At 33.4% G+C, this 288,358-nt stretch overlaps 20 protein-coding genes across 36 annotated transcripts in view; 10 read left to right on the forward strand and 10 right to left on the reverse strand.

Moving 5' to 3' along the window:
- Positions 1–71,402: 71,402 nt before the first annotated feature.
- Positions 71,403–78,190, forward strand: LOC110992353 (serine--pyruvate aminotransferase, mitochondrial). Its single transcript, XM_022258125.2, has 8 exons — positions 71,403–71,536; positions 72,646–72,799; positions 73,483–73,675; positions 74,434–74,599; positions 76,499–76,654; positions 76,914–77,006; positions 77,338–77,586; positions 77,945–78,190. Exons 2-8 carry the CDS (start codon positions 72,656–72,658, stop codon positions 78,096–78,098), a joined length of 1,155 nt encoding a protein of 384 aa, XP_022113817.2. The 5' UTR covers positions 71,403–71,536; positions 72,646–72,655; the 3' UTR covers positions 78,099–78,190.
- A 3,845-nt stretch (positions 78,191–82,035) lies between these two features.
- Positions 82,036–157,203, reverse strand: LOC110992370 (dorsal-ventral patterning protein Sog). Its single transcript, XM_022258158.2, has 16 exons — positions 156,937–157,203; positions 122,838–122,941; positions 121,880–122,012; positions 97,002–97,067; positions 96,114–96,376; positions 95,559–95,692; positions 93,060–93,333; positions 91,570–91,851; positions 89,870–90,044; positions 89,058–89,221; positions 88,570–88,779; positions 87,566–87,742; positions 86,925–87,045; positions 86,084–86,325; positions 85,297–85,476; positions 82,036–84,937 (listed from the first exon to the last, which is right to left on the reverse strand). Exons 1-16 carry the CDS (start codon positions 157,055–157,057, stop codon positions 84,812–84,814), a joined length of 2,772 nt encoding a protein of 923 aa, XP_022113850.2. The 5' UTR covers positions 157,058–157,203; the 3' UTR covers positions 82,036–84,811.
- A 4,414-nt stretch (positions 157,204–161,617) lies between these two features.
- Positions 161,618–165,470, reverse strand: LOC110992371 (ADP-ribosylation factor 1). Its single transcript, XM_022258159.2, has 5 exons — positions 165,327–165,470; positions 164,805–164,972; positions 164,118–164,227; positions 163,122–163,247; positions 161,618–162,699 (listed from the first exon to the last, which is right to left on the reverse strand). Exons 2-5 carry the CDS (start codon positions 164,950–164,952, stop codon positions 162,535–162,537), a joined length of 549 nt encoding a protein of 182 aa, XP_022113851.1. The 5' UTR covers positions 164,953–164,972; positions 165,327–165,470; the 3' UTR covers positions 161,618–162,534.
- A 2,790-nt stretch (positions 165,471–168,260) lies between these two features.
- On the forward strand, positions 168,261–172,536 carry LOC110992364 (tRNA (cytosine(72)-C(5))-methyltransferase NSUN6). The gene is made up of 8 exons (XM_022258144.2): positions 168,261–168,310; positions 168,422–168,544; positions 168,626–168,821; positions 169,070–169,226; positions 169,329–169,536; positions 169,795–170,085; positions 170,420–170,601; positions 172,388–172,536. Exons 2-8 carry the CDS (start codon positions 168,425–168,427, stop codon positions 172,500–172,502), a joined length of 1,269 nt encoding a protein of 422 aa, XP_022113836.2. The 5' UTR covers positions 168,261–168,310; positions 168,422–168,424; the 3' UTR covers positions 172,503–172,536.
- Positions 172,537–173,845: 1,309 nt separating this feature from the next.
- On the reverse strand, positions 173,846–178,854 carry LOC110992351 (cytochrome P450 9e2). The gene is made up of 9 exons (XM_022258123.2): positions 178,400–178,854; positions 178,150–178,301; positions 177,882–178,005; positions 177,616–177,734; positions 176,465–176,643; positions 175,765–175,841; positions 174,629–174,844; positions 174,255–174,500; positions 173,846–174,013 (listed from the first exon to the last, which is right to left on the reverse strand). The coding sequence occupies exons 1-9, from the start codon at positions 178,653–178,655 to the stop codon at positions 173,850–173,852; spliced, it is 1,533 nt and encodes a 510-aa protein (XP_022113815.2). The 5' UTR covers positions 178,656–178,854; the 3' UTR covers positions 173,846–173,849.
- Positions 178,855–178,978: 124 nt separating this feature from the next.
- LOC110992352 (putative tRNA (cytidine(32)/guanosine(34)-2'-O)-methyltransferase) lies at positions 178,979–180,052 on the forward strand. Its single transcript, XM_022258124.2, has one exon. It carries the CDS (start codon positions 179,173–179,175, stop codon positions 180,034–180,036), a length of 864 nt encoding a protein of 287 aa, XP_022113816.1. The 5' UTR covers positions 178,979–179,172; the 3' UTR covers positions 180,037–180,052.
- Positions 180,053–180,445: 393 nt separating this feature from the next.
- LOC110992356 lies at positions 180,446–189,275 on the forward strand. Of its 2 annotated transcripts, XM_022258128.2 has the most exons (15): positions 180,446–180,637; positions 180,775–180,916; positions 181,183–181,473; positions 181,647–181,769; positions 182,038–182,186; positions 182,867–182,899; positions 183,024–183,111; positions 183,325–183,477; positions 184,282–184,432; positions 185,812–186,028; positions 187,641–187,700; positions 187,979–188,105; positions 188,390–188,529; positions 188,782–188,894; positions 189,034–189,275. In XM_022258128.2, the coding sequence occupies exons 1-15, from the start codon at positions 180,590–180,592 to the stop codon at positions 189,146–189,148; spliced, it is 1,950 nt and encodes a 649-aa protein (XP_022113820.2). In that variant the 5' UTR covers positions 180,446–180,589; the 3' UTR covers positions 189,149–189,275. The 2 variants fall into 2 exon arrangements, with proteins under 2 accessions (XP_022113820.2, XP_022113822.2); XM_022258130.2 differs by lacking the exon at positions 182,867–182,899.
- Positions 189,276–189,572: 297 nt separating this feature from the next.
- On the forward strand, positions 189,573–190,371 carry LOC110992379 (NADH dehydrogenase [ubiquinone] 1 alpha subcomplex subunit 6). Its single transcript, XM_022258171.2, has 3 exons — positions 189,573–189,802; positions 189,884–189,999; positions 190,192–190,371. The coding sequence occupies exons 1-3, from the start codon at positions 189,673–189,675 to the stop codon at positions 190,318–190,320; spliced, it is 375 nt and encodes a 124-aa protein (XP_022113863.2). The 5' UTR covers positions 189,573–189,672; the 3' UTR covers positions 190,321–190,371.
- A 2,410-nt stretch (positions 190,372–192,781) lies between these two features.
- LOC110992380 (NADH dehydrogenase [ubiquinone] 1 alpha subcomplex subunit 6-like) lies at positions 192,782–199,279 on the forward strand. Of its 2 annotated transcripts, XM_045631004.1 has the most exons (4): positions 192,782–193,055; positions 193,139–193,254; positions 198,602–198,712; positions 199,076–199,279. In XM_045631004.1, exons 1-4 carry the CDS (start codon positions 192,935–192,937, stop codon positions 199,214–199,216), a joined length of 489 nt encoding a protein of 162 aa, XP_045486960.1. In that variant the 5' UTR covers positions 192,782–192,934; the 3' UTR covers positions 199,217–199,279. The 2 variants fall into 2 exon arrangements, with proteins under 2 accessions (XP_045486960.1, XP_022113864.1); XM_022258172.2 differs by lacking the exons at positions 198,602–198,712; positions 199,076–199,279 and adding an exon at positions 194,028–194,201.
- Positions 194,219–216,251, reverse strand: LOC110992378 (calcium-binding protein E63-1). Of its 5 annotated transcripts, none has more exons than XM_022258165.2 (7): positions 216,106–216,251; positions 211,601–211,633; positions 205,464–205,545; positions 201,777–201,920; positions 197,106–197,238; positions 196,482–196,630; positions 194,219–195,785 (listed from the first exon to the last, which is right to left on the reverse strand). In XM_022258165.2, the coding sequence occupies exons 1-7, from the start codon at positions 216,202–216,204 to the stop codon at positions 195,763–195,765; spliced, it is 663 nt and encodes a 220-aa protein (XP_022113857.1). In that variant the 5' UTR covers positions 216,205–216,251; the 3' UTR covers positions 194,219–195,762. The 5 variants fall into 5 exon arrangements, with proteins under 5 accessions (XP_022113857.1, XP_022113858.1, XP_022113860.1 ...); XM_022258166.2 differs by having other exon boundaries at positions 205,464–205,542; positions 216,106–216,248; XM_022258168.2 differs by lacking the exon at positions 216,106–216,251 and adding an exon at positions 215,692–215,881 and having other exon boundaries at positions 205,464–205,542.
- A 1,346-nt stretch (positions 216,252–217,597) lies between these two features.
- On the forward strand, positions 217,598–221,313 carry LOC110992345 (trypsin alpha-3). 2 transcript variants are annotated; one of them, XM_045631002.1, is made up of 5 exons: positions 217,598–217,813; positions 218,310–218,526; positions 219,184–219,281; positions 219,841–220,028; positions 220,738–221,313. In XM_045631002.1, exons 1-5 carry the CDS (start codon positions 217,711–217,713, stop codon positions 220,888–220,890), a joined length of 759 nt encoding a protein of 252 aa, XP_045486958.1. In that variant the 5' UTR covers positions 217,598–217,710; the 3' UTR covers positions 220,891–221,313. The 2 variants fall into 2 exon arrangements, with proteins under 2 accessions (XP_045486958.1, XP_045486959.1); XM_045631003.1 differs by having other exon boundaries at positions 217,699–217,981.
- A 320-nt stretch (positions 221,314–221,633) lies between these two features.
- On the reverse strand, positions 221,634–225,178 carry LOC110992376 (cytoplasmic phosphatidylinositol transfer protein 1). Its single transcript, XM_022258164.2, has 8 exons — positions 224,955–225,178; positions 224,723–224,871; positions 224,512–224,600; positions 224,365–224,372; positions 224,214–224,285; positions 223,764–224,018; positions 223,411–223,536; positions 221,634–223,244 (listed from the first exon to the last, which is right to left on the reverse strand). Exons 1-8 carry the CDS (start codon positions 225,003–225,005, stop codon positions 223,092–223,094), a joined length of 903 nt encoding a protein of 300 aa, XP_022113856.2. The 5' UTR covers positions 225,006–225,178; the 3' UTR covers positions 221,634–223,091.
- A 538-nt stretch (positions 225,179–225,716) lies between these two features.
- LOC110992343 (trafficking protein particle complex subunit 13) lies at positions 225,717–227,249 on the reverse strand. The gene has a single exon (XM_022258107.2). It carries the CDS (start codon positions 227,092–227,094, stop codon positions 225,886–225,888), a length of 1,209 nt encoding a protein of 402 aa, XP_022113799.2. The 5' UTR covers positions 227,095–227,249; the 3' UTR covers positions 225,717–225,885.
- A 6,583-nt stretch (positions 227,250–233,832) lies between these two features.
- LOC110992375 (derlin-2) lies at positions 233,833–235,718 on the forward strand. The gene is made up of 5 exons (XM_022258163.2): positions 233,833–234,184; positions 234,394–234,627; positions 234,874–234,999; positions 235,069–235,232; positions 235,529–235,718. The coding sequence occupies exons 1-5, from the start codon at positions 234,092–234,094 to the stop codon at positions 235,656–235,658; spliced, it is 747 nt and encodes a 248-aa protein (XP_022113855.1). The 5' UTR covers positions 233,833–234,091; the 3' UTR covers positions 235,659–235,718.
- Positions 235,719–235,894: 176 nt separating this feature from the next.
- On the reverse strand, positions 235,895–242,553 carry LOC110992374 (protein phosphatase PTC7 homolog). Its single transcript, XM_022258162.2, has 5 exons — positions 242,099–242,553; positions 241,727–241,906; positions 241,327–241,525; positions 239,342–239,601; positions 235,895–236,920 (listed from the first exon to the last, which is right to left on the reverse strand). The coding sequence occupies exons 1-5, from the start codon at positions 242,325–242,327 to the stop codon at positions 236,871–236,873; spliced, it is 918 nt and encodes a 305-aa protein (XP_022113854.2). The 5' UTR covers positions 242,328–242,553; the 3' UTR covers positions 235,895–236,870.
- A 454-nt stretch (positions 242,554–243,007) lies between these two features.
- LOC110992334 (AP-2 complex subunit alpha) lies at positions 243,008–247,855 on the forward strand. The gene is made up of 2 exons (XM_022258094.2): positions 243,008–243,053; positions 243,180–247,855. Exon 2 carries the CDS (start codon positions 243,226–243,228, stop codon positions 246,013–246,015), a length of 2,790 nt encoding a protein of 929 aa, XP_022113786.1. The 5' UTR covers positions 243,008–243,053; positions 243,180–243,225; the 3' UTR covers positions 246,016–247,855.
- A 5-nt stretch (positions 247,856–247,860) lies between these two features.
- Positions 247,861–250,057, reverse strand: LOC110992335. Its single transcript, XM_022258095.2, has 6 exons — positions 249,729–250,057; positions 249,451–249,654; positions 249,187–249,371; positions 248,975–249,101; positions 248,178–248,374; positions 247,861–248,108 (listed from the first exon to the last, which is right to left on the reverse strand). The coding sequence occupies exons 2-6, from the start codon at positions 249,649–249,651 to the stop codon at positions 248,054–248,056; spliced, it is 765 nt and encodes a 254-aa protein (XP_022113787.1). The 5' UTR covers positions 249,652–249,654; positions 249,729–250,057; the 3' UTR covers positions 247,861–248,053.
- Positions 250,058–250,706: 649 nt separating this feature from the next.
- LOC110992387 (clustered mitochondria protein homolog) lies at positions 250,707–270,516 on the forward strand. Of its 2 annotated transcripts, none has more exons than XM_022258190.2 (24): positions 250,707–250,959; positions 257,137–257,343; positions 257,540–258,105; positions 258,182–258,343; positions 258,752–258,905; positions 259,104–259,237; positions 259,403–259,539; positions 259,799–260,028; positions 261,748–261,884; positions 262,065–262,259; positions 262,951–263,163; positions 263,531–263,705; positions 263,991–264,096; positions 264,239–264,573; positions 265,112–265,314; positions 265,431–265,637; positions 265,736–265,963; positions 266,032–266,114; positions 266,199–266,328; positions 266,627–266,899; positions 267,036–267,161; positions 267,247–267,462; positions 267,536–267,747; positions 268,115–270,516. In XM_022258190.2, exons 1-24 carry the CDS (start codon positions 250,839–250,841, stop codon positions 268,233–268,235), a joined length of 4,671 nt encoding a protein of 1,556 aa, XP_022113882.2. In that variant the 5' UTR covers positions 250,707–250,838; the 3' UTR covers positions 268,236–270,516. The 2 variants fall into 2 exon arrangements, with proteins under 2 accessions (XP_022113882.2, XP_022113883.2); XM_022258191.2 differs by lacking the exon at positions 250,707–250,959 and adding an exon at positions 256,848–256,871.
- Positions 270,517–270,617: 101 nt separating this feature from the next.
- LOC110992389 (ubiquitin carboxyl-terminal hydrolase calypso) lies at positions 270,618–273,893 on the reverse strand. Of its 2 annotated transcripts, none has more exons than XM_022258193.2 (8): positions 273,316–273,893; positions 273,024–273,171; positions 272,687–272,870; positions 272,455–272,606; positions 272,142–272,327; positions 271,880–271,950; positions 271,428–271,637; positions 270,618–271,044 (listed from the first exon to the last, which is right to left on the reverse strand). In XM_022258193.2, the coding sequence occupies exons 1-8, from the start codon at positions 273,679–273,681 to the stop codon at positions 270,850–270,852; spliced, it is 1,512 nt and encodes a 503-aa protein (XP_022113885.2). In that variant the 5' UTR covers positions 273,682–273,893; the 3' UTR covers positions 270,618–270,849. The 2 variants fall into 2 exon arrangements, with proteins under 2 accessions (XP_022113885.2, XP_022113884.2); XM_022258192.2 differs by having other exon boundaries at positions 272,142–272,333; positions 273,316–273,892.
- A 2,476-nt stretch (positions 273,894–276,369) lies between these two features.
- The window catches only part of LOC110992382, a 37,914-nt gene continuing 25,925 nt past the window's right edge, over positions 276,370–288,358 (reverse strand). For 5 of the 8 annotated variants that reach the window (XM_022258179.2, XM_022258176.2, XM_022258178.2 and 2 more), the window contains 2 exons: positions 278,654–278,895; positions 276,370–278,407 (listed from right to left, as the gene is read on the reverse strand). In XM_022258179.2, coding sequence (XP_022113871.1) covers positions 278,090–278,407; positions 278,654–278,895 — 560 coding nt within the window. In that variant the 3' untranslated portion in view covers positions 276,370–278,089. Of the gene's footprint in view, positions 278,408–278,653; positions 278,896–279,898; positions 280,015–280,238; positions 280,376–285,627; positions 285,817–288,358 lie in introns of those variants that run through there. The other 3 variants (XM_022258184.2, XM_022258182.2, XM_022258180.2) reach the window with 3 other exon arrangements.

Here is a 288,358-nt window from a genome sequence, read left to right on the forward strand (position 1 = left end):
ATTTACTCCCTATTCCCTATTAATATCATTGACCTGGATAATACGGTAGGCCGTAAATGTTTAATTTCTTACAGTCATAAAAAACCGACTATCGTAAGCATTTTTCATTAATAGTATTATATTATACATAATATAGGCATATGGCTGACACAGTTCTGCATACATTTGATATTTTTTATTTATAAGTGCCTTCTACCATTAATTATTGTATCTTTTATTGTACACTATATTTTACCGTAGTCACACACCCACACAAGTCTTATAACGTTTTTCTTAGTGATATTAGAAAAAGGAAAATTTTTTATTTTAGATTATAATTTACTTAATGTAGTTGAAACTTGTTTTATTTTATATTGGTTGTTGACAGGATGCCGCCATCGCAGCAAAGATATCTTATTTTTGCAGGCGGGCAGGAGGCTCCTGACGTTAAGTGAAATCGCCGCCTATGAACACTGAAGTTTAAAAGACTCGAGAGCGCGGTGCCCGCTTTTCTATCGACTCGAATTGTTATGGAAATACTTCAATGAGCATAGTGGTTCCACATAGTAGTGGTGCGCGGTATAAATTCCCTAAAAAATCATCAGTTGTGGAACGGCGGTCGTCGAGATAATACAGGTAGAATTTAGTAAGATCAGGGTAATAAACTGGCGAAGCGAGGATTCCATTACTTTGCACTTCGGTCACTCCAGTGAACTGCTGTCCCACCCTTCAGGCGTATGAATAGCCCGTGGCGGCCCCAGCCGAGGTTCTAGTCTCGCCGGAGACGGCCTTGAGCTGGTCGCGAAGAAAAAAAGAACATTGGATTGCTCGTACATAATGTGTGCTTGCTTTTTGTATGTAATTTAAAATATATGTAAATCTACTAACACAAGGGGCATACTATCTTAGCATTCAGTTAATAAGGTTTTATTAAACTTTGATAGAGTGTATTACCAGCTACAATAATATTTTTCCGCGACGTAAACACGAAAAGGCAACAAAACAAAATTGCAAATAAAGGGAAGTGTCTACAAAACTTTTGTGTTTTACGCGTGTTTTTATAAGAAAACAAAGAAATAGCTAAAGTTTTGAACGTGCCGCTTGATCCTGATAAAATTACTAGATAATTTATTTATAAAATCCACGCTCAAACAAGTTTAACTAACTTCAATCCTAAGTTATCAGTGAGTAAACGCAAAATCTCATTCAAATATCATTTGTAAACTTGATCTTGTAGTGGGATTAATAATTGAACCCAAGGGAACTAAAATCTTTTGTAACTTCTTATACGTATATATGCCTATCTAACATATTTATCTGGAAATATACATATTATAACTTTTATTTATTTAGATTTAAAGACAAATGTTTCAGCGACTTTGCACATTACGACGAGTTGTACATCGCCTGGGTTATTTATAGATTAACGTCGAAATCGATATTTCGAGTCACAGTTGGCAATTTCTAATCAAGTATTAACCAGCTTTTGTTTTATTAATTATAATCGTTATTGATTCGTAAAGCTATTCAATACTTACTAAGTTAGCGACATTAAGACATGGAACTCACCAAATTCAAATTTTAAACAAGCAAGCCTTTACACACACACAGTAAGACACAATTTGGTTAGGAATTAAATTTTACTTTACTTTTTTACTTAAAAGTTTGCCGTTGTAAAGGCATCGTGAATGCTACGTCATCAGTTGACACATAACTATTTATTTAAATAAGTTATAAAACGTGTAAGCATAAAATTATACAAGAAAATATAACATCACAAATTTTACACACATATATATAAATAGAACTTAATTAAATTCATCATATATTGAGTTATAAAACATATTAATTCAAAACAAATAACATAATACATAAAAATATATGTAATAACTAACCTTAAAATTTAATTATTAAAAAATAATATTAAAAGGAGTCCCTTTAGGCAAGGTTCCGAAGATACTAGCAGCGTTCCCTCTTTGAATAGCTAGACTAATTCTTTGTGGGAGGTAGCTGCCAGCTCTTCGTTCTCCTGTGATGTCGACTAACCTTTTTGATAATTCCCTAAAAAGCCTTAACGCGCTAGGACCCCACGGACCAAGGGTCTCGACAAATATAAATTATATTTGAACATAAGCAAGGGAAAAATAAACGAGCAATCACAACACAAAGACCAAAAAATATAACAAATAATAATGACAAAGAACGTAATAAAAACTAAATACTTAAAACTTTAACCTTCTTAAGAACATTATAAACAAATTAGGGTAAGTTAGGAAATTGTTTTAACATGTATCTATACTAACATGTATAGTATATTCAGCATTGTTAGTAATTAAGTTGTAAGAGCAAGTATTGGATGAGTAAAAGTAACACATAAGCGAGCCGTAGGCTTTTTTTAGTTCTAGTAACTCTAGGATTAAAAGGAAAGAAAGGCTTTTTTGATATTGTTAGGCAATAAATGCCTACCATACAAAAACAGTAATATTGCGAGCAAAAATCGTCCAGATGTTGAAAGTTAACATTAATTAAAAAAAACATTTTGCGCATTGCTCACGAACTTAATTCCTGTAACTTTACCCTACCTCTATAAATACGAAACCCAAAAGCACCTGAAATCTCTACAATCACTTATTATTTTGCAAGAAAATGAATAGAACAAAAAATTATTTAGCAAATATATATTTCCAAATCCAATATCTTTCTCCGTAAGAGTTTATTAGAAGCATTACTTGACACAAATTGGAGCCTAAACGTCGTCTATTTGCTAACTATATTCAACGAATGTCACTTAGCCGGGTCAATGATTGAAATGGTCCGTTTACTTAACGGAGATCCCACTTAATTCAATGGCAGATTATACAATACGATGTAGGTTCTATTGTCTTTTATTACGAGTTGAAAATTGACAATTGAACGACGCTTGATAACAACTTATCTGTATAATGTAAGTAGAATTATTAAACATAACAGGTATTATAAAAGTATCATCTCGTGATGATGGTAAACAATGAACCAAAAGGCTAAGATTCCCAATAATCATCATCATCATCAGACTTTTTATTTGGTCAATTTCTGGACGTAGTCTTCCTCCACTTTTCTCCAGCTTCTTGGGGCTAAGTGGTGAACATTGAACCAAAACGCAATAAATTCCTAGTGATCATCATCATCAACAGTCTCTTTATTTGGTCCATTTCTGGACATGAGGACAGGACTGCGGCCGCGCGGTCTTTTGTTCTGGCAACGCACTCGCGAGCTCTCTGACATTGGTAGGGTCCAGTGGCTTACTTAACATCAGATTCTTCAAGAAGTGTGTGCATATTCTTAAAAGGCCAGCAACGCACTCGCAATCCCTATAGCATTGATTGTCTAGATAGGCGGCTCAGTTAACATATGACCGACTGTTTGCCACGTATTCTATAAGAAACATTTATCAAGAAAAGTTAAGTTATACTACTACTTTATAGTTCAAGACAATAATATTTCCTTTTTGCTAGCTTATTTGCACTTAGATATTTGATTTGACAGAAACATTTACCAAAAACCAGCATTTTTCGGTTTAAAAATGTTGTTTTTTTGAATACTGGCTTTATTAACACTTAAATTGGGGTTAAAATACCACCCTGTATTGTCATTAAAACGCGGCTTATAACGATTTCCCAGGGATTTCACATTAGGCAACTTTGTATGAACGTTTGCATTGAGACAGGATCATGAAAAGCTTGATGGCTGGATCGCGTGAGGGCGTCTGATAGTTTAACACTTTACAGTATACAGGATGCTCACTCCGACTTCGTATACACAAAAAAAGATGATTTGATAAATTTATTTATTATTTATTTTCCATATTTAGCAATGTGTAAAATAAAATCTATCAATCCTAATTTAATTTGTTTGAAAGCATTAAAGAATTACAAAAAAACATTGGCATTGCTCCAGCTATTGATGTTAACGAACACGTCAATATTTATTATTTACAGTCCCCACCTGGAAGAGTGGGTTGAGTGTTCAAAGGAGTTCTTGAATTTCACCACCGGGCGTTGAGGCAGAATATAAAATTCCACCCATATCACCTTAACATTTTTCCACAACTGAGCGTTCACAACTGTTTTTTCGGTGCAATACCACTATGTGAACCGTAGCTGGTTCCACATTACACTGAAGTATCTCCGAACCAATTTGACCAGGGTCCTCCGTCCTTATGGATGATTTTACTGTACACTTATAGATACTGTTTTATACATACATAGTAACTTTTTTATCCTCACAATCAGCCATATATAAATAAAGTCATATAATAAAAACATTAACATAATGTCATAATAATAGGTAAGTTAAGTTATTTAGAATTGGTGTCATACTTATGATCTAAATACTCGCCCACGCTTTAGAGGTGGTATTAGTTGAACGATTAAATATTATCTTGCTCAATTATCAGCCGGTTAATCATACTAATGGTTCTATAAGAATTTAAAAGGCGTCGTTACTTGCCTTAACCACCAGGGAAAATAGTGGACAGGCCAAACAGACGGTGGGCTGACTTAATAGAAATAGCAGGAAAAGACTCAAAGACTATTAGGAACGATAAAGCCACGTGGAAACGTTTGGTGGAGGCTAACAAAATTTGCAATAAATTAGGTATATGGTATTCAATGTTTTTTGGGATAGCCGAAATATTGTGTTAGGTTGTCGAAATCTTCTAATTTCATGGTTTAACTTAAAAATGACGATGCCAATAATGAAACTACGTACATGTAGTAAATTTAAGTAGTATAATTCTTGGCATGTTGCGAAAGCGAAACAGATGAAGAAACTGTCTTTGTATCTTGCGAAAGCGATTTTTTGTAAAATATTGCTATGTTAATATTTTAATTTCGTCAATTCTGTATAGAGCACAATGTTTACTGTGCAAAATTGCAGTTGGTATGAAAAGTGATTGCGTATTCAAAATGATTTAACTATTTTTTAAGCCTAGTTTAATTTAAAGGAATTTGTAAAACCTTTATTAGTTTTTTTTGTGTTTTTGTACACATAGTTATTATATTTATCAATCACATTTAAAGTATAGGGAAAGATCTTGATAGTTGACTGATTTGGAAAGGAAAATATAATCACTTACGATTATAACTAGTAACGTTGTAGATGATTTAAAGTTTAGGTTAGTTGTCGATGGGAATGTAATTAACATTCTCGGTTTGGTGGACATTGATCTGACAAACTTTAAGTTTAATAGGAAATCGGAATCGGTGCTTCAATTTGGGACTATAACCCAAATGGAATACCACTGCAAAATCTATACATACAATTAGAAATAACAAATAATCTTCGGTCGAGTATATATGAGATTTTCGTCCCAAGCATCAACAAATTAAACCAGCAATAATATTATGATAGATATATCATAATATTATTCCATACAATAAATAATCAATAATTTCACATAAATTATCAAGAATAACAAGTAATTTTTAACTATTATAATAATTATTTCATTTGTTTTATCTTCTACATTTAATAATTATCTGTAATTTAAAACTTCTACCAGGCAAAGGTAAAAATATATTTTAATACGTTAAACTGAACAAGTACATCTCAGACGTTTCGCTACTTGAGGGCTCTTAAACTTACTTATTTAAGTTTTTCATAGTACTTGGAAATGCGAGCTCTGTAATATAGTATCCACAAATGAGAGTTGTCTAGTTCTCTCAACATCTTATGTAGTGTTCTTCATTTTTAAGGCTTCTGCGGGCTTTTGTTGTTGAGACGTATTATTGACGGGTTAATAATTGTTTTAGTGTTTTGTATTATCTTAATATATTAAACATTGTCGGGTTATTTCGAACACTTATAACTCGAGAACTGCGGGGCCGATTTAAATGGCATTTTGTTTGTTGTATTTATATCCGTACCCAATAACAAAAACTGAAAATAATTTAAAAATTTACGAAAACAATATCCAGTAAAAACCTCAAATAATTAATTTAAAATTATAGAATATATCAACAATATTCGGTTAGTTGCGTATTTAAGATTTTTTTAATGTCTTTAGGAACTAATTATTGCTTATATATATATATATTAGTTTTTTATATATGTTGTGTAAACTAAAGAAAGAATAACGAACTAATTAAATATATTATAAATCAAGATACAGTAGTGTTAAGTATTGAAATCCCGTGATAGTAATATTTATTTGTATTAATTTTATAAAATTAATTTCATCACAGATTAGTCTCGGCATTCGATAACTTAATTGTAGTATTCTTTTTTCCAGTATATTTTTTTCTTTTTTGATAAAACTCTCGTAGCATCTTTATATAAAATTATCGTGCATATTTAATCTATTAAAACGACAAATAACATTTTTGATTATCAAATATGGATCTGTTTATTTAGGAGACCCTCAAGATTACGGCTTTTCTTGTCATGAGGGTGGTTTGTGAACCGAATGAAATTTCGATATTCCTATCAACGATTTAATGATATGGGGTGTAATATCATTGATCGGAGACAATTTGTATCGGCTTTACAAATAAATATGTTTTGAGAAAATTTATAATGTGTTCTTCGTCTGATGTAAAATGGTACCAAATATAACGAGGTATTTAAATAAATAAGGAAATTTGTGGTGTTTTACGTCTGTGCCTCAGATTTCTGTACCTGTTTGATCATTTGTCAATCTAATAGGGAAATAATCAGCCTTCTGTCCCTGTAACACGACTTTTTGAGTCTAAGGCAAGCGATTCCCTCACCAGCTATTAATAGTAAAAGTAATTGTTTTCGCTAAATAGAGGGAACGCGATGGAGACGCACTTGCTATAAAGCGTATTACATGAAAAATAGTTATATAATGAATTGACTTATGTGCTTAAATTAAAACGACCTTAACTTAAATATAATAAACGAACTTAAATTAAATAAATAACATTTAATTATTTTTTATAAGCATATTAAGAATTTTGTGAAAAATATATTGTCTCTTCATAAACACGATTGGTCATAAAGATGAAAAACAGACTTTAGTTCAGAGTCCAAAAATTGATTAAGTTCTTATGAATAAAGGAGATAGACTTAATAGGTTTCGGAAAAGACACAAGAGACCTTACTCAAACTCAAAATAACTTTATTCATATAGGTAACTAAGTACACTTATAAACGTCAACAGAAAAGATGTGAAATTTATTCTAAACTAGCTGACCTGGCGAACTTTGTTCCGCCTTAATGGCAATAAATAAGCAGTTTGGGTTTTTTTATTGGAAAAAATACAAAAAAATTAAATACCTACATTAATCATTCATTATTATTTCTGTATTTTAGTACATAGGTTGCTCTTCACTTAAGTACCTTGTGATACACATTTTTTCATTTTTTGTTTTATTATCAGGCGCAAAAACAAACAACGCTGATGGTCTTCCGACCCGTGAACATGCCACGTATAATTGACCATGGGAAAAACATGAATGTTCTAGATTTAAACCACAAACTTTTAAGGATTGGCCTTGTGATTTGTTGATGGTCATGGCAAATGCAAGACGTATCGGAAATTGAAGTCTTTTAAATTCAAACGGCATATCGGTTGGGATCATCGGGATCCTCGGAATAAGAACTTCCTCACCTTTGAATTTTCCTATCATTATCGTAGCGTAAATTACATTGTTCTTCAATTTTCTAACCACCAAACGCATACCATTATGTAGTTCAGGTCATCTACATCTTTATTCTTTTTCTTCTTTTTTATCAGTAAGCAATGTAACTCTCATGTTTGTTGTCAGCTGCAGTTTCGTCACATAGCGCCATAGATTTGACGATTTGAGGCAAGCGTTTATTTCGTCGACAGCCGTAGATCTTGGAATTACTGGCAGTATTTGGCGGAAATCGCCAGACAGTAAAATCATTGCTCCTCCAAAACATCTCGATTCATTGCGTAAATCTTTTAATGTTCGGTTAAGTGCTTCCAATGCACGTTTATGCGCCATTGTGCATTCGTCCCAGATGATGATTTTCGATGCCGCTAAAACTTTGGCCATTGCTGAGTGTTTTGCAATATTACACGTTGGTTCTCCGATAGTTTGAAGATTTAACGGTAATTTTAATTCTGAATGAGCCGTACGGCATCCTTCTAACAATGTGGCTGCTATTTCAGAAGAAGCAACTGCAACCGCTATGTTGGATCTCGCCCGAACAGTTGCTAAAACTAATGACATGAGGAATGTCTTGCCAGTTCCACCAAGGGCATCTAGGAAATATAAACCACCATTTTCATCATCGTTTGCCTTCATTAAAGTATCATAAACTTCCTTTTGTTGGTATTTCAACAGGGGTACATTCGTTTGAACTACTAAATTTAATTCCTGGTGATCATATTCACGTTCCCGTTCCAATACTCGATTAAATGCGTCATTCGACAACAACAACAAATAGAAACATTCATCATTCTTTGGATGAACTGTATACATACGACAATACCGAGTTTTATAGTTCTCTTCACTGTTTATACGAATGGGCAATAGCACTATCATTATAATTAAATTGTAAATTGTAAAAATAATTAAACGTATTTATTTAATAGAAATATTTTGAATATTGATTTCTTACAAATATCAAATTGTCATATATACGTCATTACATAGCTGTCATTATACGTCAATTACATAGCTATCATTTGCGTTTTATTATTCCAAGTCTGATTCTTATTTGTTATACCACTTTTTATAGTGACTGACGTTTCATGTCAAGTCCCACGGGAACGCTGTCGAACGGGATAAAAAGTATCCTATGTCCGTCTCCTGGCTCTAAGCTACCTCCATACCAATTTTCACTCAAATCTGTTCTTTCGTTCTTGAGTTATAAGTGGTGTAACTAACACGACTTTCTTTTATATATATAGATTTAAATTTATAACCAGTTCGCAAGTCAAGGTCGTACAGCGGTCAAGAATATCTGTAACTACCAAGAACAATACTGATTCTAGCATTTTTGTATTCCAATTATAATTCTTGTAACACCCGCTGGAATCAACCTTGGAATCGCGTGAAATACCATATTTTCATTCAATGTGATCTATATTCAATTTAAACCCAAACCGTTTAACATTAAATATAACATAGTTTGCCACTTATAATACATTTTCCATAAATAAAACAGACCAAGTCATAACTCAAATTTTCGCTGTGACAGCTGAAAAATAAAGTGTATTTATAACTCGATCGGAAATGGGATTCGCTGAATGTGGAACATCGAGGCTGATCTGAACTATGCGTTGTAAATCTTAACGTGAAAGTACACTGCTATCTGTTGCGACATATTTGGCAAGGCAGCCGGAGTGCCAGCCAACTGCAACAGTACTTCCCTCGTGTGTATAGGGATAACTTAAAAGCTTAGTGCTGTAAGATTTACTACCGTCAGTATTAGCTGACGTTTAAACGTATTGCGATACTGATATTTTTGACCTTATATACATATCATTTTACATCTGCGGTCAGTTAATAGCTGTGAGAATTACACATTGATATAATACATTGTTGTATTTAGTTTGTAAGGTTTGTGTATCTTCAGTGCCCCATATTGAGACTCTTAAGAAAAAAGACACTCACGTAGCCATATAAATTTATAATTCTAGTATTGGTTGATTGATTGAAGTGAGAACTATGTTTTTGGCTCTATAACCTATGTTATTATAACATAATTATAAAGCCTATTACTATTCAAAATGTTACAATTAAATAATTATAAAACCAATTCTTAACGCTAGTTTTTAGAATCCCATGATTGGTTTGATTGGGATAAGCCCTTCCAAAGTTCCCTTGCTTGGGCTTGCCGTGTCACGCCAGCCAGCTCCACCAGGTCGTCGGACCAACTCTAACGCCCAAACACACAAACCTATCTCAATCCAATCAATCAATCAAAATTTATTTATTCAGTTTAGATGCGACTTTAGGCATGCTTATGAATGTCAAAAACGTTTACAAAATTCACGAAAGAGCCAAACTACGCAATCCATTTCTGACTATCTGAGATAGACATCTTTATGCAAATATTGTTAAATCGACGGATTGTAATTGCAATCTGTCGATACAAGCTATCCATTCTAGGTCGGATCGGTATATGTGGATAGACCTTTGTATGAAAATGACAGTTCAACTGTGCCAATATCCTATCATAAGATTTTTACTTACACCAGTTTTTAAAATTATTAAAAAGCCATTTGATATGTTTTAAGCATAGACATGTGTATTTTAATATTATTTGTACGGTTTTATTTAGTTTATATTGATTATCAAATGAACTGACTGACTGACTGACTGTCACGGTCTGATCTCGCATTATTTTCAATCTCAGATTATGGATTAATTATTGGGTTCGGGCGTCAGTCAAATTGGTTTTTTTTTATCATACAGGGGGCAAACGGGAAGGAGGCTCAGCTGATGTTAAGTAATACCGCCGCCCATGGACACTCTCAATGTCAGAGGGCTCGCGAGTGCGTTGCTGGCCTTTTAAGAATTGGTACGCTCTTTTTTTGAATTCGAATTGGTTCAGAAATACTTCAGTTGGCAGCTGGTTCTTTTAAGTTTATCATTTTACTTTTGAGTCAACTATTAAGAACTGTAAATTCCTTTAGTTAAAATAAATTCACTTGAAATGTTACAAAACGAAGCATGTTCTAATCAGATTATAAAGTCTGTTACACAGTATTCAAGCTTCGTCGAGATATAGCTCGATTTAAGGGAGGTTTTTCGTAATTTTCGCTCATTACTCTAGGAGTGTTTATGTTCGAGGTGACGATATAACATTTTCTGTTTAGAAAAATTGCGCAGAAATTTCAAGTCAAGAGTTGGTAAACTTATTCCGGCATTTATGATCTTTAAAAAACCCTCTTATAATATAGAAACGTGTAGCTTTTTGATAACTTTTTAATAAGTGAATAAATATTTGTATTTTATTTCTATATTAGGTACACAGTAAGTATAAATATGAAATACAATTTTGTGTCTTTCTTCTTGGTATAATTCGAAACTAGCTATGTACTTCAAACTTATTATTTAGTATAAAATTCTGTATTGACGGTAGGTACTTTTATAAAAATTCTCTCATCACGATTGAGCAGTCGTATTATATGGCAAAAGGCAAATAATTTATGTTGTAATTATTAAATAAAATCGGTTTAGAAGACATAACTACATAGTAATAGGAGACATACGAGACTCATCTCATGTTTAGTTAGATGTTTGTCATTAAGATGGCTCGCATGTGCGTTGCTGGCCTTTCAAAAGTTGAAATCTTTGGTTAATCGTAGGTTCGATCCCCGGCTGTGTACCAATGGACTTTCTTTCTATGGGCGCATTTAACATCCGCTCGAACGGTGAAGACATCGTGAGTAAACCTTAACCGTAGCCTTAGACGCAAAGAATGGGTCAGACACAGGAGACTATTCATCTGCTTGCCTAGCAAACTGAAAAGGCCCCGAGGCCTAGACCTAAAAAGTTTGTAGCTGGTTTTTATTAAAGATTTTATTTTAATATATTCCGTCTGATCCTCTTATGATAATCGTAAACTTTAACAGTATTTTTAACTCCCACTTCGGTGTAGACGGTTGACCGCCGATGAAAAGCCATCGCTTGCTCGGACTTTTCACCTCATTATTTCACCTCGAATATTCCAGACATCTTATATAAATATTACTAGTCTGAAGCTCATGTTATACGCCGTGTAAAAACGTCTGGGTTTCAAAAGTTTAATACATTTAAAAATTTAATCACGGTCTCTTGCAGAATCATTTGCAAATTAAATGATATTTCAGTACTGGATTATTTTGAAAAAAAAATGCTATTTCATATGAATGTTGTAGAATATTTTTTTTGTACAGAACAGAGAGGTGCTTAGTGATTCCACCCATAGACACTTTCAATGCCAAAGGGCTCGCGAGTGCGTTGCAGGCCTTTTAAGAATTGGTACGCTCTTTCCTTGAAGGAACCTATATAAAATAGGTTCGAAAATAGAGGAGTTGTGACGACAGGATTTTGTTTTTTTTTAAATCACGATGACCAATTTTATTATCAGTTTCATATTTAATATCTGCTGTGTTTCATCATCGGACGTCGAGGCAGAATACGACATTCCATCAGTGTCACCACGACGTCCGTCGTTAGACAACAGCGCCTTACGATAGGCAATTTGTGCCACGCACCACCATTATCAGGAACTACCTAGCCACAGAAGTATTTTCGAACCAATTCGACTTATAATACATCTAGGAAAAATCTTACCAATTCCTAAACGACCGGCAACCCAAACGCGAAAACTCTGGCATTAAGAGTTTTTCTAACTCACTAACATGATATAAGCGTCCACGTATTTCCCACTGTTCTGTATAACGTAAAGTCGTGTAACACTAAATTGGTGGCCTAAGAATTCTTAATTCAAATTGGTGGCCTAAGGATTATTAATTTAAATAGGTGGCTTTAAGATTCGACTCTCATCCCTGAGGTCGTAGGTTCTATCCTCGGCAGTCCACCAATTGTACTCTTTTGGATTATGATTTACTGAAGCTTCTTTATGAGATTCGTACATTACGAGATGATAATTCGTGTGATTATAAGAATATTATTTGCTAAGCATATATGTTTTGAGAACAATTTTAAAAGTAATTCAATATTTTTTAGTCAAATTTGTTAAGAATTTTAAAAACTTCGATAGAACGGCTTCTCTTTATTAGTTTGATGTCACCGTAATACGACATCCGGTTAAATAAGCCGGCGACGCACTCGTAACATTTGCAATTATGAGTGTCCACTTCTAGTATTAACAATTAAATACAGGTGAGCCCCTTCCTTGTTCTCTGTTTCATTAAAAACACAAACAACTGTTTTTCATAAAAAGAATTCAAATCAGGAAGTCACAAACACTTCATCTACACAAAATAGTATATTTTAAAAAACTTTTATCAGCGTCCTTGCATAAAAACTTAATATCAAAAGGCATCCAAGCAAAAAGCGCGCTTCCGTTTAGAAAAGGAAAATTCAATAAGAACGAATTTCCCGTGATTTACAACCACTATTTCCTCGTTAGGTGTGGACCCTCGAGGTGTGGATTTTATTGTAAACACAAGTTACTGCGCACTTTCGGTTCTTTTTTATAAAGTTACTGTTTGTGCAGACGGAAAGCTGTCTTTTAAATGCATTTTTAGCTGTGAGTTTGCGAAATTTTTAAACGAATAAAATCTGAGAGAGAAAAAGTTGAATAGCTTATGATAAAAATGGTCTTAGTTTTCATGCGTATTGACAATTGTTTATTACTTAACTTATATAACTGTTACTATAATCTGATTAGCAGTGTCGGCCTAGTGGTTACAGCGTGTGACTCTCATACCTCGGTCATAGGTTCGATTCCCGGCTGTGGACCAATGGATTTTCTATCTACGTGCGCATTTAACACTCCACACTCGTGGATGGAAAACAACGTGTGTCAGGCATAGCAGGTTGACCTGACCTGACATATAACAGATACAAATGTAAAAAGTTTAGTGCTATTAAGTAGTATAAAAATAACAGATTGGGTGCGTATAAAAATATTTAACATGAAGGAATATTTTCCCTTCACAAAAGTTGCGTTAACTTCCAATGAGACAAATATACTTCGTTGTTTTTTTTTTTAATTATACCTTCTTCACCGGCAGAATGTATTGTCTTACCAGAAATCGAACCGATTAGATGAACTGCTAAGGGTATGTAAACGTTGCTATGTGTCAACAATATACAGGAAAACAACAATTTAAATCTTTGTTGGCAATCTCGTAGCCAGGTTTTAAAAAATTCTATGCATAAATTTAAGTAAAATTTTTGAATATAAATTACAATAATTAAGGATAAAATAAAGCAGTCTAGCCCTAAAATAATATTCTAATGAAAATTATATTTTCATAGCGTAGTAGGCAAATATTTGAATAATCATATCTGCTTAGAATGAGGTTCGTTATGTTTGATATTTAGGTTATTCTGATATTCAGGCCAAACAAAATTATTTACTGATAAAAACGTATTTCAATTACTTAAATTTATTTATCTTAATCTGAATCAGAACGTTTGAGTTTAACAATATTTCTATATAATTGAACATAATACAAATTTTAACCTTTTTAGAAGTTTTATTTCCTCAAACTAATATCTAACGTATGTCGAGCAAAAAAGCTGGGAAGGCCGCAAAGCAGGCGGAAGATAATAAACAGCTCAAATATAGGAGTTTTTTATCCAACTAGCATTTTGCCTCCTTTTGAGTAAAGCCTTGGGGTTCAAGTAGACAGGCGCTACTTATAGACTTAAGATGGTGCCTGGTAGATAGTAGAGGTGACCCCAGAGCAAATGCTTTCCTCGCTCAATGAATAAGCATCGCAATACAGCGAGCTACCAGCGTTGAAGGTATGCCCTGCCACAGGGATTTTTTGATTTTCTAATTATATTTATATTTATAGCCTTATATCAGAATACAAAATATATACATTATAGCTATTGTTTTCGTAATCTACGATAACTGTTTCTGTGTACCCACGGGCGAAGGCCTCTACTATTTTTATTAGTGTTAAAATTAAAATTTGAAAGGACATGACAATCTTCGAATGATCTGGCACTATTAGTAAGTATATAGTCGATCTCATTTTTATTTTTTGTTTTGTTTCTTATATAGTGATTTTCTAATAATTCACTTCTAATTATTATTGTTATTACTCTGTAGATTAAGCCTAGTGGTTTTAGCGAGAGAAGTTTCTTACCTGAGTAGACATAGATTCAATCCCAGGCACGGACATTCTGTCTATATGTGTTAAATCGCTGTTACAGTGAAGAAAACATCGTGAAAAAAACATGCCTTAGATCCATACAGAAATGCGGTCAGAACAAAAAGTTTCTATACATGAAGCCATTCATACGAGTAATATCATTGTAAAAGTATGCTTTTTATTAGGCCGAATATATTTAAAGAATTCCAAATTAATATATTGTGAAATCTTGCGCCCTATTGTGTACCACTTTCCGCCAGTTGCTAGAAGTTTCTCGTTTCGAATGCCAAAATACATCGGTTCGCAGTCGAGTTTGTGTATGTAGTTGTGAACAAACTGAACAAATAACTATATATTGTAAAGAATTATACGATTTAACAAAACCAATTTTGGAATTGCTTGATGTCCTTTGATATTTTTAGTTAAGGGTTTACTATTGTATTAAATAATAATAATAATGTATTTGTAAGAATATAGCTCAGAAATATTATGGTGGTACAATCTAAACATCGCTAATTCTGCCACATGTAATGGCGTGCAAATTTGTCTAAAAAGGTAGAATTTTCATAGTCACACATTACATTACATGAAACATATCATCATAGTCATTGCCTTTATTATTAGAATTTAGAATTTTTGAATAATAGGAAACTAGATCTAAATAATAGTAATAGTTCAGGTATCACTAAGCATATAAAAATCCTCTAAAAAATTTCAAATATCAATTCCAATCGCAATCCCCTTCCCGATCTCGGATCGCCCGTAAATTATTTTTCCTTTCATTTTTATAATATTCCTCTCCTTTTCTAATGGGTTTAATCCTAATATTTTTTTTTCACTTTTTATTATTTTTAAAGGCTTCTTTCTACCCTATTACTGTGACAGATAAGGTTACATTCAGAAATATTTTTAATGTTTATTTGGACATTATCCTTAAGGTAAAGTATTTAAGTATCATCAGTCACGTATAAAAACGTATATAAAGTATAATTACACAGAACCGTCTCGAACGTCTTGTTCATTTACATACATGAAGTTAATGTCTCTCCCTTGAGTTACTGCCATTTCACTTGCTATCTACATTTTGTTTCACAACTCCGTTTTGTAAATTCTTTTATCACTTTTTCTTGTTTTTTTATTTAAGTTTTTTGTGAGCACTGCGTGTTCTAACTTTAAACAGTGTCCTATTGCAATTGCTGAAAACAATTGTTTTCGGTAAATGAGTTTAATATCCTACTAACTTTTGTCTATTATATAAAAAGTGCGGCGGTAAATCTCAGCGTGGTGATCAGTCCATAGCCTTTTCGTCCAGGGGAAGGTGGAAGGCACTAGACCACGCGGCAAGTCACCTACACGTTGGACTGATCAGATTAAGTCTGCCGTAGGAGAATCACTGAATCAGGACAGCAGGATGACCTCCAATAGGCAACGATGGCGGAACGTCGTGAAGCGCATCACATCTGCGCCTTCTATTACCACATAGGGATCACAACCGCTCTGTCAAGAGCGTACCGAATAAGAAGAAAAATAAAAAGTAGATTATGTAAGATTAATAATGTATGTTTTCCCGGGAATCGTACCCAGAACCTCTGTTTAGACATTATACAATCCATTTGTTTGATGACATGATATATACTGGTTAACTGAAATAAAAATCATTTGGAACTTTTAGACGTGCGACTCTTTATCCACGTATGTTGACGACGTATAAAATACGTTTCGATTTAAACGAAATAATATATTTATGCTTTTACTCTGACGTAAATTTCAGATCTATTCAAACCCCATTTCAAATGCATATAATACAGAACCACAAATCAAAGCTTTCATGTAGCTACTTAATAACGTTAAAATCTAGTATGATCGACGATGCAAAACATTTGTGTGCAAACATGAATTTATAGACGACAAACTTTCGCAGTAAAATACGTTCAAAATTCGACGAATTGGCGACTACTTGTTCCATTACTTTTCCGTTTTCAATATTCTCTCGATTTCCCGCAAACTATATCTTTTCAAACTCTTAAAAATTTATTAGCTACTGAAAGCAAAGGAATAACTATTGCTTTTGAATTTTCGAGTGGTGCAATCAATGACTTTTTACTCCCAAGTTATATGACGAACTTTTGCGAACTGTATCGACCTAGTTCGGACACAAAGGATTCATATCACAAAGGGTACAAATTAGAGCAAAGCAATCCTCAATTTTATAGTTTATTATTGATACACTAATTACGTAGAATATTGCGAAGTTGTTTTTATGTACAGTGGTCATTATCCAATCTTTGTTACATAAAATTCTTTATTACATTAAAAAATTGGATAGGATTAGAAGCAAACCGACGGGTTTCTTACCTGATGTTGAGTAATATAACCATGGACAATCACAATGCCAAAAGGCTAGCAAGTGCGTTGCCGGTCTTTTAAGATTTGGTATGCTATTTTTTTAAGGACGCTAAGTCATTAGTACTGCTGGCTGGTTTCTTAACCAGCCAGCAGTACTACTCCACAATAACAAATTAATTTGGAAAAATAAATTTACATGATAAAAAGAAATTACTACGGTAGGCACTAATAATAGAACTTTTGTCAGTTCACTCGACGGACAATCTAAAAGGCCCTTTAACCTTTGTGTGTGTTATCTGTCTGTGTGTATTAGTCGTTAAAATTATAATTTAAATTATAATTGTAGGAATCGACTACTTCACCTGCCATGGAAACCTAGAGAAACCGAGTGCGTAAACGATGTTACATCTGAGCTTCAAGATAAAGGATTTGTAAGTCACACCTGCCAAGATTTCGTACAAACTGTCAAGAGTTTAGATAAACAATGTAGAAAATCCCTAAGCCAAGTCCCCGATACGCAGCGACTTATTTTGTCTTTCCCTACAAGTTTAATACGAAAAGGTTGCATTTATTTTATTTAGACAAACAAAACACGTCCCGGTGCCGTTTTAGCTTTTTTGTTTTGAAATATATCCGTGATTGGAACTTTTACGTTTGTTTTATCACGGTTTCATGTTAACTTATAAATTCAGAATAAACTCGGAGGCAATTTAATTTGGGTTGAGGCCAGAACAGCGTTGGCGTTTAGAAGGCGACCTAAAATCCAGAGGTGGTGGGTTCAATCCCGACCGTGCATCGATTTTTTCTTAGTCCACAATATTTATTTCTCATTACAAAAACTCATGCATGAGATACTTAACATAACATTAGAATACAAACGAAATGTTATCAGACAGCCGTCGTTATTTTAGAATTCCGGGCTCATTGTGATACGTACCTCATTTTTAATAGACCAAACACGCTTATATTCTAATTTAAGAAATAATTTCCTAAATAATTGCACTAATAGTGGAGATAAACTCGACTCGCGTATAAAAATTCAATCAATCTTCAAATTTCAAAATTGTTAAGATCATTATTAATATAAGTTCTAAGAATTTTATTAATATTTTTTGAATTGAGAATATATTAATTACACGTTACTGTATATTAATTAATTTTAAATATTAAATCGTCATTATTAATTTATAATTAAAATCGTCTAAATGTAAATATATCTTTCAGATAAACATTTGATTCATACTGACAAATCTCGCTGCAAAATAAATACCTACTTTATTAATCCCGTTTAACAACCCAATATAAGTACTTGCCGTGTATACGTCCCATCATATAATATATCAGTTATGTTTGATGTCCTTAACCAAAATCAGAAGAGGTTCGTGAGTGTAAAATTGACAAATTGAAGAGGCAAATAATGTAAGCAAATATTAAAACTAAACACTTAAATTGTGCCGTTACTACCAGTTTCTGTCTGGTTTTGTTGTATATACATGTAAATGCTTTCTATTCTTTATTCTTTACATTTTAGTTCAAACAGTACTTGCATTAACCGTATTGCACCCATGTACATAGAGAAGTCTTAAGTTAGTTGTCTTAGTCTTTCTACCCTAAGTCCGTGCTCGAACTCTGGCAGTGTATAATAAAAATAAAAATATCAAAGTCATTTATTCATATAGGTAACACAATGTAAACATAAAAAAATATCTAATAAATGCTAATTTTAGTGCCAATTCTCAAATCAATCAAGACCTGGCAATAAACTCTCCGCCACTCGTTTTATTCGCCAAGTTGTTTTCGTTTAACACAATGCTTGAAAGGGGCTGCAACCATAACATGTTCCACATGACAGCTTAAGTAATTAATAATAATAAAATCAATTTAAAACAAAGATGTTTTTGAACAGCAGAAGGCGTGGTGAAAAAGGAGCAGGCACTAACATTCTCTGGAGATGGTTTCGTTCCATTGCTGTAATTATAATTTGCTCCTATGAAGAAAAACTCGTTAGGAAACTGACATGTCTGAGAACCATAAAATTAGACGGCACTGAAGTCACCTGTGATTAAAAATCTTAAACGTACGCCTCATTAGCGTTTTGTATGCCTTATATGGTTCTGTAATTCAAAGAACAACCTTGGAAAAATATTGAAATTGTTTATAGTGTATTCTATTTTTAAAATATCACTTAGTTTCTGTTTTTTGATGGATAAGCGTCGGAATTATTTTCCCACAACAAAAGGTGACAAATGTAGAAAAGCCCCACTGAAGGGTGTTGAGTAAAAACGTCCTTTGTCCTCCTTTGCTTATGATTAATGCGCTTTCGGTCTGTTAAGGACATATTACGTCAGTAAGGAAATAACTTGAAACGCACTTATTGGATTATTAATTAGTGTTCAGTTTAAAAAGGTTATGTGTGTGTTAAATATTTATTTAAAATAATTGTTAAATATCTTATAGCATATTTGTATTGAGCAATGGCGTTGGTGTCAGCTGTTATAGTCATTTATGTCACAGAGCCCGTAAATTACAAACTTCAAATTCTAATCAGTTTATAACCGTTAACACTTGAATTTATTCGATTTCCCAATATTACTAGATCTAAAATTAACGACTATTTTATAGACTTTATTAATAATAACTTCATATTCATAATTATTCAAGTAATTTTGTTATTATAATTTCATAACATCACAGTCAAATTAGTTTAAAATCGTGTAAAAAACAGTGTAACCCTTTAAACATAAATTATTTAAATATTGAAGTAATAATTTTTAACGGTTTCTACAACTACAGTTTGCCTCTGTAAGCTATTCGGGGCTGGTCGTTGCTGACGAGGCACTGGTTAAGGCGGCCTTCAGTTCGATGGAGCGAACCAAGCAGAAGCCTTTGAAAAGTAGGCCCAGACAGGTCCTGCTTTTGTTGAAATTCAGATCGTGCTTTATAGTGATTGTTCAAGTTCTCGTTTGTTGCTTTGTCAACAATTTGGTCCGTCTCTGCCTTCCTGTCGTTAGACAACAATATTCCTCTTATATTCAGTATCTTCTCTTCCATTTTCCATGCGTAGTATTAGGCCTTCTAGTGCCATTTTTTAGGTACTGTATTCCCTCGCTCTTTAATCAAATCAAATCAAAAATCATTTATTCATATAGGTAACATAATGTACACTTATGAACGTCAAAAAAAAGAAATATACATTAAATAATTCTAATTTTACATTTACTGCCAGTTCTCAAATCAAGGGCGTAGAACGGAAGAGAAGAACAGGCAATAAACTCTCCGCCACTCTTTTTAATCGCCAAGTTTTTTTTACACAATCTTTGTAAGGAGCTGCAACCATTACACCATATTCCATATGACATCTTGAGTAATAAAGAATAATAAAATAAATTAATAACAAAGATTTGTTCTCTATCAGCAGTAGGCACGGTGAAATCTATTCCCCTACTCACTCCGTCACATATTTTATTACTTGTATTAATAATACGTGCTATTCTGACTGATTCTGGGTATTAATTTTTTTTCTTGGTTGGTGTTTCACCGAAATTCACGTTTACGTATTAAATTAATCATAAAGTGTTCGTTCTTATTCATAAACCTTCCACAAGGTGTTTTGGGCACCTGACTCACCACATGCCTAACCACAAGGCAGATAAATCTGTCGATGAGAGTTAAGTTCGGTGACAGTTGTTTTATGGAGACGTTCAAATATATGTTAAATGAAACACTTTGATTCAATCTGGGTAAGAAGTAGCTTTAATTATTTAAAATATTAGCTAATAACTAAGATAACATTATGGTAGCGGACTTGCGACGCGAAAAACTAACTATACTTTGTAAAGAGTTTGTAAATCTAAGTGACAATTATGTTGTACTTATATGCAATCGGAAGTGAGAATGTTAAATTACAATTTATGTGTGTGGTGAAGAATAAAGGGCTCACTTTGGCTTCAAGTATGCGATGATTGTTATATTTTGTTTACGGTTCCAACTATAAAAAATATATAAGTAAGTAATGTTAAGTATGTTAACCTTACTTAGTTATATATTTTTTAACTTGAGTCAAGAGTTTAATTCTGACATTGAATTTAAAAAAGGTTTCGCAAAGTCATGTCCGTAAAGCGAAATTAGGGCAGAGTTTGATGAGCGCGGGTCACCATGTAAGCCTTATACAATTGCAGCTTTTGAACTCATTAAGAGGGGATTAACGTTGACTTTGACGGATTGAACCCATTCTGGGGCACCGGCGGCGATCAGATACGGAGATGGCACTAATCAATTTGTCCAATTCGTACCCTTAGCGATTAATACTGATCGATAACTTCGCGATTACCATTCGAATATATTAACAACAATATTTACTATTTAGTAAAGCGTTGTTTTAATTTCTGAAGATTTATTTTCTCAGGAGATGTTTGTTTAATACTTTGAAAGCTTAAATGGGCAAAATATAGTACAGCCTTGGCTCGTTCGTACGCAAAAACATAACGTTAGCAACTCATCCACTAAGATCTATGCGGTAGCGGCCTTTTTTGGCCTCTCCGCACTATAAATCCGTAAATACCATTTATAAACTATGTGGATTTTCGTTTAAAACCTATAATGGTTATGCAGTAATGCATAATATCGTGAGGAAATGTGTGTCAGGCACAAGGCTAATAGTGTCAAAGTCAAAAATAATTTATTCATATAGGTAACATAATGTACACTCATGAACGTCAAAAAAAGAAAAGAAATATAAAATGATTCTAATTTTACATTTACTGCCAGTTCTCAAATCAAGTGTAGTTAGCATATTAAGAAAAAAAATATAATAATTATTGTTTTATTTATAATTATTTTGACTACCTATAAAAGATATAACGGTCATGTCTGTCTGACATCGATATACCAAAAAACACGTTCAAAAACAAACTACGGTATTTTCGAAGTCTGCAGAAAAGAGTACAATTTGATAGTTTGACAATCGGAAAGCACTTTGCGATTGGCAAGTTAAAAGTTACAAACTCGAATGATTTTATCTAGAGCACAGGGGAATAGCCTAGGTACGGTCTTCAGACAGTGTCAATATTGAATCAGTGCGGCTCGTGTTTGTGAGAGGAATAAATTGCGGCCGAAACGTTGCCGTCAGGAGAATCTTGGTTACCTTTTTATAACTTTTTGCGGTACTTTTTCGACTTTATTTATTACATATTTTATTCACCGCGCTAGTTTTCGAAATACGTAAATATCAGAAGCAAATATTGACAATCACTGTGAGATGTGCCTGGTGAATGTTTACAAATTGGTTTAGTAACTCAATAAAGTTAAAAACATTAATCATTTAATCCAATTAGACCAGCAAAAATGGCACTTTTGAACGTTAAATATAAAGATAATTCTAGTTGCATCTTCCAAAAGATAGTTTTGTGTGGAGTAGAATGGGCATCACTTACTGACTATTTAAAATTAAATTTGGAACATTTCTATAGAGATTAGTTAAATAATTATGTGTGAAGAAAAAGAATTATAACAATCTATACAGGTCTATAATTTGTATTATTAGTAAGTATTGGTCCTCACATATTTAGAAATATCGAAACCGTAGAATAATTAAAGAGTTTAAAAAAAGCAGTAGGTACATCAGTGTGTGAGATAAAAATAAGTAAAATTAGATAAGATGATTGAATTAGATGATGATTTGTCAGGGCTGTATGATTGTTCTATAGAGTAGGACCAGCATGATTCCAAGCATTCTTATCTTGGATATAGATTATTTCTTATATGCTTGTTTAAAGAGTACTTAATAACAAATTAAATTTTTGTTCACTCAGTTTTAATATATCACAAGTTATTTTATTGTAACATATAACACAGTACCAATCTGGAGCCATCACAGATCCATGTTTGCCTATGGGTTCAGCGTGTGACTCCCAACCCTGAGATTGTAAGTTCGATCGCTATCTGTGCGCAGTTAAAACTTACCTGGTTACTTAGGTTCATTTTACGTGTAACAAGCGTTTTAAGATTTGCCGCCAATTCACAAAAACAAATGACAAATAAATGCAATATACACAAGGTTACCAAAGAGTTCTATAATTGAAATTCAATAAAAGTTTTAATTAGAAATACTTCTAACTGGCCAGTACTAAATATTTTCAGTGTTACTGACGTAAATGTTGAATTGTATTTATAACATAATTGTATTACTTTTACTACGACTTCTTTCAAACTTACTAACTTAGTTATAAGTGTAGAAATAAGCGGAATCTGAAGTTTTTTCGCAATCCGCTTTAATTATTTTTACTTTTGTAAAACAACATTTATTAAACTACCACTCTTTGTAGAACTATAACTATGTTTATATGTAAACTATATAATTATAAAATAAAATAATTTAAAAATAAATATCTTTTAACTAAAGTACTCTTTCGTCTCTTTCAAAAGTGTTTATTCTGCGATGAAAAGATTGTGTTAATATAATGTATTTTAACCAATGTTGCTCAATTAACAATCGCAATCGCTATCGCTTTTTGAATGTATTACGTATCAGTGAACACGGTTATCATTTAAACAATAATCCAAAAATTACAGGTTTAATAATAAAAATAAATATAATTATAAGAAGACACCATCATCATGAAAAATATTATTTATTGCGATATTCAGGGCGGTATAAAGAAAATTGGCGTCCAATATTAGAAGCAATTTCATAAAAATATTTTTCATGTTATACAAAGCATTAATTAACTGTATCAAAAGTCGTCAGAAGCTGAGGCGAATGGAAATCTGAAGGAAAATTAATTCCAGTTACCATCTCAAACGCGGGCTCTGAATGAAATTGCTTAGAAACCTAATAACGAAGAAATACCTATAGAATTATGCGAATAAATACTTAATTAAAAACTTATATCATCAATTTCTTAATGGTAAACATAATCTGTATTGGCCTTAGTAGGTTTCAGGGTAATATTCATGGTTCGAATCCCGACCCTGCACCAATGGACTCTGTGTTTATGTTTAAGGCTCTGTTGTAATTAAGGAATATATCGTTAGGAAACTCGCAACACACAGTCAATGTGTCAGGCATAAAAGCGTTGGAAAATTTCAAATGATCAGGAAAGAAATATTATGAAACTCAGGTAACCATGTCTTGTACTGTTGTATGCCACTGGTTTTTTTAAGTAAGTAAGTACCTATTATTTCGTACGTTACGTTACGTACGTACATGTATATTAACGATAACACTGCTTTAATTCTACAGTAATAAAATCAACATAGGTTTTATGACCAGTGGCTGTAACACTGTATTGGCAGATTGTTATATCATAAATTTTCGTATTCGTTTTGGGTACTGTAGTTACCACGTACGAATGAGGCCATACTGTTTTTTGGTTACTGTAGTACCCACGTACAAAAGAGTGGATAAGAACATAAATATCAATAAGAAATCGCCACCGATTTTCTCCTAAACAAAATGTTTACCTAAATCAATGTTGTTGTTGCAGACATTAGCGATGAAAACCTCATTACATAGATGACGTCATCACAATAATCAAAAAGATTGCTAGAGCTTCTTATCAAAGGGTCCACCATCACGTTAAGGTCGAGGCTATTCAACTTCTTGACACCATGGGCCTAGTGAGAAAATTGAAAGGGAGAAAACCATTTGTGACTGAAGTCTAGGTTCTGAAGTTCTAAAGTGCTAAACATACACAAGAACAGAGTGTTTTCTTATTTTAAAAATCCTTTTTAGTAAATTAGATTAGACGTACATTACTTATTAGCCTTAAGTTAGATTAAATCGTTATGTTACACTATTTCTCAGGGCCGAGAAATAAAAAAAAAAATTTATCGAAAAATAAACGAGTAACATAATCATCTGAGTTTGCACAGTATCTCACTATGATTACATTTATTTAGTCTTGTTTGGAAACATGTATAAATAATTTGAAATTGCTATAGTATCAAAATCTGATTTATTATACCAAAAAAGGTCCTATTTGAAAAGTAATTTCCTAAAATCTATTGGCGAAATAAAAAACGGGTCATCGCTTTCCCGGCCCGTAATCTTGATAGTGAGTTGCGGTTTGTCGGATAGATTAATTGCGCCCAGATAAGATTCGAAGGTTTTTCAAATTGATGTACAACATTTATCATTCCCATTTACAAGGATAACGAACACGTGTGTATAAGTAGCAATCGATAAATAAAGCGTATGACTTTTTTACAGTTCGCACTGTGATTTAAAAAAAGAACACTTGATGTATTCCTTTTTTAAAATTTGAAACGAATACGTGGAGCGACGGATTCTTTCTTATTAGCACATTTTACGCCTTGGATTGTTATTTCTTTTATATTTTTCACCTTTATAAGTGAACAACTTACATGAAAAACTACTGTTCCATTATAAATAATTTACTACAGTCCCCAATAAAAACTGCCTCTTTGTATATTAAAGTGCCTTTTGCGATTTATGCCAAACACCCAATGTTGTCTAATTGTATCTCAGAGTGCGTGAAAGCCTCGTTTCAAACTAGGGAAATCGTTCATTGTTTTGATTTTTGTTTTTATTACAAGTTTATTAATTTTAAGTTTATTTATCCAGATTTTACAACAACAGATACCAAAAAAAGAGCGTTCCTTTCTTAAAAGGCAGGTGACACACTCGCACGTCCTCTGGCATTGAGTGTCCATAGACCGCTGTGATATTTTTAAAATCTGTTCAGAATGACCACGGCATGGCAGGTACAGAACGCCTCTCATATCATATCATATCTCGCAGTCAAATGTAACGACATCACCATAGTATTGCGACTTGGCGTGTGACAGTTTTACGAGCTTGCACACGCCTAAGAGAGCTCTAATGAGTTTCTTATACACTTTTTAACCTAATTTTAATTTATATTTTATTTAAAAATTCACTCCAATAATGTGTTCTATAGGACTATATGTTATGTTTAGACCCATTTTAGTTATAACCACATGTATGAAAAATATATGTAACTATGTATGTTTATACATATATAAATAAAAGCACTTGAAGCGTGCAAAAGGTGAACAGTTAATAACCCATTAATTTAATGTAATTGATGTGCATGTGATGTGATCTTAAGTGCGCATATCCATTTCGCGGTAATGGATGCTTTCACCGGTCACTGGATATACTTGCTTTTGAAGTTCAATCAAAATAAAAGCGAATTGGTAATGCACTGAATACCGCGACACTTCTCCTAAGTGGTATATGTCGACAAACATATTAACCACCAGTCTAATTCGTTGCAAATATTCTTACCGATTGCAACCGATTTGACAATTATGGATAATAAAATTACAGAATAGGGCTTGATAAAAAATAAATCAATGGTGCTACAATCTTTTTCTTTTTTTTTAATGGAAGAGGGGTCAAACGGGCAGGAGGCTCACATGATAAGTGATACCGCCGCCCATGGACACTCTCGATTTTTAGGTCTGGGCCTCAGGTGATCCAGCCTTCTGTGTTTGACACACGCCGTCGTCTTTTTGGGTTTGGAAAACCCGGACAACCGGGTTTTTTCATGATGTCACTGTTTGAATCTGGGTGAATGTTAAATGCGCACATAGAAATACTATTGGTGCACGAGCCGAGGGTCGAACCTACAACCTCAGAAATGAGTCGTACGATATAGTCACTAGGGCAAAATTTCACATAATAGTGCTTAATTATAAAAAAGTAGTTACATTAAACCGATTAATATTAAAGTAGTTCAAGTAACGGTTTTAAAGGCATATAAACATTGTATAATCTAAACGAATAAAAAACTTTAGGAAAAAGTTCTAACAATATAATAGTTATATTTAAGTATTGATATAGATAACTCGCGCTAGTTTCACTAAGACAGAGACAACGGACTTGCTAGTTTGCTTTGTTTTCTTCGCTCTCATAACATGTACTATACTTTAATACCTTTTCTCTAGAACTTCTTCAACCTGTTGGAGGAACACGGGCATCCCCGTTCTTCACAAGACTCACCTTAATATACTCGCCCATTCACATGAATAAAATAAGTAATAATTTTTCTACGTAGCTGAAATTTCTCACTTCAATATTCATGTTGTATAACGAGGTCATTACATAGTCATCTAATACCAAATTGCATATAAAATTCTGAGTTTAAGGGTCGGCAACGCACTTGCGAGCCTTCTGGCAATGTGTCCATGGACGGCGGTATCACTTAACATCAGTTGAGCCTCCTCTCCTGTTATATAAAACTGCTTTTTAGGCTTTTGTTGTAATTTATGTACTCCACTATTTATGTTTGTAATAATTAACACTGGTAACGTTAGAATTGGGTCGTTTCAAATAATTCACATAAAACTCGCGTTAGCCCAAACTTTGCGCCATTTTGAACCCAATGGAGAATGTATAAGTGTTTATTGAGCTAACTTGTGACAATTTATAATAACAGCCGGCCGTGAAAATAAATTACGCGAATATTTAACTGTATTTAAGAGTAACGTATACAGATTAGGCACAAGCCACTTAACCTTTACTTAATTAGACTGGACGGTAAATTGGTAAGTTTAAAAGAAAATACACTTTACTAAATTGAGACGGGTTTATCTTAATTTTACAGGTTTTTTGACCACACCTTCAAATAAGTAAATACATCGACAATCGTAAATGGTATTTTTATATCTGGCTTAAATTATGTTATTTACTAAAAATGACACAAAATGTTTCAGACCATGATATATGACTAATAAATAATAATATGTTGACTTAATTTTAAACAATACTAGTGAATGTAAGTGCATGCTCCTATTTCATCGTGAGTCCTGCTGACAGAGGATCTTTGACAATCAAAGACAAATCTTTGTTTTTAATTTATTATTATTTATTACTAAAGATGTCATGTGGAACACGGTGTAATGGTTGCTGCAAAAAAGATCGGCGATTAAAGAGAGTGGCGGAGAGTTTTTTTTATATAACGTTCATACGTGTACATTGTGTTACGTATATGAAAAAATGACTTTTGACTTTGAATACCTTAAAATAAGTCTTAGTGTTGTATAATGTTTTGACACTATGTTCGTGTGTCCGAGATACCAAACTAGCATACAATACACTAGATTTATTAACATTGTTCCTGTTGTGTCAAGAAGTAGAATTGCTTCAGCATTCACATGGTTAAGTAGCCTAAGTGAGGCAAACCGTTCCAGGACTCAGATACTTGTGGATAGTTTCATTTTTAATATACTATGGTGCTAGACAATTACCTGGGTTACTGAAGCACTTTGTTCTGAAACCCAAAAATTGAATTCCATATAAAATTTACTACTAAATTTGATATGAACTTCTTAATCATCATTACAGTAACCCATTTAACCTAAGCGTATCAAAATAAATAAACTAAAACGTGACCGACATATTGCTAAAAATCAATTTCGAAATTCGGTACTACCCACTTAGAATCACATCAATAAAGTATCTATTTTGTTGGCATACCCTCCCGTTTCGTGCAAAATACGGTATATTCAACAGTCTGTAATTGGCTTATGCGTCTTAGAAGCGTAGTTTGAGGCTTTCAGAGTATGTGTATCGAATGTTTTGTGCGTCATGCACTTTGAAATTTCCTAAGTTCAAATGACTCCCCATGTATTCATAGATGTTTGCCTCCTGAGATCAAAGATGTGATCGTGAATAACTCATTCAGCTATCTTTAGGCAGTCTAAAATAAAGGGCTTCTAATACGTTGGGTTTGTGAACACATTTTGACGAGTTTTTGTGTAACATGAATATTAAAATTTATTTCTTTAAATAATAGCAGAAAAAAAAATATGTCGTAATAGAACTTGCGGGCAAAAATTGGATGAATGTTGCTCAAGACAATAAGAAATGTATAAATATGAAGGAAGCTTTTAGCATAAATAAACTAGACCACAAAAAAACCAATTATTTTTTTTAGAACTTCTAGCACAACTAATACTCATATTAAGAAATGTTAACTACCCAATTGTTGCTTGGATTAATTAATAAGCTTTAATAATAATAATTACATTATTATAAATGATGCGCTATCTAAGTTATAAACACAGTCTAAGAGTATAAATGCTTCAAGTTAATAGTTTCAAAGTATGTGAGAAATGAAACTTTTTTGTAAATTAATTATTGCTAAGCTAGAAGGTCCAATTGATGATCATGTACCAGTATATGATTACTCCACGTATATCTATATTCACACTGTATACGTGCTAATGAGGATATAAATAAATAAAAAACTTGCGTTTACTGCAAATGACTTGCCTTCTAAAGTTCTAATATGTAACTACTAAACAATTACGTCAACCAAATAGCGTGTATTTTTTTCTCGATCTCGCTTTCTCGCTCTCTCTCTCCCTTTTCTTCGACAAAAACGCTGCACGTCTTCGTGACGTTTAATCTGTAAAAAAAAATACTCCCATGCGCCCAAAGAAGTTTCACTTCAAAAAAACACCATACCATCGGGACCTCAAAATCGACTTGAAGCGGGAAATATAATTGCAATAATGATATGCGTTAAATTAATCTTAATACCTTCGTAACACACCTTTGTTATGCGACATTTGTATAACTGCTTCGAAATCTAAGTCCATTTGGACTGTGCAGCAAAAAATGTATGCAAATTGTGAATATATCACGGCTATAGTAGAATTCAAGAATCGCATGAGCCAAGCCGTTTCACACTCGTGGCGATACTAAATATTTTTCCATTTAACTAACACCATTCGCACGCGAACACTACTTAACATTTTATTACTTCTTGGAGAAACGAAAATACTTTGAAGGGGGCAAAAACTATTGTAGTGCGATAAAGCTTATTTCAACGTGACTGTAACAGATTAGGATGTGATTACAGCAGCAATCTGTCGATCATGCATAATTGAAATCATAACAAGTGGTGCTAACTTTTTAGGCCTCGGCCTCAGATTTCTGTATTTGTTTTTTGATCTTTTGCCAATCTAATAGGCAAGAAAGGGATCGGCTTCCTGTGCCTGACACACCGGTATTTTGAGCATGGCAAGCTGGTTTCCTCACTCACATTTTCCTTCACCATTCGAGCGAATGTTAAATGCAGAATGTCGATTGGTGCACAGCCTTGAATCGAACCTATAACCTCAGGGATGAGAATCGCACGCAATCTAGGGAAACTGAATATTAACTTAGGTCATATAGACATATGACTGACATCATAAAAAGTACTTTCTTCAGTTCATACTATAAGGTTAGGACATTTATGAAATTATTATATATATATTATACATTACATGAAATAGATGTATTCATAGATGACCTGTCATGGGAAGGCTTATATTTTCTTTTTAAATAAATAAATGTACCATTTATCGCAAAATCTGAATGTTGACGTCCATTTCTTATTTACATCCATGCATGAGAAACTTCATTAAATTCTACGAAATTCAATTTTAAAAAACTGTTGTCAAGAACAAACGGTACTGTTTTATTGTTGTTGTCAAACGTAATTCTCATAAACATGATATAAAATACACATCATTAATACGCTTGAAATTTAGCATGCCAATTTTAATTATGCTGTGATTCATCAAATCGCTGGACCACCCAAGGGACGGTCGGACGAAAATAGCAATGACCTTGGGATGTAACGTTAAGAAAAATAAATAGATTTTAATAAATGGACAAATCATTTATAATTTTGGGAATACAATGTACACTTATGAACGTCATTAAAAATACATATTAAATGCTAAATGTTTCTAATTATACATTTACTACTGCCAGTTCTCAAATCAAGGGCGTAGAACGGAAGATATACTCTAACTGATAACTGGCAATAAACTCTTCACCACGCTTTTAAATCGCCAATTTTTTTACACTATGTTTGTAAGGAGCTGCAACCATTACATCATGTTTTCTTATTTAATAGAAATAAAATTAAAAAGAAAATATTTGTCCTCTATCAGCAGTAGGCATAGTGAAGTACTAGCACGCACTTCATTCTCCTGGGAACAACACGAAAATACGTAGTCAGAATAACTAACATCACCGCATACACGAAATCAAGTTCGACCAATCACCACAAGTAGCACCCGTTCACGAGAATTGCCCATGGCCAACCATCGGCCCCACATTCACGGAGAGAGACAGCAGTATAGTGAGTAGTAATTAATTAGCTTGAACCTACCACATTTCCCCAAATTTTGGGAATATCTTACAGTTAACGATATTTTCCAACATTTTATTTGCATAAATGTAATAACTATTTAGCATAAAATACCTAATTTTTGTTTATTATATTCAATTTTATACAAATCTAATAAAATATACTTTGCCATATATCAAACTAGCAGACTCGGCCAAGCGTTGCTGTGGCTAAGGTTTTTGTTATATTACATAGTAGTAAGCTATTCAAGGCAAACTGTAGAACTGACGTGAAACGTTGGTACTTTTAATACAGCGCCATCTGTTAGAATTGTATCAAATAGGCAAATAAACAAAAAATTTGCAATAAAATAAAATTGCGACTATAATTAAAGATCTAAGCTATATCTCTTAAGTTGGACCAGACTGCTCACGGTGTGCCAATTTTATTTAAAATCGGTTAAGTAGTTTACGAGTCCATCGCGGACAAATATCGTGACAGGAGATTCATATATATTAAGATAATACTTAACTTGACAAGAAGAAGCACCGTATCACAAATCAATGAAAGTGATGGCAAAATTCCATGAATTGGGCTTCAAATTGCCACCGTATTATCCAGATTTGGCCCCCAGGGACTTTTCCCTGTTCTTAGACAATGCTCGTTGGTCAGAAACTGCGCTGATGAAGAGGTAATCGCCGAAACTGAAGTCTTTCGAGGCTTAAGACAAATCGTACTACTCGTATAAAAATGATATCGGAAAATTATATAACCGTTTTATTGTTGTATCCCTCTCGAAGAATATATTGAATAATCAAATAAAAACAACAGTTTCTCCTGTTACCCTACGAACTTTACAAACGTCAACAGCCTTTATCGCTTCCAACCGATTACAATAAGAAATGTTTAAATATATAAATTAACTAGAAACATTGTTTTATATACATTTTTTTTATTGCACACAGTGTAAATGTAAACAAAATATTCACAGACTTATTCACAGTATTGTCTACATGTTCGCATATACCTAATATGGCAAATAAATTCTTTGTACAGAGTCCGTTACTTGGTGAATAAAAAATCAATATCCTGCTTCCGTTTAACTAGACTGGGATAATAAAAAGAATATCAAAGACAAAATAGTAACAAAACAAGTTTGATACCGGAAGCTATCATCACTACGACTTCCGATTTGCCCGCTATAATATCGTTTCTTTTCACTACTTGTTTATTGATATTTCGTGAATCGTTTTTCATTATCTGCGCTTTCAGGAAAATAATGTTAAATTTAATTTGTTTGTTTTCCTTTACTTTTTATTTTCGAATAACTAAAAGGTATGATTAGATTTACGTTTCGTTTTTGTGTTATCTCAAAGACCGTTTTATTTGTGTTTTTGAAAACTCTATGGGTTTTGTAGTCAGGTCGATGGTTTTCAGGACATCTAAAATGTCATATAAAAACAAAGCTCGCGCCGCCGCATTGTGATTAATCAGTGGAGAATCCATGTTTTGGTCAAAGTCAAAGTCAGAAATCATTTATACATATAGGTAATCCAATGTACACTTATGAACTTGAAAAAAAAATATACATTAAATTTTACATTTTATTGCCAGTTCTCTAAACGTGTAGTTAATGCTACATCCTCCCTCACGAGGGGGATGTTTAGGCCCGTTCGGGGCATATGCCCCCTTCGGGTGGTGTGTTGGTTCGCACTCAACGCTGATACAGGACGGTACGGGGGCAGTCATATAGCCCTTGGGGGCTGCAGCGCGCGAGGAGACATAGGCTCGACTCGCTGCGCGCAGCCGATGGGGACATGTCTCGAATGTCAAGTCCGGGAGTGTGGGAGGAGTAGTCTCAACTTGACCCTGGTGTCGTAGTCGGTGGTAGCGGGCAGACTCGCGACTGGCGGGCAAACACCGCCAGGTGCGACCCTCGGTGGTCCCGGTGGAGGCCCAGCGAGGTAACCAGAGCTCAACGCCTCTGTTCGCCAGTTCTCTAATCATGGGCGTAGAACGAATGATAAGAACTGGCTATAAACTCTCCCCCACTGTTTTTATATAGTCGAAATTATTGAATGAAAACTTATTGAAAATTGAATTTATTATTACAACACTTATAATAAATTAGAAAATAAAGAATTTTTTTTTTATTATTTTATGATCAAAAAAAAATTGTTTTGTCTGTTACAACAGTTAATGCAATCAAGTTTTGTGCGCCTGTTCAAATTTCAAATGGTTTACCAACGATGATTTACCTTTTATGAGCTAACCATTGTTTAAAAACCGGCATTGAGAGTGTCCATGGGCGTAGAAGTCATTTGAGATTAGCCTCTTGTCCGTTCTCCCCTTTATATAAAAAACCTTATAGTAGGAAATAATATTTATCTTTAATATAATTTTGATTAAATTACCAAGTTACCAACGGTCTTTTTTCCTAATTATCATCGTCGGATGTAAAGTTTCATTCATTCGCCATCTACATACTACATTTAGGGCTATCACATTGTTTATATAAATAAAATAGAGTATACAAACTTTAACAATACTTTGAAGTAACACATAATAATGTTAACGTATTGCATTTATTCATTTGTTTTAGTAAGTATTTATTTTAATTGAATATCTACTACTTGTGCCTCTTCAGCAACAACGCACTCGCTAGCCCTCTGGCATTGAGAGTGTCCATGGCCTGCGGTATCACTTAACATCAGGTGAGCCTCCTACCCGTTTGCCATCTGATCTATAAAAAAAACAAGGTTTAGCTCAGTTTATGGTGCCTATAGATAAAGTTTTAAATAAATTAATAAAAATACATAGTGAATTATTAGTAATATTAAAAGAGGTATAAAGATTCATACAACTATACACAAATATAAAAGTGGGAAAGTTTAAATTTAATAACAGCATTAACAGTTAATACAGGGCATATTATAACCTTTAAGCTACCTCCAGAATTTGATTTCCGGCAACACATTGATTTCGGCTGCCAAGAACATAAGCCTTGCCAACACAATGTGTCTGCCGCCAATTATAACAACGTCATAAATAATATAGTGTTTTAAATTTTGCGTTTATGCAAATAATTTCCCTAAAATGGCATAGCCCTAATACAAATTTTAATCGGGTTCTTCTGCATTCAGCTCACGTCCTCCACTGAATCAATTTCTCGTCTGCCTTCGTTGGCTCGTCTCGACATGACTACGCCATCTCATTTTCAAATAACATACTTGAGCTGTAAAGCCTTATATTACATATAATGTAGCAAGAATTGTCAGTGCTATTTCGCTTCGTTGAATCAATGGAATTTGATTTATTTCATATTTGACTCTTTTTATGTACTATAAACAGGGTAGAGGCTCATCTGATGTTAAGTTATACCAACGCCCATGGTCCCGTTGCCAAAAGGCTCGCAAGTGCAATGCCGGTCTTTTAAGAATTGGTACGCACTTTTCTTGAAGTACCCCAAGTCAAATTTGTTCGGAAATAAAACATACAGTTCTATTTTTGCTTCTTTTTTCTCAATCAATCTCCTGTTTAGCTTTCGGTATTATTATTATTATGTGGCTTAAAAAACTGATGCGGATTTGGAGAAATTATTCATCTCACTTTTAAATGAGTTTAATAAGGGTGCACTAATTACATTTTCCGGAAGCCTCTTCCACTCAGCCACTACTTGGTTTGAAAGAAAGTTCTTCAGGTAATTTGTGTTATATTGAATGGTTTTATTCAGAACTACCCCACGCGCTTGCGAGCCTTCTTTCAGTCATCGTGTCTCTATGAGCCTCCTGCCCGTATGCCACCAGTAACATAAAAAAAATATGTTCGTATTTAAAATAAAGAGCTTCTCAATCCCTGGACCATAATAGTGGCTGGTAAGGATTATATAGGTTTCAATGGGATTATGTATGTTATGTATTCGTCTTTTAATGTTGTTTTTATAACGATTTATTTTATCCGCAGTCATATCTAAATCATTGTACTGTTATTATAACTAAGTTACTGTGGGATAGAGTTCGCGTGTGCATCACAGTACAAAGAGCATGCAAGCTTACATTTCAACAATGCACGTCATCACTGCTTCAAGTGTTCGCGTGACTCTAAAATGACGCTCAAATAATAGATGCAAAAGCGAGATTGTGTATTACGCTTTCACGCCTATGCTGCGGCCGCTGGTTTAGATGAAATTTATCATAGACATAGGTGGAGCATTGAATTATTTAGGCTATATATATGTACGATACTGATATCATCATTAGCGGGTTTAGTGCGTGATGTGGACAGTGTTAGCACAAAAACAACGAAAAATTCTCGTACAATATTTAATTTAGATTGATTCATTTAAGCACTTTAGCTTTAATTAAAACGAGCCGCTGGCTTAAGGCACTGATCCCACTTTTAAACCACAATCTACTAGACCCAATTCCGTCTAACCTCTCATCAGCAATTGCTCCTTCAGTAGTGTCTTGCGATCCCTGTACGCACTGTCAAAAGTCAAGTTGGCGCCTCGAGACATTGCTGTGACTAATCACAAAAAAAGTACGAATATTGTACTTTTTTTCGTTTAGTAATGATCCAAACTATGAAACAACTAATAACAAATCATTCAAATCAAAGTAGTCTGCTATTTTTATAAATCAATCAATCGGTCAATTGACTCGATCATAACATTTCCTAATAATCTAATAAATATCTATAGATGCTTAGAAATGTCTCACATCCAGAGGGGACATGAGACAAATTATAGTGACAGAGATAATAATTATGCTTGGCACCAGCTGCACACATCGACTTTACTGTCCTTCAATAAAAGAGCGTACCAATTGACTGCGTTGTGGAACACTCTACTCAGCATAAAGCCAAGCCAAGGCCATACTAAAACAAACCTTTTAAAAAAATTTTTTTTCGTCTTTTATTATTGTTATTTTGTGTGTTTCTGTGTGTGTTTTTTGTTAGTAATAAATGTTATGTCTATGACCATTCTTTAAAGGCCGGCAACGCACATGTAATGCTTGTGGAAATGAAGGTGTCTATCGGCAAACTCAAAAAATGCTTGAATTTTAATTATTAGCAAGTCATATATAATTTTGAAGAGATAACATTTTAGCGTCACTCCGTATCCCCTCATACTCAGTAGCCCACTTATGTAAAATTAGCTTCTTCCATAAGAAACACTATTGGGTGTTTATACCTATGCACCCTCGCTAGATTAAAAGTGAGGGATGAGTAGGCATATTTCCCGATAAGCTTTGTTGTTAGCTGCGGCAGGACTTGAGTGAGCACTCAAATTCCCTTTGCATTTTTAAGTACTCGAGTATCTTGCGAACTCGCGCGTAGGGTGCACGTATGGACTGTTTACATGGCATATCGTGTACGCGGGAAAATATGGAAAATCTAGTACATATGAACTAATTTTAAAGCTTCACAAGGGTTCCACAAATAATTCTACAGTTTTCTCAGATAAAAAATCAGGAAACGTAGTGAATCAAAATATATTCAACGCTGGGAAGAAATTAAACCAATATTTATGCGATACGAACGGTTCTTTTTTTAAAGTTCATTTTTACTCGGAAAAAGATAACAAATCTTAAATAACTACCGACTTCAAAGCACTCTATTATATACTTTCCCAACACTCATATATATTTAGATATTTTCAGTTATTTTGATATTATTATATAAAATTTAGAAAATTTATATTTGTTCAACTGCTAAAAATTATTGTCTTAGATTTCTTACTTAGACAATGTTTAACACACTAAATTGGTACAATATCTGAACAATCACTCCAATAGGACAGTATTTCGAAGCTCATCTGATATTTACTTTAATAGTTTAATAAATCTCAATAAAACTTAAGCCGTTGTTTCTACAGTCCAACAACAAATCCGTATTTACGGCGAACGCCTGCGATTCAATTACAAGCAAAGTGCGCTAGCGGTGCGTATTGCATCGTAAACTGTCAGCAATAAGGCGTTATGACTTCCACTAAGACATAAAATACCTGTGACCTGAATTCTTCTTAGCGTATTTTGTATTCATTTTTATTTATATTCAACTCAATTTTCAAACAGCTGTCAGAAATGAAAGATTAATCTGTCTTGGTGGGATGAAGTTGTCAGAAGACAGATTGGGATGCAAGAGGTTTATCACAGATAATGAAAATACTGGAAAAGACTAAGTCCTATGATGACGTTAAAACCCTAAACACGTTTAACAGACCGTTTTAGGTTTACGTAAAATTATACAAAATAGAACTCGACTTGTTTCAGCAATATCCCTCGTCAGTCGGTAGCTAACTAAATCTCGTGGTCAGCAAGGGAGCACCGCATCTGGAGCGGACTATCAGTTTCCACCAGTTTCTGTCCAACGCCAGTGTACAGTTATGAGGACGATGTCTTATTTGATCGGATGGACACAGAAGGCAAAAGATCATGTTCATCTGTGATCAGTGATTGGTGAACATGATCTTTTGCCTTCTGTGTTACCAACCACGATCAGTTTCGCCAAGTTCTCAGGGCTTCTGCGCATCGTATGGCTGAAATATGAGATTATTCGTTATCGGCATATGGACCGGGAAGAAAAACGAGGAGTTGGCTCAAAATCGATTGTACGCTTCGCAGTCCACGATATTCTTAACTTTCGTAATTTAGCAATGAATTAAAAGTACTATAAGTGGATAACACTGAAAATGTTTAGAACTGGACAGTTAGAAACGTTGCTAATGAAAACGTTTTTGAATTTCAATTTTAGAGCTCTGGTAACCTAATGTACTGCATTCATTTGTCATTTGGTTTTGTCGAATTGGCGGCAAATCTAAACATTTTCAGTGTTACCTAGTTATTAAAGTCTTGAACAGTATATCTGCTAACAATAATATTTTATTTCATGCTCAGTATAGATATCACTCTTTCTCTCTCTCTCTCTCTTCTATGGCATTTATGTATCATACCCTTTCACCGCATCGCTTTCGCATTCACAGCTTAACAAACTATCATATTTATAACATATAGGATACTACGACCTTTTCATTCGAAATCACACGGCAATATTACCTCGCCCTTCTTACATTTTTATTCATTTTGCATATTTATTTCTTTTGGGTTTAAAGGTCAGATTTCCTATAAATTATTAATAAAATGGGATCTTCAATAAATGATTTTGGTTTCTGCGAAGATTTTTCCGTATTTCTTCAGGTCGATAAACAGCTTATTAATAACGTTTATTTTATTTTCTGTCTAAGCACGGTTTAATTTAGGAATTTGCCTTGTAATTATCCGTTTTTAATTATTATTATGTAAGTTAAGAATATCGCAAATACTTTAACTATATACGTGTGTTATGTAAAATACGTCTTTTCCTACGAATTATACTCATTATTTTTAGTAGATTTTCTTTGAAGTGATAATCAAACCGCGTTGGCGAACATTCCCGGGGGATCGCAAGCAATAAACTGTTTTGTATTGAAGCTAATTTAGTTTGTTGCAAACTTCACGTGATACTGAAGTGGGTCAAAGTTCACATCGTATTGTAAAATAGGTGACACGCGCACGAAAAGTTACGATTGTATAAAATGCGTGTTAGGTTTTCTTTAAAAGATTACGTTTTATTTTAAAAAAATACAACTTCCGGAACGCGTCGTAAATTCTTGTGCAGTTTTTAATCTTACGAATGACTTAAAGCTCATATTATTTAAGTTAAAGCTTCCTTTTGTTTTGGTAAATATCAATTTAAATTTCACGCCATCTAAATGTCATTCTTCTATAGTATATGTTACATTACTAGTAACTAATATTTTACCTTTAATATAAATCAATTGTCAATCAAATATACAGTATTGACAATTTTCTTAACCTACATAGTAATAATAACAATAATAAAAAAATAATAAACTTAAAACAAATTTAAGAAGTTTGTGGCAATGTACCTTTGACGCAGCATATCCTCGCTGTATAGCGATACTTATTCCTTGGACGAGGAAGTCACCGGTTCTGGGGTCACCGGTTCTATCTATACCAGGTGCCAACTTTAATCTTTAATTAGCGCCTGTGCTCTTGAATCCCAAGAGTCTCTACTCAAAAGGAAACAAAATCAAGTTGCAGGAAAGACTCTTATATTTTAGCCGTTTATATATTTTTAATAGATATTTAATTATTTATAAAATTAACTTGATTTTACTAGCGAATTCCTAAGCTGCTTTCTGAAAAGTCTGCAAAACTGTTATCTTCATATTTAAATAATTCTGGCATGCTTTTGCTTTAAGGCTTGAACAGTACTCAAATCGGTCAACTAGCCCTAGTTTAAATTAAATTGTTGGAAGAACTGTCGCTCATATGCATTTGAAAAATATATATATATTGTGGGTTGAAGCCTACTGTATCGATTGATAAAATCAAAAAAGATAAAAGCAATACCAATTTCCCAAAAAAAAATTTACCGTAGATTAGATATAAATTACAAATTCGCTCCAAAACGGTTTATGCGATTTATTTTAATCTTACACGTATTATTAGATATAGCATATATTATTATTTTGATAAAAAAAAATTGTATTAATTCGTTTCCTGGGCATGGAAAGTAATAAAAGGTAAATAAACTCAAGCGCAATGGGCTTCCCTCCGCAATTTCACACCCGCGAGCCCTGCATGCGGCTTGTCTTCACTCTTCAGTCCACCTCAACGCTTTGCGACGGGAGGACTACGCTTGTGTGTCGAAGCCAATAATAATTAAATATTTGCGTATTTTAGTTTTTACCCGCGGATTTTTTTAGAAATGCCAAAATATAAAAAGAAATATCAAGTGAGGCGAGGACATGAACTTCGGAAATTATTGTATGTTATAAGTATATGTATATAAGTACCTACCCAAACAAAACTCAAATTTAGAGTTGTCAAGTTTCAAGTGCAACTTGTACAACCAAGTAAAATAAGTTGCTGAACCTGATACCTGATGGAATCTGAAAGTGGGTACTGGATCTCGAGGATGGTAAGCAGTAGACATACCGTCATTGAGCTCGTTGTAATCAGCTCAGCGAGACGATACTAGAAATGTGACTAAATGAACCTGATGATGGACTCCGAAGGTGGGTACTGGGTCTCGAGGATGGCAAGCAGTAAACATACCGTCATTGAGCTCGTTGTAATCAGCTCAGCGAGACGATACTAGAAATGTGACTATATGAACCTGATGATGGACTCCGAAGGTGGGTACAGAGTCTCGAGGATGATAAGCATTAGACATACCATCATTGAGCTCGTTGTAATCAGCTTAGCGAAACGATACTAGAAATGTGACTATATGAACCTGATGATGGACTCCGAAGGTGGATACTGAGTCTCGAGGATGGTAAACAGGGTCTGATTGACTCTGATTTCATTTTCGGGCTTAGATATAACATGCTGCACTCGTAGGTTTCAGAACCAAGAAAAATATTTAAAATTTCAACTGGAAGACGAATCGTTGAAATTGATTATTTTTTCAATAAACTCAAAGAAATATAGTGGTATTATAGTAAATATTACCTAATATTTATTTAATATTAAATATTAATAAGTTCATATAGTCACATTTCTAGTATCGTCTCGCTGAGCTGATTACAACGAGCTCAATGATGGTATGTCTACTGCTTACCATCCTCGAGATCCAGTACCCACCTTCGGAGTCCATTATCAGGTTCATATAACACATTTCTAGTATCGTCTTGCTAAGCTGATTACAACGAGCTCAATGACGGTATGTCTGCTGCTTACCATCCTCGAGATCCACTACTCACCTTCGGAGTCCATCATCAGGTTCATATAGTCACATTTCTAGTATCGTTTCGCTGAGCTGATTACAACGAGCTCAATGACGGTATGTCTGCTGCTTACCATCCTCGAGATCCACTACTCACCTTCGGAGTCCATCATCAGGTTCATATAGTCACATTTCTAGTATCGTTTCGCTGAGCTGATTACAACGAGCTCAATGACGGTATGCCTGCTGCTTACCATCCTCGAGATCCACTACTCACCTTCGGAGTCCATCATCAGGTTCATATAGTCACATTTCTAGTATCGTTTCGCTGAGCTGATTACAACGAGCTCAATGACGGTATGTCTGCTGCTTACCATCCTCGAGATCCACTACTCACTTTCGGAGTCCATCATCAGGTTCATATAGTCACATTTCTAGTATCGTTTCGCTGAGCTGATTACAACGAGCTCAATGACGGTATGTCTGCTGCTTACCATCCTCGAGATCCACTACTCACCTTCGGAGTCCATCATCAGGTTCATATAGTCACATTTCTAGTATCGTTTCGCTGAGCTGATTACAACGAGCTCAATGACGGTATGTCTGCTGCTTACCATCCTCGAGATCCACTACTCACCTTCGGAGTCCATCATCAGGTTCATATAGTCACATTTCTAGTATCGTTTCGCTGAGCTGATTACAACGAGCTCAATGACGGTATGTCTGCTGCTTACCATCCTCGAGATCCACTACTCACCTTCGGAGTCCATCATCAGGTTCATATAGTCACATTTCTAGTATCGTTTCGCTGAGCTGATTACAACGAGCTCAATGACGGTATGTCTACTGCTTACCATCCTCGAGATCCAGTACCAACCATCAGAGTCCATCGTCAGCTGATGATGATGACTCGGTTTCGGTATTTTGGCAATACTGACATTTTGGACTAGTTGATTGGTCTGAAATAAATGATTTTATTATTATTATTATTATTAAAAAGTTTTAACCTCAGAACGAATTAAACATGTAAAAAAATCATGTATGTACTAGTTAAATAATTGGCAGCCACCATTTTTTCTAGACCAATATTTATTTATAAATTTTTATATTTAGCTAATAATTGGTTTCGTATTCACGTAGTTTTGTTAGACTATTCACTATTTTGTTAGACTAGATGGCGTTAGTAAATTATTGTTTGTAGTAGAGGTCAAATCCTCAAAGTCATCAGCGTATGTTAGAGTCTTAAGTTTCCTTTTTCCAACATTCTACCTACTACGTGATACTTGTGTTTTTAAGAGGACATCTCCCTTTTTACTCACCTCGTAATGGTGTATAGCAGATAAATAGCTCATATGTTATGTTAAGTATTTTTTTATAAAGAATATTGTAAGTTGCAATATTTGTAAATATGTGAGCACTATGTATCTATATTATAATATAGATATCTGCTGCATTGTTTTTTTTTCATACCATTATACTATTATTAGCCTATTATTTTAGTATAGTAGTTTTTTTTATTCCTACATAGTCATGGTCTTTACATATAATTATCAAATCAACATACAAACATTAAAAACGTATACAGAATATTGTATACACTATTTAAGAAGAGAAGAGTTTTTTGCACATTCTTCTTCACATGAAATACCTTTAGGAAGGGGCAACTAGAGTAATTTTTCTTTATTATTAACTTGGTATTTTGACTTTCAATTGAAATAAATGTTTCGATTTTGACTATTTCTTTTTAATATTATTCCCCGCTGGTCCAATCGAATTAATCACAAGTGACGCTGTAATTAAAAACCTAATCTAATATCCTAATTCTACTTATTTCTTTAAGTGAATTACATGAGTTGGTCAGTTTTAAAGCGATTCAATAGTTATCTATGCCGGCCATCCGTCAACGTCCAATGTAATCCTCCATTCTCAATGAGTTCTAAGCCAGCCTGTGGTGATGTCGCGTCATCTATCACGCTGCCCCAGCCTTTATCCCGCTGTTTTTAAGAACATTATTCTACTAAAACCTTCTATTAAGTATATTGCCGGATATTGTTAGGTAACGTTTTTTTTCTTTGAAATATTAAGCATTCATTGCAGTTTGTTTAATGTTAAATTTCAGTTTTCTTATAAAATTTTTGTCTCATACTTATGTTTTCTGTTTTATAAAAATTTGATTAAATCTATGACATCAGCTGTTTTGGCTTTGTATTTGGTCTAAGTGTAATATTAATGTTAGCTATCATATTAAATAAATAAATGTCTGTTTAAAAATTATGCTAGGACATATGCATGTCTATCATAAGTTCGAAATTGATAACCTAAGTTGACATTACCAAACTGTCAGGTCTTCAATAAAATGTATTTACGAGCATGAACAGTTGCTAGCTTTATTTTTACCATAAACACAAAAACATTCAAATGTTACAAAACCGATCTGTTTGTGTAATAAAAAAAATCATGAAAGTGCTTCGCAATGCTACGCGTCTACGCGCGAACGTAGCAAACAAAGTATTATCGTCAAAGAAATATCGGTAATGTCTTCCAAAAATAATAAAGTGCAATATCGAAATATGTGGTTATGTCGGAGAACATCTGGTACAGAATCAATTTATTATAAAAACGTGATGTTCGTTCACTTTTCGCGTTCCCACATTTATCGTTTCTCCTGTGACCCAGTTAAAATAATATCATAATTTTCTCTACTTTCCATATCTACATATTACATACTTATGTTTTATCGATTTGTATTACTGTAATCAATACTTTTATATGCTCTTTTTTGGTTAGTTACTTTTAATCCGGGCATTGAACCCGGGTTAAGTTACTCGGCTAGTTTTAATCCGTGTAACATGACAAGTATCTCCTAATCCTTAAAAACTGTGCACGAATCAAACGTAATGTGTATATGTACAAACATACACACTGACCTTGCTATGTTGCTTATATCAATTTTAAAGAAGAAAACTGTGTGATATTTTCTCGTTTCATGATGGTTTATTCATTTTATAAATAATCAAATTATGGCTTTTAATATTTAAGCGCTCTAGTTTAGATTAGTTGTTTGCGTAAACATATCTGAAGATTCATATATAATATTCTTTGAAAGACACACAATGAGTTTTAGATATTGACGATGCCAGGAAAATACAACTTTTAATTACATTGAGAGATCGTTACCAGCAAAGTACAAAATTATAACTAAAATGAATCCGCGTCTTTCACGTCTACAGTCGTCTAAAACCAGCAAAACATTACCAAAAAGCAAATAACACGTGGCTCGCGAGATAAGGTAACAAACAAGCTGACACGCCGGAAACACGCCGCTCCGTTAGAGATCCGGTGCAGCCGGCGACGGAAATCTACCGCCGGCATTAGCGACGTAAACAAAACTGCTTTGAGTGTACACCTACTAAATAAGCTGGGAAAAGATTATTCATGAAATCGTTCAATATCGCTCGAACGAGGAAATAATTGATCTTAGATGTCAAGATTATTGATATTGTTTTCTATCCGTAAGCTTCTAAGAAAAAAAAGTATGAGTGGCTGAGTTGAGGGTTCCCGAGGGATTTCCTACTCGCTGGACTATCAGTGAAACCCCTCCACGCTCCAACTCCGACCTTCAAAAATAAAGAGAGTGACTGACTGAAGAAGATTTTAAGGTGTATAATATTCATGTTATATACATATATATAATCAAAGAACACATTTTCACGTGAGTTCCTTTTCATTCTCGTGATGGACAATATTTAGAACTAGCTAGTAAATAAATGCCTTTGTTACACTAAAAATTATGATTTTTTTTCCACTTTACAGTGTTTTAACGCAGTGTTTGCCGCACACCAACGCTATGTGGAACCACCTTCCCACCACCCACCATATTTTTAACCCAATTCAATTTGGGGCATCCAGGAAAAGAGCGCAATTCTTAAAAGGCCAGCATCGCACTTGCGAGCCCACTGGCAATGTGAGTATCACTTAACAGCTGAGTCCGTTTGCTCCCTTAACGTGAAAATAGTGTAAATGCAAAAAAGTTATTGAGAACCACGTCCCGCTAAACATTCAGAGATTTTCATAATATGTGTTAAGTATTTTATATTTTTTAAGCCCTTTTAAAGGTTTTGAACCTGTAGCCTCATTTATCTCTGGTTTTGTAGCCGTAACTGAAGTGACACAAAAATTGAAACGATATCATTAAGCGAGTGACTCTTGACCCAGTTTTTCACACTAAACAAAATGAAGCGGCTCAATGGCTTTCTAGAAGTTTCTTTTACAAAGATATACTTAGTACTCGACAAGAAACCTTTTGACCTAAGTCGTAAGATATTGAAATAAACACTTTATGTTTTGATTGTCCAGTGTCGGTTGAAAAAGGAGAGGTGAGCTAAATCTTTTATTAAGAGAAAGATTGGATAGTGAAGCAACATACACATGTCGGGTTATTTAGAGAAACAAGCAAGAAGCAAGTCAATCCTTCAGCGGCTTTGTACTAGTTTTTTCAACTAAATAAAATTTAACCTATTATATCGGTTTCAGAATACATTTTCATAATTAAAATAAATAAATAAGTCAGTGGCGCTACAACCTGCTTTAGGTCTTGGCCTCAGATTTCTGAATCTATTTCATGATCAAATTTAAATCTAATAGGCAAGTAGGTGATCAGTCTCCAGTGCCTAACGCACGTCTTCGACCTTTTGGGTCTAAGACATGTCATATAAGGTTTTCTCCACTGTTCGAGCAAATGTTAAATGTGCACATAGAAAGAAAGTCCATTGGTGCACAGCCGGGGATCAAACCTACGACTTCAGGTATGAGAGTCGCACGCTGAAGCCACTAGGCCAACACTGCGCATTATCATAGCCGCCTCATAACTCAAAAACAAATAAGTATCTTGTAACAGGTTAATAGCAAATGTCGTAGGCGCCACATAGGCTTTTAAAACACAATTAAAGCAACAAAATAACACTTCCTTCATACGTATTTTATTCGCCGTAATGTTTATATGGCACATAATAAGTTGCAGTTGCAGACATTGTCTTGCAAGCAATAAAGCGTTGTCGTAAGGCGTTTAATGTCCGTTTATAACCCATTTCGAAACCAGCCCGGTTTGTGATGCTGGTCATAGAACTTTTATAACTTTAAGGTACATTTCAATGATAGGTGGACAGGAAAAAGATCAACCTAGGAGTTCAAGCACCTCTCGTTGGAGGAGCTGGATATATCAGGTGAGCCTCCTGCCCGTTTGCCCCCTATTCTATAAAAAAATAAAAAAACATTACGTAGTGGGCTGATCAATATATAAGAAAATAAGTGCCTAACTCACACGTAATCTGCTTTTCAAAGATTATTTTTATTTTATTTATTTATTTTATTTTTGTTACATGTATTTTCCATGTATTTTAGATTAGACATTTTGTAGCGTAGATATAGTATTATGTTTGATGTGGTAAACTTCAATAAATAAATAAGTTTAGTTGATTTTACGCTTATGTTATTTATGTCATCAATAATTGAAAAGAAAACATCTAAGTATGTTTCGCACATTTTGATTTTAACAAGGATATGTAGCTTAAAACAATATTCAAACATGATATACTTAGGGACATTTATATATTTCTCTATCATTGGAAATATTCTCTATGATATATAATTATTTAAAATACTTTACTTTCAAAAATCGATTATAAACGGCGAAAGTATATTTAATCTTTTTAAGTCGGTTAAAAATGAAAAATGGTGCCGATATTGCCTGTTCAGCATTATCAGAAGCTCTGTAAACATTTGACGAGCCATTATAGGGAGTCAATGGATTATCTCGTCAAGCCGACAGGATTAATAGAATGATTAATGAACTCAACAGTCAACTGGCCAGTACAAAATTTCAATTCAGGTAAGCCACAATATCAAGCCTTTCCAGTGTTTTAATTTTCCATTCATTAACAGTTGTATTATGTTTGTAGAGGGAATTGTTGATGGACAATGAAACAATTATTGCTCAAACCAAAAAGTATATTAGTAATATGCTTGCATGAACTTTGCAATAAACGTCTGCTAATATGCAGAAAACTCTATGAGAAAAAATGTTTGATAAAATCTAATGGAATGTGTTTACTTGACACGTATCAATTGCAGACGGTCCATACAAAACAGGATGAGGATGAGGCTCCAAATAAAGATTTCTACTGCTTTTGTTTTTTATTTAAAAAAAATATATACCAATGTTATACAATAATGATATACTTCTCATTCTATACTTAGTATATTATTTTTATTTTATGTATCAACAAGCGAATAAACATTTATTGATAAATCGGTCGGATCACAGATTAAAAACCATTCCACAATTTCACCAACCACCAAAATTGTAACCTTTTTTTTATAACACAGGGGGCAAACGGGCAGGAGGCTCACCTGATGTTAAGTGATACCGCCGCCCATGGACACTCTCAATGCCATAGGGCTAACGAGTGCGTTGCCGGCCTTTTAAGAATTGGTACGCTCTTTTCTTGAAGGACCCTAAGTCGAATTCGTTCGGAAATACTTCACGAAATGATATTACCTATAATAATAATTCACCTATTTCAGAATACCAAATTAGTGCAGTTGTCTTTAAATAATTCATGGATACATTACAACGGATAGAATCTGTTTTGTAGGTTTTAGTTAAAACGCGGTACATTTTGAATAATTTAAAAAAAGAACATCAGACCAAGTTACCGTTGAGGGCGTAAGAAATATTGACAGGTAACAAATTTGCTTTCGACTACAGAGTAACGCGATTTGCGATTGATTTCCGTCGCATACGTTCCCTCCACATGTTTTCTCGAAATGTCACGTGTGCCAACATTACTGTGCAAATAGGTTTTATTACGTTGAGTACGGTTATGATTGCTTTCAGGTGAGCAAATCTGTTTAGGTTTAACATAAATATACCTATTGAACTAACGTTTATTTTATTTATTATCTTGCTATATTTATGTTTACGACTCCGTCGAATGTCCACTGCGTCGTTAAAACTCTACGTTTAATATCAAAGATCTTTACTACGTGGCTTACTAATATATTAAAAATTAAAAATTAAAAAATCAATATATTAAAAATGACAACACATTTTTTTTATAAAAACATAAAATTGTCGGACGGTTGAAATAGCCAATATGACGATATGTGAATTGGAGTGGCAAATTGAATATGAAGGATATTCAGTCCCATTTAATATTTTTTTTTATTTTCACATCATGATTCTATGTTAACAGTTGCTACTACTGCATTAGTAAAAGTGATTTTCTAAAAGTGATCTGCAATTAATTTTATTTGAGACAATGTCATTAAATCTTATCGCTTTCCTTTTTTGTGCCATAATTACATTTGTCTTTGTCTTTCTAAAATTATTATTCCCCGCTTTACATACATAATTTTTAATATACATACTACAACTGAATTGTTCAGTTAAGGAACTCTATATAAATAAATTCCAAATATTTTTAACCCATTGCTAAAAGAATGGATACAAAGCAATCGCCGGAAACTAAAACTTTTTATGGTGAATTTTATGGTGATTAAGTAAATATATTAAGTAAGTATATTTGAAAATATGTATGAATGTATATTACTATTTTTATTTAAAAAACACATTATTTGGATCCGAGTGGGCGGCACCGCTACTATGACCCGGCTCCACTCGGATCCGAGAAAAGAGCACTTAATGTGTTAAGAACTTTTTAATTAAGCTTTTAGCATTTAATTATATTTATATAGGTAATTATACACTCAAAAGTATATACGTAATTATAAAATGTTCACACATCTATAAAGGTAATTAAATTTGTAATCTGACATGCAATATAGTATGCCCTTAAGTATTTCAGGCATTTAATTAAGGTTTGTGGCAATATTACACGGTCTGCTATGGGTAAAACCTCGTGCAACAGGCTTACGGCTAATTAAACACCAAACTCTCGCATTATTGCCTCAATATATTCATAACTAGCGATTTACCCAACTTTGAGTTGTCCACACACGAGCAAAATATTTGCATGATGTAGCCGACTTTTTCGTGCTTTTATAGGTCTTGCAAACCAATTCGACTTAGGGTCCTTCAAGAAAAGAGCGTACCAATTCTTAAAAGGCAACGCACTCGGGAGTTAAAAAAGCTCTTAAAATTTATTGTGTAAATTTTTACAATTTGAATTAGTTGATTCAAAAACTTGTGCTATGCCCCAAAAGTCGTATTTAATAAAATAATACCAGAATTCAATGTACCGTCTAATTTTGTTTTCATTTAATAAATTTTGTTTATTTAACACCAAATTCACTAAGGGATTTAACGTTGGTGCCCGTAGCCAAGGTCCAAATTCACATTCCTAATAAGCTAAAGATTTTAAAAGCAAAGCAGAGAGTAAAACAAACAAGTATTTGTAAGAACTTAATAGAACAGTTTGAACCATGTTTTTTTTAATACATTTTATTTTAGTTTAAAATTTGGAAATAATTTAATAAAATATTGATTCTTATTCTCCTTATGTCTTGCTTGTCTACACTAGTATACACTTAAGTTTTCCCAAATAAATGAACAGACATGGTGTACTTTCAGTTTATACGTATGTAGGTAATTATAACCGAAATTTAACTCAATAACGACTTATTGAGCTGAATTTAGTAATGGTATGATGTACCGATATTAATTTTATTAATAATTGTTATTTCAGATTAAACGCATTAATTATTCCATTAAGACTTTTTAGTAGAATTAACAAACATTAAAATTAGGCACATAATTCTAATAGTCTAGAGGTTTTTCTAACTTACGCCATCTTTTTTGTAATACGGGCGGAGGCAATTGAGTCCAAGGGGGAGGCTCTAGCGGTTAGTTTGGACATAGCGAAAGCCTTCGATCGGGTGTGGCACAGAGCACTGCTCTCGAAGCTTCCAGCCTATGGGCTTCCCGAGAAATTATGCGATTGGATCTCCAGCTTTCTGGCCGATCGGAGCATCAAGGTCGTCATCGACGGAGCATGTTCCGACCTTAAACCCGTGAACGCTGGGGTCCCACAAGGCTGTGTTTTATCCCCGACCCTGTTTCTTCTGCATATCAATGATATGTTGCAACTTAGCAACATTCACTGCTATGCGGATGACAGCACTGGGGACACTCTTTACACTGGCCGGGCAAGTATTTCTCGGGCAGATGTCGATGAGTACCGGAACAAACTTGTGGTGAAGTAGAAACCCTACTACGTGGAGTCTCTGACTGGGGCAGACTAAACCTAGTCCAATTTAACCCCAAAAAGACACAAGTTTGCGCGTTTTCCGCTAAAAAAACACCCTTTGTCGCTACTCCTCTTTTCGAAAACACTCTCCTTAAAGCCACAGCCAGCATTGGAATACTTGGCGTTGACATATCGAACGACGTTCAGTTTCGCGGTCACTTGGAGGGAAAGGCAAAATTAGCCTCCAAAAAGCTCGGTGTGCTCAGCAGGGCGAGACGGTACTTCACTCCGGGCCACCGCTTGCAACTATATAAAGCGCAAATTCGGCCCCACATGGAGTACTGTTCCCACCTTTGGGCGGGTGCTCCCCAGTACCAGCTTCTTCCACTTGACCGTATTCAACGAAGAGCGGTTCGAATCGTTGACGACCAAAATCTCTCCAAGCGGCTTGATCCTTTGGCGTTGCGTAGAGATGTGGGGTCTCTCTGCATCTTCTACCGCATTTACCATGGAGAGTGTTCAGAGGAGTTGTTCGGATTACTACCTGCAGCTGAGTTTCATCATCGGACGTCGAGGCAGAATACAAAATTCCACCCGTATCACCTCGACGTCCGCCGTTCCACAACTGCGCGTTTTTCCAGGCAGTTTTTGCCGCACACCACCACTCTGTGGAACCAGCTGCCAACTGAAGTATTTCCGAACCAATTCGACTTAGGGTCCTTCAAGAAAAGAGCGTACCAATTCTTAAAAGGCCGGCAACGCACTCGCGAGCCCTCTGGCATTGAGGGTGTCCATGGGCGGCGGTATCACTTAACATCAGGTGAGCCTCCTGCCCGTTTGCCCCCTGTTCTAAAAAAAAAAAAAAAAAAAAAAAAAAAACGGGCAAATCAATTCAAAATCAAAATCAAAAGTTAAATTTACAAAAAAAAAATGTATCCTAAAGTTTAAACTGAGTTTATAAACTAAAAAATTTCTTATGTTACTTTATTAACCTCGTGGGTATATTTCAACCCTGCGTAATTCAAGCATAACACTGATAAAATTTTCATCAATAATATGATACACAAATAATTTACAATGTATGTGCAGTGCAGCTCATTTCGACAACGCAAACTTCAACGAAGGCATGTTTTTTTAAACAATATTTATCTAGAAATAGATCTCTCACGATTTTTAGTAACATTATGTCGTTTTAAGGCTTTTAAATAAAAGAGGCAATAAATTAATTTAAAAAAGGAATATGAAATGATTTCATACACTGTATGATGAATGTTCAATAAGATGTGTGATTCTCGAAACCTTTTAACCAAATTATTGAGAAACAAATATGCTATCATATATGACAGAGTGAGACGGATTACAGATTAAAGACGAGGAATCACAGAAACGAATAATTATATGATTATTGTCATCTAAAGGCTTCAGTTTGGTACGCCCAAACAAAGCGTCGCTTTTTTTTAATGGATTTCGCAGTTGATATGGTGTTTCATATGGGCTGTTTTGGTAAGCCGATCATCCGTTGCGGGGTAGTGAAAAGCCTGAAGGGTAGGATGGAAAATCACTGGAGCTAGCGAAGTACGTAGTGTAGACCACGCGTTCCCCGGTGAAGCCGATTTTTATGAGCTCAGTGATATGTAGTGACAATGGCAGTTAACATCAGCGCCATTGCTTCAACATTATAATTTACTTTTATTAATAATGACTATAAAATTGCTATTACTGTTGACTATCAAATAGTCGTTAATTTTCAGATCTATTAATATTGGCAATTCCAATAAACCAGTGCTCGCTGACAATAAGCTCGATGACGTGAAGCAATATCAGCTGACACCACCGCGGTGGTGATATTAGATCGTAACACATTCCTCAATGTACGTCCCAGATCTGAAGGCAAGAAATGGTATTCGAATTTCAAATACACAACAATCATCTTTATATGTTTAGAAACAAGACGAGTGATAAAACAATTTCTTGGCTGACATTCCATATATAAGTGTGCTTCCTTTGTTAAGTTCACTGGAACTATACGTACCACTTCAGTTAGTTGAACCATAACAGTTACCGTATACTCGACACTTACCCCTCGGGTACGGTAAGCAAACAAAGCCGATATAGATATAACCATCTTGGAATTATTGTTTGGATAGGACATTTTAACGGAAGTTTAATTTACAAACTAATATAATCGTGAAATTGTTAGTCATATCTTGTAATATAGAAGGGAATCTAAAGTATACAACAAAACAAAGCAAATTTTATTGAAAAGTTTGTTTGTGACTATTAACTTTTAGTTTAGAAAATAAACAAGTTGTTTTTAAAGGTTTAGTAATATAAAAGGAATAATTAACGAACTGCCTAGATTGATGGACTATTTTTTTAAATGTTCGTTGAGTGAACAGTCGAAAGGCTGCTTCGAGTCAGTTCGTAAATATTTAGGTAGGTTAGGTAGGTAAATATTTTAAACTTTTACTTTTTAATATTGTGTTGATTTTTACGTGTATGTATTATATTGTATTGTATTATATAAATAGACGGCATTGTCGAAATCTGTACCTATTATATAGATACATAGTAACCCTTTAGTCATTGACATTTACAAAATTATTAATCTGTAATATGCAGACAGCGTGTTGTACCTTATTTCATGCAATGCCCAGACGGACGATAACTTGGAGGTAAATAAAGTAATCAATATTACTTTATTTATTAGCTTTAATCATTGACCAACCAAATATTTCTATGGACGGAAATGGAAAAATTTATCAAACGTCATAAACCGAACAAAAACTGATAAGATTTTTACATTTCGATAAAAGTTTCATTGCAAAGTGGATTTTTAATTGAATATTGGAATATCATTTAAATGTAATTAAACGATATTGTGAATGAATAGGTTGTATGCGCTATTTTATGGCGGCAGAACATTATGGCGATAGGTATTTTTGTGAGGCTAAAACAAATGAGCGAAAAAGATACAGAAATCTTATGCCTAGACATTAAATATTGTTACTTAGTTTTTAAAGTAAAAATAAACACTTTCAAACGCATCTGCTCTGTATAAAATATGAGATTACAATGTTATTATATTACCACCACTTTGTGGAACCAGCTCCCCACTGAAGTATTACCGAACCAATTTGACTTACGGTCCTTCAAGAAGAGAACGTACCAATTCTAAAGAGGCCGGCAACGCACTCGCGAGCCATCCGGCATTGAGAGTGTCCATGGGCGGTGGTCAGGTTAGCGTCCTGCCCGCTTGCCTCCTGTTCTATAAAAAAAAATGTTGTGTTTATTGTATTGTCTTTTATTAACATAACTTTTACACATTTAATGAAAACACTTATTTAACGGATTGAAGCTATGTTTTATAAATGTATAATTATCGAAAAAATCGTTAAAATAATAATAAATTTTTAATACATAGCTTCAATCTTTTGAATAAGTGTTTTCTTTAAATGTTATGTTTTTTAGCAAAGAGGTCTCATATCACCTTCACATGCTTTGAATTCCTCATTGACGTAGACATACGATTTAAAATGAAGTAGATACCTGTGTCAAACTCAATTATGACGGTCGCGAGTCACACTTAACTTTTAACTCTGCTTACATTAAGTCTTGCAGTAAAGTCTTTAATGAGCTGAACTATGCCTGAGTGGGGCTATACTTTCCCCCCCCCCCCCTTAATTTATGATTAAGGAGGAAAACATATTATTGACGAGAAGAGTTTAGAAAAAAATGAATAGAAGCTAATCACCCATCCGTTGCGTTCAAGTACCAGAATTGAACAGAAACTAGGTGAAGTAGTCGGCACGCAATATCAAAGTGACATCAAGCGAGATATTCTTCACGTAAAAATACATATATGTATAAGTGAAAGAAAGCAATACTCATTAAAGAATATAATATAGCTCTCTCACTCACTCTGCATGACCATATTTTGTTTAGGCGTCAAAAATGTGAAACTTCCATTGCTCTTCTATGCTCTTTTAAAATTAATTCTGAAATAATAACAATAAATATACTATCAGGTTATACGCGATATTAACTACTCTTTTCTGTTATAATAAACTTTATAATACAAATAGTCGGTGTATCTTCGCAATACTTTTAATTAAATCGAGCGCTCTTACCTCGGCTTAAGTGTTGTGATAAACTTTATTAGAAATTGTAACAATACTTATCTGTTGCTGTATCTAGCTTTTACTGCCAAGAAATTATTACGCGATAAGTGTTTGTTTTAAAATTTTGTTATTTTTAGTAATTGAAACGAAAACGATTTTTTTGACTGAACCTCTCTGTTAATGCCTGTAATCTTAAGCGTATTTTTTTGTAACACAAAAGAGCTTTCTTTAATAGTACTATTTGGTCACAAAAACAAATCTTTTAATTCGAACTTAAAAACTACCTTTCAGGTCTGGGGCCACACATTTTGTCTATCTAAATAATTTTTTTCAAATAGGCAAGTAGGTGATCACTCTTCTGTGCCTGACTAACAACGTACTCTGTGTGGGTTTAAGCCTTCCTCACGATGTTTTCCTTCACCATACAAGCGAGTATGTGCGCATATAGACAATCATTGGTGCACAGCCGGGGTTCGAACCTAGCTTAATTTAGTTTTAGACAAATATAATAAAATTGTGATATAATATCAACAATATTCACTGAACTCACGAGTTTAATGTTTCCTTATATGGGTCAGTCAACTAATAGAGCTTTTGTTCCAATGAAGAGCCCATCTCTCAAGTATCTACGGGTCATTGGTCACTTTAGATGTTTAGGAAATAGCAGTTTATTAATATCTTCCACTAGCATGATTGTGTTATAAGATATGAAAACATAAATATTTTTAAAGTCAACGGGAATAGACATCTGTCGGAGTAGACATGGTAAAAATGAGCAATGGCAAAAATTAATCTGAAATTGTATAGGAAATAACCTATTGTAATCAAAGTTTAAGATAATGTGAAATAATAAATAAATGAGTGGCGCTATAATCATTTTTATATCTTGGCCTCGGATTTCTGTTTTATGATCATGTTTAAATCTAATAGACAAGTAGGTGATTAGTGGCGTACTCCTGCGCCAGCCAGTCTCAACAATGATTATACATTATTATCTTATCACCAACAAAAGGTGTATCTTATTATATACATAGTATCTTAATTATAAGTTTAGCATAGTGCAGTGTTATATCCTGACACGCATTACAGAATTAAGCTTTGCATATTCCACAGAGGTTCTCGCCTGAAACCCAGATCTGATTACTTATTCAAGTGTAGCAATAAATTACATGGTTACCTACAGACATGCACTATGAAATTGATATGCTAAAACAATATCTAATTTTACTTAGAATTTATATTAAAATTTCTTTACTCTTGTGAGTTAGTAGTATTTTTTATATGTTGTTTTATCATTTACAGGTGTTCTGTGGCAGTGGAGGGATGTTCAAATAAATGAAACACGTTGTTTAAAGCGTCGTAAACTATTTTAATTTTAATTCAACAAAATAAGGGGTTGTGAAGCTGGACTAAAAATAAGTGTGATTTAACATATTTATGGATTAATTATGGCCTATGTAAATGTATAAAACGAAGTCGTGTTAGTTACACCACTTATAACTCAAGATCGGCTGGACCAGTGTCAGTTATTTCATTTTTGATGGATTTTTTACCGCTCCGAATAGCAGAATAAATATTAAAATGTCGGATAAGTTATCGAATAATAATGTATTAATTTGATGAATGCAAACAGCATGTGGTGCCATCTTTTGACAAAACTACGCATCATTTTACAACGAGTTCCTCTTAAGAAATTGGCGCTCTACAAGCAATACCTCAGACCGCACCTTACGTACGCGGCGCCCGCGTGGTATGCGCTTGCGGCCGAGACGCACCGACGTCGGTTGCGGGCCGTGCAGAGTACCACACTTCGGCGTATAGTCGACGCGCCGCGCTACGTAAGGAATTCCACCATTCAACGAGACCTCAAACAGGAGAGCCTGGATGACTTTATCAGCGCGCTGGCGAGACGCATGTTCGAGCGTGTGGACGCCTCCGGCTTCCAGCACCTCCAGAATCTCGCCCCGCTCCACACCAGGCCTCCCGACCACCGCCGATCCTTCCCGCGCAAGCTAGTGCGCGAGGAGGACTCCGATACCTAAAGAAGTACCTACGCATTCTCCACCCCCGCTGACACACAACAACATTGCAGCCAAGACGCTACATAGCACCTAAAAGACCCAGGGCCGCTCCAGGCCCGCCACAACGACCGCCCCGCCGTTGAGCGGGGCGCGAAACTGATACCCCCCGCAAGCCCACGGGCGTAACGGGGCTCCCGGCGCCACCCACGGGTGCAGCGCGGAAGACAGCAATAGTGATCTTAAGAAATTCCGATCTTGAGCAGAATGAGGAGATGCATAACCAGGCTTTGATCTTGACTGAAGACATGTCTTACCTCATCAAAAAATGTTGTATGTCAAAGTGCTTTTACATGCATTTTTGTACCAAAAACATCTAAAACTTATTTTAGTATGTTCTAAAAAAAAGAAAATGAACATAAAACTTACAGCACACATCCATGTTTAAATTATATTTTTTAATTTACCATATGATCATGCCTTCAAACCTTGGCTGTACAACAGTTTTATTTCTATACTTACTCGTATGAGATGAATATTTTCACAACGGTTTTTGCAAATATTGTGAGTAAACCGGGTATGTGCAAATATTCAAAATTGACGATGCGAATATCCTTCTACTATTCCATTTTTTATTAAAGCAATGGTTTATTTATCAATTACTTAAAACCCTGGTTAAAGACATACAGCTTTTCATATCGGATATATATGTCAGGAGGATACCAAGGGGGAGAAGGAGAAGAAGGCGGCCCATACAAGGGGGATAGAAGAAATAGTAACGGTAGCAGGAAGCGAATGGAGGGCGTTGGGAAAAGCTGGAAGAGACCTGTGAATGGGTTCCGATCGACACAATTAAGCGAACAACGAAGACATTTTCATATACAGTATTAAACAAGAAGTAATAAAAAGTTATAAGTTTTTAAATTATCATAGATTCTTTGTCCATAAAGTTGTCGTTTTATAGAATATTAAGAAGTAACCATTTAGGCTCGGAGGAAAAGTTATTATGAAATAATGTCACTTATTTTTATTTGAGCGGCTCGGAGTGGCCTACAAATCAAGATAACAAGCAAAGATAAAAACTAAAGAGACATTTCTTATGTGATTGTCCTACATAGTGCAGAGTGGAATATCTTTTAGCGTTTTATTTCTAACTAGCTTCAATTGTAATTTACTGCGATGGTTAATTTGTTACGCTGTTCTGTTTATACTTAATTGAAACAAGGTATTTATATAAAGGCATTGTAAATAGATGGATTTTTTAATCATAAGTCTGATTACAAAATTGCAACAGCTGGTAAGATAAAGTATGTAGTTTTCAATATGAATAAACATGATCTTTTAACGATCAAGGGAAACTCGTCTAATGTTGTGTGTTAATCATATGCCAGAAGAATTTAAAGAACTAATTCTTGGTGGAAATAATGTTCATGTTATAATAACGTATCTACATAGCAAAGCCCTTTTAACATTTTTGAAATGGAACATCTTTATCAGCGTTGGAAAAAAAATAGCGTCACATTTTTGGGTTACGTGCCTTTTCTTTTTATCTTTTTCCTGTCACTACCACAGTTGATTCGAAGAGATTCGAAGCCAAGATTACAATGATAGTATTAATTCTATTACAATTAATATATTTCGAATTCTAATTCTGTAAAAATTAGTTAAGTAATATATATAACATGTGTACAAAAAATATATAATATATTACAAAATGTATATTTAGTTTTTTAATTAATTTAGAAATTCTCTAATTTAACTTATTGTTTAACCAATTTCTGTAAAGTATAAAGCAGATCATTTTTCGAAAAATAAGGTCATAAAGAAGTTTTACTTCTTACGTGTGTACACTAGTACAGGCACACATTTTTATTAATACACATTTGTTGCAGCATAAAGAATGGTAGACCACTTGTCAGCTTTTCCAATAAAAGTATTGTCGGTATAACAACATACGAAGTACGAAATGGCGCCAATTTCCACTTAGCTATAAAAATAATTGGGAGACGAAGATAATGAAGTTTATTTGTTTTATAAACAAGCGTCGCCTCTCATTCATCACTGGTTCGACACGAAATAACAAGGATGTCAGTCAGGGCGTGACTTCGAAAGCGCAGCGCATCGAAGTAAAATTAATTGGAGCAACTTAGCCCATTCTTCAAACCGGGCCTCACCCAGTGCTGCCTCGCCTCACTCTCTTGATTAACTTCGTAATAAAGCAATTCATTGAAAGATCAAGTTTATTACTCTCAAGTTTCTCGAATGCGAGGAGGTCCGCGAAAATCCAGACAATGGCTCCAATTATAGAAAAGATCGTAAAGATTTGGAAAATTTCACCAATTTTCGGCGTTCGAACACTTAATCTGTTAAGTTTTCGAAGTTCGTTTCGGAGTTAAATCATTTATCGATACTGAAAAGCTGAGTCGGAACACTTTACGAGCGTGATACAGATTTGGTAAACGAGACGTGGAAAACACCATTTGTCCCTATGATAAATGTCAGTTTCCCACGTCTGGCCACTTCACGTTGTTATGCTATAGTAGAATTTATAATGAATTCGTCGGCACCGGGACGGCGGTGAGGAGTTGGCATTATACCTCGCTCGTTAAATTGACGATCGCTGTAAGCGCTAGCAATTCAATGAAGCTTTGTTTTACGAGTGCTACGGCTGCAGCTATTTGTCAAAAGATTCAACTAAACGTTTATCCATTATCTCTACATAAAACGACGCTCAGATACAATGTCAGAGTGGGGGTATAATAGGTGGGAAATACCGCTACCGGGCGATTTTGCATTATGGAAATGATGATTTGATATCAGATTTTATCATATCAATTTCGCTGTCGATTCGAAAATAGTTAAACCTGCGATACTTTTTAATATACGATAGTGAAAGGAGATATATGTTATTGATGTTCAATTACATAATGATTGCTTTCAGTCGAAAAAGCTTAAAAATGAAAATCCAGTTAAGTATCATTGGCATAACCTAATACTAAGGATTTACTTATTTGAATTCACCACATCATACATAATGCTATCTATATCTACAACTAGCTGAACTGGCAAACGTCGTTTTGCCATGTATATCATTTATGGTTATTGTGCCTCACTCGACATAGATAGGTATAGTGTGTCGCGTCTTTTTTGTAGATATTTAAAAGATCTACAATTACTTAGAACATTTTATAGTTCTATCTTTAATAGTTTAGGCAGGGTACGCAAAATAAGTAACTTTTTTGGTTGATTTTTTACACCTTGTGTCCGAAAAGCCCTAATATCTTACGGAACCCTATTTTTGTTCAAAATTAAATAACTCTCTAAAAATATTACTCGTGGATAATGTAGCTTTCGAATGGTGAAATAATTTTTAAAATCAGTCCAGTAGTTTATGAGCCTATTCATTACAATCAAACAAACAAACAAAGTTTTTCTCTTTATAATATTAGTGTAGATATATTACAATTATGGCAAACAGAAAGATTACCTAAAAAATTAAAAAAAATGTAGCTAAGCAAAATAATTCTACACTTATTAATCTAAATTTTCTTTAGACGTTTTAGTAAATTAAAAGCCTTCCAAATTATAATTAAACAAGCAATGACACGTAAGTATACCGAAGTATTGATTTTTATTATCAACCTAACTTTACCAAAGATATAAAGTCTATAAATTGTGTAAAGAGTAGAAAATAGTGTCCTTGTTATTTCGAAAACGAATCGAGTGGAAGCGAGTGCTCGGAGACAATGTTCCCCACATTGTCTCTCGTTATGCACCGCTTCAGATGTTCTGATAACAAACCACGGGTTAAGCACGAATAAACTTTTATTTTCCTAGAATATTGGAACTGGACTGAGGCAAATCGTTTGGAAAATTATAGGGGTTTTGCTGTGGGTGCCTAAATTGTTAAGTCTTTGTCTTTGAATTTTTAATGAATACATTTCTTTCTTTGAATGGCCTTTATACACTAAGTAACCCGATGTCAGAGAAGTTTGTAAATTAGAATAATATAGACATCCTTTCTCAGTAAAAATATGTTTAAGTATCTTTATCAATAGTTTATTATTTCAAATTTGATTGGAAAAATATATTTTTCACTGGCAATCAATCCTTGAGTCGCCTGACTTTCAAGCTGCTGAATTCAGATCAACATTTAATTTTAAAAAAAATTATGTACATAATGTCAGTACTGCACCCGATGTTGGTGCAGTACTATAGAAGTCATTAGCATATTTTCCTGATGAAATAAGAAATGAATGGTAATTATAATATTCTTGAAAATTTTACAACATAATATCCAGGACTTCAAAACGAAAACGTTAATACTTCGTAAGCAAAGATACATTAAGTAATTATAAGTAAACGCGATATTTGAAATCAAAGTTAAATGGAGCGTACAACTAAATCCAAAGTTGTTATTTCACTACGATCATAGCTGGAAGACTTTGGAAAGTGTATGTAATGAGAATGAGCTTTGGTAGAAGTTTACCTATGTAATTACTATGTATATATTGCAGATAGCATCCTAAAACTATTTTACTTTGATGCGCAATGTATGTAAGGTGTATCTTTAGCCCAGTTTGATTTAACAGTACAAATTATTTACCTTGATATAAGATTTGAAATAATACATGTATGAAAAGATTACGTACATATAATTTTCATTTTTCTACATTAACAAAATCTGTTATTTTTTTATAGTCCGGTCAAATAGAATTCAGCAGGGGCCTTCGATTTTGGTCAATATACTATATTATGTTGTTCTAAACAATTCGTGAATGGTTTTAATTGTATTTTATTTTATGGTGAGCATCTTCATACATCTTAAATGGAGATAGGCATTAATGTTGCCCGCTATACAGATGACAGATGGTCTAAAACAATAACTGAAAGGACCAGTCCAAAAGGAAAAAGGACCAATAGAGCGATTTCCGACGGGATCGAAAGGGTACTGGAAAAATCGGACAATGGCAAAAAATAAAATAAATTGGAAACAGTTGGAGAAGGCCTTCTCCCAGACAGGGCTGCATCTTAGAATAGTATTGTTTTTATGTATATTTATTGTGTGTTAAATGTATGCCAATTCGGATGAATAAAGGCTTCTTTATTATAGTCAGCATTTTATTAGACATACAAAAACGTGATTTTATAAGAAATCAAGGGACGGATGTATGAAGAGGATAACAGAGTGACAAAAGCTCATTAATATAATTTTAAAATATAATTAATCCACCTTTTTAGGTCTAGGCCTTAGATTTCTGTATGTGCTTAATGATTTAAGTATCTGCCTCCTGTGCCTGGCACACGCCGTCGACTTTTTGGGTCTAAGTCTTTACGGTATCTTAACAATGTTTTTCTTCACCGTTCGAGCGAATGTTAAATGCGCACATACAAGAAAAGTCCATTGGTTAACACCCAGGGCTTGAACCTACGACCTCAGGCATGGGACTCACACTCTAAGGCCAACACTGATTTAGGAATAAAATATATCTGTATTATTAATTTATTCAAGTCAAGTCAAAATTCATTTATTCATATAGGTAACATAATGTACACTTATGAACGTCAGAAAAATAATAATTATTAAATGAATCTAATTTTACATTTACTGCCAGTTCTCAAATTAAAGGCGTAGAACGGATGAGAAGAACTGGCAATAAACTCTCCGCTACTCTTTTTAATCACCAAGTTTTTTTTAGACAATGTTTGTAAGGAACTGCAACCACTACACCATGTTCCATATGACAGCTATAAGCACATAATAGTAGCTCAATCTAGTAATAAATGCAGTGTGTATAACATACTGCAAGTCCACTGTGAACCACACAATAATTCACGAACAAAGTTAACACGTGACTTATAAATCATCGCGCCAACTCCCTGCAGATTTCACGCCATCTACGAGCAATCCAGTTGCTTATTTATTAATATCACAATGTAGTGTTTTTTCACGATAAAATATATATAGACGCCGGTAAAAGTATGTTATCAGCTTTTTGTCTCTGCTTTTCTTTATGTAGATTCCTACTTTTCTTTGTAGAGTTCATCTTCGCTTTCTTACGCCCAAACCCAGTAAACCAACTCAATCTATTTTTGACCATCTGATAAAGACATCTTAATTGAAATATTGATAAAAGTGTGCCAATATCCAATCGACGGATTCTAATAGCTGTCAATACAAGCTATCCATGGTAGGTCGGATTCGTGTATGTGGATAGACCTTTGTATGAAAATGACAGTTCAGCTGTGCCAATTTCCTATCTTATGATTTAATTTCACTAGTTTTTAAAATAATTAAAAAGCTATTTGATATGTTTTATACATAGACATGTATATTTAAATATTATTTGTACGGTTTTATTAACTTTATTTGGTTTATATTGATTATCAAATATGAGTGTAAAAAGCGAAGAGATTGCATTATCTCCGTCGCCGTTTTTCGGATGCAGATAGGAGATCTATTGACTGTCATGGTCTGATCTCAGATTCTGGAATAATAATTGGGTTCAGGCGTATTAAGTAGCCAAGTCAATAAGGTTATAAATAAATATATACAATGGTTTTTGGTCTTTGATATATTTGTTCTTTGTAAAAGTGTGGAATTGTAAACTAAAAAAAGAAGCCTTAGACGTAGCTTCACAAATGTTTAATATTCTGTCTGTGTTTAAAAACTGCTTTTACAATAATGGAACTAATGGAAAGTATTCTTTGTGTAATATGAAAATGTAAACTAGAAAAAATTGAATTTACTTTTTTTATTAGGACCAGCTTTTTAATTTTAAAAACATACTTTTCTCAAATAAATAAACCTTTATTGCTCTAATAAGTCTAGAGTTTTTTTCTTATTATACAACAACTAAACAGGTTGTCTCTCGACAGAGCCCTCCACCAAATATTGTAGTGTTGATCAAATCAAAAATCATTTATTCATGTAAATAACACAATGTACACTTATAATCGTCAAAAAAGAAATATACATTCAATGCTTGTAATTTTAAATTTACTGCCAGTTCTCAAATAAAGGGCGTAGAACGGAAGAGAAGACCTGATATTAAACTCTCCGCCACTCTTTTTAATCGCCAAGTTTTCTTCAATTAAACAACCATATTCCACATGACATCTTAAGTAATAATTAATAATAATATAAATTAAAAGCAAAGATTTATCCTCTATTAGCAGGAAGCATGGTGAAATTGCACGCACTTACATTCTCTATACTTATTCTCTTTGTTTATTTTTTCATTTCAGTCATGTTTGCATCACTGAATTTAGTTTCCCTTTTTTACGTATTTGTGTCTGTATCTAAGTTATTTTGGCATACATTTAGTTTGATAGTATTTTGATGGTTTGGGTACCAACCATCGGTAGGTGTTTGGCTGCTATTTATATATTATAACAAAACATAAATTGTATTTCTGTTATGTTGTAAATTGTGTTTCTATTATTATGTCATTGTCTTACTAAAATATATAAGTCTCAATAAGAGGCCAAAATCTTTTCCAATTGAATATTTTAATGAATAAAATATACAAAATCGTTGTATTTAAGATTTCTAAGACGAGAAACTTTGTACGTATCTGTAATCTAAATACGTAAAGTTGGTAACTACAAAAATCTCCCACAAGACAGAACTCATTTTTATCCAAAATTTTGAATGACTAAAGTTAAGGAAAATGTTATTTTGTCTCGTTTTAGATATGATTTATATAACTCGCTTCTTAAGTATTTGCATAATACAAGATTCGAAACAGCCATGAAGTTTCCTAAGATAATAAAGATATAGCATTGTAAAAAGAAGAGTGTCCTTTTTTGGCAAAGGCCTCCTCCAAATCCCAAGATTAATTTATTTTTTGTTTTTCTATAGATTTTACTTTATTTCAGTTGTAGGTGTTATTTGTTATTTATTTAGATTTTTTAAACTTGTCTTTTAAATTATTTAAACGCTTCTTGTAGACTCTGTAGATGTTTCTTTTTTATTGTTCCAAATTGGGGTTGCCTGAAAGAAATCGCCTGCTACCGATACGGCCGCCCGTTGGCTAATAACTGAAGTAAGCTAATTTTTATATTTTTTGTATAAAGTAATGAAGTGTAAATAAATAAATATTAAATTAATTAATGGTACTAGCCAAATATGTTTTTAATTTTTGTGCGTACGTAATTCAAAAACTGTATAATTGAAGTAGAAAGTACGCTTAAACAAAAGAATACAAGTGGAGTATACGTACTGGTTGAAAGGACGTATTTTAAATGCAAATTACTCTTGAGGGCCTCTATCTAATTGGATGATACTTTGATTAGTTGAGACCTTCTTATGAGTGGAGTAAACCCTTCACTGGTTTGTTTGTTGTTTTCAAGGGATTTTTTTATCATATAACGTGGATTTATTTAGACAAGACTGAAGTGAAACTTATTTCGCTCCATCTGTATGTATGTTAATAAAAATATATATATATATATATATATTTACATACATCAACACAATTTATTTCTCATCCTTCAACCTATGCGACATTGAAAATTTGAAAATTAAATATTTTACATCTTAGACCCCTTTTTTTATTCGAGGTGGAAATGGATTTGCGCATCCCCTGCCCTGGAAAGTTGCAGGGGTATGTGGGACTCGACCCACACCAAAATCTCTGCTATTCAGAGACTGGGCGAACAATACCCACTAAAAACACCTCGACAAATACCTACAAAGCCGCGTACATCTTAGACCCTACCCAAATTATCCAAAATACATTTACCGATTCGAACGTGTTTTACTATTAAAATATTAATGAGAGAATAAAGTCTCTTCATCGTAGGGCATATTATAAAGAATATTGAGAACTTGATATTGTTTGGAATACAGTTTTAAATATGAAACCCTTTCATATGAAAAATGTTACCTATTTCAAATATTTGACAAAGCGTCTAGACGATAGGGCTATCAATTTCTCTATTTAGTCTGTTTAAGTGGAAAATTAACCAGCTCGCTTGATTTATTTTGCAACACACCCGTTGCTTTTAGCTTAGACGTTTATGAAATACAAGTATTTACAAATTATGGTTCATAAATATTTATATTAATTAAGATATATAAAGTAATCTGTAAAGTAAAAGTAAAGTGGTAATTGGCCGTGAGGCAAAAAGTAACTCATCAAATAGTACATCGACTTTTTAAAGTCTGTCATTTTGTCATTTATTCATTTAGGTAACTAAGGGCCAGTTTTTTGATCCGTAGTAAAAAGTGTCATTTGTTACTTTAACTATAGTTAAATGACTACCCAGTAGTAAAATCATAAATGCGTTTTTCAATGTCTATTTTAACTATAGTCAAACTTAACAATTGGTCAATTTGTTGCCAATGAACAATGACATCACAATAAAAATGTATTTTATTTGTGGGGAATATTTATTTTGTATGACAACACTAGACAAACTTAGTGAATGAAATCCATTTTTGACATCTTCATTCGTTATTTGTTCTTGAAAAGTTTGAAGTGTCAAATTAATCAAAATAAAAATAAAGTTGTTTTTCTCTGTTTTAATACGGTTTACACCTATAACAATACTAAAATATATAAATAACGATGTCAGCAAGCAAGCAGCCAACGGGCAAACAAGTAAGTACAAACATAATTCATAATCATAATCATATTTTCGTGTTATTTATTCCGGGTTATCTTGTGTTTCGTACAAAAGTAATACATTTATGTTTTGTTAAAGGGACCGTACTGACTTGGCTCAAAAAGAATCCGCCAAATTGATGATGCTACTCAAGGATTACCCAGTCCTAACCTGAAAAGAAACGGATCACTCCAGCTATCTATGAAAAACAAAAAGGGAGAGCGTGATTTGCCGAATTATTCTAAGGAAGAGAATCGAAAACATTTGCTGCACAAAGAAGCATAATCTCGTACGGGATTTTACTGTGGGGTCGGGCTGTTGACATTGAATCCATTTCTATTTTTCAAAAGAAAGCTGTCAGAGCCAATTATAAACTTTGTTGTTACGAATCTGTTAGACATAATTTCATTACTAGAAATAAAGATGAAGTAGCTGAACCATCTATCAGATTAGCCAAAATTCAAACATCATTTATGGGGTATATTGGGTTAAAAGTTACAATAAAATACCCTGTGACATTAAAACTCCCCAATAAGTGAAAATTTACATTTGTAAACAAGTATATTACAAATTAGAGGATTATATTCAAGATAAGAATGCTGTGCAATATACTGGTCCTGCTTCATAGTATAATCATAGAGCCTTGACAAAATCAATTGGTTGCAGATCTAAATTTACATATTTTTTGTTGTATAATACTACAAACACATTATTTAATGTTTATCTCACACAATGTTTTATTGGTTTTTTATTACTCTTTAATGTAAAATATTCTATGGTTTCAATATTTGTAAATATGTGAGGAACATGTATGTATACTAACTACAATAAAGACCTGTATAGTGATATTATTTTAGGAGTAAATTGTCTTCACATATAATTATTTAACTTATCTATACAAATATTCTAAATTTTATTTTAAAAGAAAGAGTAACTGTGGAGTTTCTTGCCCATTCTTCTCCACATGAAACTACCTTTTGGAAGCGGCAACTAGAATAATCTTTATTCAAAAGTGCCATTTTAGGTGGTCTAATTGGAATAAATGATTTGATTTGAAGCCCACCAAAAATCCATGCAAGTGAAATGCAAGAAGAAACAATTAGGTAGAAAATATTAAATTGCTGCTTTAAGGTTTCATGTAAATATTGTATTGTTTTTTTTTTAATAAAAATTGTTTGTATTTATGTTATAATTAAACATTTTATCAATCTAGACACATGTTTCATTTAAAATTTCTTGTCATAAAGTAGATTAATGCTAACTCATATATGTAATAGAAAGCCCTAAAGAATATCCTAGGTCGCTAACTAGTGTATTGATGTAGTTCATTGCAAGTATGTAGGTACATATGAGTTAATATTATAGGCTTTTAAATAGATGATGAATTTAATATTATTTATTAATATACTTCATTATTTACTATCGCGGTTCTGTAGCTAGTAATGATTCTAATGATCTGCTAAATCTCTGCTATGGAAGGTAAAGTGTAGAATTTCCATCGTCTTTCGGCAGATATTCCCTCTTTTATGTAAATATATTATGCAATTCACAACAATGATAGCCTGTACATTTTTTAAAGCCACCCTTAATTGTGACCCTATGCAGGGAAACCTTCTTTTCCACACTCTAAATGCTCTTTCCACCACATTTTACTTATTTTTTTACTTTTTCTTATCATAAATGTATTTATCATAGCTTGATTTCTGTGAAAATCAGCTGTTACTTTATGAATAACCAGCGGCCATCTTGTTTAACCCTGCTATACTGAGCAGTTAACTTTTTTGACTAATGGTTAGATATTTGGCCATTAGTAACTCTAACCACGGATCAAAAAACGCATTTTGCTGAATTTTAACTATTAGTAACGATATTTAACCAATAGTTGAGTTAACTACGGATCAAAAAACTGGCCCTAAATGTACACTTATGAACGTCAAAAAAAAAAAAGAAATGCTTCTAATTTTATATTTACTGTCAGTTCTCAAATCAGCAGCAAAAAGCACTGAATAATAAATCACACGAAATGTAATAGATTTTTCTATGGGTATAAGAGGTACAATAATTGTTTCATCGTTTTATAAAGTTAAACGTGACCTTTAGTATTCATTCATATTTTAAACTATTTAGTTATTACTAAATCTACCCACCAAATAGCGAAATACGAAAAGATTTCAATAATCTTGTAATACAGCTTTAATATATGTCACTGTCATTCAACTCAGTAATAGGAAGGAAGAATTGCAAGGAATTACGTTTAATTTATTTCGCATTTCTTTTGAAAGTATCTCCGAGATCATGGAATGTAAGACAATATAGTGAACATAGCACCCCGGGGTCCTTCACAACAAATCCAATTATTGCGTAGCGCGGACTGTCGGTGTGTAATTGATTTATTTGCTTCTTCTGTTCACAGACAAGTATGTTTTTGTTTGAGCCTGGAACATGTGGGGTCAAGTTCAGGCCCAGCCTATTTCTGGGAGTTGCCAAACCCTTCAGTTATGTCTTCAGGAAACCAGAAAATCACGAAAGGAAAAAAGACCGTGTCGATTCAATGCTTGGACAAATGTTCAATTATTAAAAATAATAAAGAATTTTATATCGTTCAGTTTATTGAAATAAAGCTGGAAGAACATTCTCCAAAGTACACTGTCATCAAAAATTTAAATTGTCTGCGCTTCCAATGAAAAACATACTGATATTCATAATTTGCTTGCGTCGCGTTTAACGTTTCCAAAAGTATATCTTTACATGCGTACAAGCGATCAATAGTTTAAAGGGAGATTTTGATTGTACGAGGTGGCGCATAATTAATCACTCTATCGGAAGTTATAATTGTTGCAAATGGCGTCGAACGATGTACGAACTTTATGAACTTGACAACTGCACTTAATTTATCTTTCACTTGACAAATAAAAACTTAAATGATTAAACTAATTTATCATTTATTTCGCAAATAAGTCCATATGATTATGATTGTGTTCATTACAATATACAGTATATATATAGTCTTGCCAAAACAAGTAAGGAACTAGAAAATATGATAATTACCATATACGAAGGAATTCAAAAAGTAGGTCTTAAAATGAACGAGTATAAAACTAAAATAATGAAAAATGGAGAAAGAAAGCCGGTCAGAGCCAAACAGAGTCAGTTAAAACATCATTTTATAAGTAAATGTTTCTTATTATTATTTTTTTTATTACATATAGTCTAATAAAATCTCTTAAAATAATAAAAACCTTAAGATTATTTATCTTGAATACGCTTTCTGATTTGCCACAGTGCGAGTAAGGGAGGAACAAATTATTGGTTTTGCATTCCCTAATTGCATCATAATTCAAAAAATTATACCTAAGTATTACTAGTTGTAATAACTTTTGGAGTTCACCTACCGCGTGAAACTTCGTGGTATAGGTAATATTTAGACAATTAGAATATTTCTTAATAGATAATGAAATTAAAAATTAACATAATAATACTTTGTGAAATTTACATATAACCTTGGACGAATGATGTCAGTCCTAACATAAATAAAGTAACTAGCGTCTCATAGCGATTAGCACTCAACACATATTTTAAATTCAAACACAATTCGACGTAGGGTCCTTCAAGAAAAGAGCGTACCAACTCCTAAAAGGTCGGCAACGCAGTTTAGAGACTTCTGCCATTGAGAGTGTCCTTGGGCGGCGGTATCAGTTAACACTAGACAAGGGTACAAACACTAACAAGTTTTCTGTACTTAAGTGAAACATTTCCAATACTGAAGCCTTATTTTTTAAAAGTTCTTTAAAACCCGTTTACAATATTAAGTTTTCTCATTACTATGCAAAAACCTGAAGCCTCTCGGAACTTCAAGACTCATTACGGATTTCACTGGTATTTTATAATGTACGTTCAAATAGGACATTCACACCGACAAACTCGTATTTCAAACGTACTGAAACCCACAACATCATATGGTCTGGTTTCTTGCATTAGTGCAATCCCTTAGAGGCTTCAGACCTCTGTATCTGTTTCGTAATGTGAGAAATGTCCTATATATTAGTTTTTTTTTAAGTTTATTTAAAATACAATTAAATTTAATGATTAAATAATTGGTTACAATATATTTGAATAAACCAAAGAATGAAATCATATCAATAATATTTATTGAGAGTTAGATATCATTATAAATTGATGATCTGGGCTAGATCACTCAGCTTTATTAAATAAGAGTAAGCATTATTTTAATTGGCAAGTAGGTGGTCAACCGTCTGTGCCTGACACATTGTACTTTCTAAGTGTAAGGCATACTGGTTCCTTCACGATACTTTTCATCATGGGCGATTGTTAAATACAACATAAAAAGTCCATTGGTGCACAGCTTAGAGTCAAACTCAGTTATACTAATGGACCATAATTATATTGGGTTGGAGCAAAGATTGATTGATCATATTAACAATTTTTTTTTTGTATAAATTTTGACTTAGGGTCCTCCAAAAAAAAAAGAGCGAACAAATTCTTTAAAGGCCGGCAACGCACTCGCGAGCCCTCTGGAATCGAGTGTCCACGGCGGTATCACTTAACATCAAATACAACAACTTTCAAATAAATCAATTAAAATGCAATGCAATAAATATATCAAAACATGATGTACTAATAAGAAGGATTTAGTTGCATTAAAATGTTTAGTTGTACCACACTAAACAATATCCTAACTATATCAATAATCATATACAGTTTCATATTTCTTTTGCCAAATTATTTATTTAACACTTTCTTCCTTCTATCGGTATGGGTTCAATACTCATCAAGTTAATTAAGTTCTAATAGTCAAAGAATGTTTTCGTAAAATGCAATGTTTTACTAGTGTAACATTTAAATTGTATTTTTTACTATAAACATGAGTTTCTCGTACACCCTAAATTCTTTTACCATACCATAGACCACGTCCTCGACTAAACGAACTGTAAAAATAATGGTCACAGCACCATGCGCCTTAAATCGAGTAATGTACTTAGAGAGTACATTCGCATTTCACTATATTTTTCCATTACTTTTCCAGGAAAATGTGACATATGTAATTGCCCTAAGTAATTGCCAGCTATTGCATCGCAATACATCAAACACGTCTTGAGTATAGTCAAAAAGTCAGGAAGATTTATTTGTTTATTGTAATCGCCAGCAAAGATAATTAGCGCTAAGGTTTTTAATTTATTTTTATTACTTATTTATTAACACTTCGTTACAATACAATATAAAAATTGAACATTATTTCTCTTCCAGGCAACCACTGTGAGTAAAAAAAAGTAACTAAACAGGAACAACAAAATAAACTAAACTGATACGGGATACGTGAAAAACAAAAATTGCAGATGATTCATGAAAATTTAATTCAAGATAACTTTTATGAGCGAACAATTTTCAAAAACTCCAGTCGATCCGTATTATAATATATATTAATTGAAGAAAGATAAGATTGCACAACATTAATGAATGCATTAAAAATATACGGGTTCAAATTACTGGTAGTACGCTAATTAACTTCTGACTATGTGTTCTAGGTTATCGTTTAGTAATCATTTTCACTGGTGTCAGACGGTCGTGAAGTAGTTATTGCTTATCACATAAACTATTAAAGTGTAAATCGGTTCTTTGCGTAAGTAAACAATATTGTTTCTTATGTTTTGTCTTTTTATAATGAGACGATGCGTAGTCGATAAATGAAAAATATATTCAATAGCTACGCTTAATTATTGAATTGAAACTAATTGTAAATATCATCGAGAATATAGCTAATTCTCTTGTATTGTTTTCTTATATATTATACAGCTCAAATCATACATATTTAATAAATTTCTACTTGACATCGACAATTTGTTTTCATAATAAATACTCAGTTTAGACTTAACAATTATCATTATTTTAATATTTGGATTAGCTGTTAATACATAATATTATGTAAATTTAAAAGACATACAACGATGTTTGTGAACAGTGGAACGAATTACACAAAAGCTTTTGTATTTTATATATTTTGTCAATATTATTTGCAATACCATTTCGCCCAGCGTTAGAAATCAGTTTCCGCTTGTCTACAAAATCCATACAGCGATCGTTGTCCCTCGGGAAGATCTTCGTCGCGATTGTATTGGAATCAATTTGTACGAACATTGCATTTGAGCCTCGCGTCTCATGTCTTATCAAATGTCACTTTGAACTAAAGTTCACATCTTATCGTTAGATGTTAGACGACGTTAAGTGGAATAAACAAAATAGACATGTAGATTCTTTTAACGGGTAATAATAATAATATATCCTAACTTTAACGAATATAAAGTAATCCTTCAGCTAACATAAATTAATATAAATAAAAACAATAATTCGCCTCAAACGTTTTATTGTATACGGAAATTTCACGGCCGAGTTTAACACATAGAGTATTGACCTAAGAATTGTTGTATCTTCTTTTAAATATTGGCGATCCTCCGCTTTTGGACTATGACTGAATTAACAAGCTAATTATATTATGCTGTACAGATAAATAATCTAGATGCCCTCTACAGTGTCAGCTGTTGTCTGATTTAAGAATCTTACACATCCAGGGCGCCACTCAAACGCATACAAAAAAATTCATTCAAATCGGTCTAGCCGTTTAAGAGGAGTTCAGTGACACATGTAGATTAGTTATACATATAAAGATAAGGGTTATGTATTTTATCTAAGACGGTTATAAACATATCTGTTAATCAACTTATCTTGTTACAGGCATACAACGATGTTGGTTCCACCTCCTCAATTCGAAGATCGTGATGAACGAGAACTTCTGTTGTGTGGCCCTGGTCCCAGCAACTTATCACCATCAGTCCGAAATGATTTGACCAAACCTGTACTGTCTCCGATTTGTGATGATTATTTTAATGTGAGTTAATTTATGTAATTTCATTTATTTCAATCTTGAACTGGATCCATCTCGCCAATGATGTCTTTATTCAGCATTTATGGGTGACCTTAAATTTCTGTATCTGTTTCATGATCATCTGTATTATGTATTAGGCAAGGTAAGGTATGTATCCTCTGGTGCCTGACAGACCCCGTCAACTTCTAGGGTCTAAGGCAAGTTGTCTCACGATGTTTTGCATCACCGTACGAGTGACAGCTAATGCGCACAGAGACATAAGGTCCATTACTATGCAGCTGGGGATTGAACCTATGACCCCAGAGATGACTGCCCGCCCACTGAGACCACTAGGCCAATATTGCAAATACTACAAAATACAAATTATAACAAATCTACGAAATATATCAGACACGGAAAACAGTCCTTTTAGTATATAAAAATAAAAATGATCAATGAGCCAATATTTGGCCAGGACCAGTTGTATTCCTTGTGATGGAATGTTCAGTTTTACTTTTCCACATCGACCGATCCGTGTAAAATTTTCAGTAAATAATTGATGTTTTCGACTCTTTCAAATCCATAGATGGTAATAAATATGAACCAATGAAAAAATCCGCCCACACACGTATGACATTGTTATCTACAAGTTATTATTCAAACACTGAAAAAGCATAGTCTATTCTCAAGCTGCTCATGTCTTTCAGGTAATGTCAGATATAAGAACTGGTCTCAAGTATGCTTTTCAAACGAAGTCGGAGCTCATCCTCGCCATAAGTGGTTCGGGGCACAGTGGTATGGAGACAATCATAACCAATCTTCTAGGCCCAAACGATACCCTTTTGATCGCCAAAAGAGGTATTTGGGACTTGAGAGCGGAAACTATTGCTTACAAGCATGGTAAGGCTATTTGTTAACAATTATACCTACGCATTTTCCGTATTAATTCCGCTCCCAATATAATGTAAGATATCATCATCAGTATAATAACGGCGGAGCCTTAGTCTAATAAGAGGTTTCTTTCGGGCAATGCTATTATGTAAATATAATACCTACTGCGGGTAAAGTACAAGTACAAGTAATTCTATTATTTTGGCACTTCAGCATTATTTAATACTAAACAAAATACAAAAAGAAAAAGGTAAAGACTAATCTTATGTTTAATGGTACTTGAATTCGTGTATGCGGTGATATTAGTTGTTTCTACTACGTATTTGCGTGTTGTTCTCACGAGTATGTAAGTGCGTGCTCCTATTTCACCATGCCTCCTGCTGATAGAGGACAAATCTTTGTTTTTAATTTATTTTTTTATTCTTTATTACGCAATATGTCATATGGAACATGGTGTAGTGGTTGCAGCTCCTTACAAGCATTGTGTAAAAAAACTTGGCGATTAAAAAGAGTGGCGGAGAGTTTATTGCCAGATCTTCTCATCAGTTCTACGCCCTTGAGTACTGACATATGTGTACAGTGTGTTTCCTATAATAATTAATGATTTTAAATTTCAATTAATAAAATAGTACCCTTGAACCTTGATTTACTTTCTAGTTATTAATACCTATATCTCAAATGGCAAATGTTTGGGTAAATCCAGCTAGATCCAGGAGATCCCTTATCTTGATAACTGAATTTATACTTATCTAATTACAATTTACCAGGAATCCCAACGCATATTACCGAAGTTCCATTCAACGCAACATTTAGTTACGAGCAATTAGAAGCAGCATTGAAGAATTATCGTCCAACCGCGCTTTTCATCACTCATGGAGATTCATCAACGGGCACCATTCAAAGATTGGAGGGTCTTGGGCATATTTGTCATAAGTAAGTACGAATAACTAATCATTATCTGTGTCACAGCTAGAAGAAACATCATTACTAAATCATCTAATACTACACTTATATAAATAACAATATACTTTATAATTTTTGAAATATGTTAAGCGTGATGTGAAACAGTAACTATATATTTTAAGTAAACGATATCTGTGTTACATATTTTGACATCTGTCATAATTGTCTATGGGTTTGTACCATTAATACAAGAATTACTGTTCGTTTGTATCGAGAATGGCTGGGCGATTTTGATCTTAAAATAGTAGTCGAAGTCCCGGAAAGGTTTAAAAATAGTGATAGAGAACCATATTATACATGTTTTTTCTACAAACATACATGTGTAAGAGAAAAAGAAAAATATTATGTTAAAAAATAAAAAAGTTGTTAAAGCAACTTCGTTTCAATCTTCAAAATATAAAAAAATATTATATTAGAAATAAAAAAATGTCAAATGCTTTTTGTGAATTGTTTCTGTTTCATAGCTATCTTATAAAAAAAAGAAAGAGATCGCTCTTTGATCTGTTTTGAGAAAACAAAATTGAGTTGGTCATCGAAAATAGAAAAAAATTAAAAAAAATTAAAAAAAATCAAGACGATCTTTATTATTTTTTTTAGCTATACATTTTACAGTAACATATTATGTAGGTAATACGACTTCCACCGAGCCATCTATTAATTTATATATATTATAATACAGTAAAACTAAAACTTCTGTTATATTTGTGGATATAGCATAAATCTAACTTCATTAAAAATAACTTCGACTATTTTCTTTTCTTACGATCATACACGCATCTGAATTTCTAATGTATATACTAAATTTTAATTATAATTATTACAATCCTTACATTGCAAGTTCTGACTTGATGACCCAAGTTCACCTACAACGTTAACTATCAGAGGAAATTGTGAGTGCACTTCCAAACTCAAAAAAGTTCAGCGGCAAAACTATTCGATTTTCCAAGCTTAAACGAGACACAGGTCCGGAACAATTTAATTACAGCCCCATCCGGTCATGACTTTTTTTGTTACGCTCTTTAAAACTCTGGTTAAAACTCCTTTAATTACAAGTTCTCAAGATACCGCAATTAGCATACCGCTGCAAAATAATGGCAGTTAAATATAAACATTAAAATTGTACCTGAACGCTGTTCTTTTTTAATTTATGTTCTTTTACTTTAGACTAGTTTTTCGTTCTTGTAATTTTATAATATTATAATACTTTGAGTCTGTAGTCTTTTCGAAGCCCTAAGGTCATCTGTCCAAAGCCTGGTTTTGAACTCTAAAACATTTTCTTTCTTTCCGCACCGTTCAATACTTTTACTAAACTATATAGACATGTATCTACATAATGAATCGTTAATGAAAACTGATAACATGAAAATTAATTTTATCTTTCACGCCTCAAAGTTGAGTAAACGTCATACAAACCTTGGGCGGGCGGGTAGTATCAAAATAAATACCTCCTTGCTTTGAAAACCTCCAAGTGCGTTGATATTTTATGTTTTACAGACGCCGCGTGCTTTCCCTGTTTCATTACTTAATGAGTTCGCTTTGACATAAATTATGAAAAACGCATGAAAAATTTGCCTTGACTTTTCCACATCTTTTCCAGTTTACACATGCTTTAGTATTATGCTATTTCCCGGTTCTCAAAACTACGTATGAATTTTAGAGATAATTTATTTAATTGTTTATTTTAACGTCTGAGCCGTTCCACACAAATGTCGGGACTGTAAAATATAATTAAATGTATATCATATATTGTTTATATATATTTAACTAACGTAGCATATAAGGCTTTTCTTACTAACTAATCTTATAAATAAAGTTATTTAAAAAATGACTATAATAGTATTTATTTTGAAACAAATGAATTTTTATCAGATACGGAACTCTTTTGCTGGTAGACACTGTGGTGTCACTGGGTGCTGTGCCATTTTTGATGGATGAATGGGGAGTAGACGCAGTATATACGTCAACACAAAAAGCTCTTAGTGGCCCTGCAGGTATCACTCCGGTGGCATTCAGTGAACTAGCACAGTAAGTTTTACATTTATTTCTGTATTATATATATGCTACATGACTCTTTAATATTACTAGTTAAAAATATTAATTCAGTAAGTAATTATATAAACTAATGAACAACTTCTCATTTGAAGAAGGCCAAGGTTTATATCTTTTGAATTATACGTGTTAATTTTATCGGAAATAGAAGTATATAGAAAAGACCCATCCAGGTTGTGAAATTGTTATTACATAAAATCTAAACAAATAAACATAAATGTTTATTAATTTTCAGACAAAAGATTAACAATCGCACACACGAGCCAGCCTTCTACTTCGATGTAAAATTAATCGCAAAACAATGGAATTGCTTCGAGAAGAGTAAAAAGTAAGTAAACATCCAGTGAACCAGAAAATACTACAAATAATAAATTTTATTTTTAGTATGCGCCAACATTCTCAAAGAACTTACAGCTACTGCGTAGGAGACCAAAATACCTCGAATCATAATATTTATCTAATATATATTTATATTAATATATAATAAATATATAAGTTATCATTCAACGACTATAAACGATAAATTTTAATAAAAATGTTATAAATTATCAATATAATTGAAAGTATTATAATAGCCACAATAATTTAACGTTTAGATAGTTTTGCGTTTACCGTTGAACATTGAACACAAAATTGTTACAATATTTTTTCGTTTTCAGTTACCATCATACATTAAGCCCTCCACTGATATGGGCATTGCGCCGTTGCCTTATTGAGCTTTCAAATGAAACATTGCCAAAAGCTTGGGCACGCCATGCTCAAACAACCGCTTTATTCCACAAAATGCTAACCAATTACGGATTTGAATTTCTCATACCAAAACCTGAAGATAGACTCGCTACAGTTACTACAGTCAAAGTACCGAATGGCTGTGTTGACCAGGAATTTATGAATCATATTAGATACAAGTAAGTTCTCTAGACTACCCAGTAGGAGTAGTTATAGTGGGAGCGCACACACAAGTAAAGTATTAGACATACGGTTAAAAACAGCGCAGCCAATTTTTAGTCTTGGCTGAGATGTCTGTATCTGTTACTTGATTTTTTTAAAATATTCTAGTAGCTGATCAGCCTGTGCCTGACACTCGCTTGTATTAAATACGTACATATAATTTTCCGTTTCGAAAGACCTGCCGTAAGGTATAATTAATTATAATTACTTACGTACAGAGACTAGGCCTAATGAACGACTCTTTCTAATTCCCATAAAGGCTCTTAATTCTACTCTTATTTCAATCGCTTAGCGAAAAATATCATTAATTTTCAGACATGGTATCGTTATCTTCGGGGGCTTGGGACCAACAGTAGGAAAGGCACTACGAATCGGGATAATGGGAGTCAACTCCAATGAAGATGTCGTTACTAAGGTTATCCAAGCGATGGTTGATGCGACACGGACTGTCGTTAAGAGCAAAATTTAACAATTGTTTTTAACAAACCTTTGTTGTTTGGGTATATCATTTTTATCTTCTTTATTTTTCAACTATCAATGTAATATTAAATGATAAGGTTTATAAAGGCATATCTGTTTTTATTAAAGTTATGTTAAATTTATAATGTTTTGACAGAATTTTTTATTTATTTTGTATTCCTACACAACTACAAAAAGGTTCTTCTTCAGTCTGTGGAGTATTGGTTTAGTTTTACGACAAAAATTGGAAATCTTGACATTCCATTGGTAAGACCGATGGTCTTTATGCAAGACCCTCAAACAACCAATGTTATACTTGTAATATAATGATATACACAATGTAGGACATATTATAGTAATTATTTGTAATTCTTCGTGTTCATCGCGACCGCGAAGGGCTCTTTTTTTTAATAATTAAATATTAATATATTAATAAAATAAATTAATCACTACATATTATAAAACAAAGTCGCTTTCTCTGTCCCTATGTCCCTTTGTATGCTTAAATCTTTGAAACTACGCAACGGATTTTGATGCGATTATTTTAAATAGTGGAGAAGTACTGTTATTTTTGAGGTTTCTAATGTGATGTCGTAAATAATTACATTTTTTCCGCTTACATTGCAAACGCAGGCTGAACCCTACGAGTTTTATCAAAATAATGCACTAAATGTTGTACACATTGAAAAGGTCTACAGAAAAGTCCGTGATGGTATATGTCTATCTCTTATGGATAACCCACATTTTTATATACAACGTTCACAGATTTTCTGTAGAGTATTTAGTATCAGCATTGCACCCGTGCGAAGCCGGGGCGGGTCGCTAGTATAATAATGAAATTGGTTAAATAGTATTTTTTTTTATAATATTTAATTATTAAAAATTAGACAGCCCTTCGTATAAACATAGAAGTATAATCTAACTAACTATAAGAGACTATTTCAGTTTTCTCATCGTCTACATTAACCGTCTTTCTGACTACTCAAGCGCCTCAAATATAACGAACTAATGATATTCGATATACTTAAAAGAGATGTGTTTTGCAGCTAAGAACTTTAATTAATTGTGACTTAGGTTTAAAAAAGTAAATTCTCATAAAAAAATAAAAAGTAAAATTATTGCATTAGATAGAGTCCATCTACCAAACAACTTTGCAGCCAATTTGAAACAGGTCCACAGCAATATTTCCCGTATCTCAAGAGGCAAGCTCTCATTATTTCATCTCAAAAAATTCTCAATTCATTTTATAGGAGTGGTCCTGGGTAACAGATAAGGTCGCCTCAAACGGCACGAAATAATTCAGTCCGTTATAAAAACCGCTAAATAAAAGCAACAAAAACAAGCCAATATTTGCGTTTTTACATAAAAACAATTGTAAAACCGCGTTAAGTACTGGCAAGTAGCGTGCGCCCGGAGCGAGGCGGGCTTGCCAAATGTGCCAACCGATAGCACCAGAACATTGTTGCAAATTTACAGCCACCCTATTAGCACTAAATCTAAACATTAACCCGATTCCGGTAACCAAACTTCACTGGAATATCGGTCACACCGAATATATTTCCGCGAAACATTAACTTGTTATTAAAACAGATACAGTGAACTGTTTGTAAATTCTGCAATACTGGCGAAAGCAATGTTTTATGGTTGATATGTGGGATAATGTCAACGCAATTTTTAAATTTAAACCTTAATTCGCTTATTATAAACACTGTGAACATAAAAAGCAACAAATGGCGTTGTATGCTATTATAAGATCCCGGATAACCGATATTTTATTTATTTATTTACAGCCTCCTATGTAAGGCTATAGAACAGTGTTGGCCTAGTGGCATCAGCCACAGACTCTCATCCCTGAGGTTGTAGGTTCTATCCTCGGCTGCGCTCCTATGAGCTTTCTGTCTACGGGCGCATTAAACACACGCTTATACGGTTAAGGAATACATTGTAACGAAACCGGCACTCAAAAATACACGGTACTCCATTATATGGTTTTTTAACGTCGTTGGCTTGCCTTACACCCAAAAAATTATCTAGCCTATTTACCTACAAGATTGAACAAAAATCATGAAACAGATACAGATATTTGAAGGCTTAACCTAAAAAGGTTGAAGCGCCGCTGTTTTATTTATTTATTATTTACATGTATTATAACTTATTTTTAATTTAACAACTAAGTAATATTCATTAATTAAATACATTTTGAAACCCATATTCTTCACAAATAGGTGGACTCTCCGTCGAAGAGTCGAGAAAACTATTCAGCTGTGAGAGTAAGCCTTGAATGGGTTATGTTTTCGGCAGCGGTGATAATTGTCCGGCACGTTAAATTAGATAATCTTACAAAATCATTAGATTTCAGTGGGCAATGTTTATCAAAGATACAAATAGCATTAATTCGTTTAGTTTGATGTACACATATCAGTAAAAAAAAAAATCTCTTAAATTTACTGTCAGTTATCAAATCAAGGGCGGACCAAAGGCGGTTCTAGAATCATGGACTAACAATACTGCATTACTTTCTCCGCTGGCTCTGCGACTGCGGGAATGTGTCTTAGCCTCTGAAATGAGAAAATTCCCTTTCACTCTCCTTTCCTCTCGATCCAGAGGTACATAGGCTGTCTCACTAAGCCTACTTAGGCAAGCTACATTAACGGCCGATCTAGACGCATTTTTTCGGACTCATGGCCCGTCTCTCCGGCCCCAGGATTTTACGCAGTATTTTGCGTTCCGCCATTAGTAACCGCTCCTCTTTCACAGTTTGCTTCCAAGCCTCACAGCCGTTGATTAAGACTGGTCGCATAGTATTGTGCAGGTGCTGAAATTAGCAGTTCCTTTATAGATAATATTAGGTGCCTGAAGAGCAATTAGGCGATTACCAACATTACTAGATATATTAAGAGGTCCTTTAGTTAATCTCGGCAAATGACACGGCATTTATATGATTCATTTCAGTGCATTATAGGTGCATGTTTTCTTGCACGTTTTTCATTTGCATGCGAGCCGTCACATATTAAATGCGAGTACTTTTTGACGCTAACATTTCACAAGTACGGGTTTGCATGTTAATTGCACGCAATCTTATGGAAGAAAATTTACATACGCTATTTTAAAATGCGAATTTTAAAGTAAATTTTTTCTAACAAATGCAGCTTTTTCGGGTTTATGCAAGGGCGAGTTGTTTCATATACAATTCGTTAAAAGAAAAAATTGTGTTAATTCTTAATAGGTCGGCATTGCTCTCGCATTAAAATATTGATCTCAGTCGTCCACAACTGCGTTGTTTAAGGTGCTTTATGGCGCTCACCAGGACTATCACAAAAAAGTTACCCACTAAAGCATTTGCAAACCAATTTGTCTTAAGGTCCTTCAAAAAAAATTGGTTGTCTCTAAAGTCGGTTTAATGACGATAGTTGAACGTGACAACGTCATAAGAAAATACTGATGGAATGTTTGCATTTTAAAAAAAAATATTTGTTTGAAAGATATTTTGTTTAGATAAAGAGAAAAAGAAAATGAAAAAGAATATGGAAATCACAATTGAATTAAACAAGTTACATTTATTTGTACGCATAAATACAATTATGACCATTTTTAACGTACATTTGTTGGGCAGTGCCCAACGCGGAGGTCGTTTGTGTCTCTTTGTTGCTCGTTCCGCGCTCTCGCTTGCACTTCAAGCCTTAAATGAAACGCCTCAGAGCAAGGTAACGCCGCATGCGTCGTTTTTTCGTGCGTGTAGCCTGCTCCATCAAATTATAAGGCGTATCAATTAACAAGCCGGCCACTCACTCGCGAGCATTGGACGACAGCATTACTGGACATCGGATGCTGCCTGTTTGTTCTTAAAAAACTTTGTTGTCACTACATATTTTGTCTTTAGTAGTTGCAAGAATTCTTGACTTAGATTTAAAAAAAATCCAAATCTCGTAATAGAAAATAAAAGATAATTTGTATTGGACAATTTATTTCATAGTAAAACAATGTTGGATATATAGCGAGCCGTTTTAACAGCCATTATGCAGTTTACATCTGATATGTATATTTAAAACAGAAGCCGAAAATTGTATAACATATCTCTTCCCACAATACACCTAGAGAAGGATAACTATAATATAAAAACAATGCGTTGCAAGCACAATATCGGACCCTATTAGGACATTAGTTATGTTATTCGCAAGCCCTGGGTTTACTCTACATGTTAGACAATTAAAATAACACCAAATAACTGATCTGATCGGTATTCTACAGTATACAAGTGACCACGTGACCATAATTTCGACGGACTAGATCCCACAAACACGACATAGAAAAAAAATTTAAAATTTTTTGGCAATGTCTTAATAATAGTGCCGTAAAGGCGTAATCTAACGACAGACGATTCCATCACATCAACATATTCGACTAGCTTGCTTAAACGTAAAACTTAAGTATACCTTAATTCCAAATTAAACTATTTACAAGCTCTGGCCAACATTCATTAATACTTAAAGGGTGTCGAACAATCGAGACAGCGCTGAGTACGACTCATGTCACCGTTGACATACCGGAGTCGTACTTAGCTTACTCAACTCTGAAACCCTAACACAGATGGATAATAATATTTTAGCGAACGACTGCGTTACACAGTAAGCAAATGCGCAATAAATTACTTGGATCTGAACAAAAATGGCGACTCAAGTTTGAGTTTCTCAAGTTGAATCCAATTGTGATGATTCCAATAAAGCCTACATCGATTCGATGTCGAAAGTTATACACAATTCTTAAATAATATATAGAATAATTTATTATTTACATAAAGAAAATATGGCACATCTATACATCGACCGCGCTCTGTCTGCTGAACGAGACGTCCCAGATATTGTTGGAATTAAAACTTTTACTAATAATAATTAATACAAGATCTTTAACAATAAAAAAATAATAATCAAAATTCTAACGAAAAGCTGAAATTTAAGCTGGCGACATATTTATGTATTTGTTTTTATGTATTGTGAATTTGGTAACTACTATGTATGGCCCTATATAGGCCGATAGTATTCGAAGTATATAATTTTTTTACAATACTAATTGTCGACCCTATTGGTCAAATTTTAAGTATTAGACCCAAAAATCAACCAAATTGTATCAGGCATAGATATCCACTGGTCTTTAAAAAAATATGAAGTCTTAATGAATTTTAGGTTATTTTTTGTCTGTCAATATTTTTAGCTTAATTTTTTTTTGTATTGCGTTTTTTTTTAATCAGCATAAAGTTATAAATCCATCAATTAGTTGGAGCCTTGCGTGCGCCTATAATTTTCTGCATGAACCAATTAAATACCGGTGGGAAGTAAATCGCCTGGAGGCAATGAGTCGAGTGCGCGGCCGACTGCCGCATCTTACGCTAAGACGCTCTCAATTGCCGACTTAAGGGTTACAACGGAACAGAACAAAGGATTCGCTTTAGATTCTTTTAGCGCGAATGTTACGTGAAAATATCACTGTTGGTATATAGAAAACTTATCCAGCGCTCTGTGGGCGTCTTTGGAACTACACAAATTATATGGAAAATCTATAAATTTAAAAATTATATATATTGGCGAATTGATCGTAAAATTTAAGGAATTTTTCAAAAATTTGACAAATTGATCTTAAAGTTTGTTTTTTTTTAATTATCGTAAAATTCGCGCTAAGTGGAATCGAAGACATTTGGATTACTACACATTATTTACCGGTCAGCAGGGTTATTCTAAGGATTAACTGAGTTTTGTTTTTTGACATTTCATGTCAATATAGAGTGGATGTCACACTGACTAAAACATAATCGTTTAGTAAATCTATACGTTTTGACATATAGCTTAAAAACCGTATGACACCATCTAAACAATACAATATCTGTAGTGATATAGTGGACAGCAAAAACAATAGAGCTGCTTTAATGATTCCAAAACATTTCTATATGGAGACTGTGAAAATTATTATTTTTTAATCAATGATTAACAAAACTCACTTTAGTAACCGGAAACACCTAAATTAAGGATAGCTAACCGTGTATAAATCAGTCTTTAATCTTAAGCTATTTAACGTAACCTGAACCGGCCGTTAAACCCTCGTTCGCTTTAACGGGCGGTTATTACAGTGATAACTGTCAGCACGAACGAACTCGGGGTAAACGTCTTAAGTTAAACCTTAGTGGGTGTAGTGGTAATACGTGCTAAGTCGGCAACGTCCTATAACTTCGAATTAGTAAAACACTAAATAGTGTTTAAACTTCACTACCTACAAACTTCTGATTATAAGTAGAATTTGATCTTTAAATATTTGAGGATTTCTATTCATCTAAATATGTATAATTATTATTGTTGATATTCTGATTATTACAATATTATTATGGGTTTAAAAAACATTTAACAACGTTTCCGTCTAATTACAATCATTAGATTACAAATTCATTACGTATTTAATCGCTGCTTAACCCGGAGTTTAAACGGTCCGTTAAACTTATGCAGAATTCCAACAGCTTATACACTAAAGGACACAAACGAATCACACTGATCAGATGTTTGTAGGGAGTTAAGCACAGTCAGTCTATAGCGCTCGGAGCGCAACAGTCTAAAATAAGCACTTTGGCCCAGCCTAGGTACTCAGCGCAGAAAGCCGGTCACTATAACGACGCTCAGCTCTGGGCGCTCGGCTGAGCTCCGCCGGTCGGCCGCTCGGCTGAGCTCGGTTGGTGTCGGGCGCTCAGCTGGGCGGACGTGGGGCGCGTTGGCGGCGGTGCCGAGTGCAAGCGCAACAGGCGTCGCCGCGTCGTCTTCGTGCGCACGCGGCTCGGTTGCAACGCTTACGTACGCACGTCACTTCGCCATCCTGAAATAATTATTCAATTAGTTTAGGCAAAGAAAGTGTAACAAAAATATTACACAGTATTTATATATGTCAGGGAATTATCCGTTTTATGTTAATTATTGAGATTCCTTCTATTACTTTTAAGAATCATAATTTGCTTAATTAATGAATAAAAGTACGGAGAATGTTAGCTAACAAATTTTAAATGTCACAAATGTTTAACACGCCATTATATAAATTCGCCTTTGCATATGTTAAAAACTTTTGCTATAAAATAATATAACATTATTAATCCTAATCAATCTTTCGTCTCTTTTCATAAAATTGCGTATACGCTATGCTGAAAAGAGACGTATATGGCATCAAACAGAGTCGGTTACCTTGCAACGGCAGGTGACACATCTCTGTTCTCCATGTGAGTGTATGGAGGGATGGACCTCCTTGCCGTTGGGTAAGGGCCCATCTGGGAACTTGCACCCTCCTTCAGCCAATATTTCCTCCGCTGTCCGCGGAGTGCCTTGATCCTTCAACGTGTCTTCGTCAGACTTCTTTTCTTTCACCTGAAGACAATGTAACAAATACATTATATACTGTCAGATCAAAAGGAATTAAGAAGCCGAATAAACGATTTGAGCTTTCATGACGCTTTTTTTTTTCAAAAAAAAAAGAGAAAGCTACAGCTTTTTCTGGCAATGTGTTGCAGAAACAAGCTGTTTTGTTGTGTACACTATCTGGTCAATATATTCTGAATTGTATATACAAAAAGTATAAACGATTTTAAAACAAATGGTGACTTTCACCAGTATAAGACTCGAAAGAGAATTAATTGCGTACGGCCAACCAGGCTCCAGAAGATAAAGCAACCAACACATCTGGAAATTATATTCGTTTCTACAACAAACTCTTTCTCACTCTCTCTCAATCAATCAAATCAATTGCTCTCTCCCTTTTCTACGACAAAAACGCTGCACATCTTCGTGACGTTCCGTAAAAAGTTGTGCAGCGTTTTTGTCGTAGAAAAGGGAGAGAGCGATTGAGACCAATTGAGAGAGAGTGAGAAAGAGTTTGCTGTGTTGCGAGAGATTGACCATATATTTTTTTCACGACAGATATGAGCCGGTGATTAAAGAGACATAAGCGAAGTTAAAAAACTAGTTCCTTCCTTACCACTGGACAAACCCTGCAGCAAGACTTCTTGTCTGGTCGATAGGCGTCTTTCTCAGCGCACTTCAAGATGGGACACTTGACGCGGGGGCACTTCACTTGTCGCGTGGAGAACTCGCAAGTGCAGACGGCGCACGTGTCATAGCCTCCCGGTACCAAGTACGGATGCCAGGAGGACCCTGGGGCGTGGTACTGCCCCGCGAGGTGACATCCGTGGGACTCGTTCCATACCGCGGTTGTGGAGTCTGAATCAAGTAATAGCTATTTATTTTTGGGTCATCTTAGAAATACAGGTTTTTTATAGAACAGAGGACAAGTGGGCGGAAGGCTCATCTGTTGTTAAGTGATAAGGCCATAGACACTCGCATTGCCATGGGACTCACGAATGCGTTGCCGGTTTTAAGAACTGGTACGCCTTTTTCTTGAAGGACCATAAGGCGAATTGGTTTGGAAATACTTCAGTAAGCAGCTGGTTCCACATAGTGGTAGCAGCAAAAACTGCCTTAAAACGTTCAATTGTGGAACAACGGACGTCGAGGTAAAACGGGATTTCGTATTCTGCCTCAAGATCCGATAATCTCAAAGAAAAGTAATCGTGTAATAACAGGGACGATATTATTAAAATTAATAGTTAGTTAAAAAATAATATTTCTACAAAAACTAATTCTTCATCTTTTCTAATTAATCACATATTAACATAAAAACATATCCTAAAATTACAATTTATTTGTTAGAGTAAATGATTATTTTATCAAACAGTAATTATAAGCAATATTGGCGTTTATCTAAGTTGCAATTTGACATCTTAAGTTGATCTCAATAATGTGATAAATGATCTGCTTACTTGTACAAATCGGGCAGCACTGTCCTGGCGGCTGAATAGTGGGCGTGGCGCATTCCACCACGGGACAACGGACGGGATCACAGCGGAGGGCGCCGTGGACACACCCACACATGTGGCAGGACTGAAAATCAATTATAACTATATTTACTATTTATATTTTTATTATACTATATAGGTTAATAATATAGTTTATTTCTGTGTTAGAAATAAGTATGGTACATTTTATTATTACATATTTACTATGCTGTCTGAACCCCGAACATTCTCAATAGAATGTCGAGTCCCTTTCCCATACGATACGAAATGTTCATAGGCTAACAACTCAACGGTGATTTTTCGTTTTTTTGGTAAAAAAGTAATACATTTTTATGACACGAAATTCCTTTTCATCAATGTTTAACAAAAAAAAGTTTTATTCAAAATAATATATCTCACAATTTAATACCTTTTAAATTTTGACCACTGTATTATGACAGTTGTCAAAATTTAAAGATTAGACTAAAAACCATATTTCTAAATGGCCATTCAACACACAAATATTCCTGCAAATAAAACCGAGTGTTCCGGTTACTGCGATCAACTAAACGAATTTAATGTCTATGAATATGTATTAATATATAAAAATATAATTTATGACCAACCTCGGTGGACATCCACTGAGCGCCATCTTCATAAGAGCGACCCGCGTAGAAGCACGACGCGGTGTTGGACAAAGAGTTGTCTGGAGGCACGTTGACGTGCGTCGGAGGGTAATTGGGGCTGAGCTCATTGTCTACCACGTACGACACGGATGGGAGACAAGATGGTGGCACACTTATCTGGAAACCGTGGTTTCGATTGTACAGCCATTGCTTTTTACTTTGGATATGAAACCCAAAAAAGTATTGACAACATTTTCTAGATTTTTTTGAAAATATAATAAAAATTGGAAACCAAATTTAAGATAAATAGTATCCTCCTATGGTAATGGCAGATATATTTTTGGGTTATTAATTTTAGATCAACATAGACATGTTTCTTTGGGCTATTTTAGCAACGGTAGAGTGCACATTTATCTCAAATCATTTTATCAAGATATTTAAAATATTGTGAACAATGAAGGATTACCTTATTTCCATTCTCTAGCAGCGTTAAACAAAAATTTTATTAAACAGTGAAATGCTAAAACCTCTCAAAAATTGTTTATTCATTAATTTGTAGATATCGTCAAACAAGCAAATTTTGACGAAATAACGAACCTCATTGCTTTAGTACTAATAATTATAAATTTGCAAGGATATGGGACAAACATGGTACTATCTAAAGTTCGCATATTCTACCACACAGACGTGCAAATTTGTCTTAAAATTATAGAAATTACGATAACATTATAGTCAATTCTAATATTTTTTATTACTACATCATGACACTATCAAAACACATTATTACATTAATAAATTAATGTTGATTATAATGTTTTACACAAATAATCATTAATAGATTTTATTGATTTTTAGAAAGTCGATTTCTACATTACGAAATAAACGAAATAAATTTGACAAACAAAACGCACGTACTTTTAAAGTATTAATCGAACGCAATATGTACTCTAATATAACAGACGCATGAAGCACTCTCTATCTCTCTAATTGGTTTATGAACTAACCTGTGGTAGTCGCGTGCGCAGAAACTCAGTTCCATTCTCCGCAGCGCGTACGTTGAGATACGCAGCGCCTGCGTGCAAAGCGGACAGTTCCGCTGGAGTCGGCTCCAGCACTGAACCTTCCTGACCCGACAGTGACCTTGGTGAGGAGGATCCGAGAGCGTGACTCTCCAGCCACGACGACCAGCCACCGTTGTAACCGTTTATTGTAACCTGCAATTGTACCACTAGAAGAAATTGGCAAGCATATTGAACCTGGCACTTGAGAGCACCGATCACAATGAAGACACGGGTTCGATCCCTGGCTGAGTCTTAGTGGTTTCATATATTGTTTTTTATAGAACAGGGGGCCAACGGGCAGGAGGCTCACCTGATGTTAAGTGATACCCCTCGATGCTAGAGGGCTCGCCAGTGCGTTGCCGGCCTTTTAAGAAATTTAAACTTTTACGCTGAACTTCAAGTTATATGCAGCCTGTCTTCTAAAAACTTACCTCGTAATTAATTCCGCACAACGCATCAACAGAGACCCAGGCGAGACCCGCGACGATAGTGGAAGGGGCCAGACGGGCGTCCGTCCGCTTCAGGAGGGCTGGACCGGCCCCGGCCGCGTCCGGCAACGAGCGGGACAAGAGGCGGCCTCGAAGCAGCGGCGGACCTATCGATATTAAAACCTTTTTGGAGACGGTACATAACTTTATAATTTTGTAGTGAGTATTCTGTGCGTTTTTGAAGTGAGAGAAACTTCTTTAGGCGCATGAGGGTGAAATTTTTTACGGAACGTCACGAACATGTGCAGCGTTTTTGTCGTAGAAGAGGGAGAGAGCAATTGAGATTGTTTGAGAGGTATGAGAAAGGGATATCGAGAAAAAATACATGCTATCGGTTGATGTATATGTTTATTAGTTACATATTAGAACTTTAGATGGCCAGTCTGTTGCATAACGTCTTGTGCAGTATACGTAGATTTTCATTATTTATATTATCGATATAGTGTATATAAATATATATGATTAATTATATATATTATATGTAATTAATCATCTATTGGGGCTTTTACCTTATTAATAATTAATTTAGAAGTTTCATTTCTGATATAATATGTACTTTACGCACGCACTTTTTTAAATGTCTTTATAAAGTTCCTCCATATCCTTGTGACCACCGAACCGTTTCTTGGTACATTACATTAATTTTAAACAAATTATGAGTTTCTCCTTTTCGCTTCTTCCAATCTCTATCCATTTATCTATTCCCATTTGCTTCCTACTAATGCTTCTATATTTTGCAGCCTAATATAATTTACCTGTATCAGATCCAATGTGTACAGCGAGCTGGTCTTCATAGAGCGGGGGGAAGATCCTCGCGCTGGGTCTGGCCAGCACTCCCATTCTCGTATCCAGAATTTCCACTTGCGAGTGTCTCTTGCCCTGCTCTTCCACCAACGTTATCTTTGGATCAGCTATACTCAGATTGTCGACCTGGAAATTTTTATTATTGTCTTTGTTAACTTTCAATGTTATTATGTAAGGTTTAAAGAACTTCGTTGTTATGCAAATAAGTAATATGATAATTTTAATAAATATATAATAAAATAGCAAATAAACGGTTTCATTGCATTTCATAAATATATGTCAGATTCATAGAACATAGATAATTATGTTTTTTATATTATTAGTAGATTACATGATACCGCCGCCCATGGACACTATCAATGCCAGAGGGCTCGCAAGTGCGTTGCCAGCCTTTTAAAAAGTAGTACGCTCTTTTAAAGAAAAACACTTTTTTAACGGATTATAGATATGTATTATTATATTTAAACTTATAATTATTTGTACATAATTTTAAATTTAAACCGGTCGCAACTCCGGGGAAATAAATACAGATAACACAACATTTTCTGCAGCTGTAATACTTTTTGACATTTAACACCTTTGTCTTCAGTCACCGTGACCACGCACGCTGTAAAGCACACGAAACGTCGGTTTCATCAACAAAAGAAATCGACAAAAGAAATCGACAAAAGAAATCGACACAAGAATAGCAAAAGCATGGAAGAGCTTTTGGGCGCTTAAAGAAGTCATGAAAAATAAGAAAACAAGCATGGTAATTAAAAGAAAGGTCTTCAATACTTGTGTACTACCTGTACTAACATATGGATCACAAACTTGGGCGCCTACTAAAGCGCAGTATACAAAGCTACAGGTGTGTCAAAGAGCGATGGAACGATGTATGATAGGGAAAACAAGAAGAGACAAAATAAAGAATACAGTATTAAGGAAAATAACTAAGGTAACAGATGTTACAACAACGATCAAGAAGCTAAAGTGGAAATGGGTGGGACACATCGCAAGAGGTACAGAAAAGTGGAGCAAAAAACTGCTTAACTGGTGCCCAAGGTACAGCAAGCGCAAAAGAGGGAGACAACTGAGAAGGTGGATTGACCACATTAAAGAAACGGCAGGTGGTACATGGCAGAGAGTGGCACAGTGTAGAGAGGAATGGCGGGATTTGGAGGAGGCCTTTGCCAAAAAAGGGCACACAGATGCACCTGAATTAGATTAAAATGAAAATTTGTTTAAATGTATAAAATATGTAATGTAGATTATCTGAATAAAGGCTATTATTATTATTATTATTATTAATTATAAGTTTAAATATAATAATACATATCTATAATCCGTTAAAAAAGTGTTTTTCTTTAAATGTGTAAAAGTTATGTAAATAAAAGACAATACTAAGTACGCTCTTTTCTTGATGGACTCGAGTCGAATTAATTGATTTGAATTTGGCCTTGAGAAACGTTTAGTTTTAAGGAATTTCTTATCCTGCCTCGACGTCTGATGATGAAACTCAGCTGCAGGTATTAATCCAAACAACTCCTCTCAACACTCTCCATAGTAAATGCGGCAGAAGATGCAGAGAGACGCAACGCCAAGTACATGCCACTCGGAAAGTCGAACTGGAAGTGGACGATTCTTTGAGTTATGTCCTAGTCATAATTACCTGTATGTCATAGACCAGTGACCCCTCCTTGTCAATATACAAAAGCGCCAGTCCTTCAGGTATGGTGGCAGCCGAGAGCCGCTCAGCCATTAGAGGCGCATGGAAGACCTCGCAAGCTGCTCTCTGTCTGACAACACCAGTCAGTCTTCTCTCTGGAGTGGAGATGGCTTCAACGGAGAGCAGAAGCCTGCCTCTCGCTAGGGATCTTAGTTCTGCAGCTGATACAGGTGTAGATACTTCGATGATGTTAAAGTCATAGCTGGGTTTGCTCATCTTGTGCACCTGTGGCAAAAAAAAACAATTTTATTAAAACGTATCTGTATTTTGACGTCGTTTAACTAAACACTAATGGTATATATACTTAACTCATAAACTTCATTACAATTCATCTTCATGGATTGAAATGAAGTTTATATTTTCATATTAACTTTGGGTTAAATTAAGTATTTACATATGAAATTGACATTTTGTATGGGAAGAACAAAAAGTAGATTTTTGTTAAATAGAATATATTTTTAGGCAAGCGGGCAGGAGGCTCACATGATGATATGTGATACATGGGCGGACCATGGATAGTCACATTGACAGGCTCGCAAGAGTGTTGCCGGCCTTTCAAGAATTGGAATGCTCTTTCTTGGATATATTTTACTACGCTAAGTATGTCCCATTGCTAACTATGAACTTTTGGCATATTATAAGTAATTAATTTAGGTTGTGTGTGTGATATTGTGTTGTCTTTTGCGATACCGACGCCTACACACACGAGATGCCACGAAAGTCGTATGAAAAAAAATGAATTTTGGAATTCCTAACCAAAGTCAGTGAAAGTAGTCAAAGTGGCCCGTATATTCACAATTTCATATTAAAGGACCTAATATATTTATTTAAAATATTTTTTTAATAAAAGTTTTGTAGTTATTAAAACATAGTAAAAACTAATTTTGTAAGTACGTATTTGAGATCACAGAGTTTTAGCGTCAATTTTAAATTAACTAAACCCTAAAACCCTTACGTAATTGACACACATGTGTGTTTTATAAATGTTTCAGTAATAAAATTAGATTTGATGTTGTTACTACTTTACTAGTTACACGTAACCTAAAGGTGCCTGACAAAAAAACAAAACCCTAACAACGATTTTCTAACTTTTACCAGGCGTTATTAAATGTATAAACATGTATGGAATTGTAATCATTTTACTCTAAAGTCCATACGATCCTAATTAGCAAATTAAAAAAAAAACAATTTAAACAAAACAAGAACGTATTGCTTAAGATAGAGTTAAGTAAAATAATCAAATATTTCTAAGAAACGGCACTAATACCAATGAAATTTATCTGAATTAAAAAGTAATGTAATAATTAAATAAATTTAAAAAATAATTGTATTTTCTTTTATTAAATACTAATACATTTAGTTTTCGAGTCTTAAGAAATGCAATATTAAAATGTTCAACAAAATAAAAATAAATAGTACTTAAATAAACTTACCTCATCAATAATCGTCTGATTCTTTTCCGGTAGTGTCAGCGTTACTTTGATGGTCTGTTCTCTGGAGGCAGGCTTGAACACGCCATTAAAGACAATAGCCAGATGTAAGCTGGGTGCTGCTCCGGCCGCACCCGTCACCACCGCTGTCCCACCCCACCAGCCCTCTTCCTGTCCCGGTACCCGGTAATCATCACAAGCTCCGTTACCGATTGATGCCGGGGCATGCTCTGGCTCCAATAGAGATGTAAACATCTCTGTTGCGAGTGCTGGATATCTGCAAGTGTTTAAAGATATGGAAGAATATATGGCGCTTAAAGTAATTGAATAACAGTATTTTAGATGATTAAATAAAATTAAGTGGAAATGGGTAAAGCACATGGTAAGGATAGAAAAGTGGAGCAAGAATGTATTACACTGGTGCCTATAATATAGAAGATGTCTGATAAGGATTTTATTATTTCAGCAGTTTGAATAGAACACTATTATATAGGAATTTTACGAATTTAAAATGTTTATTTGGATTAAGAATTTATCCCATAAATTCGTCAGTTCTTTTATCATAAATACCGATTTGTTACCTTTTAACCGACATCAAAAAAGCGAGCAGATTTAAACTTTAACATGTATATTAATCATAACATCGGCAACAAAAACTTATACGCTAGACAGTATAGTAACTTTTTAGTAACCCAAAAATTGCAGATTACATTTGAGTATGGACACTCATTTTTAGTGGATGTGTTGCCGGCCTTTGATGGAGGAGAATACTTTTTCTTTAAACTGCTGGTGGTCGTATCGTCTCTGACAGACGATCCTGCCGATTCCACAGTTCGCTCGTTCGCAAAAGAAAGTGTCTTGTGAAGCGTGGAAGACGTCGAAAGTGTTGTTGCTGTAGTTTTATTAGTGAATTTTTTATCGACTATGGGCAGTTGGCTATAAACACGTATTTAAAATGTAACCATCTGTATTCTGTAATAGTACAATAATTGCTAAGTCATTAACCGCTTCAGTGGTTTTCCACAGATGTAAATACTAGTTAAAACAAACCGCTTCGTCTAGACTCACTACTAATGAAGCCATGTGAGTTTCCGTTATTAATCATACGGTTAATTTAATTCGAACAATAAGGCTACTACATCCTTGGGACGAAGGTTATTTCTTTTGAATAGAAAACCATTTGGAATCTGATTTACAATCGTCATTGTTATACAATTGAGTTTGGATTTAGCCGCCTAAGTGACGGAGAAATTAGTACATTGTTTGTAATGTACATTAATCAAAACTATTGAAAAAAGAGTAGCCCAAATATCTACCTTTAACAAGAAAACAGATATTACATAATAAAAATAAAATTTGTTATCTATTGCAATAAAGAATTATCAATTAAACATGATTGATTTATTTAATCTAAAAGCTTCGCAATTAAAAAGAGTGGCGGAGAGTTCATTGCCAGTTCTTCTCTTCCATTCAACGCCCTATTTGAGAACTGGCAGTAAATGTAAAATTAGAAGCATTTAAAATTTTTTTGTTTTTAAGTGTACATTGTGTTGCCTAAATGATATTTTATTTGATTTAATTTCATAGTTAAAATCAGCAAAATGCAATACAAATAAAAGGGGTTTTAAAATCCATTAGAGGGAATTATTTAAATGCACCATTTGTATCGAGGAAGAATAAATTCCGCCACAGCACCATAAAATATTAACTTTCTTGTCGGCGAAGTGTGAATGTGACATACATGCATTGGTAACTGCATTGCATATAAAGCTGCATTTCACGAAAGCTCATATAAACTCAATTTTACGATTATGCCCTCGAGTTTGTTACAAGCTCTGCATAGATATACCGTTCATTTCACTTTGAATCGGATCCGTGTGACTCTCTGATTGACTTTATTGGAGATAACATGGTTATTAACAGATATTGCCTTATGAATGGTGATGAGAATACTGTTTTTATTAGAGCCGATTTCTTCGTTTTCAATAGTAAATTCCTTAATAGAAGTAGTAGTAGTTATGTTAACACTGCACTCTTATAACGCATTTTGATTTGTTTGTGCAAAGGCAGTCATGGATACCCATTTTAGTGAGTTGCCGGCCTTTGAGGTAGGAGAATACGTTTATTTTTAACAATTCAAAAATCAAAAATCTAAATGATTTTTTCATATAGGTAACATAATGTACACTTATAAACGTCAATAAAGAAATACATACTAAACAATTATTACATCCATATTAATTGGTATGTCACATATATACCAAACTTAAGCCCTTTCGTATATATGTGATGGCATCTTCTAATAAAGGGTAATGTTAATTTTCTTATAATACTTACGTAAAAACATAGTTTCCTAACAATAAGATATATTTATTCTGACAAACATCAAGAGTTGACCTTGAAAGGGAGTCAGTGTCAAAATTCTAATGTACTTTTTTGTTATGTGCATCAACATCAACAAACTAAAAACATCCGAAAAAAATAACTAAACGTAATGCTTACCTGCTAATCCTTCCACTTAGAGCTGTATCCATGGAGTTATTACGCTCGTCACCCCATATAAGGGCAACGTACAAAGAGCCTTCGCGGAGCAGACGTTTGTACTCCCGAGGCACTCTGCGCCACACTCCACAGAGCTGTTACAAATGATTGCATTAGTGTGGAGTTTACTGATTTATTGTTCATATATTCTGGTGCTTTTTCCTGTCTGAACTAGAATACTAGTTAAAAACCACAAATCAAAAACATAGTTACTGATAACTATGCTTAAAATTTAATAAATTATTTATTTACACCGACTATCTACGTTTTATTACGTGTTCTAAGACAGTATCTGCCAACACTATCTGGAAGCAGCTGCCCACTGAAGTATTTCCGAACCAATTCAAGAAAAAGACCGGCAATGCACTCGCGACCCAGTCCATGGCCAGAAGTATAAATTAATTTCCGATGAGCCTCCTGGTAGTTAGCCCCCTGTTCTATGCGAAAAATCGCTTCTCTGCCAAAGAGTCAACTAAATCTAATACATGTTAAGCATTGTTGACATATACTGCTAACCTTATCAGTTTTTTCCTCGTACGTAGCGTGGATCCCTTGAAACTTTTTGAGCGGATGTTCTAGAAGCATCCGCCCTCCTCGATCCAAGAACGCAAGTGCTCTCGGCCGAGTAACCATCGATGGCCCCAAAATTACGGACCAGAAGAGATGACGTCGTCGGAAAGTAAACCGAGCTGTTGCCACTCCAGCAGCTACGGGTACACCAGTCATGTCATCACGCCGAATGCAGAGAGGAGATCGACCAGTTAGGAGAGCACCAAAGTCTGAAATAAATTTATTATGCATAATGTAGTCCCGTTGGGAGATAGGACTTTATTTTTGGTAGGTCTAAAGATTCCAATACAGGGAAATAATCAATGCTCCCGAAAAATAATGACGTACATCGGGACCTTAATGTATAGAACGTCACCACAATAATAAAGAAGATTTCTGGAGCCCAAGGACAATTAAACAACATCACGTAAATGTCTAGGCTATTCAACTTCTTGATGGGCCCAGTGAGAAGATTGAAAAGGACTACACTATTTGATTTAGTGAATTAGTATTAGTGCACATTAGTCTCAAGTACTAAACAATGAGTGAAAAAAGTAGAACATTCATGTGTTCAGTGTCTTCCCGTCAATTAAGACTGTGAATGATGTTATTGAACACTTTCTTATGTTAAATATTCATAAAAGTCCATGTTGTCTCAGTAAAGACGGATGTATTAAAATACTTTTGGTAGGTACGCATAATAGGCTTATAAGAAACACTAACATAATATCACGACACAATTATCTAAATATATTGTACTAAAATAATTTAATAAAACATATTGGATAAAAAATTTTTTTTTGCGTAATGGTGTTTATAACATATATGGCGCAAATATAAAATCTTGATACTTACGCTTCATACTCAGTTCCTCTTCATCAATGACAACAGTTGGGCTATCGTCTTGTACAATATCGGGAGCTGCAAACAAAACATTTATGGTAAATATACCGAATATGCAAGCAATCAATATACAATAATTTTTGCAATATTTATAATATTATGAATATGACAACTTTTTATTATAGGGTGCAAACGAGCTAATAGACACCGATTATAGTGAGTGCATTGCTGGCGTGTGGTGAGGCGTATACTCGTTCTTAAAATCAATTATTGGAGGTCGAATCCCCTAGACTCTACCGGGAGTCGATTCTAATTCGCTAGTCGCAAAGGAAAATGTCTTGTTAAACGACTTCTAGCCATTAAGATGATGCTGCATCAATATTAAGATGGTGAAGTAGTTTATAAGTACATTACAAAAGTATCATCTATATATTTAATTTCATCAGACATCAAAAGTAAATAAGAAGATGAAAATTAGCCAATATTAATAGTTTATTTTCTTTGTAGAGATATGTAAACAGTCAATTGGGGACTGTTCGCGATTGAGGAGTCGATTCGCAAGACCTCCCCGACCCCTCTATTCGGGTTGATTGGATCAAGTGTTATTCAATCGTTATAGCATTGCCGTCTAGACGGCGTCACCACTACATTGCTTTCTTGATATCTTGACTCGATTCTTTGCATTCTTTAATTGCAATACATCTTAAGAAACGATAATACTATTTTGTTTTCTCAGTTACAATTATTGCAATAAATTTCGGAAATTAAAGCGATAGTAGTGATGAGTAGTAAATAGAAACTGTCATAACGACACGGGATATACCCAAATCAAACGCGTCAGAAATAGAAAGATGATTATTATTCGTCGACAAAAATAATCAGCGATATACATAATTAAAATGTTATATGTTTAAGTGTTTAATGAATTATGACAATGTTGTCATGTCATTTATAAATTTATTTTAAAATGAATTACATCGTTACAATTTGAGATTGAATTGCAAATAACCAACTCAGTGTTTCGTTACCATAAATAATAGTATAAATTCTACAATTACAATTTATTATCTTTATAAATTTAACCAGAAGCAGTTACGGACTCGGCATAAATAATTCAACTACGATTTCACGCCCTGCTAATGCTTATACATAGTTCGGTATACGGATAGATTCATCGCAATAAAATATTATTGACTGTAAATTGTCTTATCGCATTTGATTATGTTCTGTGTTCGTTCCTGAGTTTGGTAAACATGACGATTGTTTGTACATGAGGGCAGATTATAATTTAGTGGTGGCGCCAACAACGCGTGTTACTAATAATTCATAATCGGTGGATGACGTTCTTAGATTTATTGTGAGGTGGCGCCGATCGTGTCATAAACATCGTCTTACGAGCATACCGGAGTCCGTGACTTTACTTTGCCAAATAATAAACCTATTTTTATTAAAATTAAAAAAAACTGTAATGAATTTTTTTTTTCATCGTAGCCATTTAGCGTGAGTATTAATTTGACATGTACTCCAAACTATTAGTTAGAATGTCATTGGTGCTTATACAAAATACAATATTGCCTTGCGATAAATGTATTAAACTCCTATTTTACGCAAGTTCTACTGTACATAAAATATGTACGACGTACAGTAGTTTTGTTTGTATTAATTACTTTAAACTGTTTTATATATATACAACGGGACCTGTAAAATTTACCTGTTGTTACTTATATGCTATTCTAGCCGATGACAAATATACCTATAAATATTCGAAGCACTTTTGGAATGAATCGTGACGTATCTAAGAGCCGAGTTTAGACTGTTCGCAATTGTTTCGCTGCATTCTTTTTTCTGAGCGATTTAAGCTGTGGCGCCGCGTCACCTTTGACTCGAGCCCGACAAGGCGCCGCGCGTTTGTGCGATGAATATTTATAAGAAAATGCAGCTTTAACAGATAACAACGCTTTAATTAAACTTTACAATTTATTTAAGAATTTACTTCCGTGGGCTAGTTGTGATGAGTGTAATCGTGTGTCAAACCTGGGGTTGAAAAAACAAAAAACCTTGTAATGACAACCCTTTCAAACTTCAGATTTTATAATGCAGTTATAATGTGTGACTCGCATATAAAAGATATTGAATATTTAGAATAAACAAGAGAAAACCCATGCTCAAGGTGTCACAACGTTTCCACTCGTTAATGTCATTTAACGTAAATTTAAACTTTTTGAAAGCAGCCTTGAGTGACGTGACTAGGCAGACGAATTTGTACGTCTCGAGTTTTCCAATGATATAAGCGGCCTTATTACGGTTTTGGCAATTGCGAATTGAACAATTATTGCTAAATATGTTAGCTATTCATCGTTTGCATTGAATTTACTCACTTAATGTTAAATGCGGGACTAAAACGGGACTGAATTTTTTTTTTTACCTTTACCTTTAACTAAAATTAGAGAAAATCCTCGCTAAAATCACTTTTTTTTATTAATTAAAATATCCTAATATTATACACATTAAATTATTAACAGAAAAATTCATTTAACACAAACTGGAACTCTCCATCTCCTTTTGTAAAAGTAACTCATTTCCTTAAGAAGAAAGCCCATAAAAAGGTTTTTAAACCAATACAACTTAGGGTCAATATAGGGTCAAAAAGAGCTAGAGTGATTTATCATAACACTTATTATTGCAAAAGTTATTCAGTCATATAGATTAATTTTCGTATACTTTTAAAAATCAAATATTATTTCATTTAAACTTACTTTGCTCATAAAATTGGAACACTTTGTCGCAACCACACTTTTTTTATGTTTAAAGATTTCTTTTGCCCTGTTCCTTAAATGTCAAACATCAATTCTTTTCACGCCTAAAGCGATATGGCAAGCGGATTCTATTAATAGTTGCTTCGTATTTAAGGCGTCGTTTGGACGACAACGTTCGCAAATACCATGAACGTACGTACGATGTTAAATAATTTATGTCAGAATGTAAAAAGCCAGTCAACATTGGTCTACAAGTGTACCAGTTCTAGGAAATCACGCCGAGTTTCAACTCAACCATACTAATACGCTGTTTTTCTTGATTTCATCTGGAATTGGTTTTACGGTTTGGTTTTCTGGTTGAATCTATTCCCCAGATTTAAACTTGTTGTGTTACTTTGAACACTGTGAAATAAAATATTTAAATCTCAACCTTCTTTGGACTCATTTCTGTCTCAATTTTCTCATCATCAGCCTTTTTGAGAACGTAATAATAATGAACTAAGTATTGTCTTTTATTAACATAACTTTTACATTACAACTTATTATTATTAATGTAAATGTGTTGTAAACATAATTTTAAATTTAACCAACGTTTCCAATAATACATAACTTCAATCCATTAAAAAAGTGTTTTTCTTTAAATAATGAACTTTCTAACAGTGATCCTGGCATGTTTAAGTTACCATACCAAAATTAAGGCAGACAAACAACTTAAGATATACAAAACAGCAAGAAAATATTGCTTTATACAATAATGAGGTCGCAATAATATCTCGTGAGTATTTTAAATGAGAATAATTAAACCTGTGATAAGAAATTACAATTTGAAATATACACGGCGCCAGCATAGTTTTACATTAGTTAAGAATTCTGAGCGAAAATTATTTATTTGCAAGGCTACGTTTGTCAACGATTACGACAAAATGTAGACTGACATTAACATGAACACATATTTCAGCAAGAATAACGAGTGATATAATGTCTGATTTACAATAAAACTGTGATGAACAATCTTATATAATTTAAATGTTTGCTATTATTGTTATTTTCTTCATTTGTACATGATTGGCAGACCCATTCGACTTCTTTAATACAAAGAGGCTAGAGGCTACTCGATGTGAGGAAGTTGCATGGATCTGGTTAGCGCAGCAGCATCTTAAGTTCTCCTGTTATTGTCTTACATATATTTCACACAAGTATATCCCCTCTATAACATTTATCTATTCATTGTCCATATTCGATTGTCCTCCTTGTAACATGTTTTATAATTTGAGACCAAAAATAAAATTAAGTACTTTGAAGAATATTCATTGAAATTTCTATGATTTTAGTGGTTTCATGTATTCATCTTTCTCTTGAATTACAATATATGTTGGCGAACACTTTGATGTTTTAGTGCTTACTCAAGTGTGAATTCTCGTCAACTCAGTAACTTATATAATAATTAAACATGCTCTGTTGTAATAACTGTTTAGTGGCACTATGGATCGTGATTTTAGTTATAGATTGTCTACTTCATATATATTTATTACGTTTTTTTTTTAATTAAAAAAATAAACTCTCATCGATACATTACAATAGTAAAAATTACATTGACTTTTGGTCATAATTTCTTATTGTTGCATTCCTTTAAACAGTTGTATTACGAATTGAAAACATAAAATAGTTTTATCATCCCTGTAACAGATATGTAACAGTTAATGTATGTCAATCTGGTATTGATATTTATTGATAATGATTTATAAAATACATTACACTGTGTATGTAGTATATAATGTGAAACTTTAATTATTCGTACCCATTGCACTTTTAAAGATAGTTTTGTACATTCATAAACACACGAGAAAATATTTTTCTTTGAAATCGTAATAGACATTATTGCAAATAGCAATTTCAACAAATTGATACATTCCAATTAAGATTCACAACATAAATTAATATAAACGATTTTCTCAACAAACTTCGTAGCCATAACATGTTACTTGCACTGTCTGTATATCATTATTATCGTTAACAACCGTTATTCAAGAAGACCAGCGCAAAGTCTAATTGGCAATTGGCAAAGTGAATTGTAAGGATTCTGCGTACAAACGTTTGTGATGCGCCAGTGCTTGGCCTAATAGCTACAGTAGATTTACTGTTTTTAGTAGTATGGGAATACAGTAGATACGAGGTTACCCACAGTAGGTGTGCGAGTCGTATTAATGCGACCTTGTGGCTATAGCGTGCGAGTCTCATACCTGGGGTAGAAGGTTTGATCCCCGGCTGTGCACCAATGCACTTGTCTATGTGTGCATTGGGCTCGAAGGGTGAAGGAAAACATCTTAAGGAAAACAGTATGCCTTAGACACAAAAGTCGACAGTGTGTCAGGCACAGGTTGATCACTTACTAGCCAATAAGAAATATCACGGAACAATTACAGAAATCAGAGGCCCAGAACTGGTTATAGCGCTATTTGTAGTAAGTGTAGTAGTAATTTAGTTATAAGAAAATACTTAACATTTTAAGCCTTGATTCTTGATTTGTATTTTGCATCAGTCATAAAATCGTTTATACATTTAAATCATATGGTCACTTACATCTAAGCTATCAAAGTAACGATTGTCCATTATATTAAGAGTGACAATAAATCAGTTTAAATTTTGGCTTCGATCTGAGATTGAAATATTAATGTAAAATATATAATAAAATCTACTGTTATGTGAACATCACTGTAATTTAACACGCTCTTTCATTGAACCTGTCGAGAAAGACGCAGAACGCGTGGATATTGTTTTACCGGCTTACACTAATTTATAGCTTAGGATGTGATTATGGCAAAGAATGTTTACGCTCCAAGGTGCGGTCTCATTGTTGTCGATACTCATGCGAGGAGTTTTCTGCGCATACGCATATAGATTGCAGCGTTGGCTCGGTTTCAATTACCATTTCCATAAAATATAATTTCATCCCGATGTTCCGAATGCTCCGTTAATGTTTCCGTGTAAAATGACATTTATATGGTTGTTGCACGCGACTTCGTAGAGTAAGGATTAGTGAACTTTATGTAATTTAAGAAGTTTCTGATATCCGATATAAATTAGCTTATAATATCTTGTAAGATAATCTTTAATATCTCGTGGTTCTAAAATTTTACATATATCCCAGCTAAATTACCCAACATATTTTACGGTTTTCACCTATTTTTAAACAGGGTGCAAACGGGGGGTGAACAGTAGGCTCACCTATTATTGTCGCCCATGACAATCTCTCCAGCGGCACGAGTGCATTGTCTACCTTTAATTACAATAATAGTTATATACTGAAATATAACTATTATATTTAGAGGTCAAAACTCTTTAAAATAAAAAATCAACTCATGTGAAGGTACGAACGGCATATTTAACATAAAGTATTGTTTATAAGCGACATAAATGATCGACATACTCCCACTCAAAGCTCGCAATTTCACCAACGCTACAAAGCTTTCGAAACGGTTTACAAAGTGTTCACGCCCGCGTCTTCCATGTAAGGTGGCAATGAGGTATTGTGCTGGTATCGCTGCCTATGCGTTGCCGTTTACGGAGACCGCTTAACCAAAAAAGTAGAACAACAAACCACGTTCGTGCTGTTTACACGACGTGCTACACTTCGGCCGCATTGTCCTTTGAAATTTGCATTTAACGCCTACAACCGAACGCTGTCTCGGCGCCCAGCTCATGAATTTCTCATGTCTGGCTGAGTTAGTATTGTGGAGCTAACGATGTTTCCTTTATATTAATTATTTATTTTTGCACTATATACATTAACAAATATCCCATTGGCAAATGGATTTTATATATAAGGTAGTTTTTCGTAGACAGAATCATAGTTCATAAATTTCGTATTTCTCATAAGAATCAGTTTATGGATCTCTATCTGCAGTAAACGACGCTTTGAGGACAGGCGAGGCTGATGGATTTTATCACAGTCTCTTGCTGCAGCCATTGTTGTTCCACCAATAATAATTTCAAAGAAGAAATATATTGAATTAATAAATTACATATTTGTATTTCTTAATCTTATTGTCGTTTATTTTTATTATATTATGTCACTTGTCATTGATGCACATGCATGTCGTGTGTTCTCTGTATGTATGTACGCCATTTTGAAATAAATAAATGAAACGGTAGGAACACCGCTTTGGGTCAATCATGTATTGAGTTTTAACATACGGTTTCACGCTGTCTGGTTTGTAAATCCCCTAGTGCAACATTTCACAATCAGATTCATATTTATACTGAAATATATGTATAATATGCAATACAAATAGAACGTATAGTTTTAAAAAAACGTAATATGCATATATTACGTTTTTTTAAAACTATACGTATAGTGACGATAATTACAAAGAAAATTGTATGAATTAGGTCTATTGGCGAATGACATATCAAATTGCAATACTTGTGCATATAATATGTCGTCAACGAGCTATTCTCTAATTTATTCTCATTCAATAGAGTTCGATTTACCGAGCACATGCACAAGTATGTTACCTTTAGAGTTGGATTCATTGTAAATCGAACAGCGAGGACGCGCAGATCAAAGGCGATCCGTTCTGAATATGCAAGCGCAAAACAATACCTCTATACATATCGTAATTGTTTCTGGTTACGCTACAAATTATGGTACGATTTATGGAAACAATCGTTAGTATTGTGCACGGCACAGTCGTCACGCTGAAAGGAACTGGACTCTAAGCTATGACAATCAGTTGCTAACCTAATTACTATAAACTATTTTACTACTAGCATCTTGCGTTGGCTTGGACATTTTTTTTAATATTTTGGAAATATACATAACAAAACGATTATTATATTTTTATATATTACAGGGAAAAACAACGTTTACCATTCCATTCCTGGTTTTCCCAACATTCTTTATGGACACTGGTAATTGACATCTATTTTATTATCTAATTTTGTGAAAAGTTTTCCAAAATCAGTCAAGAAGTTTTTTAGTTAACACAAAGATATCATTCTCCTTTAAAATACTGTATGTTTATTTATATTATCAACCATTTTTATGGAAAGGCCACAGATCTTCAATTGCTACGCTCCTGACATACCTCTTTCGCTTCATCTACTTTCATCACTACTAGCTTGCAACTTAGCCCTTCTCTAGCACCTTCTGGATTTGGTCCAAGTATGTACGACAAGGCCCACCCAACCCGATTTCACAATCCTTGCCTTGTATATCCTACTCGTTAACCGTTTTATTCATCCGTGCTACATGTCAAATCCACCTAAGCATTCCCTTTCGTATCCTCTTTACATCTCTCATCCTCTTTTAATATTGTATAGACAAGTGAAACACCATTCAATAGTTAAGCCACTTACTAGAATTACATTTTTCTTTTTATTTCATAAAAAATAATCCATTCAATCAATTGCGTATATTAATCACGGTTTTGTCTTGCAAAATATTGTTTAAGTTATTTAATTTTCGCAGTGTAATCTGCGAATTCTATGTAACAAATTTAATGCTTACTTGACATATAGTTTAATGCATCAGCACATAGAATATGTGTTATAAAAATACGCAATACACGCATTTACTTCACTATTAAGTGTGATAAAATAGAAACACAGGTTTAGAAATAACGATCTAATTAAACTCTTAATTCCAATGGCTTTACCAATCATAATTATATGCAATTAATTAATTAATTATCGTTAAAAAGTTCTATGTATTGTATTCTGGAAATATATCAAATATTCTGAATGCAGAAGCATCTAAAATCACTGTATTTGCATGTAATTCTTATTATAACTGTAACTGTAATTATATGTTGTTGATGAGAATAAAGTTCTTAAAACATTAACTAAAATGTATATTATATGTAAAGAAATCGAAAGATAAAGTATAGATATATAAAATATCGTATGATAATAGGTTCAATACATACGTGCCATGTAAAAGTTAATACACGGTTAAACGTGTTAATAGTCACGCATTAGCGACCTTGATCTTAGCATGAACAAAATATTAATCGCTGTGAACAGATAGCAAGCTCCAATTCGTGAATGCTGGTCTTTGTGGAGCCATGTGGCGCCTGGTCCTGGCGCCAGTCTGACCATGAATTGTAAGATATCAAAGGTCGAAGATCGTCCTTGACCTAGAGTCATTAAATAGGCTTAAAACTACATTACAAGTACAGAATATGTAGTTTTCGTGTGTATTCTAAAGCTAATAATTGATAAATTGAGTCGTCATTATCAGTAATATTGACCTTGAAGATACATAATATTTACTATAATAAGACCAGGTGAAAATCACATCCACAGCTTTGCGAGTTGAAGGGAAAATGCTCTGTCAGCTGATGATCAAAATGACACCTGCAAGTAGGTATTATATATTTTAGCTGCAACTTACATATATAACAAACATTTATGTATGTTATAAAAGCATTATCGTTATTATTTATGTTGTTTTAATGGATGCGAATCCTATTTTTATAAATTAAATATCAAAAAATCGCAATTATACTGTCACACAATTTAAACATGTAACAGAGCTGTTAAAGTCTAAAATATATGATCTTTATTATTTTTATCAGTTATCTATTTTTAACGAAGTGCATTTTCCTTATCCAGTAGACGGCGAGCTTCAAGTTCTTCGGTTAATTAAATCCAGTATACACAGTACTTATACAAAGGCAATCTTAACTTCATCTAATATTTACTTGATAATAAATTTTAAAGCAGACTTATGTTTTGGTTGCCTAATGTAAATCTAACTAACTAACTAATATTTTTTAAATTACAGAAATGTTAATATAATTAGTACTTTCCTTATGCATACGTTATACATCTACAGTTTTAATTACCTGAGTATTTTCCTACTAATCAACATACAACGTTGAACGTTGCTAATTTATTACAAAAAAATATTTTTCTCCACATATAAATAATTGAAGAGCAGTGTTGGCCAAGTGGCTGTAGCGTCAGACTCTCATCCCTGAGGTCGTAGGTTCGATTCGATTTAACATTCACTCGAACGATGTAAGAAATCATCGCGGGGAAACTGACTTGGCTTAGACCCAAAAAGTCGGCGGCGTGTGTCAGGCACAGGAGGCTGATCACTTTCTTGCCTTCCTTATTAGAGTGACAAATGATCATTAAACAGACACAGAAATCTAAAGCCCAGAGCTGAAATGGTTGAAACGGCACTCATTTATTTTTTATTTCGCGTATAAAGAATTATCCCTCAATATTACGTGAAACAAAAATGATATTATATAAATAATAATACATATATTAATTCCGTTATTTGCATTAATAATAATAATATATTTACGTCGATGTACTTGACATAGTTCAGTAACCAGATTCACATGTTCTGCATAAAATTCTTATTAAATGCAAATTTCGAGTTATCCTTAAATACTAGCGTTATTTAGATAAAATATATGACAGTGCTATAACTATATATGTCGCGTGAATTGGTTACAAAGGGCTTAGGTCAAGCCAACATCGATTCTATTGATTAGCTGAGTCTTGTACGGGATTTATAGTTTCAATTTAATAGATTTTATTACTATTGCGAATTGCAATTATAATACATTATTTAGATATAGATAATAGGTGTGAGATGAAGTACTTCTTGTGAACTACAAACATAAAATAAAACATTAAGACTTTACTCAAAAAGATAAAAAGAGAATATATGAAACTGCTAATCACTACACACACAAATACATAGTAGTATAAAACAAAGTCCCTTTCTCTGTCCCTATGTCCCTTGGTATGCTTAAATCTTTGAAATTAGTCAACGGATTTTGATGCTTTTTTTTTAATAGATAGAGAGATTCAAGAGGAAGGTTTATATGTATAATAACATCTATTAAATAGTGGAGAAGTGCTGTTATTTTTGAGGTTTCTAATGTGATGTCGTAAATAATTACATTTTTTCCGCTTACATTGTAAACGCAGGCTGAACCCTACGAGTTTTATCAAAATAATGTATTAAGTATTGTACACATTGAAAAGGTCTACAAAAAAGTCCGTGATGGTATATGTCGCGTATGTTATCGGAGCTTTCCAGCGACGGAAATAACAATACATAATAAAACCTGCTTTTCATCAGCATTGCACCCGTGCGAAGCTGGGGCGGGTCACTAGTGTTAATTAAATCTTTAAAAGCAATCGCAAAATATGTTGCTAATGCCACACTCAATGACTGGACAATTTAAGTATGTTTTATTTTATTTATTCCATAAACTCTCAGGAAGATTTTTATGGAGAGAAAAATTAAAAACATATAAAAAAATGTTTTATTTAGTACTGGTGTGTTTATTCCGGAAAAGAGAAATGTCTCCATGGGATAGCATAGCAAATTGTTCCATAAATGTTGGTAAAAAAACTACTAAGGTAGGCCAACGGCTACGGATTAATTATTGGGTTCGGGTGTCAGTAAATAAATCATACATAATCGTATAAGATGAATTGTATATAAGCTCCATTACAAAAAATCAGAAAACTTATGTTTCTTTCAAAGTTTAATCCCTATTTACAATGATACTTAACAATTATGTGTTAGACCAGTGATCGGTAAAGTACGGCCCGCGAAAGTGTTTATTACTTCGAGGGTCCATCGATATTAATAGATGAAGAAAAAGTACTCATCTTATGATCGAAAGCTTTAAACAATGCATTTATTTTTATAATTCTGGCCCTCCTCTAGGATCTCTTAAACTGTGTGGCCCGTTATTAAAAAATATTACCTACCACTGTGTTAGACAATCCTATTTAGGAGCCTAGACGTTTTGATTGCTTTAATTAATGTTTGAGCTGACTTATATTTGTCACGGTCTTCTACTTCTATTACTAAGGTCATACAGATAAAAAATAATAATCCATAGTTGTGTTATTGATAAATAAATTTCTAGTATTATATTCTATCGTTCTCCGGTAAATACATTGTAACCGATTAAATAGTTTTAATAAGAGTGTACACTTATAAATAAACAAGAAATACTTATTTTAAAACTTCTATTGTTATAATGCGAAAGATTTGCGAACCTTTTAAAGTAAAGAATTACCTGTGTCAAACATAATAGTTATGTGTGTCATGTTATTTCAACTGTTTTCATCAATACAATTACAAGTTAACTTTATTTGTACTAGACTTTTCACAACCTTAAGAGGGGGTAGCTCGCTTACGCGCCTAGCAACCCTTAATTTGTTAAAGAAATTCTTTTACGATCGAAAAAAATTTAATTTGTCAACTTTGACTAGTTAATCTGTTATCTTAATCATAAAAAAAATTAGACTAATTACACCGTTTTATCTAAACTGACTCTTTTCATAATAGCGCAAACACAATTTCACAAGAAGATGTAGACATAGTTCAATTGGTCCAAGTTTTTCGAAGAAATTTTGCTTACAAATATTTTCATTCATATATCGCAGCCAAGCCAGTTTATACATATGCAGAGTTTGGGAGTGGCAGAAAGTGGAAATAAATGTTTATTAACAATCAACAGGATATCTTTGTCTTTAGCTGAGCAGTTTGATCAACTGGCTGAATATTTTACAGGCAGCTAGTTAAAAGTCATTAGTCAAAAGTTAGGTTGCGACATAAACACTATACCTAAAGTATCATTACTGTATTTACAATTTTGTGGCAAGAGGAAACCCTGTGAAACGTTCAAACAATAAGAGTTAAAAAATTGGACGCAAAAAGTACTTACTACTAGCTTCTTCATATATTAGATTACAATATGACATCTGATTCCCAAATCTTACAATAAACACTCGAAGTACAGCATGAATACTTAATAATGTTGTTTGCGGTACTCGAGACGTAATAAATTTTTCATCTAATTGTGTGTTTATTAATTCCTGTCGGCACCTCGCGCTCACGTATTCCAATAAACATCTATGTCATCGAAACCACGCGATTGGTTAAGTGCTTCTAATAATAATTAATATTACACTTAAGATTATATTCTACGCAAGGACGAATATTTCTGCACTACTGCGATGACATATTTAATTCAATCAGTATCTCAACTTTATTTTTAATATAATCAACAACTCTTTTAATTGAATCTCTTTTATTAAATGTTTTTTTAGCTATACTTTCTAAGATATGATTCAATTGTAACGGGTAAGGAAGGAATTTGATTTATCATCGATATATCGAAGGTTCATCAACTTTCATAGTTCTAGTTCAAATCCTGTCATTTTATGTATATATATATATGTTTTTCCTCAGTATATGTTTGCATAAGGCCGCAATGAATGAAACTGGAACGATTTAAAAAGTATATCTCCATTAGAATGCTAAGCCGAGTACTAACAATAAATATAATATCTTCAAATAAATGATAAATCAATAATTTATTTATGTTATAAATAATTTAATATAAAATATTACTAAAAACCAACTCACTTATTTGGTTTTTGGACTGTATATATTTCCCAACAAACAGTGAGTATATGTGGCATATACACATTATACATTAATGTCGAGTCTTTTGATAATTGTCTTCAATTGTTCCCCAATGTAGCACACCACTTAAGAACTGTTTATTGATTCTAGCAATGCATTTCCGCTCGTAAGAGAAAAACAATGGAATCTCGTTTCACTTTTCCCGTGAAGCATACACGACATATTTTGCCAAAGTTAATTTAGGGTATTATCCTTAAGGTTAATGATACCTTTATCCAACAATTTCATATAGAATATATAGCTGCCCACTGAAGCATTTCCGAACCAATTCGACTTAGGGTTCGTCAAGAAAGCGTACAAATTCTTAAAAGGCCGGCAACGCACTCGCGAGCCCTCTACCATCGAGAGTGTTCATGGGCGGCGGTATCACTTAACATCAGGTGAGCCTCCTGCCCGTTTGCCCCCTGTTCTATAAAAAAAAATACAAGTTGTTAACACACGGCATATAAACGTAAGAGATGGATAAATTTCCCCATCCTATGCCTAGTTGAGGCTTTTCGGGATTTTTAAAAATGTCAAAGATATATTTAGATGTTTAATAATTTTAAAATGCTCTTAGCGGAACAGTCTGTCGACTTCCTTCTATACTAAATACATACCGAAGTGCCGGCGCCAGGTTTCTATGAACAATAGAATGGCGCTGGCGTCGATTGCGCGGACGCACAAATATTACCAAGTGAGTTTTACGATTTTCCTTGGTATAAATATTAGTTCACCTTGACACGTGATTAATGTAATCCTTTAGATTGGTTAAGATATGTTAAATGATATTCATTCTTAAATATATTATCTAAAGCGTAGCGTATAAATTATTGAATTTTACAAAAGATTTGCTAAATATTGAGTTTGATATAAACGATCACAAGTTTTCCAAGATTTAAGTTTCTCACAAGACAAGCATTTAAAATGTTTCCAATATAATGTATTATTTATTATATTATTATTTGAATATTCAAAATTCTGTATTATTCATAACGACACATGTACACTGTACTGATTTTAGTGTTAGTAATTCTCTTATTGCTTCCCTTTTGTTTAATCAGGTTTAACATTTAAATCATTTTTAACAATGTTTTTTTACCTAGACGATGTTAAGGCAATTATTTGAATAAGTACAAATTGTTGGAAGTCGATGAATTCTTTAAAAGAGATAAAACCTTTTTACTATTCCCAGCCCTAATCTCGTAAGCATGAGCATAACAGAAACGATAACCTCGTGGTGACAGAAAGACGTCATATTATCGATCAATACTTAACAATTAATTATATTTTATCGTAGTAGTTTTATGTAACTATATAAATATTTATTTGGTACAGCAAGGATATGGTACAAATAGTTTATAGCGGTACAATCGACAGTTCGTATTTTCTGTTAGTGCAAAATTCTTTTAAAAGGTACTCGTAAAAGAGAATCATCAAATAGTTAATTCTTATATCATTTGTAGAAAAAAAATATTACATTATTAAAAAATTATAATCATTATTAGAATAATGCATTATTTTTAGTACAGTAGGTTGGTTTTTAAAAACTAGATGGAAATTTTTTGTTAATTTTTTTAACCTTGATTGCCATACAAAAGGCGTTTTTCTTTTACAATCCCAAATTAATGGTTGCCACAAGCTGTATCTCCCCATGTCTATAGTCAGATGTTGACATAAAAATATGTATGTTTTAGTGAACGAATAAAATTTTAGAATACAAATACAAGGAAAGTGATAAAATTTTGAACACGAATTGCTCTAATACATTTTCACCTTAAATATCCATCGACTTAACTTCCCCAAACTATAAATCCACATCTAAGTACAGATGAAACATTTTCCCTTAGCCATTTTAACACAGATACTCAATGATTCCCATTAACTTTTAATAAAACACAATTCTTGATAATATTAGTAATGCCTTAATTTATTAAGAACGAACAGCGTTTATAACAGCTGTCTATTATTGCTAAAACACATTTCGTTTTACCAGGCAACAAGAAAGTAATCATACATTTTTAATACGTCAAAAAGAATGATAGATATAAACATTTTATACAGAACCAACGAATTTATAAAAAAACACTGATTAAAAAAAATACGATTATTTTGGAATATAAGATAGACAGGTATCACGGCTTTTAAAAAAGCAAGTCATCAAACAATACTTATTCTAAAACAAATATCAATAATTAATTAGAATTAGCCTGTTCCAAGTTCCAAGCCTTTTTTTATCAACTAGATGATCGTTAACTTTATAGGAAGCCTTTTTACACAGCTTTTCTTTAATTTATTAAAAGGCAGAGGATAAAAGAACCTCTGGGATTGTATTAAAGAGTATCCCTTTTCCCAAAAAATAATTTCTAACTTTAGCTGGTCTCATAAAAAAAACACACAAGACTGTCAAGTCTAGTGATCAAAACTTGTACCCCATCGTTGCCATGTATAAAATAATAGGAGACGGTAGTAGATATGAACCAGGAAAGGTCAAACCAAAAGCATTTAGAAAGCTTCAATGGCAGAAACGAACAATACTAAACGGCCTCAGTTACAATAGAAAGGAATTCTGATTAGCAGATATGGGTTATCTGTACCGGTAGCTATATTCTCACCAAATTTGCTTAGAACGGCGCCAGACCACTTTCCAAATAGCCTCTGTCTCGCCTGTGACCTTTTACGCACACTCGCCTTATGGGCCTCCGCTCCTAGCTACTGTCAGATATATTTTAATTGCAAAGATTACTTTCCATAATAGGTCGATAATTATAGGAACTAAATAACGCGTCCGGTTATATATCTCGTTAAAATTGTCGTGTAATGTTAGGTTTGATTTACAATGGATTTTTGGAATATATTTTAAATTGTGTTAATATATATTTGATTGGTATAGCTTTATATTAAGTTGGTACTTTACTCCTTTTTGGTCTTATTACAGAGGTTTAAGTGAAATCTTGTTTTAATGAAACTTATATATTTTATATCTGTTATTCAATAACATAATTTTGCCTTATACTTTCAATTCCTAACACTATTAAAAAAACTATATTTTGCGTTTAAAAGGCTAGGATTTTGCAGTGTATTTTAAATATACGAAATATAAAATTTTACCTTAGTTATTATTATTATTATTTAAAAACCGTGACTACATATATGGAAAACAATGTATTTTATTCATGAATATAAATTCTATATCTATAGTCTGTTTGAGCCATTTTACCCAAGTGACATATATAGATATATCTAATCAATGTAATAAAAGCATGGCTCCGTTCGCCTGTACTACAATAGCGCGTATGCCATTTTAATTCTAAATCATTAGATATCTAGTGACCCGATCGTAAAGTATTATTGATGTCAATAGTCGTGATTGAATAGAACAGTTATATTAAGAACGAGATAATAACGCTGTATCAAATTTAATACCTATTATAGTACACAAAAGATAACGATAATGGTTCGTCGACATGAATAAATGGCAAGCTAACCTATGTATACTAGAAGTATTAATTCAGAATGTACCCTCCTCAAAATTTATATATTTAAATAAAATTTATGAGCCTTTTCGAATCTTTGTATAACTTTAATGTTAATCAGAAGTTTTGACGTAATTTCAATATTTAGAAGAATATAACAACTGATAAAAGTTTATTAACAAGCTGTCTGTTTTAACGCGCTTAATTGCGCGACTTGATTTGACGCTTAATGTCCCCCAGGTGGGGCAGAGGGCATCGATCGTAGAAAGCCAGCCGGATCGGTTCAATATTGAGATTTTTGTCAATTGATTTAAGGAGCCGCAGAAATCGTTTCCTTGTCTATTAAGATAAATGCTGCAACTAGCACACCTTATGTGCCAATATTAAAGAAATTTACTTCTACATGTTTTTAAGTCCCGCCTTCCCTGTTGGGTACCGATTTGTCTAGTTAATAAATAAAACCTACCAACGCGAAACAACTATTGTTAAGAATCAAATCAAAAATCTCCTAGTTGTCAAGTACGTTAGCCTTTTTTTAGTATAGAGGGGAAAACGACACTTCATATTATGAACCAATTTTAGTGGATGCGTTGGTTTTTTTTAACAATTGGAGGTCGTATCCCAAGACCTGTACCGAGAGGCAGGCGGGAATCGCTAGTTCGCAAACGAAAGTGTATTTTTAAGTGGACCGTCAAAGCAAAATGATGCTGCTTTTGAATTAATATAACTCGTACGATGTTGAAATGAGGCAGAATGAATCAACCCAAACCACTCTTCAGAACACTCTCAAAGTGTACATACATACATTTAAATTAAAGCAACAAAAATAACGTGGATATATCCAAACACTTTCATACCTAAAATTTATTAACAAATAATCTTAAAGTACCGATCATATTCAGGAATGTTAAAATAATTGCCGCGTAAAATCGCAATAGATGAGGTGGCTAATATGTTCGGCCTATTACGAAGCGCATGCACATAATAACAGTCAAAATAGTTACAATTAACTTTGTACATTATGGCTTGCATTGGTTCATAATAGAAACGTTCTTGAACATTCGAACGCCTACGCCTTCGTTTCATGTGCAATTAAGGGTTGATAAATGATAATACAAGTATTATTTCATTAACCTTTAGCTATTTGTTTGAATATTAATGCCTATCCAAGCACTCGCGTGCCTAAAAAGTAGTGTTTTGAGAATTGAAAAATCATAAACAAAACGATGAAAAAGCAATATATATACATATATATATATATATTCAGAAAATTTGTTTGAGTACTTATAAATCAAGATTGATTATTATATAAATAAATTGAAGTTGCTATGCCTCAAAGTTTATAGCTAACTTAGTTTTATTCTGAGAATGGATCAGAGGTGTTAGTGTAGTATGTAAGTAGTCTCATCCGTTAGGTATTGATACACACAAGTAATTAACGAGATACGCAAAAATTTATCCACCATATGTCCTTTTGCGTAGTATATTGGTTCGTCTGTATTAAATTCATAAGGTCTACCGAAGAATTTACGGAGGCAACGCACAAAATATTACCAATATTAGGAGAATTTTCTATATTTAATGTACACGCATAATCAAATTCAAAATCATTTATTAATTAACATATTAAATGCTTCTAATACATATTACATTTACTGCCACTTCTCAAATTAAGGGTGTAGAAGAACTGGCTGTAACTACTAACTACTACTAACACTCGCTGTTAATGCTTTCTAAAGGACTTACAATATGATACGTCACCTAAGAAAATAGAAAAGTATCGTATCTGATGTGAAAATAGCCGTTGAAAACATGGCGCCAGCTCCGTCGCGACGCCGCCTTTGTTTGCATATCGCGTATGTTCTCTATTTACGCAATTACGTTTCGACAAACATATTTATAGCATGTAATGATTGTCTGTATATAAGTCGAGAAGGATTAAGTCATCACAAGCACTACTCAAGTAGCTTAGTTATACACTCCATCTATACAGTACGTTTTTTTTTTATAGAACAAGGGGCAAACGGGCAGGAGGCTCACCTGATGTTAAGTGATACCGCCGCCCATGGACACTCTCAATGCTAGAGAGCTCACGAGTGCGTTGCCGGCCTTTTAAGAATTTGTACACTCTTTTCTTTTCTTTATTTTTGTATTACTTGATTCCGTCTAAAATAATTATAGCGCCTGAAAGCGTGCTAAAATTAGGTTACTCCCAAAATATAGAAATAGGATAAAATATCAAAATGTCATGTGAGGTCAAAAAGCCTTTAGATTTTTTATCTTGATGGCACAGGATAACAACATAATGTGACTTATGGTAAGGAGTTATTGTAAGCGAAGTTAAGATAGGAAAATTTACTGGAAATAAATAAGTTTTGAGGGTAAATCAAAACGACATTATAACTGATAAGTGATAACATTTGAGTAAATCTCACTCGCTACTATCACAATACACAACCTTGCGGAATTTTTACGTACATCTGAATTTTTGTTTATTTTGCAATTACGATGACGAATTAGTTGCTAAGTTGATTGAGTCGCGGGTAATCTTATATATCGTGAAAATAGTTTTATATTTAACTAAGTGTAATTTCTAGCGAGGCATACTGTGGTGTATCTATGGGAGTATTTAATGTGTGTTAATATTTTTTTGTAGTATTATGTTTTAATTAATTAAACAGTTTTAATTGGAGCAATCTAATATACATAATTATTGCGATTGTTTATAAGCTAGACTTGGCAGTAAACAAATCAGGCATATTCTGATTAAATTATAGTTTTTAATGCTTAAAGAACTTTTTTCTCATTACAAAAAATGTATTTTATTTACACGAGAAACTTAATATTTATATACGAGCGAGATACACATATAGCTGTCCAAATGTCTACTATGTTCACTCTAACATGCATCTTTCAAAATTTGTCAAACGCGACAAATTCAAAAAGGCATTAAAGTTTCTAGTTCAATTAGCATTTTTTTTATAGAACAGAGGGCAAACGGAGGAGGCTCATCTGATGCTAAGTGATATCGCCGCCCATGGACACCCTCAATGCCAGAGGGCTCGCGAGTGCGTTGCCGGCCTTTTAAGAATTGCTAAATTTTAAAGGGTTGGCAATATTCAATAAAATGTATATATTATACATGAAAATGAACAGTGCATTAGCAAGCTTACGTGGCTGGGTGGCGGCAAATCTCGAAGAATTCCTACCACTAACGACGTTCCTATTACTCAGTATACTCGCCCACTAACCGCAATTGAGTCGAGTTGCCTTATTATCTACGATTAAAATAATAACCGATACGCTACTCTATTCCTCATATTCAGTTTTAAATTATATCCGCTAGATGTCGCTAAGTGACTTCGATATATTTATTTATATCAAATCCTTGTGCCACAATGTTGCCTCGAACTTCTCCGAAACGGAGAGCATACAAAAATACATACAACCCTTAATTATCACCCCTCTACGATCAATTTACTATAGTAGATAGTTATTTTCATTGAACTAAAAAATGTTTCGTTGAGATAATATACAAAGTAGAACGACGTTTGCCGGGTTCGTTAGTTTATGTATAAAAACACTCCTGCCCTAACAGGCGACCTTAAATTAACAAGAGTGCTCAATAAGGCTGACTATGACTCCTACGAGAATGTAAGTGCGTGCTCCTATTTCCCCATGCTTCCTGCTGAAAGAGGATCTTTGACAATTTGAGAAAAATCTTTGTTTTTTTTTAATTTATACAATTATTAACTTAAGATGTCATGTGGAGCATGGTGTAATCGTTGTAGCTCCTTACAACCGTCGTGTAATACCAAAAAAACTTGGCGAAGAGTTTATTGCCAGTACTTCTCTTACGTTCTACGCCCTATTTGAGAACTGGCAGTGAATGTAAAATTAAACATGAATCTTTCATAGAAGCATTTAATGTAAGTTTCTTTTTTTGACATTCATCAGTGTACATTGTATTTCCTAAATGAATAAATGAATTTTGACTTTGACTTTGAATCACATTCTTGACAGCAGAGCTAACACTAATTTTGATATAAGAGAGCTCAAACTGGAATGCAAAAGCAGAGACAGTAGAAAATAAAACATTGACAACGGCGTGCAACAAACAAATTCCTTAGAGGCACATACGGCACACTAAATTAGCCACACCAGCAATCGACTGGATACCATGTGCGATGAACCGTGAACGGCTCACGAGCTCATTTCTGGTTACTGCTTCGAGCGTAAGCGGTTTTAAATTGCGCTTAGTACAAATTATATACAAAAGAAGCTGCGAGCTACAATTTTAATTCGTTACCTAAAGTATAGGGATTAGAGGTCAACCTTCTTAAGTGTTTCCTTAAGAGAATATGTATTTAACCTCCTCAAAGATTGTCTATCATTAACCCGCCAGCTTTGCACTCGAGTGTGAAAACACATCTTTCATTGCTGGTTTGAGAATGTTTTGATAGTCAAAAATCTTTGTATATATGAATGTCAATAATCACTGATAAGCGCTAATACAATTTAGGATGGACGAAAACTCAACTATAAAAATTGCAAGATTTACAGTATCCAAAACGTAGAAATTATTAAACTGAAAAGTTTTTCAAAAGAAATATATTTATAAATTTTGCGCAATTAATTGTCATAAATATACTAATGATAATATACTGCACTCTCTTTTCTCAGAAATTATAAAAAATCTTCCTATTTTTTATCCCCCAAGGATACCGAAGATATTGAATCACGTGATTCTAATAAAGCATTTGAAAACAATCTCGAAGATAATTTATCGCACAGACATAAAGTCGATTAAATACTTTATTGCTAAGACACCTGGTTCATGGCTAAGATTCAATTAAAATTAAATATTACAGAGCATTTCACGGATTTATTATAAGCGTGATAAGCAGTAATTGTATTTCAAAGAGAAACCGCAAAGTATTACGATTTATAGAGTTTTAGTAGTGGTTTTATTGGGCGTTTTGTGACCGAATCAGATTAAACATAACACGATTTTTGCTTTAAGATCTTTATCGAGTTTAAAAGAACTTCCAGGATAAACATATTCCAAGTTGGTTATTTAAATAGCTTTTGTTTCAAAGTGCATTTTAGAAACTTTTAACAGCTAACAAAAACGAAAAAGTAATGCGAATTAAAAAATCGATACTTCCGGCTACGCACACGCGAGCTTCTGGCATTGAGTGTCCATGGGCGGCGGTATCACTTAACATGAGGTAAGCCTCATACCCGTTTGCTCCCTGTTCTATAAAAAAACCTAATATTTTCTTTTTACCTTTTCAGACCAATTGTTTTTCTCCAGGAATTATTTAAACACACAACCTTACCAACCCAAGTCTTTGTTGGAATTATCAGCAAGTGCTTATCAATTTAGATATTTTAAAAGTCCACCATTAACACCATTACACTTCATATGTACCATATTATTAAAAATATTCTTATTTTAGTATAACCATTCATTCAATGATAATAATATATTATAAGCAGTTATTAATAGTCGCCTGCCATAATACACGCTCCATATAAGAGCTTACAGAGATGCCGAACTAATCTAGAGACTTGGTAAACAACAATCATCGGTTCTAGGAAGATAGCCCTTGAGGGAAAAAAAGAAATTTGCCCATGCTACGTAAACATATCGTATATAGATACTATAACAGTCAATGCCTTATATATTTAAATGTTTTGAACTTTTATATGGAAAAACATCACTCTAGGTTGTATGAACCTGTTTCATATACAATTCCATACGCAAAGCATCTTGTTAAACATAACTGCATGCCCGAATTAGGACGCGTTTGTTGTTTACAATGCATACAAGATTCTTGTGAATTTTTGAAAGCGTACATTGACATCGTTGATATACGCTTGCAAAAAATGTATCGCTAAAAGGCGCGCAGACGGCGTCGCGGCGGGTCGACGTACGCGCCCAGAATAACCAGCAGCAGCATCTATATTTGCAGCAAAAGCGGGCGCAGGGGGTACCAGCGCGTGCCATTTCTGCAGCCCGGTGCATCTGAGTAATGTCATTGTAATGCTCTCGATATATCCTATACGAGCAGACGGGACGTCGGCGGTGTCGTCGTCGTACCATCGTCATTAATGATTGTGTAATTATGTTAGAAATTTTAGTCAACACACCTCGTTCTGGTATGGAAAGTTTTATCAAGGAGCTTCTAACGATAAGTGCTAGTAAGAAGTATAGAGTTGTCGTATCATATTTAAAATAATAAGCAGCATAAGTTAAGCACTGTTAGTTAGTATATGCGAAGAAAACCAAACCATAACAAACAATATCTTTATTATGTTGTATCAAACAAAATTTTATTTCTTTTGTGGTTTATTAGCTCTATTAAAAAATTACTATGATCAATTTTGCGCCCACTAATTTATTCCGCGTCTTCCATGCACAATTACATTAGATTATTATTATCCAGAATGATGTCCATGTGGTAATCATGAGAATCAGTCGTGGGAGCGGCCGCGCCTGTTCACACTCATTTGTCATCGCTGGTTCCTGTCACTTCGCGAGTTTGCTTTCTCAACAATTACCTTATAAGATGTTTATAAGTCCACTAACTTGTCAAGGATTTTACTTAACCAACTACCAATTGTATTGTTTTCTCTATGTTTTTGGCTCTTGTTTTGAACACAACATTCAAACTAACCTCGGCAAATCATGACATTCTTATATAATATATACGTAGATAAAAATGTTTTTTTACGCGCTCAATTGAATTAAATTAAAAATTCGACACTGTTTTAATTTGATAAAAGTAAATTGTATAATAATGTTACGTATAAGACATTAAATAAATTAATTCAAAATATATGATGAAATAACTATTTAACTATGATTTACCACAACTATATATTCAAGTAAATGTATGTGTATCGGATTACACAAGCCAGTCATCCGAAAACGGAATATTAATAGCGATCGTGTATACACAAAAAATATATAAATTTATATGTCATTCGGACAATTTCCACATGTCCAGATGGCTCATGAGTCACTAACCTGCTGCCACCATAATTCCACTATTATCAGATTACTGTAACATCATTTGACTATACGAAAATATAATTTCAATATGATAGCAATTTTACAAACCGCAGCGGAAATTCAAATTCAAATTCACGTAGGTAACATAATGTACTGAATGTAATGAACGTCAAAAAAGAATAAATGCTTCTTATTTTACATTTACTGCCAATTCTCAAATCAAGGGCGTAGAACGAAAGAGAAGAACTGGCAATAAACTCTCCGCCACTCTTTCTAATCGCCAAGTTTCGAACTAATAACTTTACCCACAGTGTCCCATTTTTGCTGAATAAAACATGCAATATATTTATTTAAACAGACTTAATTAATTATTGGAAAATACATATTAATTACACCGCGTCATTATTTACAAATTAATATGAGAACTATTAAATTTCAGCCAAAGCATGCTCAAAGAGTAATCCAGAGTTTCTAAACAAATAAAAAAACAATGTAAATGTTTTAGTATTCATTAAAATAAGTTCGATTCGATTCGACCCGCTGAGACAATCGTCTCGATAAAAATCGGATAACGGAGTAAAATAACGGATATCCAAAAACTTTATATTCGGATAAAATATTGCGCAGGGTCATAGGACATAGAACTATAAAATCGGTAAAAGCATGACATCAGTCGGTATAATTCAAAAGCTTAAAAATGACATCATCAATCTAAGAAATGGAATTGTATTGGCATTCAACGTGTCATGAAACAGACCGCTTTAACAAATCATTCGTAATCTGATTATATATTGTTTAGCCTTCACAAAAATCGATGAACTTATATATAAAAAAAATCAAATGGATTTTTTATCGTCAATCGTCCTTCATTTTTATTAATTGAAATATTGATGTACTTATGTCACGTTAATTATGAAATGACAAACGAAGTAACTACCTTCATTTGTCTTTGATTTATTTTGGGTAAATAAATCTATAACCACAAACTCTCCGCTAATTGAAAAAAGGTTATGAACTTTTTATATTTTTTTGTCCCTTAAAAATACTTGTAGCAAAATTGTTTCCTCAATCCTTGGAATTCTCATTTATAGTAATGGCGTTAATACACAATTCACAAAAACTTTAAGTAATCTTGCCGTGTCAGCCTATAAAGAGGATAAAATCTCATTTCTACTACTCACAGTTAGTATCCCCTGGACAGGTCTTGCAGCAACGGCCGGGAAGAAGTTCAGGACTGTCGCAAGATGGTTCAGGACACTCGTTCTTTATATTCCTGCAGTGTACTTTAGCGACCACTCTCCGCTTCTTTTGTACCTGAAAAATAATAATATATATTGTATCATTTATGACATATCAAATAGTTCCAACTGCATTAAATATATCCGATTAGAATAAAAGTAATTGAAATATATAACGGTTTTATTTCTGTAACTAGAAGTCCAAATAGTGAGACAGTTAACATCTCAGGTTCAAGTAACTAGCAAACTAGCTTCCGTCCGCAGCGTCGTCTGTGGATTTCGTGTTTTTTTTTAACCATATATTTCAGTTAATTTACATAAAACAACTTTTAATTTAAGATAGCCATCTAAAAAAATATTTTAATTAAGGGCTTTTAAGATTACACCAAGACGCGGAGAGATGCAGAACGAAGCCTAAACAGTATGAATACCAGATTAACTTCAAGTTTTATAAAAAAAATGCTAAGTGTTTTATGAACCTGCATAGAAAAATGCCGCCCTTGAGAGTTGGCCATCATTACGCCACTTACCAGCGTACCTTACTTCATAACCACAATTATTTTGTTTTGAACAATTTAAGAAATGTCGTTCACGTCTTGAGTGGGTTTCTTTAAACTTAATGAAGCGAAATTATTACAATGCACTCGGTTATATGACAATAAAATAATGGCATGTAAACGTGTGTTTTAACTCTGGAATGGATATAAGCGCTGAAGTGTGAGTTCAGCCAGCGTTCCGTAGGTATAAAGTGAAAATCTTCTCTATATGAGTATGAAAAACGACACTGGTTTTATAAAGAATTTCACCTAAACCTAAAAGGGTGTTTTAATATAAAACTAAATAGTAAATGCATTAATATATGAAACACTGACATTATAATTTCTGTTGTATTAATACGTACCGGTATACACTCACATTTGATGCAGTACATGACACCAAATGGAGGGCCTAAATCTGCAAACCACGTAGACCCCAGTTCTTTAGCTTGCTTTCCGAATTGACATTCTGAAACAATAATATTATTAAACGTCAATATGTAGAACGTAAACTGCTCTTAACACAGACATTTAATTATTAGTCATTTCATCTCGATTCATTCACTTGATCACATAAAAAGAGCAACAAAATAATATTACAAGTATTCCCGCCAATACCCACATTCCGCAATAAACACAAGAAATGGCGCCAAGCTGCAGTGGAAATGTCAATTGTCATACGAATTAATCAAGGATACATAATATGGATTAAATAGTCTGCATAACTTTTGTTTTTTTGTCTATAACTTTTTACTTACTTGTCACTTACATAATTCATTTTAATAAATATTCTACGGGTATAATTTTTATTTCTAATTCGTATTAACCGATAATAATTTAAGTGCAGAAAGTTTCTCATATTTTAAGATAGGCTTATAAATGTTAAGGTGCATATTATGTCTTAGTATTTTTATTATTCCTGATTGTTACTTTCAGTTCTATAAGAATTTATTTCTTTTTAAGCTTAAGTCTACATTAGTAAGTGATGTTTTTATTATACTGCTATATAAAATTTGGAAGAATTTTATTCGTTTTGTGACATTCAATGATAATAGACTGATAAAGTGTTTACTTTTAAAATCGCTGAACTGGGTACTAACATAGACAATTTTATTACTTTTCAGCAGCAATAATGCGTATGAGATATATCTCAATATATAAAAAAGATATTTGTATAATGTTATGACATTCCTATGCTGAATATCATGCAAAGCAACCACAAAAAGTTCAGTCAAAAAAATTATTATTTATTCCTCCTGTAAAATCTATATATATATATATATATTGCAAATTGCTCTTATAATCTCTGACCATATAACGATTCGTTATTAAATATATTTATTAATAATATACAAAATGTGCTTCTGGCTCCTAGTAACATGAAAAGCGACTGACGTCATTTCTGATTTATTTAAACAAAATTAATTGTTTGGCATAGATTTATTAAATGCAGCGAAACGCGATCATGACTTGAGTAACTGCCTTTAACGTTACTATAGCTTTATAACAATGATAAATGTATCACGAACGCTGACAGTTATTTTAACAGTTGGAATTTTATTATTAATTAAATATAACATAACAAGTTACCGTCGTCACGATTTTATGCGAATTTGTAATTATAAAATTTGATTAAACGCATAAACTGAGCTTGTTTATTTCATTAAGATATTTAATCTGCATGAATAGAAATTAGTACAAGTTTTGTATCTCCGTAATTTTATTTACCTTTTTTTCTCTATCTGTTTATGTAATAAAAAAGACATATACAGATAGAGAAAATTCTTTACAGCAGCAGCTAGATCTGACTGATCATCCCAGAATCTTTAATGTCTTTTTGATACTACTTTTGCTTTAAAATTCATGAAGTAAGTTTTATTGTAACCGCTAGCTTATTATTAACACCTTACGAGCCTCCTGCCCGTTTGCCCCCTGTTCTATAAAAAAACATGTAAGGTATTTACGAGAAATCACTTGCTCCTCCGATGAAGAAGCATTGTCACACGTTGAACGGTTCCTGAGTGAAATCAAAAAAGGTAATTAAACTATATATTAACGACTCTCATACAATAGAATATATGTAAATATTGAAGAGAGTGCCTTCATCTGGCTATCCTCTTGAAAAGTAACACCGATGATTTAAGAAATCGACACCCTTTATTACTATGGAAGCCTGAGTGACCAAAGTATATATACTATAAATCATATATAAACCAGAAGGCTGATAAAATGAAACGTAATAAATGAAATAGAATGTTATTCATTGCCTTTCTATAGGTTTCTTAGTTCAATTTAGCTATACAAATACATTTCCTCTTCCAAGTGCAATAATGTATGTCGATGCACGTCCACGCTTATTACTGACAGTTTAGCATCTGAGACCTGGCCTATAGTGAGAATACTAGTTACATTTACATACTGCACTCACCAGTGGACATCTAAAAATAAAGCGAGTGTTGAAATGTAGAAATGTTGTATACCTTAACGTTTAAGCAAATCTATGTTTGATCGCGGATACCGTTTTAAGTCATATAAATTACAGCTAGTATTTTAGTTTTAACATTATATTCAAAGGCTTTCAACGCGTAACCTTTAACAATTGCAGTAATTAATTGCATTTCCTATAGTTTCATAAGAGTTATATGCTCGCGAATTTCGTTTGTTTGGATAACTTTATCAAATAACTGAAAAAATCTATGTTTAATACATGCCCCATTCCTTAACAGTATTTAGTCTGTCATACCATAATGTATGTAATCTATATCTACGACTCGTATCTATTACGTATATATTATTTTTTTATAGAAAATGTACAAACGGGCAGGCTCACCTGATGATAAGTGATACCACCGCTCATACTCAATTCCAGAGAGCATTGCCAGCCTTTTAAATTAGAAACACCTCAGCCCTTCACACGCTCTTAAGATGGGTGATCGGCCTAGAACGTACTGAGACATACAGTCTATACCTACACGGTCTACTTTCTTATGTAGCATACTCACTGCTAGCCTTAGAAATTCGACCGTGCCCTTCATACGGTGTCAGCCCTCGTCCGGTACCGCTAAAACCCCCGAAAGCCGAGAACAAATTTAATATTACTATAAACTTGCACTTGAATCGAACCCGGAGCTCTTACCAAGCAGCCTTTTTAAATACATTTTAAACTAAGTATGCTCTACTAGACTTATGAACTTAATTAAATGTACTGATTGGTGTATAATATAAATTTGATATTATAATTAAATAATATATTCCTACTGTGAATGTAGGCTGTATTCTAAGGCTTTGATTCAACGTGAGATCGCTATCAGATGTTAGGTCGATAAGGTGACTGGTCTCTATAAATAGGCGTCACTGTTATCTCGCCCCTATTTAATAAACTTCGCTCCCCGAGTGCAATGATAACAACTGAGATTCGTTGCGTGAGAACTCTTAATTACATGGATTATAATACCTTTACGGTGAAATGTATCATACGATGCAGTTACGCCCAAACCCTTTAACAGCAAATGAAACAAACAGAATAACAGAAAATAACCTCTAATCTTAATCCATTTTTGACCATCTGAGATAGATTCCTTAATTCAAATATTGATAATAATAGCCATCAGTCGGTACAAGCTATCCATGGTAGGTCAGATCGGTGTATGTGGAGTGACCTTTGTATGAAAATGTCACTCCACATTTTTTATTCATTTACATTTACTCGACAGTCACGGTCTTATCTCAGATTGTTTACAATCTGCGATTTTAGATTAATTATTGGGTTCGGGCGTTAAACTGTCGTATCACGTTTTAGGATAATTTCTGCTGCGCCATGAGGTTCATAGTTCTGTCCTGCACCACATACACCCAGAATTATTTTTGAAGATATGAGTACCGTTAGGTGACTTTTAGACTCCGAACCTTTAAATTATAAAAAGCACTCGAACAGCGAGAGTATGCATGGGCAACGATATCAAATAAGCCTCTGCCCATTTGCTGTCCTATAAATAAAAGCCTATTTATGTCTATTATGTTTTTCATTGTTAGTTCAACACGAAGTTATTACGTTACTTTCATGAATCATTTCAAGTGTTTTTCTGCCTCGACTAACAAAGACTCAAATTAAGTAAGAGAATAAATTAGTTCATAGTACTCGCATCGTATTGTTAGTGTAGACTTAGACCGTTCTAAGTGTTTTAAAATACAAAACGGATCCCAATTATTGATATTGCATATTATAATAAGGATGGAGGGTGCGACGGCGCCTAGATAAGGATGCGACAATCACATCTCGTTCCACAATAAAACATTAACACGTCCGCTTGCTCAATTGATCCAAAGAGGTCTCAATTTGCAATCGATTACTAGGAATAGTATAGCAATGTAAAAGATCAATGCTCTTTTGAAACCTTATTATATGTGATTTAGGCATAAACAGCGAGACACCTTCTGCCGTTTTCTCGGAAACATTGGCCGATCGCCAGAAACGGCTCGCCAAGCAGATGAGGTATTGGCGAAACACGTATACTTCTTTCGGGCTCTCTTTATGGAAATCCGTACCAGATAAATGCACTTGTTTAATTTTAAATTGTCCAATATCGATAAATTTTCACAAAATCACCGAAATCTCGCTTGAATAATACCAGAATGTTTTTAAGTAATAATGTATTTAATTTAGTACAAAAACACAAATGCAAGTGTGTCATTTAAATAACTTTCGAACCCGCTTTGAGGATATTGCAAAAAATTATACTTTGTTGTGGACTGCCGTTCGGAACAAGTAGCTCGTACTATCAGCAAAATCGGTTTACCAGCTCACCGAAATTTGCGCGTTTTATTATCATGGTCGACTTTTGCTGTTAAAGGCTTATTTACGGCATAAAATGCATACTCAACAATATAATTCTGTATTTTTTTGATATTACATGGTAAATATCCCGATTGCCATATAATTAAGGTTCATCACCAAATAATAGTTCAATTAAAATGATGCACCAATTGGCCAATGATACCTGTAATCATAAAGCGTAACATGACCTCACAGTGCATGGTCATGTCATAGATCACGATAAGTATTAGTTACATGTGCCGTGAGTTGTGCGCACTGAAGCATGCCCAGGTCGCATCAATAAATCCTTGCTTAAAAGGGTTGGAGAAGGCTTCGCCGTAGAGTGAATTCATTTCAGAGCGTAAAATAAATTGTTTGCTCAGAATTAGCTTTAAAGCATTCTGACGTTTGCACAGGAACAATTGACGATCGCCCATGGAGTACGCAAGAAGCTGCCGTTTCGATATTTGATTACATAAAGTCCATCAACGCCCTGATTATATTAATAAATCAGGTGACTCTACCGGCGTAGTCAGTGTAACAATACGCAACTCATACGTTAAGAACCGACTCAAAACTTATAGCGAACTACTCCTTAATTAGTTGTCTGTACTCTGAATCCTCTCTAAGCATCCCGAGTACTTTAAGTGAAGTTGGATACAGGAAGGAAATAAAGAGGAAATAAACTTAATGGGTAAGAAAGAAGACCTTAATAATAATAATAGCCCGTTTGTATTTGATAATTACTCATTCATTCTTCTTCTACCCTTTTTGGCAAAGGAATCCAAATCACGTCATGTCTATCTGCACTAAGCCACTCCCTACCAAATGTTTCCCTAATCTAGTTCATCCTTCTAAATTGTCTTCCACCTTAGCGTTATTACCTTACCATGTGCCCCACCCATTTACACTAAGTTTATTTATTTAAAAGACGAACCGAAAAAAGAGTATCTCAAGTACATTCAGTACATACTTAAGTACGAGGTATCAAAGAAAATACAAAAGTTTCGTGACTGTCTCAACGCAGACAGTTCTCACATTGCTTCCCTCTCGCTTTGCATAACAGGAATATGTATGAGTTTTACAAATCGTTTAATTAACTTTCCCAATGTACTTAGAATTGCCATTATGCACCGCCCCACTACTTGAGACAACAGCGTTGTACTTAAAAAGCATCAGCAGAAAATTATACAAACGTTGTACGCCAGAAGAAACTGTCAAGTATATGAATCTTCGAAGAGGTTTAATTAAAATTAAAACTTTAACTGATATAAACACGATCTCATTATATTGTTTACATAACCAAAAACTTTTTTATGTGTTCTTTTTTTCTAATTTTGTAATGTATCTTTGTATTTTATGTATCTACTGAATGTTCTGGAATTTTTGTGAAACATTGTTTCTGTGAGTGTTTTTGTGTCATGTCAGGTGTCCTTTGGACATTTAAAATCTGTTTCATTTTAGACGAAAATCATTATTTTTCACAACTAATTTTACGCATAATTGAATGCAGTTACGCATAAACCGAAGTGGGCTATGACATGTCTGGCAACGTCAGCGTCGAACAAGGCAGTTCTATTCTTCTAACAAAATGTATTATTTATCCGAAAACCAAACTGTAAGTAGAACTTATATACCACGCCACGCCATATGTAATGCTAAATTTTCCTTATAAAATCTAGTTCGCTTCCTTCTCAATGGGTGGCGCAGTTGATCTATCGCCACCGTCCATTAATTGCGCACTATAATTCTTATTAGCCGATATAAACACCTGTTGATGTTATTCGATATACCTAGCTTTACATCATACCTCGCCACCTGACTGTTACAAAAACCTTCAAATAACTAATTAATTATACAAATTTTATGATACTTTAATTGATTTATTTCTTATCAAGCCAATTAAAATTATATTTTTATTATAAGCTAACATATGCAGTTGTATATACAGTAATAATATAACGAATTTATACATACAAATTTCTGAAGTTTATTAATAATATTTCAGTAAATTTATTTAAAAGAAATTATATATTATGCATCTAAACCAATTCCAGATTAACCAATCTTTTGATGAAAAACATTTAAATGCCGTTTGGTTCGCATATAATATGTAAGTTTAGGTATTTGTTAAGTTATAAAATGTGTCACTCGATGGGAATTAACTGCAAAACGTATCAACAAGATACACCTTTTATAAGTCAGGGCCGACAACTATCAGGAATTTTCTTCCTTTTTTTCCGTTTAAAGCAATAGGGCTTTAATTGAAAACGTATTTTAGTAAATAATTATACTAGCATACTTCGGTTGGCCAACCGAGCAGAATATGTCATGCAAGGTTGACGGCATCGATTGCGCGCCTTCCTGCCACTTCACATAAAAATATGTATGTTTATAACTAAATTCTATATGGTATGTGGTATTAAATACCTTTTTACAACCGTCTAGATAACTTGGTTTATTATTATAATTAAAAAGTTTCATACTTTTGACATTCACTTCTCTTTCTCTCTTTTACGTCGGTAGCATATGTCTGAACGTCGTGGTCACCAAGGAAACATCTGGAAACATCGTTTATCATGCGCTTCTCCTATAACACTGTATAGCTTTGAGGACCATGAATCTTTCACTTCATCGGTCCATCTGGTTGGTGAACGACCAAGTGATCTTTTACCTTCTGTGTTACCAACTGCCATCAGTTTCTCCAAATTCTTATCGCCTCTGCGCATTGTATTGCCAAATAAGATATGATATCGGCATATGGTAGACAGAGGAGTTATGCAGAGTTGTATAGAATATGAAGTACGCTTCTGTATTCACTTAAAAATACTTTCATACTTATTTCGTCGTCAAATCGATTAATTTATCTTGATAATATAATATTCAGTAGCAAAAATAATGGATGGTAGCCAAGATACTCAAACAAAAATACCGCATATAATTTATTAAGAATGATTCTAAATATTTGTAGGATGAGCGTATCACAGTTGCACCTCATAAAAACAAAAAATATATTTTTGCGAATAATATTAATCACAGTCTAGACACGAAATTAGATTGTGCATGTCTCTAAGCAATTTTTCTCGCGTCCTCTGTCGTACTATGTCACTAGCTAGAAAACTACACAAATTGTACTCGATATTTTTGTAAATTCTCATTAAAGTAAGAGCAGTAATGGCCAAGTGACTTCAATGTCCGATTCTTATCCCCGAGATTGAGGTGCGATCCTCGGCTGTGCACCAATTAACTTTCTTGCTATGTACGTATTTAACATTCGCTTCAACGGTGAAAGAAAACATCGTGAGAAAACTGGCTTGCCTTAGACCCAAAAAGTTGACGTTGTGAGGCAGAGGAGGCATACAAATACATTTGACAAGTACAGTTCACAGACCACATGCCCAAAAGAAATTCGTGCACTTCATGTAATGTCATAAATACGCATTTACATCCGTGAAATATTCGATATATATGTATTTGGCGTCCATGCGTTGTTTTGTCACTCTCCCTAAAATATGGCGAGGGGCCCGATGGCTGGCCATGCGTCATACTCGTGAACGGGTGCTACTTGTGGTGACTGGTCGTACTTGAATTCGTGTATGCGGTGATATAAGTTGTTAATACTACGTATTTGCGTATTGTTCTCACGAGTATGTAAGTGCGTGCTCCTATTTCACCATGCCTCCTGCTGATAGAGGACAAACCTTTGTTTTTAATTTAATTTAATTGCTCAAGATGTAATCTGGAACATGGTGTAATAGTTGCAGCTCCTTACAAACATTGTGTAAAAAAACTTGGCGATTAAAAAGAGTGGCGGAGAGTTTATTGCCAGTTTTTCTATTCCGTTCTACGCCCTTGATTTGAGAACTGGCAGTAAATGTAAAATTAGAATCATTTAATGTATTTTTTTTTTTTGACGTTCATAAGTGTACATGTTACCTATTTGAATAAATGATTTTCGATTTGATTTGAGTACTCGTTTATACCTCGTTTGAACGTTTTAGTAATGTATGGATAATAAAATTAACGAACAAAAAGCCTAGAATCTTCGGGTATATATAGAATTGACAACTGAGCAACGGAGGCGGTGCCATCTCAAAAAGGCATCGCTTAATTAAATGCGCGCCTGATCGAAATCGGCCACACACTTATAACAATGTTATCAATCAGGTCCATGCAAATTTTAATTGTGCTCGGGCTCGTTGATGTCTCGCGATATTATGATTGCAATATATTCGCAGCGCAGGGAGGCGGCACCTCGCTGGGGTGGGCACAACCGCCAATTACAAAACTAGCGTGACTACTATGTTAATAAGACATAAGATTTTTCCTCGGCGATTTCACCGAGAACTTTCATTAATAGTTTTGTGACATTTTATCTATTTATCTAGGTATACGAACTGGTTTAGCACGCAAATAGTTGAAAAAGTTTTGTATTGTAATTAAACGGAAAGTTATGATCCAACGATGCCTCTGGCGAAGGATGATAAACGTGGCCACCGACGCCGCGACGCAGATTTATTCTCAACACCTAATCAGGGTCCTATTTCCAATGACCATAATTTTTTATTGTGAAATTGACGAAAATATTTTTATATACAATCCTTTTCATCATATAAATATATGAAGGTTACTAGTGAAGTCTACGTCTTCAATCTAAAAAAATTACATAATAATAGTTTTTTTTTTATATAGCAAAGCGACGCAAATGTATATACACTTTGAAGGGATCCCAATCATAGTCCCAAACAGGCGCGTCATTGGATCCTGCAAGAAAAGAAACCCTGCCGCCTTAGTTACAGATGAGGCAAAGAGAGGGGAAAAGACTTGGAGCGAGGTGACATACAAGACTCAAGGGCGACAGCGAGACTCTGTGAAAGCCCTCTGCCAGATCCTGGGGTTATAGGACATTAATTGTACCAACAAGGGTAATCCATAAATTCATTAGCAATCTCACTCTAAACAGCATTCTTAGCTATATTATATATTATTAGTCGTCAGGAATTATTACTAACAAATTCTATACATTTAAAGACCTGGGATACGTTGGTGCTTTTTATACCTTATGGTGATGGCGAAAGACCGCGACGACCGACGCGGGAACGGCCTCGTTTACCAGACTAAATATAATTTCACTTGATCATTTAATTATATGGAGATTAATGGGCGAGCAGAGATGCCAACATTTACGTTAATAAAGTATACAATATGGTATCAGCGTTTACTATTAGAGCGAGACGCGAGCGGGTTTGTTTATGTAGTCGGCGTGTAAACATTTGCGAAAACATGTCAAATATTTGAACGATGTAATAGTGAATATAACTAGTCCCTTGAAGTTTTAACTTTTATTTTATTATGTTGATGTTTTAACTTATGAGTAAATCTGATCGAAATTTTTATCATATAATTATTGTACCGGGTAATAACACTTCGTTGCAATACAACAATATAGTAGAACTAAAATGATTTAATAAAAAGTAGGGCAACTGGCTTATCACTTTCTAATGATCTCCAGGCAACCACTGTGAGAAAAAGAAAGGAGTGCAAAACTTAGAAATTATTTAGAAAAAACGAATGGTATGCGAAGCAATTAAAACTTTACATATTGTCTAAAGTTTTGATAATTGCCTCTTTTCTTCCTTTTGCATAACAGTAGACACCAGAGCTAGATACTTTTCTTGGCCAATAAGAGCCACGCCATATTATACTAGTATTGCCACTAAATAAAAGTTAACCGTAATAAGGGGAATAATTTAAAGTCATGCAGACTAACTTAATAATTTATTAAAATGTCTCAATAAACCTACCTATGCATACTAGTAACTGGAAAATTACTCTAAAATTACTTAAACTAGGCTTAAATAAATGTGACACAAACTTAGTGATCGACTGATATCGCAGGTTTTGTCACCTGTACAATACATATCTCTTTTATAGTACCGGGCAATTACAACCTTTCGTTAATTCAAACTTTGGCATTGTAATTAATAATGCAAGAAATAAAAATATGTAAATTTTAGTTGGATTTTATTAGATAGTAGAGTCCACACATATTTGACAGCTAACTGACAATCCCAGTCTGACATTTCAAAATGGCGACGGTAGCACCAATCTCAGCCGCCGCGCCGGCAAGAAAAGTATGTTACATTATAACTTACTGTAAATATACGTACGTTAATTCAAACAGCCAAAAATAAAGGTCTGGACAGTTTAAGCAATAATATTCATAAATATAGTAACTGCGCAATTTAAGTGTAATATCATTACTTTAGCATTTAATTTGTAAAACATTTCTAGTACAAACATACTCCAAAATAAATGATTACAAGAATATTTTGGTCGTGTTATTTTGTTATTGTTGACAGTTATGCGCCTCCCATTGCCCCCATTCCAGACTTAAATTGGTATCGAAATTTTGGAAGCCACCTTATCTTGTTTAAATATCCTAATTTTAATACATATTTACCGCTCAGACGACCTAAAAATATGATCAAAGTAAATCTGTAGTTTTATGTTTCTTGTTACATCTCGAATTCACACGTCATAGCATCCGAATTAGACATCGTTAATAAAAATCAATTAAACTCTTCTCTTGTAAACACAAACTGTAAAGCACATTTTTTTAAAGAATGCCGCAGTAATGTATGTGTGAGAGATATATCATGAAGTTCAGTGATGTGAATTTTCACCAAGCCCGAAATGCTGTATGAATAAAAGTCTCCACTTACGGCATACTGACTCGTCTTCCATTTGAATACAATGCCACATATTTATCAGGGCCGTCCGTATGCATCCATACATACTCGTAATCCTTGCATTTCAAAATCTGCCACATCGTCGCTATGACGAATGCAACAATATTTCTACCACGTAGCTAGCGTACGTCGAGCGCAAATGATAAAGGATTTACTGCCAATTGACTTTCAATTGGGATTAATAAATGAGCAGTTGCCAAGGAGTACTTATTGATTTCGTGACTACATATTTCTCCCGTTGAGCATAACGATCGACCCCCAAGGCTATTCCGTCGGCGCGGGCGCTTAGCCGGAACGTGTATCACAATGGCCTATACTTCACTTGTTAACAGAAACGTCAAAATAAATATGTCCGGAATGAAGATAAACTTACCGTTGAATCGCTTGAAATATTAGTAAATGTGGTCAGTGGGTGTAATGCAGTCCCACGAGCGAGGCCGCTAAGCAAGCGCCCCCGCAGGCCGCACTCTATGTACGAGTAGGTATGTGCAATTTATCTCGACTGACGCCAGTGAGGGTAACTGGAGGTCACTAAGTGATAGTATTCAGTCACGAGCGATTAGTCAATGCCACAGAACGCATGCTTTTTACGGGCTCGCCGCTGCCGACACGCCCGGAATACATGCGAACTGCAAATGTGTGACGAATATTCACACAGATAAAGACACTAAAAAGATAATAATATATGATGTAAAAAAGAAATGACATTCAAGTTTATTTCCAACTGAGGTGCAGTGACACCGGCTATAGTTAAACACTGGATGTCCTCGATGAAGACGCAATATAGGTTTCAGAGAGAGCAAAAACGTGTAGACAATGGAAAATGTTGCGCCCCCGATACTAGCGGCACTGCTGCCGACCGGCTGACTCTTGCCTATTTGGGAACTCGGGCTCCCTATTTGGAAAGCTGTGGTCCGAGCCGGATCGATATCTTTCCTCTACTATGGCGCAGAATACTCGTCAGCCGTCGTTTACGGATATATTTTTATATTTATACTTTTCACAATGTATTATTATGTCTAGACAGTAGACATTTCAAGAATTGCGCTATTTACTAAAATATTTGTAGAGCGTTAAGATTTTATGAGCGTCGTTTATCATTGTTAAAATATGAAGCCAGAATTAAACGCGTTGTTAACAGATCTACAGGAATTCCTTATATATCGATATTTATATATTTATACATAATATGACGATACTGTAGGTGTGTGTACTGTTCAGCTGTATCCAGCGGTTTTTATAGCGTTAAAAAAAATTATTTTGGCTGGACGTTTATGTACTTTCATATAGAGATATATTGTTATATATAAAATTGTTCATCATTAACAATATTTATTATTTAGCTTAGGTACTAATTAATCTTAAAATGTATAAAGGTGTACTATGTAATCTTTTACAAAGTCACGCTACCAAAATTACAAAGCTGTAACCAACGAGATACTCATCAGTACACATTCCGTTCTAATACCAAATACCTCGTAAAATGTCTGAGTATTCACATAAAATGTGATACTAAAATAAACAAACATATTGCAAAACAAATTATTCTTAATGTCATATTGTATTGAATATTAGGGCTTTGGGGTGCAACCTAGTATTGGAAAGTTATAAATCACTTGTGTTAACGTGAAAGAAACGACCTGAAACACTCTTGCTTTGTCAACACTAGAAACCTGCCGGAATATGATCTATAAACGTAAAATACCAGCTTAACCTCACCATTCCATGTAAATACTACGTGACTCTATGGTTTGCATATATTGTCAACGATAATCTAAAGAAATAATATCGAAACCGTGTTTATTAAATACGTCAATTTACAGATACCGGCAAACTTCTTGAGCATTAAATAAGGGAGTGGGGGGAAGTTTGCGCATCATATTGCAGCGCGGGACACAAACGTCAAGTGAAATACTTCATCGACACGTCACTCGACACGTTTGACATGGCATTAATAGCTTACGAACATACGCAAGGATTTTACGTATATTAATTATTAATTAAAGTAATCAAACAAATGACACTATACGCATCTTATCACACGGTGACCATTTGTCGGTCACTATACTATACTATTAAACTTTTTTGATTTCCTATATACAATACAAAATAATGTATCTATGTAAATAAGTGCTCGTTATAATAACCAGCCCGTTTAATCTGCGCCGCGCGCCGCGTTACACAGTTTTTTTTAATAATGGTGCTAATTGTTCACAAGCTAAATAGGTTAGGTTTTATATAAAACGTAACATTTATTTTATCTAGTCTCTTAAACATTTTCCGTTTTTGTTCTGCGCGCACACCGTCCAATCCCACCTTAAGTTAAGTGAGATGTGTGGGAGGCACGCCAGTCCTGGATATTCCACCATTTACCACCACTCAAATGAACCCATATTTAAGAGTTAAGGGCATATGAATGGACAGAAGCTCACTACTTGCTACTTTTATTACTTAGGCTTATGTGACGTGTTGAAGATCGTGTTTATCATATTAAATAAAAATAAATAAGTATGGTAACGACTTAACGATATTCTTAACCTAAATAGTAATAATAATAATAATTAAGAATGGGTAAATAGATAATTAAAACCATCCCTGTTTCTGTACATTTTCTCTTGCTTGCGTTTATTACTGTTTATTTGGTTGTTGGAAATAAATTATTTGATTTGGATTTTAATTTAAATATGAGTTCTTTTTATTAATTAACTAGAATCATTTATTGTCTGTCTTTATACGTCCTGTGTAGGTCGGAAAAATAACACCTCTATCCCACGGCCTTTAAAACTCGTGACTACTCAAACGTATCCATCACGAAATTTTACTCTCGTCCTGTAATATTATGAAAGGTAAATGACAACCTTAAAATCTTTAGCAGCAGTAGATGGCATTTAAGAAGAAAGGTTAAGCTTAATGAGCTTTGGGCGTGGCACTGAGAAATTGACGGAGATAGTCTTATACGAGGCTTTTAATGTTTGTCCTTAAAATATACATTTACGTAATATATATGACATTTCAATAATCGTTATATACCAAAGAAGTCATTACTGAGAAGTGCGACATTAATAATTAAAGTAGCCATGACAATCGTCAAACTTCGAAAGGAGATGGCTCTATAAGAAGTCTACGAATATGCTTATGAGCTGCAAATCAAATCAAATCAAAAATCATTTATTCATGTAGGTAACGCAATGTACACTTCGACGTCAAAAAAGAAATATACATTAAATGCTTCAATTTTATATTTACAGCCAGTCCTCAAATCAAGGGCGTAGAACGTCAGAGAAGAACTGGCAATACTCTTACCTACTCTTTTCAGTCGCCAAGTTTTTCTTTTACACAACGTTTGTAAGGAGCTGCAACCATTACACCATGTTCCATATTACATCTTAAAGTAATAAAGAATAATAAAAAAAAAAGCAAGATTAGTCCTCTATCAGCAGGAAGCATGTTGAAATAGGAGCACGCACATACATTCTCGTGGGAACAACACGCAAATGCATAGTCGAAACAGCTAGCACCACCGCATACGCGAATTCAAGTAGGACCAGTCACCAGGCTGCAACAATTGTATCGGCACCGTCAGAACATCCAGGACTGTTGACGAGAGAGATTGAGATGTGGACAATTTTCTTGCGTGGAAGTCATAAAAGCACGTTATAGTAATCACACATCAAGTTGTGAGACATGATGCGGTGTGGGTGGTCCACAGTTACGTAGTTCACAGCAACCACTAATTGCGAGCCGCTTTAAGGACGCTGATCGATACGATAATGTCTTTAATGTCGTTCTGGTGTCGCTCTTAAACATTTCATTTTGTCCTGTTCACTCGTGTAAGCTTACAATTTACAGTTCGCAGCGTCGCACTTTCCCACTTCATTCAAGGATTTATTGAGGCAGTAGACTGGATTAGTTTATTGTCGTTAAAAGCCCGTCCTGTTTTGGTATGCAGCGGAGGACTCGCTCGAGATGTTATTGATATGATTCAGGCGCGATTCCCTACGTGCGTTCACGCTCTTTTTACCACAATTATTAACAATTGCTCCCATCTCGATATCTTTTATTTGCGGGCGCGGCAGTGTCATCGTTAAGAAGTTTCATTTGCAAGTATTATAGGGCATAGAATATTCATTCGCAGACTTCGATGTGATCAGATATTGCAGTTATTTAAAATATTTTTACCATTCCGCTATAGGCGAGACTGGTTGAGGCGGTAGTAATCATAGTCAGTCAGCAAAACTATTCGCAATGCATAATGCATATTTAGAAACTCGTGGTCGGCTCGACCCTGCGGCTCAGTTTAGCGCCCTCATGAGAGCACAAATTGCGACCAGTTACATTACATGCATTATTTAAACACGACAACCTTATAAGAAAGTAATAATGTGATAGAGTGTACGTATGTCGCACGCTGAGTCAGATCGCGGCGCGGCTCATTGACCCTCGCGACACCGCGCACACTATTCCTGTGCAACGCACACCACACTCCAATATTACGTAACCCACTCAATTTTGAAGATATTATATGACCAATAATTCAATCCACGTACGTGTGCCGTAAGAGCGCGCAGCGTTTAAACGGTTTTCGCAACACCGCGCACCGCGCCGCCCCCCGCTTGAGCACTCTCATAGAAGGAATTTCACGACTTTCATTAACATAAAACAAGTGTAATCAATTTATTCAGTTATTACTGGTTTATGCAATATAATTGAATTGAAAAATCAGAAATCGTTCGAACGTACATTCCAGTTACTATCATGAAAACTTTATTAATAAAATGCTAAATATACCCCACGCCATCTAAGAAACATTTATCATAGGATCCTGAAATAAGGTGATGAATAATTTAAAGTCTACAATAAATGTAAAACGTGCCATATCTTGGCAAGCAGCATTAGTCTAGAAGACGGACTAGGCGTCAAAACAGTGTAATCATTAAATTGAGAAAAAAGCGATAAAAAATAGATCTATAAATATTTATTAAGGTCGGCGCCATTACCGTCGTTGAATATTCACTTTGAGGCAAAATTCTCGGGGAATTTTAAAAGAACAGTGTGCATCATTCATCAGAGGTTGTGTTTGCGAGTAAATTTGCATACGAACGCGGTCTGATCTCGCAAGCATCGGTGGAATTAAAAGAGTGCCGAGAGGGCTTCGATCCTGAGTCGATAGTGTCACACGACTAATGGAGCAGACGCCGAACATCGATATCGGCAAATAAAAAACAGCCTTCAGCTATCCCTCGCACCAATTACTAATACTGGCGAACACAAAACGATTGTGCTCCAATAACTCACGGAGTGTATCTATCAATAATTAAAAGAAATTTAACATCAAGTCAAAAGTACTTGAGTCGATAAAAGCAAATTGTCGAGTGTTATCAACGCGAGAATGCAATTTCATTGAGAATGGACTTTCTGCTGAATTAATTATTTCTTTGCCACGGCCCTTGACACAATTTCGCTTCCAAACACAATTTGAATATTAATACGATTTTTGTGCGAGTCAAATGTTTCTTCTTCGACAAATCTTCAATCGCATTTAAATACTTACTATGCATATAAAAATATAAATGCATAAGGAACTGCATAGATTAACAGACATTTTTTTTGTTTGAATGAACGGATAAAAGGTTTGTTTAGGAACTTAATCTATGTGTTGTTTTATTCTATGTGTATGTACTGTTTTGTATGTGAAGTAAGGGAGTGAATTTTGTTGTTAAAAAATATTTTTTATAAATTATCTCTGCATATACGTAGACAGTTTAAAGATATGTAAGGTTTCAATTACATATTAGTCTTAAGTTCAACTAGATCGTAACTTTAAATAGTCTTTGGAATTTACTAAAATGGATTAACATAAGAAAGTGTCCAACACATAAAATGTTAACCACTCAAATGTACCAAATGAAAAACACAATCCATAAAGTTTATTTGAAATCTCACACGAGGCGTATTATTTATTGCTTATGCAAAACTGAAAAGGTATATATTCATTCAATGACACTCGCGTGGGTGGTACAATATTTACGCAATTGATACCAATACAGTTTTCACCAATTAACACCGCATAATTGCTTTAAAAATTGAGTAATACGTGTTTTGTATTTCTTTTTATATTTGATATTAAATTTGCACGTCTATTTTAATTTTAACATTGAAAATATATATATACATATATTGATTTTCATTTTTCTTATGGTAATTAAAATAATATTATTATATATAAATGTATTTTAATTGTAGGTACAAACTAAGGTATAAACTGCTCAACTATTTTGTCGGAGCATCTTTAATATTCGTGGGTAAATAAATTTTTTACATGTTTTTTTAGTTTCCGAAGCCGTCACATAAATAAATTATCTTCAAAAATACTTACTTAGTGTAATATTTAAAACTCCCGTGAAAACTAATAGGCTATAAAACCCATTCCGATTACCGTGTATACACGCGAAAAGATAAGCCTTTATTGCAGGTTTAACCTAGATTACCTAACCTTTGATATTTACAACTCTTTTGTCAATGTCTCAAATGATTTGTTGTTGATGGAGATTTGTTTTCTTGTTAGAGACAGTTGTGATATCTCCAAATCGTCCAAATATAATGTAAAAATGTATTTAACATGAGATTTGGAGCAAATCAACAGCTATGTTATAGTTTAGTTAAGTACATAAAACCATAATACACTTTTCTCAGGAATCCATACGATCACGGTACATTTAGTATATGTAGTAGTTTTTATTTTAGAGAAAATATATTTTCAGTTTTATATAGATTTTATTCCCATTCATAGTCTTGAGGAAAGTTGTTCCTTCCATTTGGAACTACTACTTCCCACTCAAATGTAGTTTGCCAAAACAATATAGGTACGTTGTCTGACTTGACCATTGACCGCTATTCTGTGGGCCAAGGCAATGGCGTGTCATCTACTAATTGGTCTCAATACTCCTAATATTATTAAAGTTTGTATTGTATTAGAAAATATATAGGCGATGCTATTCAAAAATTTAAAAATAAATTTCGTCCAGGAACTTTATCCAAGTATCAAAGTAGATTTTCATAAAAATTGCTTTGATATAATTCATAATTCTAAGTTTCCAAACGCTAACAAGACTGCGTCGATAAGTCAATGCAAGTAGTTTTGTATATGACCAAGATGTCCTTATGTCCGTATACGTAAAAGAATTTGAGTAACTTTAAGAGTAACGTTATGAAAGACCCGAAGTAAGAACGCTTTGGACACTCGACCGAGTATTGGAAACAATGATATCGTGTTATCTAATAAATCTATTAATACAAATTGTACTTGAACTATTAAGGGAAAGCTGACGTCAGCAGATAGCGTCAAGAAGTACGTATACGTGACAATTCCCAGGCAGACCGGACACTTGTGTTTCTGCCAAATGAGGGTGGCCACGTGGCGATGACTGACACTTCCGTAGGGTTACGAAGTAAAGCAATAATTGCAAAACTCTCGTTGCTATATTGGTGTGACATTAGCAGCCATTAGACGAGGACACTGAATGAGCCTACTCTCACGGAAATAGCACGTAGTATTGTTCAGAAATTATCGTCACAGATGACGTCAACGTCGACCGCAATTACCGGCTAATTTCTGCAATGCACATCAAATTGATTTCAACGGGTTGAAACAAATGTGTGACGTTTTTATTGAAGGATTCGCCATTCTAATAGATCAAGGTTTACAATACAATTTATTTTATATCGAAAAGCAATTAAAACATTATGTGCATTAAATAGCTGAAACGTGGTTGTCAGTATGACCGCGGCAATAACCCAAACTATCGAACGATTTTTATTCAATCTGAAATGTTTTTTTTTAATATTAATAAATCAAACAGGATTTATTAGTTATAAAAAAATTCACAATCAGCCATTAATTATCATAACGTCATAATAAGAAAAACAGTTAAACAGCCTTTAAAAATTTCACTAATTATTGTTCTATTTTTTTATTGTTAAAGTGGCCTAAAAATTGTGCCCAAAATACTTGAAATCCAAATTAGCTAAAGTAAAAAAAACTATATATCATTTAACACACGTATTAGTGAAATAATAATAGCTGTATTTAATAAAAAAAAATCTTAGATTCATTCATATTCAGGTCATAAGTACCATTATTAAAAATTAACTAAATTTGTTTAACACGTGAAACCTACTAAAAGTCTGAGTGTTTAATCCAAGCCAGGCATAACATAGGGGGTTCAACAACCGTTGCTGAAACAAATGTGACGCGACACCTAGATACAGACATTTAATATGTAGTGATTGAAATAAATCGCTAGGATTATTGCCAAGTGGAAAATCATTATAATATATTGGACGCGCGGAATTCACTTTGACAATATTTTGACATTGTCTGGTGAACCTATTTAAATTGAAAGGAAAAAACATTTTTTTTGGTTAGTCACTGTATATTTCTGAAGGATTTATTTCCATGCTTTGAGAGCAAATCTATTCCCGTCCTTTCTATTTACTTTAGCGATGATGTGCCTGAATATTCACATAATATTGCAATGATCTCACCTCTATTAATAATAATGTTACACAGCAACAGATCAAACAATTTAGTCTCACGCTGATAAATCATCTTATTTGGTCATCGTCATTTACGAAGGAAATTAATGAATTAATCTACACAGAACACCAGAAATACGAATAAATTTTATGGTTATATTTTATAATGTTACAACCATAATATGTTTATATGCCACTACCTTAGTATACGTTAATTATTTAAATATGTTCGACGTCCTGGTGGCCACGCCTTCTTCGCCACAACTTCTTTTCTATTTATGATAAGTATACTATAAATAAATAAATGAACAAGCTACTAGTACTCCTTTTGAAGGGCCGCAACGCATCCACACGCATGTGACCTCTCTAGCATTGGGGTTCCATGAACTGCGGAAGCTGCCCCTTATGTCAGTACCATGTATAATACTAGATATTAAATTAATATGTTATAATACTCTAATGGTACATTACAAACGATGCCTAACGAAATGAATGTGCCTCAATTAAACCCAAATTCTTGCAGTATAAAAAACCTGCTATTTTTAACATGTGTATTCCCCACCACAACCGTATGTGAAGGAAAACATTGACGACAAAAATTGACGACATGTGTCAGGCATAGAAGCAATTTGCTTTTTGAGGAGAAATAATCACAAAACAAATACAAAGATCTAAGGTCAAGACGAAACGATGGTTAGCTATTTAACTATGGGTCGATAATAAAACCATCTTATGTTCTTAATGTGAAATAGTAAGAGTAAATAGAATACTCGAATTTTCTAGCTAAAACCATATCTACAAATATTAAGCTTGGTTGTGTAATATTAAACTATATCATTATTTCAGACTTCACTTAGGTTAAACAATTAATGATAAATAAACATTTGAAAATAGTGTTTATAAATGCGATTGAGTGCTCGGATCCATTACATAAACCGTCAGACGACTATCTTCTTTAATTGCACCGGCATAAGTGCCGCATTCTCATAAAGACGCTATCTGTTTGTTGAGGCGGCGTGTAATCTGTGGAAAATTGACATTTGGCGCCAAAAGGAGCTGACTGAGTGATGTGAGTGCACCACTTGGTGCGAACTGCGAACGAATAAATATTTATCGAGCCTGGATCATAAGCACCTTATTTGTATTGAGGTATTTTATTTCGCTGATTGCTAAACATTCGAAAGGCTGGCAAATAAGTGAGATTAAATATAATTGACACCAATTACTGCGCACACAAATATATATAGGTAATCTTTACGATTTACTTTGCGATGTAATGTTTAGTTTTCTGTGACGTGAGGGTCTAATGAATGTTATTTCTATTCAACTATATCAACCATTATTACGAGTATTATATTTGATGCATAATGCCAGATTCAATTCCCAGCGTTCAATTGTTATTTTGGTATCATCATCAATCAATACCTCCTGGAACTTAGCCTTCTGAAGTATACTTCGCCATCACAATCGATTTCTTATTTCTTCCGTCAATTTCGAACCCCTATTGTTTTGAGTTCTTGACAAGTGCATCCCATCAATGCAGCCTCGATCGGGTTTGCTCTTGCCACCAGGTTGTAAGTTCAATAAAGACCTTGGAGTTACGTTGTCTGCCATTCGGTGCACATGTCCTCACCACTTGAGCCTCTTGCATTTTATTAATTGGGTGATGTTGGCATCGATAAGGATTTTATAAAGTTCTTCATTGTAGCGATTACGCCAAATACCGTCGTCCAAAGACCAAAGATACGTCTTGCTAAGGGCCCAGGTTTTAGAACCAAGTGAGCACTGGACGTACCAGAGTTTGTACAGGATTTATGTAGGGTACATATAGTTAGTTAAACACCAGCAGAAAGTGATTTCGTGGTTCCAAGAAAAATTGCATAAATTAAATGACACATTATTACGCAGTTTAGGAATAAAAAAATATATGGTATTAAAAAGTGTTATATCCGAGCGATAGCACATATCATAGCATGTTTATTGATAGATGCCCATAAATATAGGTGCTTTGGATTCACTTAATTAATACCGAGAATAAAACAATAAAGGAATTTTAATTATAATAAATAATGACTAATTTATGCAATTGTATAAATTACACACGACCATACGACCACACCTGTATTCATACAATTATAAGTAATTGTGTTATGCCGTGCTGCTTTCAAAACATTGTACCGTACTGTAATTGGTCATTAATGGGCGTGAAAATATTCAGGATCTACTTAACTTACGTAACCGTACCTAACATATATAACAAAAAACTTGGTGATCAAAAAGTTTGGCGCAGAGTTTATGACCATTTCTTCTCTTCCATTCTACGCCCTTGATTTGAGAACTGGCAGTTAATGTAACATTAGAAGCATTCAATGTGTAGATATTTATTTTTTGACATTCAAGTGTACATTGTGTTACCTACATGAATAAATGAGTTTTGATTTGTTGGATATCCGATCGCGATATAATATGATACTAATAATATATATACTTATGCACCATGGATACTCTCATTGCTGGAGAGGATCCCACGTTGAATTAGTTTGGCAATACTTCAGAGGTCAGCTGGTTCCACAATGTTGAAACGATGGAAATTGAGGTGACACGGAAAAAGCGTACCAACTCTCAAAAGACCGGCAACGGACTTGCGAGCCTTTTGGCAATGTCCATGGGCGACGGTATCACTTAACACCAGGTGAGCCTCTTGCTTAATAAAAACAATTTCGTACTCTGACTCAATCTATGATGACTGCAGCTATTAATTCGAACAAAAGCCTGATGGACCGCAACTGCATTTTATGAGTTGATCTGCTAAAAACTTTAAAAAGTTTTTTTTTACTTAAGAAGCATATTGTAACTAAATAAACACCGTTCTCCCTAGCGTCATTTGACAATGTATATTATGTCGGTATCGACATGTACAGCGACATGTACAAATATTCCAGCGGAAAATGCATGACTAACGTAATAGCATACCTTAATTGCATTTATATTAAACGCACATGATCGTTGTATCGCGAATAACGCCCCCCGCCCCGCGGCCCCGCCCGCCTGAGGTCTGTCATGATTTATCGTTTTAAATAGACAAGTCATACGTGACCTATAACAATGGGTCTGAAAAAACAGTGCTACTTGCAAGGCGAAATGAATTTACAGTTTATATAATAATTAATCAATGATTTCATCGCGATAATAATAATAGATATTTAATCTAATTAGTAAAACTTATCTGTTTTCACTGAAAATTTTAGTATCGCATAAATTCATTTAGCTGAAGATTTTGATACTTGAGTTAGTTCCTCTCTCCATTTACAGAAATAAAAGAAACATTAAAAAATTTGAAGTATTTATTTATTTATAACGCTTACTAACACTATATATAGACACTAAAAGAATAAAAAATACACTTAAATCCTGAACAACAGTCACATTTAAATTTAAAAAAAAAATGTGTGTTAATAATAAGTATCTTATAAAATTAAAAAATTATTGATGAAAATTATTAACGATAAATTTATTAAAACACTTTTTTATTAATATATGTAGTGAAATACATTGAATTTTATTATTTTAATAATATTTTTTAATAATTAAATTTTAAGGTTAGTTATTAGATATATTTTTATGTATTAGGTGATGTAGTTGGAATAAATTTTAATATTATTTTTTATTACTTTTATCAATATCTAGGTATTGAAAATACAGAATCAATACTATGGTTCACGTGATATATGACGTCACCGCATACGTCCATCATGTCAAACATATAAACATATCACGATCTATTTAAAATATTAGTAGCTATAAATCAAATTCGGATAGAACTTTGAGCCCTAAAATTTGTTTAATGGCGAATACATTTAAAACACGTTTTGTATACTACGCTCTTTTCAACTTAGTAATATATTGTAATGAAAGAACCATACAAATCCTTATACATACTCATTTATCAAGAATTATTGATTCACAAATACACTGTTCGCCAATCTTGAATCCCGTCTATTGATAACATATTAATCAAGTCGGTTAACATTTTTTTTTCTATATGCAGTAGGTACACGAGAAATAATATATTGTCCATAATATGTATTTCAATTGATGGCTGACCTATATTGAACAAATAAATAAGAGTATACAGTTGCACTTTTCTTAATTAAAATGAATCAGAAATCCTATAGTCCAACATGTTTATTATTAAACTATTGGCACAGAGTGTTCCTACAAATATGGGTACTGAAAACTTCCATTTTATTTAATAATAATAGTTGTACGGTTCCTGGGTCATCGGGGTGCTTAAAATAATTATACAAGTATGAGGAATATAAGCGAAATAACTAAATGGTATTTCCAATTCTTACAAAATTAGAATAAACAGTTTAAATTTGTTGTGTAATTTTTTTCTCGTTTTCTTAATATCCTAGCTTCCATAGTGTAGACCTGAACCCCTTCACGGGTTTTATTCCGTCATTTTTTTAAATATCCCTCTCGATGGCTTGCTTTTTCAATTCGCTTCCAGCTAACGTTTCTATTTCTTCCACCCACCTTTTTTGGCGCGATTCTCCTTCTTCTACATTGGGTCTTCTCATGTAGTTGAATTTCAAGATATTTAATTACAATAATAATGGCATAAGTTTGGAATAGTGGATATTTTTCATATATTGTATAGATGTCCAATAAGCATCTCTATCTTCTTTCTCTGTACAAATATAAATATATCCCGCAATATATATCGTTTTAATATATACATATTAAAATATGTAGTACTTTTTGTAAGTATTTATATGGAAGACTATAAAACCTGTTTGTTATAAAGCCTTTTCGCAGAATTGCGTTTACGATTTGAATGCTTAAGCGAGAATGTAAACAATAACTCGAAAAAGCAATTACATAGCAGAATATATTGAATAAAGATCTAAATTAATTATAAAACATAGCTTGTTCTCATCAAATTATGAAGAAAATATAAGAAATAACAAGTAAATTTCATGTTTATAATTGACTTCGAAACCCGAAGATATTTGAGTATATAGGCATAGTTTCTTGTAGAGCAATCTTAACGATTAAGGTGTCAAACATTATGACGCAGCAATATTGTCCCATTTAGGGCCTGTTTCACAATGTCCGGATAAGTTCCAAATAAGCTATTTATTACTTATTGGTAGGATAAATAGTATTTTTGCGTTTCTCGACTGTCAGATAGCGCTATACGTTATGAAATTCGAAGTATCTTATTTGGAATTTTTATCTTTTGAATAATTTATGTGTTGCATAGCTATTTGGCACTTTATCCATATATTGTGAAACAGGCCCTAAATATCGTAATCTGATAGTTTTCAGGATATAAGCCGAATCTCTTATTATCCCCCATATTCGCACTGGGCAATGTTATTTCAATGCTTTTTGCGTAGAAAGAAATAAAAAATAAATATAAGAGAAGAATTCAAGAAAAGAAGCAGTGCTTGCAATAGATCCAAAAATTTGACGGCATATGTCAAGCACAGAAGACTGATCACCCACTCGCCTATAAGATTAACAATTAATGATCATGAGACAGAACAGAAATCTTAGGCCCAGACCTAAAAAAAGATTGTAGCGCCCCTGATTTATTTTATTTTATATATAAGAAAAGTATAAAGAGCACTAGCCCCACACAAGGATTCTTTGTTCCCTGGACAGTGATTCCTTGATTACTTTTGACATATTAACTGTACTTTCTGACAATAATTTCTACATTAAATTTATAACTAAACTATTCTAAAAGAATGCACTTACTTTTTTCTAAGTACTTCTAAGAAATCGGGCTATACTCCTGCTAAAAACACTTCAATTAGAAACAACAAAATTGTTTTTAAACGGATTTCTTCACAGTTGACATTACGATCGCTGGTACTGGTTTTATAAAGGTGAACCGATAACCTTCCATAAACGAACATTCCTTACATCATAAAATCAACTCATTTTTACATACACATAAAATCTCTATGAGGAAACAATGGTAATGGTGAAGGCCCACGCAATTAGACGTTTCAAAATGGCCGATCGCTTATCATAAGTGTCCCTTTAGGTTCCGTGTAATAAAGTTTTCAACTTCGGGTCAATGACTTTAATGATGACAAATACCTACATACCGTGCATGTCTTTATTATATACAAGTTAATGCATTATTATTTCTCGGTATCTGGGTATGTTGAATTTTACTTGTTTAGTCTGTAGAGGCTATAACCTGCGTAATACAGAGTGATATATCGCATAGACTACTAGAATTCGCCTTGAATATAGATTGCAGTCCATTAATCGCGCATTGTAGGGCTGTGGTATCGTTCCCGGGCGGATGCACGTGCGTTGGCTAGTGTGCTCAATGCTGCTGAAACACCGCTCACACTTCCGACTCACATTCATTGCCGCGCCATTCATAAATGCCTCATTCATTTAATTCAAGTTCACAACGAGCGACCGGCACGAGAGGCTTCGTAACTTACACGAGGCCCGCGCGCGTTATCTCCGATTCGAATCTCCGATAAAGATAATAATCAGCCGAACTACTTTCAAGATACCCAAATATCAACTCGAAATAATCCATAAAATAAATTCGAAACCGTATCACCGATTCTCGGTAGGGACCAGGGCGACAAAATTCTTTTAGGAGCGCAATAACTCACCGCGACTTTACACATCTAATTAAAATCAGGCGCCTGCATCTCAATGGCCGGATGTGAACCAAATTACGGAGCGGAGATCTACTGAGTCGGTGAGACGGTGCCGTACCTACGGTTGAGATGATATCGCGCTGATGGTGCATGCCTAACGAGTCACAGATTCTAACTTTTCGGTTTGTTGGTCCACGTGAGGGCGTATTGTGTGCAATTGTAGCATGCGAGGGCACTTCAGGCCGACGACCCGTCTTCACGCCGCATAATCCGACAGCGTTATGGTAAGTCCGGCGCCTTTGTTGGCTACCGGCTTAATTAGAACCCGTGGGTGGCTTATGACACGCCAGGATCTGATCATAAAGGCGCTAAAAATTCTACCTGCTCAAATCTGCGCCGACGACATTCCTATCTCGCGTTCCTCAAAATTAATGCCTATTGTCCGAATACGATGGGCGCGAAGCGATTACGAATACATCGAATCAAAGGGACCGAATCTATTTGGATATAAAATTGTGATGGTGTTTCACAAAATAAATATGCTTGGACGCTGCTTTTTCACTTGTAACAAACGTTTAATTGAGATGTATGCACTTAAATTCTTTGACCCCGATTAATTTCATGGAAGCGAGTTGTTGAGTGTTAATTAAGTGCACTAATATTTAGAGAGTACATAACACAGTGGTCATTTCAATTAGCTCTTTGATAACTAAACACTTTTGAGTCAATATTAAAAAACGTCGCCGTATCAAATTACCTAATTAATGCAATGAATTCTCAAGTGATTGCTGAGATGTTTGGCCACTTAGTAAGTGTTTAAAATATTGGTTTCTTCAGGTTTCAATTAAACTACCAATAATGATCCAATGATATATCATGGTTTTTATGAGCAACGAGGCAAACGAGCATACAGGGTAATTTAATAAAATATATATTTAATAAGGAAAAATATACTTGCCTATCTAAATCCCATATTTCAAATTTTAATTTTACCTTAAATTAATACTTTAATTGAATCCTACTTAAAATTTGAAATTAAATCAATATCTGAACAATATATATAATGTATCTAATACAGATGCACAAAACTGTTGTAATCATATAAATAAGGGAATAATTAATAATATCTCGTTCAAGTATGTATCTATTACATATCATACTATGCATGTTATGAAATTCGATTCACCAGTTTTAGACGTAGCATAAAATTTATTTTCAATCTTGGACAACTAGTATGTATTAAACATTAATTTAAAAAAAACTCCTGTGACAGCCTTTGTGGTCGCACCGCATAATTATGTCATACTCCTTTATGATTTGGGTGTAACAGGAAACAATCATTGACGCACATAGAAACGTAGCATAGATTTTAGACCTGTATATTTTAATTATATTAATTAACCTTATGCGGAAACAGTGCCTAAATGGATTTACCAGTATTTAATTTTATCATATATGGGTTTCGTAATAGCTAATTATTTACTATTATCCTATTCAGGCCGCAAAAATAAGTTTGTTTTTGTGTTTACCCATACGCATTAATATAGTTGCGAAGGTATCAAATACATTGTAAAATGAAAAACGAAATTATGGAGCGTTTTGTTCGTTATTAGTGAAATCGATCTTTAATATAATAATTCTGTATCTAATGTATATTATGTTGAATATGAATAAATAATATTGTGGTTTGATTTGAAATTAAAGGAAAAGACAGACAAGTGAAACGGGTTATAGTCGCGTTTGATATTCTCACCCTCTCAGAATTTAATAAAGGAAACAAAAGAAAAATATTTTCATACATTATTTTCCTTTGCTCACAGTGGTTGCCTGGAAGAAATCGCTCCAAAGCGATAAGGCCGCCAGTTGCACTCCTAATCATTTAATTATGTTCAATTTTTATATTGAAGTGTTAATAAATAAATAAATAAAAATAAAAGTGTTGTTAGTAAGCTTGTATGAAGATTATAAAAATATCAACAAATGATAAGACTAGAAGTCATATGTTCACTGACTCCACTTTAATCCCTGAAGAAATTTATTTCATTATCAATCACTTGAAACATTTTTTAATGTCTGTCGCTATTTTAAAATTTGCTTTTATTGCCTAAGCGAAAATATTTTGAAATATTATATTTCTTTGTATTGTGTTTAATTTTTTATTAATTTTCTACTAGTTTCATTTGTTTTATTGTTATCATGAAACGTGTATAATACAAAACATAAATGATGTGTAATCTTTGCGGCGCCAAGATTCTTATACACAGATATTCTGTGATGAAATTAACTCCAACTTGGGCATAACATAGAGATTTAGATTTTTTTGTTCTTTTAGTTTATTAATTCTTTAATTTTTACAAAAATATTCTTCCCCTTAATCTTTCAGTTAGAGTAAACGGCGTGTTCAACAGACTTATATAATGTGATAGAACATAATATGTTATGTTTGCGGCGCCAAGATTTATCTATGACTAAGTCTGTGAACATTACGAAGAGCGTCCTTGATAACGTACAAATCTCGTTGCAATTTGAGTGCATTGCACATGACTTGACGTCACTGCGGGCAATGAACCAGCTGAATTGGACATAAGTGTCCTGGTACTTGCCGACAACGCAACTCAATCACGGTTGACGCTATGCAACAATTGCACTTTAATCGTTTAATAACGCATTTTTATTCAATCGTCTTGATATACATATATCCGAATTGCTTTTTGTAGATTAAACCAGTTTCCGACATAACGCGTGATGCACTTAAAATAAATAAATCCATAAAACTTTTTTAGTTCTGGGCCTCAGATTTCTGTATCTATTTCATAATCGTTTGTCAATCTAACAGGTCAGCCTCCTGTGCCTAACACACGCCGACTTTTTAGTCTTAGGTTTAACGATGTGTCGTTCACTGTTCGAGCGAATTTAAGACAACACAGAAAGAAGCAAAAGAAAATTGGTGCACAGCCGGGTATCGAACCTAGGCCGATACTGCTGCACTCTACTGTGATATTTTTAATACTAGCGTGTCGGCGAGAACAAAGCGTATGTTTTGTACAATTCCATCTCTTTGATTCATGTTTCAGTATCACATATACGTCGGTGCCTTTAGACAATATAAACAAATGAAGGTGAGCGGTTCCCCACGAGTATTATTATTACTTAAGACGCTTTACAAAGTCGCGTCAGAGAGCTCATTCTGATTCGCTGCACGATGCGCGGTCACAAACAATCACGTATAAACGCATAAATATTCCACAAATTAGAATTATTCTCGTACAATTATACTTGCATGTAAGGTTATTTTATTAGTGACACATTCCACACGTCTATTATCGTTATAGAAATCAGCCATCATACAATAACAAGGTATTTGATAGACATGTCTGTGTTAAACCTTTAGCAAAATTTTAATAAACACATACATAGAAAGCACGTGAGAAGAAATGTACATATGCTCAAGTAGTTGATGTCTAATTTTGTTTTATTAACCGTGATACTATTTATTTTAATCGCGTAAGAGTTCCTATTAATTTTTCATCCTTTTTTTTCAATATATATTACACCAAATAAATACGGATTCATTTAATATTGACTAAACTGCACTCAAGTACTTGAAACGTCGCGTTATGTAAATAATATAAGTCCGTCCGTTATAGGAGTGTAATTTAATTCGCTAAATTACCTGGTGTAAAACAATATCATTGTTTTATTCGATACGATTAAATGGAAAATAGTTTAAGTACTACAAGGAAGCATAATACGTTAGTAAGCCTCTGCGTTAGTGTCAAATACAGTTTTTAGGCTAAGCCTGGCGCGCGAATCTTAGGTTGGGCAACGGGCGTTCAGACCCCGATTGTCCCAAATACTAATGGATTTTTTCTAACTATAAGCACAATCTACATTGCATTTAAGGATATAATGTAAAGGAACAAGTCTCGGCCTAGCGCGAAATATGACTATCTCATGCCAAAATAATTTCATGATTCAAAATTACTCTGAATCTTAGAATAACATCTTAAAACTTGCTTCTAGCAATACCCAGGAGACGATACAGAAACCTGGGGTTTGGTTTTCTCTTTAAACTTCAATCAGTCTTTCTTTAATCTTTTGTATCGACGTCACCATGCAGCATTCTTCGATAATATTTCTGACAAGAAGAGAGGTTTCGTCACGCGCACTATGATTCCAAGCCCTCTGACCACTATGCCAACACTGTACATTCAAAGTGGAACCTAATTCAATAAATCTTGGGCAAGTAAACGACACGTTGATATACATATCCATGTGGCTAGTGTGGTTTTTCCTTTAGCTATACATGCATGTAAATTGTAGGCAATATTCACAATTTAATTAGTTAGATTTTAACTATCAAATACAAAAGGTGTTTCGTTGTTATTATTAATATTAATATTTATGTAGATGTAGAATTTCTTGCATTGCGAAAATTAATACAACGTTACTTTGTAAGAGACGTATTCCGTTTTAATATAATTTCAGTAATAATAAACGTATAGTACCTACTTCACTTAGTTATTCATTAAGTGTTTAACTTAACTGAACTCGTTTAGACTTAAGTTTTCCTAGGTCAGTTAGGGGCTATTAAATTCGTACCATAATCGTTCATTTAGTTTTCTTATAATTCCAATTCCACTAGAATAAAAAAAATAAAAAAACTATCAGCTTGAAGAATTTTCTTCATAATACTCATCAGTTCATTCCACATTCTTCGTAAAGTCTCGTACGCAGTGAGAAAAAATAAGCAAATTAAGTCCTCCTTAAGCCGATGTGAGGTAAACCATGACTCATTGTTTATTTTTGTTTCGATAAAATTTATCAGATGATCTTGTAACCCGCCGCGGATACTTAATAAAAACCTAATTAATACTGTCGTAGATATCTCTTTAACAAATTACTTTATTTTTATCGTTTTTATATTATAACTAGTTGATGCCGACAACTTTGACTGCGCGCAAAACAAAACTGCGCTTTTTTATTATAATTAAAAAATTATTTATTACTATATTAAAATATATTATTATATTCTAAGTAGGTTTGGTAGGTCTGACAATAAGTCTAACGAACAGAGACCAGCCATTAATTTTATACTGTCTTTTTAATTTCTTTTATATAACGCTAAAAATATCATAAGAGAAAATGTGTAATGTTTGGGTTTAAGAATTCATATTAAATGTTTATAAATAACATAATTTACTTTTTTAAATTCCTAATTATAAAACTTATTAAAAAAAATTAAATTATATATTTTTGTCTGAGATGCCTACTTCTAAAACACCGGTACGTAACCATTGATAACGCATAGTGCTACAAATTTGAATCTGAGCAAAAGATAATCGCAAATAGTCCTGCGTTTGTTACAAATAATTGAATAATCAAATCAATTAGTGGAAGAAAAGCACAAATCATACCATTGCCTTTAAGTAATAGAAAAATGTTTGCGGCGTGCGAGTTTACAAGATTTCACACAATGCGTACATCAAGAAAAACTGCAAAAATAAGGAGCATAAAAATGATTGCAGAGCAGGCAATTCTCTTTGTAACGATACGTCTCGTTGTAGCGTCTAGACGACGATGACAGCTTTTTTCTCTTCTCGGTAATACAAATTTTGGCACGCTTGTTAAGATATTTTGGCAAACATTCCTGACATTAATCTGATCCGGAAAATGAATGAAAGTTGTCGGGAAACTGAGTCACCTGTAACTACTCGTCCTTGTCTATTAGCGAATATTTACATAACATAAAGGCTATCGAGACGGTTTTAATACTGTAACAATCAATGACGCATGTAGTATTAAAGAAATTGTAAAATCTATATTTTAGCCACTGCAAGTGTTACTTAACCTCGCTGATCGTTATTGTACCGTCTGTTATATAAATATAGTGTCATTATATTTTTATTAACTCTCGTATGCCCCATATTCAAGGTAAAACTCGTTACCAACGTTGATCTCAACACATATTTGAATTTTACTTATATTTTAATAAATTCTTTCACTTCTTGAAGGCTACTTAAATTACCTAATTACGAATATTATTTTTAACAGTTTACGATTTAATTAGATGTGTAACGATATTTTTATTAAAAAATAATGAAGGCAACTGCTTAAAATTGGTTGCGATAGTATTGAACCAATATATTTTTTAATTTGTATTACTTATATCTTTCGTGAAATAATTTTATTAAATTTATATACGAGAAAGGAAACTTTTACGGAAATAAAACATAGTTTCAATAAAAAATTATGTTTAGTTTAACTATAACTGGGCTAGTAACTGTTACACAACATAAAGTTTTTCTGTAGTGCTAAATTTAGTTAAAATTTATAAATTATAATCAACACATAAATAAATATGAATAATATATGAATAAGTAAAAAGACAAACGATCACACTGAATTAGAAGCGAATTGCCGTAATTTCTGAGACGAAACAAATTTTGAAAAAGTTGTCACATTAAAATTGATTTGTCAAGTCACCTGCAATGATTAATTAATTAATCAATCTGTGCGAAACAATCATTTCAAAGAAAACTTCAAATCTCAGTGTAATTCGTATTATTTAATAGATAAGATATAAATTATCGTGATATATAATTTGTTATAAACGCTAAAAGTACGAAAATTTTGCAATAATACGTACGTTTTGTCGTAATCTATAATCACATGGCGTAATGATAAGATTGCAAAATCGTACGATACCCAACTATCAGAATAGTCCTAATATTATGATATAAAAACTAACAAAAACCTATGTCTATTTCGCGAAATTTGTATTATCATTTTATAACACTTATGTATACATAGAATTAATCTTTAAACGAACTTTTAATGACTCTCTTCATGTTAATCAAAACATTTAAGCATTTAATACTTATTAAAAAAAATAAGGTTATGGTATTAAATAATCGTATACGAATAAAATTTTCATATATTTTCAACAGTGCGTTAAACTCTTCCGATATTTTATTGCGAATCAATGTAGCTTTTCCTCACAAAAAATAATAATAAATATATGTAATATATTTTGAAGATTTTTCGTTAATCTAATATACTCAAAGTTTAATTTGCGACTTGAAAGTATTTCAGAGAACTGCCATATGTGATATTATTCTTGGCAATGTTTATGATTGAATGGTGATTAAAAAAGCTTTTCATCTTATTATAAGATTTAAAACATCTACTGTATATTTTAGCTTCGTATATTTTTAAACGGATAAATAACATGTACTTCCAATGTAAAATAAGAAAAAAAGTATACACTACTCATGATTATATGTGTAGTATGGAAATCACAATTTATCTGATAATTTTTTGTTTATTTTACATATGAGTGACATATCTGCTGAATGTCTTTGCCCGATAAAGATTGTATCATACAACAAAAATAGATCACTTGACATTTCAGTTTGATACCGAGAGGAAAGCTGATCACTTTCACGTGGCATTGTTTTTATTCCATCGAACAATCACAATAGCGTGATAGTCATATGCATACCTTCGAATTATATAGTACTTATAAGTAAGTGTGGACTAGAACGAATGACGATGCAAGTGGCTGTGATCTATGCACCGAGAATGTCTATATTTGCATCGCATGCAATTTGATTGATGCGTTACGAGATTACAAGATAACTTCGAAAGCGCATGACGTGGCCAATGTTTTAAGGTATAGAAGTAGATGCCAGTAGTAGCAGAAGAAACTGAATCTTACCGGCAGGTCTCGTGGTACGCCGAGCGGGTTCATCTTCTCTGAGGTCAGGAGCGTGCCTGCGCGCGACGGCGGGCCCATACGGGGCCACCGCCAGCAACATCAGCACCAGTGCGGGCACCATGGCACCTACCACTGGTTCACCGGGTTCGCTTCCCGGTCCGAGCGCACTATTTTCGCCGCGATATACGAGTCGTTGCGTGAACAAGTGTAGCGCGCGTACGCGACGTAGTATTGCGACGGTCGAGCCAGACTGAGGCGAATGGAGAGCGTCAGAACGATTTCCCGAGAGTAGCGGGCGGGGGCCGGCGCGCCCCTCGCGGAAAACTGCGGCACGCGAGGGGGGCGGGCGGGGAAAAATGCATCGCCTCCGTGCGACTGCCCGCCCCGCCGCATCACGGCACTTGCCCACACGCGTCACGTAAAATCTTGCGCCGGAAAAGGCTCAGCTAACGTGCGTTTTGTAGACAACAGATAAACACCACGGATCAGAGTTTAGGGAATTCAAAAAAATATTTCAACGGATATCCCAAAGCTTTCAAAATTTAAGCAACTTTTGCAATTCTCATTTTGTTTTTATAGCTTGTATCCTTTACTTTATATGAAATACAGAATTAATGACGGGGTACAATTGTAATTGTATTAAGACCTAATATATAAATAAATTATATTTATTATGATATACTTATGGCACTTGCTACGTTATCGTAGCTGATATTGTCACAGAGGAGTCATCCTCGTGCTTAAGGTCAGTATTTCCCAACCTTATTTGTGCCACCTTAGTCCACCTAAGATTCTAATTTAACACGTATTATATATATTTTTTATTAAGTGTTCAGATATTGAAACAATTGGTTTAGGTAGAAATTCCTAAGAAATTATTAACCAACAATCAATTTGCCCCCCTCAATTTTCCAAAAACACTGGTCTAGATTATAATTATACACCTCCCCATTTACAAACAACTTTTAAAGTTTACAAACTTTTGTTTTTATTAAAAAAAATTAAAGTATTTAAAACTTATTTCAATAGACCTGGCAGTATTGAGTACCGGAGACGAAAATGACTTGTAAATTCTAGAATCTACGACACATCTGGTGTAGATTACCTAAGTGTGTACCTATACGTAGCTAAAATTTAAAACACCATTACTTTTGTTAGTAGAAAACATCGTGTTAATGATTTTGAAATTTTTAAAGAAGTAACGAAAAAAAGGAATAAATAATTTGTAGAAAAAAATTTTTTTTGCATCGTCTGGGAGCCGGTGTGTGTGAACACATTGTGTGTGTGTCAGGCACAGGTGGCTGACCTACTTGCCAATTAGATTATCAAATGATCATGAAACAGATTTAAGAATGTGACGCTCAGAAATAAAGGGTTTTAGCGCCAAACAATTGTTTTATGACTTGATTGCATTTAATATTATATGTTTACAACGAAATTAATGACGTAAGTTATTTTCCGTCAGCTAAATCAACAAATAAAATAATTGCCCCAATATGGGCATACTTTCTCGGCGTAAAATAAGATTCGCAAACATTATCAATCTTAGCGTTTTATTCTAAGTCTCTAAAATTAATTTAACCCTATCTTGGGATGATGTAGTGCTCCAAGCTTAAGAAATATTACTCTGGCACTCGTTCGCGACACCATGGCGCTATCCAATATGAACGCTTATTAATCATACAAAATGATACCCCTGTTGTTTCAATGCACTAATTTAATTTTGTGCATTCTCGGGGATGATGTATGCTCATTAAATTGTTGGCAGTCGATTTTCATATAAAATTACGCATTAATTATAACATTCTACATGTGACATGTAAAACGTAATGTTAAGTAAACTATTGAAATATGCTCCGAATATCCACTTTATATGATATATGTACTGCCAAACATTGATTTAATATCTAACTATATTGTGTTAAGTAAATTAAGAAGAAATAAACCTAATTTTTGGCAAAATGTTTAGCATAAGTACTACTGCTGTTGGGTATATATACATATATATTTGTTATGTATTATTGAAAATCGTAAACATATTCTTTTATGGCGCTAATATACATTTAAAATAATAAAAAATATAATATTTTTAATTTGGTTTATGCTATGTTATTTTAAAAAAGGTTATTTTAAAATAAAAGTCCAAAGTAATCAGTGGGTTTTATTGTTTCTAAGTTATTCTTATACATATATTTATTAAGTAGGATCTTTTTAAATATTTCACATAAAACGTGTCTAATACTTTTAACATTCCCTTTGCCTTTCCTCGTATATCACTTTCAGATCTTTATAAGTATAGATCATATATATCAAGTATAGAGTATAGATCAATTACAGAATTTCATCCCAGATTACATTTGGCAGCAATAAGAAGTTCCTTGAAAAACCTCGTGACAAGATCTGCCTTTCTTCCTTTTAAAGAACCAATCATCAATTCTCTTTTAATTGAGGAACAGTCCTTTTAAGATTTACTAAATCGTACCTAAGATTTGTGAAAGAAATGCTGAAAACTGACAGCGTACTGTTATGAGTCAAGCGATAATAGCGACATCTGCAATTAGCTTTGCATTTTCTCCCCGATTGGTACGCTCTTCTTGAAGGACCCTGATTGGTGGACCCTAACCACACGGTGGTGCGCGGCAAAAACTTCTTTAAGACACGCTCAGTTGTGGGACAAATGACGCGGATTTCGAGATGATACGCATGTTATTTCGCCTTGACGTCCGATGATGAAACTCGGCTGCAGGTACGAACAATTCATCTGAACACCATCCGTGGTAAATATATAGCAGATGCAAGATCTATCCCACGTCTATGCCACGAAACTCCAAGGGATAAAGCTCCAAGATTCTAACAGCTTTTCGTTGAATACTGTCTCAGTTATTTTTGATATTAATAAATTTTTAATATCATGAAAAATTATGTATATGGTATTCAGGTCTACGGAGTTTTAAGCAAATCATAATCGACTAGCTATTTGCCATCCACTAAAAATTCATTCATTCACAATTCATTTAGCACGCCCTTCTGAAATTTATATTTTTTTGTTAATACTAGATAACATTTTCGGTCGCTGATCAGTGTCGTATGAGATGTTTAACATTGCCAGCCCGACATCGCTACGAAAACAAGAAGTTCGGGAAAATTGCGCAGTGATGTACTTACACATTTAAAAAAAATTAACCCCTTATTAAAGGCGCGCCGCAAAAACTGCCTTTCTAAAAGGTCGTCATGGTGACACGGGCGTAATAGAGTTTTAACTGCAGACACAAGCAGGGCTGAGGGTGAGGAAGGCCCTCTTTTGCGGTTACCCTCCTCGCAATAAAGACTTCGAAAAAAATGTTTTAAATTAAAATTCGTTAAATACTAAAAGGATCTTCATGTTTTCACAATTATTCATCGAAGAACTCAACTAAAAAAAATTGTTTATTTTATTTGGCAATTAATTTCGGGCCAGGGGGCCTGTTTGTCCTTTGTTGCGGCGTCTCCATACCTCTAAATTTGGCCCTGTACCCAAGATTATTCCGATATCTGAGAAATACCTGTACCTGTACTTTGTATGAGTATGCCCATGCTATCGTCCGCATAGCCATGAATGTTGCAACTAATCATTCATATACAGAAAATTGTTCGATTATAGGAGACAAACACTGTTGTACACCAGCGTTTACGTGTTTGAGGTAGAAACATGCTTCGTCAACGGCGACCTTGATGCTCCAATCAGCGGGAAAGTTGGAAATCCAATTGCATAATATATCGGACAGCGCATAGCTTCGAAAGAAGTGCCTTGTGCCTCACCCGATCGAAGGCTTTCGCTATGTCCAAACTTACGCTTACCTTATGTGTGTAAGGTAAACGAGAAGTTCATCTGAGACGGATGGCCATCTCTAGATATCTCTGTTGCACTCAATTGTCAACCAAAAACCTATTGATTTTTCTATGTGCTTAATTAACATTTACTCGTACAGTTGATAAAATACTTCAACCATATACAACCTTATTAAAAAGACATCGAAATAGGTAGCAAAGAACCAACAGAAAAACTATCCAAGGAAACAGATACAGAAATGTGATACCAACATCAAGATTGACGCATCAGTTTTTTTAAATATTACTGACCTAATGCTTCAATTTTCCTGACACCCCAAAGGGAGATATGGCACAATATGAGATTGGGTCGTCTTATTAAATATCTATTTTCTAGTGTGACTGGGTACTATACTGCGGTGATTATTGTAACTAATGCATTGTTTGGTAAAATTAAAAAGAAATTCATACTTACTGAAAGAGCGTACTTGACCAGCTCCAAGCTCGATTACTGCAGTCGCAAGTGATGTATTTTTTTACAAGGCACATAAATCCAAAATCAATATCATAGTAAATACGTATTAATTAAAGAAAAGTAGTAATCATGTCTTCGCAATTAACGACTTTTAATGCCGAAATTAACGTATCTTTAACGGTTTCTTGCATTGATTTCGCCATTTGGCGAGCGACTACAATTTTTAAACAGATTAAAGGCTTAGTAAAGTTCGCATCGACATAGACGTCCATTGCCTTTCAAATAACTTCGGTAGCAATAAACTTAATATCATACTACAATGTGGTTAGTAAACGTTATCCAAATTCGATAACACTGGAGGCAATCTACAATAAAGGATTTTGATAAGAAAAAACGAGCTTTGGTGAGGATATTTTATTCCATAATACAGCATTAAGACAAACCGGAATGTCACATCTTGCTTCAATAAACCTTTTCATAAAATTAAAAAGTACTCTCTTTACCACACTTTCCATAATTATTGTATCCTTGAATTGTGTAACAATCTCATCTAAATTATTATAAAAATGCTAAGTTATAATTAGTTGTGTAAGAGCGAAGTACCGTAGAGGATTCCGACCGCTTCCCGTACGCGGAACTTCCCAAATGACAGTAATCTAATACATAATACACCTAAATTAAATATTATAATCGGTCCGTCGCGAAGTCATCCATAAATGCGGCTCATTCGACGACGAACGGGTTTCTGATGTAAATTACATAACAGCTTAATCTACCTAGTTAACTTCCGTAAAAAATAAACTATCATCATACAATTAGTCGAATAAATGGAATATGCACAAAACCGATGGCTCCGAGCGGCGTTCGAAGCGATGCGAATAGGTCAGGGGACTAATATGGGACTCCATACAAGTCATCTGCGGCGCTCTACCTCTGCACTGAAGGCGCACTACGCTAACGAAAATCATAGATGTCAATTAACTTTAAATACTTTATTACGATAACTTATACCATATTACACTTATAAAACATGTTATGTGATTCACTATCTCGTCAGTTACCTATCCACATCACGATGGCAAATTAAGAAATTTCGCATTTACAATATTTGTTCAACGTCACACACGAGAAATAAGTACCGGGTGAGATGAAGAGAGATCCGGCCACCGGAGGAGACAAACTAAAAACAGTATTCCGAAGGGTTGAAGCGGCGGCCCGGGTGGATCGACGCGATACGCTGCAATACATTTGATTCACATAATACATTAGCAAATAAATTGAAGTTAAACCATAGTCTCTGAGTGTGAAGTGGGCGGTTAGCGGTTGGCGTTCTTGAGCTGGTTGGAGAGCCAGTCCAGACCTTCGTAGAGCCCGTCCCCGGAGGTGGCGCACGTCGCTTGGATGTACCAGTTGCGGTTGCGCAACGAATGCAGGCCCAGCTTGTCCGTTATCTCGGCCGCGTTCATCGCGTTGGGCAGGTCCTACGCAGGGAGATGGGTAATAATAAACTATTGCCTTCCATACCAAAACATTTATATATATATACTAAAACATTTGGTAATTAATTAAACCATAGATATGCTCTAAAATTAAGTAGTACTAAATGTGTCACATAGCTTATCAAGGACATTGTAAATCTTGTTGATATGATTTTTAATTTCCTGCTGCATAAACAATTTATTTTAACTGTGTCAACTATAGTAGTAGATAATAAATTATACATTATCAGAAATTAAATTGTTATATGTTTAGTAGTATATAAAGCAATTAGCTTTTTGTTAACGTCATGACACAAAGATAGTTTTGTAAATTTCTTATCTATATATAAAATTTGCTCATATATATATTATTTTTTAAAGGAATTACATAAATAACATCACAAAAAGTAAATTAAGCAGTGTACCTGTTTGTTTGCGAAGATCAAGAGTACTGCGTCCCGCAACTCGTCTTCGCTTAACATTCGCATTAGCTCTTCGCGCGCCTCGCCTATACGCTCTCTGTCATTACTGTCTACTACGAAAATAAGACCCTGCAAATAAAATATATTATAATTTTAATAGGTAAAAATCTAACACAAAAAATAACTTGTTCCGAGGGATTACACTTTAATCAATAAAAAAGGTCCATTGTTTCACTTAATCATATAAATATGAATAAGTGAAACAATGCATATCAATATACATACTTTTTTAAGTATATATACAACTTATAAAAAAACACGCAAAACGGATCGAAATTTGAGTCTAATTGCTGAAAATGAGTCCACCTACCTCCCTAACTTATAAAAATACTTTTACCAAATCACTCAAATCTATAGAACATTATTTATCCATGTTTTTTTAACAAGTGTCATAATACCAAAGATATATTTTTAATTATTATAAAGGCACTTTGTTTTGCCTTCAGTTTACTAATCAAGGCCAATTTTTTTTCTACCTACTTAGAGCTACAAGTATGATGGAAAAATAGTGAAATGTAGGTTAAAATACACAGCAGAAGGTCATTAAAGTAGTAATAGAAAAGTAAATTTTATATATTTTTAACAGATATGTATGTACAAAACAATATTATATCATAGTTTAAAATTTCTTTATCACATGTGAAAGATTGTAAAAAAGGATAGACCAAATATGTATATAATTGTATTTATTAAGTGCATATAAGCAATGATTAATGACACTAATATACACAATATATATATGTGTGTAATGTTAGTGAGAATGACTAAAAGACTGATTTTAATAAAAACCCCATAGCAGTTATTCAATGGCTTAGATATGGTGATGCATCTAGATTCAAAGTTGCTAATAAGAACATAGCACACTCTAATATGATTTGTCAAGTAATCTGATGATGCTTAAGTTAGTACAGTCTGAAAGATAAAAAAATATGAATGTACCTGTGTGTTTTGGAAGTAATGCCTCCACAATGGTCTAATTTTGTCCTGACCACCGACATCCCATACAGTAAAACTGATGTTTTTGTATTCTACTGTCTCCACATTAAAGCCTGAAATAATAATTAGATTTTATAAGTTATCACAGTGATCTTACTTATAAGCATGAATTAGCATCTAATTTGTTTCAGAGGTGTTTATACAAGTACAATAAACCTGGAGTGTGACGGATTTTTAAGTCTTATTTTTCAAAATTATAGTAACACTAAAACAGTTAAAATTTTGTTTCCTCTGACAAACAGAGATAATGGATTCAACAAAATATACATAACTATACAGCTGAGATTAGTGTTACAACAAATGATTTAAATTAGTAAGAAATTACAAGGGACACTATATGTGTTTTGTTATACAGTATATAGTCACTACATAACTTGTGGTTTTAGATCAGAATCTACTATTTAAGTAAAATTGTAGAAAAACATTAAAATGAAAAGAAACATATAATTTAGACTGAAAGACTAACAAATTACACAATTTGGCATTGTAGAGCTCTAAAGTTAAGCAACTAGCTTGATAAACAGTTCAATGTGTGCAACTAAAAAAGAAAGGAACTAATGCCACATGACATTATTTGAAATACAATACTTTATACATGATTAATTACTCAAATAATGTTGTAATACTTACCAATTGTAGGAATTGTTGTTACGATTTCTCCTAATTTGAGTTTATATAGAATTGTGGTTTTACCAGCTGCATCCAAACCAACCATCAATATTCTCATTTCTTTTTTGCCAAATAGGCCCTTAAATAAATTTGCAAACATATTCCCCATTTTGGCGACTTAAGTATAATCTGAAAGAAATAAAGGATAATTGTAGATGTAACTTCTGACTCATCGGTTGCACATTAAATCAATGGAATCAGTACTGGTATATGACATGGCAAGTCATACCCCAATTGATGCGTAAAAACTATATTTTGTGAAATAATAAGATTATAAATGGTTTGATTAAGCAAATCCTAGAAGCAAAGAGCAATATTTATGTTATAACGTATTCTCAGTTTATTGAACAAAGATTAGCCGACATCACTGTTAGTATTCTGTTGCGGTTACCACCCTCGGCTTCATAATATTGTAAAATGTACTTTTTATCACCAATTTATTATAAAATTGCAGTACTTGAATTTTTCTGACCACGTACTTACATTTTTGCACAAATTTTAAACGTTATTTGAAGAATCAATCTTGAATTCAATGAAGTCACCAATTTTCGCTGAGTGTCAAAAATCAAAATGGCGGCTAACGTGGAAGTTGTTCGTGCCTATGCCACGTATCGGCCAAAAGTGGCCAGTGACAAAAATAAAAAAAAATGCTAAGCTTTCTCCAAATCACATTTCTATATTTTACAATTTTAAGCTCTTAAGAAAATTCTTCTTGTAGTATTCATTGATATAATGAAAGCTTTCGACACAGTTTCCCACTCGCTTCTCGTAGAAAAGTTAGAAGCAATGGGAATAACCGGCAATGCCTTAAAGATGTTCAAATCATATTTAAACAATAGATTCCGAGTAGTTAAAATTAATGATTTTCAAAGTAAACTTTTACCTATCACTTGTGGATCAATTTAGGGCCCATTATAGTTTTTAATTTACTTGAATGACATTCAACACCTTAACTTGCATGGACAGATAACCTTGTATGCGGATGATACCTGTCTTCTTTACGCTGGTTCCTCTGTGCATGAAATAATTTCTCAAGTGCAAAAAGACCTTGACCATCTATATTTGTGGTTTCAGTCGAAGTTCTTAACTATTAACATTGCTAAAACTTCGTACTTAATTTTAAAACCTATAAACTTTAAAATTCCACCACATCTGCCTTTAACAATAAATAATGTACCTCTAATAGAAAAGAAAAGCGAAAAATATCTTGGATTATATATTGACAATAACTTAACATGGACAACGCATATAAATCATTTAATAACTAAATTATCTTCCCTAAGAGGTTCCCTTAGACATATTATGGTTCGGAGCCTTCCTCGTAAAGTCCGTCTTCTTATTTATAATTCTTTGCCTAAATCACACCTTCTTTACCTGATTGAAATTTACATTTGAAAACTGAAATATCAAATCTTCAAAGTGCTCAAAATAAAGTAATTAAATTGCTTTTTCATTACCCATACTTAACTTCCACACAAAAAAATCTACACAGAAACAAAACTGATGAATATAAAACAATTATTTCAATACAATACCAGCTTATTAATCTATAAAATTTTAAATGACTACATTATAATAATAATAATAAGTCTTTATTTATTTAAGTTGTTACATCTTTCTTTTCATAGTGTAAGATTTGGGAACCCTTTTAAGTAAATATACCTGTGTTAGGGTTCCCAGCTCTTCCATAACAAACTTAATTACTTAAAATAATTTAACCAATTCATTTCCTTTTTATTTTTTACTATTTAAACCGTTATCATCACACCTGATTGTGTGCATGAGTAAGTGTGTGAGAGAGTGAATGACTGAGTGAGTAAGTGAGTGAATGAGTAACGTGTATTTAAATCGTGGGTCTCAAAAGCAGCTCTAACACTGCATAAGGCGTGAGCATAAGCCAGTCTTTTATTCGGGTTTTTAGGTTGTAGGCAGTGAGAGGGTAGATGTTAAGCAGCCTATTTAATTTATTATATATATAGGCTGCTTGCATATTGCGTCTAGCGAAGTCGGTCCTTACGGTTTGACCGACTACAACATCCCTAATTCTTTTTAAGACCAGCCTACTCTCAAACGGGGGCGCTCTGTGGGTTTTTAAAATTAGATTCACGACAAACAGCTTCCTAACGGAAAGTAATTTGCTAAGATGATAGAGCTCTTCCGATGGGAATCTGTATGGCCGGAACAGCATCACTTTTAAAAGAGCCCTATGTCCCCGTTCCAATTCCAAAAATGTAAAAAAACATACACACTAACATTACATTCACTAAAATAAATCAAATCCAAAAGCGCAGTTCACCACGCCCTCATTTATTATTTCATTTAATTCTACCTAAGTATAGAACCAATTACGGCAAAAAAAATTGGGCGTTGGGGGATTATACTACTGTTACTGCGGTATGCACTCCCAAAAAATGTAAAAAGTGCAGGCAGCCTAGCAATATTTAAATTAAGATTAAAAGACCATCTATTAAGTGATCCCAATCTACGGAAATGAAAGTACATCCTTTCTTTTCCGTAGATTGGGATCACACATTCTACCAAGTTTCTTTTTTTTTTCAAATTGTAACGTTAGCATATAAGTGTTCTCATGTAAGTGACTAATGTCTATTATGAGAATAAATGTCTTTAAACCTAAGCTCTCATTTATATCATTATGATAAAATCTCATAATATACACTAAGCACTTGTTATATGCCTTACTTGAAAATATATCTGATGCCCTCGTAGCTGCTATATCTTAAATATAGAAGGCGGTGATATATGTATACAATACAATTAGGGTGATATTCAAAAACAAGACTGCGCGAACTATGGATCCTAATAATAATATATTAATATCTTATATTATATATTAAGATATTATTATATAATAATATAATAATATCTTACCCTTATAGTCTATATATATGTATAATGTTTAAGGAAGATATTTCATGCGTGAATATGAATAAGATAGCAGACCAATTGTGATATTATTCAAATAGTTTCATCTTGATAATGATTCTTGATATTGTGAAAGGTTTGCATTTGTTTGGCTTGTGATATTTCGTAAGGTAAGATAAAGTACAAAGTTTATCGTGATTGTGAATTGTAGTAGATTCAAAATAAATTAATATAAGCTATTATCGGTAAATAGCTAAATACTCAATTTCAAGATTCACGAACTAGAAAAACTAGATAGTTTTGAGATAAAAATACTCTTGATATGGACTCTCTTATGTGAATCCATATCAATAGTACTTTTAGTTCGCATCCAATTTTTAGTTCTTAAGGGATTTGAGTCCTGCCAAGCCTGTGCTTTTTAATTCAATATGTCATCAGTACATTATATGTTTATTAGCAAATGTTAAGTTGACATTGTCAACTGTACTCTGTAGTCTGTAGGTTTATCTTTTACAGGCATTAGGCATAGGCAATACGTCTCGTTAGTCGTTGACGTTGATCGTATAACGATTAACGTATTCGTAGTAAGTCGTTACGTCGTTGTTATACTGAGCTTGTTATGTTATTTTATTTGTTGCTTGCTCTAATTATATTGTATTTGCACTTTTGAAATAACACTAGTAAATAATCCTTAGGTAATGGTTGAAATGGATGATTCCATAAGTAAATGGTTAGAAAACACGCCAAATCACACTTGTTTACGAATAAATAGATTAAAAGGATTTAACATTCAAAAATTAGAAAATATATTATTATCAGTAAGTTATATCAGACCTAATGATTTATTATGTACTTATTTGTTGAAGGACATTAGTATTTATTAAACTGTTTATTTTTAGCAACAAATTACTTTAAATTTAAACGAAATACCTCAATACTATTTCATACGACCAGACTGTTTAATAATAAATCAATGGCCAGAAACCATAGCCAGAGAGAAAGGTAAACATAAGGTCATTGTAGATGCTTCATGTGGTGCAGCTGTTTTGAGAGGTTCTCATGTTTACGCACCTGGAGTTCTTGGGCTGCCATCTGGTAACTTTAAGACTGTTCTTTACATAAGTTTACTTCATAATTTTGGAGATAATTTAATATTGTGTTGTATAAATTCACTTTATACTAGTCTAAATAAACACAAAATCTACTCTTAAAACATGCAATTTTTTTAACATTAACATTGTTAATTTTTTGGACTTGGAATTCCATGTTATCTAGGGTAAAGTTGCTAGGTGTAATCATTTAGTGAAAATTATTATTGCATTTATTTTTTTTAACTCTTTTAGGATGTACACTTGATGCCTTAGTTGATATTTATGCTGACCTTGATGGGAAGTGTAAAAGAGGACTAAAAGTGGAATATTTGGGAAATAAGAAATATGTTGGCACTGGACATTTAAAAAAGCTACGCTCTCATCTTTTTGATGAAGGTATACAACCAAGGCATGTAGTTATTACATTGTGAAAAAATCTACCATAAAAACATGTAGTCTTGCATAATGATGTGTATGTTATATGTATTAAAAAATATTGAATTGTTTTTAGTGGTGTAGCTGTTGAAACCGTATATCCAGAATCTAAATTAGTGGTTTTGAATGAGACATGCTTTTCAAGTGGGCAAGTTGTTTTACAAAATTTGCCATCTATTGTCTGTAGTTGGGTAGTAAGCCCTCAGCCAAATGAAAACATTCTTGATATGTGTGCTGCCCCGGGTAATAAAACAACACATTTAGGAGAAATGTCAAATAATAATGTAAGATAAGTTAAATATGATTAGATTTATATCTGTTATATCTGTTCGTTTATCTCATAGAAATACTAAATAATACAGAATCCTTTTGTAAAATTATTTATACTAAAGTTTACATTTTCTTTGCCTTCAGAGTTCTGAGACTAGCAAGTAAATAAACTAGTGTAGTTCTTTTAAAACTCTTGTGGTACAGAGTGCAATTTTATAAATATTAGCTGAAAAATGTAATCTTTGAACTAAACAGTATGATAACATTTTTAGGCTATCATCACTGCTATAGATCGAACAGAGAAAAAGGTTGAAATTATTAAAAAAAATTGTGAATTACAAGGGCTAACATGTATCAATGCATTTGCATATGATTCAAGAAAAATCTATTCAGAAACTGGCAATGAAAGTGGTCCACCACCATATCCATCAAACTATTTTGATAAAATACTCCTTGATGCACCATGCAGTGGCTTGGGTCAAAGACCAAGATTGATAAGCAATAATATGTCACCAAAAATGTTGCAATCATACAAATATGTTCAACGGAAGTTATTTGAAGCAGTAAGTGTTAAATTCTTTGTTTAAGATAAAGTAAATTAAAAAAATATGTAAAGTTCTTACTCTCTTAATCTATTCTAATCTATTATAGACAGATGAGATACAATAGAAATGTTAGTAAGTTAAAGCCTGCCTGCTTCAAATCAAATCAAATCAAAATATCTTTATTCATATAGGTAAACATGTACACTTATGAACGTCAAGAAAAACAAATTAAATTAATTGTCAATTTAAATTTGCTTGCTGCTAGATATATATAAATAATAGAAAATAAGTCAAAGCTATATTATATGAAAAATTGGTATACTATTTCCTTAACAATTTGGACGATTTTCAGGCTGTTAAAGTTTTGAAAGTGGGTGGTAAATTAGTATACAGCACATGCACCATTACTATAGAAGAAAATGAAGGATTAGTAAAGTGGGCCCTTGACAATTTCCCAAATATAAAATTAATAGCAGCTGATCCTCTGTGTGGAGGACCAGGCTTAGCTAATTGTGGTCTCACTGATACAGAAAGGTACATTTTTCAATAGTATGTTGTAATTTTTACCAACCTGAAAAAGGGGGTTTATGAATATAGAAAATTTATTATCTGGTATGTTTATTTCGCGCTCCCGTAAACCAAAGACAATTTATTGTTATGGACTCTACTTAAAGTATATATGGGCAACCACCGGCCCGCTGTAAGATATATCCGGACGGATATGAAAAAACCCAGCCAAAAAAATATTACATTAGATACTAATACTCTCAGGCGACACATCAAAAGTTTTTTTGCGTCTTAATTATTATAAACTAGTTTATTCGAGAATATTTTGCCTATATGAGGCTGGATGGCACGAACGTTAGTTCTATTTGAGCTACCAATGTGATATCTGCAATAACACAGCATGTTGTGCCTAACCAAGGTCCTTTTTGTAATAAATTATAACATGTCACCTGTAAAAGATTAACATAAGGAATGCAATAAAGATTTGAATTTATCTTGGACAAGCGATATCCTAGGGAATTGCCCGAGCCGTCAACTTGCTTTGTGACTTTGTGTGCATCTTGAGTGGTAACTGACTATAGTTGTTATTAAGTTAATTAAACGAAAACTAAAAGTAGATACAGAGCCAGTTTGACCAAAAATGGACTGAAGGATCCTATTTTTTTCTTGCACAATGGTAAGCCTATTTGTTTGCTGTGTAATGAATAAATTTCAGTAATGAAAGAATTCTATATAAAGAGGCCTTACTCAACTAAGCACGCTGCGCTGCACTCACTCACAGGGCATTTAAAAACTACGCTTGTGGGAGTCAAAGCAGCTGTCTGCTAACAGTTACCATTTCAACATGCTCTCTGCGTATGATATTTCTTATGCAGTATGCTGAAGAACTCAATTTACTGTCGGAAAAATTTTCAAACAGATTTAGCGACTTCAAAAACATGAATAGACTGTTGCAATTAATTTGCTAATTCTGAAAACTATAATTAATCTATAAAATGTAATGTACAGCTCCAATACACTTACAAATGGACTTATCGAGATTCAAGAAAACTTACTCCTAAAATTAGATGTGCGATTTCTACAAGAAAACAATTTTCCGCAGCTTAGAATTCGAAAGACAATTGATTTGTGCGTTTCTCAGTACCTATAATTGCGAACAGTTCTTTTCATTGATGAAAGTTATATTTTCGATATTTTCGTGCTTTCTCTTAATAAATCAACACATCGTACAAGACTGATGATAATTTGGAAAATTCTTTACGTCTTTGTATCAGTGGAATTAATCTAAATATCCATGGATTAGTTTCCCAAATTCAAGCGTCTTATTGATTTCGGTGTATTTACCTTTCGTAGTTTGTAACAATTGTAAATTTCACGCTCTAATTATCACGTACAATGTTTATAATTTTATTTTGTTATTTATAATATCATTGTCGTATTATTTCATGGGTTATATTCATCGCAAAAAAATATTATCGCTACTTCAAAATGCATAAAGTATTTTTAAACGCAGCCCACGAACGTATTTGAATTTGCACGCATTGTTTGGCTTGCTAAGTTTGGCCCTCAACATGTCAAAGGTTGCCCATGCATACATACATCGAGAGTGTCCATGGGCGGCGGTATCACTTAACATCAGGTCCTCCTGCCCGTTTGCCCCCTGTTCTATAAAAAAAAATACCTGACTTAAAGGTTTTGATAATTTGATGGATTTCGTATCATGTTTAAATTATCTGATTCAATTGATACGGTAACTTAATTCATATGGTTTTAAAAGTAATGAAATGTTGGGTAAAAAAAATATTGTTAACAGGGCAATGGTGCAACGTTTTGGACCTCATGAAGACCCACTAAGGCCAGTTGACTCAGTTTACAGAAACTCCATAGGTTTCTTCATAGCAGCTTTTGAGGAAGTTGAAAATAATTAAAGTTGCCAGAAATAAAAATGAATGACATAATCAAGTGTAATTTCATTTTAACATCTATAACTCAAAACAGACAAACATTTAATATTTTTGCTTTGTTGATTCCTTATGTCTAATACAATATCAGATTGATATGATTTTAAAGGACTATTTTTAAAAAATTGTTTTTGAAATAAAAGCAAATTTATTGTAAACCATTTATTCAAAAATAAAAACCTTGTTTGTATAAGATCACAATCTCAAAATCTAATCTCCAAATGTTACATTGTACTTTGTATAGGTAACAAAAATTATGTAGTTTCTTTTAATTAAGAAAGAAATAATATTTGAAGACTGGCTAAGTATAGAAATATTCGATTATTTATTCAGATTCATAGTAATATTAAATCTCATCTATTACAATTAAGAAACTCTTTATAATGAGTATGCAAATGTGTTTCTATGTATCACAATAATATGGCAACATTTACAAGATTAAATTTATATATAAAGTGGTAAATATCTTCCACCAAAACAATAAATCTACCTAAATTCAACTTACAAATGGCATATAGTAGTTGTTATAATTAAAAAGTAATAGTTTCTGAACTATCAAAATATAAATATACAATTAAATGCAGTTTGTACTAAATGTACTTTGTTACTAAGTTAAAAATACACTATATTTATTAATACATATTAGTTGTTTGTAGTTTATACCATCATGCCAAACTAATACTATACAATTAGTAAGAACACTTTAGAGTCTGCAATGCTGGTAAATTAATTCATAGCACAGCTATTCAAGGAACAAATCAGAGAGTAAAATAATAATATTTAGGGCCTGTTTCACAATGTCCGGATAAGTTACAAATAAGCTATTTGTTACTTATTGGTATGATAAATAGTATTTTTGCGTTTCACGACTGTCAGATAGCGCTATACGTCATGAAATTCGAAGTATCTTATTTGGAACTTTTATCTTTCGAATAATTTATGTGTTGCATAGCTATTTTACACTTTATCCATACATTGTGAAACAGGCCCTTAGGCTTATAGGCTTTATACTAATTCTTGTTATGAAATAACGTTATAAGTACTAAGAGATTTAAATGAGAGTCCTAGTAAAATTTTTCGTTTCGCTACTTTTCTTTGTTATACGAATAAGACCTTTATGCGAGAATCATCGTTAAACGATTTTAGAAGCAAAGCAAATCAACTTAATAACTAATCTAAAAAACTAAATTGTACTACAATGTTCTAGAAAACCATTCCGACCATATACCAACAAATAATAAACAAATTATATTTATATTCTTCCAAATGGGACCAATCTGTATTTACCTACTATAATCCCTTTTTGAGTAGGGTTTAAATCTTTTCAACGCGAACGTATAATCCTTTGCTTGCTTTCAACAAGAGTGCACGTTTGTCAAATTGTACAGGATTTTGAGTTTTCGGACAGATTTTGAAGTTAAAATTCTTTAACAGTGACACCATAGCCAATTTTGCGGACATCATTGCAAATCGAAGGCCTGTGAATAAATTCGTGGCATTAAGACATAAAAAAGGAGTGTTGGCCCAATGGCAGTGTGGGATTCTCATCCCTGAGATCAAAGCTTCAATCTCTGGCACCAATGGACTTTCTTTTTACGTGTGAATTCAACATTTGTCCGAACGGTGAAGGAGAACTTCGCGAGGAAACAGTCGAATGAGGCCAAAGTATATTGAAATGATACACAAATTTGAGGGCTATTCATATAGTAGCATACGCACCTATACAAACTCTTGGTCCGGCTCCAAATGGTAAAAACAGATGTGAATTTCTGGCCTTTTCCTTCAAAAACCTTTCTGGTTTAAATTCTTGTGGGTCGGGATAAATTTCTGGGTCCATATGTATCGCGTATATCGGTATGGACACCATTTTACCGACCTCCAGGCTGGCTGATGACCCCGGTAAAACGTAAGGTTTAGTAACAATTCTGTCCACTTTTGCAACCGGAGGGTACATGCGTAGTGTTTCTGGAAAAGTACCCACATTAATTAATAAATAATAGTTATTCACTTTTATATCTCAGGGCTCTTTTTAAAAAGATTATAATTTAGTTGAATGCAATTAATGAATTAATTTAAATATTTTAAAATCTCACCATTGAGAATTGCTTCCAGATAGTCAAGTTCTGCTAGCAGGTCATAATTAATTTCCTTTCCCTCCGTTACTTCCATGACGTGTTTTCGTAGTTTCTCCTGTAAGTCTGGCCGTATCGCTAGCACGTGTATTGCGAACGATAACAAAGAACTTGACGTTTCAAATCCAGCGAGAAGGAATATTATTATTTGGGCATCGATTGTGCCATCGTCTAAATCTGAAATTTCAAGGTTACTCAGGTTTGAAAATCCTTATGGACTACTTTTGTAGTGAAAACCATTCACTACAAAACTATGTACGGAAAAACCTACTAACATCAAACAGATCGGTTCAAAAACATTTTATTTAAGAAAGACTTAATTATATAGTATATATAGTCCACTATAAAGTTGATTCACAAAAGTAAATAAGCAAAATTAAGAATAATATTTTCAATATTTTTTACAAAAGTGCAGGTAGATAGTGTATTTTCCCTAACAAAACTAGTGTGATAAGAAAAAAGATTTCCTGGCTAGTTTATAGGCGGACTTCTTTAATCTCTGACAAATGCCGTCTGAGGGTAAAATTCAGGGTCGACAGTCTCTCGTGTGTGGCTCCCGTATTTCAAAATTCAAACCAATAAATACATATTTATTGACATACACGGACATAGTTCGCCTTAAGTCTCATTTTTAAATCTTACCCTTATACTATAAACTTGAAGAGTAAGTTATATTAGTATAACATATATTAAAATATGTAAAAAGTGCAGGCAGCCTAGCAATAATTAAATTAAGATTAAAAGACCATCTATTGAGTGATCCCAATCAACGAAAATGAAAGTACATCCAAGTTTCTTTTCTATTTCAAATTATAACGTTAGCATATAAGTGTTCTCATGTAAGTGACTAATGTCTAATATGAGAATAAATGTCTTTGAACCTAAAATATACGCCTATAGCTATTAAAAGCTACTATATTTAGAAGAAACTTTATTATTATTAATATTGCAACTTTCAAAATCAGGATTTTTAAATTATTGCTTTGTATGGAACAGTCGCAAACAAAAGAATTACGTCCGTACGTCCGCCCATACTACTCCTGGCTTGCAATTGCTTAGCGTTTAATATTAACATGTTTACCAATAAAACTACTTACGCAATTCCTCTTTATCCTTTGCCTGATCCTTCTCTTTTTGCGCTGCATCAAGCATTAATTGCAAGAAGTCATTATGCCTACAAATATACAATTTGATCTTAGATATTAAATAATATTATAAAATGTAATAATTTAAAACAACAAAAATGTAATCATTTGTATTTTAGGATATTTGGCCAGCTAATTCAAATTTTTATTAAGTCGTCTATATTCTTTTTAAGTTTTGATTAATCATATTTATCTTTCATATATTTTAAGTATTTGTTAGGGTTGCCAGGAAGAGTTCCCTTTGTGGTTTCACAGTGTATTTTTTTTATACATTTTATATTTTGTGCAGTAAAGTGCAAATAAATATAGTATTAATATTATTGCACAAATTCCTGCTCATACACAAGTACACTCTCTGTTTGCACAACTCTCCCAGGTGAACAGGTGAATTGGCAGTAGTATGGCCCTGGGATTTAAACATAGGATTTATCATAATTTTAAACACTTGACGGATAGAGATAAATTATTAATAGACAGCTGGAACTTTGGGCTTTAAAGACATTCTAGAGACAAAAAGAGATTCTACATATTTAATATTTACCATTACCAACTATTTAAGAATCTTATTTATGTGTATATATTATAAAAAACATACTACCAAATTACATAAAAACATAAAATCTGAAAACAATAAATAAAATAAAACACCTACTTTATTGAAGAGACTCTACGTTCAGCCTTTGTAACTTGCAATATTTCATTTAGTTTACTCATTGTTTTACTATTTAAGAAAGAAATATTGAGATATTTGAATAAACCAGGAACAAACATTAATACAAAGAAAATGAAATATCTTTTATAAAGAGGCATATAGTTAAACTTTTCTGCTATCTGAAAAACATAAATAAACTTTAATTAAAAACTGTTTCCTTCCCTGGAAAGCACTAAACTCGGCTTATAAATATAATATAATGCATAAATCTTTAAAGGTATATTTACAGGAAATACACTTTGTGCAAAGTGTAAACTGATTCATTCCCAAGAATTAGGGTTTAGGTGAAGTTATACAAGATGGCACAATCTTATGTTTTATTTATAATTGTATACCTCGTACCTCTTATCTCCTCTCATGTCAATAAATATTTAACTTTTAGAGGCTTTTAATATATTTATCTATAAGATAAGGTTTACTGGCTTTTCTAATCAAATTTATCATATGACTATAAGTGTTGTAAAGTATCATTAAAGTGGTTTAATGATAATTACGAACAACTAATAGTTCTCTTGACTGCTCTATGACTCGATTGGTTAAGTATATAGTTTATTCAAGTGAACACTTCAGGGCTCAAGATATGGAAAAACTTTTACAATTTTGTTTTTGAAGAAGAACCTTACAAGAGAAACTCATACACAAGTACACTCTCTGTTTGCACAACTCTCCCAGGTGAACAGGTGAATTGGCAGTGGTACTTTGACTGTTTTGTCTGACATTAAATTTTCATCCATATGTGAAAATTAAATATAATTTAAATTACAGGAAGGAAATTTTAAGTTACCGCTATATATATTTACATAAGGATATACATATTATATCATTGATTAATTAAATATACTTTCAATTGCAGGAAGGAAATTTAAAGTTACAGCTATATATATATAGATGTCATTATTTTGAAATTTCCTTCCTGTTATTGACATTATATTTAATTTTCACATATGCATAAAACTGTAACATCAAACAAACAAATATTTCATATATGGGTTGTATTTCTATTTCTACATTAATAAACATCTTCATTATAATATGTATTAAGTCTCTGTGTATAATAATATAACTAAGTTTGAATTCATATTAGTCAATACCTTAACAAATTCAGCATTTTCCTTAGTCAAAGCATCACTCTTTATACCAAATGCAGTGACGCTTATAACTTCCAATGTAAAATGACCCATACAATCCTTCATATCTACATCTTTGTTCTCTGAAAATAGCAGTAGTATGGTTATTAATTCACAATGTACTTCTTTTTAACTTTGTTCCTGATTTGAAATTTATATTTTACACTCTATTAAAATAAAGATGTTCTAAGATTTAAATCAAAAATATCACAGAATAGTAAATAATTTACCATATAGTTTCAAAAAGTCAACCATTTGATCTGCACATGAATGAATCAAAGGAAGAATATTTTTGAGACGAGCTGAGCTAAAAGTTGGTGTCATAATACTTCTAACAGCTTTCCATTCTGCACCCTAAAACATATCAATCTTGATTTTAAATTTTAGTGACTGAAATCCTTTACATCTTGGAGGTATGGATAAAAGAACTTTGAAATCATATATTTTCTTTGTGTCAATATGAATAATATATTATTGTGAATTTCATAAATTAATTACCTTAAGGTTAAGAACACTCCTACTTATATATTTTGGCTCCCTACTTCCTAATGTGTTTCTATCAGTAAAATGATCAAAATCTCTAATCATCACTGACTTAATAAGGTCTGGGTCAAATATGTATAATACTGGTCTACGGCCCTCAAAGACTCCTGAAAGTTATGATATTTCAATGATTAATGTGAAAATATAAATGTATATTATAACAATATTAAAAGCAAAGATAATTATGTAGAAAAAAGGCACTTACCACCAAAGGGGTTTCCTTTAAAATACTTATAAATTTCTATTTGCAATTCATGAAATGCTTTTCTTCCAAATACTCTCGGCCCCAAATTTCCCAGGAAAATGACTGGCTTCATAAATTTTATTCCTTTTTTTTCAAAGTAATCAAATGTACTTGTGTAATGAAAGTATAAAATAAATATCACAGTAAGGCATAGCAACAACTTCCAATCTTCTTGAATAAATATAAGAAAGTTTTTCGTTCCTGTACTCAGTTCCATTTTAAAGTTCTAAATTTGACAAGTTAGACTAGTAAAATTATATTCATTTATTCTACGTATTTGTTGTATGTTTACTGCGTTAATTTGAATTATAATCACAATTCACAAATGACTAATGAGCGCAAACGATCTCTGTGAGTGAGTACTGAGTAGTAACTAGTGGGACGTGGGTACTGGGTATGCGTTACGAAATGCGAAGTGCGAAGTTCGAACTCAGGAGACCGAAGAACGTGAACCGTGAACGTTTTTCTACGTAATACAGCAACGTTTTGTGCCTACTGCAGTCTGCACTCTGCACTACAGAGAACCTTTGTTTAGTTAATTTAAACGTGTAAGCTGTGGAGCCAGCGTTAGTCAGTAGTCTGCGCAGCAATCTAGACTGACAATATTATTACGGATTACCATTTCAATATATTTTAAAAACATAAAACAAGTTTATTTTTTATTCGTTTCTAAATAACCTTTTGTATATCATCTAAAAGAGGGTAACCTTATTTGATTTTTAGTTTCGATTAAAATGGGAAAAACTTCAAAAGACAAACGAGATATTTACTATAGGTTAGCTAAAGAGGAAGGTTGGAGGGCAAGAAGTGCATTTAAATTACTGCAAATAAATGAAGAATATAAAATTTTTGATGGTGTACTTCGGGCGGTTGATTTGTGTGCCGCGCCTGGCAGCTGGAGTCAAGTTCTAAGTAAACATTTAAGGAAGAATACAGAAAATCCAGATGACGTAAAGATTGTAGCTGTTGATTTGCAAGCTATGGCAGCACTTCCTGGAGTTAAACAAATCCAAGGTGACATTACTAAGGTATCTACAGCAAATGAAATCATTCAAGAGTTTCAAGGACATAAAGCAGATTTAGTAGTATGTGACGGTGCTCCTGATGTAACTGGATTACATGATATAGATGAATATGTACAATCACAACTTTTACTAGCTGCTCTCAATATAACAACACATGTGCTTAAAACTGGTGGAATTTTTGTAGCAAAAATATTTAGAGGAAAAGATGTTACACTGTTATATTCCCAATTAAAGCAATTCTTTGAGTTAGTCACTGTAACAAAGCCTCGGAGTTCAAGAAATTCAAGTATTGAAGCCTTTGTCGTTTGTCAAAATTACAAACCACCACCTGGTTATGAACCTACAATGGTTAACCCTTTATTAGATCATAAATATTGTGATTTTAATCAATTCACAGGCATTAACAGGTTTATAGTTCCTTTTAATTCCTGTGGGGACATAAATGCTTATGATTCTGACACATCATACCCTCTCAATCTAGATGGACAAAACACCTATGAGTATAGAGAGCCAGTTCAAAGCCCAATAAATCCACCTTACAAAGATATATTAGAAAAAACCAAAAAAATATAGTAAATATGATTCCCTATTTTTTTGTTTTATTTATATTGCTGTCTTAAATTATGCTATGTAATAATATAGAGTTCAATACATTACATAACTGTATGTTTTGTAAGGTGCTATACCTAAATAGTAATAGTTGTTACATATTAAGCATAGAGCAAGCTGGGTTTGCCTGTTATAGGTGTGTGCAATTAGATGAAGGCTTATTTTAATGCCCATAGATAAATCAGAAAATATTATATAATTAATAATAATTGTACAAAAAGCTGGTGTGTGTGTCCAATGAGTGATTGTAATGATTATTTTAAACCAATTATAAGATACTGTTTTAATTAAAGAAATACAGTATGGTTTAGTCTGTGACAATGAATTTTCTAAAATAATTGGCTGAAATGTTTTTTTTTTAATGGACAATAAATTATTTTTGGTAACTTTTCGTGAGAAGTGCTAGCATGAAAAGCTAGCTGCAAATTTTTTGTTTATTTTAGTATCTAAATTCTAGTTGTTTATTCATAAAAATTTTAGTTAACCTTTATTAATATAATTATATCTTAACACAACAATGGGAAAGTACAAAATGCCCACTGTGCCACAATTTTTGAAAAAAAAGGTAATATACATTGGACCCAGTTTTTTTATCATTTATTTAATCACAAATAATATATATATAGTACTAGAATGTTGATAATAACAACAGAATAAAAATATCTGTATGATAATATTTTTTTAAATATAAAATTATTTTAGAAAATCTACGATAAAAAAGAACCTGTATGGGTTTACTTAGAGAGGGAAATGCGAGAAAATGTAGATAAAAAACCTTACAACGAAAAAGTTGGCGAGTGGCTACGGTTTTTAAAGGATTTGAGATACTATTTTTACTGTGAAGGTATTCAAAAATAATTATATTAGGTACAAACCTTATTATTTAAAGAGTGAATACTTTATACTATGCGTCTTTAGACCTACACAGCCTGTGTGTGTTTCGTTTCTTGAAATAAGTAAGGTGACAACTTTCTTCTTGAGTAATTATTTTTTATAAGGTCTTGAACCAAGGAACGCTAGATTATACAACCGACAAACAAAAACGATTATATATTCCTGATAAATTTTGGAAGTTTAAATAAAACGTTTATTTCTATAATTGTCTTCTAGCAAAACGTAAGTATACACGGTTAGTCACAGAAGTTGGGCCACCGTGGTACTGTGAGTTATCTAGTCCACAAAGGGAAGTTCTTCACGACTTAAAGACCAATATACACCAGGATTTACTAGAGGATATACCAAGAAGAGTGCGAAAGTCGCTATCAGACCTTGGTATTACCCTGAAAATTCCGAAACCAATACTCATGAAAGCTATGAATACATCTGTAGAAGATCCTGGTGTTTTTATATGGAATCTATATACTGAATACTATAAAAAACCACCAAGTCAGCTACGGCCTAGTGAGTAAACCTAAATGCCTTTAACGAATTTATTTTATTTTATATATGAAAATATAAGTAATTAAATTACAAAACTGAGAATTTGTTTGACCTACAGGTGACTACTATGCATTTTTGTATAATAAGTATACCGAGAAGAACCTGTTTTATATTATCTGATGCACTTGTTTCAGAGTATGATATGAATGCAATGATATTAATGTCGAGTTTGGTGTTCATCGATCTAGAGGAATGTATAGATAGGTTGGAAAAATTAACAGCTTGTGAAAGAGTGCCGACAAAAGTGCCAGAACAAAGTCAGTACACACAGTATCAATTTTTTATTATTCTTTTAATACAATGTTTTCATGATTTAATAATTAACGCTGATCGCTTTTAACCCGAAGGTACTTAGTTCGATTCCGGTGAAACAAGAATCATTGCCGGCACGCACGAATTCCTTATAGGGCAAAAAACTATAAATAGCATTGCCCTAATTTTAGTATCCGTGCTAAGTCGAGTAAATCGAGAGTATAGACTGTTTCGTGAAATAGTTGTAAATATATTAAAAACTACACATTTCAGAGCAAAAGAAAAACTGGCAGCCGAATGTAAGATATGGAGAGTATTTGCAAAAATTATACGTACCATGTTACAGTAATCATACAAAGAAATACACAGACAATGATAAACCCTTGCCTCTGGGATTTAAATTCAAACTTCGAAGTGTTGACGTAATGGAGTTTTTTTTAACTGTGATCCATAGTTTAATCTATAATAAATAAAATCGCTGAAATTATAAGTCGCTTGACTAGGGAATGCAATTTCGAGACCGTTAGTTCGAAATCGCATGGGATTCAGAATTATAATCTTGCGCAATTTCGGTACTTTCAAGATCTTGTTTTCGAAGGAACTGTTTATTCGAACAAATAAAACACGATGAAACCTTAGAGATAATTTCTATCTACCTATCCTAGATATTTAGAAGTGTTTTTGAAAGTAACTTATTAAGAAGTATAGACTATCGAGTGTGCTGTCGGATAAGCGGGATGTTATACCAGTCTCTATGTACCCAGCCGCTGAAAATACAAACATCTCAGATCGGGGTTATCTTACGTGCGGAAGTTATAGCTGAGGCTACTTATATCTGAATTTTACTTGATTACCGTTTATTTGCTGTGGCTAATTATAAAATACATAACACATTGTTATAATTATTAATATCTATAATGCCGTGCATCACTAGAACTAGATATTTCATATTGATTATTTTTTATGGTGTGTTTATTACATTCCTCTTCGAATAAAGATTTTGACTATAAATCTTTAAATCTTGAGTTATATAATGTTCAGTTTCTAATATATAAAAAGATCAATTTATATGTAAGACTTATAAAAAGCCTTGTATTTTCAGAGTTATGAAAAATTATGCAAGGATCATTCCTTCGTAAGTGGTTCCGTTTAATTTTTTTTTATAATTTTGAAATAAAATCCTTATAGAACGTATATAGTTAAGACATAAAATTGATTGTTATACGATTTCTATTAAATATTTTTATTTTATTTTACAGCTCGAAAAACGAAAAGAGCGTAATAAAGAACAGAAGGAAGAAGAAAGAGTTTGTAATTACAAATTTTGGGAGCCGCCGAGTACTTTACGTAAGTTCTATCGCCCAAAGTTCCCGCAAGAATATAATATTTATGATTTCCTGATCTAAATTATGCAAAATTTATGTACGATACAGTTTTGAAATTCGCTTGAACTACCAAATCTCTTACAATTAAAATCAAAACAAACATTTCTATAAATATGCCTAATTAAAGTTTTATATCAAGACCTAGCTATTAGTTTCAAAATATATTTTTTAACAGGTAACAAAAATCCGAAAATGGCGGCAATGGCCAACAAATTGAAAGAGCTGAAGAATAAACCAAAGCCAAAGTATAAAGCGCCCTACAAGAACGTTCAATATAACATCTGTGGGGTGGCATTTAGTGGCGGAAAACCTAATTATTTAATAAATGGTAATTTCATATTCTCTTTCAAAATTAGTGGTTTAATAGTGTATATTATTTGTCAAATGGGTTTATTTATCTCCCCTTACGTCTTTATCCTTGGATTTCATACTACAAAAAAATATCGGCTGGACAAGTTTTGATTATTTTGTTTCCCAATATCCCATATACAATAAATGTATGTAATATCGTTAGATTATACCTATATATTTGGGACGTGGTACATGGGCTAGATATTTCCGGAGATGAACGCGTCGTCGGGGTGGCAAGGGATACCGCGAAAGCAGACACGCGATAGCCTCACGCTGAATGGTTGATTAGAGAAGTTAGTTTGCATTCAGACGTCGTACCGTGCGCGACTCTTATCCCAATCTCATCTCACCCCACTAGTTTAGTCCATTAAAGTTAAAAAAATAAATAATAATCTCTGTAAATACTTATATTTATAATTTGTCCCAACCCGTAACAGAATACAATCGCCATCTTACTAAACTCTTTAAAAAAAAAGCGGGTACCTAAGGAAATTTACGTCCTGAAATCGGTTTTAATTAATTTAATTGTCTGTATACTTACAATCGTGTAAATAAACACACGAAATGAATTCTGGCAATGTTTCTACTAATTTTTGATGAATTCTTTAAAGCCGATGTATACGGCCAAACAATGATAAGTGGTCGGTAATAAATGCTCGCCTGGTGATGTATATGCCAGAAGGTGGGACGGATCGTTAATATTGGCCAGCTCGAAGTCTTGATCTAAATCTAATTGAGCCTGTCTGGCATATTCTGACCCTAATATTATATTGAATTTTAGGTGTGTCCTTATTACCAACTGGTTACGTGCCAATAAATGCTGGTCTTGTGAGTGTGGGCTGTGAACAAATCACTACTATTGTCGGATACTGGAAATTTCCACGTACAGTTGTTGCAAAATGTGACGGGACATGTGATTGTACTGAAAAATGGTATGGTCTAAGATCCCGCTGCAGGATTGGTGCGTTCATCGAGTTTTTGTTTAAAATCAAATTTTTATGTTTATTTATAATTAGGAGAATATATATTTACTAGGTTGCCTGTCAAAATTTGGCCGCCATTATTTTTAATTAAATTATTTTGAATTGATTTTTGGTAAAAAATTACGTTCATTTAATATTTTAAATAAAATAACATCTACATCACGTTAATTAATGTGAAGATTCTAAAAAATCACGGTTGCCGTTGCGCACATGGCCGCACCTCTTTGCAGCCAAGTGTAAACAGGTATGATTTTGATATATTTATACGTTTATAACGGTTATCTATTAATTATATGTCAAATTGAAGCTAATTTTTTTCTATGAATTTTCATATAAGGTTGCCTAATTAAATCTGGCCGCAAATAAGGGTTGCTGGCGGTTAAAGATGATAAATATTTCAGGTAGAGTGAAAGAGAGTTAGCGCGTAACGTCATTTGTCAGACAAGGACAGCGGTTGCCGACTGTGCGACGCTTTTAAGCCATTTAAACCATTTAAACCACAGATTTAAACCACAGATTTAATTAGGCAACCTTATATGAAAATTCATAGAAAAAAAATAGCTTCAATTTGACATATAATTAATAGATAACCGTTATAAACGTATAAATATATCAAAATCGTACCTGTTTACACTTGGCTGCAAAGAGGTGCGGCCATGTACGCAACGGCAACCGTGATTTTTTAGAATCTTCATATTAATTACCGTGATGTAGACGTTATTTTATTTAAAATATTAAATGACCGTAATTTTTTACCAAAAATCAATTTAAAATAATTTAATTAAAAACAATGGCGGCCAAATTTTAATAGGCAACCTAGTAAATATATATTCTCCTAATTATAAATAAACATAAAAATTTGGTTTTAAACAAAAACTCGATGAACGCACCAATCCTGCAGCGGGATCTCGTACTAGTACTTTTTTCTGTCGTCAACTTTATATCGCATACATATTATTATTATAGGTAGTGATTTTATAATTCTTGTACTTCGCTGACGTTGTTTTTATCTATATTTTGTATGCTTAAGGTAAATACGTGAAACATGTTAATAACTATTGATCTTGTTATTAAAAAAATGTCATTTAATATTAAGTTTATTATAGAAGAGCTGGGAACCGTGGCACAGGATTTATTTGGTTAAAATTAATTGGTTCTAAATAATAAATATATTTTCATTTTTTTTATAATATACGTACATCCATGTGTTAACCTTTACAACTCCAGGCGAAGTTATGTAATTAATAAAAGAGTCTTAATATTAAAGCGAAATATGTTTGTGTATCAAGACCATCTACAATTAATGCACATAATTTTAAAATTCACAGGGAAGAGACTGTTATGGACTATTTACAGAAATCGAAATGTCGATGTGGTCATCTATATGACTACAATAATGAGGGCAAAGTCAAAGATAAGTATTTCTATCCACCAACGAGGCACGGAAAACACTGGTTTGATTCTGCGAAAATATTTCAAATGGATTCATTGGAGGACTTCATTCGGGATACTGTGAAAGACGCTCTTATGTCTACGGAGCCTTCGGTATGATTTACACTTGGTTTTTTTACTGTAATATATGTAAAAGGACGCAGTTTTGGCCTAGTGGCTTCAGCGTGCAACTCTCATCCCTGAGGTCGTAGGTTCGATCCCCGGCTATGCACCAATGGACTTTCTTTCTATGTGCGCATTTCACATTCACTCGAACGGTGAAGGAAAACATCGTGAGCAAACTGGCCTTAGACCCAAAAAAGACTTTTTATTTTTATTTTAAAAAGATATACATAACTCGAAAAGTTGTAGTAGAAGTTGTGTGATAGAATATTTATCCATTATATTACAATATACATTTGTAAGTAGGTACATATTTAAATAGTATATTTCATTACAAGTGCGGAAAGCCTGTCATTGCAACGAGTTCCGACGAATGTCTACCCGAGCCGAGGCGCAGCCGAAGGTGAGGGTTGACAGTCGGGACAAGTTGCAATGACGGTACCGCACGTGTACTGAACGACTATTTTTAATACAGTTGCGAAAAAACAAAGCAATTTAATTAAACTATTTGCTTTTTTTCTATTCTCTCTACGGAATAAATTCGTTGCACGTAGATATGTAGCGACTTATATGTTTCCGGTAAATTGTTCTCCGAAGCATTTTATGCAATTATACTGCGTTCGGGTGGTATTCATTCAAATAAAATATCGTCGAAATTACTCATTTTGTGCAACAAATAACTCAACTCGAAAGAACATTTTTGGAAAATGGCGCCAACCGCAAAGAATATGAGCAAAGCTTGTTTTTTCTTTTCTTCACCCATTCTGGGTAGGCAAAGGGAACTTGGCCCATACAGCCAATTCTTCAGTAGACTATTTTTATTGAAAGAAAACCAAATCTAACTCATTGAGTCCAATCATTAAATCTGATATTTAAACAAATAGCTATAACTTCTTTTTAAAATATTTGCATGGATCATAAAAACTTCTGTGATTTTTTTAGTAAAAACTTCATGGTTAGTTTTTTCTTTTTAATATTTTTTTTATTGATATGAAATATAATAAACCTAACCTAACTTATTGAATCCAATTATTAGTAAACTTTTTAAAAATACGTATTTGCATATATTATAAAATTCTTTTTAATATTTTTTTAATTGATATGAAATGAAAAGAAACCTAATCGACCTTATTGAATCCAATTATTATAATATTTAGAAATCATATATCATAAAAACTTCTATGAATCTTTTTAATAAAACCTTCGTGGTTGGTTTTTTCTTTTTAATACACATTGTTTTGACAGTTGGCAAAGAAAACGCACGAGTGCGGGAATGGCAAAGAAAAAAGCACGAGTGTGTAATAGCCCACTTTCCGAACGCTATACCTCCCTGCAATATGCCACTTTTTGAGCAACTGTATTAAAAAATCATTTATGCTACACGTTGCATTCATTCATACAGGATTTTGTCTGAAGTATTACGTAAGCAGACTTTCTGCAATTTACACACAAATTCTCGTTCTTATACACATTACGACATTATTACGAAATAATTGTTAGAATCAGTTAGATTACTCTTTAAAAAATCTCAAGTCGTAAATTCTGCGCGCTCTTAACACTCTTCAGCAGCACTTCAAACCATAAAATTTTAAATCGATTTCAGCGGGAGCCCTCAATGCCGACTCTACTACCGTCTAGTTTAAGGCTGCAAGATTTATTGGAGGTACTTTTCATTCTTCTTCTTCTAACTTTCTGTTATTTATTCTCGTACGATCTCTTTATTTATTATCAACTAGAAAACTAGTTTTCTTAAGTTTTATTTTTTCTAATGGAAACTTCCTGTTGGCCTGTAGAGCTTAAACAGCTCAGCTATGGCTGGTTTGGCGAACGTAGTTAGGTCAATATAGTCTGAAACAATCGTTCGTTATAAGAAACCAAACCTCAAACCACAACATAAATCCCGCGACAACTTAGATGACACCTGAACATTTTTTTCCCCAGGCGTTTTTAGCAGAATTGTCTGACACGCCACTCTTAATTCCTCATCTGCCAAAGGCGAACCTTCTGAATAACCTGTTAGAGTGGGTCCGCAAGAGGATTAAAGGAAAAATGACACCTGCCGAGCATAGTACGTTCATTGTCTTTGGTTTATGCGAATACTTCATATTTAAATTAACTTATATATGCAAATTAATTACATTATTTTGTAAACGCCGAGTTATCACTGTGTTTATCACTTGATATAGGCGAATAAATAAAATATATTCCTAAGATTTTTAAACATTTCGTTAGAAATTGAGAGCATGTTGTATTGGCAATATGATGAAATTAAGAATTTAGATCAGTAGTTTGTAACTGTTTACCGGAATAGACTTAACGTTATATCCAACTTCAACAAGAAACTTATTTCAGAGAAATTAATCCTTCAATCGCAAAGACGATGGCTGGATCTGAAACATATCGATTTCAGAGCTATAGCCTACAGAATACCATTCACATTGAAACAATTGGAACATATGAATTGGTCACATCGGTATCTAATACAAAAACTGGTAATTAACTATTATATTATTTTACTTTAAAGGCGCGATTAAGGATCAACTGCAAGTAGTTAAGGGTTAATCGGAATTGTGTAGGTTTTACTAAAGTAAAATTTTGTCACACTCCCGACAGGGTCTTACTAAAAAGATATGGCCAAGTCAAATAAAAAGGTAGATATTGTAACACTTCGAAACGAATGTTTTTTTTAATTCTAGAAACATTGCCAGTAGTAGTTTTTTTATACTATGTATTTATTTTTTCAGTTTGAAATACTGTTGGATAATTTCGTAACAAGAAATAGACTGCAACAACTTACGCAGACAAGGCTCTGGTGGACAACCACTAAATATGATGTCTATCCTAGCAAAGCTTTTTTGTGAGTTTTCCGTGTTTTTTAAATCTAAAAATATTTGTGTTTTAAAACTTCTAGATTCTGTTGGTATTTAATTGGTAAGCTATGATATATATATATCTTCTACTGTCATATAACGTTCTAAATTATGATTTTATTTTAGGGACATTTTTTTCACGTACATGCCTGGAAGGATGAAAGACACATTTTTAATTAACCCATACAGTTCAGAACTAACGCCTAAACATGGGGCCAAAACCTGTCCCTTGGGGAACTAACAAAGAAATTATCTATCTACTCCTGTTTTCTTATGTTGAAATGAAATTAATTTGTTTAGTTTGTCTACAACATACTTGTTCTTTTATATGTATAACACATTGTCAATTTTGTAATGTACTTATAAGATAAGTGTTAAAAAAGTAGTAAAATAGTCGTACCTATTTCGTTTTATTTCTCCATAGGGTACACTATTATATCTATTAACGACGAGAAATATTTATAAAGAAAGCCGTTAAATTTTCCAGCAGCAACTTTGGTGTTTGCTATATTACATTCTATCCGATTTGATATTGGCGAAAAAATTAATTACTTTGTTTAAATATTTGTGCTGTTATGTTAACTCCATCTGGAATTTATATAGTCTACATCTATTCATTTGTTTAGTCTACTTCGAAAGTGACTTTGATTATCATCTTTTGACACTTGACATTTGAAAAAACCAAAATCGATAAGTGCAGTTCGCAATGTAAGAAACGAGTTAAGTATAATATTTCGTACAATACATTTGACTACAATTTACGAAATGGCTGCTAGGAAAGCCATACAAGTTGGCACTAAAACAGTAAGGCCAGTTCTTTCCCTAGACTCATCAGAAGCTAGATCAAGAGTAATGAGTCTTTATAAAGCTTGGTATCGTCAAATACCATACATAGGTTTGTACCCTGATTATGTCATCAAGAATCATTTAACAAAACATTGTGGTAGTTTAATAATATAACATTTACCCTTTACAGTCAAAGACTACGACATACCAAAATCTGAGCAGCAGTGCCGTGCTAAGCTAAAGGAATATTTTCATAAGAACAAAGCTGTGAATGATATCAGAGTTATTGATTTGCTTGTAATTAAGGTAATTATTAGATGAATAGCCGTTTATTAAACATCTTAATATTGATTTACAAAATTAGAGTACATAAACAACTTATCTATTAATAGTACAACATTGCTCCCATACACTATAAATTAAACTATAAATAAATGCATCCTTGTTATTTTCACATTATCAAACCATATATGCTATACAGCTATGACTGACTTTCAGGGTCAAATGGAATTAAAAGAAGTTATTCATATTTGGAAACAAAAGGGTCATATAATGACCTACTTCAAACCAACTGAGGAACCAAAACCAAAGGACTTCCTTTCCAAGTTCTTTTCAGGATTAGAATAAGTCAATGTATAAAAAGATCATTATATATAGTTAATATAGATTTTTAATTCAGGAATGTCTTTTTTATGATATACTACTTTGAATCTGTAAAAATATTTAACTTCTTTTACTTATTACTAGCTGACCTGGCGAACTTTGTTCCGCCTTAATGGCAATAAATAAGCAGTTTGGGTTTTTTTATTGGAAAAAATACAAAAAAATTAAATACCTACATTAATCATTCATTATTATTTCTGTATTTTAGTACATAGGTTGCTCTTCACTTAAGTACCTTGTGATACACATTTTTTCATTTTTTGTTTTATTATCAGGCGCAAAAACAAACAACGCTGATGGTCTTCCGACCCGTGAACATGCCACGTATAATTGACCATGGGAAAAACATGAATGTTCTAGATTTAAACCACAAACTTTTAAGGATTGGCCTTGTGATTTGTTGATGGTCATGGCAAATGCAAGACGTATCGGAAATTGAAGTCTTTTAAATTCAAACGGCATATCGGTTGGGATCATCGGGATCCTCGGAATAAGAACTTCCTCACCTTTGAATTTTCCTATCATTATCGTAGCGTAAATTACATTGTTCTTCAATTTTCTAACCACCAAACGCATACCATTATGTAGTTCAGGTCATCTACATCTTTATTCTTTTTCTTCTTTTTTATCAGTAAGCAATGTAACTCTCATGTTTGTTGTCAGCTGCAGTTTCGTCACATAGCGCCATAGATTTGACGATTTGAGGCAAGGGTTTATTTCGTCGACAGCCGTAGATCTTGGAATTACTGGCAGTATTTGGCGGAAATCGCCAGACAGTAAAATCATTGCTCCTCCAAAACATCTCGATTCATTGCGTAAATCTTTTAATGTTCGGTTAAGTGCTTCCAATGCACGTTTATGCGCCATTGTGCATTCGTCCCAGATGATGATTTTCGATGCCGCTAAAACTTTGGCCATTGCTGAGTGTTTTGCAATATTACATGTTGGTTCTCCAATAGTTTGAAGATTTAACGGTAATTTTAATTCTGAATGAGCCGTACGGCATCCTTCTTACAATGTGGCTGCTATTTCAGAAGAAGCAACTGCAACCGCTATGTTGGATCTCGCCCGAACAGTTGCTAAAACTAATGACATGAGGAATGTCTTGCCAGTTCCACCAAGGGCATCTAGGAAATATAAACCACCATTTTCATCATCGTTTGCCTTCATTAAAGTATCATAAACTTCCTTTTGTTGGTATTTCAACAGGGGTACATTCGTTTGAACTACTAAATCTAATTCCTGGTGATCATATTCACGTTCCCGTTCCAATACTCGATTAAATGCGTCATTCGACAACAACAACAAATAGAAACATTCATCATTCTTTGGATGAACTGTATACATACGACAATACCGAGTTTTATAGTTCTCTTCACTGTTTATACGAATGGGCAATAGCACTATCATTATAATTAAATTGTAAATTGTAAAAATAATTAAACGTATTTATTTAATAGAAATATTTTGAATATTGATATCTTACAAATATCAAATTGTCATATATACGTCATTACATAGCTGTCATTATACGTCAATTACATAGCTATCATTTGCGTTTTATTATTCCAAGTCTGATTCTTATTTGTTATACCACTTTTTATAGTGACTGACGTTTCATGTCAAGTCCCACGGGAACGCTGTCGAACGGGATAAAAAGTATCCTATGTCCGTCTCCTGGCTCTAAGCTACCTCCATACCAATTTTCACTCAAATCTGTTCTTTCGTTCTTGAGTTATAAGTGGTGTAACTAACACGACTTTCTTTTATATATATAGAAAATACAAAAAAATTAAATACCTACATTAATCATTCATTATTATTTCTGTATTTTAGTACATAGGTTGCATATTTGCTCTCGTGATTGAGAAGCACGAAATCGAGCCATACCTACTATCGCGGCGCTGTTCACGTGCAATTTGTTGTTCTTCTTCAGTCCTTTCATTTGCAGTATTTCGAATTCTTCTTGCATTACGGCTTTGTCGGGAAAGATTCGATCGTCTTTGAAAACTCAAATTTTCAACCATACCGATTTTTATAGTTCACTGTTTAATTGTTTATACGAATGGGCAATGGCACTATCATTACATTATAATTGTTAATTATTTATTTAATAGAAATAATTTGAATATTGATTTCTTACAAATATCAAATTGTCATTACATAGCTGTCATTATACGTCAATAGCTATCATTTGCGTTTTCTTATTCCAAGTCTGATTCCTTTTTGTTATACCACGTTTTATAGTGACTGACGTTTCATGTCAAGTCACACGGGAACGCTGTCGAACGGGATAAAAAGTATCCTATGTCCGTCTCCTGGCTCTAAGCTACCTCCATACCAATTTTCAGCCAAATCTGTTCTGCCGTTCTTGAGTTATAAGTGGTGTAACTAACACGACTTTCTTTTATATATATAGATTAAGATTAAAATTATTTTATGACAGCAGGAAACTATCTAACATTTTAATTCCTATGCATACTTATTTTGTTTTATTAAAATCTTGAATTAAAAAAATAATAACTATGCTGTCATTTTATTGTCATCTGCTTAAAAACTTGGCAAATGGTAATGAATAATGGCTGCTAAAGTAACAGGGTGTAAGGCAGTGAAGCCACTTTTATCTGCTAACTATTGTGAAGCTCATACGCGGGTTGTTGGCTTGTACAAGGCTTATTATCGGTATATCCCATATTTAGGTGAGTATTTATCCAAGGACGTTATTAAATTAATTTTAGTTTTAAATAGAATTGACTCATAATTTTTTAATTATACTTTGTAGTTAGACAGTTTGATATTCCTAAATCTCCTGAGGATTGTCGCTGGAAATTGAGAGAGAATTTTTATAAACATGCTTGCGTCACAGATCTCCGTGTTATTGATATGTTAGTCATTAAGGTAAGTAAGATGATAGACATGATCATATTGAGAAACTGTATACACCAAGAGTTTATATTTGTATTGCAAAAAAATCTATCATTTTTAAAAAAACAAATGTTGATACATAATATTATAAAGCCAGAGTACTGTACTTACCTAATAGCTATTATGCACTAATAAAAACTAGAATTTGGGCCAGTTTTTGGTAGTATATTTGTAGCTGGATCCATTATTATTTATTGAAAATAAAATTAATTTTGGACTATATTGTTCAGTCTCAGAATGAGTCAAGGTGTAATTATTTAAATATTTTCAATTTTATCTTAATCTTTTACATAAAATAGTGTACACATATTTGGAACCCAATTTTAAGCATCTTGAATACTGCGACTGGCATCGAATTTTCGCTCGATGTGAATATTCGCATGAATGTTTGTTCGCTATGAACATCACAACACCTGAATATTCGCGATTCGCCTGTGCTCCATGATCCATCCCACCCACAGTTGCAGTCAAAACGGCGCACGTGGAGGTGGTGGCGACTTACTTGTAATGTAATATTCAAAGGGATTCGCCAAAAAACGACAGCCGAGTGGTGCGCGCTTGGGCGCTCGTCGCTCGTATCGAGCTGCTCGGCTCGCTGTACTGACATGCTGAATATTCGAATCGTGCTCATATCGAATTCAATGTCAGTGGCCACCTTAAAAAACTGCGACGCTCGCTGTAGAAAGGTTTTTTCCTGATCGTATTTCCGAAATAGCTATTAACTAAAGTCTCATATACGTTACTAGGGCTACATGAATTTAAAAGAGATGACCGAGAATTGGCAACAAAAAGGACATGTTATGCATAACTGGACTCCGTCAGCTGAGCGTAAGCCTTGCGACTTTGTTGGAAAATTTTTATCAGGCATTGATTGAAATTTGTATGGGTATTATTTTCTGAAAATTTAATTTTATTGTGGGATAAATAAATAAACAAGTAACAAATGTATTATTTAATCACTTTGTAGTTCACATCACTAGCCTTTCTAAGGCCATAATTCGATTACAAAATTATTCCAAATGTTTTAATTTTTATTTACTCAATTAATTTATTTTACTATACATAAAATGTGACTTGATTTTTGTTTTGAAAGACCATAAAATGAATAGTAATAATATGTAGTCTTTAAAAAGGTTACATCTAAATATTATGACCTCGTTTCTACAGACTAAAAAATGGATCCTCGTAGATATATGAATCTAGTCTCTGTGATTTAAACAAGCTCTTGAACCTCCTCGTTAAGTGTACGTTTCCAACTAATGTTCTTTCTTTCTTAAAGTTTAAATTTAATCTATAAATTAGCAATGGGATTTTATGCATGGTCTTGTTCAAAATGATAATGTTTTTAATACAATTCTAAGAATCGCTTCTTTTAATTAAGATGCATGTCTACCATTATTGAAACTGAAAGATAAATGGCGTTTTATCCAGCCATGAAATATATATACAGTTTTATGGTTTAAAATAACTCACAACCATGTATGTTTCACAACTTTAATGTTTGTTTCTTTTCATTGTATGTAGGCGGAGGCAAAATTAATAAGTTATACCGCCGCCCATTGACTCTCACGCTGCCAAAAGGCTCGCAAGTGCGATGCCGGCCTTTTAAGAATTGGTACGCCCTTTTTTTAAGGACCGCAAGTCGAATTGGTTCGGAAATACTTCAGCGGGCAGTTGGTTCCACATAGTAGAGGTGCGCGACAAGAACTGCCTAAATAAACACTCGGCTGTATAACGACGGACGTCGAGATGTAACGGATTGTATTTGATTGCGATGAATATATGTTCTTAAGCACCAGATAATTTTTAGGCATTTGATCTGATCTTTATTGTATCTCTACTTTTTTGGACCAATTATTATAAATTTCACTGATTGCTTAGAACTGATTGAATAAATTTCATGTCATAAAAATGATTCAATCAGTCGAATCATAAATATAAAAAGCGTTACTTCCAGCTAATGTGTACTTAGAATAAACTTAACGAATAGGTACTTTACAATGATATGCCTAACTACTAGAACTACATGACAAACACAATAATTATAAAAAAAAACTTTTTAGTTTGATCAACTATAATATATTTTTAAATAAATTAAATAATTTTATGTTAAAAATATTTGACTAGGGATGTCTTTCGGATGTTTCTTTCTAATATTCCTAAATAAGAAGTAAAAGTAAAAACTATATGGATCCTGTATATTTAATAAAATGAATTATTTAAAAACGTAGATTTTTACTTTTTCATAATTTAATAATAATAAAATTAATTTCATAATTAAACGACCTTTATAAGGTGGTGTCTTTAATATTCTCAGCACAAAACTATATTCAATATCAAAAATACTGCATAAACATTCGTCTTAAAAATACACGGTATGCCTATAATTTATGATGAGGTTAGTATTATTACGCATGACTTAAATATAACTTAGGATCTTAATCTAGTGAGGTCTTTTACTTCAGGACTCTGGAGAACTCATTACAACAGCATTTTCACAAATTCTGCAATTAGAGAACACATTAAAAAATCTACTGTTATTTATACATTTTCTTTCAGAGGTGAACAATAGTGGAGCATATATCACAATGATCAGGCACCTTCAACGAATAATAATAATTAGTCTGATAGTAAAAAAGCGGAGAAATAAAAAAAAAAGTGTGAATGTACTAGTGCACACACACATTTGAAAGAAGAAGTGAAAATTCCTTCACCTTATTTTTCGAAAAATAATCTTCTATATGCAACTTTACAGAAATTGATTAAATAAAGTTAAATTAGAGAATTTGTAAATTAAATAAAAAAGAACTAAATATAAATTCTAAAATATATATTTTTTATTTTTACAGAATTAGAATTTCATTAATTGTAATAGAATTATTACTATCTCCTATATTACATCTATCTACTATATTTTGTTATTAATGTCTTCGAATCACCCGTGGTAGTGACAAGAAAAATATGGCGCTTAACAAGATAAATGTGACGCGTAACCGAAAAATGTGACGGTAAATTTTTTCCAACGCCGATAAAAAGTTTTATTTCAGAAATATACTAAAGTATATAGTACCAATTCATTATCCAATGTTCTATGTTCATATATTCTGTATAACCTTTGAGTAAAATCCCGCGATGTTATGAATATTTACGAGTATTAACTTACAATCTAAGCTGAGACAATATCTTTATAGCAAACATACCCTCATAATCAATTCTCCCGTCATGATCGATGTCTCCCAATGCAAGCACCTGGTTAAGCTGCGCGTCGGTTACGGGCTCGCCGATTATCTCCAACGCCGTCCTTAACTCATCTCGAGTTATATAGCCGTTGTCATCCCGGTCAAACACTCTGTAAATAGAAATATTTACGCTGTATGTAATGTATTTTGAATTAAGTAAGTTTAATTATCGGACGTCACGGCAAAATACAAAATACCATCCGTATCACATCGTCGTTCCATAACTGAGCGTTTCTGTTGGCGTTTTGTGCCGCGCACCACCACTTTGTGGGACAAGCTGCCTACTGAAGTATTTCCGAACCAATTCGACTTAGGGTGCTTCAAGAAAAGAGTTTACCAATTCTTGAAAGGCCGGCAACGCACTTGGGAGTCTGTTGGCAATGTGAGTGTCCATGGGCGGCGGTATCACTTAATATTAGGTGAGCCTCCTACCCGTGTTTGCTACATAATAATAAAAAACGATCAGACTTGTGGAAATATATGGTACCCAAGTACCTACTGTAACTACAACCAACGGTAGCGGGGCGTTTACGTGTTTTTGTTTATTTATAATTTTCTTTGGAATATTTTGTTTTTAATACATACTTGAAGGCTGCTAGTAGATCTTTGGTGATTTCCTCTTCTGAATCACCGCCACTAGAACTAACATCCATTCCTTGAATAGCCTGTATTTTCGTCACCCATTGCATAAAGTCGTTCTCATCTATTAGTCCGTTTCCTGTAATGTATACAAATATTTATTAATCTATGGTTAACCTATTAGTAAATATTGTCTGAGTTTCATGACAGCGTCAATTTGCAGCTTTTTGAAGATTCTGAATAATACAGCCAAGTCAGTGTACATTTTTCCGTAATGTAATAAAATTTAACCCCTCCGGCTTCCGGAAGCCTTAAGATCCTCCGCGTCTATATGGACCCATTGGGTTTAATTGTAGCGATAGCTTACTTATATATTCATAATCGTAATAGTACAGTCTACGGCGTTCAAGGCGACAAATAGACAGGGAATCACGTGACGTTGTGATACCGGACATTCACAATACCAGAAGGCATGAAGCGCGCTGCCAGCTTTTTAAGAATTGGAACGCTCTTTGAAAGACCCTAAGTCGGTCAGATGGTTCCACGATGGTTCGATGATGAAAGTCAGCGTCAGGTAGAAGACAAAGAGTCAAAGGCGTTTGTATAATTTTATCAATATTGTTAATAAATGATAAGGTTGTACATAAAGGAAAAGTATTCACATAGGATAAAGCATGTAATTTTAATGGACTCGCATTTAGATTGCAAAATTCTCTGCACAGCATGAAGACTGATGCCGTGATTAAATTGATATAAGTAGGTAATGGCATTGATGTAAGATAGCGAATCTAGTGATTACCAGTTACAGCGCAGTAAGTCGTTGCGTGCTACAGCTACGTATTTTTATCCATCGCAGGTGCTTTATACCACGTCATGATTTATAACAAGATCAAGGACGTGTGATTAAAAAGACGCTTAATTGAAACGTTTTGTGAAGGTTAATTAGAACAATATATATAAAAAAGGAAAGTCAATAGCTTTATAGGATACTAGCAGACTCGTCCAAGCGTTGCTGTGGCTAAGGTTTTTGTTATATTACATAGTAGTAAACTATTCAAGGGAAACGGTAGGATAACCTATATGAAAGGTAGATAGATAGCTTATGTGAAACGTTGGTACTTTTAACACAGCGCTATCTGTTAGAATTGTATCAAATAATAAATAAATAATTTGTAATAAAATAAAATTGCCACTATAATTAAAGATCTAAGCCATTCCAGACACTTAAGTTGGACCAGACTACTCACGGTTTGCCAATTTAATTTAAAATCGGTTAAGTAGTTTAGGAGTCCATCGCGGACAAACATCGTGACAGGAGATTTATATATATTAAGAATACACACACTACCTTTTCGTTTATTTATTTATTAACTATATAAATATAGTACAGTTAAAAAAAAGGTGCAAATAGGGCCCTTATCGCTTTCGAACGATATCTTCACGCTTGTTGCAGAATTTTTATAACTTAGTTACTTAAGTTCCAAATATTTTCTTTCTTCAAGGTTAACCGTGATGGCGTTGGCTGCTGGAATTCAAACAAGCCGTACACACCGGACACCAACCCGTTAATAATATCAGACCCCGAACTCTTCGAATTCCCCAACGACCTTAAGGTAAAGTTCACTCATTAATACAATTGACGTGGGTAAAGCCGAGATGCGATTTATTTTTTATGTGCAATGCGGATGGAACGTAAACAATATTTTAAAAGCCAACCGGTTTCCTTGCCGCCATTTAGCTGACAAATTCACAGGCCAATAGCCAATAATAAGTAGAGAGTACCAAAGCTTGTTCTTTATATCCAACTCCTATTTTTATTTATTTTTAATTTTTTAATTTTTAAGTTATATGGCAATGGTTTTTATATGGCTAGTAAACTGTTAACGCGAGCATTGAATTCTAGAAATGGCTTATTTATTTGAAATTAATTGTTAAGATTCCATTACTGTATAGCATACGTTTATATCATTTTTCAGGTTGACTACGAAGATACTCTATGGATATTGAGTGATAAACTACCGCGGTTCATCTACAAAGGTCTAGACCCGAATGCCGTTAATCATAGGATATTCAGCATCAAGGTGGTTGATGCTATCACGGGCACTGCTTGTCAGTAGAATTATCTGTGTACTGTGTACACGCACTTTTATTGCTATTCAATAAAAATTAAATGTACAAAACTTTCAATTGTTTTCGTGTACTCGTGTAATTTTTTACTATAAATAATCGAACAATTGCCATTTAATTTGTAAAAGTAGTTTACAGGCTCACCAAAATTGTCAATATATACAAAAATCAAAAAGTACGTGCATCGTTTATAGTAGACCTGTTTGCTAATTAATGCACTCAACATCAACATACGTCCTTCGTTACGATGACATAATTTATCGCTCTCTTACTTTTGTTTAATATCCCGCGATAATACTCTTGTTTGTATTTAGGACTAGGATAAGAATCTATAAATATAATAGAAATAAAGTAAAATGACCTATGTAGGAATTACACAGTATAATCATACATATTATTTCGTTTGGAGCGAGAGACATTGCTGACAATCATTTGAAGTTGAATATTGCGTTTATATATCGGTTGAAGAAAAACACAATCTGAGAAAATGATAATCTTCTTTAAACGAAAATAAAGCGTGGCATAGATGAAGATTTCAGAGGGGAGCTTTCTATTTTGTATATTTATTTGCGCAAATGTTATACAAATGATTTTATCTTCTGTGTCTTACGAGAAAGGAGGATTGTAGCTGTAGTTATTGTCTAGAAATTGTTTTTCAGTGATAATTATAATTAGAGCAGTGTTAGCCTAGAAGGTAAAATGCGAATCTCAGCCATCATGCAGTGCACCAAAGGCAATTTATCTATGTGCACAAATTACATTAGCTTGTATAGTGAACAAACAAACTTTGAGACGAAACCATAAATCAACAACTTGTGTCAGTCACTGAGACCTTTTTGAATAAAAAAAAGTTTACCCAGACTAATTTTTACATTATTATTTTTATCATAAAGTAGTGCCGTTTAAAGTATTACTTATATTTACTAAAATGTTAATAGAATATCAAAATAACACCTTTAAAAAAAGGCACTACCTAAGTAGTGTACGATATAGACACTTACACTACTATGTACTTGGCGATTACAGAATTTATATTTTTTAGAAACACACGTACATTTTATGCTACTTTAACGGATAAAATCAACAAATATACACAAATTAATGTTTTCTGTTGTACAAATCTCAGTCAACTCAATGAATGAAGAAGCTGTCTTCATGCAAATCAGACAATACGAAAAATGGAGGTATAACAATCAAAACGTCTCAAAGCAATTCTATTTTAATGTGAAACAAGGCGAAATTTACAAGTAGGAATTGTAAAGGTAAGCTTGCAGGGCACGAGGTCGCCGGAAGTGGGCCCAACACGCCATTATAAAGCCTACTGCTACACTGCCAATGTTCCCAAAATATATATTCTAGTTGTTTGGCGATCCTTTGTTTGTTTATATACGACTGATTTTTTACTAATACTTTATCGAATACGAAACAAAATACAATTAAATGTCATTGCTGTGCATTTAACGACACTTCCACGGTATTTTATTATATTGTTTTCTTGTTCTAATATTTCATTTTAACTTTTATATGGTTACAGAACAATATTATGTTAGTTATTTCGACTATAATATATTTGCGTGTTGCTTCCGCGAGAATGTAAGTGCGTGCTCCATTTCACAATGCCTCCTGCTGACAGAGGATCTTTGACAAATCATTCAGCCGTCCCGACCTATCAACATCATCGGTACCAATAAATTTGTTTGCATTTTGAAATAAAAAATTTGTTATAATTAGGATGTAAAGAAAAAAAATAGAAACATTATAAAGGAATCGGTAGAATTTCCCAACTTAAGAAACCTTATTGGCTCCTTCACATTAAATTTGATAATACGTTATGTATATGTTTAGCATTAGGTTTACTATACTTTAACTAATAAAAAGTTTGTGAAACATTCAAATAAAGACTTGTAAATCAGCTACAATGTTGGAGTCAAAGCTTTGAGGCCAAATTAAATATTTTTGTCGCAAGATTTTTATGAAAAGCTCGTATGACCTATTTTATCTGTATATGAATAAAAACTAACAAGCTACTGTAGTCATTTTTGGCAAGACTTCAAATCGAAGTGCAAAGTGGGCGATGCTCTGTAGGAACTTTACGAGGACATTTATTTTAAACTGTAATCACATTTTGGCCAGTAGCTCATCGGTAGCCGATTAATCATAGATAATAGATTAACCGCGGGACAAAATTATAAGCTACGTTTCGAAAACAAATTGTTGATGTTCGTTTGTCTCGGTAAAATCGTGAATAGCGATTTGGTTTTTGTATTTTGTAAATAATATAAAATTGTATTCTTTTATTAACATAGCTTTTACACGTTTATAGAAAACACTTTTTTACCGAATTGAAGCTATGTATTATTGTAAACTTGGTCACCGTGACCATGCACGCTGTCAAGCACGCGAAACGTCTGATAAATTTAAAATTATGTTAAATAATTATTTGAAGTTTACAGTAATACATAGCTTCAATCCGGTAAAAAAGGGTTTTCTTTAAATAAAAAAGATAATGTAAAGACTATGATAAAACATGTTATATATGTGGACACTTACCAGTTTTACTGGCGTCCTTAATAAGTTCCGCTATTAAGTCATCACTGACTTCGATGCCCAGCTTTTGCAGCATATACTGAAGCTCTGCCGGTGTCACGTGACCATCGCTATCCCGATCCAGTAGGCCGAACGCTGTCCGGAGGTCTATGAAAAATAAAATTTATCTTCTTTAAAAAATATAGATTCTTGGCAAACCGCTCTGAAGAAAAATCGCATAAAACAGCATATAACGTTTATTCTTGCCTTTCTTTTTGTTGATAACAGCAAATAAACTAAATTCACTTCGGCGTTAAAATACGAAAATTAAACCACTGCAGTTATTTTATTTATATTCATAGGACAAATTTAAGGATTAGGAATAAATTGCGATGTACCTAGTCTACAACTGAAGAAATGTGTTCTAGAGTCATTCAAAAACGTTCAGAAAATTCATCCTTATACGGGAGTCACTCGTATATTATTTAAAATTTTATTACTTAAAATGAGAAAGTGTTTATTTTTAAATAATCTTACAGATAACGTACACATTATAAAACAAAACACTTAAACTGTATACAAAATAGATTACAAAGATAAACAATATGCATATGAAACAAATAATTTTTAAAAGACAAAAAGGAAAAGATTACAACTGAAATTTCAAAAAGGAAAAGAATACAACTGAAACATTAAACAAACGACACAAATTAATACTTAATGTTTCAAGGAAACACTAAAAAGTTACTGCTAAACAAAGTCAGTCTTCCCGCTTCAAAGATTTCCACACATCCTCTTTGGAGAGGTGGAAAATATCAACATCCTCCTAATTTGTTAATTTGTTTGTTTATTAATTTATCGAAGTTCACCAGTCTACGGTATATGTTAGAAGCTATCTTTTCTTGAATATATGACAATAATGGTTAACATGTTACAAAAAATAAAATAAAATAGCAGTATTTTTTTCTGGAGATATGCACATAACAATGCTTTTAAACTACAGAATATAATCAGGTCTAGGTTAGGTTATTTGAATGACAGGTGAACTCCTAGGTTGGTTTTTTTACAGACGGAATTTGGAAAATTCTGCTGAACGTGTTACAAACGTGAAACAGAATTGTTTTAGTTATCAAGCATAACAATCACAATTTAATCTTTATAATATTAGTAACCAAAATTATATTTGTATTTCTCGTTAAAACTTACAGAAATCATTGTCTTTTTTAACTGACATATTAGCTAAATTTCCCAGATTCACAAGCACTTCATTCTACATCATGACGATGTTTTTAAGAAAATGAAATTTTACCTCGTCTTATAACGTTGACATATTTACACAAGATTAAAATCTCTACGTAGGCATTTCGTCTTGTTATCTAGTCAGGTTTAGTAACACTAAAAGCGATATGCAGTACAACCATTAGTAGTGACAGAAATTGTTTGGTTGATCAGAGAGTATAGAAAAGACAGAGATGGAACTTTTAAATCAATAGAGATTTGAAAAGAATCGTGCACCCATTATGAAAATATATTACGTGTAAAAAATATGCTCCGTACTTGATCTGGTCTTAATATCACCTTGGGATCAAAGGGATTATCTATTGTATTGTATGTGCGTAATTAGTACTTCCTCGTACGATAAATACATAAGAAAGTACATATATTATTGAATATTAATAAATGTTTAATATAATTAAAACATATTAAACGTTCGACGACGTATTATCTGCTTACATTGTAACGTACTTGTGTACGCTATTTGTTTATAACTTTTTTGTAAAGAGTTTAGATGTCTAGTCGAAACCGCAATGAAATAGCACTACTTATAATGTATATTCTATGTTTCAGTCATTCCGCAGTTTTCGTTAACACTACATTGTTATTTTACGTATTCGAGGAAATTTTCTACGGCGTCATACATTAATGCTTGTAATTTTCTTCACGCCAAATATTCCTCCGCGTATTTGTAATGACCAGTAAATTTTAGTATTATTCTTGGACGTTTATAGCTTTTCCAAAATTATCAAATGCAAATTTAAAATACAATGTGGAATCTTAAGAATTAGAATTGTAGAATACTTTTTATAGAGGTTTTATATTTTTGCCAACGGTAATTCACTTCACTTCTCATCTCTATAATCAAACTAAACTTAAAATGACATAAGTATGATCTTCATCATGGTTCGATTTCACCAATATTACAATGAAAAATATCCAATTCGGTTCACATGAACCTCTTATGCTGTCAACATTGTAATGGAGCTCCTTTGTAAACTGTAACTGGAAAACATCCATACAAACAAAAAAGATTCCTTCCTTAATCCTCAATAATTACATGTTCTGTTAATGTGTGTTAATTTTCTGAACATAATTTAAAAATAACTAATAAAGATAGAGTATCGAAAAACCTTACACAAGGATGTTTATTTTTTTATTAAAAAGCTTGCCGCTTAGCACAGCCATACAATAATTATTAAGGAAGATAAAGTATACACCACACGATATGAATGGTAGATCTATTAGAAGGTGAAATAATCATGAAAATTAAAAGGTATTGCATGTATTATAAATTAATACATGAACAAAGAACGATAAAATCTTTCGTTATCATTTATCAGGTTGATGAGAGCGTAAGTCACCATAAAGTTATTAATGTTTCTGCAAACATAGATAAAATTCCATTCCGAACCTTAAAATTGAGTCTGTCACGAAGAATTGCTGTCGGTAATAGTGAATTATGACTGGGGATTCGGGAACATTTTCTATTAATTACATTTTAGGTTATAACAGTTTTTCGCTTATTTCCGTTCAATAGATTTATATTCTATAGCATTAGTACTACACAATACTGAAGAAAAGTAAGAATTACAGTTCGCACTTCACATACATAACAGTGAAAATTATTATTTTACAATCGTTTTTTTTTACCATTATAATTGAACCACACCAAAGTATAACTTTGGTAAATAAAATCCGTGTAATCTTTTCTCAGTTAAAGAAATACATATTATATAATATCCAAAGGAGATTTTTGGGTCGTATAAATCTTATTCTCTTTGCGGTTTTTACAAAAAATAAGAACGAAGTTACACCAGAAATATGTATCATTCATTCCTATCAGTTAAACGAACTCGTTCCATCAACTTTCTATGGACATCTTGATGATAAGATAATCGAGGGATCCTTAATTCAAGGTTAATCAATTGCAGCAAATAACGGAATAGGTTTCTTTTGATGTTATTAATATTATTATAAAATTACTTTGGACTCTTAATTATTCATCGTAGCCATTTAGGCTTTAACGTTGTACCTAATAAATCCTTAATATACTGACAAAAAAACTTCGGTAAACAAAAAAAGTTTTAAATTCCAACTAGTAAACAACTTTTCTTTTGATATCCTTTTCGCTGGTTACCTTTGTAGAAATATGTTATGTATCTTAAAGACTAAAAGAATTTACTTGGTTTAAATTCATATTTTGGGTTCAGGGGCTTGCCTTAAGTCTACCAGACCTAAATCCGGCCCTAAACATAGTTTATCGATATCAACAAGGTTTTCGTTTGATACAGAACTCACGTTGTCATTAAAGAAAAACGAATCGAAAAAAGAAACTATATCCATCTAAATTTTTATTGATGTTTATCTTCTTTCTTATTTATCTTCTTTATTATTATCTCCTTTAAGGTAATGGTAAATAATAAATGCACTTACTTTTGAGCATCGCTTCGCTGGGCGCTGGTACCGTAGGGCGGTCGTCCACCGGTGACTTTTTCTTCTTCTTATCATCATCCTGCTGCAACACACAGTCGTCAGACATACATAATACTTTTGTGAGACTCATATATGTAACGTAAACAAACACGATTTACAAATACAAAACGTTAAGTGACTAGTTTTATCAACCGTAGAATGTTATCACTGCTTATCAATATATTGATCAGTGCATTGTATGAATACAAATAATTTTGATCATTATAATTCATATCCAAAATTCGTGTTTTCCATTTCAATTTACTAGGCAAAACTTCTTCGATTGAAACTTGAAAATACGAATTCTTACAATCAAATCTCGGAAACACATTCAATTAGTCATGGCTTGGGTTTGTGATAACAGATTGGCCAATACTCTTACTAGGAACGGCCCAGTGTGATGAAAAAAGATAGACAGACAAAGAAGACACCCACTAGAAACGGGAAGATGGAATTTCAGACATGGCGAGGCTGAGACAAGTAGAATTTGGAGGAGATCTTCACTACGTCGAAGATTGTTTTGTTTTAAACATAGTGACATCGACTCATTGTAATCCTAATTATGTAGTACTTGAATAAAGGTTATGTTATTTTATATAAGGCAAAAATCAATAGTTTCTGAAAGAAAATATACGTTTAGTGATTCAAACCATTATTACTCGCGTAAATAAAATAGTAATTATACGTTTAATAGCTACAATGATTTATTACTATTTGGCTAGCGCTAGACTCTTTAACCGATTTCAAAAAACGAGCATATATTCGTATTTGATATTGTTTTGATATGAATATTTAAGTATGACAATCTTTTGAGGCTTTCAAGCAAATGTGCTAAATTTCAACATATCCACTCATTCTTAGTTTCATCATAACTGGTTCAGTCGGTTTTGAATAAGTGATCCACGCATTTCTGTAGAAGACATGTTAAATATAGAAAGGATCTAGGAACTGTTTTTTTTATCGGTGTTATATGTCAACATACTTATATCTATCAAATGTATTGTATCTATTATATAAAATATATATTAATATTTTTTATTAGTAACTTCTGTTAACTGACCCATAAATAAATTATATTACATAATTTCGTAAGACGAAATAATACCGATCGCCAAAATAAATAACCCGATTGACAAGCAATACGACAAGATAAGTTTTACTCTGGTTCCTATTTATTTGTTCAATTTTTAGTATTTCAATTGCTAATAGCTATACAATTACACAATGCACATTACAGAATGCACATTTAAACAAAAACGTAAAACACTTATTATAAAAAAATACAATTAATATTTTTGCTAAAAATTACAAACAATAGACTCGTACGATTAATTATAAAGTAGAGATTTAAGAAAATAATTTTAATATTTACAAGAAAGATCAAATTTGCAGTTCAATGCACAATTTAATAAAATATTTTAATGCAAGTTAAATATCGATATTTTAGTGAAACATTTCAATTTGTCAACACCTACAATTAAGTGTTTGCCAAGGTATGTGCCAAGAATTTGAAGGATTACAACATATTATGGATGATACCGGTCCAGTACCATTGAAAAGGGAGCCAAAAGGGATTTATAATTTAGTGATTTTGCGTCGAAATAGCCAATGTCGCGTTTGGCACAGCATCAACGAAAGCAATAGCATACCGATACAAATAAAAAATAACTATAGATAAATAATCGGACAGTTTTTTGTGCGTAAAAGATAGACCTTAGTCAGAGTCATATTTCGTTTGACATCAGAAATGCTCGAGCGCTTCAGATTAAGGTAGGGTGATTTAATTACATGCTAAAAAGTGTATATTTCACTAATTTTAAAGTGACTTAAACGGTCTGAAAATATCATCTTGACATTCTCGAGAAGGAAATAATTCAAGGATTACGAAAAATATATAATCTGACGATTTCCACAAGCCAAAATAAGAAAAAGTCGACGATGAAGTTTATTTAATACGTGCGGCATGATGCCTATCTTTGTTTAAAAATATTAACCGTGAGTAGTATATAAAGTGTGTATTTTGTAGTGAAATTACTTCGCAAATATCAATAAAATTTAGAATCATTAGAAAAATGTATAAATATTTTAAAATATCGTCGAAGTAAAACGATTCTTCTGGTTTATGATTTTTAATAAGTACAAGTTCTACTTGAACAATATAAACTTTTTGCAATTTCCTGAGTTTCTAAATCATTAAAATTTTTTTTTGAGACACCACGTCTGGGACATAAAGATGAACTATATATATCTTAATCATAATGGTAGTCTTGCGAACGGATGGCGTAGTTTTGCTCTTTCGCGAATTTTGTAAACGTTTTTGACATTCATAAGCATGCCTTAAGTCGCATCTAAACTGAATAAATAAATTTTGATTGATTTATTGATTGATTAATCTGACGCCCTTGAGTATTTCAAAAACACCTTTTTTTGCATATTCTAATAACGACTGCGAGTTTGCGTCACATCCAAATCGTCAGATTATTAGATAGGATTTTTTTTGGTTCACTTTAACATCCCCTTAGAAAATCTGACGCGCTCGATTAAATATTTTTTTCTCATTTTCCACCCGATGACTATACCGATGAAAAGGAATATATTATTTAATTTTTTTCTTATTATTATCTTAGTTTCGGAACCCAATAGTTCTTTATGTCTCTCGAGTAAATCTTCATGTAGCATCCCCTATTACAAGGTAAAATTCAGTTTAACCGTTATAACGTTTCAAATAACTTTTGGACATTCTTACGGGAGTAATTAGCGCAGAAACATGGGAATAATCTGACTGAGTTTCTTTTATATACAATAATTGTATACGCAAAACTTGCACGTCTAAGCAAATTATTAAAGCAGTAATCAGAGCTAAAAATACAGTTTTTCATGCTGCCTTTTGGTAATTATTCTTATTTAAAAGGCACATAAAACAAATGTAAACGTCTTATACCATCTTCAAAGAAAACATTCATCAATTCGTTGCTAAACACTTCAATGTTCCGAGGTTACATTTTACGCTGACAGTTATGTCCGTAAACCATGGCTTCATGAAAAACCGTAAAATGTGAACATAAATAAAACTGAGATTAAAAGGTTTTTGAAAAACCTCTTTTTAACTGTAAGAAATTTACTTTTATAATAGAATTAAAGTCTAGCCTCAAAGATTTTTTTAATAAAACGTCAAAAGGTAAAGGGGCGTACCACAGAATTGCATTGGCGTTTCAAAAGGAATTGTTGAGGATAAATTTGTAAGCTTGGCAGTACTTTTGCATTATAATTAAAATACTAACATAATTCTTAAGTAAATATTTTCACGAAATTATATTAAACATAATTAACGATAATATTCTTCATCAACTTTACAAAGTATAATACATTGTTTTACAGTAGTTTATTAAATGTATCAATTTTATGTCACTAAAAACTTTTATATAGATTATTTTATAATGGTACTAGAAGTTAAGCTAGCTAGAAGTCTGACAATAGAGGACACGAATTAATGAAACTGTAAATGTTTATATAACAAAAAAAAAATCCTTTATGTACTCAATACTAACCTAATGGACTTGTGTTTATCTGGTGAAACAAAAGTTTTTTTTGGAATCTTTAACATAGTATGTTCACAGTTTAGCAGACAGTTAAAAACACTATCAACAATTGCTATCTTCATATTTAGAGGTAGCAAGTTTTTATCAAAAACAAAATAGCACGTTATGTATAATATGATATATTTCGTTCAAATAATAATGGTTTACCATTATGTAAAGGACCGCAGTCACAAAAATGTATACCAAAGTGTACTTATACGCCTACATTGTATTAATTCCTGTGCATTCCGCTGTCGTGTTGCCAAATATAAACACGTGAGGTTTGTGTATATATTACTAATAATTGAATCTAGTAATAGTAAGTTGAGAGGACAGCTTTTAAATATTCAAATAAATTTTTAGAGCTTCCGACCACAGTATTAATTATATAGAATAGCAAAATTTACTTACGATTATTAAGTACATAAATAATATCAACGAAAGTAAGATAATATATGAATCTAAAAATTAAAGTTTTAAAGAATTTGGGATATCGTTTCCTTGGTTCTCTCTGCATTCATTTTCAACTAAAATAACTTAAAACCATATTTAAGAATAACTCTGACAAAACTTTTAAATTGATATCACTTATCACATCGCATCATTACAATACAGGCATGAGAAAAACTTTCCTTGGTTGCACTTTCAATTGATTTGTGCCTAGAGAACTCACTAAATTATTGTCTCCTGAAATCCAGTACCTTCGGATTATATCTCGTACAATATAATAAATAGCTTATAAAGTTTTATCAAATAAACCTTCGAATGCAACAATCCAGCCATAAGTTCAGTAAGAAATGAAAATGGTTTTTTTTTATGAAAAATTTAATGATGTTAAAATTTATACTTTCATATTTATAAAAATCTCAGCAGAAAATAAAGAAAATATTGTTTTTCAAATGGCTTTTGGCTTTTATACAGGTCTTTATCTTTAATCTGTTTGGCCACGACTCCATGGATTTACGCACTGTTTCCAAGGAAAAATTCACCACTGCCTGTTCCAAAGCTTTTTTAATAGATTCAATGTCGCCGTGTCGTTCAGAACAGGCCATGTCCTCTTAAACTGACTATAATTTGAAGGCAAAAGCAGCTTTTATAAAGATGGGAACGTTGGTTTTTAGCCAGGCTTGGGTACTTCGTGCCTTATGACCAGATGCAGAATCTACTACTATCTTGATACACTTATGATGACCAGTTACCGTCCACTCGAGCCCCTTTTGTAGAACTGTGAGCGTACACTTTCTGATTTTGTTTATTGTAGGGTTCTTCAATCGTGTCAATGTTTTCATCGGTAACTCTCTTTAATTGTAAAGATAGATTTAGGGCATATCCTGTATATCGACGCAAAGATCGAGCTTCAGGTCTTGTTTTACAATTCGTGACGGAGTCCTAGGACTCTCGGGAATCTTCATTTCATTCATTAGGATTTTTTTATTTCTAATGGGGTTTCGACGAATTGTGGCTGTTAATGCTGTAAAAACAGATTTTGTATCTCCAACAGCATGCGGCCACCCCGATCTTTTCTGGCCTTTTGACAGACGCAGCGTTGTTGTATCTGTTGATAATACGATATACGAACATACGGCTGTTACAAAGCTTTTGAAGTGTCTGGATTATGACGGACGCTCCAATTTGTGCAAGGGGATCACTACAATCCCAATTTTTTCAACACCCCATTACATATTATAATATGATAACACGAAAAAATATATCAAATGGCACAAAATCAAAAGAAGTTTTCAAAATTATATACGTGTTACAAATTAAAAAAATAATAATAAAAATCAGCTATTTTTGTATTTATATTATTAAGTTTAAATACATAGACAATATAAAAATACATATTATAAGTTTATAAGACTAGAGAGTTTGTTTGTTTAGTTGATAGCGCTAATATTAGTAGGGTTAAATTCATTTACGTGGGAGAGTCCTATTTATGAGGAAGGCTTTTGTCATATATAATAACAAGTGACCCGCCCCGGCTTCGCACGGGTGCAATGCTGATACTAAATACACTACAGAAAATCTGTGAACGTTGTATATAAAAATGTGGGTTATCCATAAGAGATAGACAAATATCATCATGGACTTTTCTGTAGACCTTTTCAATGTGTACAATACTTAGTACATTATTTTGATAAAACTCGTAGGGTTCAGACTGCGTTTGCAATGTAAGCGGAAAAATGTAATTATTTACGACATCACATTAGAAACCTCAAAAATAACAGTACTTCTCCAGTATTTAATGGAAGTTATTATATAAAAAATATAATTTCTCTTGAATCTCTCTATCTATTTAAAAAACCCGCATCAAAATCCGTTGCGTAGTTTCAATGATTTATTGAGCATACAAAGGGACATAGGACAGAGAAAGCGACTTTGTTTTATACTATGTAGTGATGATACGACCCATTAACACGTCCGAAACCACTAGTCACAATGTTGTTCTAATAAGCTGTGCCCAATACTTTCATAGATATCGCGGAAAATAGCAAATCTAATGGTCTTACTAGGATTTACCTTTCTTCGAGTTCGGGATGTGGTAGCCATTCCCTGAAAGGAAAAAAATAATCATTATCTCATTCGATGCTATATAGCAAGTGTCAGGTAAATTTCAAATATGTTAACAGCTCAAATATCGGCAATAATATTGCAAACTGAACATTATGAATTATTTATTAATATTTATTAGTAGCCCTGCACTATGCGACTCTCAACCCTAACTTCGTATGTTTGAAATCCGCACGACCAACGCGGTGTACCGCCATTTTGCTTAAACAATCAAAGCATTTTGGGGCAAGCATTTACTTTGAACTAAAATGGACGACATCTGTGGGCACAGAAGGGAGATTCTACTTGCCTATTTTAATACTTTTAAAACTGTAATTTAATATATACTCCATTGAAATGTTACAATTTGAGGGTCAAACTGAACATTTGTTTGAGGACGCAATTTTATTTATGGAACATGTATATGAACTTCAACTTTGGAGTGCTGTTGCAGCATTTGCAATTAACGAAATTAAAAAACAATTAAAACAACTTCTTCAGTAAGAGATCCTCTACAAAATTGTACTGAAATAGTTTTTGATAATATCGAAAGAAGGAAAGTTGTTAAGTAAAATAGGACATTTGTTCACAATTTACGTATAACTTTTTGAATTTTGGATTTATGATAAAAAGTCACACAAACATAAATTGTAGGCATAGCGGTTTGCTACCAAGCGTGTCCTTACAATTTTATTTACGATAGGTAGTGTAGGATATATAGCCAAAAACGTGTTTTCACCCCTTTTTTCAACATGGCGGGGGACAAGTTCGCCAACTGCACAAACTTGGGGTTAAGCTTGTGTGTAAGCTATACATGTTCCATAATAAAAATTGCGTCCTCTATCAAATGTCAAGTAAATGTAACATTTCAATGGACTAATATAAGATGCTAACTAGTTTAGATTTCTAAAACATAATAACATAATTTAAATAGAGTTTTTATTCCGGTTGCGTGAAAATCATCGCTTACATATTCCAATGCAAAGGGACGAAACTTTTTAAATTTGTTTTATTAATTTTTAATTATTTTTATTATTTCCATGTAGGTTAAGAAAGCTACTTGCTAAATTTTCTACTTTAGGGTTACGTGTTTAAATACTTATATATATTACAAAATGAAAAGCATACTTTAGTTATTTTTATACAAATATAATTTATTATGCATATTTAATCAATCATATTGTTATATGAGTATTAAGATGGCAATTAGAGTCTGTCATTTGTGGCGAACATAGCTACCTAATCTGTGCTAACTGGCATCTTTCCAAGTGGAACCGGATAAAAATATTTTTACAATAATTCCGAGTATTAAAAGTAGTACAGAGGTTTTTTGCCATTTCATTAAATTATCCTCATTAAAGATTTAAATAAATATGCGAATACACAACGAATAAACGATACATATGAGCAGTATCATCTAAACACGCGTTCGTCTATTTCTGTAAAATTGCGTTTTCTCTTATCATGAGACAGGTGAGAAACTATGTTAAACGTAAAAAGCCTAAGTTAAGGTTTAAATATATATAAACTATACTAATAATTTGTTGAACCGTTGTAAAATAATAATAATTTAAAAACGATACGAACTTAAAAAATATTTTTTTGTGTTAGCAGTTACAGACAGAAATGTGACATAATAAAAAGAGTTGCTAGTTGGACAATTAAACTAAAAAAATGTTTTTGCTCATTAATCAATTTTAAAACAACTCGGTTCCTACTAACGAAACAAATTGATCGCCGGGAATCGAGCCTAGGGCCTCTAGGTTATGTGTACTTATAAGCCACGAAGGCAGATTCAATATTTTCATTTGTTTTTCGTACCTATTAGTATATGTCATTATACCCGGTATTTATTAAGACTAAACGATAATAGAGAATATATTATATTCCGCATCTAAAAGCTTAAAAGAAGAAATTTGCAAATTTATAAAAAAAACCTTGATTGGCAAATGGAACTAGTGAATACTATAATAATAATCTTACCTACATATTGAAAACACAGCAATGAATCCCGTATGCTTTTTAACCATTGCTGATTGGAGTACATCACTGATCTTTTAAACTGTTTAAATTTCAAATGGATCGACTGGACTAATCGCATAGCCTATTATATAAATAACATCTTAAACGAACCGGTGTATGTGTAGGTGAGTACTATACTGTCCAGAGACGTTTCTCACGAATCTTTTTTCAATTGTACATTACTCATCGCATATTTTACTCGATTCCCAGGAATTAAAAGTTTGGAACAACATCAAATTGTAGGGAAAACAATGAGGTAATTGGTAATTATTTTCTGATTTAACGGTTCTCTTAAATAAACAAACAGTATATCATTCTCTATATTTATTGCAAGCTTTCCTTTACTTGCATGACAAAAAAGTATTGTTTCGGGTTGATAAACTAGTTGTAAACTATATAAGCAAATATCCTGATCAACTGGTCTAATGAAACCTTTGCAGAAAGGTGTTTCCCCATGCAATTTAGGACTGGGACCAACTAAATGACACGATAATGAGACCGAATATAGAAAATAAAAGAATATTGGCGAAATATCTTAGGCATGTTCGGTACAATGGAATTTTAATCTTGGGAAAGAGGGCAATGCCAACGCGTTCGATCGATGCGGTCGAACCATTCGATGTAAAAGTTAACCTTGCACCCTGTCCCCACTATTTACATACAAAGTACACCCATTATGAATGGCGTCACTTAAATACGCGGTGAACACATGTACAAACAATTAATACCACCAATTTAGTTGTTCATTTTGCTTTGTATTTTATTATTCTTGTGACTAAGAAAAATAAAAGAGATAGTGTTTCTTTTCACGAGTCGACAAGAATTCCGTTTTACTGATTTGCATTTCAACCATCATAAACTTCAATAATTGTAATAAGAATTTGTCTTTAATTAAGATGAGTAGAGTATGATAGTTTAGGAACTGGAACTAACTGAGGTGCTGAGGTAAACATATATAAATGAAAGTGATTTTAAAAATTCCGCCTTTGCAATTAACGTTATGAACTATTAAAAATTATTATTCTGACCATGAGTGGGTAATATGTGTAAAAATGTTAATGATTACTGTTGATATTATGTTGTTATTACTGTTGATGTTATTACCAAATAAGAAAATCAAACAACTCCCAAGTATAATGCTTACGTAATTCTTGAATTAGTAAATATAAATTTGTGATAAGTTACCAATATTTTCTATTACCTAATTTACTGTGGATTGACAAGTTAGAAAAGAGAAATAAATAAATACATAATTAAGTTTTACAGAAAACTGCGAATTTATTTTCAGATTACGGAAGTAAGAACCCAAGGTTAAAAAAATATTAAAATCTTTATTTATCCGTCGTTTAAACGTCGTTTAAACGTTTACCGAATCGTTTACCTTTCTTAATGTTTTATAAGACAAATAATATTTTACTAACAAACTACATAAGTATATAATAAACACCATCCAAATTGACATCGTAGGCTCGTTCGTAGCAACTAATGTACCGTCTGTTTTATACGTAGCCGCGTAGACAGTGCTACGACCTACGCAGTGACCCCCAATAGGATCTTACCGAAAATTAAACTAATTATTTATGAATTTTCTAATTGTTTAGTGTTTAAATACTCTATAAGCTTTGGCGACACCTTTCTGAATATCCGCAGATGTGATTTATATTTATTTAGTTAAACCGCATTTTTAAACTTTTCTTTAAAATTTATCAAGATAAATACAATAATAAACATTTATGAGAAGCTGATTCAATTAAAATAAATATTTTTTAAATTACTTTTTTGGGGTTTTAGTTGATCATAATATACAGTATTTTAGTAAAACATTTTTAGTAATAGCATATTCGACACAAATACCTAGTACTTATAAATTTTTTGTTAATTCACCCAGCAACACTTGACCTTAGATAAACTTAATTCACTTTTGACACTCGTCACTTCTCACTATCACACGTGCACCGTCACCGCACTTATATGTATATTATGTTAAATAGAATATAGAAGCAAAAGAGAATAAAAGAAGTTTAAAAGAAAATAGATACCTATTTTTTGATGAATGGAATTTAGATGCCGATGTCGAAGCCGTTGGCTGAGATGGCTCGGTGCCGTGATAATCGACTTCCACAGTTCGTTTGAATGTCTGATGTCGCGCGGCCTTTGTACGCGTTGGCTATTCGTTTATTGCGCGAGTATTTCTGTATATCATAGCCATCGGACAAATCACGGCCATACGACCCGGTCCGAACGAGCGCTCTAATAATAAATTGTTTATGTTTTCTTCCCTTGGTGACTTTTCTGTGCCATTCTATCTAAAGAGGCCTAAAGCAAACTTTCTTCTTTAAGAATAGATAATGATAGACAAATTTTATTGCGTTTTATGAATTCCTAAATGAAATTAAATTGTGGCGCCAATTTTGTGTCGTGTTTGTGTGTGCGTGTAGGTACTCGTTACGTACCGAGAACGTTTCAGAGATCGCGCTGCAGAAGGCGCCAAAGCCAGATTGGGCGGGCGGGGAGCTCGGGGCGGGCGGGGAATCGCCGCTCGCGCGATCCATGGCGTTTGGTGTCTGGCGCGGTGCGCGGTGCCTGCTGGTTGGCAAAGACTGCCGCACGCCCGACGCCGCTTGCACCCGCTTCACGCCTCACGTTCGCGCCTTCGCGTTACATAAACGCGCCTAGGAGTCGTATTCACGATACATTGTTCATTTGTCAATGCCTCGCTTACAGTTACAGTTCAGAACTAGATAATGCCGACGAAATTGCTTATTAATACGCGGTTGATAAGTTATATTGAAATATACTTACAGTTATGCCCTGGTCCATAGTTTGTAATTTCTAGTTTAATATCTTATTATTAAGTAAGTTATGAGTCGTATGATTAGTACGTATTACTAATGAACAGTGAAGACATTCCTTTACCCGCTTTTCGTTCCCACCTGTCTGTTGTCCCTATGTTTTGGCATCATTTGTAACACAACAATAACACTAAGTAATTATAGAACGTTTATTTTAGTCTTGCTAAACGCTGCGTGCTACTAAGATTAATTTCTAGTGACATCTATCACTGCCCTGTCTTGTTATAATGAAACATGTTTTATGGTGAATTCTAAATCAATTAGTAAGAAATTTTGTTTAAGTGTGAACAATCTTATCGGCATAGGAAATTGTTTTATTATCTTATATTACTATTAGAACTTAGATAATTAAATGTGAAATGAAGTTACTGCAGTTCTAACATTTGAAATTATAAATCATCTATCTTATTGAAGTTAAGATTCAAAGAAAACATTATATTAAAAAATCTACCTTATCCTCCTAAAAATCTAAAGCGTTTAGTCTTCCGGTGTTAAAAAATTGATTGATTAGCTATGAATAGAGATAATAAATAGATATAGACATATATGTATATAAAAATAATAAGTATCTTAGCTGTATCAAAAGGTAAACTAATATGAAGCAACTTGTATAATCGTGTTAGGGATTTATACGGTGACCTTATATCACTTAGAGACTATAGATGTGTGCTCTAAAACTTAATAATTAAAACCTGGTAAATTTAACACAAACACAATTAATTTTAAACCATATTTACGATTATTATACACAAATCTCAACAGAAAAACCCATATATAATTTACATATTCAAAAATAATAAATTTATAAATTAAAAACTGACACGAACGGTTTTATGGAATTCGTTTAAGAAACTTTAAAAACGGATGAAAACCATTGATCATTTCAGCGAATCACATACGTGGCCAGAAAAAAACATCATTTTACCTCGACACAAACATCTGCTGCAACGTACGTATTAACATTGTTTAAAGGTTCACTAGAATAACTTCAATTTCTTTTAAGGTATCGCTATTTCCTATTTAATATATAAATAGATTTATTTGACCGGATTCGAAGTGAGGACAACCGGCACCCACACATTGTTGCCCGAGAAATATTTTCACAAACCACCTGTTCACAAATACGTCAAATATAATAAATATTTGCGGAAGAGTTATGGACATTTTATTAGTGTTTAGACAGTAAGTGATAATAATCGCGTGAATATGTTTCGCAATAAAATCCTCTGCTATTTATATATATTTATCGTAACGTGTTCTGAATGTAGAAGGATTAAACGCGTCGTTGGTGGAGAAGACGTCGCTTGTGGTATCTTTTTTATGCAATACTGAAAACATAATTGTGAAATTGTGCTCTGTATCTGTGTGCCAACTATAGATAGGAAATAATTTATCGTTTACATAATTTTTTATCTAAATCGGCGCCACAAACGACAGCCTATGCTCGAAGCCTTACTGTGCCTGTTTTCCTTAATAGGTAAGCAAGTTATCGGATTGACTTGACCCACGGTACCGTTGCATTTGTTTGATCTAAGACGCAGATAAAGTTCAGCGCATCTTGGAGCACAGCTTTGATTCTAACGCAAACCTGAGCGTTAAGATTAGGCCAAACGTGCGCCATTTTTATATGTAGACTATGTTATTCATAAACGATTACAAACCTCGGAAAGGTATTTAATGCCCTTATCATGCTCGTGATACTTTGAAAGTAAATGTGACTAAACTGCTGAAGGCCTTTTGAACGTAAATATAAACGATGTGGAGCCAAGTCGGGTAACCAGTACTTATAAACAATGTTCTTCAAGGCACTCAACTCCGGGCGGCATCTCTGAGGAATTCGTCAAATTCTCGTCATTTATGTGGTGCGACAATATTATCGCACAACAACGCCATTACCGCAGCACATTGCGTTCAAAATGAACCGGAGTATTACTTCATACAATTGAATAATTTCTGTTTTAGTACTCAAGGTGTACCTAACACTCCGGTACTGAAAATTACTAGACACGACTTATATGAACCGTGAGTGTTTTTCACGTTAATTGACGGATATATAATTCATTTCTTAAAAAAATATAACCAATAATTACTGTTACTGTTGTTAAAGTAAATGTTAATATTCAAAAATATACCTTTTAACATTTTAGTAAAATTTCCTTTACATATCTAAAGGATAAACTATCCTTAAAATATATTATTAAAAGGAGTCCCAAGGCAAGGTTCGGAAGATAATGGCAGCGTTAATGTTAATTAATTAGATTTTTTAGGCGTTTTATTCATAGATGATTTAAAAAAATACACCTGTCTACAGATTGCCGGTGTTTTCGATTAAGTTTTATCTAAATATACGACTCATTTTCGACGGCACAGATTAGTTATAGACTTTCATTAATTTGTTTATTTGGACATCATTTATAGTAAACTTATTTTAAAATTTTCATAATGACACAAGTAACTGTTAACTCAAGTTCAACGACTTTGAGATCTCCTACAATAATTACTAATATAATTTTGATAATTTACATAAAATAAAGCAAAGGCGAACGCGCGTCGTATTTTTGTTGAGTAAGCCTAATATTTTTCTAATACGTAAATGATTTCATTATTCCACGCTTGTTTTCGTCCCAAATCCCTTGCCTATATTAAAGCCGCACTTTAACCCAACTTATATGGTTTCAGATCCTCTCACGTACACGATATAGCCGTCCTACAAATAAAGCTCAATTTCACATCGTTCAACGCGACGATATTACCTAACTCCTCTTTCGGTGTATCAGGTAACTGTGAATGAACTGACAAAAATGTTACCTTCACACAATCAGCACTGTCAATTTAAACACGCTATTATTATCCCAATTCTTGAGAACATGCCAAAGATATCAATTAAGAAAGCAAAGTAGGTATCAAACTGTATGAATTGTTTAGCTTTTAAAAGAATGTCATTTGGGTTTCTGTAAAAATACATAAGATTATTTTTAGATCAGTCACAGTACGCTTTTGGTTTCGGTCAATTGCAATAATTACTCAACCGGTGGTCGTTTCAAAAGTTTATTCAGTATTTCTCTGAAATTTGACACATCAGAGAAAATTTAATTTGGTACCATTATATATAGTTGTCGATATAAGCATTAATTAATAATTCACAATACATTTTCAAATTTAAAAATGGTAACTGAATTTTGTACAGTGCTACATTACGAATTATTTATATATATTAGTAATCATAACAATCATATATATCAGTATTTACAATTTTCTTAATATACATATATATACGTATATAATATTTATGTATTATATTTATTATACCTCTTACGAAAACTTAGAACTTCGTAGGAAAGTGCACAATATACGGGTACGGATACAAAGACGTAGAGAACAAAGGAACAACGGAAACTTTGCAGTCAGCAGAAGTAAAACTTATTTCATTAGACGACTGCTCGTCGTCTCTTGGGCCATACATCGCCCCACAACCCGAGGGCGGCATGATTTGCGCTATTGGAGATGGCGTAGACGCTTGCCAGGTAATTTTAAATCGTTATGCTCATCTTGTAAGATTTCTGAAACTGTAATAATTACTTAGTTGCTCATTATAATTTCCAACTCCCTAAATTTATAATAAAAAGTTAGTTAAAATGTATTGAAGTCCCGTATCCATCCAACAATCCATGGACCGATTTGTTTGTTCTGCTAATTCTTTTTATTTGTACACAATGAGGTTCGAATGAACAACAAGGTACACGTCAAAGGTACAGGCGTAGGCGTCTACACGATGCGAACAACGGCTGAGCTGCTGTCATGTGCGAGTTACTGGGGGGCGAGCAGGCGAGTGAAAACAAAAAATGTTGAAGTAACTCGGATGCGAGCTACTGTCCAACTCCCACTTGCAAGTAACTCGCAAGTGACGTTCAAACAGTGCGAGTTACTGCAGTGCAGCTACTCGGCAGGCTGACTCGTACGCTAGCTCGCACTGTGTAAACTAGCCTTAACTCGAAACTCGTGTTGAGACGATTGAAAAAAATTTCCGATTTTCGAACCTTGATTGAATGAAGTTTGATCATATCAGGTTCTGTTAAGAGAATGTACTTTAGCTTCGTCAATGCTCAAAGATAATATAAAATATCACCAACGACGATCGGTTTTCGTTTATTTAAAAGCATAAGGGAATCGAAGGCTACATTTAACGAATAGATATGAAAATATCGTCTTAATTCTAAATGTATTTATTTATAGGGCGATTCGGGAGGACCACTCATATGTTCAGGCTATATCCAAGGCTTAAGTAGTTATGGTCTTGGCTGCAACATTCCAGGAAAACCCGGTGTCTACGTTAGTACCGGTGCTCATTTAACATGGATAATGCGTGTTTGTGATGAGAATTACTAACATTAAGTATTGAAAATAGAAAATATAATAGGAGTAAGTTAGCCTGTATGTCTAAGGTCATAAATACAATTTCCAGAAGCTTAATAATTTCATGTATTCGTATTAATTAAGAATTTTAAGGATTGATTAGCATAAGTATTATTAATATTATAAATACCGTATAGCATCGTATCGGTCTTAGAATTTGATGGAAATTTATACCGACAGAAAATGTAAATCGTTTTAAGTTTATGTTTGATGACGTAAATATCAGTAAATATTGTTTTCATTGTTGATCTACTGCCTAATCTATGTATTCAGATCAGGTTGTAGGCAATAGAATTTAATTAAATAAACAGATTTTGCTTTTGAACGTAATTTTCCTTAGGTGCCCGGATATGCAAAAGAGTTTTAATAACTTACTGCGAAAGGCTACATCTTCAATTTTTGCCAGTTAACCTAGTAAGATGATATAACATTACATCATCTTACTAGGTTAACTGGCAAAAATTTCTTATAAGTTAAATTAGTATTGACTCTGTTTCGTTTGTTAAAACTAAGCAGTCGTAAGTAGTCTTACAATTTTTTTAATAATAAAAAAATATAATCGGTATATATGTATGTTAAGCGTAATTTCTAAACAAAGACGGGTTAAAAAAACAACAGTATACATCAAATATTTATTACAATTAAAAATATGATATGAAAGCACGTAGACATTTGATAATTTAAATTTTTTCTATGGTTTTTCATTTGTAAACACCCATTTGTAACAGCAAATGCCACTGATTACATCTTTACATTTATATTTTTAACTCGTACATCAACAATATTCGTGCATTCTAAAAAACACAATATAAACTTTTAAAAGCTAAAATAATCAAAGGTAAAAACATGGCAGCTACTTGTGCCGGTACTATTATATAATAATTATTGCTTAATAACAACTAAATTGCACACGTAACACCATTAAATATTAATTATTTGTACATTTGTTCGATCACCTACTTATAAAACATAAAAATCATGACATAACTATTCATACAATACCTTCGTGAGTACTAAAATCTTTAATCAGCTATTAAATGGTTTGTCTAGCTTGTCGAAATTTTTAGTAAAGAAAAATATTATTGATTAGATTTTAGTTTGATTCGGCTGTGTGTCTTGTATAATATAATATTGGAATGTTAATATCAATAAAACAAGAAATAAATAACCTACTATAAATCTATAAATATTAATACTTATATTAGGCCACAAAGCAACAACAATAATAATTATCTAGCTAGAGTATTTCTTACTAAACATATGACTGCGAAAATCTTTCATAACCATTGGTTGAAGTCCCAAGCCTACCAACCCGTAACATTGTTTCATTAGAAACTTGATTTATATTAAATAGGTCTAATCTATAATTAAGAATTCACATGCATTTACCACTAAGCCAGGGAGGCGATATTTTACACTATAACCACTTGATAAATTAATTTAAATCATAAAATTTAATATTACCTCAAAGTCTGACTCTAGTCACAAACTATTCATATTATTATTTATTGTGAGATTGCTATTTATATATCTTTTTTAATGTGTAGACAATTAGGCCAAAATGCAAGACACAATGAATATAAGTTTTGATTTTAGATATGAACTACAGATGTCCCAAAAGAGCAATTAGTCTCTTTGTGTCGTAAATAATCAATAATAATATATAATCATATTTTCAAGAATAACTCAATCACTGAATTAATCAAAACAGATGTTAATTCTATTCTGGATCTAGATGTATTATAAAATATGTGAATGAGTCAATATGTTTAATGTTTTAATTCAGCCATATTTTCATGAGTATAAAGTATTGAAAAGAAAAAAACAATTTTGCCTCATTCAATTTTTTTTTCTTTATAAATTTTTTCAAATTAAAATATTTCTCAAGTCTCAATGTGCAGCAAGATTTACAAAGAACCAAATAAATATAATGTAAAATAAATAATTGCAAAATTGTGATAAATTAGGTTATTCTGTAGATATTGAATCTGAATTAGCAGGAACATTCATAGCTTAAAGAATTAACTTTTAAGTCAACCCACATACGTATATCTAACAATGTGTGTGAGTGACTGACAAGAGAAAATTAAACCAAAAATTATATTATTTTATGACTTAATTAAACCCTGTTTCTGAGAGTGATAGGTTTTGTTTTTTAAATTTTTGTGCACACTTTAGGACCATGAAAACCAAGACTTTGTCTCTGTGGGTGTACCAGATGCTGATGGGGTTTTCGGAGATTTTGGTGATTTTGGAGATTTTGGCGATTTTGGGGTGGGAGGTGGAGATTGGCTTTCACCCTCTGCATTCTCAAGAGCAGTCTTTACCTATAAAAACATATTCAGAAAAAATCATTCCCATGACATCACACAAGGTTATATAGTATAATTTATTGCATGTTGTCAGTAAAATTTTTTAGTTAATCTTAACAATATAACTTATTAAGGAATATATACAGTATTTTGCAAGTGGTGGTAAAATAACCAATTCTACCTTAATATTAGTTTTGGCCTGCATGTCCTTTTCATAATTTCTCACATCTTCAAGGGTCATGTTGAACCATTCGTCCATCCATGTGAATGCCTGGCGATGTCCAAGTAAAAGAATTTCCCGGATTGCCTGAAAATATTATAATACATACTCAAAACAATGTAGAGATGTGTCATAATTCTATTTTACCAAAATCCTAACAATAGATAAATGATTGGTATAAGATTCATTATTTTATGCTTGTTTAATAGACTAATCCTATTTTACATGTAACTTAAAGAACAATACAATTGCATATTGAAATTTTTTTCACATACAATTTTCATGAAATTATGTACATAAAATTTAATACTTACACTTTGTACATAATCTTCAACTTTTGTCTGCAGTCCCCATACTTCAAACTTTGCATTTACCAATTTATAGCAACACATGATGGGTTTATGTGAATCACGCCAGCCCTCAGTCAAAGGTCCACGGCCAGTCTTTTCAGACTTAAAAAGTTTAGGATCTTCAGTTTCCTTATAATGATGGGGTTTGATTTCATCATTTGCAATATCAAGGAAATCAACTTGCCTTTGTTCAATTTCTTCCTCAGAAAGGCATAAGCACTGTAACATATGAATAGCCAAGTTACACAAACTTTAAATACTTTAATATTTGATGATAGCCAAATTGCAATAGAAATTCTATCTATAAAATTTTGACTTTTAGCTTTAACATATTTTAAATGAGTCTTTCAATTTCTTAATTCTTTATTTATTATTATTAATTATATTATTAACTTAATATATTTTTAATCTTACATTTTCAGTTGTTCCATTATTGTCCTCATATCTAGTTTGTATAGATACTGAAAATTTTGGGATAAAAGAGCACTAAAAAATAGAAGATAGTTAGTGAATATTTTAAAAAATTATGTGAATATGCAATAAATACTCATATACAGCTACTTACAGTGTACTCTGGGTGGTTGAATATGAAAAAAAAAATTACATTAGTAACATAATAACAATCTACTATAAAATTGTCACAGTTAAAGGATAAATAATAGAAGTTAGAACAGGAAATCTGTTATATGTAAATTATAGTAAGAATTTTTACCTGTTATTGTGTATGGGTAATAGTTCCATGCTTTTTCAGTTACATAAAATACACGGGGTATAATATTCTGTATCCAATATGGTAAGTGACTGAAAGTGATATTAAAAAATACTAAAGTGAAGATATGGAAAGCATTATCTGGACTCCAGTACAATACAGAATAAAAAGAGCCTAGGAATAATTATATAAATAATCAAAAGGCCAAGTTTACCTTGAAAGATGTATTCGTTTCTCAGTAAATTGTCCAACACCGTTTACTTCATCAGTTACTTCTTCATTAGCTATAACCTCCACTCCTTCGCCAGTTGTAGATTGTTCGTAACTATGACGAGCTATCATATACAATTGTCCTATACGATACTAGAATTCGAAACAAGAGACTTATAAGGCATTCATACATTAACTAGAAAGATACCTTTGAATTAAAAGTAAAATTATTTTACCTCTTCTACAGTAATTGGCATGCAAATCCTGTATTCTTTTGTTAGAACCATATTAACAGGAGAGTTTATTTATTTTAAAGTCTCACCAGCGCTATAATAAAGCGTTGTGGTATTAAATCAATAGTTACTTAATATTTTAATTGAGCAAAATAATGAACAAGAATCAAATAGCAATTCCATATCCCAATCATTTCACATTCACGATAAGAGTTGTCAATTGTCATTAGTTATAAATCTTGTTAAATGACAATTGATAACATCACTGTAACGTCCTAAAATTTCTAGGGGGATAAAATTTTGTTAGAGTTCAAAATTTTTCTGAGATTATATACAATTATATACAGTAAACTCATTTTAATTTTTTAAGTGTGTTCCGTAAATCGCAAAGTGGTTTACCCGCTCCATAGCCAACAATTCTATTTTCGCGCCTTCAATAATTAAACAATTACTTATTCCAACCTAAATTGGTAACTGCTTGGCAGATAGCAAGCCAAAGACAATTTAGATACGACACCAAATAGATAAACACAAGGATAATAATTGTATATTAATTATTAATTCAGTTTTAGTTATGCAGGTCGCAGACATGAGAACAAATCATGACAGTAGCAGTTAGTAGCAAAACCTTAACATGCTCTACTTCAGTATCATTTATTTGCTTAAATTATTTGGAAAATCTCCTTTATTAATTTAGGGATTTAATAACAGTACATTATAGATTAATAAAGACATAAATATTAGTCCAGTAGTAAAAATACAGAGTTACCAGAAAAAAGTATGTATTCAAAAAACTTGAATAAAATAATTAATGATGATGATTCCTCTTTATTGAACATTAAATAGTGCTAATAACTGGTATTTTACCTAATATTTAATTATTATACAATTTGAGAGTTTTAAATAAATTTTGTACATAATCCAAAACAAAATATTAAAATATATATACTGATCCTAAATCATCATAGTCATAGGTCCGTTTTATAAATAAATCCATTAATGATATTCCTGTAATACTATGTAGGCCTGTGTTAACAGGTACAGCAGTTAAGTTAATATAGGTTTTACCTCCAGGTTCTAATGGTCCTAACTTTCTATTAGATATTCCACACCAAATCAAGCTAGAATCTTGATGAGATCGCAGCTTTAAAATCAAATCCAGTGTTCTTTCACTAGCATTAACAATTTTGCATTTAATGTTGAATGGCTTTTCAACTGGTACTTTACTAGGCAGATTTTCATAGGTCACTCTAATATCTCCATATTCAGGAGTCATTCTCTGTAACTGACTAGTTTGCAATCTTCCTTTCTCTCCCAAATTAGATCTCCACACAATATCAAGCTTTCCAATATTTTTGGCAGCTGCTATTAATTTAATATCTGAAGCAATATTAGGTTTAGGAGATAGACAATAAAGATACTGACAGCTTTCTTGAGTTTGCAGTAAAGTGACATCACCAAAAACTGACTTTCCATCAGATGTTTCGTTCAAAGATTTAACTATAAACTGCTGAGAACTTTCAAGAGAAACTTGCTCAAGTATTATTGCACCTGATGTTATATTTTGAACTTGAGCTTCAAGAAAAACTTCATCTGATTCAGCATTGTAAAACTTGGTTTTAACATCTAAAGGTTTCATTACTTCAAATTTGAAGAACTTTCTAAAAGATGCAAGAGTGTTATAATTTGACATATATGTTACTTCACAGACTAAGATGTGGGTTCCCAAATCCTTTACTTCGTGGTGTATAACATCACCTAATGTTTCATCCACATCTAGCATTACAGAGGATTGGTGCTGTTGTGTTGAAAGTGGAATTCTTTGAGAACTGGTTTGTAAATCTGCTTTGATAGATACACTTTGAACAGGTTGATTTGTCTCGTTGTGCACACACACATAACATGAGAAAGTTTCTCCTAAGTAAATATTACCAAAACTTTGAGGAAGCAGTAAAAATTGTCCAGCAGCAAGTGTCTCCATGCCAACAACAGATGTTGCATCATCTTTTAAGTAGTTATTCAGAATGTTTCCTGGTAGGTCTTTAAAATCACATGTTACTATTTTAGGGCTCATGAGGGCTGGTTTTGTAAGCCTCATTACTTTTAGTGCCACTAAATGATCCATTCCTTCTTTATTTTCCATTTTAGCTTAGGTAGCTTCTTTAAGTGAAATAATCTAAATTCTTTATAAATAATAGCTATAAATACTTTTCATAATAAATAGAATTAAGGATCAATATAAATAAATGTTCATTTAATATTTATGTTCGGTACCGATAACCGATTACGTGAAAATATTGTTTTTTTTTTTTTTTTTTTTTTTTTTTTAAATATAGCATTACGCTGAGCGTATAGCCACCGACAAAGGTAAGGGAAAAGAACAATAAAGAAAAAGAATTTTAGATCGAACAAAAATTACATAGGATAAGGGATAGGATCAGCAGGTTATAAAACTATTTCTAATTCAATATACTACTAACTACATTATGGAAAGTAACAACTAAGAACAGTAATTAAAATATATCATATAGAAAATTATTTGTATACAAAATATACATATACTTATAGTTTTATATTATTTATATTAAGAAATAAACATAGCTTTTTATATACATTAGGATTTAAAGATGAAAGCATAACAGGAACAGATGTAGGTAACGGGATACTGGAAGAAGGATCAAGATGATCGAATAGCATGGAGTGGTTATACCGAGGACAGGACAGAATGATATGATTTAAATCACCAATATTCAGCCCACATTCACACATTTCATTATCTATAATATGAAATCTGGTAAGGTGGGCTGGGGTACACACATGGCCCAATCTCATACGAATAAGAGACGATGTTTCCTTTTTGTTAAATTTCATTTTAAAAAACCATGGCTTCAGTGGTATTGTGGGCTGTATAGATGAGAAATATTTACCCTTAATTAAACTGCTCTGAGTCCAAAGGTCAGTCCAAGATTTTTGAAGAAAAGAAGCAGGAAGTGAGGCCAAATCATGATAATAATTTTTATATGAATTGGCATCGCCATTCTTAACAGCTTCATTTGCTAGTTGGTCTGCTATTTCGTTACCAAAAATACCAGAATGTCCAGGTATCCAACCAAATGACACAGACAACCCCAATTGTTTACATTCATACAGCAAACCCCTAATCTCAATAATGATAGGAAAAATTAATTTGTTTTTTAATGGATATTTTTGGAGAGCTTGAAGAGCACTAAGTGAATCGGTGAATATGATTGATTTCTTAAGTTTCTTACTCAAAACTAGTTTTAAAGCTTTAAAGATTCCGTAACATTCCCCTGTGAAGATTGAGGACTCTGGAGGAAACTTTATTTTTATTGTAGTTTTACTTTGTAAGTGAAATATTCCTATGCCTACAATACCAGACGAACCGTGTTTAGAGGCATCTGTAAATATATAATTATTGTACTCATGGCAGTGTTGCTCACAGAAATAATTAAAAGTAATCCTTGCGTGGGAATCGCCCTTATTTATACCAATATTAAATCTAATGTCTGGGGAACTAGTTAGAGATTCATAGTTGGTTCCAAATAAAGGGTGAGTTGTCAAGGTGTGAGTTGGAGTTTGAATATTGATAAATTTATTGAAGCTAACGATGAGACAAGGTGAAGATTTATTTGACCAGTAATTGGAAGATGTCAACAATTGAGACAGTTCTTCAAGCTTAGAACGGAGAGGATGGTTGGTATATTGAAGGGAGCGAAATATGAATTTATCAGATAAATATTGTCGCCTAAGATATAATGGGGCATCAACACATTCTACTTGTAAAGCATTAATTGGACTAGTTTTCATAGCTCCTGTAATAAATCTTAATGCCTTAGACTGTATATTATCTAATTTTTTAAAACGGGTTGTATTTCCAGGAGATAATAAAAAGGTACCATAGTCTAAAATACTTCGGATTAAAGCGTTGTACATAAGTTTCATACAAAAGGGATGGGCACCCCACCATACACCGGATAAACATCTAAGGATGTTTAGGTTTCGCTCACACCTATTAAAAATGTAGTCACAATGATGTACGCCAGATAGCTTAGAATCTAAAAACACACCGAGGAACTTTACAGAGTTTTTAACAGGGATAATAATACTACCAAAATACACAGTGATCGGAGGAGGAAGTCGCTTTCTAGAAAAAAGCATGGCAACACTTTTAGTGGGGGATATTTCAAGACCATTAGTATCAAGCCATGTTTTTAATAAATTAAGAGAATGAGACAGTACTGAGCAAGCAATGGCCGGTGATTGATGAATGGAATAAAGTAAAAGGTCATCAGCATACTGAAGAATACAAATCCGATTTCCAAAAGAAGCTTTCAAATCATGGGTATAAATATTATATAAAATGGGACTTAATACTGATCCTTGAGGAAGACCTCTCCATAAGGTTCTAGTTACAGCAGTAGAGTCTTGTGAAATTAGAGTGATGTGTCTTTCATATAAATTATTTATGATAAAATTTGATAACATTACAGGTACATTTAAATACTGTAGTTTTTTATGGAGAACTGACAACACTACATTGTCATAAGCAGATTGTACATCTAAAAAAGTGGCAACAACAGAATCATTCCTTGAAAATGCTAAATAAATGTCAGTGGTAAAGATGGCAATACTGTCCATCGTGCTCTTTCCTCGACGAAAACCAAATTGACTGTCGCAAAGTAAATTATTGCTTTCTAAAAACCATTCAAGACGAGTTTTCACCAAATGTTCACAGAGTTTTATCAAGACCGAAGATAATGCAATAGGACGATATGAATTTGCATTGGAGGGATTCTTATTAGGTTTGAGAATTGGTATAATGATCTGGTTTTTCCAGCGTGGAGGGATAGAACCGGTTAACATGATTGTATTTATCAATTTCAGGAAATATTCAAGACTGTGGTCGCCTAAATGAGAGATGAAAGAATATGGGATTCCATCTTCACCAGGAGCAGAGTCTATAAGGGAAGATAGTATTCCTTTAAATTCATACATAGAAAATGGACTATTGAGACCAGAGGGGTTTAATGGCATCAGAGGCATAATTATTCTTTCAGGAACTGTAGTAGGAGCAAGTCTGTCGAGGAATTGATTAGTTAATGAATCGGGGAAAGAACCAGAGGTTTCAGTAAAAGCACACCTGAATCTTCTAATATTACGCCATACCACTGAAGGACGGACATTAGGGGAAATAGAGAGGCAAAAAGTTTTCCAGCTATCTGCTTTTTTCTTTTTGAATAATAAACTAGTGGTCTTGAAAGCATCTGTAACCAGATCAAAATTTTCAGATGTACAATTCTCATAATATTGAAGCTCAGCTTGTTTTCTTTTTTTAATAGCTTCCGAACATTCTTGATCCCACCAAGGTGGAGATGGAATGAAGCCCAGAGCACCATTTTTAACTGGAAAAGTTTTGTCAGCTACCTCTATAAATAATTTAGTAAATGCATCAGCACAAATTGATTCTGAACCATGTGAGATATTAGGAAGGGAAGTCATCTTTTTCTCTATAAGGGTTTTAAAGGTATCCCAATCAGCATTATTAAGTCGATATTTTAGTCTAGGAGAATGTCTAAATGTAAAATTAATATGAAAAGGAAAACTAAGAAGTAAAGGGAAGTGGTCACTACCAAATGAAGAAGAGAGTGTAGACCATGAAATAGTGGAAGCTAAACAAGGAGTACAAATACTTAAATCAGGGACACTTGAGCCTTCATTGGGAGTGGTCCGCCGGGTCACAGAACCATTGTTGAGAAAGCAAAGATTATGTGAGTCTAACAGTTCCATCAATGAAACTCCGTATGTATTGGTTGTTGAACTGCCCCATGAACTATGTTGACAGTTAAAGTCACCTAATAAGATAAAAGGCTTAGGGAGAGAAGAAATAATAGAGTCAATTTCAACAAAGATAGAAGAACTTGGATGAGGGATATATATTGAAACATAGCAGATATTATTAACAATAGCAGCAATAATTGAAAAATCATTACTATGAGAAGGAATAGGAAAGAGAGAAAAGGGAAGATGATGCTTGACTAGTAAGGCAACCCCACCATACCCGTCAATGCGATCCTCACGGAGACAGGCATAGCCCGAGTACCTACATGGAGTACCTGGTTTTAACCAAGTCTCCTGTAGAGCAAAGATAAAAGGTTTATATTTATTTATAAGATAAATAATATCACTTTTCTTAGATGAAGCACTTCTACAGTTCCACTGTAGAGCTGTGGCTTGCTTGTCCATTATTAATATAATTTGGTAAGTTAACGATAGTGTCAATTAAAGGAGCAGCGTTGGACGGTGAAAGAATATTAGACTGTGATAAAGTGTTAATGAGAATTTTAATTAGGTCTGCAATAGATTGTAATGTCAATTCATTATTGTTGTTTGGGTTTAAACCACAACCATTCCTGGGTAAGGGCATATCATAGTCTTTAATTAATTCATGTTGTGTATTTTTGTCATAACCTTTGGATAGTTTAGGAATATTTTTTGGTTTAAGAAAAACAGTCTTTTTGTAAGTATTACTCAAAGACTGTTTACGTGTCTGTTCATTTTGAGGAGTAGAAATTGTGGAAGCCCCTACATTGGAAGATGAAAGTAAAGCATCAGCATAAGACACTTTAGAAATCGGTGCATGAATTTTTGATGCTTCAGCATAAGAAATACAGCTCTTGGCCATAGTTTCTTTGATGGCTTTTTGGCGATTAAACTCTAAACATTTTTTGCTTGTGGCAAAATGGGAACCTTGACATAAGCAGCAGTATGCATCATCCTCTAGGATAGAGCACTGATCAGCCGTGTGGTCTTGACCACACTTGAAACATTTTGGTTTTGATCTACAAATTGCTTTCACGTGACCAAATCTGCAACAATTGTAACATTGTATGGTGGGGAAAATGTAAATATCAACTGGGAGAGCAGTGTAGCAAATAAAAATTCGCTTAGGAAGTACTTGTCCATCAAACGTAAGAACCACAGTCTCAGTAGGCTTAAATTCACTGCCATTACTTGCAGTGATACGCCGTCTCATTCTTCTAACTTTTAAAATTGGACCGCATCCAACAGGTAAATTAATATTCTCCTTAACTTCTTCATCTGACCACTCAGCAGGTATGCCTCTTACAACACCCATACGGGTCACAGTAAATGTTGGGATAAAAACCTTATACTCGACTGATTGTAAAGCAGAACTATTTAAGAATGAATTTGCGTCTTGGTAATTATTAAAAGAAAGAGACAGTCTATTACGGCCAATTCGTTTTAAACTTCCGTTAACTATATTATGTATAGAGTTTCTTTTTAAAAAACGACCAAAAGCAATAGGATGGACTGTTACATTGTCATTAGGAGTTTGCTGTATCCTTTGCACATGTACAACATATGGTGCTGCATCACTCGCCTGATATGTTAAACGAGCTACAGATTCTGGTTTTTTATTAAACGAATTTAGCTGTGACTCCGTGAACAACGGAGCAGTACTAATTTGGGTATTGGTATTGGATAAAGGAATGCAATAACATTCATTTTGTTTAATTTCCTTGCCCTCATGTTTCTTATTACGTTTTTTTTTATGACAATGCGAGCAATGTTTATTTACATTGGCTCTCCGTTTTCTAGCACCACTGCTAGATTTTACTGATCCGTCTGTTTCCATGCCAGACTCATCATTAGAAATAGTTACAACATATCCAACCCCAGGGACTTCTCCGCCCCCAGGGTCATCAGGCGGCTCCATAAGGAGCAAAAGTATATAAAAAAAGAAAACTTACCAATAAATTATGAATTAATTACACTATTAACTAAAACTAAGAAATCACAAATATATATACATAAACTACACTAAACTACTAATCCTAATCCAACAAACAAAATAAAATTTTAGTTAATCGAAAAACGCGCGCGTTCACGTTCGTGTTTCCCGCCCTTTTCTCAAATATTGTTTTTGTATTTGTCTAAAGACTAAAAGGGTCGGCCAAAGCTTTTCGCCCACCTCAAACCGGGTTAGTCTGGCGCATATCAATCAAATTACGAGTAATGTAATAATATAGTCCTGTACTACAGCCAATTTCATTTCTTTCGGATACTATACCTATTAAATATATCGTGATACGTAAGTTAATGGGTTCTTAGTCGTTACAATAAATGTTTTCTGTAGTTTCAATCTTTTCTGAAGGTGGTCTGGTGGGAAGGTGTCCTTAACACCTAAGAAAGAGAAAGCTTAAATAATATTATGTTTATACCGTATTGTTTCATATTTTTAATTTGTAATATAAACTTAAAGTAATTAAATTTGAATCTGTAGGCTGTAAGCATCCCTACTCATCGGCAAAGAAGACAGAGAGTGTATGTAAGCCGTGGGAAAAGCCGGTGTAAAAGACTTCTATTCTTTTAAAAAAGCAAATCATCAAACAACCCTTATTTTAAAACAAATATATTGCAAATTAATTAACTTTATATGAAGCATTTTTACACAGCTTTTCTTTAATACATTTATTAAAAGTATAAAAGAGGCTCTGGGATTTTATTAAAGAAGAGTATCCCTTTTCCCAAAAAAGAATTACTAACTTGAGATAGTCTAGTAGGAGGAAATTGTAGCCTGCGTTAGTTCAAAGCATTAACATTGTGCGTATGTTCTATTCTAGTAAACCTTTGACTTTATTATGTATACGTAAAATTTTCTATTTCTAATCATATGTAAATTTTTCCTTATGAGTCACATACTTCTAATTCTGTATCGCTGTCTCACTTCTGCAATTATTATTGTTGAAATCCAATCTACTGATACTTCCTCGTTGCGTTACACGTGACAATTGACATTATTTTGTGAGTTGTTACATGGTCATACTTCATCTGTCCGATTGATGAGAAAATTACTGATTCAAGATTTGTGGCCAATTTATCTCTAATGCCTAGTGTGTACGAATTCATCTAACAAAATCAAGTACATTTAATACAATGCTTTTTAGAATTCAGCAATAAATTCAGGAATTATTACGTGTTTAACTATGTGTAATCTCTTTTTGTCACTACGGTGTTTACACTGATGTGGCCCAATAGAGTGTGTTTATAAATTTCTTGTTTTTTTTAATATGTTACAAATTGATATTTAAAAAAAAATGGCATATCAATCCCTCTTGCAAGAATATATGCTCATACCTCCTGTTACTAGGGCTTATACTACAGCTTGTGTCATCACTACATTGGCTGTGGTAAGTATTCTTAATTGTCTTAGGATAAAAAATTTAAACATATTTTCCATTTTCTAAAACTATGTATGGAAAAAAAGTATCCTATGCCAACTACTGAAAATATGCAATATTGCATTGGTGCGATGCTTAAGAAATTAAAGTGTCTTATGTAGCAAAATTACAATGACAATGGTTGAAATTACTAACTCTGAATTAATATTATTTTTCAGCAACTAGACCTAGTATCACCATTTCAACTGTATTTTAACCCCACACTGATTTTGACAAGATACCAAATATGGAGATTTTTAACAACATTCCTTTTCTTCGGAAACTTAGGATTTAATTTCTTATTCAATATGATATTTACCTATAGATATTGTAGAATGTTAGAAGAAGGCTCATTTAGAGGAAGAACAGCTGATTTTGTTGTTATGTTTATTTTTGGTGCTGTGTTAATGATTGTATCCTTTTGTATTCAATATATTTCATATTTTATTTAACTTGGTTTAGGCTTGGAAAGGCATCTCATTTTTTAGATCATTTGAATAAATTTTTTATGACTTACAGCTGTAATTCACAATTTGTACAACATACATAATACTGTATTGCATAAAAAGTAAGATTAAAAGGAATGTGAGAAAACACTTGTCAGTTTTGTCACAATAAGGGTATAATTTTTTGCATATTATTCCTTAACAGTTTTTCAGCTTTGTGCATTTTTTATTAATAACTTATTATTCTTAGGACAAGCTTTCACTATAATGATTGTATATGTGTGGTCTCGTCGAAACGTATTTATACGTATGAACTTCTTTGGACTGATGAACTTCCAGGTATATATTTTATTGTAACTTTAAATGCACATATATAAATCTTAATGACTCACTTTAATTCCTTTGCAGGCACCATACTTGCCATTTGTTTTACTTGGATTTTCTGTACTTTTGGGTAATTCAATATCGGTGGATTTAGTGGGCATGGCTATTGGCCACATATATTTCTTTTTAGAAGATGTCTGGCCTAGACAGGCTAGAGGACAAAAGCTTTTGAAGACACCGCAATTCCTGTAAGTAAATAGCTTTGTAATGTTTACTGTTTATAAAGTGGGTTGGTAGCAATATCAGCAATAGCCCTGTAGTACAACTAACAATAGAAATATTTATTTATTTATATTATTAAAAATATCATTACTTAAAATTTCAATGTTCAAAAAAGCATTACTTCATAATGTAAACATGTTTTCCAATGTTGAACAAGTGATTCAATATAAGCAAATTTTGATAAAATTATTGAAACTATTACAACCATATTTTCATAAATAAATATTAATTTTACTAAAAAGTTTGTTTTTTATAATTTCAGCAAAATGTTGTTTGATCCAGAACCAGAGACAGAATATGAACCATTACCAGAATTAGCAAATGTGAGGCCAGGGGGCTTCAATTGGCGGCGTCAACAGGAGCAAAACGGCAATGAAGGTGATGCATTATGAATAATGACTAAGTCAAGTACAAGTTTAGCCAAAAATAAATAAAATTATATTATACAAATATGGAGTGTGGTTTATTAGCACAAAAATAGTTTTCAAGATGATATTTTTTTCATGGTACGCATCATTGTGCATAAGAATAACTGTAATTTTACATGAAATAAATAATATATATTACAAAATGTGTTTAACTAAATTTCAATTCAGTACTATTTGTTTTTTAGAGAATTAAAACAATATTAAAGTTTATTTGTCTTAATTTATTACCAATTCTTCTACATAATTTACAATTAATCATACATGACTATCAAAAATTACAAAAAGAAGACATTAGATCAAGTAAGTAGGTTTCTTATACAAAAACTTTCACAGTGGTCAACTGTACCTTAAACTGATTCACAATTTTTCTAAATAGTTTATAAAAGATAAAAAATAAGTTAGAATTTCTGCACAGATCCACACTAAACTTTATAAATAATATTGTATGTTTTATAGATATTTTAAGTTTTATTATTTCTTCAATGGGGACTAAGTACACAACTATAAATTTATGAAAGGTCCATTTTTAGGTATACCTGGACAGTAACTAGAATTTTACAAAATGTAGAAAGAATGGTTAAACTAATAGAATAAAATGTATCAGTATTAAAATAGAAAAAAATAAGAGTTAGTTTGAAGGTATAAGGTTATAAAAATTAAATAGACACATTACCATTCCAGTTATTTACAAAACAATACATTTATACTAGAATCAGTCTTCAATCAAACAATATTAACATCACAACTTTTTAAATCTGCATATAGCATTAACCCTTTAATGTTATCAAATGCAAACATTTTACTATTTTAAATGTATCATACAATTGACTTTCCATGTAATATTTCATACAAGTCTACAGGGGACTTGATAGAAATATTTTCCAGATGCTGATCATAACCTTTTTTATGGTAAAAGCACCTGCTACAAAATCTTAAATTAAAAAAAAATACACACATTGTATTTTAAATAAAGCATACCAGATTCACTATTACACTATATTACATTTATCACAAATGACCAATGTATTCCAAGCATGTCTTTAATTTTGTGAAATTCAATATTCCAAAACATGTCAAGATAACTAATTTGCTTAAATAATAGGTGTTGATTTTAATTTGGAAGAAAGGACTATTCAAAACAAATAAAATCTAAACTAAAACAGTCAAATGATGGCTTCATAGCGCCACTATTGCCAGAAGCACTGTTATATCATCTGGTTTTCCACCTGAAAAAAAAAATGTTTTTAAAGACAAACCAGACTATTACATGAATAGATGTAATGATGACTTTATAATAACATTTAAATGATTTCGTGGCTTAATTCATATCCGACTTTGATATATTTAAACATACAGAATAAATCCCAAATCACATATAATTAAACCTGAAGATATGAATAATAAACATTTGTTGTAAACAATATATTATATATTTTAAATTAGAATTGGTAAGTTTCTAAAAATAAATAATTTCTTTAAAATATATAACTTAAGATTTCAACGTAAACACTTTGTAAGACATGTCTGATCTTTTAAATGCGTTTAATTATTAGCTCCAAATTACATAATATATAGACTTTTTTATTATGTATAATTATTTTTAACCAATTATGATATTCGAGGTAGGTACTTTCAATATCACTAATTATTATTGAAATAAGACAAATTAAACCCTTATTATAAACGGACTATAGGCCTGAAATAGCATTTGAATGTGTTTTCCTTCTCATTCTTGACACACTTTGTGTTAAATGTGACAAAACATTCTTCCAATCAAAATTCACCAATTCTTCCACTATAAGGGCACACTGCACAGTGCACATGTAGTGTAGATGCATACAGTATTTAAAAGTAAACCTAATTTTACTATCAGTTCCCGAATAAAATTATATATACATACTTTTAAAAAAAATATTGTGCAATAGGAACAGGCAAGAGGTTCACCTAATGTTAAGTTACACTACCGGCCGCCGCCTATGGAAACTCACATTGCCAGAGGGCTCGCAAGTATTTTCCGGCCTCTTAAGAATTAGACATAAGATTTATTACAAACAAAACACATGCAGAAACACAAAAAAATAATGGGAAAGAACTATTTTTTTTTCTTTTAAAGGATAAGGTACGTTTTGAGTGTGTGTGTGCTGTGGTGCTAATTATCCCTGGCTCAGTATAATTCTGAAGAGCAGAATGCGCAACAGCCCTGGTCATTCTGCCAGAGACCACAGCAGCTAGTTTGCGCCTGAGTCGCAAAAAAGAAAAAAAATAATGCTTAGCAGAAACAAAATTAATAGGCTCTTTCCTTAGGACCCTAAGTTGAATTGTTTTGAATATTTTACACATACTTTCATAGCACTTTTAAATATGGTTAAGGCAATCGCAAGAAATTAATAAGAATTTAATCTAAGGTTTTATAATGTCATTAATGTATATTATGTAATACCAATGGTCCAGCGAATGAGAAAAGGGAACGGAAGAGCTATCTCGCTCTTACAACTTTATTACAAAATATATTGATGTGTTTTACAACAACTACCAACTTGCCGTTACTTTGCAGGCTCTTAATGTGGCTTAAGTTTTCATTTTGTTTGTTTATTACTGTTAATTTTATCTTTTAGTTTTTTTTTTATTTTGTGGTTGTTTCTTTAGTTTTTTCCTTTGATATATTGCTTAAGTCCTTATGTAATTGATGTGTATGTAACTGTGTTAAATTTGTGATGTCATATTTTCTTGTATTTTATAGGCTTCACATTGTTTTATAATGTTTATGTAAATAAATAAATTGGAATAATTCTTAAGTATATAAACCCTTCTATTTTAATGTTCTACCGCAAAAGAATATATTATTAGGGCGAAACGTCGATTAGTTGTCGATTAAAAAAAAAACATTTGTGCAATTCACACATGGTAGAAGTGAAACCTTCAAAAACAAATATAAATTAATCATTTTCCACTATCTAAATGTGTGTGTTCTTTAAAAACAGTATATTTTAATTATACATTTTAATTTATAAGTTTAATATAAATCTTTAATTTGACAAAAACTAAAACAACGAAAGTTTGAAATTCGATCAAAAAAAAAGCGGCAGTAAATAGAGGCTGTATAATGCCTCCTATCTCATTTTCTCCCACGTTAAATCATATGATGAATTGATGTTTCTGTCTCTCTTTACCGCTGCATCCGGTTTGAAATCACGACGATTCGAAAGAAGTTTATCTATCTCATTTTCTCCCACGTTAAATCATATGAATTAATGTTTCTGTCTCTTTTTACTGTCGCTTTTTCGTTGCATCCGGTTTGAAATCACAACGATTCTAAAGAAGTTTCACTTCAATAAAAATTCAATCAGTGGTGCTACAACCTTTTTAGGTTTGGGCCTCTGATTTCTGTATCATTTTTATGATCATTTGTCAATATAATACGCTAGTAGGTGAACACCCTTATGTGCCTGACAGAGCCCGTCGTCTTTTTAGGTGTCCTCGTGATGTATTCCGGCAACGTATGAGCAAATGTTAAATGTGCGCATAGACAGAAAATCCATTGGTGCACAGCCGGGGATCGAACCTACGTCTTCAGAGATGGGAGTCGCACGCTGAAACTGCTTAGTATAATATTAATACTTAATAGCTATAAACGTTTGTAGGCTCACCTATGGCATCTATGCCATTCTGGCGGGCGCTCTTGGCGAACGGCGACATATAACAGCCATCGAAGGAGAGATTGCGCGCCATCCAAGCAATGGAGTTCGCCACGGCCTGTAACTTCTGGGAATCGTTGTCCATGCCCTGCGCTCTACGCATCTCGGCCACCAACACTGTTACTGGCACGTTGTCAAATACTCCATCGGTCGCTACAAGAATTACGTCCCCGCATTCTACTTTGAACTCAGCAGTTTCGGCTGATTCCGGCCTGTAATTTTAACATACATTTTTTACAATTAAACTCAATCAAATCGCGCGAAGTAGCATTAATAATATTTATAATAATTTAGATCCTGTGTTCCTCCTATAGGAATATATATTTTAATTCTTATAGAATTAAAAAAAACTTAATAAAAAAGTAGCGCGAAACAATTTGAATTTGAATTTTGACGAGCTCGAGTAACCCGGAAAATAAACTACGCGTAAAAAAGTATTATTATTATTTTTATTAAGTATATAAATTTTCTAAATAATTTATCGTCTCGACATATCAAACCTTACATATATAAACCTACGCCAAAACTTGAAAACGACGCCTTGACATTCTTAAATAAGATTCTGTTTCGTTTGTTTTTAAATATACACAATAATCCTATTTTACGAATTACACTATGCACGTGAGTGTGGGCTGGCATATGTCCAATGAGCTAAAAATTCTAATATTAGACTGCACAGAAACAACAACAGTGCTTTCAACGAGCACATGACCAATGGGTTCGATACGCGACAAGTCTTATGACCCGTGGGAAGGTTTAAACTTGAATTACTCTTCTTTGAAAATTACTACTTTGGGCCTAATATTCTTAAAGCAACCTTATTGTAAATGTTAAAATCGAAAATGATTTAGTGAAGCAAAAATATGCAAGATATATATTAACAAAACAACATAGGATTGTAGTATAAATATGTTAAGATCGTGATGGTATCAAAAGTAAATTTAACATGAAACTTTTAATTTAAAATAATCTGTTTTATAATGGATATCACAATTTATTTATGAAAACAGATACACAATTATTATTATACTTATCTGTCTCAACATACTGTCTAGTTCTTGATATATAGACTATAAAACACAATAACGACTTGAAACAAACAAATTCTTATGTTGGTACAGTGTAAATAAATATTAATATTACGGAAGAATTTCGTAATAAATCTGTAGACTGTTCAAAAGCGAATTACTGACCATGCGATAGTAAACAAACACAGAAATATACATTTATAGATTTGTTTCATTTCTAGAAAACTTTATTTGTCATATCATATACCTTCAACTGAAAATACTTGTATTTTCACTACAAGTTTTTTTTAAATGATTTTCTTATGATTTCACTACCATGTGTATTTGTTATTTCTAAAATATTGTTTCATATTGCAAACAACTAATTATATTAATTCAAAAACCTTGAATGATGTTTACTTGTATTATTATCGTCTATTTCTAACCTTTTGCTATTCTAAAGTCTGTGTTAGATAACAATTTGTCAATAATCAAAATCTATATCTCATTCCTGATAGAATCATCTGACTGGATTAGGATGATCAGTTATTGTTTTTTTACTTGAATTAAGTTCTTTATGAAATGTTTACAGTAAGACATTATTAAAAATAATATAAGGGAATTTAAAAATAAAACTTGTACTTAGCTATATAAAATTGTTGCATTATAGTAACAGTGAAATTTGTACAATTTTATAAAGCATGCATTGAAAAGTATATTACAGTTTTTTACCTAACATTTTTACCAAACCTACTTACCATAAGTTGGTCAAAGGAAAATTTTCTTTACCTACTACATTGCATATTTAAAAATTGCTCATAAATTAACTATAAATATAAACCCATACAGATCCTAGTCATATTTACTGATGTTAGACTGTAATAAGTTTAGCCTTGGAATCTGTACTTTCCACTCAAAATAAATACTGACCTATCACTTAACACATTCCTATCATGTCCTGGTGGCGGCAGACTTAGTTGGTATGGTGTATTAAAGTAGTGCTGTTGTTCATGTGACCTGTGTACTATGCGGGTCCCTCTCACCACCATATATCCACTATCACCTATATTTGCTGCTCGCATTATACTCTCATTGCGGTCAAGTATCATTACACAGGCTGTGCTACTTCCTGTAAGTGAAATTAAACCATTATATATTGGTTCTCTTTATAATAGCTAATTTCTAAAATTATATTTTGATAAATAACATATTAAGTTTTTATAAATCTTGAAATAACAACACAAATCTAAATGAGAAGAAAAAACAATTGGTAATTTTTCTCATAAGCATATAACTTAATTCAACCAATTAGACCTATCTTTTTGTTTACCTAAAATTGGTTTCTTGTGTTCTAACAATTCATAGTATGACTTTGCTAAAAGGTCTCCTGGTTCTGATAACTTGAAATGTCCCATCCTCACAAGTCTCTCACAAGTTTTCATAAGGTAAGAGGAGAACTCTCCAGGATCAATGCCATATGCCCTCCAGCCTCCCACACCATCAGCGACACCTTTAAAATATCAATAATAACATGATTGCTGTACCAATTCTTTACTTACTTTAGATAAGTATTTTATGGTAAGTACAAACAATTAGTTTCGTATATTGTACATAAGACCTGTACAACCTAAGCTTGGTATCTATCCATAGACTAGCTATTTAAATCTAAGTTTCTGATTGAATAATAGTTGTTAAGAAATACCAATGACATCAGCATTGTTGAAGGTAGTGGAGAACCAGGCATCGTCGCCAAACTGTCCTTTATGAGACCTCCCATTCGCAATATCTTTAGGAAAACCACAAACCACTGACACTAAATATGGATGTTTCTTTTGGGAAACATTTAATTCAGCTGCACTGGATAAATTCGAAAGTCCATTTCTTATAGCACGTGATAACACTCTGCCTGTCCAAAATATAGAATGCATCATTCACTTGCAGGATTGCCTTGCTTGGTTGTATTAGACTTATCACAAAGAAAAATTGGTAAAGAATCCCATATCATTTAAAATCACATAACAATCGTCAATTCTAATCAGTATCAACTATCAATAATCGCATATTAAGGTGAAGTGCGCACAATCACTAAGCCATTTGATTGAATAATCAAAACTGAAAAGGAGAGAAGCAGTCAGTAGTTACGTTACGTCAAAGGTTCGTTCCTTCCGACGTTCTATACTCTATCTACGCAAACGTTGATCACGTTTAAACCACAGTAAATAAAATATGTTTATATACTAAGTTCACTTTTATTCTCATTTTAATCTAAATGGTAACTAAAAGACTGAAAGGAAATATTTAAAACTGCAAATGCAAGTGTAAATTAGCAAAAGTAGTAAAAAGGGCAAGGCGATAATAGAAATGATATCATGAAATATAACACATTTATAAAATTTTATTAAATGGTTTAGTTCTAATACATGTGTGTTTTGATATGTAGAGCAATAATTATACTTTATACAATAGCTTTATATTGTTTATATAAAATTTTAATAATACATATTTTTATTACGTAAAACGTATTTTTTAATATTTTTGTTTCTGAATATGTGTACACCATGCCTAATTTATTGATCCATAAACAAAAGTTCAGCGAGTTTTGACATTTCTTTCTCTCATAGATAATGTGGGAAGGCGTTGTAGAAGAAAGCTCGGAGGTAGTAGTGATTAATAAATCTGACTAGTTTTTCGGAATTGCCTATTTCTGTTATTACAAGTTTCTTAACGTTTTCAATTTAATTTTAATCATTTAAACAAATAACGTTACATATTCTTGATTAAAGGGTTCAAAAAGGCATAAAACTGGTGTTCGATAAGTCACTTGGCAATATGCCTGCCGTCAGGGGAGATGGTATGCGAGGACTGGCAGTCTTCATATCAGATATAAGAAACTGCAAAAGTAAAGAAGCCGAGATAAAGAGAATAAACAAAGAGCTAGCTAACATAAGAAGTAAGTTCAAAGGCGATAAGACTCTGGATGGATACCAGAAAAAAAAGTATGTATGTAAGCTTCTTTTTATATTTCTACTTGGTCATGATATTGACTTTGGTCACATGGAAGCAGTTAACTTACTATCTTCAAACAAATATTCAGAAAAGCAAATAGGCTACTTATTTATATCTGTCTTGGTCAATACTAATAGTGATCTTATCAAACTTATCATACAGAGTATTAAAAATGACTTGCAATCTCGAAACCCTATTCACGTCAACCTGGCACTTCAGTGCATTGCTAATATTGGCAGCAAAGAGATGGCAGAGGCATTTGGTACTGAGATTCCCAAATTACTTGTTTCTGGTGACACTATGGATGTAGTGAAGCAGTCGGCTGCACTATGCCTTCTCAGGCTTTTCCGAAAGTCACCAGAAATTATACCAGGGGGTGAATGGACCTCTAGAATAATACACTTGTTAAATGATCCTCATATGGGTGTAGTAACTGCAGCTACATCACTTATTGATGCTTTAGTTAAGAAAAATCCTGAAGAGTACAAAGGATGTGTCACACTGGCTGTCGCAAGATTAAGTAGAATTGTCACTGCAAGTTATACTGACTTACAAGATTATACATACTATTTTGTGCCAGCTCCTTGGCTGTCAGTGAAATTATTAAGGCTTCTTCAAAATTATACACCTCCTTCTGAAGAGCCAGGAGTGAGAGGTAGATTATCTGAATGTTTAGAAACCATTTTTAATAAAGCACAGGAACCACCAAAATCTAAAAAAGTACAACATTCAAATGCAAAAAATGCTGTACTCTTTGAAGCTATAAGCTTGATTATTCACAATGATAGTGAGCCCAACTTACTGGTGCGTGCATGTAATCAACTTGGACAGTTTTTGAGTAATCGTGAGACTAATCTACGTTACTTGGCTCTCGAATCAATGTGCCACTTGGCTACATCAGAATTCTCACATGAAGCTGTAAAAAAACATCAAGAAGTTGTCATACTTTCAATGAAAATGGAAAAAGATGTATCAGTTCGCCAACAGGCAGTTGACTTACTTTATGCTATGTGTGATAAAACAAATGCTGAAGAAATTGTTCAAGAAATGCTTGCTTATCTTGAAACTGCAGATTATTCTATCAGGGAAGAAATGGTTTTAAAAGTTGCTATTTTAGCAGAAAAATATGCTACAGATTTTACATGGTATGTGGATGTTATCTTGAACCTTATCAGAATTGCAGGTGATTATGTATCTGAAGAGGTGTGGTACAGAGTTATACAAATTGTAATTAATAGAGAAGAGGTGCAGGGCTACGCAGCTAAAACTGTTTTTGAAGCTTTGCAAGCACCTACATGTCATGAGAATATGGTGAAAGTTGGAGGATATATCTTGGGAGAATTTGGAAATTTAATAGCTGGTGATACCAGATCATCACCACAAGTACAATTTGAACTTCTTCATTCTAAGTACCACTTGTGTTCCGCAGCTACTAGAGCTTTACTTTTATCAACATATATAAAACTGGTGAATCTTTTCCCAGAAATAAAAGTAAGGGTCCAGGAAGTATTTCGTGCTGATTCTAATTTACGCTCTGCAGATGTAGAATTACAACAGCGTGCTTCAGAATACTTACAGTTGAGTATTGTGGCGAGTTCTGATGTTTTAGCTACAGTACTAGAAGAAATGCCAGCATTTCCAGAAAGAGAGTCATCAATATTAGCTGTTTTGAAAAAGAAAAAGCCTGGTCGTATTCCTGATGATATTAGAGAGTCCAAGAGCCCACAACCAGTTGCAATACCAGCTCCAATTATTAATAATTCTACAAACTCAAATAGTGTCAGTACAGATCTTTTGGGACTAACAACTCCTCCAGGAAGTTCTGCCAACAATACAGGAAATGGTCTACTGGATGTTTTAGGAGACCTTTATACTGCACCAAAAATTAGTCCTACTACAGTACAACAAAATAATATTAAAAAGTTTTTATTCAAAAACAATGGGGTTCTATTTGAAAATGATTTAATACAAATAGGAGTCAAGAGTGAATATAGACAAAATCTTGGTAGAATTGGTTTATTCTATGGAAATAAGACACAGTTCCCCATTCAAAATGTTCACCCAGAATTGATTTGGACAGATTTGCACAAACTTAATGTGCAAATGAGACCCATGGAGCCAGTTTTGGAAGCAGGTGCCCAAATTCAACAGATGCTTACAGCTGAATGTATTGAAGATTTTGCAGATTCACCAAGCATGTCTGTAACTTTCGTTTACAATAATGTTCCACAAAAAATTTCCATGAAACTTCCACTCACTTTGAACAAATTTTTTGAACCAACTGAAATGAATGGTGAATCATTTTTTGCACGATGGAAGAATTTAGGTGGTGAACAACAGCGAGCTCAAAAGATATTCAAGGCACAAGGTTCCATTGATTTACATGCAACTCATACCAAATTAGCTGGTTTTGGTATGCAGATATTAGATGGTATTGATCCCAATCCCGACAATTTTGTGTGTGCTGGAATTGTCCATACACGACTGCAACAAGTTGGTTGCCTTATGAGATTAGAACCAAATAAGCAAGCTCAAATGTATAGATTAACTGTGAGATCAAGTAAAGAAACAGTTTCTCAAGAAGTCTGTAATCTGTTGGCAGATCAGTTCTAAATTATCAAAGTATAACATAGGTACTTCAGAATTACTCATGTATAATGTTATTGGTGCAATGCCATTGTAGTTTAAAATGCTTACTTTGAAGCCTTCTCAGTACTGAGTTTTTTTACTGGTAATGTATAAATTAAAATATATGCATGTTATATTAAATTGTTTTATATGTATATTTTTCGTTTTACACTGGAAAAATCATACATAAAGTACATAAATTAAAAAATAATATATTTGAATTTTTTTTAATGTAGTTTTTATGTTGTAAATTATTGTATTGATCTTTATAATATTCTATTATGAATATTCATGTATTGTTTTCTTAGTGTCTTTGTAAGTATTAATCAAACTTATATTATTTTAGAAATCAAGAAATATGCTTTTTGGCATTTATTTTTCATATCTAAAGGCTTTAGCATAATGGTACAAAACCAGTTAATTAATTAATCCCTGCCCATAACTTGGAAAGAGTTTTAGAGATCTGTAATGCTATTAAAGAAGATGTGCAATTTTTCTGCAACTACCTGAAATTTTTTCAAGTTACATGCCAATGCTAATTCCTTTTTGGAGATACATCTACAGACAATATACAAAACGTTTTTGGGCAAACTATGCAAGGTTAAAAAGGTTTTTAATTAATGAAAAATATGTATAAATTTGTCATCATATCTTTCAAAATACTATGTATAAAAATATATTCTTTGGAAAATAGTCCCTACAAGTTACATACTTATGCCAAGTTATTTAATGATTATTAATTAAAAATCAACATATACTTCAAGACACCATAATAGATAATGGGGAACAACAATATATTTGCTTTAACCTCCTAAAACTAAGAATTATGGCAAAATTGTTAACCACTACTTGAAAGTATTTGTACATTAATTAATTTAAAATATTCTTCTATACTTGAACCCAAAAATAACTGTTAATTATCATAGGTGTATAAAAATTTAGTGTTTTACAAATTGTTAAATAGTATGCTTAATTGTTTTAAAAATGCTCAAAGACATTCCCATAATTTATCTTTTCAGTTATATATTTATTTATGTAGGAACTAAAATTATAAATGTGTGTGTTTAAGGCAACAATTTTCCATACTTCTTTTTGTAGTCCTTTAAAGTAGCAACTAAATGTTAAATATTGCCTTTATAAAAATCACATAAAAGCATCTCAGATAGTTTGTATGATAAAAGTATGTGTGCAACATTGTAGAAAGCTTGAAATATTTATTGTAGGTCATCAATAGTTGTTACTTGGACACTTATTTAATTAGTAATTATGTATTTTGTGTAGTTTTATAGCACTCACAGTGTTTTGGATTTTAAAGTAATGATAACCAAATATGCATACCTTATTTTATTATAATAACAAGACTTGGGCAGTTATTAATTTACTTTTAAAATACTTTTGTGTGTTTAATGTCAATAAACATTTAATGTTCTGTAGCAAGGAATCTCATATAAGAGTTATTTTTAATAGATTACTGATTCTAACTATTATAATGCTTAGAAAATTGTAGTTAAATAACATGTGTTGTTATAAAATTGTGTAGAATGCTAATATGAGTGGCATGATAGATTTGTTGAAACTTGATCTTTATGTGTTTACTCCTACATAATGAATGTACATATAAAATATTTAGCACATCACTATCATATTAGAGACATATTTGGTGTGCTTACTGCAAATACATAGATAAGTTTGTGATTTATGTACATTTAGAATAATGTTTAAACCTACAGTTGCAAAAGACAAAATATGGTTATCTTCTTGGGCTTTGAAATCATGTTATATCTATTAAAATATATTGTCTCAATAAAATATTTAATCAAATACACAATGGATTCTTTAATTTTTATTTTACTCTACAGTTATTAGATCTTAATGTTATACTGGACAGAGTTAACATTGTTAATGTTGAAAAGTACAATGTTAATAGGTTTTTATAATTGTATACAAGTCTTATGTAGATTTTTATTGATTGTATTAGTTTAATTCGAAGAAAAACAATTTTCATCGAATTTAAAATATAATGTTAATCAAACCATTCTTCGACAATTGGTGATGTTTCCAATACATCATTAGATTCACTGAAACAATATATCATATTATCATACTTAAATATATAAAGAAAATTTCCAATGATAAGTTTTCTTTACCTGTCCAGTGAAGGATCATTGCTAAACATTTCTGTTGGCACTGTAGGTGGAGCACGCTCAGGCAAGAGTTTCAGAAATGTTTGACGTGATTGTAAGTGACGTTCCACTTCTTCAGGTGTCATATGACCATCACTGTTAGTAAGGCCAAATCCAAGTCCAGGTGATGCCTTAGCCATCATATTAGAATTACCTTGATGCTGAAACAATGTCATAAGTACCAAATAATGGATGTAGTTTATTTATGTAAAGTATGATATAAAATCAATTCTTCTACCATGTAATTTTGGCCATAGATTCTAGTCAATCTAAATTTACTTAAAAGAAACCTTTGAATCATGCAACAGCAACAATGGTGTTATACCTATGAAATGTATTCTTTGATCAATGATAGATACATATTATAAAACTGTGTCATGAAACATAAGTAATAAAAACTACCAAAGCGTGCATGTAAAATTAAACTAATTTTTTTTAGAACAAGAAACAAAATGAAAACGTAAAAGGGTTAAAATATATCTTTGAGTAGCAAATAATAACAAAATTTTTAATAAATAGGTAACAATCATTTTGACTCATTTAATGGAAATATTAACATGAAGCATTTTGCTTTTAAAAATACGCACTAGTTAAAACTATAACAAAATTGGTATTCTTGGAATACATAAATACTTAGGAGTCTAATACTAAAGAATATATTTCACTAATCAGACATAAACCTCAAAGACTAGAAGTAACTTCATAGTTTTACCACCTATCATCAGTTAAAACATTTCTTAGGCATATCATTTTTGTCTTACAGGATTATTGATATTTGTAGTTTTTTTAGAGACAGCTCTTTTCCTTTTGATATTACTATTGATACTTTTGTTAATTGGTGATGGTGCTGTTAGAGGAGCTTGACTTATATTTGCTTCCATTTTCTTCCTAGAATTTAAAATTTATATTTAGATATACTAGAATATACTTAGTAGTAAATACATGATTATTATTTGTAACATAAAACATTTACCTTTTTGATCCATCTGTGTTAGTACAACTTGTATCATCTGAAGATTCTGTATCTTCACTTTCTGATGAACTACTGTCTGGCTTTTCATACTGTAATAATCTGTCTAATAGAAATGACCGATCTCTTGTTACCTTTAATAATCGTTTTTGACTTGATCGTAAGGCATCTTGAAAACATTCATTTTCCTGTAAAATATTGACAGGGATAGTTTAAAACAAAATCAGTCAATGCTAAAAATATAAATTGGCCCAAAAACATACATACATATATTAGATATTTTAATTTCTTTTTAAGAGTTAAGTATTGAGCTCGATAATTAGGTTCGTTTTCAGGATCACTGCTACTGTCACTAGAATAGTCTTTATTTGATTCTGCTTGAGAAGTATCAGCTACTGCACTATTTACACTTGCTTCTTCATTAGCTTGCATATTGGCTATTGAGCGGCAGTACCACCCATCAAGCATTTTCTGCAAAGAGTCAGCTTTAATTATGGATTCGTGACGGTTTTTATCCAAAGCAGTTTCTGAAATGTATTGATTACCTTCGGAAAATTTTCGGACGCCAGTTTTGTTGAATAGTAGCTAAATTGTAAAATAGGCTTTTTTATATTTTTCTAACTAGAATTATTAAATGTACTTCATATTCTTTAAATTAAGAATATTTTAATAATAACGAAATCTATTCAGAATTGACTGAAATACAAAATTTATATCCAATTTTTCCATTCAATCGATTTTTATTTTTAACACAGACTAAGAGGACTAAAGACTACACTTTACAGTTTGTTTTGTTTAACTAGGCTATTTTATTTTTAGCCGACTTCACAAAACCAAGGGAAGAGCTTATTTATGACGTAATTAAAAAAAAGTTCATGTTATCTGTGACGACTGACGTTATATGACCACAATTCACTCAGACTTTGCGGCTATGATATTATTGTACTCGACACTCCTTAGACCATGACATCCGATTATAAAGGAATGTGGTATAATATATAGGCTTAGAAAAACAACTATGCATGCATATATCTTGGTCTTTTATTTTCTTTCACCATCTTTATATCGAAAAAAGCTACTAATATAAGGTGTGTCATGTCTAAGGTGCAAACACATTGTTAATAGTGAGAATTGAGATTCTATACAGATACGGGCAAACTTTTTGAGCATTAAACAAGGAAGCCGTTTTTGAAAGTTATAATAAATATGATTTAATAATAATCTTAAAATTTTTGAAGTTCAAAAGTTTAACTGAGATTAGTTTAAGTAATCCATTTTTTACGGCGCAACCGTCGACAAATGTCGACTTTTAACATCTTTTTCGTAATGATAAATATTTTAAAATTAAAATATTGGGTAATATCTCTCAAGATAGAATTATATATATATATAGGTAATTATGTCGCTTGTCTGTCATCGGTTCCGGATGGAAGATCAAGCTTTTATTATCTGTATAAGCTATACGTCGATTATAATCATCTGGATTTCGCAGATAATGTGTCATTTTATATCTGACACAACAGTAGATGTTTGAACAGTTGATCTAGAAAAATAAAATTTTGTTAAGCGAAATTGAGCTTTATCTGTTCCGCATGTGCTCTTGCAGCTGAGTCTGGTCGCGGACAGTCGATGCCGGATTAATTCCTCGTGTTGTTATGGCTCTTGGTGGTGAAGTGAATGACGACAATGCTTCGAGACTTGCCTCTCTTAAAGTGAAAAAATGTCCAGTTAATAACAAAGTGAACGGTAAAAGTGCTGCCGAGAATGTGAACAAAGGTAAAGTTTTCTCTCTTCCCAAGTTATGTAACATCGCTCTAAGGTACTAAGTTAATTTTATTCTTAAATACTAACGTACAAGGATTTCAATTATATTATAAGTCATGTGACTTGTACACATGTGATAAAACGATAAAAAAATTATTTGCAATTGTAGTCCTTAATTAAAAACATAGATTTTTATTGCGGTAACTTCAATAAGATGTGAATTTCCCAAAAAAATATTTTTTTTTTTATTATTAAGATACGCCATGATTTACAATTTTTTTTTCCAACATTACACAACATTAATCTATATTGCTAAAGGTAATGTAAAATTCTACATTCCGATTTTTTTTGTTGTAATCTAATATGTAATAAACTATATGTAGAAAGAGCTCTTGAAGCTCAGAAATAATTTCTAATAGCTACTCAAAGATCAGAGGTCATACAGAGAGGACTGGAAGAAATTGTATTGGGAAGGATGTGTGTGTCTTATATATAATATTAAGTTAATTTGGTGTTTAGGGTGATGTTTTTTAGTTTAAATCTTATTGGTGTTTTAACTGATAAGTGTCTAGTTAGAATTTCCTAAAAAAAATTTTTTAAATACATACTGTTCAATTAGATGTGTCTAGATTACATGCATTGGTTAGCCAAATATTTTATGAAATTATCAATTTTATAGATACAGAAACAACATGTGTAGTGCATAAATTGATCAGTAATAATATTCAACCATTCTGAATAGTTGCTCTTTGGGACAGGGTTATCTTAACTATTTATGTAACACTTATTTGGAGCATACATGACCATTATCATTTTCTTAATCTCAATGAAATTAATTAAAAAGGAAAAATTAATAATCTTATACATAAAATAGATTTTCTAGGTGTAGTATAGGTTTTACCTTGTCCTACATTTAGATAGATTTTATAAATTCAAACTCAAACTTATTTATTCATGTAGGTAACATAATGTACACTTATGAACATAAAAAAAAGAAATATATATCTCCAGATTTGATGAAATTTTGTACCTAATTGTGCTTTGCATAATTGTGGTGGTAAAGTCACATATTTTATAAAAATGTGAAACACATGATTTCTTGTTAAATACTTTTATTTTAAATTTCTATCTGAAATTAATGTATACAATTTCATAAACAACAAAATCAAAAGTAATTCATCATGTGTTGCCTGACATTATTTTTTGTTTGATCCTAATGAGATATTAAACATGTGTCCATCATGTGGAGGTAAAATTATATTTCTGTGACTTCTACTAAATATGTCCCATACTTTTATATTATATACTTGGTCAGAAAAAATATCTTTATCTACTACATTAGTCATCAATATACAGTTTTAACACATACAGGGACACAACTAAAAGCTCTTATAGGGAAACTAAATTAATCACATACCAGGAGGATAATTTTCATATAAAATTATTCTTCATTAGGTATGTTAATATAGTTTCAGTAGAATAAAGTATTATAACACACATGTTATACGTGAAAGTACAGTAAGAATTTTTTGTTTAGTACTTAGTTAATTTCATTCAATATATTATATCAAGATAAAAAAAGTAAAAGTTATACTGGCTAATTGTTGGTTTTAAAATTACAATATTTATTAAGAATCATGTTCTAATATTAACATAGTTTTAATTGACAGCTGATTACCTTGCCAATCGGTGTTGTCAATGATCTAGTGATCTTTGATTAATTACAAAGAATGCAACTAAAAATTGATCCATTCTTCCAGTGCAATTTTACTTCAGTAATGTACACTTGAATACTGTCCACCAGGCTATTCATAAAGCAACAGAAACATGAAAATCATTATATAGTGTTTCCAAAATTAAGCAAATAATCTTATGACACATTAAATTGTATTTTGTCTAAAATGTATTGTAGCATTATTGTATTAATTTAGCCAATCTGTTCTAATAATAATAAGCTAAACGATATTGTTACTAGTAGTTTAGTATGTATTATAGTAATAAGTAGCAAGTGCCACGTGATTGACGACGATGACACGGCTGTACGAAAAAAATGCCCCAACTTTTTTTGTCCCCGAATCGTCTTTTTTCCATGGTCGGACGCGTGTATTTTTAAATACCATAGTATACATATTTCTATTACAATACTTAATCCTTGGTAACATACGTTTTCTTGTAACAGTCATATGATGTTTTTTGTACAGTGTGATTGACGAATACCGAAGGAAGCCTGATGTTTTCTCGCTAGTTTAGTTTAATGTGTCTTTTTTATTGAGTCCTATTTCATGTTTCTTTTTATATAAATTTCACAATATCCTCGACTGTTGTGGTGCGGGACCTTATTGCACACATATTTTGTACAAATTCCAAGTATCATTATTATTTGGTAGTTTTTTAAGCAAAGACCTAAAAAACATTCAAGAATTGTATGCAATTTATTGTTATAAGACTATTTGACGATTTTGAGTCACTACTTGACATTCCCTAGAATCCATAATGATTTACGTAAATAGCGGGGAAGCGGTTGGAAACCTGTTATTTTGTCAACATACCTACTGATAATTTTAAATATGTGTATCCCAAAAGCCTTTCGTAATATTTACGGATACATTTCTGCGCATGATTTGTAATTTTTCTTTTCGATATATTTTTACATTAATTTTTCATCGGAAATCAAATTGATTGATGCTTTATAAAAGTAGTCCTTGGTACTTGCAAACGACGGCCATGATGATAGTAAAGAACAAAGTTATTACTTTTTAATGGCTACTTTGTAGGTCACTTGCTGACTTATTACTGGTTCTTGATTGATACTGAACGATAAGTCGAAACTGATAAGGTGTGATTTATTTTTTGTAATGATAAAAAACTGTATCAAGGCAGGTTGTTTTTTTCTCACATGGAAACATTGCTGCAATATGTAAAGAACATCGTAGCACGTAGACAACATACATTCATTAAATATTTTAATCAAAACCTATTTCTGAATGCCATTCGATATGTGCTTAAATGGCTGAATCGATTTGATTATCTAGTGGCAGAAGATGTATTAGTTAGAAGGAAAAATAAAATTTAATATTTCTGCTCTTTGTTTTGTATGTACTCAATTTCATAATAATTATAGACTATTGCAATTTTTAAATTATAGGATAAATGTCAACTCCTATGTACTTATATATTGTAATATTTACAATTCATGTGCTAATGGACCCGCGTCGTGATACACTAATTGAATAGAAAATCCACATTTTGTATTTTAAACTGACCTAAAAAGAGTTCACTGTGTTTAGGTTTATTAAGAGCGTCTTCGTTTCAAGTTTCCTGAAGTCTCCAAAGGAAAACTCTATCGCACTAGACACATTTAACGCTTTAGTGGGGTTTTTAATCGTTCAACCACCCATAGTTCACCGGAAGAGGATGTTATCAATAAAAATTACTTGAGTGTTAAATGCGGTCATAGAGTTTTGTGCGTTGTAAATTACACAATTTTTTTTAATATTATATCACCTAAACGAGGGTGTCTTGATAGATCTATCAAATATGAACGATTTAACAAATGTTTAGAAAAATTGAAGACTTTTTGAAAGTTAATGAAATGCAGGTTTGGTCTAAATCTCTCAGTTTGTTTCATATCATAGTTAATACTCTCTCGACTTTCTCGCAATGTATTTATTACTATACATTGAAGTTCCTCATCTCGCGCTGTAGCGTTATCTATGTTTCTGTAATGCAAAATATTCCGTCCCTTTTTTTAATTTACAAAAAATTATTTTCAGGATAATGGGTTTACAAATTTTTTAGTATAAAGTGTACTAGGAAATCTAGTTTAATACTTTGTAAACCCGAAGAGATTTTAACAAAAGATATGTGAACTTGAAAAGTTTCATTCATTCGATATAATTGCGTTGAATTTACTTTTAAATACAAGCGTCGGCTAACAGCCAATGTATTATTACGTAACATGATTCAGTTAGTTGCCATGCATTATTGCAGCAATGACCTTAGCGTAGCGTTTCAGAATTTGTTTACAGGAGATGTTATTAGTAACCAGCACATCATGTATCAATGAGTTGGTATAATATAAATTTGTTGTAGTCATTGTTGATGCTGCTAGGCGTAAGCGATAAATGACTTGTACGGTTGCACAATACACCCAATTATAAATACTCGTCAAACGTATTTATCTATATCTAGTTCTTAAACTAAACATTATTCCAACTTCCGCGGACAATGAATTATACTGGATCTGTTGCATATTATAGGTTTGGTTCAGAAAAAGACAGCATTAGAAACTTAAATGAAATCGATGATTATTATAATTAAATCAATATGTCATCAGCAATGAGTTATTCAAAATGTCAGTCGTGTCAAAATTGTACTACCGAAAAATAGTTCTAAGCAATTTAAGTAAATCATAATATGCATAGTGCAATTCTTCGAAGATTCCAAATGAAAGGTCAAGGGAATAATTTTCCATAAGTTGTTAGAGGTTAAGTTTTCTGTGTTCGTCGCTGCGTGACAATAGTCGTTTCTCTTGCATAATTCATTGATTGGTCTCTTGTTCAGCCCGTCGTAGTCGACAATTGCTGTTTATCTAAATTTTAAATCAATGGCTCGTGTTTTGACGTCAATGCTTGCATTATGTCTTCTGTGAACTTCATCATAACCTCTACAACACAAGTTATCTTAATCTAAAGATACTGTATTATAATTTTGCGGTCTAGATGCGGTAAGATATAGGTGGAAAACATCGCTATTTTATTACAAGTAAAAATATTAATACGCTGTTGCCTGCCAGACGAAGACTTTCAATCAAAGAGCCAAATGCGATGTTCGCCCAACGGATTGTTTTTCTGTCAGACTAAAATAATTTGGAAATCTGTCGACTCGACTATAAGAAGGAAACAGACGTAGAGGCTCAAAGTCAGAAACGAGGAGCTTGACGTGCCACGAACTCATATTATTTTAAAATGTACGCTGATAGATAGCGTTCACACGCTAGAAAAAACCGTGTCAACGGCTGTTTATCGAAAATTTTGATTTAGTAGGTATCTCGAGGCGCAGGCGTCTTGCCTCTTATCTTGTTTGGTAAAGGCAACACAGATAAAATCAACATTTCAGCTCGTATCTTTCCGGAGCTTTATCAGTGTGTCACTTACGCAGTTTAAAAATTTGTACTTTATGCTGTATAATTATCTTAATAAGAATTCGTTTGTTTTAGTCTTATCATACACACCTACGAAACTGCAGGCTGATATAGGTCACACACACATCCTTGAGGTATTATGTGATAGGGGTCTTCATGTATCGTAACGTCTCTGGTGTATGGTTGGGCGAGTCGTTATGTTACGCAAATAATCATTGCGCTAAATACTTGTCTTCATACCATAATATCTTGTTCCACTTGATAACAGAACATTGTACTTTGACCAGCTTGAAATTTCCATATGAAATATAACGTCTGCGATGAGCTTTATCATGAATTTATGTCTTTTCTTTTTGTTTTATTACAATCTTAAGTGGTTTAAGAATTAAGTAAAATATAAGTTTTATAATGAAACATAGAAATACACAAATATGTACCTACCGACTAAGCATGAGGTTACAATTGGTTTAAATAAAATATATTCTATAACAAGTCTAAACTAATGTTAGTTTAGTTTGTGTAGCGTCTATTGTTGGCGGCATCTCGTTGCCGTCTATTATTGACTCTCCGCTGGAGATAGTTGGCGTTGCGCCAGCGCAGACCACGTGTTCAGTAGTCACGGGACGAGACGTGCGTGTTCGATTTCCCTAAGGCACCCATTACCCATGCGTATTATGAACCGACCATTAATATTCATATGTATGCATGCGGCTATGAGCAGTACAATCGTTTGATCGAACATTGTAGCTACCAAGTTAACTACAACTTTATTTAGTTGGCGGTAATTTTTTGGTTTTTAAACATATCAATTTTATATTGTTTGGTCATTTTTTATCTAATTTAATATAAATTAATTAAAGATAAGCCTGTTTGAGTCTTCCAGTTCCTATAACATTTATTTGCTAATTACGTGACATCTCATCTTATGTCACTGTTTTTTTATGTATTGTGATATTCACGACGACGTAATGATTAGGCGTTAAACGACCATATATATATATATATATATATCGCAGCGTTATTTTGAACCATCTTTTTCTCAACAGATAAATCTGAAAAGCAGTCAACAAAAATGACCAAGGAGTCAAGCACGAAGGCTGTATGCAGTAATGGTCACGCCAACACGCCGAATGGTCGTGCCGATGATGAGGGAGGTGGAGTTGCAACCCCACGGGTGTCCTATGCCGCCGCCACTAAAAAAGCCCTGTCACCTACTTCCAGTAATGCACCTTTACAATTCCCGAATAATGAAGGTCTGTTAAAATTCACGCTATTTATTAATAAATAAATTTCAAAGTTTCCAGCTGAGCCTGCCGATGTGTATGTTTATATTTTTAATGCTTTTAATATCATCATATACACAAATTTAGAATAAGAAAATATTTTTAAACGAGAATAGGGATACCCCACATAAATATACAAATGGTTTAATATACGTCCTTTCTCTAGAATGCCAGAAATCTAAAAGCAAGAACGAGAAACCAACACAAGGAGATTCCCATGATGCGACCAAAGTCAATGGCGAGAAGACAATATCAAATGATAATATTTGTAAAAAAGATAAATTAGGTACCAAAGAACCAATAACAAATGGAACACAAAATAATCCACATTGTGATATTAGCAATAATAATACTAAAATAGTTTCTAATGGTATTTCTAACAGTGATTTGGATGAAACTAATTCTAGTAAGTCGAAAGATAATGTTATATCGGATGTAGTGCAAAACCATTCAGAAAATGGTATTAAAAAAGAAGTCGATAGCGCACTCGGCAATTCGGGAAATGAACCATCTGAAAAATGTGGAAGTGACAAAAAAGATAAAGACGTAAAAGCGGGTACAGATAAAGACAATGGTGAAGCGCAAAAAATGGTTAACGGCGAAAAGGAAAGAGAATCGTCACCAAGTGAAGATGGCGATGAGAAGAAAGGAGATGCAGAGGTGGTGTTTATTCAAGATATGGGTTTCACTGTTAAAATTATGAGCCCTGGCGCTGAACCGCTTGATATTCAGGTATGTTAATACTCTAACGGTACGTATTTTCTGTATATAACATTTCAACTAATAACCATTAAAATTTAACTTTCAGGTGTCCAGTATGGAGCTGGTGCAAGAAATCCACCAAGTCTTAATGGATCGAGAAGATACATGCCATCGCACCTGCTTTTCGCTTCAATTAGATGGCGTCACGTTGGATAATTTCGCTGAATTGAAAAATATTGAAGGCTTGAAGGATGGTTCTGTTATTAAGGTGACTAATTTTTCAGAAAATGAAATTCGTATTTAATTTTAAGAATAAAATATTAAGGAAATCTTTTATAGTGTCTTAAAGTTTTTGTCGAAAATGTTGTCGCTGGTTATTAAAATATATCGCAGAATGTTTGCCTTCATCAATCCATTTTGGGGTTCATACTTTTAAGGGTAATATCATGATAATGAAAAGTTACTTATGGCTAATAATAATAGTAACATTGCAATCAAGAGAAATTGTTATGATGACATTAAAATAGAATTTGAGAGTTATACTTTAAAATTATTAGACCGCATAAAGTGGCTCAGATGGCAAAATAATGAATTAATTTAACGCTTCTTGCTGATTTTTTGATTGATGGATTTTCTGAACTTGGTGATGAGATTCATCATGTATATTGCGTTTTAGGTCGTGGAAGAACCGTATACAATGCGCGAGGCTCGAATCCATGTTCGCCACGTGAGAGATCTATTGAAGTCCATAGACTATGTGGATTCTTATGCTGGCCAGGAATGCAGTTCTTTGGCATTTTTAAATGTTGTCACTCAGGGAGATATTTTAGGTACAGTTTTGTAAACATGATCCTACTATGAACCTATTTACAATTCATGATTTTTCTAATAACTATACTACTAATTCTATAGAACATAACGAGTAAATATTGGTAATAAACAATTTGATGTCTGTCTATTTGTATTAAAAAGATACTGGAAGAAATCTAATTAAGAAATTAAATTAAATAAAGTAATTGCAATTGCAGAAAAGAAGAAATCTCGGCCTGAAAGTGTAGACTGTACGCCTCCAGACTATATAATGCCAGGTTCAACTGAGAGGCCCTTACTGCCTTTGCATCCCGGACTCAGTAAGGAAAACAAAGCTCCGCAGTGCCTTAAGGTAGGACCCATGTACAAAAGATTGTATGAAAGTGCCTGAAAGTATTGTCATCCATAGATTGTTTTGGGTTTTAGGAAGTAGAAAAAGAATTTGTAAACTTTATATAAATGACTTAAACAGTTAAGGAATTTCAAGATTATCAATGACTTTTTTATTATTATATAGGTTCTGACAACGTCAGGATGGAATCCCCCTCCGGGTCCTAGGAAGATGTGTGGAGATCTGCTCTATCTCCATGTGATGACCCTCGAAGACAGGCAGTTCCACATCACAGCCTGTCCCAGGGGATTCTACTTAAACCAGTAATTATTATTTTTACACTATGGTAAATAGTAGGTATAAGCTATTGTAAAATTAAATAGTGCAATATAACTAAAGTTTATATATATATACATATATATATATATATATATATATAAAGAGAAAGATTCCTAAAAGGATGCATTACACATTCTGGAAGTCTATTAAAGAAGAATTTGTATTATATTGAGTTGTCTTAATAATAAATTTGGTAAAACATTTTGGATTTTGAGATACCATTATGTGCAACGTGCGTTCCAGATCCACCGAAGAAGTGTTCAACCCGCGTCCGTCCACGCCGTCCCTGCTGTGCCACTCCCTCATTGAGCTGCTCAACATCGTGTCTCCGGCGTTCAAGAGGAACTTCGCCCTCGTTCAGAAGAAGCGTATGCAAAAGCACCCATTCGAGAGGGTGGCCACGCCCTATCAAGTGTACCAATGGGCGTCGCCCATGCTCGACCACACCGTAGACGCCATCCGTGCCGAAGATAGTGAGTACTTTGACCACAAATTACATAATTTGCAATGGAGTGAGATACAGATTGACAAGACAGAGCACTTGAAATAACGCCTTTATTGCGTTAAATACTGCATTGCTGTGTTAAGGTGACTTTCATAAAAACAAACCTCTACTCATTACAGCAAATAATGAGGATCTTAAAATCCGAAAAAGTAATTAATATTTATATACAGTCAAAATCTGTTATAATCGAAGTAACTACTCATATTTGGTCGTAAAAACCGATAGTCATAATAGTCAAACATTGTTATTAAAAAACCAATAACTTAACATAACTTATTATTGAATGTGTGATTAATGTACTCATAATTATTATTTTTCCACATTAACAAAATCTGTTTTTTTATAATATGATGTAATAGAATACAGCAGGAAGCTTTGATTTTGGTCAATATACTATATGTTGATCTAAACGATGTCGTCGTTAACGGTTTTGACTGTAGTTACTTTAAAATGCCGCCAACGCACTCGCGAGCCCTCTGACATTTAGTGTCCATGTATCTGGCGAGCCTCTTGGCCGTTTGTTGTTTAAATAATCACATTTAGATCTTAGCTCATTTTCATAACAGTTTTTATAAAAACTTTATTATTTAATTACATTTTTATCTATCCCAAGCTACGTAACTGATAGTGCAGGCTATTTTTTATTAACATATTAATGGTCGGTATAAAAGTAAAGTAATATTGATACAATTATTATTCCATAAAAAATATAATCATGAAATGATACCGTCATAATGAGGCGCAATTAAATGACTCTTGCCATTATTTAAATGACTATGTATAATTAACCTAGGATCGTTAAGGTCCGGTGCATGTTCACCGGACTTTGAAAGTAGTTCAATGGAAAATATTTTATGGTTTAACTGTAATTCTGAATAGAATTAAATACGATTCAAAAATACAATCTTTATGGAAATATGTGTTTACTGTTATTAACATTTATCGGTTTTAAATTATAATTTCATATAACTAAAATATTTATTTAAAAAAATATTAAACACGAGTTGTTAAGATTAATAACCTGAGACAGAATATGAAATTCCATCCGTATCACCTCGACCTCCGCTGTTCCACGACTGAGCCCTTAATACTTAATACTCTTCAAATAAACCAATTAGACTTGGGGGACCTTCACGAAAAGAGCGTGCCAACTCATCAAAGGCCGGCAGTGTGCTAGCGAGCCCTCTGGCATTGAATGTCTTAACATCAGATGAACCTCCTGCTCCTTTGCAGGAGGTTTATCTGTTGTAAAGAAAATAAAAATAAAAAGAGAACTTAGTTTAGGCACATATGGCATGAACTAATCCATAATCTTACACGTTATCCTAAAAATTATTAGTTAGTTAAAAATAAAGATGTCATAATATGGAACATGGTGTAATGGTTGCAGCTCCTTACAAACGTTGTGTAAAAGTTTGACGTTCATAAGTGTACATTATGTTACCTACATGAATAAATGATTTTTGAATTTGAACTTAATATAAAATGATTTCCTTACAATCTTCATTTTTAATTAGACAACAATCAAGATGTTTCACGCTTTATTTTAACGGTTTTCCTTATTTTAACGCTTTCTTCCGTTATACTATTTTTTTGCTAACTAAATGTACTAATAATTACTATTCTAATTGCAATACTTGTACATGTGTGTGACATGTGTTTGATCTTTCGGTTTTCGTGTGTGTAGCGTTCTCTTCCAAACTGGGATACGAAGAGCACATCCCGGGGCAGACTCGCGATTGGAACGAAGAGCTGCAAACGACACGCGAATTGCCTCGCGCCACTCTTCCCGAGAGATTACTTCGGGAACGGGCCATTTTCAAGGTTCGTACCGGGATAAAGCCAGAAATCTCTATACTAACTCCATTCATTTCATTCAGTTCCATAGATAACATTTTCCTAGATTACAGATAGAGATACCAATGAGTCGGTTTTGTTTAAATATCTTATTCTAAACATATAGTTTAGTGTTCTTACATGTTAGTTAACGGTATATTTGTTTAGGTGCACAGCGACTTCGTGGCTGCAGCCACTCGAGGGGCGATGGCGGTTGTGGACGGTAACGTGATGGCCATCAACCCGGGGGAAGAGCCGAAGATGCAAATGTTCATATGGAACAATATATTCTTCTCCCTCGGATTCGACGTTCGTGATCATTATAAGGACCTCGGAGGAGACGCGGCCGCCTTTGTTGCGCCGGTAGGTGTCTTAAACTAAACTTAAATAAAAAAAACTACTATCACTAACGAACTACGTAGTCCCAAAGTTCTGTGCCTGGCACATTATTTTTAAATTTCGAACATGATTTAAAAAAAAAATATTTCATTCTATTTTTGAATGTTTGACTATTGTTTTAAAACAAAAAACAATCACATTCCGTAATTTTTCACGATGGAGTGGACATTGAAAGAAAATCGATTAGCTGTTATTGCGTTGCCATGGACGATTGGCCGCGGCGCTTAAGGGCCTGTATTAAAAATAGAGGAGGTCTTTTCGAATAATTTAATACTATTTATATTCATTAATTAGTGACTATAAATTTATATATCACTCATTAAAAACTGATCAGTACTTTTGTTTTTATCATTATTTCCATTTATGACAGAACTTTGGCACCGACTGGGTAGACATTGGCTCAAAGTTTGTTATTGGTAGTGCATCTTCCAAAAAAGTTCCCCTTTCGACCAGGGAATTATTTTGGAAGATGCATTTTTCTCATTTCGTAATATGTATGTTTTTAATGAGTATAAACTACTTCAAACTTATATAATATTAAACCAAATAATATTCAGTGAGCAACGTGCCATTGATATAAATGAGCCTTTGCCCTCTTGGTGAGTTTGGTAAATAGCCTTACTTGCGTATATATAAAATGTATTGAACTTTACAGCGTAATGACCTGCAAGGAGTCCGCGTATACAGCGCCGTGGACACCAACGGCCTCCACACGTTGGGCACTGTGGTGGTGGACTACCGAGGCTACAGGGTGACGGCGCAGTCCATCATTCCCGGTATTCTGGAGAAGGAGCAAGAGCAGAGTGTGGTCTACGGCAGCATCGACTTCGGGACGACGGTTCTGTCGCACCCGAAGTATATGGAATTGGTGAGTTTTTATTTTGGACCTTAAATTATAACAAAACTATGCCTCGATTGTATTTTAATTCTATTAAATATTATTATTACAAATTGTCATCACTAAGTTTTTTATGGGATTTGTTGTCGTTGCTAAGACTTTAAAAATCTAAAGATTTTAAAAATCTTCTCCAGTTTTGGTCAAGAAAAGAGGGTACCAATTCTTAAAAAGCCGGCAACGCACTTGCGATTCTTATGGCTATGTGAGCGTCCATGAGCGTCGGTATAACTCGACCTCAGGCGAGCTTCCTGCCCGTTTACCTTTTCTATATAAAAAAAATATTTAAAATCACGCATATTGCGGTACAGGCATTAAATATATAATAACCTTGTAATAGCTGAGCAAAGCCGGGCAGCAGCTGAAGATCATGCCGCACTCGGTGATCAGCGCCAACGGCGACACGGTGGAGCTCTGCTCGAGCGTGGAGTGCAAAGGCATCATCGGGAACGACGGGCGACACTACATCCTCGACCTGCTGAGGACGTTCCCGCCTGACGTCAACTTCTTGCAGTGTACGTATCTTTGTATTTAGATACGGCAAAACGTCTATAGAATAGCAGTGTTTGCCTATGGGGTCGTAGGGTCGATTGCTTGTACGGCAAAAGAAAACATCGTAAGACAACCGACTTGAATTAAACACAAAAAGATGACGGCGAGTGTCAGTGAAAGAAGGTTGATACTTGCCTATTAGAAATGATCGGTGAACAGATACAGAAATCTGAGGCCCAAACCTAAAAAGGTTATGCTATTTAAATTTAAAGGTCCAAGTGAAGCTCATTTATCCTTAACCTTTGCAGTGGACGATGATGAGCTGAGAGAAGATATCAAATCCATGGGCTTCCCAATAATTCACAAGCACAAACTCTGTTGCCTCAGACAGGAGTTAGTTGATAGTTTTGTCGAGTGAGTATCTTTTAGTATATTCTCCTTTTAACCTTTGTCTTCCGTATTTTACCAATTTTCAGCCTGTCAGATTAAAACTAGAATTTTAATGTGTGTATTGGCAATCTTTTGTGAGTGAACTAAAATAACTTGTGATTTTCAGGGCTCGTTACTTTATGTTCATTCGTTACGCGGCGTTCCACTTGCAACAGCTGAGTGCGAAACGCAAAGCGACCGAACAAAAGTCAATCGAGGCTAACGCTGATAAGAAAGAGAATGAGACTGAGAAAAAAGATGGCAAGGGTCAAGAGAAGGAGAAGAAGAAGGACAAGAAAAAGAAAGAGGAAAAGGTAGAGAAGGCAGAAAAGGAGGAGAAGGAAAAGGAGAGTGAAGAGTTGCTGGATGAGACTTTGTCGGAGATCGATACAGATGTCGCGAAGAAGATTGTTGAAAGTATTACCGATTCGTTTTCGGGTGGGGACAAGCAGGAGAGTGACTGTAAGTTGTGTTATTTTTATCTTTTTTAAAGATTCTATGTCTTTTATTGTTATATTTCTCACCTTGACATATCCGGTCGACTCTCTATAGTTTGATATCTTTTCCCCGTATTGACAAATACTGGATAAATTGAATGAAATCAGTATTAATTCGTCCTTTCGGTAATTTTAAGTTGAAGGAATAGTATTTTGCTTGTCAATTGTTTTTAAATGTTTTAGACAGTTATAGAAGACTGAATTCGCTCACTCAAAAGATATAACGGACGTTTTGATAAAAAACATCATGCATATTTATATCATTAAAATAATAATCACGACTTGATCAAACTCATTTTTACTTGAGTCCACTTCATACTCATACTCTTGGTAGGTCCCTTCCATTTTAAATTGTCGAGATAATTATACGAATTACTATAAATAATCAAGAATATCAAAAAATATAGCAATAAAAGAATCTTCACAAGTTGCTATTGCTGATACATACATGTTAATTGTAAGTTTATGAAAGGCCCTTGAATTTTGAAAAATATTCGTTTTAGCCGGTGAAAGATCCCGTGCAGTGGTGGCGGCGGCTGCCCGCGCCGTGGCCTCACTCAAGGAATCCGAGTTCGATGTCCGGTTCAACCCCGACGTGTATTCCGCGGGGATCAAACACGCGGCCACGCCCGAACTTCTCGCTAAGCAGCGACATCTGGTCAAGGAGGCTGCGGCTTTCCTCCTCACGACTCAGATACCGGCATTTGTACGTTTTTATATTTGTTTTAAACATTTGAGAATAATAAAACTTTTTTTATATATTTGACATAAAATATGGGTAAAAGATACAGTGGCATCAGTTCATTGATGGTGTGATTCCAGGTGCGCGAGTGTCTGGAGCACTCCTCGGCCCCCATGGACGGAGCGGGGCTGACGGAAGCCCTCCACGCCCGCGGCATCAACGTGCGCTACTTGGGCCGAGTGACGATGGCGCTTCGCCCCCACGCCTCGCTGGCCTACCTCCACGCCATCGCCCTCGCCGAGCTCATCTTGCGCGCCGCCAAGCACATTTACACCACGTACCTGCAGGTCTGTTATGATATGGTGCTCTTTAAACGATACATCCACCAATTTATTGATTAAATTATCATTTTCCAATATGTTATAATTAATATTCACATTAACAGGGCTGCGAGGCAATGTCGACGGGCGCGTGCGTGGCGCACTTCCTGAACTGCCTGGTGGGGGCTTGCCCCAGCCCCGCGCTTTCGCCCCCCGACTGCCCCTGCCCCCGCTCCACCCGTCCCCGGCGCCGCGCCCGCCACCGCCACCGCGCCACCACGCCCTCCCCGGCGCCGCACTGGCACGCCCTCACCCCCGCGCACCTCTTCGCGCAGATCCAGCAGGAGCTCAAGGTTAGCCACGATAGCGACGATCTCTCTTTATTCCTTAACCGCCGTTTCAATATTTAATCTGTTTACAGGCCTACTGGGGTTTCGAATTAAACGCCGAAAGCATGGAAGCGGTCATACAGAAATATGGATTCCAGAAAATATCACTCCTCAGGTATGTCACATAATTGGTAATAGAAAAGTGTCTCGGTGAGATCTTTATGCAAATTAAGTAATTGTTCATCTCTGTCTCTTCCAGGTCGTTCGCCCTCAAAGTGGGTCTCCAGATAATGCTCAGAGAATACGACTTCGATAACAAAAACAAGACAACCTTCACGTCCGCAGACATCATGAACATATTCCCGGTGGTGAAGCACATCAATCCCAGGGTGAGTTTCAGTTCTCACTTCGTTTTGTTTCTCTTTTTCATAATTTGACAAATGATTATCTCTACTGGCTGTAAATTCTATACAAAATATTATGTTTTATTCTTTTAAGTATGGGTCGTTCAGTATTACAGATTTATTGCAGTTTATCCAAAAAAACCCCCCCCCACTCGTGACAGTAAAAGTAAGCGAAGCTATATTAATTTCTTGTATTTTCTCGGAAATACAATCATAGACAATACATGGGTATTATCTGTAAAAAATCCAAAGACAACTCCTAGCTTTTCTTTGCTTCAAACAGGCCTCGGACGCGTACAACTTCTACACCACCGGGCAGAACAAGATCCAAGCCGGAGCCGTGTCCGAAGGCCACGAGCTGATCGCCGAAGCCCTGAACCTGCTCAACAACGTGTACGGGGCCATGCACGGGGAGATTGCGCAATGCCTTCGTATGGTCGCGAGACTCTGCTACGTCACCGGCGAACACAGGGACGCCATGGCCTATCAGCAGAAGGCCGTCCTGATGTCGGAGCGGGTCAACGGGATCGATCACCCTTACACCATCACCGAATATGTGAGTGGCTTTTAAAACTAATTTGAGGCAGGGAGGATGTTCAAATTTAATAAATATTAAAATGTTTTTGAATCTAATATTCCTTCACATAACTTTGTTCGTTTTTACAATCACTTATGAATTTTTGAAATTGCAGTCCCACCTGGCTTTGTATTGCTTTGCGAACGGGCAAGTGAGCACCGCCCTGAAGTTGCTCTACCGCGCTCGTTATTTGGCCCTGCTCATCTGCGGAGAGAACCACCCGGAGATGGCTCTGCTCGACGTGAGTATTATAGCCTTATTTACTGACGCAACTATCACGCTTCCAAATAAATAAATAATGGTTTTAACTGTCTCCGCTGCCCCAGAGCAACATCGCCCTAATCCTGCACGCGGTGGGCGAGTACGAGCTCTCGCTGCGCTTCGCGGAGCGCGCGCTGCGAGTGACGAACGCGACGCACGGCGCCAAGTCCCTCAAAGCGGCCGTCGCCAGACATCTCGTGGCGCGCACGCTCTCGTGCTTGGCCGACTTCAGGGCCGCTCTCGCGCACGAGAAGGAGACCTACACCATTTACAAGACTCTGGTGAGTGTTCCGCGAGAGATTTGATCTACGAGATTAAACTAGTGTTCGCGTTCTGACCGACCGACTCGCGCAGCTGGGCGAGAAGCACGAGAAGACCCGCGAGTCGTCCGAGTGCCTGCGCCACCTCACGCAGCAGGCCGTGGTGGTGCAGAAGCGCCTGGCGGAGCTCAAGCCCCTCCAGCACCCCCACCCGCACCCTCCGCCCCTGCACGTGCAGCCCCCGGCCATGGCCTCCGTCATCGACATGCTCAACCTCATCAACGGCATCCTCTTCGTGCAGATCAGGTGAGTCTTCATTCCGTTCGACCAGCGGCTTCGTCGGCCCCGATGTAATATTGGAATAGTTAACCTTTACGAAATCCATACAAAAATATATAATAAATCGGACCACTTAACATCTTAACGTTCTCTTCAGGAACTAGTTTTAATAACAGGTTTAATAACTTTTAGTGTTTTTTGCATTCTTCTTGTATTTATTTATATTATATAAACAATAATCTAAATGAGATAAAAAAAACAAGTGTGAATCATTTTGGAGCTTAAGTATTATTTTTACTCTTACATTGGTAGAAGACCACATAAGTTTAAATTGAATTTTTGTACTACCTCCAACTTGAGCAGAAATAGTAGTAATCACAAAATTGAACTGCAGCCCTCAAGAAATCGAGCAGTTCAAGGCAGAGATAGAGAAGAGGCAGTTGAAGGACCTGCCGATTCCGGGCCTGGACGAGCTCGCCGATGAGACTCCGGAGGCAAAGGCGTCCGACAGTTGAATCGCCATTCGTAGCAATAACTCGGCTCGGTGAGATCCCCCTGCGTCTATGTATTCAATCCATTTTATTTGTGTCCTCCACTCCAAATCTTATTCGTGATAAGAGTCGTGATTGACAATTTTTAAACCACATTTTGTGGATACAATTATCATGTATACGTTTTATCCTAACGTAAACAATTTGGTAGTGCTTTAGTGGAAAGAGTGCAGCCGTTTCAGCTTTTAAAATATAAATGACAAGTTTGAGGGTATTCTTGAAAATCTGGCAATTTCGGTTTTAATGTATAGGAACGTGTTCTTTACCGATGTTATGTAATCCGAGTTGAGTTACCGTAGGTGATGTGGGATAACGGTGGACACTGCGATTAGTGTGGTTCACAATTAATTTTAACTCTATATTTTATATTGCTTTGAGGCTCGAATTGTTGTATACAATGTGTCGGGACGAGATTCATCGACTTCACGACTACCGTTTGTTGTATTTTGCAGTTTGGACATGAAAATGTCCTATTTTAAACGACATACGTTTCGTTCGATCGATTGAAATCATCAGTGTGCAATATTTGTTTTGTTTATTCGGTGAAATTTGTACTATTTCAAGTTTGATAGGGTTCCATTGTGAGGGAACGACTGTTTTTTAATATGCGGTGTGAATGCGAAAGTATGGCGCCGTGGATAGCTCTTCGTGATTGTTATTAGTATTCGCATGCAGGCGAAAATTTTCATTTCTCTTGAAAATACTGTCGACTGAATGTGCCGTACGATCTGAAAAACATATTTTTGTAAATCAAAATAAACGCATTTCTCAACTGAGTTATATTTTTGATGAATTTTGGCCAAACATCCTAGAGCAAGGTGGCGTTTGGTGTTTTTAATCGATTCCCGTATTTACGAACAGTAAAAGAATCTAACGGAGATGAATTCGAGTCCTCGAGCGCAAGCAATTGACGATATTGTTCCTTATTATCTATGAATGTATGCCGTAGTGAATAGTGTGCTAAGGTTTGATGTAGATTTTTTGTTAGACAAATTTTGAGAAAATTATTTTGATCAAATATAATTAAGTGTTATTTTGTAAATCGCATTGTGCAATAGTGTCGATGCACGGGCGTTAGATTCGGTCTGTTCATCAATAGCCTCCTCGCAGTCACTGAAACACAGTAGTGCAATTTTATGTAGTGATAATAGCAATAAGTTCCGGTTGTGATCCCGAGAAAGTGCGCGTCGCTGTAACGCTACCCGGTACTGGTGCTAATGCCAAAAATTCACTCGTCCGTGGGCGCGTGGCCGCGTCCTACCCTCTTTTTGCTATAACAATTTTTTATATCCATCGATGCCACTTTATTTACCTCACCTATCTGATGCGAAAGCAAAATTTACAGCAGGCATTACTATTATGCTAACTTAAAATTGATGCCATCGAGTAAATTAGGTCACAGCTTAATGTTTGGGTAGTGTTGCGGCCACCAGTTTGGATCATTACACGTAATTAATAAATTGTTATCAGCGAGCGATGGTATTTGTTTTTGGGGGAAGTGTGGATGCCGATAGTTGGTAGAGAATCGATTATATTGTAATTGAAATGTAACCGATGAAAGTTTTGTCGCCGAGTGGGGTGATCTCGCGGCGAGCACCAGACAAATACTGCCTTAACGATTCGTTTAGTTCCGATATTAGCGTAGTTAGTGCCATACGTGTAGTGAGAATAAGTTTTTTTTTTATTAATATTTCTGTTAGTCTGTGATATGGTGTAATCGTCGAGTGACTCGCCTTAACGAAGCGATGGAGCTTTTCGCCCGTATTTGATACGCTTTACTACGTTAAATTAATCGATTAACGGTCTATAATATTATATTCGTGTGCTGTGACAAATGTAATGTATCACAACAAAATGTAGAATTTTTAATGAATTTCATGCTTCGTGTGTGTTTAAAGCACAAAATTGATCATCAATTAAGGAAAATGCTTTGTTTTTTATTAATTTTAATTTGTTTACACGAATGGTTGTTATTTTATTATAATTAAATATGTGTTTCTCTTGCGTTTGAGACTCTGCCAACTGCGTTGTTGGTTGGACCGTTGAAGCGTGAAGTGTCAGCGGAAGGTTGAGGAGTTGAGTGGTCTTAGATGAGCTGGTTCCGAGGCTAGTTGTAAGGTGTTGTCGTTACGTGCCTAAACTTACAATAATCTTGTTGTTGTTACATTTCTTTAACAATATGACGATCATGTAAATACGAACAGCGCTGTTCGTGGTACTCTAATAAAATTCGTTTTTAAATTAATCTTGTTTTAATTATCCTAGCTATACGATACACTGAAGCTCGTATTCATGGCAAACTTTCTTGACTGTTTCTCGAAGGAAACTGTAATAAAATACTGTAAATGTACATGCAAACGTTTAATATTACGGTACATAGCATGTGTAAAAATCTGCAAGATTAATCTTATACAAATGTAATCGATGCGCATTCTTAATTTTCACAAAATAAAGTGGCTTTATTTCGAAACACTGTTAAAGTCAGGCTTTATTACACTTAAAAATCACACAATTCATCCGACCGATGATCTTGTACGCTTGAAGGAATCTAGAGGCCCGCTCTTATCCTCCGTCAAAACTATTTCCTAGTCCGAGGGCGTGGTCTCGGGCGCGCCCGTGGGCGGGGCCTCGGTCGTCTGCGTCGGACCCTCGGAGACCGACCGCGTTCCAGCTGAGCGCTCACCAGTTCCCCGAGAACGCCCCTTTCCGCCAGCATTGAGAGGAACGTACAGATGAATTCGTCGTAGTTATGGGTTCGACGGCAGTCGTCCACCTGAACGATTTAGATTTATTTTAATTGAATTTAAAAAAAATACGTTTGTTTGTTTTGCAACATAAGTTCATCAAGGTATCACGTATTCTACGTCATTAAATTCGAGCCTGTTGGCATCCCTACTCTTCGGCAAAGAAGACAGAGGGTGTAGGCCGAGAGAAAAAGCCGGCGTAAAAGTCTCGGTACACTACAATATTTAAAATAAATATAGCAAATTAATTAGAAGTAGCCTGCCCAGCATTAGTCCCAGGCCCTTTTATCAACTAGATAATCGCTAACTTTATAGTAAGCCTTTTTACACAGCTTTTCTTTAATACATTTCTAAATTTAAGAAATCTATTTGAAATATTAATGATGGTTAATATCTTGAGGCGTTTGAATACCTTATACATATCCCGCTTATCATTTTCGTCGTTCAGAGCCAGCTGACACGACTGCATCTCGGAGACAATGCTGTTCAGGAACATATTGAGCTCCGAGTGACTGAGCAAGATCTTCCGAAATCTGTAGGGCTGTTCTGGTGAAACCTCACAGCAAAGGATTATTGGTTTGTTATTACTGCGGATGAGAGCTGTCGTTGATGTTGGATGGAGCTGCAAATTTTAAAATATATATACTATTATTTTTATATAAAGTATATAAATAATGTTTAAGACAACATTTTTGTCATCGGAGAAACTTATATAATTTTCAGGTAAACAAGGCTCAGGGGCTAGGTGGAGTTCCTTAGGAATTGTTAACCAGGGATATGTATTTATTATAAGTCCATTAAAATCAATTAAGTTATTAACATTTTCACTTGAATGCATACTTTTGTAAAAAAAATTCAACTTACATTTGTTAATATTTGATTCTCACCATTAATTGTAAAAAACTTCAAGTTTGCATTTTGTTCTACAGGTTCAGCTAAAAAATTTGTATAATTAACTATAAACAATTCTTACAAAAATTAATTTGTTTTAATAAAAACACAAAAATAAATGTAATTTGAATGAGGATGAACTAATATAATTCAGATTAAATAAATAAAAAAAACAATAAATATAAATATGGTTATGGTAGTTGTTTTAGTGATTTCATTGATGAAAATTATTTACCTAAACTTATACTTTTATCCTGTTGTGGTTTATCAACAACCCCAATTTCAATAATAATGGGCTGTGTGAAATCAATATCATAGGAAGGAGCCTCCATGGCATCTAAGGCATTTATTATTGCATCCTCAGAAACTTGTAGACCATTTTCATTAGATGAATCCTCTTTGTCTGGAGATATAGACTCTTCTGAAACTGTATAAATAGTTATTTTTAAAGAACTTACTGCACCATAAATGCTTTAAGAATATTTATGTGGCACATCAAATAAATAAATCATATCCATTATTATAAATAGCTGAAAAGTTTTATTTACCATTATAATCTCGAGGTTTAGTGAGTAAATGCCTTAAGTGTTTTCCAATCTTTGAAATAGCTTCTTTTATCCTTTTTTGATTCATCTCAAGTGCACCTAATTTCTGTGTGAGAACAATTCTTCTATCTGGTACAACAGCCATTAGATTAAATCTGTAATTTTTTTTTTTTAAAAAGTTAATTCAGCTGCATTTCTATAGAATTTAAATTTATATAGTATTATCATTTTTCACCTTATATCATGAACTTGTTCACCAGCATCTCGCCCTAGTCTTTCAACCATCACACGTCTAAATTTCTCTGTCCAGTCCTCATCAGCTGCCCAAGGACCATGATCCATAGGGTATGGTTTTAGGCCATCAAGCTCAAACAAATGGCCATTTATTGGCACAAAGCTTACAAAATGGTAAGCTTCTCCTAAAATAAAGAAAATGAAAAAAAGATCTTAAGATAATCTAAAAATCTATTTTAGCACTCATACATCTCACATAAGATCTTATAGGACACAATTATATAAGGTAATAACATCAGTACCAAGCAAGACAGCTTCTTTTATTCAAATTAATTTACCTGTAAATCTTCCTGTTGAAACACCAGCATTTTTATCAGTTTTCTTACGTGCCAATGGAATGGCATGAGAATTGTGAGCACACGCTAGTTCTGGAGTGTTCCCTATTGCCCAACCCTTGTTTTCTGGGTTCATGCCTATGGTGTGGTGCTTGTAAAAAAATGATATTGTATAAAGATAGAAATTGCATGAGATAATAAAAAAATACTTTCAATTACTGTTTACTCAATAAGAAGCTAATAAGAAAACTTATTTGATAAATGAATGTCAAATATATTTAATTTATTTGCCTACCTTTAATCTACTCAGAGTTTCCCCTAAATGTAAGTTTGGGCAGTTTAATAATATAGACAAGAGAGCATGAGATGCACAACTGTTGGGAACCATTTGTTGAGCAAAGAAAATGTTATTAATGGTTTCTTCATCGCGGACAAAGCTTTCAATTTGTTCCACAAATTTTCGCCTAGATCGACGTTCTTCTATCCATCGGAACAGGAATATAAAACCATATACAGGACTCTCCAAGGGTTTGTGTAAATCATAGATTTCTTCAACTTGTACTCCTTTAACACCAAAATCCTCTAGTAACAATGTAAATAAGCCAGGATCACTTTCTAGCTCCAACCATCCTTCCGTAAGGCTGTTCAACTCTACCGGCATTTTCGCAATTTTTTATCGTTACTATTAATCGTTAACATGTATAACTTTATAATTATAATTAGCTAGTAATATCTAATCGTTTCTGCTTTAAGTTTTGCTCAATCTAGCCTTCAAATTGTAGTTATATATTAAATATAAATATGAACCTTTAGTTCTTGTTCTTAGATGGAAATTGGGATTTGAGAATAATGGAACCACTTACCACACAGAGTAAGACTTATTAGAAATTATGACATATGACAATCGAAACTAACCTCTTGACAGCTGTTCTGTGTTAACATCAAACAATAAATTACAACCTTTACCAAGGTAATATATACATACGACAGAGGTTAACCGATATACTAAGTACCTATTTTTAATATGACACATTTAAAACTTAAAAACGAAATAAAGGGTCGTATACGGAAGTGGAGATTTTTTTTAATAGAACAAGGGGCTAACGGGCAGGCGGCTCACCTGATGTTAATTAGTAATACCGCCGCCCATGGACACAAATGGACATGGAGATAGACAAAAGATACTTTAAAAATCGGAATTACTAAGGAGATCGTAGAACGGAAGCAAAATGAGGTAAGTATATAGAAGATTTTGTCAAGACTTCAGAACCTATAGGTACATAAAGTTTTTATGGAACTCGCGCCGTTAAGAATTCTAGAGTAAAGATATCCAACAGAATTCGTGACTAAGGTGGAATAATTATGAATGGTGATAGCATGCTACAGTATGCTACATATCTCAAGACGATCCAGAGGATAAAGGCTTTTTGTTAACTTCGGATAACAATGATGATATGGTATGGTAGGTGAACTCTGTTTCCGCACTTAGACGCTCGTATGACAATGATATAGAAAGACGAGTGATTTCTAGTTATCCGTTCATAGGGGAGTGCTTATCCCGACGTTAAAATTCGGTAGTAAATGTTGGGTGGAACAGAAGAATGTTGTAAGTAGTATAAATGCTGTATAAATGTTGTTGCGAGGTTAAAAGAGGATCTAATGAAAGATACGAAAGGGTGTTTGGCCATGTAGAACAGATGAATGAGAAGCGGTTAACAAGGCAACCGTGGATGGTGGAGTCTTGGGTAGGCCTTGTTGTAAACACCTGTATAAAATCCAGGATATACTAAATAAGGGATAGCTTAAAAGTACCCATCACCGACGACGATAGTGAATGTCATGAAAGTGGGCGAAGCCAGAGAGGTATGGGAGGACCTTAGCAAGTGAAGATCCGAGGTCTCCATGTACCCTTTCGGGATGACGTGATGATATAAATAAATTAAACTAGCGACCCGCCCCGGCTTCGGCACGGGTACAATACACTACAGAAAATCTGTGAACGTTGTATATAAAAATGTGGGTTATCCGTAAGAGATAGGCATATACCATCACGGACTTTTCTGTAGACCTTTTCAATGTGTGCAATACTTAGTGCATTATTTTGATAAAACTCGTAGGGTTCAGCCTGCGTTTGCAATGTAAGCGGAAAAAATGTAATTATTTACGACATCACATTAGAAACCTCAAAAATAACAGTACTTTTCCACTATTTAATGGATGTTATTAAACATATACTATAAATACGGACTAATGATAAACGGCGAAAGATTGAACCACTTAAGGTTTGCAGACGACCTAATTCTATTTGCCTCAACACGCGATGAACTGGAGAAGATGGTCACAGACCTTGACACAGAAAGTAGGTTGGTCGGTCTGAAAATGAATACCGAGAAAACCAAAGTAATGACGAATTCCAGAAAGGAAAAAGTACTGTTAAATAACAATATTATAGAATACGTAGATGAGTACTTGTATCTCGGGCAGACAATATCTATGTCCGATTCAACAACAAAAGAAATCGACACAAGAATAGCAAAAGCATGGAAGAGCTTTTGGGCGCTTAAAGAAGTCATGAAAAATAAGAAAACAAGCATGGTAATTAAAAGAAAGGTCTTCAATACTTGTGTACTACCTGTACTAACATATGGATCACAAACTTGGGCGCCTACTAAAGCGCAGTATACAAAGCTACAGGTGTGTCAAAGAGCGATGGAACGATGTATGATAGGGAAAACAAGAAGAGACAAAATAAAGACTACAGTATTAAGGAAAATAACTAAGGTAACAGATGTTACAACAACGATCAAGAAGCTAAAGTAGAAATGGGTGGGACACATCGCAAGAGGTACAGAAAAGTGGAGCAAAAAACTGCTTAACTGGTGCCCAAGGTACAGCAAGCGCAAAAGAGGGAGACAACTGAGAAGGTGGATTGACCACATTAAAGAAACGGCAGGTGGTACATGGCAGAGAGTGGCACAGTGTAGAGAGGAATGGCGGGATTTGGAGGAGGCGTTTGCCAAAAAAGGGCACATAGATGCACCAGAATTAGATTAATATGAAAATTTGTTTAAATGTATATAAAATATGTAATGTATCTGAATAAAGGCTATTATTATTATTATTATTATTAAGCATATAAACCTTTCTCTTCTCTTTATCTGTTTAAAACAACCGCATCAAAATCCGTTGCGTAGTTTGAAAGATTTAAGCATACAAAGGGACATAGGGACAGAGAAAACGACTGTGTTTTATAATATGATATGTGATAAACACCTTCTTGGAGGAATACCATAGGGGATGTTTATATAAATATATGGTATAGGCTAAGAAAATAAAATTAAAAACTTGATTTGTACTTTCTGAACAACATTTATTTTGTATGTACACTCAAATTTCGTATAATGTACAAATAATAAATGCACAACTTCAGCATTGAAACATTTTAGAGAAACCGGGTAGGTACACTAAAAAATAATTTTATCAAGCTGTAATAAAAGAAGGTGTAAACGGTATTGGTCCCAATCTAAATTCTTTAATCGCTACTTTACAATAGTTATGGCAATGTGTCTTTTGTAAATAGGAAATTATTACATAGAAGACATAAAAAGCAAAAGGAATACAAATTAATACGCTAAAATTTAGGAATTCGAATCACACATCTTTGGCTATCTGACATTAAACCAACTGCCGTCGGCGGAATATACAGCAAATAGATAAAGCACTAACTCCGAGGTATTTTTAATTGATAAGACAAACAGAAAAATAGGCAGATAACAGTAGTAAATTACATATAAAGAAATATTGCAAGATGACAGAATATTATCATATCAAAGTTATAGAAAATAGTGCAGAGTCGATAAATGTATTAACTGCGCACCTATAAACATGATATTATAAAACGTGATTACTTTTCGTATTACTAAAATAATAAAATCGATATGAACAATGTTCGCAAATAGGTAATTTTGAGTTGTGCAATGAAAACCTGTACAAATACAATATGCTTGCGATCACGTTAATTGTTTTATTATAGTCGTTATTTGAGGACTAGAATCGAAATTAAAGTGAACAATTTCTTTAGTCTACGCTTACTTCTAATGATTATGTTTATTGCCTTCATTTAAACAATATTCGCTTATAGATAACGTGAACATCGTTTATAAAAAAACGATTACAAACAAACTGTTGAAAATAATAGTTAATAAATTATACAACTATTAACATATCACAAGTGGATTTTGAAGATTACCCTGGAGAATTCGAAATCGCAAATACAGCAATCTTTTATGGATTGCACAACACTGTTATCGAAAGATTGCTAACGCTTTTGTATGAATAATATTGCATTTAAATGTTTTTAAAGCACATTTCGAATTCGTGTCGAGTTACCCTGCCCCGTTTTGCCTAGACAAGATTACGTCGTCTGTGATACGTACGTGTCTTTAGTGTTAATCACAATATTAATACAATTTCGTCAAATTCTTCAGTACCACGTTCTTGACGCGTCATTGAGCAAATTAGTTATTACTTTAGTGTCAAATTGTATTATTTAAAATTACGGTTGAAAACCTTCTAATAGACTTCTTCGTGATACGACGTCAGAATATCAGGTAAAATTTCTTAAAAGGATTTCATTCGTAAATACATGAGATAAATTGTGGGAGGCGTTAAGACATGGCACATTTACTATAGTCTGCATCTTTAGTCCGTTAGTTATAATGTCGTCGGTGAACCGAGGGTTAGGCAAGAAAAGCCGCAGAGCAATGCCTGAGTCTAAGAAGATACACTGTCACACGTAACATTACTGGAAATCGTAACAACGAAATTTCATTATACAAAAAATAAATACAAATTTCTTAGTAGTAATAATATCCTAACATTATATACAGCAGGTAGGTAAATTAAGTTAATAACTATTAACGTATATCACATAAGTACGCATCAATCTCAACAATAAACGTGGATTCGTATAATAAAATAATACCGCAACGTTTCACCTATTCGCCGCTCAAACGCCGCGACTCACATGTACAGCTCCCAAACAGCAGTGGATTGAAGTTCCGCGCCTTTCATCTGATGGCCGGCGGGGGGTTCGGAGCTCTGTAGGGGGGCGGGGGAGTTTTGGGGACCTGGCCGTGGGTCAGCGGCACCCCCGCGGCGGCGACGGGGTAGTGTACATCTTCCAGTTGGCCAGGGATGACCGGGGCCTCCGGGGCCGGGCGGTGGGGCTCCACGCGACTGCTGCTCGCCGGGAGCAACCGCGCCGGGTTAAGTTTGATCGCGTCGTCATAAGTGGGCGGGGCCCCGGCGACCGTGTCGTAATCTGGCGGTTTCTGCTGCATCGTCTCCTCGTCCGGCATCGATATCACATGGATGGGGTCGTCAATCTGCAATCGTGGGGAAATTTTTATCTCTTCTTTTATATGAATGATTATTGTCTGGAGATAATGTTATCGAGTCAAGAATGCTTTAATGCTTTAAGTCAAGATGATATTACAATCATTGTTTACATATTTCTTTTCAAGGTCACCTAGTAGTAGGTACCTACCAAAACACAAGAATACTAAAACTTAACTAAAATAACTAAAACTCGTATGGAACATAAGAGCAGCAAAGTAGCGACGTGTACTCACTTGATGGGTATCAGGCGAAGCGCGGTCGTTCTGCGGTTGCCGGGCGGGGGACTGCAGCCAGCAGCACATGGCGGCGCAGATGAGCAGAGCTCCCGCGACGATGCAGGCCACGCCCACATAGCGCACCGGCTCAGCGTAGTCCTCGGCCAATCCCAACCAATTGATCAGGGCCCCCGCGCACAGCAAAACCATGCCATATCGGTACGGGCGTTGTGACTGTCTTCCTTCGTCTAGGGACATCCCTGGAAAAGGTCAACGGTCAAATGAGTACCGATTATTTCATACTTAGAATCGTCTACATGTTCATATGGGAAAATCGTTCAGAACATCGTACAAAGCTAACTCTATTTTAGTGACGACTATGATGGCTTATGCATAAGCTTATGTCATAAGTTATAGTTCATAACAATAATAAGCATTGACTTGACAAGATTATAAAGAATCCGTATAAAAAAGCCGATTAAATAAATTTACCATACCAATAGCTACATATGTCAATATATTTAAAATTCTAACGCTGATAAATAAACCTTATCCAAATAATTATAAATTTCGCGCATTTTCTGTAACCCGGTTTAGTAATCGAAAATAGTTTAGTGGAACAAGTGAAATGGAATTAAAACCAAGAAAACGTTTGTCATGTTTCTCGTTAGCGTGTTAAGTTTCGTTGTAACGGCACTATAATTTGATACTTCAAACTGATCCAAGTCGAAAGTAGAGAAAGTAACAACGCCTTGAGGATTAAAGAAAAGATTTAGCAAACACGGCTTTTATGAAAATATAATGGGAAGGATATTTAAAATCGCTTTAGAGATACGAGGTCAGGTGCAGACAATGGATTCTCAGGGGATGTAGGTCAAGTTTGAAGTGTGTCGCTTCACGCATAACCGCAAATTGTATAAATAAAACAAAATATGACTATGAATAGATGACTTCAATATATTTTCCAATTTTTTTTCTTTATTAATTATTATTCATTCTTTTCATTCATATTAGGATAACCGATAAAGCTTAATACTGTTAAACAAAATCGTAATCTATGTTTTTCTTACAAAAGCAATAAGCTGGTAAGTTTGCGGTGTTTAAACACCCCACGTGGAGTACGTAAAGGTGAAGGACATATCCCAACGCACTAAATGCTTTATAGAATAATTTATATAAAAAAAAATTGAAAATTATCATAGAATTTAAATTATATTATTTAATTATATATCATAGAATTTAAAGTTATAACAAAAAACTTACTATAATCCATTCTCGACCTGTATGGGTCTTCAAAACCTATTGGTAATATTGTCCACGCCATTTCTTTTTACTTTATAATATGAATTTTCATCCGATTCTTTTAATATACGTCTTAAACGGTCAACAATAAGAATGATACAGAAATATTTTATCATATGACAAAATCAGGAGATAAAGATTGATCTTTTTATAATGTCAGATGACGATTGAGAAAAATTACAATTCATTCGAGAAGCTAAATATAACTCTGACTAGAACAAAAATAGCGTCCCAGTATTTTATAAGCACTTCAAAATACTTATGTGATAACCGATTAGGATAGGAAAACAATTAAACAAACCTGTATGACGATCATATTGATGCATCGATTAGATAAGCCAGAAGTGCCGGGAACAAAGCAATTATTAACAAATACTATAATATTTCTTTGTATCACTTATTAACCATAATAATGCTACGGACTTGAGTCATGGTGGTCGACTAAATTAGTATATGCTTGGTGACATTGCAAGAGGCACTTGTAAGTCGTCCCCTGCCCACGCATCGGAGGCACTCCGCACTCATAACGCGCTCGAGGGGCTTCCTTGTCAACCAGTAACGTTCCGTTTTGCTAACGCGATAATATTCGGTAACTGGATTAACCTACAATGTAAAGTGGCGTTATAACTATATATAGTAAATCTTGTTTATATATTCCATAGAATATGCACGCTGGCTGGAGACCGCAGAAAGGGTCCAGCAGGCATCAAAGACCAACGTTCTCTTCAAATGGTGCTATTACGTCTTTTTCCAAGTTTATTAAGACCTTCGGTAGGGCGGCGGGGCGTATCTATTTTACGTTGCACATGAGCATAATCGAGGTAGTTTTAGTCGGAATTGTTTAGTTTTTAAAGAGAATCAGTTAGAATATTTTAATTATTATATACACGCGTATTTAATATCCATTAATTTTTTAATTACAATTATAGAAGGAATAAATTAATAATTAAGACATAAAAAGTGACCTAAATGAATAAAAAACCTAAAAGTACTATTGACGTAGGACCTATGTACGCAGATGTGTAATTAATATTTGCCACCATATACTCATTATTGAGTTTCAAACACAGCATATGTACACACATGTTAAATGATCTTTTTATTATATGAATGTATTCTTTCATCTTCTTAGTCATAAGTAAAGAAGTGACTGTCTTCAAACCCTACCCTACACGCTTCCGCTTTTCCAGGGCATTAGGGTATTTTTATTTTTTTATTTTTTAGACGTATAATTCACGATTTGTTCAGACCAAAGGGTAAGCGACTGACAGTCACCGATCACTCCTCGTTAATGTTCCTAGTTTGTCGAGACCATTCGGTACTCTCCAAGCAATATGGGACAGACTTTTTCAATACATGGTATCAGCAAACTCATCCTGCAACACCACAGGTCAAATGCCTCTATTTCGGTTTTCACGAATAATCAAAAACTCTGATAGAAAATACCCCTCTGGTTGTTAATATTGTAGCATATACATATATCTTACCAAGTACTGAATAATCGTGAACACACCTGTTCCTAACTATATCTTCTATATTTATAGGTAGCTGTGGAATTCAACTACTATTGATTTAATCCCACAAATATCTAACATATGCCGCACTTTGACATACATTCATAATATGATATAATGTAAGTGCATCTAATACATAAAACATAGAGAGATGTTGAGGATAATTCGTATGTACCTAGTCAAACCGTACTCACATAGAAGATTTAGTTATTCCACATATATATATATAATATATTAAGTATATAAGTGATACCTAGAAGATCTTATGTTCCAAAATAAACGTATTTTATTTTTTAGATGACTCTAAATAAATAGTATTAAGAGAGAATTGTTGTCTAGAACAATATAAGAAACGTGAATGAAGTAGTTTTTTAAAATATTCATGTGCTTAATATTTAAATTTTGCTTCATAGTAACATTATTTATAAAACAATACAACGCAAGACACAGTTGGCATCTAAAACATACATACAATTGAACCTCTTATTAAAATTCATTAAAACAACAAAATCGGAATGCCCAACACGTACCCCGCGCCACCTACCGGTAAAGATAAACACAAAAGCTTACTGAGAGCTGCAAATAAATAATGTTTTCGCCAGTAATTATTGTCAAATCATATTTCGTTTGACGAAGACACTGATACTGAATTCCATTTCAAGTAGCTATCGCCAGCGAGATGTTTATTAGGTATCCTTTATTTCCAATACAATTAAAAGTTCATCGGCATATGACGTTCCAGCCAGGATGCGGGTTTCCTGTTCCTCTAACATATGTCTCACAGGGCATGGTGTCAACTGTTATTACCCCATATAAAAACGTTAAAAATTGCCTTTAAAATACTACCTACTTGAATGCCTTAGGCATTACACTAAACGAATAAGAAGTTGTGTTCCTTAATCAAACAATTAGAGTGGATTTCAAAACTTTATATCTGGAGACTGCTTGGTCCAATTAAGTACAATAAAAGATCTGCCAATTAGGAGAGCGGTGGCCTACTTGATGCAGATACGGCCATTTGATGAGAACAATGGTTCTTGCACAAATTAGTTATGGTGTGAACATCAACGTTGGGGAAGTGAACCGGTGTTACCGGTCTGTTGTTCCCGCCATGCTCACCGCCATGACCGCTTTCAATATTCTTTTATTCTACGAATCTATATTTAAAATATTAGGTAGTTCAGAACCGCACCACATAAAAGTATCAATGTCAGTCCCTATAGTAACAGCTATAGTATGAGTAGGTACAGTAAGTAAAAGACAACATTATTAATACAACATAAAATAACATTATTAAATTTTCCTTATAATTTATAGATTAATAATAATAACAATAATTTGACCTTTACAATTTGTATTTACATTTAAATCGACGAATGATAAGTTTCATCCGTTGCAAAATCTCCTAATATTTAAAATACCTATACTCAAAGCAACTGAGATAAAAATAAAGATGTTTTAAATTTAATGTTTTTTTTATAATACTATGGCCTGGTAACGAGACCTTCAAGCCAATGTTCGTAAAAGTAGCAATGTCAAAGACTGCAAATTTCATCTAGAATCTAGAATTAATGGTTTGGCAGCTCATGAAACAACATTCATTATTTTTTCGTTTCTGTTCTTGAATAAGCAACAGATGCACACATACAAATTTAATAATAGTAAAATACGATACTACTACAAATGAATTCAAGCACACCGGTTTAGCACCTATATGGATATAAATTTAGCATAGCGTGTGGATTTTTGTTATGTAAAAACATAAGATTTTCCTCAAAGTTACTTCGATTATAAAGCACATGTGTGTGCGTTGATTTTAATGCAATTATAAAAATCTTGGCGATGAAAAGAGTGGAGGACAGTTCATTTCCAGTTCTTCCCTTCCGTTCTACACCCTTGATATGAGAATTGGCACGAAATAGATGCATGTATATTTCTTCGTTAGATGTTCATACGTACATGAATAAATGATTTTTGACTTTGACTTTGATTCGTACCTGTTGAATATTATTAAAGTGATGCAAACGCTGTCCTCCCGTTTCATCGGTTCAGTGGACAGTCATTGACCTGACTATTGTACAGTCATGGAATAAAAAACAATTTTATTACTTTTTGCCACCTTACATTTTGAATTGGTCTAAATATACCAGATTGTGCAATATCACGCAACAAAGTCGAGTTAAACTGGTTGATTTGTTATTGTAGTCCGGAGAAATGTCAGCAAAAAGGTATAAAAATTAAGACAAAAGAGACGAATTAATTATTATTATTTTATAAAAGGGCATTAGATACAATATGAGATAAGGACTATGAAACAAAAAAAGCAATACTAGATAATAACAAGTATTACATGATAATACTTCACTTATATAGTATAAAAGTACCTACACGGGGAAAACCATAGTTATCTTACATACAATAAATTTTATGATTTAATGTTGACATCTTAATACTGCAAATATGGAGTTTGTCATTCTTTTACCTAACTAATGGCCTGAGTTATAGTTACGACAAACTAAAACAGCTAGAAGCCATTGCGGTTGGAAAGAAGGATAATACTTGCTAGTTTAGAATAAAAACAAATGGACGTAACTAAGATTGTAACTTTCCATCTGATACCATTGATTTCGACCGAAAAGTTGAAGAAACTTTGAAGTGGATTTAAACTTAATTAAATCTAGCTGCAGATATTCTTAATTAATCTGCCGTAATTTGATAGGTTCCTGGAGAGATTTAGCATATACATTAATAGTTTACTGTTGTGAAATAATAAACAATCACCTGAGCACAAAGCATAATATAAAACATACACTATTTATATTCAAATACACTTAATTACCATACTTATCAAAGATTAATCAGACGTAAGAGCAATTATTTAGTGAGACAAATTAAAGGTTCATTGGCTGTTCAATCATTGTTTAAATTTTAGGATCACCACTAAATTCTTTAGTAACACTTAAACATTTGATAAAATTAGGAAAATGTCCATACGTGTCTCCATCGCATTTCGTGATTAATCTACACACAAGACCTGACACAATAATAACAAGAATTGGTAGGACGCAGCTCCGTTAATTTGTAAGCTATCATTTATCGCACTTTCAGTCAAGTACAAGTTAAATTTTATGATTTGTTAATCAGCCACTACCTTTAAGCATGAGAACAGTTGCTTGGTTACAAAAAAGGGTACTTAACCTAAATTATCGATCACTTTAGTAGCCAAAAAGGTTTAGGTTAAGTTAGGTTTAGGTTTAGCGTTAATACGTAAGTACTCAAAAAAGGAGCTGTTTGTTTGAATGTGCTAAATAGCTGTTAGATTACCTAACAGTAAAAACGGGATAAATTTAGGCACCTCATTATAACTGTTCTCAAACAGTACGTAATTGAATTTTAACGGTCAATTAAGCAAACTAATCAATGATTTCTACTGACGTCAAGACATTAGTAACGATTTAAATATATAGTTTCCTTGACATGAGAGCAAATCCCAGTATTACATAACAAAAAAAATCTTTTCCTTGATTACATTCCTCTTATGACAACAGGAAAATGCAAAGACATCGTGAACTGCTTTGTAATGTTCATGGTTAATTTATACTTAAATTTCAAAACGTAAAACATCATTTTATTCCTATCATCACTCCTAAATCCCGAAGCGTAGTCCTGACCAACTTCTCTCGCTTCATCCACTTTCACGACATTCACCATGCGCGCTCGTTGGTTATGACTGGTACCCATAAAATATACTTCACTGGATAAAACCGCACTAAGTTATCACAAAAATATGTTTTTTCAAGTCCCGTCATTTAAATCATGGTCTCGGGATGACCAAGGTGTTTTACCAAAACTTTACCAGCTAAGAACTACCTGAGTTATGGTAGCGTAGTAATACAATTTGTACACGAGCTATAGGTTTTTCCATCTAATCAAATTTCCCCACAGTGACATAAAATACTATCGAATGACAATTAGGAAAGGTTTCCCATCAATTTATTATTGCGTGGGATGTAATAAAGCCTAGTTATATACTTAAAAAACATGATATCATTCGTTTTATACATATGACGCATAATAGCTTCTTATAAGAATTTAATTTTTTCAACAGACAAGACATCAGCCGGTTGAAAATCAAAACTAAATAAATAAAAGTGTAAAAAACTTAGACTTGTTTACCTGTTGCGTCTCAATATATCCGATAAGAATTTGGCACGAGAACAAATTCACTCACAATGTTTTTATTGTAAAAACAAATCGATGCGTCTTGAATGGTGAATCGAATTAATATGACGTCAACCGAATGCACTCGCGTTATCAATAAATTTTAACGATAAGGGTTTTTAAAGCGAAACGTCCGACATAGAGGGTACGCTGGAAACGTATGACGGTAACGGTATAACGTAGAGCCTTATAATTATTTGGAAACCGGTGGCAGCGCAGCCTTTTGTGACGTCACTAATAACACTACGCGAGATCTTGGTGTCGAATACTAGGTATTTCCACTATCTATGCATTACACAACACTTCATCAGATTACTGCTAATATTTAAGAACTTAATTTACATCGTTTTATGGTTTCCTGGCTTACAAGTATTAGTTTCAAGTACGTATCTGATATAGCATTCCATTGTCGCCTGCGTTATGCTTGACGCTTGTCGTACACATAAACAATACATTACTCTATGACTGACTGACTTCTTAATTTTTACGACGATGACGCATTATTCTAGTTCAAACCGCAATATACAGCTGAAATCAGAATTTAAATAGACCCTAAATTGTGATGGAATTAACAAAAGTCTGCGTATAAGTACTTTAGCAGAAATGTTATATGAAATCGGCAATGCAATGCATCAGTTTACAATTGACACAAACCTGACTCTGCCCTTAAATATAGTAGATAAGAGTAAGTATTGACCATCGAACAGTATATATTAAACATACTTTGAAATCGAGGCACGAACAACGTAATTTAGTATTGTTAAATGGCAGGAAAGAAAAAATAATAATATTCACAAAGACATCCAACGCGACATTGACACATCTGTAGCCTCAGCCTGCATAATTATTATTATCACGAACGCAGAATTACAATCGAAGGAAAACTTAGTAAAAGCATCCTTCACTTCGGACCATTCGGTAGGAGATAAATTTTTCTCATAGACAACAGCTTCAATATTCATAGATAGTTATTAACATTATTAAATGAAAGAAAAGAGATGGTCGTCTATCCTGAAAAAGTCCATAAAAAACGATTGACAATTACCGTTAGTAACAGTTCTTGTTTGCGGTTTAATATGATATTGTCTTTGACTGTTTGACATCTATGCTCTGACAAATAACCTCTTTTTTTCATTATACAGTTTTTATATGATTTCACAGTTAGAGTAACAAATTTTTACATGTGTCTATTCTTATTCGTATTTAAGTCAGTAATACGTTTTACTTTTGAAGGGATTCACAACAATAAAGAAATCTCAATCGGATAGCCAGAAGACAACTTTTACTTTGTGGAATGATCTTGAGAGAGTAAGTAATTTACGTCTGATGGTGAATACACGATAGCGTGTACGGAGTCACGTATGTCCAGGTAAATCGTTATAAAATCAGAATCTTCTATGACTCATAATAAATTTTTGCGAAGATGAAATTTCTTAGAAGGAAAAACCACTTTGGTATGTTTCACATAAGTCACTCATATTTATACTCTTTATATGTATATATTACTAAATTGCTATTTAGCTTGGGAGTTGCCCGTTATTATTAATCACAGCAAGCCTCACGCAACGTCAAATAAACAAAATTGTGTGGTAAAAAATAGTAAAAAGATCCTAAAATTGTGTGGTTTTGCGATAACTGTATATTTTAAAGAACGCAACTAAGAAATACAACAAAATATTTAGGGATTAATTTGTACACTTCAGCTGCAGGCAAGTTTTTGTCATGAGTGGGACGAGTATAGGCAAAATGGAAGGTTCTTTTTTTTTATTGATTGTGTGTACAAAAAGGAACTTTATCTAAATAAAGGAATTTTTAAATTTTATTTGTAAACTACTGAACGTATAAACGAATAAATAATGTTTCAGAAATGAAGTTCGTATAATTACATAGAGTACATGGCAATTAAGATATGTAAGCATGGTGTGGTCGAGTAGTAAATTAAACCAGCCTGTATTATTCATAATAGTAGTTGACAGTGATCGATGCGGAATCGATCACGGTAATAACATTGCTTCCTAATAAGTGTAACCTACATTTTTAGCCCTATATTTTCTTCATGGCTACGTCCGCGTCTTCATTATTCCTTCACAATCTGAATACGAGTTCACCTTAGTTTTTGCTCCCGTCACCTCGGAAGAGAATTTATCATAGTAGGAAGTATACACGTTTTTACATTATAGAAAAAGCCTGAAATGGTCAATTATGACATAAATCTTAGTTTTCGTCTATCAATATTAGTTAAGTTGAAGGTTAAGTCGCCAATTTCCGGTTATGACTACGTTAATAAATATTTGGATTTAAAATAAACTGAATAACACGGGCTTGTTGTAAGACAATAAATTAGCACAACGTCTGTAATGAGTTGCACGCAAATCAATGCCAGATCACGTACTCTTTTAGATATCATTATTTTAACGTCTACTCATTTGTTGAATTTTATAGTTGACTAACTCTCGTTTGCATTATAAAAGTTTCTGTTGCGTACTTTCGTAGCACAAGTTTTCCAATTAGTGCTATACCGTTGAGATTACTATCTAGTATAGTCGTATGTTTACTGCCATTTACGTTAAGAAGGACAGTACAACTTTGTATTCGAACGCAACTGTACCGACATTCTGATGTTTTATTTATATGCTATATTCTTGATAGGCAGATAAAATGAATACAATTTCTTCTTCTTCATGTT

This window comes from Pieris rapae, chromosome 14 (assembly GCF_905147795.1).
Source record: "Pieris rapae chromosome 14, ilPieRapa1.1, whole genome shotgun sequence".
Classification (NCBI taxonomy): domain Eukaryota; kingdom Metazoa; phylum Arthropoda; class Insecta; order Lepidoptera; family Pieridae; genus Pieris; species Pieris rapae.

What these genes read in the sequence shown, in the direction of transcription:
- LOC110992345 (XM_045631002.1), top strand. Translation starts at nt 217,711, where the DNA reads ATGTTTCGCAATAAAATCCTCTGCTATTTATATATATTTATCGTAACG. An exon ending in TGGAGAAGACGTCGCTTGTG is followed by an intron (nt 217,814 to 218,309) that starts GTATCTTTTTTA and finishes ATGTTCTTCAAG; the next exon opens with GCACTCAACTCCGGGCGGCA. An exon ending in AGACACGACTTATATGAACC is followed by an intron (nt 218,527 to 219,183) that starts GTGAGTGTTTTT and finishes ATATGGTTTCAG; the next exon opens with ATCCTCTCACGTACACGATA.
- LOC110992343 (XM_022258107.2), bottom strand. Translation starts at nt 227,094, where the DNA reads ATGGAAAATAAAGAAGGAATGGATCATTTAGTGGCACTAAAAGTAATG.
- LOC110992380 (XM_045631004.1), top strand. Translation starts at nt 192,935, where the DNA reads ATGGCTGCTAAAGTAACAGGGTGTAAGGCAGTGAAGCCACTTTTATCT. An exon ending in TTGATATGTTAGTCATTAAG is followed by an intron (nt 193,255 to 198,601) that starts GTAAGTAAGATG and finishes TCTTTCTTCAAG; the next exon opens with GTTAACCGTGATGGCGTTGG. An exon ending in AATTCCCCAACGACCTTAAG is followed by an intron (nt 198,713 to 199,075) that starts GTAAAGTTCACT and finishes ATCATTTTTCAG; the next exon opens with GTTGACTACGAAGATACTCT.
- LOC110992374 (XM_022258162.2), bottom strand. Translation starts at nt 242,327, where the DNA reads ATGATGCATTCTATATTTTGGACAGGCAGAGTGTTATCACGTGCTATA. An exon ending in CAACAATGCTGATGTCATTG is followed by an intron (nt 241,907 to 242,098) that starts GTATTTCTTAAC and finishes GATATTTTAAAG; the next exon opens with GTGTCGCTGATGGTGTGGGA. An exon ending in AGGAATGTGTTAAGTGATAG is followed by an intron (nt 239,602 to 241,326) that starts GTCAGTATTTAT and finishes TTAAAATTACAG; the next exon opens with GCCGGAATCAGCCGAAACTG.
- LOC110992352 (XM_022258124.2), top strand. Translation starts at nt 179,173, where the DNA reads ATGGGAAAAACTTCAAAAGACAAACGAGATATTTACTATAGGTTAGCT.
- LOC110992335 (XM_022258095.2), bottom strand. Translation starts at nt 249,651, where the DNA reads ATGCTTGATGGGTGGTACTGCCGCTCAATAGCCAATATGCAAGCTAAT. An exon ending in AATTAAAATATCTAATATAT is followed by an intron (nt 249,372 to 249,450) that starts GTATGTATGTTT and finishes AATATTTTACAG; the next exon opens with GAAAATGAATGTTTTCAAGA. An exon ending in AACACAGATGGATCAAAAAG is followed by an intron (nt 249,102 to 249,186) that starts GTAAATGTTTTA and finishes TTTAAATTCTAG; the next exon opens with GAAGAAAATGGAAGCAAATA.
- LOC110992370 (XM_022258158.2), bottom strand. Translation starts at nt 157,057, where the DNA reads ATGGTGCCCGCACTGGTGCTGATGTTGCTGGCGGTGGCCCCGTATGGG. An exon ending in CACTGGTCTATGACATACAG is followed by an intron (nt 90,045 to 91,569) that starts GTAATTATGACT and finishes AAAAATTTCCAG; the next exon opens with GTCGACAATCTGAGTATAGC. An exon ending in GTGTCACCTGCCGTTGCAAG is followed by an intron (nt 84,938 to 85,296) that starts GTAACCGACTCT and finishes TAATTATTTCAG; the next exon opens with GATGGCGAAGTGACGTGCGT.
- LOC110992376 (XM_022258164.2), bottom strand. Translation starts at nt 225,005, where the DNA reads ATGGTTCTAACAAAAGAATACAGGATTTGCATGCCAATTACTGTAGAA. An exon ending in ATAATGGAACAACTGAAAAT is followed by an intron (nt 224,019 to 224,213) that starts GTAAGATTAAAA and finishes CATATGTTACAG; the next exon opens with TGCTTATGCCTTTCTGAGGA. An exon ending in TTGAAGATTATGTACAAAGT is followed by an intron (nt 223,537 to 223,763) that starts GTAAGTATTAAA and finishes TAATATTTTCAG; the next exon opens with GCAATCCGGGAAATTCTTTT.
- LOC110992356 (XM_022258128.2), top strand. Translation starts at nt 180,590, where the DNA reads ATGGGAAAGTACAAAATGCCCACTGTGCCACAATTTTTGAAAAAAAAG. An exon ending in ACCAAGTCAGCTACGGCCTA is followed by an intron (nt 181,474 to 181,646) that starts GTGAGTAAACCT and finishes CACTTGTTTCAG; the next exon opens with AGTATGATATGAATGCAATG. An exon ending in ACCTAATTATTTAATAAATG is followed by an intron (nt 183,478 to 184,281) that starts GTAATTTCATAT and finishes ATTGAATTTTAG; the next exon opens with GTGTGTCCTTATTACCAACT.
- LOC110992389 (XM_022258192.2), bottom strand. Translation starts at nt 273,681, where the DNA reads ATGCCGGTAGAGTTGAACAGCCTTACGGAAGGATGGTTGGAGCTAGAA. An exon ending in TAAACCTCGAGATTATAATG is followed by an intron (nt 272,334 to 272,454) that starts GTAAATAAAACT and finishes CTATTTATACAG; the next exon opens with TTTCAGAAGAGTCTATATCT. An exon ending in AGAATCAAATATTAACAAAT is followed by an intron (nt 271,638 to 271,879) that starts GTAAGTTGAATT and finishes TAAAATTTGCAG; the next exon opens with CTCCATCCAACATCAACGAC.
- LOC110992351 (XM_022258123.2), bottom strand. Translation starts at nt 178,655, where the DNA reads ATGGAACTGAGTACAGGAACGAAAAACTTTCTTATATTTATTCAAGAA. An exon ending in CGTAGAGTCTCTTCAATAAA is followed by an intron (nt 175,842 to 176,464) that starts GTAGGTGTTTTA and finishes GTATATTTGTAG; the next exon opens with GCATAATGACTTCTTGCAAT. An exon ending in TCTGGAAGCAATTCTCAATG is followed by an intron (nt 174,501 to 174,628) that starts GTGAGATTTTAA and finishes GTACTTTTCCAG; the next exon opens with AAACACTACGCATGTACCCT.
- LOC110992353 (XM_022258125.2), top strand. Translation starts at nt 72,656, where the DNA reads ATGTTGGTTCCACCTCCTCAATTCGAAGATCGTGATGAACGAGAACTT. An exon ending in GCATTCAGTGAACTAGCACA is followed by an intron (nt 76,655 to 76,913) that starts GTAAGTTTTACA and finishes ATTAATTTTCAG; the next exon opens with ACAAAAGATTAACAATCGCA. An exon ending in ATGAATCATATTAGATACAA is followed by an intron (nt 77,587 to 77,944) that starts GTAAGTTCTCTA and finishes ATTAATTTTCAG; the next exon opens with ACATGGTATCGTTATCTTCG.
- LOC110992364 (XM_022258144.2), top strand. Translation starts at nt 168,425, where the DNA reads ATGGTTGAAATGGATGATTCCATAAGTAAATGGTTAGAAAACACGCCA. An exon ending in GATGAAGGTATACAACCAAG is followed by an intron (nt 169,227 to 169,328) that starts GCATGTAGTTAT and finishes AATTGTTTTTAG; the next exon opens with TGGTGTAGCTGTTGAAACCG. An exon ending in GAGAAATGTCAAATAATAAT is followed by an intron (nt 169,537 to 169,794) that starts GTAAGATAAGTT and finishes TAACATTTTTAG; the next exon opens with GCTATCATCACTGCTATAGA.
- LOC110992371 (XM_022258159.2), bottom strand. Translation starts at nt 164,952, where the DNA reads ATGGGGAATATGTTTGCAAATTTATTTAAGGGCCTATTTGGCAAAAAA. An exon ending in ATTACTTCCAAAACACACAG is followed by an intron (nt 163,248 to 164,117) that starts GTACATTCATAT and finishes TTTTATTTGCAG; the next exon opens with GGTCTTATTTTCGTAGTAGA. An exon ending in TGATCTTCGCAAACAAACAG is followed by an intron (nt 162,700 to 163,121) that starts GTACACTGCTTA and finishes CTCCCTGCGTAG; the next exon opens with GACCTGCCCAACGCGATGAA.
- LOC110992387 (XM_022258190.2), top strand. Translation starts at nt 250,839, where the DNA reads ATGGCTCTTGGTGGTGAAGTGAATGACGACAATGCTTCGAGACTTGCC. An exon ending in AAGCTCCGCAGTGCCTTAAG is followed by an intron (nt 259,238 to 259,402) that starts GTAGGACCCATG and finishes ATTATTATATAG; the next exon opens with GTTCTGACAACGTCAGGATG. An exon ending in TGACGTCAACTTCTTGCAGT is followed by an intron (nt 263,706 to 263,990) that starts GTACGTATCTTT and finishes TAACCTTTGCAG; the next exon opens with TGGACGATGATGAGCTGAGA.
- LOC110992378 (XM_022258165.2), bottom strand. Translation starts at nt 216,204, where the DNA reads ATGGATCGCGCGAGCGGCGATTCCCCGCCCGCCCCGAGCTCCCCGCCC. An exon ending in GATCTACTAGCAGCCTTCAA is followed by an intron (nt 196,631 to 197,105) that starts GTATGTATTAAA and finishes TTCTATTTACAG; the next exon opens with AGTGTTTGACCGGGATGACA. An exon ending in CGGGAGAATTGATTATGAGG is followed by an intron (nt 195,786 to 196,481) that starts GTATGTTTGCTA and finishes CTCTAATTGCAG; the next exon opens with AATTTGTGAAAATGCTGTTG.
- LOC110992334 (XM_022258094.2), top strand. Translation starts at nt 243,226, where the DNA reads ATGCCTGCCGTCAGGGGAGATGGTATGCGAGGACTGGCAGTCTTCATA.
- LOC110992375 (XM_022258163.2), top strand. Translation starts at nt 234,092, where the DNA reads ATGGCATATCAATCCCTCTTGCAAGAATATATGCTCATACCTCCTGTT. An exon ending in TTGGTGCTGTGTTAATGATT is followed by an intron (nt 234,628 to 234,873) that starts GTATCCTTTTGT and finishes ACAGTTTTTCAG; the next exon opens with CTTTGTGCATTTTTTATTAA. An exon ending in TTGAAGACACCGCAATTCCT is followed by an intron (nt 235,233 to 235,528) that starts GTAAGTAAATAG and finishes TTATAATTTCAG; the next exon opens with CAAAATGTTGTTTGATCCAG.
- LOC110992379 (XM_022258171.2), top strand. Translation starts at nt 189,673, where the DNA reads ATGGCTGCTAGGAAAGCCATACAAGTTGGCACTAAAACAGTAAGGCCA. An exon ending in TCGTCAAATACCATACATAG is followed by an intron (nt 189,803 to 189,883) that starts GTTTGTACCCTG and finishes TACCCTTTACAG; the next exon opens with TCAAAGACTACGACATACCA. An exon ending in TTGATTTGCTTGTAATTAAG is followed by an intron (nt 190,000 to 190,191) that starts GTAATTATTAGA and finishes ACTGACTTTCAG; the next exon opens with GGTCAAATGGAATTAAAAGA.